Source organism: Lepidochelys olivacea (genome assembly GCF_965140295.1).
Source record: "Lepidochelys olivacea isolate rLepOli2 genome assembly, chromosome: 2".
Classification (NCBI taxonomy): Eukaryota; Metazoa; Chordata; order Testudines; family Cheloniidae; genus Lepidochelys; species Lepidochelys olivacea.
Genome location: NC_140412.1, coordinates 176,441,341 through 176,685,133, shown reverse-complemented (window position 1 = coordinate 176,685,133; position 243,793 = coordinate 176,441,341). Strand labels below are relative to the sequence as shown.

General features: G+C 42.1%; 3 protein-coding genes across 7 annotated transcripts; 2 read left to right on the top strand and 1 right to left on the bottom strand.

Annotated features, from left to right (window-relative positions):
* Positions 1-2,168: 2,168 nt before the first annotated feature.
* On the top strand, positions 2,169-64,784 carry STK17A (serine/threonine kinase 17a). Its single transcript, XM_084620032.1, has 7 exons — positions 2,169-2,451; positions 30,531-30,743; positions 45,870-46,014; positions 58,982-59,108; positions 60,495-60,543; positions 60,637-60,816; positions 61,743-64,784. Exons 1-7 carry the CDS (start codon positions 2,273-2,275, stop codon positions 62,074-62,076), a joined length of 1,227 nt encoding a protein of 408 aa, XP_084476158.1. The 5' UTR covers positions 2,169-2,272; the 3' UTR covers positions 62,077-64,784.
* A 10,160-nt stretch (positions 64,785-74,944) lies between these two features.
* Positions 74,945-142,871, bottom strand: COA1 (cytochrome c oxidase assembly factor 1). Of its 4 annotated transcripts, none has more exons than XM_084619091.1 (7): positions 142,635-142,871; positions 114,420-114,527; positions 112,396-112,529; positions 85,181-85,282; positions 81,133-81,284; positions 78,705-78,781; positions 74,945-75,269 (listed from the first exon to the last, which is right to left on the bottom strand). In XM_084619091.1, exons 4-7 carry the CDS (start codon positions 85,272-85,274, stop codon positions 75,173-75,175), a joined length of 420 nt encoding a protein of 139 aa, XP_084475217.1. In that variant the 5' UTR covers positions 85,275-85,282; positions 112,396-112,529; positions 114,420-114,527; positions 142,635-142,871; the 3' UTR covers positions 74,945-75,172. The 4 variants fall into 4 exon arrangements, with proteins under 4 accessions (XP_084475217.1, XP_084475216.1, XP_084475215.1 ...); XM_084619090.1 differs by lacking the exon at positions 112,396-112,529 and adding an exon at positions 96,793-96,938; XM_084619089.1 differs by lacking the exon at positions 112,396-112,529 and having other exon boundaries at positions 142,635-142,870.
* Positions 142,496-200,412, top strand: BLVRA (biliverdin reductase A; the record flags this gene model as incomplete). 2 transcript variants are annotated; one of them, XM_084619087.1, is made up of 7 exons in its annotated part: positions 142,496-142,558; positions 183,388-183,515; positions 185,723-185,842; positions 186,747-186,844; positions 193,025-193,132; positions 194,299-194,470; positions 196,985-200,412. In XM_084619087.1, 7 exons carry the CDS (start codon positions 142,496-142,498, stop codon positions 197,256-197,258), a joined length of 963 nt encoding a protein of 320 aa, XP_084475213.1. In that variant the 3' UTR covers positions 197,259-200,412. The 2 variants fall into 2 exon arrangements, with proteins under 2 accessions (XP_084475213.1, XP_084475214.1); XM_084619088.1 differs by lacking the exon at positions 142,496-142,558 and adding an exon at positions 149,720-149,969.
* Positions 200,413-243,793: the final 43,381 nt, after the last annotated feature.

Here is a 243,793-nt window from a genome sequence, read left to right as displayed (position 1 = left end):
CTTTTCTGCTGTAGGCTCTGGATATTGGCAGGCAGTAGCAAAGGGTGTCTTTCTGCATTTAAAAGAGACAAATGCTTTAGCAGTGTCTATTTTAAATGGTAGTGTCACAGAAGGTTTTTCTTCAAAATGTACTTAAAGCAAAACTGTAGCACTTCAGAGTTGTTAGGTAGGATAAAAATGACCATTCCTTTAACTTCTTCCCGTCATACTCCATGTCTTACCCACTAGACAACCACCCTTCCCACCAGGAGAAAACTCCAGTTTCCATAGAACTAGACAGTGAAACGGGACTGCCCTACCAAGTTAGAACATATTTAGGAGCATAGAAATTCCCTTACCAGATCAGTCCAGTATTCCTTCTAATCCAGTGTCCTACAATATACAGTAAGCAAAAGCTTCACAGGAAAGTGCAAGAAACCCATAATGAATGATTATGGAATAACCTGGTCACTGCAAAAATATTTGCCTAACCCCAGAAGTCAGTGGTTGGCTAATGGTTGGAAGAAGGTTCATAAACCCTATATTTTTTATCCCATTTAATGTAACTATATATGCTCTCATTATCCATATCAATATCTAATCCTTCTAAAAATGCCTGTTAAACTCTTCGTTTCAATGATGTGTGACTGTATCAAGTTAATCATGCATTGTGTAGTGAGGAAAAAGTATTTAATATTAATATTTCTTGTAATGTATTGCCGTTCAGGATAATTGGATATACCTTGTCTTTGTACTGTGAGGCTAAGTAGAAGTACTCAAATTGTCTATACTAGTCAGTTTGATATATCTGTATCACATCTTTCTAAACAGTCCTAATATTTTCAGGCACTCAGTGTATGGAAATCTTTCCATGAGTCTAATTTTCTTTTTAATCTCTGGTCCCCTTCTGTTTCTGCTGGAGCACATACTCCAGTTGGTCAAGGCCACTTTATGCCTGTGCAGGATATCTCTTCACCAGCAGAAAGCTGACTGAGGTAGCTCTGCTGCCCCAGTCAAATTGGCATCCAAGGAAGATGGGAAGGGGCTTGTCTACTTAGTCTATAAGCTTTTTGGGGCCCTGTTTCCTATTATGCATTTGTACAGTTTAAGTAATATCTGTAGGTGCTATCATAACACAATTAATATTTAGTAGTAGTAATGTAATATTCTGCCTTAATCCAAGCAGATAAGCCACAGTGCATGCTAGTATCCACCTATGGTGTGAGCTGCTCCTTTATATTAGAGTAGCATTAAAGAACTGCATGGGCTGTATTTGGCCTATTGACCACAATTTGACCCTCACTTATAGCAAGCATTTTGTTACATTACAGTTCTTAAAAATGTTGTCATGCAAAGAGGAATGAGCTGGCTTATTTATTTTCAACACAGTTCTGGTCTGATATCTGGCCAGGATACAAGTCCTGGTTTTTATGAACACACCCACAAGCTGCTCACTATACACATTACACATACAGCCTGGCCCGCTCAGCGTGGAGCAGCATTTCCAGCCCTCTTGATTTTATCCCTAGTCTTGCAATATTTGGGGCTCTGCTTAAAGCCTCAGCTCCTGGAGTTGCCTGATTTCTAGGCCTCATGTTTTCAAGCCTTTCTCAGCAACCATGAAGGGTAAAGTATCAAAAAGCAGAAGACAAGAAGAACCCGAATTTTATTATAGTTTTCGGGCTTGTGATGTTTTAATCAGTTGAGGATTTGGGGATGTGGCTCTGAGGGGAGGGAGAGGAGGAGGCCAGGACTTCTGCACGGGCGCAGTTAGCCACACTGTCACCGCATCTCCTTCGTGCAGGTGCCGCCGTGCCAGGGAGGCAGCTCGTGCAGGAACGGGAGGAGGCTGCTTGGGGGAAACGCCGCTTTCTCGTTCGCTTTCATTGCGGGCCCCCCCGCGCGAACGGGCTGAGGCCAGCAGGCGGCTGCCCTCCAGGCTGGGCACACGCAGGGGCGCGCGCGCGCGGCCACACACGCAACCCCTCCCCGCTCATGAGCCGAGGCGGCGCGTGCGGGGCCCGGCAGGTGGCGCCGCCAACCGCCACTTCAGCCCTGCCGCCTTTTTTTTTTTTTTTTTTTTTTTTTGGCGTCGCGGCAGCCACGCCCTCTCCGGCAAAGGTGAGGCTGTGAGGGGCGGGGTCTCGGCCGGCCCCACCCCCCTCCTTTCGGAGCGGCGCGTGCGGGCCGCCTCCACAGCTGCTCGCTCGGCTCTACGGCTCGGGTGCTGCTGGCTCGCGCCTCGACCGTTACCCGCAAGGGCAAGGGCTGCGCTCGTCCCCCGCTCCCCGCCATGAGCCCCGAGGAGAAGCCCCCGCCGGGCCGCTCCCGCGGGAGCCGGGCGCCGCCGTCGCAACCTCCCTGTGGCCGGGGCCGCCGGCGGGGCGGCTTCCTGAGCGAGATCCGCACCGCGATCCGCACCGAGCCCTTCCACGAGCGCTACAGCCTCAGCCCCGGCAGGGAGCTCGGCAGGTAAGCGACGGGCCGACCGCCCGACCGCCCCGCTCCTGCGGCGCCCGAACCCCTTCCCGGTGACGGGGGCAGCCCGGCGCGCGGAGCCCCCCAGCCCGGTCCGTCAGGCAGCCTCTCCCCGCCCCCCCCCCCCCCCCGCAGCCCCGGGGAAGGGGTGAGACGGTCCCGGTGGGCTCAGGTGTTGGTGCTGGTGCACCCCTGCCCGCGGCTCCGCTCTGCCCCGCGCAGCGCTCGCCCCGCTCTCTCCTGATCGGTGCCACTGGCCTGGGCGCAGGTGGGAAAATGCTCCACGGGGCCACGATGTGGGGGCGCTCCCGCCGGCCGCGCGATTGGCTCTGGTCAGCGTAGGCAAGGTCGAGTCGTGTTGGGCGCTGTCCGTGCACGGGAGCTTTCTGCCGCTGGCCGTGCCTGTCTCTCCCCCATCCACCCCCCGAGTCAATGCAAACCACTTCTCCTTAATTTACCAAAACAAAAAAACAAAAAAACCCCGGGCGGGGAGGGAAAGGAGAGGAGAGGACGTGGATGATTGTTGTTGTTACCTGAACTAGGTCAAATGTGACATAATAGACGATTTTAGGGAAGCAAATGGTTAGAGCAGGGTGGGGAAGACGGGTTTTGTTTTGTCTTTTTCTTCAATTATGCTTTTCTCCCCAGTGTGGGATTTTCACCACTCCTCAAAAAGAAAGTAAATTATGAAAAGTTATGTTCTGGGAAGTGACTCTTGAATTGTGTTCCATGGTTGTGGCTCAGCTCTTCTTATATCAAGCTTCCTCAGCATACACATAACATTTTGCATTTTGAACTTGGAGACGCTGTCATATTAAAAATAACACTTCCATCTGAAAGTTTTACCACATCAGGGTGTTGATCATATATGATTACTGTCACTGAAAGAGATTAGAGAGAGAAGTTACTTTCTCTTCTTCTTTTTTTAGTTGACTTGCATTTGACAGCACTCAGTGACACATTTGTTCCTGTATAGTCAGTAGTCCTTTTGTTTGCCTGGATCTTTCACACAGCAATAGGGAAGAGAAACACTTCATTTTGGGGGGGAGGAAATAGGTATGATTGTAAAATCACAAAAATAGCGAGATGCAGGAACAAGTATAGTCGCTGTTAACTACTTTTAAAAATTTCTTTAAAATTGTCTAGACTTCAAGTTAACTTTGGCATTAAATCTAATTAATCAGAATGAGATCAGCAAAATATAACACACTTAAATATCTATATAGGGAGAAGGTTTCTATATAGGTCTCTTTAATGTAACAAAGAAAGGTATAATAAGATCCAGCAACTGGAGGCTGATGCTAGGTAAATTCGGGCTAGAGAAAAGGCACAAATTTTAAGCAACAGTAATTAATCATTGGAATAGTTTAACAAGAAATGTGCTGGATTGTCCATCACAAAACCTTAAAATCAAAATCGGGTGTCCTTCCAGAAAGCACGTTCTAGTTCAACCATGAGATAAGGACTTGTGATGCTGGTGTTACTGGGTGAAGTTCTTTAGCCTGTGTTATACAGGAAGGTCAGACTAGAACTAGATAATGATCCATATTGGCATAAAAAAATTATTAATTTAAGATTATGGGGCTTCATACCTTTGCCCTGTTAATGTGGGGGTGGGGGAGAAGTAGTGCTATAAATTTTGTATTGTATAATTAGGACAAGCAAATCTCAACAAGATGCCTTTTTACATAGTCATTTTCTGATCGAAGCTGTACTTCAAGACATTTTTTTCCATGACTGCTGTGACTCTATACCTGAGATTTTCATTAACTGATCAAGTTAAAACGAATAATGCCTTTGTGGCATTTTTTTTCTGCAATAGTCTGCAGAAATTTTGGTTCATACTGTCCCCTTTTCGACTCCACAAAAGTGTCTGAGATCTTTTTTCCTCATAATATAAAGAGATCATATGCTTGTTTGTAAATTTAATTTCTTAGCTTAATTCTGAAGATTTTTTTTTTAAGTAGTGTAAAAATTTAAATTGTTGGATCCTGGATTCAACAAAAGCATATTAATAAAGAGGGAATTTTTGCTCACTGTTGCAAAACAAATGTAGTGAAGTTAAAAGGCTCTTTGCCATTTGTGTCCATCTTGTTATTGAAAACGGATGATAAAGCATGCTACATTTCTTCTGTGTCAGTTCATAAAAGGGGCTTTGGCTCTGAAATTGAATGCTTATTTTTGTTAATGACTTAAGAGTGTGGGGTTTTTTATAACACTTCTTAATGTGTCTAACAGATGAATAGTAATCTTATTTTTCAGGCAGAAAGCTTCCCTTGTGCACACAAACACGTTGTGTTTATTTTAATCCCTGTTTTTTTTGAAGGGAGAATACATTAGATTTATGTGTTTCAAAAGATTACCTGGTCAGCTACTGGGTCAGGCAGCAGTCCCACCTTTACCAAATACAGCCATGCTGTAATAAGAAGACTGGTTCAGGAAGAAATACCAAAAGAATTCTTATCTGTTTTTGTGCTGCCTCGTTCAACACACAGATTGGAGAAGTTCAAGAATGAGAATGATTTTACTAATGTGAAGCTTTCCATATTGCAAGTACTGTTCAAATATCGGTACTGTTGACTTTGAAAGCAAATGTTTATGTTCAGATGTTTTCTGTCATCTTAAAACTACTTGAGCTGATATAGGAGATAGAATTGCATTGCAGACTATAGAAACTCCTAATCTTTTTCATCTTCCTTGTTTGGAATGCTAGTGGCAGTTTTTGTTCATTTTATAAAATTGCACTAGCATACAACAGGCCTTTTACTGGAAATCATGGACACATTTATGGCTTGTATTCACTGTATTGTTAGCTCGAGGTATAACTAAATTTTGTCCCTAACCCCGCTCCCATCCACACATAAAAATCTCTAGTTCGAGTTAAGTGGCATCTTTGGGCTTATCTATGCAGTGCATTAGTCCACACCAGAGGGGTATAAATTCTAGTGCACACTAGCATGTCGTGCATTAACTGGCCCGTGTGAATGTTGCTGGCGTGCACAAAATATTCTTTACTGTGCATTAAAGTCGTACTGTTTGAAATGGAACTATATTAATGAATACTGGGGAACTTTTAGTGCATACCATGTACCCATCTGATGAGCTACACCCTCAGACTTGGGGGTGGTGAGTTAAAGCTCCAGTGATGCTGCGGCTGAAACTAGTAATGCAGTGAGGATGCAGCAGGATGAGTTACAACTTATCTGCTAATCAAATCGTTCTGTGCTGGTAATCAGACCTCTGTAGCTTCAGTGATAGCGTGACAGTGTTTCGAAGTACGGTTGCTCTCACTGGAGCTAGGCTAACTCAAGTGGCGTAACATGAGTGTACTAAATATTGCAATTAAGACCATTGTAATAGAAATTCCATTGTAAAATGGGAAGCAATATGCTTTTTAATAAGATTTCTTTGTAGAGATGATAAATGGTTTTATAGCTATTACAGGTCTGAATACTTACTGTTTAGATTTTTGTCATAAGCCTATTCTATAGTGAAACCAAAAGTATATCCAAAAAGGTAATTGCAACCTTAATTTTCCTACAGGTTTGCTTTCTTATTTTGTCTAAAGTTCCTTGTAAAGGTGCTGACTTGCAGTGTTGATTTACATATAACCTACTCTTTTTGCGAGGAGGAGAGGAGTGTAGCTGTCAGACTAATAGTACTTTTGCAGACAATAATATGCTTATTAAATTTCTAGGCAAACTTATAAAATTCTTAAGTTTATTAATGTTTTCGTTAACTGACCTGTAACTTGCTAAGCACCAGATCAAAGCTCATAATTTGCTAATGTCAAAAGCTGTTCTGGCTTCTCAGGTTGGTCAAGAGGTGTTCACCCGACACTGTGCTGCTTTGTCATCAGAAAGACCGTTTGTTTTAGTTCTTGCAATTGCCCTCAGAATTTCCCTGACAAAAGATGGAAGACATATGGGACTCTACAGTAAAATTCTATTGATTCCCTCAGTTCACTTTTCCTTTTGAATAAAAAGGACATATTGAGTCTCAGTTATCATGAACTGAGAATAACAGGCTCTAAAGAAGCACTGAGCAAGTGGAACAGCATAATATGAAAACTTGGTTTCACACTCTGGACATTTCAGATGTAGAGATGTGACTTCACCTGCAGACTGACACATGCCTTCATGATAGTACCCAGCTGTATAATGAACTTAACCTACATTAATGTTGTGAGTCTCAGTTCTTGGTCCGTGATATTGGATGCTTGTGTGTTTGTTTCCCCCCCAGCAATAAGAACTTGTAACTAGAACACATGCTGTATGTTTGCTACTTTTTTGTCCTTTGCCTCAGTTACCTGAGACCACCTTCAGACAAATATAACAGGTGTGGAACAGACTCTGGGGATGTGATGGACAGAGATAGAAATGGGGAGGGAAGTTGCTGGCAATTGGACCCATCACTTGAAAAGAAATTCTGTGATTAAAACCTCCTTGCTAAAAACCATCTTCTCTCTTGCCCTTAACAACAGAAAAAGTGTGGAGTGGGAGGAAATGCACTCCAGACAAATAGCACTTGTGATGAATTAATTCTATAGCTAATTTTATGCAGTTCCGTTCCTTTCAGACAATCTCTTTTTAAGCTTTCTAAAAGATGAATATGCTCATAGAAGTCACTATTAATACTGCACCCACAGCGGTGACAGGAGGTTTTGCAGATCACTTTGAGAAAAGATTACTTAAAGTAATGTCAGATTCTCTGCTGCTCCCTAGCAGAACCCATGACAACCCAAAATGTGGGTAAACATATGATGTAAAGCATTCTTGCTTCATTTGCAATTACTAAGACTTTTTTGTTTCCTTTCTGTAAGCCAGGATGTGTGCCAATTTAAATAATGCTAATGATGATGGTAGAGTGAAGTAGTGACCTTGGGCTTTTTAGTTGTGTTATTTCAGAGAAAATCCATTTTCAGTTTGAAGTAGAACTTTTATTTTGAAGATTGTGTAATAAAACATGAACTGTAGACTAAAAATTAGTTTGCTTTTAAACATGTTTTTTGTCATGTTGGAGTGTGGATGTTAGATTCTTTTAACTTAATCAGTGATTTATTTCTTACCTAGTATTCTCCCCCACTCCCAATCTGTTCCTCTCTAACTTGAGTCGTCACAGTTACTCCCCTATTAATCATGTGGTCCCCTGAGCTATTGCTTTCTCTTGGTTTGTCCCCTTGTTACTATATTTTCAACAGTAAATTCATTTGCTTTCCAAGAATTCCCTATTAAGAATTCAAAGTAAGACTTTGAAAAAAGGGAAAATGAGGAGAATCCAACTTGGAGCTTGTCTGAACACTTGGTAATATAACACAATGCTTATTTTTTAAAGACCTATCCTGGTATATCTCTCTAAAAGTACAAATTTATATCAAGTTTCATAATATTGAATCAACATCAACTTAGATTGCCCAGCACATTTTTTCTGGATCTTTGCTCTGGAGTTGCCTCAAGCATGAATCTTACTAGTTGCATAGTAACCAGTTTTTAAGAATTATATTTGTAAACAGTCTAAACGTCTGTGTAACCTGACCCTTTTAATTAAGTGATGCATCAGGCCTCTGTCTACCTCAACTGTGCTGTACGTATGTAGCACACACTGTGTCCTATTTCTTTGTAGAGCTTTGTGAATAGATATTGTATTTCCATAATGACAAATATTTTGGTGAATCTGGCAATACCAGTATTTATATTAGACTTCCTCTTTGCTTCCAAAACAGCTTTTGTATGCATGTCAGAGCAGCTTCTTGTGCTTCATGAACTCAATATCTTGTTTTTAGAGAGAGATGAAGTATGACAAACTACTTTGGTCAACAGTTTAGAGCTAAATTGTGAGTGATATTGACTTTGTGGTAATTTGAGGAAAATTACACACTGAGATTATACAAACTGTGACTCCAGCAGTCAGTATTTAAATCATGAGGAGTAAAACTTTTTATGGGATATTAAAATGACATGCTATTAAAGGGTCAGATCCAAACCCAATGGAAGCCTTCCTATTGATTTTTGGCTCTGGCACAAATACCATTAGGCCATGCTAGGTTTGTTCCTACAAAGAACTGATCTTTTGCTGCTGTAAAGGGGCAGCGTCAGCATGGATTATAACTACTTACTGTTGAAAATTAGTTTGCTGCAATACTTCATATTGTAAACATGGCATTCAAATTTGTCAAGTTTACATGTCTTCATTTTGAGGCAATTTAGCGTCCTTTCCAGTGGTTCTCTTAGCATAGTTGATGTCATTCATGATCAGAATTTAAACTTGAGAGCACTTTTTAATTAACTGGATATATGTTTAATATATTACAACATTAGCTTTTTAAAAAGAACCATTGTGCATACTGTACATTACTTAGCTCTTTAGAGTGTGTAGGCTTCTGATCATCTCCACATGATTCCCATGGTACCCTTCCCTGCCTGTCCTTTGGTTTTTGTTCTTCCTTTTCTTCCACTACCCCTTCCAAGCATGCTTTTGAGTCCATCTCAGGGTGCTAGCACATTGGGCAGTTTTTATTCTAGGCCCTGAGTGGCCAGTTCCAAAGGTGCTGTTTGACAGTGATCTTTTAAAAATAGATGTTGGTTTCAATCTTTTAAAATCATTTTTGTGGGATTTTTTTGCAATGAAATACAATAATGTTATTTTGTAGTTGATATTTTGTTTCTTGCACAATTAAATATTATTATTAATGGTTCTATCAAGTAGCTTTGCGTTTCCTGACCCTCTGCATTTAAAAAAAACCATAATATTATCTTGACATATGTATTAAATATGAAGAAGTTTCTCAAGAAAGTATTTACTTTGGGTCTCATAGTGCTTCAAAAACCCACATTGTTACTGTCCATGTGCTTTTGCGAACATCTGGTCAGTCTACTGTACTTCAGTTAAAGTTTGCAAATGCTATCTTTGAGGAATAACAATGATAAATATACCTGATTAAATCAATGGTTGCAATTTAGATTATTTTAGTGTGTGTGGAGGAAGCCTAAATGTGTATGGTTTTTATTTTGTTTCTCTTAGTTGATTTTCAATTAGCAATCCTGAAACTGAAATACTTTTATTTTCAAAAGGTACCAGGAGTCCACTGCAGAGCTTGCCTTTACGGTACTGAATAAAGTTTTCATAAAAACAATACTTGATGCTGGAACATAATTGCTGTGCTATATCAGACCAGTGGTCTGTCTAGCCCAGTATGCAGTCTGAAAGTGATCAGTCCATTCCCAGATGCTTCAGAGAAATGCAAGAAACTTCATAGTGAACAACTCTGGAATAATGTGCCCTATGAGAAATTTCTGCCAAACTCAATTTAGAATTGTATGCTGAAGCAAGACAGATTTTGCATCTTTAATTGCTTGTCATCTAATGCAGCTGTGGCTGTTCTCATCCTTTTTAAATATCTAATTCATTTTTATATGTATTTGACTCATCTCACCATAGTATCTGACCACCCCGCAAGTTTTGGTTTTTGGGGGGGGAGGGAGGGAGGATACTTTGCAACTGTAAAGAGTAGCTTGAAACATGGCAGTTTTTTTGGTTTATTTTTTTTAAACATACGGGGGTGGGCTGGGGATAGCTAAGATTAAAGCAGTGTGTGTTGTATTTGGTTCTGGTAGCTCAGAGGGTAGTGTTAATTCTGTTGTAGGAATTGATTCCATGGTTTATGTCCATCTCATGGCAAAGTTTTCTCTCATGCTTTCAGTTCTCCTCCTGTTCATAGACAATTTGATAGAGGTCATGGTTATGGGGAGAGATGCAGTTTCTTGAGGAACTAGGGTCAGGCTTGTGAGGAGCTACAGATATTAAGAATGAGACTTTTTGAATTGGATTTTATGTTCACTGGAGCTAGTGTAATGAGTGGAACCAGAGGTGCTGTAATCCTAGTGTCAGTTGCTGAGCAGATGGGCTTTTTCTCTTACCGGTTGAAGATCTTAGGTTGTTTACCTTTGTTTATAGGTAGGATTTGCAATAATCTAATTTGGAAGTCATGAAAACATGATTATTGTGACCAGATCTTTTTGATAGGATAGGGCACAGTGTTCTGGACAGCTGCAAGAGAACATGGGTGTTGTTCACAATCATGGATAGCTAAGAGTACCCCAATGCTATTCACTGACTCTACAATGTTCAGGCAGATGCATTTGACCAAGGAAGATGTCTCAAGACCTTGCCTTCTCCAAACACCTTCTCTTTTCTCTCTTACTTGGGTTTAGTTTCAGCCAGCTGCTCCTCATCCAGGTATTTGGACAGCTGGCAGAAAGTAATATTGACATTTGAGGCAAGGGAGAGGTCAGCAATACACAAACAACATCCAGCTCTACACCTCAGCCCATATGTCTAACCAGCAACTTCAGACAAGTATTGAATAATCTAGGGGACAGGATTTACCCTTTGCAAGGCTTAATAGGAGAGGACTCTGGACATGGACAAACAATGGTCCAGCTCATCCTTTTGTGTTTAGTCTTGGAGAAAAGATGATACCTTGGGCAAACAAGTTCCATAGGTTAATCATGTTTTTTGTGGAAAAGTATTTTGTTTGTTTTTTTTAAATTTGATACCTTTTATCACATGTCCCCTGGTTATGTTATGGGAGAGGGTAATAGGTCTGTTTAACTGCCTCTTTAACATTCATTATTTTGTGTATCTCTGTCATTGCTTTTTAATTTGTTTCCTCTATAAATTAAACACACACAGTCTTTTCAATCTTTATCCATGCCTCTAATCTTTATCACCTCTTTTTGGATCTCATTTATTTCTTCTGTATCTCTAAAATATAGTGAATTTACACCCTTACCTGGAATACTGTGCCAACATTGACTTATCTAATTTGTATTAGTAAATATGCAATGCCCAGGGGTAGTCAAAAAAGCAGACATTTTCATCAGGGTATCTAGAATAACACAATGGTCTTGTTCCAGAGAGGTTAGAGGTAATTTTAAAAGCCACCAATATGTAGGAATAGTTCCTTCTGTTGTGCACTCACTTTCATTAGTCAACAGTAAAGGTGCTGCCTATTCATTTAGCTTTGCTAGGTTGCTCTCTGGATTTCTTTAGTGTTCTATAGTCTATTTTAAAATATTTGAAGATAAAATAATCTCCCTATTTACCCTCATTTCTAGATAGTTTGTTGGTGAACTGGGTCATCACGCTGTTTTTGGGTTTTTTTGGAAAGGGGAAAATTTATTTTCTTTTTTGAGTTATAGTCCTTATGTGTATTCCATGGGAGGGGTGGTGGTGGTGTGTGCTCCATATAATTGAGATCAGAAGATTCTTGCTAACAATATCCTTAGGTCCTCACCTGCCCCTTTCTCTTTGTGTTCCAAACTGAGGGCAAAAAGGGCAGTGCAAGACGCTCTCCAGTTTTTTTCTGCTGCCTGTGGTCTGAGGTAGAACCTCTTCATTAGCTAGGTTCTGCATCTAACTGTAATTCACTGTAAATAGTTTAAAATGTAGTTTATATTTTTTATAGTTCTTAATAGGATTTGGTGGGTCTACCCCCCTTTTCCCCCCCCCCCACTCCCATCCTGAGTGCCTAGTTATTCCCAAGATCCAGGGATTCTAAAACTGTGTGTGTTGCCCTCAGGCCTTTCTGGTCAGCGATGACTACCTCAAGTGCCTCTACTGCCTAGGTGAGGCTCACATCCCCTCAAAGTGTGGTATTTGCCAATCCTTCCAAAGTCAAATTTGCTAAATTTGTGAGCACTGGGTTGGAAGACTTCCAGTGGATTATGCCATGAAGCCTCAGTCCAACCCTGGCCTGTCAGATACCCTTGTACGTCAGGTGGAGGCATCAAGAAGGCACTGCTCCAGTGGCCTTCAGCTCCAAGGTTTGTAGGAGTAGAGCAAGGGACTAGCCCAAACGGGCATGAGGAAGGTAGGAAGCACTCTCGCAAGAGATAAGAAATCCCTCCTCTTGGCCCTCATCCAATAAGAGGGCCTCTTCTCCAATAAAGATGTAAAATGTTAAATGGTTAACCAGTAAGTATTAGTCTTACCGTTAATATATTGCAGTTAAAACAGATTGTATTCCTGGGGCATTCTGCGCCTAAAAATTCTGAGCACAATATTTTAAAATTCTGCAAATTTTATTTGTCAGTATCTTGCTGCATAATCACACTAGTTTCAGTTATTTTGGTAATTTTATTTCAGAATACCTGTCAGCAAGTATATCTGTAACAATACAGACACACACAGATTCCCCCAGGAGCAGAGAGTTAAAGAAACCTCTATGACAACCCAGTTCCTGTTTCTCTGTCTCCTTCCCCCCTCCCATAGCCCACCTGTGGGGTTCCCCCCCCCCGAAATACACCCAAACCATTCTTTCCCAGAGCCCAAACGTAGGGTCCCCCCAGTTCAGTTACCTGCACCCCATCCCTCCCCAGAGCCCAGCTGCAGGGTCCACCTTCCCCAGACACCCGTCCCCTTCTCCCCCCAGAGCCCAGGGATGCAGAGGGAGAACCAGCCTGATTTTCAGTCCCAGGCTTGCATAGAGTTCCCTGCTCCTTCCCTCAGGGCATGCTGGGAACTGCAGTTGCCAGGAACCCTCTAGCTCCCTCTTCCTCCCCCCAGTAGTGTCTTCTATGTACAAGCTGGGCTCTGTCGAGTCCAGTGGCTTCTAGTGGCAGCTAGCAGCACTGCAGCCCATTTCTGTGGGTGAAAGGAAATTCTCTGCGCACAACGTTAATTTCTGCAAAATTCTGCATTGCACAATGGTGCAGAATTCCCCCAGGAGTAAGACTGATAAAATAATTTTGTGACCTTGTAATACCTAATGTGCACATTAAAAACGCTACAGCAATAGCCAGGGGGAGGGAAGCACTGAAGCTTGCAGCGTTCTCACAGCTCGGGGCACTGCTGGATCAGCCCATGCCTGGCAGAGAGGGCACTGCTGGGGGCAGCCTGGCAACCCCCTCCTCTCCAGCTCTGCTTCTCTTGCAGCTGGCTGCAGCGGTGGGTCTGCCTGGGAACCATTGGATCTACTAGAACATTTGGATCTGCCCTGGCACTGCTGCTCTCCCGGCAGCGATCCGCCAAACTAGCCGCATTAGGTAACACCTAGTAACTGGGAGAGGGTGTGATCAGTGCAAGGTGCCCAGTCATGCACATGCAAATGATCCCCAGCCCACAGCTCTCCAAGGAGAGACAGCAGGGTGCCGCCCCCCAAGCCAGGGGTAGATAGTGAACTTGTTAACAAGTTAACTGATAATTTTAATAGTCTAAATGGGTACTCTTTTAAATGATACTTGCATCCCTATTCTCCAATAACCTCCATGTTAGGTCAAACTCTACACCCCTGTAGGGAGTTTCAGAAGCTCATAAGGAGCACGGTACCATTCTCTTGGCTCTGAAGGGCAGAAGTGCCCCAAAACCAATGCTAAGTGCAGGAGCTGGACTGTCCCCAATACAGATGAGGGAATAACAAAAGTAGATACCTCCTACACTGATGGTACCAATGCACCAAGAAAAGGAGTTCTTGGTACTGAAGACAGCAGTGAGATCAAACCGCTGACACCACAGAAAGACAAGCCAGTCTGTTCACTTGCATCAGGAGATACATATGAGGCCCCCAAGGACAAGTCCATCTATGTGGTCTTGGAATCCCCAATTCTGTTGGAACCCGTTCTGACCAGGAAGGTCTCTACACCACTGGTCCAGAGCATGCAAGGTACTGGTGAGTGGCTCTCCCTACAGTCTACCAATTGGGCATAATAAGGCAGCACCATCCATAGAATTCAAAACTGCCAGTGCTTCTGAAAAGTCAGGTTTAGTGGGAGATCATCACCACTCCCATAGAGACAAAGGATCAGTCCAGACAGAGGACCCAGAGTCTCATAGGCACCATCCTGATTTCATAAGAGGGATTGTACACCTGGAGACTAGTGGTAGTCTCCTCCATGGTGACTATCCCAATTTCCATTTGACCTCTCAAACTGGCCTTACTGGATACTATCGGATCCATACATGCAATATCTTGAATCTAGATGATCCCATTGGGAATCCAGATAACACTTCGTTCGCAGAGAAGATCCCGAACCTCCTCAAGAACTAGTGGAGGAAGAGGAGGAACTAGATCAGACAGAACCACCAGCCCTAATGTCATCTTCATCTCCAGATGTGATTGTACTGGCTTCACCATCACTGCCTAGTGGTAACAGGCAACTTGAAGATTTACTGAGGAGGATTGCAGACACATTCCGTATCCCTCTGGAGGAATTGCAGGACATTCCTCATAAATTACTCTGCATTCTCCAGAGACTGGTCCCATTAACGAAGCCATTTTAGAATCAGCCAAGACCATCTGGCACACTCCAGCCACTTGTGCCTTCACTCCAAAAAGAATGGAGAAGTACTCTGTGCCATCTAAAGGGCAGAATTTTTATTTATATGCCCTGCTCTGAATTCATTAGTAGTACAAGCTGTTACTGAGAGAAGTAGACCGTGTCTACTCCCCTCTGATAAGAAAGCTAAATACTTATAACTTTTTGGAAGAAAAATATTGACTTTGAGTGTACAGTTTCACATAGCAAATTACCAAACCTTAATGTCAGAATATGATTTTATTAATTATACTAAGTTTGAGGAATTCACTAATTCCCACAAAAAGATAGGCTGCAATTCAAAGCACTCATTGAGGGTAAATTGCTAGCCAGAGCATCCCTTCAAGCCTTAGTTGATACAGCAGATATAATGTTGTTCTTGATGGCAACTTCTGTGGTCGTGCATTGGTTGTTGTGGCTCTAATCCTCCAGATTTCCCAAGGATGTCCAGTTCATGGTGGAGGATCAGCCCTTTGAGGGGAAACTGTTTGTTTAGTGAGAAGACAGTTGAGTTGCTGCATTCCTGAAAGGACTTAAAGGTAACTCTCTGCTCACTAGGCCTCTATACTCAAGCACCATAGCAAAAATTCCACAAACCATAGCTCTACAAACAACACCCAGCCCCTTAACCCTTTTATCATCAAAAGGGTTAGAAGTCACTCAGGAAGCATTAGAAGGTGCAATGTAGCAAACATAATGTCTCTTCCCCCCCCCCCGCCCCATAGTCCTTCTAACCCCAGTCTCCCATCAGAAGATATTTTTGATGGACTCCTCCCCAACAAGATGTGAAGGCCCACTCCGCTAGAGCCTAGGCTGCATGAGTAGCCTCACTTAAGATGACACTCTCCTGTAAAGAAGCAACACGGAGCTCTGCTCACGCTTCTGTGAAACATCATGCCCTGGTGCAAGCTACTATAGCTGACATCCTTTGGCAGAGCAGTTCTCCAATCAGTAGTACAGCAGGGATCTTTGGACCCTTCTCCTCAATGACTACTGCTTGTGACTCACTTATAGTGGAATAATACAACCCATCTCTTGAAGAGCTAAGAGAGGTGAAGTTACTTACCTTGTACAGTAACTGGAGATCAAGATGTGTGGTCACTATCTGTTCAACTACCCTCCCTCCTTCCCTTCTGCTGCAGTGCGTTTAATGGTATTCATGGCAGAAAGGTAGCTGGAGAGGTAGTCAGTCTGCACCATCCCTCATGCTGTTGGCTCAGAGCAGGAGGAGTAAAAGGGTGCAGATGTGGACCAATGGACACTGCTAGCAAGAATCTTCTGGTCTCACACATGTGGAGCACATGCACACCCCAGTGGAATAATGAGAGGGACCACACATCAAGAAATACAGTTACTGTATGAAGTATAGCCTTTCTTTTTTGCCCGTTTCTAATTTGTGACAGTACATTACTTCTCACGCTATGATTGATTTCCAAATCCTCTGTAGAACTTTGTTAGAAACTTTATAAAACCTTTATTCAAATACAGTGTCAGCCATTTCTTCTGCTGCACTACTTTATTGACATACCCTCGTAGACTAGAGAGACATGATTTTCTTATTTGTCAAGCTGATTTGTTGCTACCATATCAAGAGGTCTTATCATTCTTTTCTAAATTGATTCAACCAGCTTACCTGATACTGCAGTAAGGTTGACTGATGAGTAATTTCCAAGATCACATCTAGTTCCTTTAAGATAGGTACTTTTGTTACTCTCCAGTGCGGTAATTGACTTTAATGCAAAACATCTTTATTAGCAGTTCAGTAGCCATTTTTCTTAAAGTACTTTAGTACTCTTGTATGTATATTACACACACAAAATGTGGCAAATAGTCTGCAATCATGTTACTAAATACTGTATCATAGCGCATATGCACAAGGGGTCTGACTTGCACAAGCAACCTTAATGAAGGCATTTTCTAACTTCTGAATGCTTTATTTTGCAACCTTAATGGTCTATTAACATAGTTTTCTGTATAATTTCCTAAATCTTTACAAAGACAAAACTGGGGGGAGGGAGGGAGAAATTCCATTATGTGGCATCCTATTGGCACCCACATGTAGTCAGCAGGGTTGGAATCTTTAGATCCACTTCACAGACCCCTGTCACTTGAGCTACCAGAGTAACTGATAGAAGATGACAACATATTGCTGCTATCTGGACTAGCACTACGCAGGATTTGAGATGCACATTTTGCCAGTTGGTTTCACAGATATATTTGCTGACAGCAGAGGAATGGTGAAACTCCAGGAATCTTGGATTCCATTCCAGGCACTGGAGGAGATTGTGCTGAAGTGGTCATAGACTCTTCTGCCCCTTCTCTTCCCCACCCCAGGTTCCCCCTCCCAGTCCCAGTTTCCACTCTTCTGGCTCCTCTTCCAAGTCTCCTTGCTTAGCCAGTCTTACTGTCCCCCTCCAGGTTCACTGTCAGAGCCCCAGCTTAGCATGATAAATTTCAGCCTAAATGGTTAAAGTTGGACAAAGTTTTGTAAGCAACTGAAAACAGTCTTACAATGGGAGGTGTCAGAAAACCTTCATAATTAGCAGCATTATGAGCCTCACCTATAATAATCTAGTCCTGAAGATTTACTGCAATCTAATTGAATTGTTCAGCACCACCTCTTTCAACATGTCGGTCTATAACAGTGACTCATTTAAAGGAAGTTTAAAATAACACAGAGAAGCACTACAACAGTAGCCAGTGAAGTCAAATTAGCCATGTGTTTAAGTACTTTGGTGGATGGATGCCTTGGTGCCCAATTTTTTGGATGCCTTCGTGAATTTTTTTGAAACTTGCTTGAAATCCTAGGACTGTAAAACAACCTCAAAAGAGGTTGATAAGTATCTGTTCTTCCTGGCATTGCAGAAGTTGCCACTTAGTCAATATTTTGCCAACAGTTAGCACCCAGCTATCAAAAATGTTTTCTGTCCCTGCACATGGGTGGAAATATCTGATATTTCTAATTCCACTGTGAGAAAATGTGGACTTAAATCATGCCTGTGATTTAGATTAAGTAGGTCCCATTTAAATAAAGCTGAAAGACTCCCGAGTCTAAAGTTGTAGCCTCCTATTAGTGGAGTCTTGACAGTGTAACTTTTTTTTTTTCTCCACTGAGCTATTTAGTATGGTTAAGTTCTTCTTTGAGAGCTGTCCCTGTGGATGCTCCACTTCAGGTGTTGATGTGTCCTGGCGCTGCTGATCAAAGGTTTTTGAGAGCAGTGCCTGGTTGGGATGTGCGTGTGCAGTAGCTGTCTCACGGTACTGTTGGCGCTTCATCTAGTGCTCGCGCGTCCTGACCCCCTCAGTTCCTTCTTGACCGCCCTCAGCTGCAGATGGAGCTCCAGGGGTGGTGTCAGAAATTTACCTAGAAAAGATTTAGAAATAGTTAAGTTTAGCTCCCAGTAATTAGTTAATTGTTAGTCTTAGGTTTCTGTTGAACCACTTAGCCTTTCCCTGTTTAAAAGATATATAATTGAAGAGCTTTCCTCTCCATTTCTATCTCCTTATACCACGACAAAATTGGGTAACGAAAATGCCAGGCATCCCTGGTTTTAAACGCTGCACTTTGTGTAAGGATGTTATGCCTGTCTCCGATGGACACTCAGTTGCTTGGGGGAGGTGCACATCCCTCAAAAATGCAACCACAGCAGCAATCTTAAAGCCAGAGCAAGGAGGGATAGGGATCTCAGACTTAAAATGATCCTTATGGAGAAATCCCTAATGCCACCGTCTCTATCTCGGAAAAAACCCCATCGAGGGATTCCCTGTGTGCCTCCTCGCTGGACAGATTGAGTTCCCTTTCCTCCAGAAAATCAAGGAAGAGGGAGGCATCTCCAACCCACAGAGAACTGTTGAAGAGGAAACTGTCTCCAGCATGATCACTACCCTTGGTGCCGACGGCCAGCAGGGTGAGCATGTTTGATGCTCCAGGCACCTCCGGCACCATCTGTATTGGGACCTATGCCAGCGGAGATTAGGTGTCGAGTAGTAGGCACAAATGAGCCTTGTACTCCATGGCACCGAATGCCTTGAGGAAGGACATGGTGCCAATGCCGCCTCTGATTACCATGCCACCTCCACTGGTACCACATGCTGCAGAGCCAATGCATGAACGCACTAAGTCGGCATCACTGGCATCAACAGAGGCCACGCATAAGTTGATGGTACCAACAGGACTAATCTCACAGATGATGTCTACACATAAGAGCATGGCACCAATGCCCATGGGACCGCGCTCCCTCACTCAATCAACTGGCACTGAGATATCATTCGAGCCTGGCTCACCTGTACACAGCACAGACTGTTCTCTGGTGCCGACTGCACCAGTACAGATGGATTCACCTAATGCCCCGCAATTTTTAAGTGATGAGGAAGATGACCTAAAAGAGGCAGTCTTCTATTCAGGACACTCCTCTCCATCCCATACAAGTGCCAGGAAACGGTTACAGGGACGTGCCCCCATGTCTGGCTTAACCCATGGATGTGCCCACCCATGCCATTCCCAATGCACTGGGCACAATGGGACCCACGGGCAATCTACAGATCTCAGACATACAGACCTCACACCCCACAGAGGTGACAGATTCACCCTTCTACAGTGACAGCCACTGAGCCCTCGGAGGTGCATGTGGATTCCGAGGAGTTGGAGGATTCCAATCCACAAGACTGCTCACCAGCCCACAATTTATCTTCATCTCCAGACGAGGCAGTATTGCCATCTCTGTCTGCCATCACAGATGACTCAAAACGATTCCAGGACTTACTCAAATGGGTCGCACAAAGTCAGAACATCCCTCTGGAACATGAGACTGAAAATCAACATTAGCGCCTAAAAATACGACACCCGGCATCCTCTACAAAGATAACATTACCAATTAATAGTACCTTCCTGGAACTAGTAGAATCAGTATGGCAAACTCCAGCTACCATACCCCCATACCATATCAATCAGCAAAAGAGTGGATAGGAAATTTTATGTGCCCAAAAACTGCATGGATTTCCTATTCTTGTACCCTCAACCAAACTCCTTGGTGGTGGATGCGGTGAACCAACTGGGGAAGCAACCCCAGTATAAATCTATATCACGTGACAAGGACTCTAAGAGACTGGATTTGTTAGGTCGCAAAGTCTATTTGTCTGTGACTCTCCAGTTTTGCATGGCCAATTACACTGCCATACTGGCTAAGTATGACCATGACAATTATGAGAAACTTAATGAGTTCCCTGCGGACATCCCAGAGGACAGAAGGGAGCAATTCCAATCTGTCGTAACCGAGGGACAGCTAGTCGTGAGGACAGCGCTACAGGTGTCCCTTGATGTCACGGGCACGGCCGCTCACATGATGGCTACAGCTATAGTCATGAGACGGGCATCCTGGTTACAATCCTCTGGAATCTCAAAGGGCCTCCAAATTAAAGTTGAAGACCTTCCCTTTGACAGAGCGAAATTATTTTCCGTGAAGACCGGTGAAGTCCTACACTCAATGAAGGACTCTAGAACAGCACTCTGAACCCTGGGCATATATACATACCCTAATAGATGGAGGAGATACCAACCTTATAACCAAAACGGGGATACATTGTCTCCGGCACCAGAGACCATTGGACAATTCGTGCCAGAGACACCAACCACCTCAGTCCCAGTCAACTGCGTCACAGGCACCACCAACCAAGATGCAATTTTGAAGATTTGGTCAAGGGTCTGATCAACCTCCCCTGACAACCAGCGTATATATTACACAACCTACCCAGGTGTTTGGTCACCAACTACAGCCATTTTACCAAGCGTAGGCATCCATCATCACAGATCACTGGGTAGTGGAGATAGGACATTCTAGTTATACCATCCCCTTCATCTCCATCCTGCCTACCCATCCGTCTTCCCCGTCCCTCTTCAGGGACCCTTCTCACAAGCATCTTCTACGACAAGAACTAAACCATCTTGTACAGCTAGGTGCTGTGGGACATGTTCCAGTACAACACAGGGGGTAGGGGTTCTATTCCCACTACTTCTTGACTCAAAAGAAACATGGAGGATGGAAACCCATTTTAGATCTCAGAAAACTCAACGAATTTGTGCGTACCCACAAATTCAGGATGGTCACGCTGACGTCAATGATTCCAGCGCTGGAAGAAGAGGACTGGTTTTCACCTTTCAACCTACAAGATGCATATTTTCACATCGCTATACACCCCGCATGCAGACAATTCCTACAGCTCACAGTAGGGAGAGACCACTTCCAATACAGTGTGTTACCATTCGGACTTTCGACAGCTCCAAAACCCTGGCTGTAGTAGCAGCACACCTACACAGACAAGGAATTATGATATTCCCATACTTGGATGATTGTCTGTTGAAGGGTTGCACTCAAGCAAAAGCAATACACTTCACACAAACGACTGACACTTTTCCATACCCGAGGGTTACAAATAAATGAGAAGAAATCTACCCTAGTTCTGGTTCAACAACTAGAATTCATCGGAGCTTACCTAGACTTGATAGAAGCTAAAGCTTCATTACTAATGACCAGATTCTCCACAATGACCACTCTTATTGGTAGTCACAAACAGTCCAAAAGGCTCTGCACACACCTGCCTATAACTATTAGGACACATGGCGGCCTCGATCTTGTGGTCTAGCACACATGACTATACATGTACTGTCTCCAGGGATGGCTGAGAACAGTCTACATACCACGCAAGCACAGTCTAAACAGACTCCTGTCACCACCATCACCAAAAGTCATTCAATCACTACAATGGTGGCTAAATCCACACAATGTGTGCGCGGGTCCCATTTCACCAAGACCCAGCATCCATCCTGATCGCTACAGATGCCTCACTGATTGGATTGGGTGCACACTTGAACCAACACACAATCCAAGGGAAATGGTCTCCTGTGGAGTCTTTATTACACATCAATCTACTCGAATTATGAGCAGTTCAAAACGTGTGCCAACATTTCCTACCAATAAGAAACAAATAATGACAGACAACGTGCCTATATGTTCTACATAGACAGGGAGGCGCTCGATCTCTTTCCCTATGCACAGAAGCCATAACATGCTAGAACTGGGGCATTATCCACAGTATTACCATTACTGTGTTGTACCTCCCGGGGCAAAAGAACACAGTGGAAGACACATTGAGCAGACAGTTTTCCCAAGAACATGAATGGGAACTGAACGACAACATCGCACAACACATATTCCGCATGTGGGGGTCACCACACATCGATCTGTTTGCAACATCCGAAACCATAAACATCCAGGGTTTTGCTCATGAGCAGGACTAGGACCGCAATCCCTAGGAGATGCCTTTTTCATCTGATGGAACACGCCTCTCCTGTTTGCATTCCCACAGATACCATTATTATCCAGAGTGATACACAAGATACGGACCGACAGAGCCTTGATCATACTGATAGCTCTGACGTGGCCCAGACAGATGTGGTTTCCATACCTGAACAGCATGGCGCTTTGCACCCCGTACACCCTTCCTCTCTCTCAGGATGAGGGTCTTGTTCTTCACCTGAATCTAGGAAAACTCTGTCTGAAGGCATGGCTTCTCCATGGCTCCATCACAACGAATTAACCTGGTTTGGAAGAGGTTAAAAAGATGTTGCTAAACAGCAGGAAACTTACCGTGCGTACCATTTACCTCCATAAATGGAAGAGGTTCTCCTTGTGGTCTCACGACAGATACATACCGAAACTTACAGCGCCAATACATTTGGTTTAGGAGTACATGTTGCGTTTGAAACAGATGGGGTTATATATTAGTTCACTTAAGGTGCACCTCGAAACCATAGCTGTTTTTCACCACAAGATAGGTGGTTTTCAGCGTTTGTGCATCTGATTATGAAACACTTCCTCACAGGCATTCAGAACATGTACCCTAAAGTCTGCAACTCTACACCAGCATGGGACCGAAACCTAGGCCTCAGAGGACTTACCAGAGCCCCTTTCAAACCACTTGCTACCTATTCTCTACTACATTTATCAATGAAGGTAGCGTTCCTGGTCGCGATCACTTCAGCACATAGAGTGGGTGAAATTGGGGCCCTCATGGTCATCCTCCTTACGCCATATTCTTTAAAGACAAAGTGACTATGCAACCACACCCTAAATTAGTACCGAAGGTACCTTCATCGTTCCATCTCAATCAACCTCTCTATCTACCTATGTTTTACACTAAGCCACACGGATCTACACAGGAATCTGTTCTCCACACTCTAGATGGTAGAAGAGCACTAGCATTCTACCTAGATAGAACAAAACCTTTCTGTAAGTCACAGAGACTCATAGAATCATAGAATATCAGGGTTGGAAGGGACCCCAGAAGGTCATCTAGTCCAACCCCCTGCTCAAAGCAGGACCAATTCCCATTTAAATCATTCCAGCCAGGGCTTTGTCAAGCCTGACCTTAAAAACCTCTAAGGAAGGAGATTCTACCACCTCCCTAGGTAACGCATTCCAGTGTTTCACCACCCTCTTAGTGAAAAAGTTTTTCCTAATATCCAATCTAAACCTCCCCCACTGCAACTTGAGACCATTACTCCTCGTTCTGTCATCTGCTACCATTGAGAACAGTCTAGAGCCATCCTCTTTGGAACCCCCTTTCAGGTAGTTGAAAGCAGCTATCAAATCCCCCCTCATTCTTCTCTTCTGCAGGCTAAACAATCCCAGCTCCCTCAGCCTCTCCTCATAACTCATGTGTTCCAGTCCCCTAATCATTTTTGTTGCCCTTCGCTGGACTCTCTCCAATTTATCCACATCCTTCTTGAAGTGTGGGGCCCAAAACTGGACACAGTACTCCAGATGAGGCCTCACCAATGTCGAATAGAGGGGAATGATCACGTCCCTCGATCTGCTCGCTATGCCCCTACTTATACATCCCAAAATGCCATTGGCCTCCTTGGCAACAAGGGCACACTGCTGACTCATATCCAGCTTCTCGTCCACTGTCACCCCTAGGACCTTTTCCGCAGAACTGCTGCCTAGCCATTCGGTCCCTAGTCTGTATCGGTGCATTGGGTTCTTCCGTCCTAAGTGCAGGACCCTGCACTTATCCTTATTGAACCTCATCAGATTTCTTTTGGCCCAATCCTCCAATTTGTCTAGGTCTTTCTGTATCCTATCCCTCCCCTCCAGCGTATCTACCACTCCTCCCAGTTTAGTATCATCCGCAAATTTGCTGAGAGTGCAATCCACACCATCCTCCAGATCATTTATGAAGATATTGAACAAAACCGGCCCCAGGACCGACCCCTGGGGTACTCCACTTGATACCGGCTGCCAACTAGATATGGAGCCATTGATCACTACCCGTTGAGCCCGACAATCTAGCCAGCTTTCTACCCACCTTGTAGTGCAGACTCTTCATTTCCACCACTGAACAATTGAAGGGTGCAACCATTTCAAAACAAAGACTATCAAAATGGATTTCGAATTGCATCCATTTATGTTACCAACAACAAAATATACAATCCCCTATGGGGATCAGAGCCCATTCTTACATAACGTTCCAATCAGAGAACTATGCCAAGCTGCCATTTGGGCTTCCGTACACACGTTCAGTTGAAAGGGGAATATGTAGAACTACCTTAAGTATTTTTAAGGTGTTTGTGTGGAAAGATTAGCAAAGCATGTTGTATTTGAGGTGCTTTTCAATAAGAATCAAATTTAAAACTAACCAGTTTAAAGGCACTACCTCCAGATCTCAAACTTTGCCTCTTTTTAAAAAAACTTTTTCACTGGTGGCTTTTAAAGTCCTTACTTACACTTGCCCCTTTGAATTGATCTAGTTTGCTAGTTACTGCCTAGTGTAGTGTTTATTTTTAAAAGCAGAGATACAAAACTTCTAAGGGTATTAGAAAATATAATCATAGTCTGAGAACTAATCAGACACTTCTAGGTCTGTGTTTTTTTGTAAGAACTGGTTGTATTACACAAAAATTGTTACATTTTATTTTATAGTTGTATACACAGGGCTTGCAAATGGATTTTTCACCTGGCGAGTGTCATCCCTTTCCATACAGTGTGAGCTTTTGTTTTAAAACAAGGGCTATAGTTTGTTGTGTTAGGTCTTGGCCACTAGAAAGTATGTTTTCACTTTTATTGGCTTGTACCATTTCTAACTCTATCCCTTGATATAACTTAATATTTTATTTTCTTTTTGTTTTTATTTGTAATCTAAACGAAATCAGGTCTATTTTTGACTTGATCGTTAACTCTAGTTAAAGTGATAAGCTGTCCTTTATGTCTCTATAGAGGAGCATACAAACCTTATTATTTCTCTGAAAAGTCGAGGAAAGGACATCGCAGAGCACATACTTTTGGAAAGATTCAGGGAGGGGGAGGTGTTGGGATCATCTCTACTGGGTATAACCAGAGCTGGTGTATGCCAGAGTGTGGCTGGGGTGTAACAACCAGGTTGCTGCAATCAGTTACTGAGTCAAACCTGCTTAACACACATTCAGCGTATGCTTTTCTGCTGGCTGGCAGGGTACAGGCTGTGAGCCACAGCAGAATAACATTTAAGGCACTCGCTTACAGAGCAGGCAGTGAGACAACCTCTCGCTGGGCTGGATTACACCCCACAACATGACACTCTCCTTTATGGCTGGACAGCTGTTTCATTTATAAAGGGACTGGTTGTGGAGAAATCTTCGGATCTATAGGCATCTTGGTGGTGCCAGATATTCTGAAGAAGAAGAGGAGATAATTTATTATTTTAAAAGAGAGCTTGCTGACACAGACCATGATCCTGAGTTTTCACCAGATGAGCACCTGGGAAGTGGCTTCTGCTTCTTCCCCTTCTGGTGACTCTCCACAGTTCTGTGACCTGATGGATCGCATGACATCTGCATTGAATTTACCTTCAGTAGTAGTGGAGGAAACCACCTATCTAGTGTTCGACATTCTTGGGGCTGTCTCCAAGAATAGGATGTCGTTACCAATTCTCCATGGTCTGCTGCAGCCTGTTAAGACTGTTTTATCCACTCCTTTCTCTTGTCAGCCTATTTCCAAGAAGGCAGACAAATTATATCAAATACTCTTGGGGTGGGGGTTGTATTTTCATACACACCCTGTATATAATTTGTTGGTACCTGCTACCAGCAATGGTTGAGGTCTGGACAAGCATATTCCATTCCTGCTGATAGAGAGGAGAAAGAGGATTGATTCCTTAGGAAGAAATGTGTTCTCTTCTTCCACTGTTGGTATTAGGGACGGCAAATTATTATGCTGTTATGACTCTCTGTCAATCCCACCTATGGGAAAGGATGCTATTGTTTGTACAGGATTTGCCAGATAATAAAAGGATGTTGGTTAATGTGATCCAAATGGAGGGTCAAAATGTGGCTAAGTATGCTCTCAGGGCTTCATTTGACACTTCGGCCTCTTCTGTTAAAACGTTGATTTCTGCAGTTACTCAGAGGAGACATACTTGGCTTCGCTCTTCTCTTCTGGCTCTGGATACTAGAATTAAGGTGGAAGATCTCCCCTTTGATGGTCTTTTCAGTGAAAAGACATGAATGACTGGAAAAGCTAAAGGAGGCAAGATCAGTGCTCTGTTCTTTAGGCTTGATTCCTTCTACTGGAAGACTTTCTACTCTTTCTTTCCATTATCAGAGACAGTATTATCCGTAGCCTTCCTTGATTTATTTCTTGTCAAATCAAAGATGACATCAGCAGGCTGTGACTTTCCAGAGTCAACAGAAGAAGTCTTTCAAATCAAGGCCTAAATCTCAACAATCTACTTCCTCCCTGTCATCTTCATTGAACACCAAGCCTCAGATTTGATGTGAGGATTGAGAACCAGTCAGCAAGGATCCTTGCCTTCCTCAGTTTGGAGACTAGCCCATTTTTTTCAGCAAATTGAGATTTATTACATCCTTGAAATTACAGAAAAAGGGCTATTATATTCACTATGAGAAACTATGCACTTTCAGTTCCCCATACCGTTCCCTTTTCAAGGAACCCTCTCACAACGCTATTCTACTTTCAGAAGTGCAGAAATTGCTTCTGATAGGAGCTGTCAGGGAGGTGTCCAAACACCTTGAGGAGTCAGGTTTTATTCTAGATACTTTTTAGTACAGGAGAAGAATGCAGGGGGAGGAAGGAGTTAATCCAATTTTAGATTTAAGACACTTGAACAAATATGTTTAGAAGTTTTGGTTCTGTACGTTAATTCTGGCCTTCATAATCTGTTCATTTTAACTGTGAATTAGTTTGTGACTCTCAATCAGAAGAATGCATATTCTCATATTTCTATCAGACAGTTGTCAAAAGTACCTTTGTTTCGTGGTGGCAGGACACCATTTCCAGTACAAGGTGCTCCCATTTGGCCTGTCCTCAGGACCAAGAGTATTGTACAAATTGCCTCTCTGTGGTAGTGGCTCAGCTCAGAATGCAGGGTATATCTGGATGATTGACTGTTGAAGGCTGCTGTTCCCAAAAATCTATTAAGCCACATCACTTATACAATCACCCTTTTTTTTTTTTTTCCTCCGGACCTGGAACAACTACTGAAAGTCAAGTTAAATCTGTTCAACTCAACATTTTATTCTTGGGTGCCATATTGGACTCAGAAAAGCCTTTTTACCACAGGACAGATTTTTTTTTAAATAGTGAAGAATATTTTAAACTTTCAAGTATGTCAGAACTCAAAGTAATTTTCTTCCTGATTCTCATGGCAGCTACTACTTATGTAAATCTCCTGGAGTGTCTCGGAATTAGGCCAGTGCATCACTGGATGTCTCAGGTCAATGAGCCAAATCTGGATAATCTTCAAACGTTAGTCAACATTGCTTGAAACATTCCGGACTTGCTGATGTGGTAGGCAGTCAGAGCACATGTCCTCAGAGACTTTCAGTTCAATCCCCCTTCGCCATCAGTGAGGATAACTTCAGACGTGTCAAACAATGGTTGGGGGGGATAGGCATGTCTGAGTTATCATACAGTTTGAGATCACTGGGTTTCTCAGTAGCGGGACTTACACATAAACATGTTGGAGTTAAGAGAAACTTCGTCTGGCCCTCACGTTGTTCCTCCTTCACATACGTGGGAAGGTTGTTCAAGTAGTGAAATAAAACATAGTGGCTGTTTTACATCAACAAATGGGGGTGCTCACTCTGCTCGGCTACATGCAGAAACGATCAGTTTATGGGACTGGTGCATTCTGTGTGACATTTTTAAGTCTGGTGGGCCTGCATTTAGCAGGGGAAGACAACGTAATTGCAGATCTGCTCCGCAGCAAGTTTTCTCAAATGCACGAATGATCCTTTAAGGATCACTTGACTCAGAGCGTTTGTTTCTAGTTAAGGTTGACCAGATGTGGACCCGTTTTGCTACAAGGTTCAACAAAGTGGCACCTCTCCTGCTTGAGAGCAGGAAGAGACAGTCAGTCCATCTTCGATTCTTTCCTTCTGCACTCATGAAGGGGCCTTCTATATGCTTCTCTCCTCCCCCCTTTTCATTGATCCAGAAAGTGGTGACGATTGCTCAGGACAAGGAAAAGATAATTCCGATTGCCCTGGCTTGGCCACATTACCAGAGGTTTATGGATCTGCTTCAGCTCTCCCCTGGGGTCTTCATATGTAATCTTCCTTCTCAGCAATAGAGTAGGATTCTTTATCCAGATCCGCAGTCCCTCCACCTGACTACTTGGGGTGATCGGACTTTGACTGTCAATTCTTGAAGACTCATGCTCATCAGTGCAGAAGAATGCATTGCTTCATTCTAGAAAACTATCAGAAAGTGTGTGTTTGTTATTTGAAATGTTGCATACTAATGAGGGGGAATCTCTTTTATGTATTTTGGATACAAAGAAAGCTCATGCATATTAGTGAAATAGAACTAAAGGTTTTGGAAAATCAGCATGAGATACACATAATCTAGACAGGGATTCTGTGGGGCATACTGTCTCTCCCAAGACTATTTCTAGATTGATTAAACAACACTGTTTGAATATTACATGGTCGCAGAAATTCCTGTACCTACAATGGTTCAATCTTATTGCACTAGAGGTGTGACATCATCTTTTGCTCGCCCAAGTGACTGTTGCTGAGATTTGCAGGGCTGGAACCTGGATATGCACACTCTTGCTAAACATTATGCACTTGATTAGCCTTCAGGGCAAGGGTGGGCAAAATACGGCCTGCAGGCCGGATCCGGCCCATCTAATATTTCTGTGCAGCCTCCTTTGCCCCCTCGCGATCTCAGAGTCCGAGCCACTGAAAGTCCTGTGGCGCAGCGGGCTGCTCAGGCAGGCTGCCTGCCTGCCTGCCTGCCATGGCCCCGCACCGCTCCTGGAAGCAGTCGGCTGATGCTGGCATGTCTCTGCATGCCCCTGGCGGGAGGAGCAGGAGGCGGGTCTCTGTGCTGCCCCCGCCCCCAGCACCATCCTCACAGCTCACATTGGCTGGAAACCAGTGATTGCTTTGTGGGCACAGGCAGCACACGGAGACCCGCTTCACCCAAGGGGCGCACAGAGATGTGCCAGCAGCAGCCGGCTGCAGCCACTTCTGGGAGCAGCGTGGGGCCACAGCATACAGGCAGTCTGCCTGAGCTTTGCTGCACCGCCAGCCAGGAACTGCCTGTGGTAAGCACCTCCCAGCCAGAGCCTATGCCTCGCACTCCCTACTACACCCCAACCCCCTGCCCCAGGTCAGAACCCCCTTTCCCACCCAAACTCCCTCCCAGACCATGCACCCCCCTCCTGCACCCCAGCCCAGAGCCCCCTTCTGCACCAAACTCCCTCCCAGAGGCCACACCCCTCACCCCCTCCAGCATTCCAATCCCCTGCCCAAGCTGGGAGCTCCCTCCTGCACCCAAACTCCCTCCGAGGCCCTGCATCCACTCCATTAATATAGTAGAAATGTGCAGCCCATGACGACTTACCAAAATCCATGGAGTGGCCCCTCTGTGAAAATTATTGCCCACCCCTGCTTCAGGGTCTGATGCCAGATGTGTTAGAGTGGTTTTTCAATTTCTGTTCAGTTCAGGCTCTGGTTCCCCCAGGCTATTTTCAGCACTACTCATCAAACTACTCGTAAGTGGGAATTTGCAGAACTACTCAAAGAAGAAATTAAGGTCAGTTCAGTGTTCTTTGAGATGGCTCTGCATACTCATACATCCCTCCCACCTTCCCCTCCTCTGTCTTTTTGTTCTGTATTTCTGGCTTGGTGGTGGAAGGAGATGAGCTGGTAGAGGGCACTGTGCCTCCTTATATAAGCTTGCTTCAGAACATTCAGGGATGCTGGGGTGCGGGGGAATAAGAGCACAGGCACTTTAACATGGCTTGGAGACTGTTCTCCCGTTAGGCATCTTTGTGCGGCACGCTACCATAAGTGGAATACTATACTATACTATAAGTGGAATATGCAGAGCCATCTTGAAGAACTCTGGTTACAAATAAGTAACCTTCACTTCCTGAAATTGATGGATTTTTTTTTTCTACTGAAAGGCTCAATTTTTGTAGATACAATATGGTACAGTGAATAAACGTAAAATATATTCCAGTTTGAGCTGTTACTGGTTCCAGCAGTATCCCCTGTTTTAAATGTAGGGAATATCACTGATACAGAGTGAAAACTCTAAATTTGGAACATATTCTAAATGTTCCCACTGTAGTTTCTTTTGAGTTTTCTAAAATATTTTAAATTAATTTTAAATAGTCTGATTAAAATTTGACTAGTGATTTTAATACTTAAATTAAGGATCGTCCATCTGATTTAATATTTTGCTTTAATTCCAGAGGGAAGTTTGCAGTGGTGAAGAAGTGTGTCAAGAAAGATACAGAAAAGGAGTTTGCAGCAAAATTCATGCGAAAAAGAAGAAAGGGCCAAGACTGTCGAATGGAAATAATCCATGAGATAGCTGTCCTTGAGTTGGCGCAATGTAACCTTTGGGTCATTAATTTACATGAAGTTTATGAGACTGCAACAGAGATGATTTTAGTTCTGGAATAGTAAGTACTAATGTCATATTGTGGGGTCTGACACTTTTTCCCCATTTTAGAGTGTGTATGTGTGTGTGTGTGAGAGAGAGAGATACTCACACTAAGTAATTTCTTGAATTATTTGCTGAAAATGAAAAATCTAAATACTGTGCACCCAAAAGACAAGAAATTTGAAAACTGATATTTCATTGCTGAGTTGCTTTAACCACCTGGTTTTTGGGTCTAGAAGAAAGAATGATGAAATCAGGAATTACAAGCAGTTATGTGGGATCAAGTGGCTATTGTGGACTATATCAGTTTCCCTAATCTAGTTGAATTTATAATCTATTTGTAATAGGTTGCCCTGTTTGTAATATGCTTTTAGCTTTGTGGTCATGTGTTACACTAACTTCTCTAGATACATTATTTCATTAGAAAAATTAATATCATGTGAAGATACAAGACAGTAGATTCTCTCTCCTGGTAGAAATTGGGGTGGAAGACGCCAGGCATGTGCCTGCTTTGTTCTATAGGCTCAAACATAAACATACTAGTTGGGCTGACTATGGGCCTGTATAACCCTTTTGAATACAACTCATTTTTCCTTGTGCTGACAGCTGCCAACTAGCGCCCCTTCTTATAGTGATGTACGTTAACCACTGCCTTACAACATTATTGCAGACAGGTTCCTAGAGAGAGCTGAAACGTCAATTATTTTTCTGTCTCAAGTAGAAATATAAACCTCTTTCAGAAAAGGTTTATTCATTGGATCTGCAAAGTCTCTGCTACTTTCTTGCTAGTCAGACTGAAATAAAAGCTAGTTTGAAGGAAGAAGTTAGCAATGGCACTGTGCTTCAACTACAGCTTCCAGTTTGTATTCTGCCACTGAACATACCCATGGCATCTTGAAGCCCTCCTATTGGAACATATATTGCTGATGTCCCATTTGTAGTGTGTCTTCTGCACTGGATTGTTCTGCTAATAAGACTGTTCTTTTTCCTGTGCACCAGAGAAGAAGGCAGGTTTTGTGGTTAGGGCCCTAGGCTGGGGCTCTCAGATCTGGATTCAATTTCCTGCCCTGCTACAGATTTCAAGTGACTTTCCTAATGTCACACAATTTCTCTCAGCCTTAGTTTCCCTTTCTGTAAAGTGGGGGTAAAATATGTGTTCTCCCCCTGCTCCCTAGAAATTTTATCTCTTTAGACTATAAACCCCTCAATGCTGGGACTCTTACTACATGTATATACCCCACTTAGCATATCAGAGTCTCAATCTCTATTAAATTCTCCATAGGCTACTTTAGTACAAATAATAAAAATCCCTTTTTATGCTCTTCCAGTAGGCATATTCTAGCTGAACCAATGCTTGCTAAATAGCTTGGTGTTGAAGTTTCTCAGATTCTTGTTCATAGGCTAAAATGTGGATTATATGAAATTGTGATCAGGACCTTATGCTTACCCATCTCCATACTTCTGAGCAGCTCAGTTAAATGGAAGAGAGGCTGTAGAAGATCAATGGGAATTTGTTTTTAAAATAAATAGTGCACTACAGTAGAACCTAAGAGTTATGAACCCCAGTTATGAACTGACCATTTAACCACACACCTCATTTGCAACCAGAAGTACGCAATCAGGCACCAGGAGAGACCCCAAAAAAGGAAATACAGAACAGTACTATGTTAAAAGTAAACTACTAAAAAGGGTAAAGCAGCATTTTTCTACTGCATAGTAAAGTGTCAAAGCTGTATAAATCAACGTTCAGTTGTAAACTTTTGAAAGACCAACCGTGTTTTGTTCAGTGTTACGAACATTTCAGAGTTACTCACAACCTCCATTCCCAAAGTGTTCGTAATTCTGAGGTTCTACTGTAGAACCTTGTTATAATAGGTATTTTCTAAAAGTCAACTCTTGTTATATATTCTTTATTTGCACTGCAGTATGTAGATTGTCTATGGAGTGTAATCGAGTGAGGTATAGAAAACTGGAATAGCGTCTGTATTTAGTTTATTGCCAGTGATATTTAAACAAAATAGCTAGTTTCAAAATTTGAATCCAACAGGGATGTGGTATATGCTTAGACACCAAATCCAGAAGTAAACAATTGGCTTTTTTTGTGACACATGGAATACAGAACTGCTGGGTTTTTTGATAGGAGGAGTTAGTACTTCATTACACATACAAAGCACATTTAGGATTGCAAACTACAAAAACACACTTCCACTGACTTCAGCAAATATATCTGGACACTTTTCTAATGTCAGCATGTTCCAGTGACATGTTGAAACAAAACTGGTCTGAGTGTTAGTAAACTTCTGACCTTCTGGATTCAGAGGATTAATAAACATACAGTTTAGACTGCAAACTCTTTTTAGGGCAAGGTACTGTCTCTATACACTCTCTTGTACAGCATGTAGCAAAATGTGGCACCCCTGATCTTAACTGGTGTGGTTGGACACTACAGGGGGTCCCTGGTATATGTCGCTGTTGCGTTCTTGAAAAAGGCGATGGATACCGAAACAACGGATACTGGGGACTTTTTCTCCATAAGAAATAATGGCCTGCCCCACCTCTTACCACCCAGTTCTGCCCTCTCCTCTGAGTGCGCCCTGTCCCTGCTCCTCCCCCTCCCTCTGAGTCTTCTGCACACTGGGGAACAGCTGTTTCGCAGTGTGCAGGAGGCGCTGGGAGGGAGGGGGAGGAGTTGATAGGTGGCCCACAGGGCCACTGGCAGACAGGAGGCGCTGTCAGGTGCTGGCTGCCGGTGGGTGCTAAGCACCCACAGAAAAGCCACGCAGAAGGTGAAGCGACAGATATGCAGATTGGGGCCGATGTGAATCGGAACACATTCCCCTATTGATGAGCGATGGATACATGAAATGACAGATAAAGGGGAGACGTGTACCGGGAACCCCCGTATTGCAGTAAATACAAAAAAAATCCACGGTATTATATATATGAATAAATCCTTGTATTAAGTGGTGATTGAAATTGTTTTCTGAGGGAAGAATATTTAGGAAATAGTCTCAAAAATAGAGCCACCTCTGTCATCTACTAATACTTTTGCAATGTCTTTGAAGGATGGGAGAGGGAGACTTTGTCTAAAGCTATAAATCCTCCCTTCCTTAAGTGGTTTCAGCAGCATTTTTTAACACAAATAACAAGTTTGTTATTTTCATCAAGGTATTTATAATGCACCTGTTGACATAGTGCATAGGTGCCCATTTATGCCTAACACGATTTAAATAGGATGTAATTAGCTTGTCTAATCCAGAAAAAATAGATTTGAGGTGGTATAAATGTCTAGTCCACTTGCTTTATGGTGGTGGCCAAAGTGAGACCTGTTGCCTCGTAGTGTTTCAACTTTCATAAGGATCCCAACAAAGTACTGAGTGCAGCTAGTTGTGAACATGTAGCATGAAAAATCTAATATTGTTTCAAGTTTAAAGTAATAGGGTCCACCAGAGTGGAAATAATGGTATACAGTTTTCATATTTTGATCTGGGATCTTCTATCAATGGGTACAAAGTAAACTGACCCTCCCTCCCCTTTGGGTCATATTTTATGTGGAAAGCAAGGCTTTTCTGGCAGTGGATAGTTTAACTTCCATCAGATCTAGTTTTCTAGTACAAAAGTTGAACTGAAGCAAATTGTGTTCACTTTGGCCCCAAATTGCTACTCGTGTCTTCCTTGGATGTCACTCCTGCCAATTCATCATATCCGTTAACACACTGATACGTGACTACCCTTATAACTATTGTAAGGGGTCCTTCTAATCATCTGACATGAAGAGCTCTGTGTAAGGAAAACTTGTCTCTTTCACCAACAGAAGTTGGTTCAATAAAATATTACCTCACCCACCTTGTCTCTGTAATATCCTGGGACCAACACAACTGCAACAACACTGCATGCAAACAGATAGTGACAGCTAGGCTTAACTGCAGCCATTAGGTTCCAGTCAGGAGCTTCAAATTAATCACTGTGTAGCTTACACATCAGAACACTTTGGCTACACTCTACCAGAAACAGTAATATTATGCCATTTGTATATTACTATGTCAGTATGGAAATGAAACTTATCTAATTAAAATACTCTGCATTATACGGCTCCTCTAGGTATATCACTGCTGCTTCTTTGCTGTCTCTAAACAACTGATTTTCTAGAAAATAATGTATAGACAATATTTTTTTTATATACTAGGTTGTGCTGGCCGGGTATTTAGACTAAACTTCTCAGACCAAGAACAGTCAATATGTGCCTTATGTAGTATGAAATACATTCTTAGCACTTCATGAAGTATAAAATGAATTCATGAGACTAACTTTTTGCGGTGCAGTACACATGAAGACTGTTCTTTGATATTAACCTGTGCATGATGTATGAATTCATTAAAGTTTAATGACAAAATTTGCATTGTTTTAAGACACAGATAATTACATGAATGTAAAAGATGACATTTTTCTATAATTGGTCCTAAACACACCTGCGAAATCTGGCCTCAAATGCTGTCTTACGTTTTTAATACTATTTTTAAAGAAGTCAAAAGTAAATAAAATATCCCTTGTAGATAAAGGACAAGGTTTTTAAACTTAAAAGGAAATCCACTTTTCCATGAAGTAGCTTGTAGAGCTATTTAAAATTTGACACTGCAGATCCTTTTTTCCTCTTTCTTGTACTTGCAAGGACTCCAGTAGAAATATAAAATAAGTATGACACTCATGCAGCATGGTATTTAGCTGCCTTCTTATGTAATTTGTGGGAAGAAAATAAATTCAGTACTTTTTTCATTTAAAAACAAGGCATACTGCCATAGAACTAAAAACTTCCTGTGTGCAAAAAATAACCTAGTACAATAAATATGTACTACCTACTATAGAAAGTGTCCTTTTTATTTCCAATACAGGGAACAAGGTAACAGTTGCCTCTGATATAGGGGGGTTCCCTAATGTGGTATGCCTGCCCCTGGGGGTTTGCGAGACATCTCTGTGGGGGATGTGGGAGAAATTATGCAACAGTGGATCTTTCTGTCTTTCTTTATTACATTTTCCTAATAGGCTACTCAGACGAAGCTTCAAAATTCTGTGGGAATTTGTTATATAAAATGTGGTAGTTAGTTTGTTTCGAAATGTACCAATGAGAACACAGATATACAGAGATGCTGACGTACAGAGCCCTCACATCCAGTCACGGTACAGCGTGGGTTTGGTTGTCCAGCAACTGTCCAGTCTAACTGAGCTCAGAACTTAGTCGGGTTTTTTTTAGTTGTATATGTCACACTATAAATAGTGAAATATGGACAGATGGCTAAAGGCAGGTAGTGTTAAGAACACACAAAGTATCAGTAATGAGACAGGCAGGTGCGGGCAGCTGGTAGATTTGGAAGGGGTACACAATAAGAAACTTTGGGAGCCTCTGCTCTAATACAATAGGATCATAATGTTCTTCTGCATCCCTAGTGGAAAGTCCAAGGTGAAGAGGAACTATAACATATTGGTTAACCAGTAGCTGATGCTTCCTCCTTTATCTAATTTGCAAACTACATGAAGTGGCAGTTAAGGTTGAGGTAGGATACATTCCATCCACCCAAAACTTTAAGAATGGAAATAAGTCAATGGGAAAAAATTGTATGTTCTTTTCTACCTTCATATAGTCTACAACAATATTGACAGCGAACATGAAAACTATTCCATAAAGCTTTCACTTCTACTTCCAGCAAATGACACTGGAATACAGAAATGTAGGTTGTATGTTGGGAGATGGGAATTGATATATGACTAATGTGCCAGTCAGCAATGTCCTGATGTTGATATTTGGTCCCTGACCAAAATTTAGTGGTTTAGTGAAAATAGCTGGAGTATCTAAAAAGCTGTTCCTCCCCCCCCCCCCCCAAGCCCTCAAGAGTCTCAAAGTGGAGAAGAGAAGCATGCAGATTCAAAAGTCTCTCCGTTCTGATCATCCATGCTGTAGCATTTGTCAGTTGTAAAGAGAGAAATGTCCCCTTGCCTTGTATTGGTCTCTGGCACCTCAGTATATAATGTATAATAATGAAGTGGAAAAAAAAGTTAGAGCATGAATGAATGAAATTATGCTCAGAATTCAAGTAAGTTCAACAAAAGATGTTGAAATCTTGTGTTTGTCATGCAGGCCAAAAAGAACTTCACCATCACAGTGCATTTTGAAGTCCCAACCAGCAGAATTGTTTTGGGTTGTACACTGTGTAATGAATCTTCACCACTTTGATACAGAGTAGTGTTTCTTAGACTCATAAACTTTAAGGCCAGAAGAGGACCATCATGATAAAGATTAAGATTCTGCCACAGGTACTTTTAGTAAAAGTCAGGAACAGGTCACAGTCAATAAATAAAAATTCACGGAAGCTGCACTGGTGGGCCTGGGGACTGCTGCCCCAGAAATAGTCACGGAGGTCCTGGAAAGTCAGAGAATCGGTAACGTCTGTGACAGAATCTTATCCTTAATCATGATAATCTAGTCTGACAACCTGCACATTACAGGGCACAGAACCTCACCCTCGTGTAGTGTAGGCCTTTATCCTCTGGCTGAGTTACTGAAGACCCCTAATCTTGACTCAGAGACTTAAAGTTACACCATTTACTCTTGTTCAAACCAGTGGGTGAGCCATGCCCTACACTGCAGAGGAAGGTGTATCCTCTCTTACCTGATTTTCTTCCCACTCACCATTAGAATCAGGTATGGAGATTACATGAGCATCTCCCAGCCGTCTTCCCCAGATTCCTAGTTTAAAGGTCTTTTAATCAATTGTGCCAATTTTCATCTCAGAAATCTACTTCTGTCCCTACTCAGATGGAGTCTATCCCATGAGTACAGTTCTCTGTCTGTGAATACCTCCCAGTGGTCAAACGTCCTAATGCCCTCCTTACAGCACCATTGCCTGAGCAGTCTGATTATCATAATCTTGTCTCACCTTCACTCTCCTCTAGGGACAGATAGAAAGCCACTGACGATTACCCGAGCCTCCATTTCTTTAAGCATCTTCCCCAGCCTGGCGTCGTCTTCCCTGATGCATCCCAGCGAGAATCTAGCAGTATCACTTATTCCAACGTAAAGGACAATAAGTGGATTCTTTCCTACTCCCATTAAGCTCCTCTTCCACCTCAGATCCAAATTCCATATCTTAGCTTCTGGCAGACAGCGCACCCTTCAGTTCTCTTTGTCAGCTCTGGTGATAGCCTTGTTGCCCTTCTTAATAGGGAGTCCCAATCACGTAGACCTGTCTTTTCCTGGTGTTGGTGTAATTTTCCGGCCTTCCCCCTTCTGTTCTTTCTGGCTGCAAGTCATCTTGTCCTGTTTTCTCACTTGCAATCTTCTTAGAGTCATCCTCTATCCTCCTGGGGCTCCAAACTCTGGCTACCTCCATTGACTCTTCCCCTCTTCTTGTAGGACTAGTCACTCTTCTCTTCTTCCTTGCCTTCCCATCTTCTGTTACTGCTTGCCTGTCTCCTTCATTTTGCACCTCAGCAAACCTGTTCCTCAGCTCTATTTCTCCTTCACTAGCCAGTCTTTTCTTCTGCCTTATAGTCACATGCTTCCACTGGCCACTTTCCTCATCCAGTAGTTTACCCTCACAGTTGACTTCTTTAAATAATTTCATTAATAAAATTACTTATTTGATCAAAATTGAAAATCTGTAATGGCAGCTGTGTCAGGGAATGGAGGAAAACAAGATATATGCTTTGATTTTTTTGGCTCACTTTACTCACTAAGGTTCTGGAGCTATGTTAAGGAAAAGTTAGCACATGTGACTCCATTTTGGTTTGGGGCCCACCATTGTTTAAATGCCAGCACATCATACACCAGGAGGAGTAATCCTTAGATATTGAATCCCTGTGAAAATCCTCCTCCTTGTCTCCAGCCTGCCTTGACTCCCAGTATCTGGTTTTTGTCAGTCTCTAACTCCCTGTCTCTTGGCCTTGATGTGAGGCCTCCCATCCTGATAATAAAAGTTACTGATGCATAGCTTTAGGACCATGCTGTGTAATTAACATACTGGTATAGCACGAGGAATGCACCAAGCAGGGATAGGTGGTAGATAAGACAAGGGTTTGTTTATTGGCTAAGGTTTCCGATGCACGAGGGCAACATGCTTTGCTAAAAAGTATATAACCTTTGTATAATCTGCATTCAGGGTCCCCTCCTGGCTAGCAGGGGGGCACCACGCTCGAGCGTAATAAACTTAGTGTCTTTTGGGAACTCTGCAGTTGTGGACTTTGTTTCTGTGCCTCAGCCTAGATTCGAACTGTGCGTGACCTATCAGGTATAATTCGCAGCACTGGTGTGCGTGTCCTATCAGGTGTAATTCGTAGCACTTGTGTGCGTGTCCTATCAGGTGTAATTCGTAGCACTTGTGTGCGTGTCCTATCAGGTGTAATTCGTAACAAGCTACTTGGTGAGTTCTGTGCACTGACCTACGATTTAGACCTATGCCATCTTAGCTGTTAAAATCTCGTTGACATTGGATCAGTTATTCATTTTGGAGTGTTGCCTTCCGAAAGGGAAATTGTAACACCAGGTCAAGAGCTCTCTTTAGGGTGATGCCCGATGGGACGGGAAACAGGAGCTTGAGGTTGTGCCAGTAAACCTTACTGTCTGGTCTGGGCTATGGGGAGGAATGGAGTTCTAGCCCCACAGTCCTGCAGCTGAAAATACTTGGCCATATCTGTGCTTTTTTTGGTCTTGGCTGGGGCTTTTCTCCCCTGGAGAAAAATAGTTGATTTGAAGATTTTTGCAAGAACAAGACTTAAGGGGGGAGCTCAGCTGGATAGGGATGATCTGATTCCAGCTGATTAGTGGGACTACATCCAAAGTTGAAACAAGTATGTGAATCCCATTTACTCCATTGTTGAACAGGAGGGCACAGAAATCCTCTTTTGGAACATAAACTCTCTAATCTTTCTTTTTTGAGAGGGGGAGGGAACTACTGAAAAATTGTGGTGGGACAATTCTGGCAATACCTGGAGTCCTCAGACTTCCTTGCTCTGTTTCAACCTGGCTTTTAGGACTGGGTATTTATATGGAAACTGCTGGCCTCATTCTGGCAATAGATGAACATTAGATCTAGCTTCCTTTTTATACTCTTGACCCAGTGAGTGTTTGGATACTGGCAGAGATAGATGGAGTTGCACTAGAATGACACACTTTTTCTTCTCTGAGAGGTCACCTAAATTGGGTAGTTATCTGCCAGGGCTCTGATGGACAGGGTACAACAGACTTTTGTTGTCTCCCTTTCTGTTAATTGAGTGTATGAACTCACTAACATAAAATTAGATAAAAATGTATTCACTATTAAATTGAATACATATTTACATTTTAGTAATGATTAGCAATAAGATTTCATTTGAAATTTCAAAAAAAATGCTGCATGGTACTTGCTTTCATAAACAAGGCAGTATAGTAGAGGCAAGTGACTCCAACTGCTATAGCTTTTATGTTTTGAAAAAGACTCACCTCTTGAGTTGTTCTACTTCCTCTGAGCCTGTTAGTTAAATTACAGGTGTAGTGTTGAAGACATAAGCATCCAAAACTTGTGCTCATTACTTTTTTTACTCTATCTAAATTGTATTTTTAACACCAGTTCTTATGAAGATTCTGCTACACTGCAGTCTGTGGTTTGTTTTCCCATGAGCATTTCTTGTGGAGGTAGATGAGGGGTTGGGAGAAGCTCCCAAAACTGTAATTCCATAATGACTCTTCATTCAACAAGCTGCAATTTAAAAGGCATTTAGGCTCTTGAAGAGTAAATGTTGTTGTGCTAAACATTTCTGTTAATTGGGTATATGGTACTGTTCTTGATTATTTTTACCGACACTGAATGGACTGAATATTGCAAAATAAGGTGTAAATCAATCAGTGCTTCTTTAAGTAATGATATTGTGATCTTGTTAATTCGACTTCACTTTACTGCTTTGAAACAATGACTTACACCATCTTGTACCAATAGAGCCTTTTTACATCGGAGAATAACTAACTGTCTAAATAAACCAACTTGTGGGGTTACACCATGTCTGTTGTAGACATTCATAGTTAGGAACTGAGTACACTTTATTCTTGTAGGGGTCTTGCTTTAAATAGCGCTTTAAAGTCTGAGTGTAAAAACTTTTTACCTAGTGAAATCAATATCCCCCTCCTACTCCCACCCCCCACATACACACAATATATCCTGGAACATTTATTTGTTAAGGACAGTGAAAAGGTTATACTGTCAATCTGAAACAAAGCAAAAAGGCTCTGATCTCCTCCCCTCTACCCCACCAAAAATAGTACCATATATACAAGATGTCCCCTTTTGCTTCTCTATCTCAGCAGTGTCTATATAAGTCGTCCTGTGTGTTTAGACCATTTGACTTTTGACGTATATGCACATATACTTACTGAGAACCATGCATGGCTTTCTGAGCTTTGTGTGGCCTACTTAAATTGTAGGAAAAGAAAAAGGAAACTCTCTTGTTGGAAGTAAGATTTGGTAAATGTTAATACTGGACTCAAGCAACTTTATCTTTATTTAGGAGATATATATCTATAATGAATTCATTATACATGTGCAAATTGTGTGATATAAATTAGCTATGATAATAATCTGACATTGCTATAAGTTTATTTTAAACATACTATTGTTTTTGCTTCCAAAAAACTGAACTGCAGTATAGCTAGGAAATACATAAAACAATGTACTGTAGTGCAGTTGGCACAACTTGACATGAATAGTCAGTAGACTTTTGTTGGAGTTCATTATGACATTGTACTTCTAATGACTTGTGACTGAGTTGGCTCATGGCTAGCAGACTGTTTTTGCTTAAGGGCATCAATTATGCTCACTGTGCCATAATGATACACAAAACAGTCTAGCAAAAATTTCTCCTCTTGTGTTTCTGTAAAGGGTCACTAGTTATTTTATTCAACAACACGTCACAGTGTGTTTTAAATTCTATCCAAATATGTCACCACCATATTCAGAGTGTGAATTGCCTGGAAGAAGTTGTCCTTTTTCTGTCCTCTAAAGTGCAAAAATTAGTATTCAAGAAAAGCTTTGTGTGAATTTTGAAAACATTTCTGCTTCATATTTGCAATTGCTCTTTTATAAGACTTCTGAAATTATATAGCATGTCCAAAGTATAAGAGAAAATCCCAGCACATTAGGTTTTCGTCAGATACTAAAGGCCAGAATTGAACAAGTATTTATAGACCTAAAGATGCAAATAGGTACCTAGTGTGATTTTTCAAAAGCACGTAGGTGCCTAACTTCTATTGTGTTAAACTTCTTTAAAAAGTATTAGGAAGCAGGAGGGCTCAGTGTTCAAAAATGTATCTGAAGCACAAATTTTAGCTGGAGTCTTGAACTGCATCTTTACATGAAAATAGTGATGATTTAAAATAAATGCGTTTTAAAATAAATTTGCAACCTCACTTACATGCCTAGCTGAACCTCTGAGGTACTGATCTGCACAAGCAAAATCAGATTTCAAATATGTTTTTGTCCATATGGTTGTACTGATATAACATCTTCTTTGTTAACATAGTTTGCTTGCTTGTACCTTGATGTAGACTCCAATTTATATCAATTCCTAAACAGCGGGGGAGGGGAAGCAGCTCTATAACCAAAGAAAACTTGTAGCAATTGAAAACTTACTCCCCTTGAAGTTAGCATGCCCCTCAGTGACTATTCGTGGATCAAATCCATTCGGTGAGGACTTACAGCAAACCAGAGATCTTTCCCAAACATCACAGCAGATGGAGCTGACTTTTCTACTGCAGTGTGCTTTGTCTGCTGCAAGACAGCCAAGTAACTTGACCTTTCTTGCTTTATTCCCCAATACATTTTTCTGTCTTGATTTGTTTCAATTATAAATGATTTTCTGGGTTTTGTAACTTTTGTCATCCTTCGAATTTTTTGAACCTATAATCCCACTAAAATTCAGCCACAGCACAGTTTATTCCATCAGATCCTTCTAGTGATGGCAAAATATGTTGCAAGTCCAAATATTATGAAAAATGTGGAGTAGTGCTGCAGCTTTGATTCAGGATGTTTGTAGTTGTTTGATTTATAAGGTCCTCAAAACCTTAGGAAAGCCTAGACTCCAAAGGCAGCTCTCAGAAAGTGGTATTATTCTCTTCATTCCCCTCATACCTCCGCTTCTGCAAATAACAAAAAATCGGGAAGGTGCAAGAATGTAGATTTCCAATCATGTCATTTGTATTCTCACTGATGCAGCTAATCGTTGAGTGCTCTGGTACTCTTGGTACAATCAATCTTCATCTCAGAAGTCTGAGGTAGAAGGCATTTTTGATGTTTCTTAAAAGTCTTAACATGTAAGTACTCCACGGTTGAGAAACAGGTGGACATAGTGTATTTTAGTATTCCAGTATCTTGTGCCTTTCTTCATAATTCAGCCCATCACTATGGCTAACACAGAGATGTGCCATCAAGACTTTCCTTTCCAGGGAAGGCAGTAGGACTGATCAGTCCCTTATGTGTAAAGACCCAATCCATCTCCCAGTGAAGTAACAGAAGTCTCTGTATTGACTTCAAAAGGAAGTTGGCCTAGGCCCTTAATCTTCTGCAAAGCAAAGAAGTAAATTTCTAAAGAGTGGTCTTATGGATGGTGCTGATGAAAGCAAAGGAAATGGTGAACTTCAAAGGGTATGTCTACTTCAAGCTGAGGGGGGGCAGGGTATATGATTCTTAGCTTGAGAAGACATATTCAAGAGCTAGCTCTTATCAAGCTAGCATGCTAAAAATAGAATGTAGCTGCAGGAGCACAAGGAGCCGGAAGGGCTAGCTGCCCTGCATACGTATCTAGCATCTCTGATAGACACTTAGGGCGTCTGCTCCCTTTTGCTATTTGCACTGCTGCAACTGTATTCTATTTTTAGCATGCTAGTTTGACAAGAGCTAGCTGTTGAGTATATCTTCTCAAGTTGGGAATCACACCCCCAGCTCAGTGTAGACATATCCTATAGGAGCCTGGCGCATCACTGGATTTTCACTTTGCATTAATATGTTGAGAGCTCAGACTTTGAATATACTAAAATGAGAAAATCGAGCTTTTTATGAATTTTCATATTCTAAGACTTCCATAACTTAGTACCTATAAAAAAATAGAATCTAATAAAACAGCTCTTGGGTTTAAGTGCTATAATTGCTCTACATTTCAGTGCATAGATCTTTTTGTTTGGAAATACTCTCTTAATAGAGGAGGATTTTCATGTTAGTGTAACTGCAGTAAGGGGATATTTCTCCCGGTGACTGAGTTCCTGAACCTGCAACCTTTTTTTTTCTCTTCTGAATGTAAAAGACTAGTATAGTAGGTGGCTAACCATTTTTGATGACCATATCTTTCCTACTACTTCACTTTCTTTTCTCTACAGTTTAGCTGACAACACCAGCAAACTGTATCCTTACCACTGTATATAGGGCCCTACCAAATTCACGGTCCATTTTGGTCAATTTCATGGTCATAGGATTTTTAAAATAATAAATTTCATTATTTCAGCAATTTAAATCTGAAATTTCATGGCGTTGTAATTGTAGGGCTCCTGACCCAAAAAGGAGTTGGGGCGGGGGGATCGCAAAGTTATTGTAGAGGGAGTTGTGTTACTGCTACCCTTACTTCTGCGCTGCTGCTGGCGGTGGCGCTGCCTTCAGAACTGAGAGCGGTGGCTGCTGGCCATGGGAGCCCAGCTCTGAAGGCAGAGCCGCTGCCAGCAGCAGCACAGAAGTAAGGGTGGCAGGGTATTGTATTGTCACCCTTACTTCTGTGCTGCTGCCTGCAGAGCTGGATTCTCAGTCAGCAGCTGCCACTCTCTGGCTGCCCGACTCTGAAGGCAGCAGTGCAGAACTAAGGGTGGCACGGTATGGTATTCCTACCCTTCTACACTGCTGCAGACGGGGTTCTGCTTACAGAGCTGAATGCCCGGCCAATGGCCACCACTCTCCAGCTGTCCAGCTCTGTAGGAAGTGAAGTAAGGGTGGCAATTCCACTACACCCCCTAAAATAATCTTATAACCCCTCTGCAACTTCCTTTTGGGTCAGGACCCCCAATTTGAGAAATGCTCGTCTCCCCCATGAAATCCGTATAGTATAGGGTAAAAGCACACAAAAGACCAGATTTGGTAGGGCCCTAACTAAATATCTTATAATTTTGTGAGAAACCTATAAACAGACAAAACAGAATGCCAAGAATGGTCTGCATAAATCATGGTTTAACAGGATTTGCTTAAGCCCGTCATCTGCAAGTTGGTGATACACTCATACAGAGTTCTCCATTAGTTCCTGTAAGTCCTAGTATGCAGTTGAAGATTTTTAAAATCCTTTTATGGTTTGTTTTATGTCTGATAAGACTTAATCTAGAAATTAATGGCTTTAAAGGCTCATTGTAGACTAACTAGACCCTTTTTTATTTTATAGTTCATTGATCTAATCAGTTGTGTAAATTATGCATGTGTCTTTAATCACATTGCTTAATCAGATGTACGTTTTAATCTCTTTTAAAAAATAATTCTCTATAAAGAGAAAAAATTTACTTTTTAATATTATAACATATGGCACTTAATGTAGTCAGATATTTTTTGAATTTGTAGCCTTATTTTGAAATATAAATCTTGTACTAATAATTATCATTCCAGATTGCTTAGTCCAGTTGTGAATAAAGATTTTTTTTTTTACAGGAGAAAAAAACATAGAAAATGTCAATAGAGTAAAAGAACAGTATTGTAGAACAATAATTCCTTCTCCTTGAGTTCCATTGCTATTACTATTGAGAAGAGAAGATTAGAATTATGTAGTGTTAGGGATTTGTAAACACTTGACATTTTTACTGATGTATCAGTATGTAATTATCAGGGAAAATTTGAGCCTATCTACAAAGTTCATTCACTCACTCTTGCCATCTTTAAACGCTCAGACACTACGGTGAGCATGCTGTTGATATAGAGAGATGATACCACGATACTGAGAGAATTTGCTTGCCAAAAGTGCTTGCTGTAGGCAAGCAGAACTTTGTAAGGCTGATGTGTAAAAGTCATTCATTCTAAAGAATAGTAAATACTACCATAACCAGAATAGAATGAGTTGGACACAGTGTCATTTCTTTTGAAATTAAAATGGATTTTTTTTTCTTCCATAGTGCTGCTGGAGGTGAAATCTTTGACCAGTGTGTGGCTGAAAGGGAAGAAGCCTTCAAAGAAAAAGATGTTAAGCGGCTTATGAGGCAGATTTTAGAAGGAGTTTCATTTTTACACAGAAATAATGTAGTACATCTTGACTTGAAGGTAAGTGTGTGTACTTTTCTCATGGAGTATGTCCACACTGTAATAAAACACCTATGGCTGGGCTGGGTCAGCTGACTTGGGCTTGCATGAGGGACCCAGAGCCCAAGCTCCAGCCTGAGCCCAAATGTCTACACTGCAGTTTTATAGCCATGCAGTCTGAGCCCTATGAGCCCAAGTCAGGTGACACAGGCCTTTGATTGCAATGTAGACATACCCATAGTTAGTTGTTAATAGATGCTGACTCAGTGCTATAATGCCTTAGTAATGCTAATTTATAAATAAAAACAATGTGCATATACGTCTATGCACTTCCCAAAGCGCACAGTTCACCTTTTGGGGGGTACAATAGATATTAGCAATTTTGGCCTTACATAATAAGTTTCTGAAAGTTACAAGTGTCTATGAAATATGGATCTAAAATTGCTAATATATGTTGCACAACCAAACAGATAAAGTTTTTAACTTACTGTTGCTAAAAACAAAGCTAAGCTTCATGCAGTGCTGCCTCATTAAAGTGGAATTTAAGTATTTTTTGTGCTCTAGTAACATTTTTAAAAAGTAAATTGACATTTATATAGACCTGGGTGACAGTTTGTGCTTTGTGAAATTTGGAAAAAATTGGTTAAGAAATTGAACATAGCTGTAACTGCACTGAAAATAAATATACCATTCCAGTACTAAGTGCTCACAAAAGGCTGCTAAGCAGCTGTACTTGGATTCATATGGACTGATGCAATTATGATACTGCATTTGACAACTTAGTATTTTAAAGAAACTTCAAAAGCCACTTAAGTCAACATTTGCCAACTGTTGTCATTCATTAAGAAAAGATTGATGTATAAACTGTAGTAACTGCTGGCTAAGGCTGACTTCAGGTTGAATAGTTCAACCATGTGATAAAACCTTGACTCAGATTAGGTTTCTTTGGTCAAGAAACTCATTTATGGTTCCCATGGCAATTATAAACTGGTACTTTTTCTGCATAGGTAGTATCATTTTGCATTACTATATACAGTCTGGTGCTACCAGACAGTTATTTCTGTGGGAGTGTTAACTTAGAATTTCCTGAGTTTTCTGCACAATTTTTGATGATGGAATTCCTTTTTCAATGGTGGAAAGTTTTTGTTGGTGTGTGTGTGTTTTTGTTTTTGTTTTTTTCTTCAAAATAAATACCATAGTTTCTTGTCTGGTTTTATCAAGATTATTGTGGGTTGTTGGGCAATATAATCTTTAAGTACAGAATGATCAAATGAAGACTGTAAATGCAACTACTTGGTAAATACAAATGTAGAAATACTATAAAACTACTTCCAGCCTACCCAGAAGTAGCTTAGTTATCTGCATTTATATATTATGCATTCTGATAGGCTTAACTTGTCTACTGTACAGCAAAATCTGATATAATTTGTTCTGGGGATAGCAGCCAAAAATGACAGGGGAGCATGAGAACTCAGGAAGATTAGCCAAAGAGATTATTGGGTCCAAGAGACCTTGCCATGTCAGACACAGAATCTGTCCTGGCATACACATTGAATGAGTACCATGCTATTTTAAATTCCTAACAGAAAATAAAATACTTTTGATTTTGTTGATACCTGGCTGACGTGTTGCCTAACCTTTTGTCTCTGAGGAACTGGTTTTACACTCTCTTCCCTAGACTCAGAACACGTCTTTAGTAATATCCTACAATAGAATAACTTTAACTTTGCATACAGTGTTGCCACACACATTTTACCAGAACAATAATGACCAGTAAATTATGAATTTTCAGATTATTCCTAACAGCATACTTGGTATGAAATTTATCAGAATCTTGTAAAAGGGTTGAACATAGGGGTATACAGGCTGTCACACATACTAAGTTTTTTGAAATCTTTTAAAGCAGAGGAAATTTGATGACCTGATCTCAGTGATGTGGATGCAGAAACAGTGAGGCCACGTAATGTGGTTAAATGTGAAGGCTGCATCTTATTTGCCAACTATTGCCAAACTGGCAAAACTACCTCAAACTGGCTGGTAAGGTTGTTCTAGTTTGGGTCTCAACTGGAACCAGTGCCCTCCCTCAGTCCTCAGCGCAGCGAGGGACCCTGCTGGATGCCTGAGTCCAGACCCACCTCCTCTCTTCCATGCCAGAAGTAGAGTGGTTGAGATGAGAGGAGTCACAAGCTGTGCACGACAGAGGCATACAGAATTACCATGCAATGTGACTGCCCGGCACCAGATCCCAAGCAGTTACTGGGTTACTTAAGGCTTTCTCACCACCTGCCATAGTTGCAACAGTTGTAATTTAAATCCCAAATCAGATCTTCTGAATGTTGGATGGAAGGTGGAAAAAATCATTTGGCGATCTTCCATTTTTGCCATATGAGAAAATATGCTTTGACCGCAAAACTGGTGAACAGCCTAGTCCCCAGCATCACAGGAAATCCAGCATACCAGTTTAAGTGTGGGAAAAGTGGAGCTGAAACAGGGAGAAGACAATGGCTACCCTACTCAAGTAGCAAACTGTATCATCCACCAGATGGGAGCCAATCACCTGACCCTGCTCCACCCCCATCCCTCCAGTGGCATTGGGCAGGATGCTCCCCAGAATCTGGGCCCAGATGACCTCCCCATACCCTGTGGCACAAGGAAGTGGGGGAGGGGAGGTGGAGAAGACCAGCCCTCAAACAGTGAGTGTGAAGGCATGGTGGGGAACAAAGGGGAAGGGTGATGTGGAGCACTTCTTCAGCTGCTCCCTTTTGAAATCGTTCTCTTCCTCTGCCAGACTCCACTGCTCCTGGCCCCACCCCCAAATGGGGGTGAGTATTTATAGCACCATGTAAATCGAACCCAAGTGAATTGGAACTTTTAAGATTTGTCTGCTTGTTTATATCTAAGTGAAGCAGCAGCATAAGAACACTTAAAAAATCTCTAGTGTAAATGTCTTCTGATGGTTTGTGAATGCTGAATATTAATTTTTCTGCTATATTCTGTTGCTACTGATTTTATCTATACATTACTGCACTTTGTAAGTAATGCTACCAGCAAATTTAAAAGTCTTAAACTGAACAACATTGAACACACAATGCTGTCCGGAAAGCTAGTTTATCAGCTAAAACAGATGTCTCACAATATTTACTATCGGAGATGCATCCATATGGCTGTTTGATCCTGGACAATCTGATTTTCTTTCTAAATCTTTATTCATTTTATCTTTGGGTTTGGTGTTTTTTGTCTACAGTCCATTAACTCCAAACTCTAATCCCAAATATAAAAAAATAAGTCATCTGTCCCAATAATCATTCAGTGGATACTTATAGTAATCAGTAACAACGTAAAGAAACAGTTTCCTCTCTGATCTCTCTTGTTTTTAGAGTTTTATAAGACTCAGAAGGACTGATCAGATGAGTATATTTACACAAGATATACAATCCCTCTGTTATTTTTGCAGGTGTAAGCATGATATTTGGCCATATACAATACAATTTGGTTATGTCATAATGTGACAAATTATGTAACACCATGATGGGGGGTTGTGTGTCTGAACGTATAGTGTGGCCCAGTGGCAAGAGTCTGTGGGGCCAGTAATGGGGGAACCTGGCCCCTCCCTGCTCCATTGGGTTCCAACCCAGGACCCTGTGACGGGCAGCTCAAATGTGTGGCCTAGGGCCAGAGGCAGATTAGTGAGTAGATGAACAAAAAGCAAGAAGAACGCATCACAAAATTAACTTGTAAGTGTATTTGAATTTTAATCTTCTAGTGTGCTGTTATACTAGTAAACTCTTTTGCATATTTTGTGAAAGTAATGAAGTCTTACTAACATGGATCCTTTTTTACAGTCTGTTAAGTCTTTGAAGGGGGAAAAGACCACTGTTCTGACTCCTTTTCTGGAGAGCTCCATAATGTCTCATTTCATAATATTGGCAAATGAGCTCTAGGTTAGTTTTTAACCTAACCAGGCAGTATGTTTGAAGATCCATTGACACCTTTTCCTTTGGATGGTAATGGTTTCCTAAGGGCATGCAGGATGGTCCATTTTACAAGCCAGAGATCTGGAAATCAAACTTGAGTTCTGTTCCCTGTTCTGCTGTTGATTACCATGTGACTTTGAACTCTCTCTTCCTTCATCCCGAAAGTGGGAACGATAAGCTTACCCAGTAATTTAAAACACTCTGAGATTTACTAACTATTACTAATTTGTTGGTATTTGGGAGACTTGCTTGCACAGAACATATTTGGCAAGCAGTGTGTCTAACTCCGATGGCCAAAGGGATAAATGAATCTGGCCTAAAATGTTTGCCTTATTCTAACACTAGTTTCATGTCTGGATCTCTGGAAGGTTTCCTTTCTTTTGTCTGGACCAAATAAAGAGCTTTAGAAAGATCTATCCAGCTTTTTGTGGTGGTTGACACCTCCACATTAGGTCAGACTATATCCAAAAGAATTTAATCAAAACGTTTGTCTATATGTGACTGTTATTGTTACAGTTTAGAAGGATTGTCTCTGAAGAATCAAGTTAAACTCTAGTCAGACCAGTCTATGGCACTGACAGCCTCCTTCAAACCATGTCTTTCCCATGATATTTGCAAGACTTCCATTGAGAGACTAAATGCTGTTGCATTTTACACTGTAGAAAAGTCTAACTCTGAGTTGGCTTACCATGGGTTCAGAGTTGCCACCTGTCCCTCTTTTCCCCTGCAGGATTTGTTTCTTGTCCCACTGAGTGGTTGTCATATCCTGACTTCAGTAGAGGTTTTCTGCTCTTTTTTTAAAGAGCAAAATTCAGTGATGCAAGATTTTATTGACTTGAAGTGAAAGTAAATACATTGGGTCACGAACTTAGAATCAAACATCACAACATTGCTGTACTGCTTTTATTTTAATCCAGAGTTGATGGATAGGCTTAGGCTGAAGTTTTCTCTCCCTCTCCCCTGTACCCCATCCCCTTTATGCTGGATAAAAGATCCAGAGTAGTTTAAAGAGGCTTCCTTATTTTATATTGGTGTTTGGTTGATAAACTTAATCTCTGGTTGTGGGGATGTTTGTGGGGAGGGGAATTGTGAATGGAGAAGCACGTGGAAAAAGGAGAAAATGTAGGGAAGAAGGAAGAGAACCCAATCTGCGGAGGCGGGGGGAGAAGGGAGTAAGAAATGAAAACCTAGGAAAAGATGCACCATTTATCTGTAAGAAAGAAATGAGAAAACAGAGTGAAGTCAGGAAGGAAAAAGTTTAAGAAATGTTCTACATGCAGCACCGTCCTTCATCCGCTGTTTATCTGCTTCTCCTGTCAGTGCTTTGGCACCTTCTTCTATTCATGAAATGCTGTCCCCCAAAACCACTAGCAAAATTACTGCAGTCTTCAGAACAGTGGTGTAACTCCATTCCTGCTATGCCTACCATAAAGTGTCTAATGCAGTGGCTAGGCAAGTGGCCTGTTATAAATGAAAATTAATCAGTCTCTTAGAATGATCAAATAACTGCATGAAACTAGAGTTCTTCTTAGATAAAGGTAAAGCATTATACACATGTTGTAATTATCCCCAAAAACAAGCATTAAACTCAAGTTCACAATTAAGGTTAAACTTAAAAAAAATTCAAAAATGTTAAATTTGAGGCTATGAAGTCGAAATAAATTTAATCTGGGACTATAAATACTATTATACACAAATACTCGTAATTATTTAGTAATGGCATGGCATCACTACAGGGTAGAATTAAGGTATATAGGTACCCTACCTGCATTTCCATTCTTTTAAGCATAACCTTAACTCTGAATTTCTTGAGTTGGTAATGTTTGTTTACCTTTGAGTGAGTGATACGTAATCCACTTTATTGCCAGTTCAGTGTAGTCTTTATCTAGGAATATCCTTGTTTTTCCTTTTGAATATTAAAAACTTCATAGATGAATGTGAATCAAGACCCCCATAGAATGTTTACCTGTGATATTTGTAATTATTTGAAGATATATAGTAACAAAATTTCAATCTTCTTTGAATTTTTAGGGCCAGATTCACCAGTACATTTTGCTTTACTTTGCTGAAACAATGCAAAGTGACCAGAATATACTGACCTCCATGTTCCCCTCCAGGCTCTAATTTGTACTTTGCTCAGGATTCACTGTCTTCTCTGAGATAGCTTGGCTTATCTCTGTTTTGAAAGTGGGCATCTTTGCTTTGCATATTTTTAGCTTCACTCCCATTGAGCACAATAAAAGAGGGCACTTCATGGTCTTCTCTGTAGATGAATGTTATTCTTCAACCCCGTCAAAGTAATTTTCAGTTACAAAAAATGGCATATTAATAACTATTTAATCCCTAATCTTCAAATGTAACCAATGTACAAGATTTCAGAGTTGTAACCATAGGGAAATTTTGAAGAGTCTGTATTATTCTGTTAAGACCCTTTGGGGCAAAGCAATGGTCTGACAGGGTGCTTAATTTATTAAAAGGACCCATTTTGAAATTTTTGGCTCAATTAATAAACTAATTTCCCTGTCAACACTCAAACTTCTTTTGGAATTCAAGTGTTATAAGTTTGGGGAGGATAAGCTTTATTCTTCACAGATAACAGTGGTTGAATCCTTGCTTTAAGTGCAAAATTCAACTTAACCTGAACTATGGAACCATGACAGGCGCTGTCATAATATATAACAATGAAGGCAAACTACATATTATGTCCTTGGCTTATCTACATTACCATATATTCCTAATGCTATTACGCATCTTTTGCCCCACTCTGCGTTGTAAGCTATGCCCATCAGTTGCATCCTGTCGTTATTCATATTGTAAACTTAGAGGCGGGGACTTAAAAAAAAGAAAAAATTTACTTTGTCTAGTGCACATTACAGTGGGTCCCCAATCCTAATTGGGGCCTTTGAGTGTTACTCTGTGTGTGTGTGAATTAATTCTTGATTTTTAAAAAAAATATTTTATATAAGTCAATTGATATTTCAATAAGAATTAGATTATCTTGAGCAGTATAACTGTCCTGTTTGTAAAAAGCAATGGATGTCATTGAAGAGTAAACTTATTTTGGCAACTATACCTCACTTAATAAAATCCTGATGACTCTTCTTATGAGGCTTACAGTTTTCATGAAACATTGCCAGTAAAACTTCTCTCACTTAAATATTGCTTTCTCTGTTTTCCGTTTCATATAACAACTAAGTTGCCCACTGTGAGGTGTGTCTAAGGGTATGTCTACACTGCAGTCAGAAGTGTGGCTATCTCAGTAGCTCTCAACCACACCAGACTAGCCCTTTTAGGAGTTTGATTTGTCTTGCATATCCCAGAGTTTCACTTCACAATATTTATATTCCATAAGCTAGCAACAAAATCAGACCTAGAAATACAAAAGTTTCACAGCAATTACTTACTTTCTCATTTTTACCATACAGTTATAAAATGAGTCAATTGGAATATAAATGTACTTACATTTCAGTGTATAGTATCTATAGCAGTATAAAGAAGTCATTGTCTGTATGAAATTTTAGTTTGCACTGACTTTGCTAGTGCTTTTTATGTATCCTGTTGTAAAACTAGGCAATATTTAGATGAGTCGATGTACTTCATCGAAGATCTCTGCGTACCCCTCATTGAGAACCACTGAGCTATAGCCTATATAACCCTGCTGAGCTAGCTTTTTTTCTAGCTGGCTTGAATAACCATGGCAATAAGACCATGACAGCATGGGCTGTGCAGCTCGTATGGGACCCTGGGTATGTACCTGAGTGGCTAGCCCATTCTATTGTGCTGCTGCAGCTTCCCTGTTGTCATTTGACCTGGCTATTTCAAAGCTAGCTTGTGTACATCTACACATGTTGCAGCCACACCTCTGATTGCCATGGCATGGAGATCAGTATATATGCACATTTGTTTTTTTCAATACAAATTAGTACAGAACAAACCAGAATTATAAAACATGCTCCTGTACAGAGCCATAAACTTCAGCGTGACAACCTAGTGCCACTTGGTGAGAGAATTTACTACTGATATATGCAGTGAACATGATCTGTGTATTGCCTTCTTTGTGCCAACTCACTTTTGCAAGAATGGAGGAATTTATTAAAGCTATTACAGTATTTAAAACTTCCTAAAGTGTCCTAAAAATGTAGCAGGCATAACTGGCCTGACCATTTTTAAACATGCTTGCATAATACTTTACTTTCCTACCCAATAACGTAGCATCATAGAAGATTAGGGTTGGAAGAGAGCTCAAGAGGTCCTCTAGTCCAACCCCCTGCTCAAAGCAGGACCAACACCAACTAAATCATCCCAGCTTTGGCTTTGTCAAGCCGGCCTTAAAAACCTCTAAGGATGGAGATTCCACCATCTCCCTAGGAAACCCATTACAGTGCTTCACCACCCTCCTAGTGAAATAGTTTTTCCTAATATCCAACCTAGACCTTCCCCACTGCAGCTTGAGACCATTGTTCCTTGCTCTGTCATCTGCCACCACTGAGAACAGCCTAACTACATCCTCTTTAGAACCCCACTTCAGGTAGTTGAAGGCTGCTATCAAATCCCTCCTCACTTTTCTCTTCCACAGACTAAATAATCCCAGTTCCCTCAGCCTCTCCTCATAAGTCATGTGCTCCAGCCCCTGATAATTTTTGTTGCCCTCCGCTGGACTCTCTCCAATTTGTCCACATCCTTTCTGTAGTGGGGGGCCCAAAACTGGACACAATACTCCAGATGTGGCCTCACCAGTGCCGAACAGAGGGGAATAATCGCTTCCCTCGACCTGCTGGCAGTGCTCCTACTAATACAGCCCAATATACCGTTAGCCTTCTTGGCAACAAGAGCACACTGCTGATTCATATCCAACTTCCCATTCACTGAAATCCCTCGGTCCTTTTCTGCAGAGCTGCCGCTTAGCCAGTCAGTCCCCAGCCTGTAGCAGTGTATGGGATTCTTCCATCGTAAGTGTGGGACTCTGCACTTGTCCTTGTTGAACCTCATCAGATTTCTTTTGGCCCAATCCTCCAATTTGTCTAGGTCACTCTGGACCCTATCCCTACCCTCCAGTATATCTACCGCTCCCCCAAGCTTAATGTCATCCGCGAACTTGCTGAGGGTGCAATCCATCCCATCATCCAGATCATTAATAAAGATGTTGAACAAAACCGGCACCTGGACAGACCCCTGGTGCTCTCCGCTTGATATGGGCTGCCAACTAGACATCGAGCTGTTGAGCCCAACGATCTAGCCAGCTTTCTATCCACCTTAAAGTCCATTCATCCAATCCATACTTCTTTTAACTTGCTGGCATAAATACTGTGCGAGACCGTATCAAAAGCTTTGCTAAAGTCAATATATATCACGTCCACCGCTTTCCCCATATCCACAGAGCCAGTTATCTCATCATAGAAGGCAATCAGGTTCGTCAGGCATGACTTGCCTTTGGAGAATCCATGTTGACTGTTCCTGATCACCTTCCTCTCCTCCAAGTGATTCAAAATGGATTCCTTGAGGACCTGCTCCATGATTTTTCCATGGACTGAGGTGAGGCTGACTGGTCTATAGTTCCCCGGATTCTCTTTCCCTTTTTTAAAGATGGGTACTATATTTGCCTTTTTCCAATCGTCTGGGACCTCCCATAATCACCACGAGTTTTCAAAGATAATGGCCAATGGCTCTGCAATCACATCAGCAAACTTCCTTAGTACCCTCAGATGCATTAGATCTGGCTCCATGGACTTGTGTATGTCCAGCTTTTCTAAATAGTCAACTTGTTCTTTCACTACTGAGAGCTACTCTCCTCCTTCCCATATTATGCTGCCCAGTGCAGCAGTCTGGGAGCTGACCTTGTCTGTGAAGACACAGATAAAAAAACGATTGAGTACTTCAGCTTTTTCCACATCATCTGTTACTAGGTTGCCTCCCCCATTCAGTAAGGGTCCCACGCTTTCCCTGACCTTTTTCTTGTTGCTAACATACCTGTAGAAACTCTTCTTGTTACCCTTTACATCCCTTGCTAGCTGCAACTCTAATTGTGCTTTGGCCTTCCTGATTACATGCCTGCATGCTCGAGCAATGTTTTTATAGTCCTCCCATGTCATCTGTCCAAGTTTCCGCTTCTTGTAAGCTTCCTTTTTGCATTTAAGCTCACTGAAGATTTCTGTTAAGCCAAGCTGGTCGCCTGCCATATTTGCTATTTTTTCTGCACATCAGGATGGTTGTTCCTGTGCCCTCAATAAGGCTTCTTTAAAATTCAGCCAGCTCTCCTGGACTCCTTTCCCCCTCATATTAGCCTCCCAGGGGATCCTGCCCATCTGTTCTCTGAGAAAGTCAAAGTCTGCTTTTCTGAAGTCCAGGGTCCGTATTCTGCTGCTCTCCTTTCTTCCTTTTGTCAGGATCTTGAACTCTATCATCTCATGGTCACTGCTGCCCAGATTGCCACCCACTTCTACTTCCCCTACCAGTTCTTCCCTGTTTGTGAGCAGCAAGTCAAGAGGAGCACGGCCCCTAGTTGGTTCCTCCAGCACTTGCACCAGGAAGTTGTCTCCAACACTCTTCCAAAAACTTCCTGGATTGTCTGTGCACCGCTGTGTTGCTCTCCCAGCAGATGTCAGGGTGATTGAAGTCCCCCATGAGGACCAGGGCCTGTAATCTGGAAACTTCTGTTAGTTGTCCGAAGAAAGCCTCGTGTACCTCATCCTCCTAACATTTGTCCGCCACGACCATACCACAGTACAGAATTAGCCTGAAGATTTTGGAGAGGGTTAATGTGCAGATTCTAGAACCACCAGCAGTTGGTTGGCTGATGCTTGCTTCTTTCTGTTCCTTCCCAATTCACAGATTGATCTGGGGGCAGAGGTGAAAGTAAGCCAGTATGCTCCGGTACGGTGTATCAGCAAGAGCCGGTGCACCGTACCGGGGCAGCCTGGCTTCCCCAGGGGGGCAATTTAAAGGGCCTGCGGCTCCCAGCAGTGGCTGAAGCCCCAGGCCCTTTAAATTGCTTCCAGAGCCCCGCTGCTGGAGCCCTGGGGTAGTGGCTGCGGGGCTCCAGTGGCTATTTAAAGGGCCCAGGGCTCCCCTGCTTCTACTGCCCCGGCCCTTTAAATAGCCACCGGAGCCCAGCCACTGCTATTCCAGGGCTCTGGGGGCTATTTAAAGGACTGGGGGGCAGTAGAAGCAGGGGAGCCCCGGGCCCTTTAAACAGCCCCCGGAGCTCCGAGCTGCTACTGCTACCCCGGTGGGGGAGGGGAGAGGGCACTTACCTTACAGGGTGGGCTGGGGCTGGCTCTGACCCCCTCAGCTCCACCCCTTCCAGGGGCCAGAGCTGGCCCCAGCGTACCGGTAAGTCACTCGACTTACTTTCACCCCTGTCTGGAGGGTCTTCCAGAAATATAGGAACCTGTGACTGAGTGGATTTCATGGGACCCAAAGATCAACCAGATGGGGACTGTGAATAATGTGATCTTTTGGAAATATCAGTGACAAACATAAGTCAATCTTTGCAAGGAAAAGAGGAAAAACTTATGAAAACGAGTATTCCTGACATACTTATTTCATCAAAACCCTGAAGATCCATAGTCTTGGTCTCCATGGTCCCCTAAGCCTGACTTTGGTAGTACTCAGAAAATATTTTACCATGGAACTTCTTTAATGATTACAAACATAATTTTGAAGGATGACAGACAAGGAATTCATTACTACAGGAGAAAAGGAGTACTTGTGGCTCCTTAGAGACTAACCAATTTATTTGAGCATGAGCTTTCGTGAGCTACAGCTCACTTCATCGGATGCATACCGTGGAAACTGCAGCAGACTTTATATATACACAGAGAATATGAAACAATACCTCCTCCCACCCCACTGTCCTGCTGGTAATAGCTTATCTAAAGTGATCATCAGGTGGGCCATTTCCAGCACAAATCCAGGTTTTCTCACCCTCCACCCCCCCACACAAATTCACTCTCCTGCTGGTGATAGCCCATCCAAAGTGACAACTCTTTACAGAGTTTAAAGAGTTGTCACTTTGGATGGGCTATCACCAGCAGGAGAGTGAATTTGTGTGGGGGGGTGGAGGGTGAGAGAACCTGGATTTGTGCTGGAAATGGCCCACCTGATGATCACTTTAGATAAGCTATTACCAGCAGGACAGTGGGGTGGGAGGAGGTATTGTTTCATATTCTCTGTGTATATATAAAGTCTGCTGCAGTTTCCACGGTATGCATCCGATGAAGTGAGCTGTAGCTCACGAAAGCTTATGCTCAAATAAATTGGTTAGTCTCTAAGGTGCCACAAGTACTCCTTTTCTTTTTGCGAATACAGACTAACACGGCTGTTACTCTGAAACCTGTCATTACTACAGGAGAAAACACACGTTTATGCAAGGTTAGCATTTGACTTACATGTTGATTCTTAAAGTAAACAGTCCAAGTGCCTGAAAAATTTAACACTTTATGTTCTTGTAGATAGTAAATTTAAATGTTCTAAAATAAAATGTTTTTTAGTTCTAATAGCAAAAGCAGAATTGAGGTCGGTCAGTCACAATAGATAAAATCGCTGTATCTCAGAACAGACTGTCTGAAATAACTAACATGCTTTTTTATATCTTTAGAGTTGAAGACACTGAAATAAAAAGTCAGTGTCTTCTAATAAATTAGAGCTCCACAGTAATAAAAGCAAGTAAGTGATGGCAAAAATATTGATGGAGTCTCCACATATAGATGGTGTTAAACTGTAGGTACTGGTGTATTTTTAGAAATATCCTAGTCTGAGAATGGCAGATGTTTGATTTCTCAGCCATACAGATACCATCCTACTGTTGGAGTCTTATTTTCCAGTGTAAGTCCTTGACTAATGGAGTCTTAAAAAAAAAAAAAAAAAAAAAAGTGCTTTTTTTTTAAATGTGCTGAAAAATGCATCCTCTTTATTTTTGTGCTCAAAACAAAACTGCACTCCTACAATACTATAGTCAAGTATAGATTTGAGTGCTTAAAAAGCCTGGTCATTTCTTTGATTCTTTTGTTTTTCAGCCCCAGAATATTCTGCTAACTAGTGAATCTCCTTTGGGAGACATTAAGATAGTTGATTTTGGCCTTTCCAGAATACTGAAAAGCAGTGAAGAGCTAAGAGAAATTATGGGAACTCCTGAATATGTGGGTAAGTACAGTAGAACCTCAGAGTTGCAAACACCAGAGTTACAAACTTACCAGTCAACCACACACCTCATTTGGAACTAGAAATACGCAATCAGACAGCAGCAGAGACAGAAAAAAAGGAAATACATTACAGTAACTGTGGTAAATGTAAACTACTAAAAAAATAGTTTAAAAAAATTGACATAGTAAGGAAACTGTTCCTGTGCTTGTTTCATTTAAATTAAGATGGTTAAAAGCAGCATTTTTCTTCTGCATAGTAAAGCTTCAAAGCTCTATTAAGTCAATGTTCAGTTGTAAACTTTTGAAAGAACAACCATAATGTTTTGTTCAGAGTTACGAACAACCTCAATTCCTGAGCTGTTCATAACTCTGAGCTGCTTCTTTGGATTTGATGTTGTCTGGAAGTAATATTTACAAAAGAAAGGAAAAACCTTCAACTTTAGACAATCATAATCCTATAAATTACTCTGTAACAATACAAAAGATGAATGCCTTTACCATTTATACAGATCCAAATGCTAGAAGATAGTGTTTCTGTATGGCATCATTAGACATTAATAGAAGTCCAGTACAAATACAGGATCATAAGAAAAATCTTAATACATTAAATTATAGCTTTAAAGTGAAATAACTGGAGCCACTAACACCCTTGCCCTTAGCATTTTAAAAACTATAACTTATTTGGCAGGAACTTATGTTCTGTGAGTGAAAAACATTTGTCTGCTTTGTTTGCAATCTATAGTATGAGCTGGTCCCTGAGTTTTCTGCAGTGCTGTGGAAATGGGGAGACAATTAACATCTGGCTGTAGAACGAATATCCTTCTGGGAAAATGGCTTTTCTGCCATGTTCAGTAGTGAGATCCGCACTGCTATTGGTAGCACATTCATTAATGCTCTGTTAACTGATCCTGGGCCTGGGCGGTGGAACCAAAATGTGGATTTTTATTGCTGTTCACTCTAAATTCTAAAATTTTTAGAGCTGTTCACTCAGAGTGCTTGCCAAACTGACATGATAGGAGATAGCTTTGTAAAAGTCTTCCCTTTCCACAGGAGTGGAGCTAGCAATGACCACTCACATTCTGAATCATTTTACTTGCTAGTAGGAAAGATTAGCCAGTCTTAGGTATTCAGAATCCTATAATTTGATTTTTACTTTTTTAAATCTGTTACAGATTTTTAAATTTAACTTGGTCCAGATTTTCTTTCAAATGTTCTTGTCATATTTCAGATTATGCAAGATGGGCTGCATTGTTAAGTCTTCGAAATTTCCTTTTTGCATTGTAATATTGGCTTGTAAAGTATGACTTTGCATATAAATGAGTAAATATAGATTTCTATTTGTTCAAAATAGAACTAGAACTTACCTTATGCTTTTTTTTCATAATAGCACCTGAAATTCTGAGTTATGACCCAATCAGTACAGCAACAGACATGTGGTAAGTGTAGCCTTTAATATTTACAACTTTTACGAAATTGAACTTAGTTTTTTTTACTTTACTCTTTTTTTTTCTTTCTTTTTTTTAATTTAGGAGCATTGGAGTACTAGCATATGTCATGCTAACAGGGATATCGCCTTTCTTAGGAGATGATAAACAAGAAACATTCTTAAATATAGCACAAATGAACATAAATTACTCAGAGGAAGATTTTGACCTTATATCAGAGTCTGCTGTGGATTTCATCAAAACCCTTTTGGTTAAGAAACCTGAGTAAGTTCAGTAAAAAGTAGGCTGTTCCAGAGACTAAATGAGTTCAAAATACTGCTACCAGCTAAAGCATTATCTGAGTCATTCATAGACTAGAGATGGTGTAAATGTCCTGCAGTAGAACATTAATTTGCACTTCATTATGTATAACCACGTTTTGTCTACAAAAAGGCACATTTCCCATTTCTCATAAATGAATGCTGTAATGAGTCTTGTATTGCTAAGCCTTCATTATTTATTACAAAATACACTATACTTGGCAAAAACTAAATAAAGTAAAATGTGTAGTGTAGTATCTTTGCTCTTTTGCAAAGTTAGTGAGTTTGCAGTTAACTTCCGAGCCTGTGTGGTTTAGTGACGTGTTTTGCTGTCTTTTGTTGGACTGACTGTTAGTCAAATATATTGTTACTTGTGAACTGAGCAGATTTGACCTGGTTGCCATTGGAAGGCAAATATGAAGCCCCACAATGCTGCTTCTGTTCTGAAAAGTATCTGTCACACTTTATGTATTCTTCCCGTTGGCTCAGCAACTGTCTGCATAGTTCCCTCGGACAAACAACAGCAAGGATGCAAGTATTTCACAGCTTGGTATAAATCGTTATGTGTATAATTAGACTGCTTCTCTCTGTTTTATATTTCATTGGATTTGATAGCAAGGTATATAAAACAAATAGACTAGAGGATGTAAAACCCTCAGCTATTTTACTGGGCGGCTCTTGCTCCTGATTTTTTTCTTTACAATTGGTGGATATTAGCACAGTTTTGTAAGTCCGTTCCATAACTGATCTGTCAGTCCTATTTAATGCAAAGTCATATCCCTAGAAAAAGCTGTTTAATCTTTCTAGTTCTTATCCGAGGTCTCGCGTTTAGTGTTCCTCTTTTGACACGCCTTCTGACATTCTTTTGAATGAGCCTTCTTTTCTCCATAGGGAACGAGCAACAGCTGAAGAATGTCTGCAACACCCATGGCTAGCACCAAGTGATGTTCCAGCCCCTGTGTGCAGCATGAAGAGTACAGCCGATGAGGTAAATACTGTCATCCAAAAAGATGGAGATTCTGCCTCTGAAAATTCTACAGATGCTGAGAAAACTGAAGGAGAGGAATCAATAGTGACAGAGGAACTAATTGTAGTGGCTTCGTATACACTGGGACAGTGTAGGCAGTCAGAAAAAGAAAAAATAACTGAGCAGAAAGCCATTTCAAAACGGTTTAAATTTGAAGAACCATTGCTGCAAGAAATACCAGGAGAATTCATTTACTGAACTGTATGGGACTTTGTAGCTGTAACTTAAAGGGAATCGTTCCTCCAAAAAAAAAGTTCATGTCCAAGTGAATCTCGCATTGATGTGCAACCAACTTTCTAGGTAAAAAGGAAAACGTTGATGAAAGGCAGCTAAGAAAACTGTGCCAAGCTTTTAACTTCATAGGATGCTTAAACAAGACTTCCAAGATGGCTGACAGGAGTGCAACAGCAATTATGGCTTACTTTCTGAGTTCATATTGTTCTTGATATTTGATTTATTCAGACTTTGTCTTCAGATAGTAGGGAATACTTACTAGCTGTTCATGTTCTGGAGAAGCTGATGGTATGAGGAGTTTCATCAATGACAGAAGAAATGCTAAAAGACTCATTTTTTTATTAATTTGCCATTAGATGTAAATGCACAGGGCCAGATTTGCCTGTGACATTCCTTTTTTTACATTGATATAACCCAGTGATTTCAGTGGCTAACTTCTGATTATTAAGAATGGTGTGAGAAGAGTGAGGCCAACTGAATCTACACAATTTTTTTTTTTTTAAATTATGAATTTTGGAGTTGGGGTTCTTCTGGAAGAGTCATTGTGACTACTTCTCATTCCTCTAATTACCATCTGTGGAGGAGAGAAAGTCCGTAAACTCAGTTGTGTGACCCCATAAGCTGAGGAAGGAACACTCCATTACCTGAATAGAATAAATTGAGGTCTGAGAAGCATCTATCCTTCAGATACAGGGTAAGGTAGTAAATCTATGACTGGACAAAGAGTAGGATTGGGCAGCTGTATCGATGTGACACAGTTGTTAGTGAGGATGGTCCCTCTTTAGGATAATTTAGGGACCAACTTGGCAGCAAACTTCTGGCAGGCTCTGTGACATACAGATGCCAGGACCTCAGATTGAGCCCTTAATTTTCTGAGATGTTTCAATATCAGTGTAGTTCCAAAGTTCCATTTTTTGTGTAATTGAAGTTTACTGCTATTATCTCATGTACTGTTAACTGTTCAACTATTTATTTTGTTTCCCCATGTTGTTCACAATTCCTTGATAATAAATCCTTTATAAAGTTTGCTTGCTGTGACACCACAAATAGGAACTCTCCTAAATTAGATTCTTCATTTCCACAATACTCCAATTTTTTTTCTACTCTCATACAACACAAACCAGAATGTGCTTACCATTTAATTCTTTGGTACTACCAACCCGAGGTTCCCAGTACTAAGTGCTAATGTCGAAAATTCTGTCTTCACACAAGAGATAAATGGTAGTTTACTAATAAGCACAAATAGGTTTCATTACAAATGTTTGTATGAGGTAGCTGTTAATATGGTTGTAATAAAGCAGGGAAGAGATGTTACATACATAAAGAAGAAAACGGCATGAAAAGCAGTGTGACCTAGAGTGAGAAGCTGTGTGTATCTTTCCTTCAGGGCTCCGAGCCAGCAGTTTGTCTGATTGCTTTCAGCAGAAGCCACATCAGGAAAATTGCATCTATAAACTACTATATTCCATCATACTTAGCTTGCTTTGTCCCTGTTGAATTATAATCTGAATATTCATGTAGATTGGGCAGCATCTCAGTCTGTGAAGACCTTTCATATAATGTACAGTAGTTGTGTACTCAAAACTGATCTGAACTGAATAACTCATACATATTATAACAGTCAGGTGATTGATTTATTTGAAGCATTTAGAGTTGTACATTTGTTACATTAAGATTACTCCTCCTGCAAACAATACCCATCAAGCTTTTATATCATTAGAGTTAAGTTTTCAAGCAAGATTTTGGATAGCTATGGAAAAACTAATAAAAACAAAGTTCTAACAAAGGAAGGTTACTTGTGTCCTAGCCTACATTCTAGATTTGTCTTTCTTTTAGCTATGGAAATGACCAACAGTGGTTAGATTATGGCACGTTATTTGGTGAACTCAGTGCTTGATCCCTACCAAACATTGTTGCATGGATTCAGGAGTTGAAGTCCTCTCACAGTATTTTCTGTCCTTATACTTGGATCACGTGACCAAAGCAGCTGCGTTGGTCAGGATGTGTCAACTTTCAAAACTCACATCAAGCACAACTAAAATGACAATTTCTCACCCACACCCATAGTGTCCAGGGAAATTTTAATTATTTTTTTACACTTCCTTGACTAACACAAACTGAACAGTAAGAATTAGATGTCTGAACATGTGCTTATACTCTAAATCTACACTGTCTAAAATAGAAGTTACTGAAGAGGGAACATCTGATTTTGCCATGTTCGGATATCTGAATACCAACTAACAGTTTGTAATTTCAGTTCATGGTATTTCATTACATAATCATTTGATGCAGGACCCTTAAATCTATTTTAATTCCTGTGTGTAACTATACAATGGGCTGGTTAATAGCGAAGTTTCAGTAATACAGGTCAAGTGGAGAGATTGAGCTGCATATCTTTTGTCCTAGGCCTTTTAGTTTCTATTGTATGATAGTGAACTTGAAAACATATTTAAACTAAATGAGTTATGTTTGTTACAAGGCCAGCTTCCTTTGAATTGGCTGCTCTGAGATTTCCAATGTGCTGCATTTTTTGTTAACTTTTTGTGCCTTAAGGTGGATTTGTACAATACTTTTTAAAATCATTCTGAATTTGTATAAATGTATGTAAAAGTTTTGGTTTGTAAGTTATAAATAAAGCATGTTAAGTTGGTCTATATAATGGAAAAAATAAAGTTTCTATTAATGTATTATTGAAGTGCTGTGAGCCAGTTCCACACACAGCAGAAGCTTTCACAGTTATTTCTATTCCATTATAAATATGTACAGCTGTAACTGCAGTATTACTATTGCTAAGGCATAGAAAGGATCTATTCAGATTATTTGGTATTAATGGTGTGTATTTCAGAGACTCACTATGATAAGGTACAAATCTAAAAAAAACTAAGCACTGTTTCAGGTCTGTAAAATGGAATGGGGAAACCAGTTCCAGTCCAAAGAATCAACTTATTTTTACAGATCAGTGATGTGTTCTCATGCTAAGTATTTCAGCAGCTTCCTAGGGGCACAGGTACCATGGTGATATCTGAATAAATTTTGTAGCATACCAACCATTGGGCTGCCTGGAGGGATCTGTCAGAAGAACGTGGTGGAAAACAAATAGCTTAGTTGACTTTTAGAAATTTAGATAATGCTTAGCAATTGTAGGTCTCTGGTATTAGAGGGTTGCATTGATATTCTGGTCTGCCATATAGTAAGTACTGTGTATGCTATATAATAAACAGTAAGAGGTAATAGTGGCATAAAGGAACTGGAGCATGGCTGGAATAAACCAGAGAGAGCACATAGTAGTGTTAGTTGGGTTCGAGACCAGACTTCAGAGATACAGAGCTATGTCTCTACTTGTCTTCTGTAATTACAGCATTTGGACAGAATTATATCCATTAACTACAGGAAAGACCTAATTAGATAATCATCTTCTGCTGGCCAGTGAAGAGTGTTATACTAAAATCTGATAAGTCCAGGCATCTTAAACTACTAGCTCTTGGCATACTGTCACCTTCCAACCAAGGGTCCCAACGCTCTATTAACATAAGTGAATTTTAGCTTCTTCATAACCCATGAGTCAAGTGAGCCTTGCACCCATTATACAGATAGGGAAAAAGAGACTGAAGTGAATTGCCCATTCTCTCATAAAGACACTGACAGAATTGGAAGTAGAACCTAGACTGTGTAACTCATAGGTGCAGGAACCAGGGGTGCTGCTGGACACCCTGGCTTGAAGTGATTTCCATGATATACAGGGTTTACAGTTTGGTTCAATGGCTCTCAGCACCCTGGCCTCACTCCCAGTCCTGTGTCTTAGTGTCAAGATTTTTTCCAGTGACTTAGCCAAAGAGGCACCTATTAGGAGTATGTACTGCTCCTTTAAGAGCAAAGCACACACTAGGAAGAACCAGTTGGACACAGTCAAGTTAGCTTTGCCAGATATCTAGCTAGGAGCACATGACTCTTCTTTGTCTTCTGTAACTCTTGTTTTAGTTTGAATAAAGCCTTACTTTTAAGAGTCCAGACTCTGCCTCCTACTTATGAATCCACAAAACAATTCATGGTACCAGAGTGAGGAGACAGAAAGGACTGTGGTGAAGGAATAAAGGGATCATTTTGGAGATGGAGTAACTAAAAGCTCCCCAGGAAGTGACGCCGTCAATGGAGCAGATTCTGGAAGACAGTCAAACAGAGTTTTGATACCTATGAATGCAAGCAGCTGGCTTTGGTAAGAAAGAAGATCAGCAGAATATAGCAGTCTTCTCAGACCACTGCAGAACTTGAGGCAATGGATGTCTTTAGCAGCATGCAACTAAGTCAGGCAGAGAAAGCAAGTTACAACACAATTGTGCAGAAATATGAAGAGTACTGCATACCTTGAAAATGAAACATTGTAAATGTGTAAGTTTTACCTTAGAAGACAAAAGAAAGGAGAGTCCTTTGAAGAATCCCTAACAGTGCTGAAGCTAATGAGCCAAACCTGCAACTATGGACAGCTGACATTCAATTATAAGGGATCAAATTGTAATAGGAATCTCAGATCCAAAGCTGCAAAAAAAAAAACTATATTGGAAAATGTGACTTTGGATAAAGCATTAATACTGTACCAGGGTGGCAGAAATTGCTCTGAACAATACGAATAATGGAAGAAAAACAGGACACTGCCACTCTGGATAGAGTGATGAGAGGGAAAACAAGCTGACAAGCAGTAAGTTACTAGACAAAAAACAAGCAGGGAAAAAGCAAAGCAATATAGTTTGCAAGGGGTAGCTTCAAGGATTGCACAAGATGTGAACACAAGCACAGACCTAAACAATGCCCAGATTTTGGTGAACAGTGCTATATTTGTGGGAAATACAATCATTTTACCAAAGTCTGCAACTAGAATCAACAAGTGCAGAAGAGGAAGCAAAGCATTGATGATGAGCAGTAATGCTGACAGCAGAACAGAAAAGCAGTTCTATCTAGGAGCTGTATCTGAAGGGAAAGGAACAGGTGAATGCACAACTTCTTTAGAGACTAATGGGATTCTTAACCTATAAACTGGACACTGGTGCTCAGGTAACTGTTTCAGATTTTTAGTATTAAAAGGTTGAATGAAGAAAATAGGGAACATAGTGAGCAAACAGGTTAAACTGAAAGCTTATAATGGGGAACTTGTTCCTACTAGAGGTATGTGTATACTAGAAGGGAAGGTAAAAAAAATCAAATAGAATTGCTAAACTTTGATATAGTTATAATGGAATAAAGCACCTATAGTGGGTTTAAAAATATGCCAAGCCCTTCAGCTAATACAAAGGACCTACGGGGTAGAGGAGATAAGGGACTGTCCAGAGCATTTGATATAACTGAAGCAGCAACCTGGGGAGACAGAACTAGTGCATGTCAACTTGATAAAAAATTGTCCTATCTCAGAAAAGATGTGGAATGAATTCACTGAGGCTACAGCTAATGATGAGACTTTACAGAGGGTTATTAGGGCTGTTATTGCAGGGGTGACCAGGATATTACATACCAAGTCCACATTTCCAGTTCAAAGCAGAACTGTCTGCTGATGGCATATTATTTAGAGAGAATAGTAGTGCTTAAGTTGTTACAAGCTGGCATGCTCACATGTGGGTATGGAGAAATGTAAACAAAGAGCCAGAGAGATACTGTACTGACTATAAATGAAAAGTCAGAGAGAACTGTAAGGGTGTGAAACGTCAAAAATATCAACAAACAGAGCAGTCTGCTTATTCACCTAGTGCAAGGACTGAAGTGGTGCCTTGTAGAGTTAATAAATGGTGCAGAGCACCTGAAAGATTCATTGAGCACAGCTAACAAAGTTGAGTGTGTTATGGTATTTGTAAAGAAACAGTTGGTATATATGTTACATTGTTTGGAATTGCTTTTGCTGGAAAGGGGAGGTGTTAGGAGTGTGTGCTGGGCCTTTATCAGCAGAGCACATGCTAGGAAGAACCAGCGGGAAGCATTCAGCTTCACCAGATATACAGCTAGGAATACATGGCTCTCCTTTTGTCTTATGTAACACTGTTTTAGTTCTAATAAAGCCTTACTTCCTAGAGTCCAGACTGTGCTGCCTCCTTATGAATCCACAAGACACCACAGCGCCCAGGGCTGTTTGTGGAAGACTATTCTGCAGTTTAAAAGGACACTGTCAAATTAAATTGCTCTTCTGTCAATTTTCTTATTTCCTAGTATTTCAAATAATGCAAGGAAAAGTACAGGAAAATGCTGCTTGTTTGAGAGGGCTGTCAGTGTAGCTTGTTTCCTGTGTTGTGTGGGGTTCTCACAGAGCAGCACCAAGAGCAAAGCATTTTTTTAAAATGATATATTGAAAACACACAGGGGCAGGGGAACCCAAAACTACTTAAAAAAAACCACACTAAAGTTGTTCATTCTTGTGCTTTCTTTTAGAAGCAGGATTACAAAAGCTACCTCATTTACTACCATGATTTTGATTCCGTGCTGACAATCTCTCTCACACCCTCAAAGCTGTGTATGGTGGTGATGTCTATACATAGCTACCTCACAATCTTAGAGTTGCCTCTCCATGCACAGTGATGGTACAGCCTCAGTTTCACCATGAGACCTAGTGGCTGATAATCACATCTGAATGAAAGATTGGGGCTTGGAGGGGAAGGCAATATGGTACAAGAACAGGTTTCTGTTTAAACGCCCTCTCTCCAAGCATCCCTTGCACAACGTCAGTCACCTCACAAACAGTACAGCAGAATCACACTAAGATTTTGCTTGTCTGAAATAGGCATCTGTAATAGTTTGTATCATTCCTTTGTATGTACTACTCGGTGTGCATCATTTCTCTTTTCCATTTGCAACAGTATTCTTCAGATGGTGTGTTCAGCACTATGAGAAAATTGTCGCTTATGGATGTTAGAGAACTTTGCAATACAGTACTTACAAATGTTACTGACCTAGGGATTAACAATATGTAATTAAAAAAATTCTCACTCTGTTAGTGTCTGCTAAGCCTAGAAACATTTAGCTACCCTATTTAGGACCATTATTTCAGAACTGTATTGAATTACAAAAATCCCTGAAGTTGTAGGGTGAAATAACTGGAAAAAGTCAAGTTCAAAATATTAAGGGTTGGTGAATTGTGTATAAAATGCATTTAAGACACATCAATCTATAACATCTAAGATATATTGGATCAGACCTAAACTCCACCTAGTTCAATATCCTATCTCCAATAGTGGCTCATAGCAGATGCTTCAGAAAAAGCTATAGCTAAATGAATGATAATTTGCTCCCTCCATTAGCTCTAATCGTGATTGCTAATAATTAGATTGGTTTAAACCCTGAGGTTTAATTGACTTTCCAGACTTTGTTAGCAATAATAATCATGCTCACACCCTATATACATATCCATCCCTTTTTGAACCTTATTAAGTTCTTGGTCTCAATGAATTTGTGTGGCTATGAGTTCCACAGTCCAACTATGCATTGGGGGTAGAAGGGAAGTACTTCCTTTTCTGTTTCGAAGTTGACACTTTTTCACTGCATTTACTATTCCTGTGTGGTAAGACTGCTGCAGCCACACACCAAAGTAACATTTTGATAATGTTCTATTTCTATAAGATGCTACATGCTACTCAAGAGGAAAAGAAAACTATAAGGAGGTTAAATAATAAATGACTAGAAGAAACACTGAGGATTTTATGATAGGTAAGAAACAAGATGAAGCTCCATAATCATTTACTTACTACAGTCTACCCTAGTAAAATGGGGGGGAGGGATAACTTTTATTCCTTTTAAAGGAATGCTTCCCTATGGGTTTGGGAAACCATGCTGGTAACGAGTCAATTGTCTGCTTGTTTGAGATGTTGTGATTATAGCAGATTTGGTCATCCTGCCTTTTGGTCTTTGCACCTTTGACCCTCCCATGCCCCAGTGATTTGCTCCAGGAATGCTGTCTCAGCACTCTAGCTACAGCCTTTCACAAGAGACACCTGCATCCCTCTTCTGATTTAGATTACAGCTCCCCTCCAATTCACTATATTTAACCTAGCAGGTCTGACTAATATCCTGCCTCCTGATCTTTGCTCTCTCTCCAAAGGCTAGGACCAGGGAATACCAGCAGTTATAAGTGACCAAACAGCTTTTTCAAAGCAGAGTACATTTATTTAAGGACAAAAGCACATACAGAAAACACAAAAGAATAAAACCTTTTCAACATACCAGAAGTTGTTTTTCTTCTCGGGGGAGGTTGGCTGGTTCAAGTCCTTCCAATGCTTCAGCAGGGTATGGCCTTCCTTGGACAAAAGGTCATGTCTGTTGTTGAATCAAAACGATTGCCCCTCTGTCAGGTTAAACTTAGCCTTCTATACCAAAAGCCCTTTTGTCTTCTTGGGCCTATGGTTCCTGCCTGAATCAGGAGCTGTTTACAATGCCAGGGACGCCAGTAATTATCCACTATTTTTTATTCCTAGAGGAGCTGTGGTAACTCTCCCCCATGGAGTAGAATTAGAAAACAATGCCTAGCCCCCAACAATCCATAATGTTAATACAATAGTTCCCAAAGATATTGCATGTTGACTGCAAAATCTTTCATGGTACGACCAGAAGTTTTTCTTGTGTGGATTATTTTGTTGCAGTTTTCCTGACTAGTAGTTCCTTGGTGGGGGGAGGAGAGCACCTGTCTGCTTTGTGAGCAAGTGCTGGCACAACGTAAGAAACCCTACTGAACCGTTGGGACATCTACTTAGTGGTTTGCTTCTGTCTAGCAAATCTCCAGCTGAAACTGAATTGGCATACTTGGTGGACCAAATGCCATGGCCTTTTTATAACAACTGCTTTGATATTTAAACAAAGCTGATTCGTTTCACTCAGAATATATTAAATAGGGAAAAAAGCAGTTTGCTGACAGATTTATAAGGAAGAAGCTGAATTAAGATTTTGAAAACCAGCCTGATTCTCTCCTGTCTGACACCCTGTGCAAAGTGGTGTAAACATGTTACCAGAGCCACTTTGCATAGGTGAAAAGGACTACAGAAGAGGTACAAAGCAGTGCAGCACTGGACTCCAACTGGTGATGGCAGTTTAAGGAGGCTATGAAGAACAGAAGAGCCATAACTAGCTTATGAGTGATATTAACATTGTGCCTTAGACCTAACCTGTGACTGGTACCTCATTATACAAACAGTAAGAGGCAGTCCTTGCCTTGAAGAGCATACAAGATAAAGAGCCAAGAGACAAAGGGTGGAAAACAGCATGATTAGCCCCATTTAACACATGGGGAACTAAGTCAGATATTAAGTGACTTGCCCCATATCACACAGGAAGTCTGTTGAAAAGTTTGGAATTGAACACAGATCTCCTGCATTTCACTCTCATGTCTTAGCTACAAGAATGCCATTCCTCTTTGAGAGATGTGGGCCTGAAAAGGCACCCATGTTATATTAGTTAGCATTTATATGGTGTTATATGTGATCAAAGTACTGTATAGACCTCATGACAACACTGTAACCCACTAACCTGCCTCTGTTCTATGACTGCAGACATTAATTGCCCCCTTCATCTTAAATGGTCTCTTGCAATGAGCTATTCCTTAGGCTTAACAATCTGTTCCACCTTCTATTTAGCTATGACAAGCTGATTATCTTTCCCAGACTTGAAGAGCTCTGTTAGCTCAAAAGCTTGTCTCTCTCACCAACAGAAGTTGGTCCAATAAAAGAAAGTACTTCACCTATCTAATTTCTCAAATCCTGGGCCAACATGGCTACAACAACACTGCAAATATTAACTAGACAATCATCCATGTCCTAGTCAAGCAAACAAATATGGATATAAATATTTTATCATCCTAGCAAATTATAGTTACAAAGAGACCATAAATATTAATACAATTGCTTCTAAATAAAAATCATCTTGTCTTGATCATCAGGCTGTTTGTCTTGCTACCTCCCTCCTGCAAGGCTTATAGATTCTCTACGATGGAAGTTAGTAAGATCCTGCACTGGCATGAGGAAAAAACCCCTAGAGAATAAACTCATCTTAGTAGAACTGATGGGAAAGGGAGTCTAGCATTTTGCAAGACAGTGTAAGATGAGGAGTTGGTTACTTTTGAACTGTACGGGTGGCAAAGAGTGGATTTTATTTTACCAGACTAGTGATTCTGTTGCTTCTAAATGCACTGTTAAAAGACTGGGTTAGAAATAAAAACTAGTCGGTGGCCAAGGCCTGGATTAGGTTTGTTTAGCAATTGCCAACGCAATATAGTTACGATGCATGAATTATTTAACAAAATGAAGTAGCAAACCTAGGATTTCTGCTTCAGATTCTCTTACTTCACTCTAAGGAAAGCCCAAAGGAGGGGGTGTCATGCAGGAGCCTTTACTGAGGTTATCTTGTCTTTTAGCAGCTGCTAGTTGTTTCAAGACTTTTCCCCAGTTCTTTTGGCTTCCTCCTAATGCACCAGTGTCCCTCTCTAAATTAGCAGCTGTGGGATGGGCTGTGCCTAATGGAAGCCATATGTAGGAATCAACTGATTGGATAGCTCAGTGGTTTGAGCAGGCCAATCCTTGAGGGGGCCATTTAGGGATCTGGGGCAAAAATTGGGGATTGGTCCTGCTTTGAGCAGGGGGTTGGACTAGATGACCTCCTGAGGTCCCTTCCAACCCTGATATTCTATGATTCTATGATAAGAAGTCAGGTTCCCCCCACCCCCCCCTTTTTTCCCCCTCCTCTCCAGTACATGCAGGGGAGAGGAAGCTACTGCTATGACCCTATTCTGCCTCTTTCAAGATCAGCAGGTATGCAAGTTTATGTATATTGATAGGTTTGTAATGGGGGAAAAACCAAAAGTAGGGCTTTTAAACATAACTGAGACACAGCCTAGTTTGCTCCCAATTGTTACACTGCAGTTACTTGCCAGTACTTACAGTGTCCCTAAGGCAATCTCCATTCCCAGGCTTTTAAAAATATGATTTAGAGGAAATAGGGGGTGTGAAGGAATAATACATAAGGCATTGGCTGTTGACAGCCCTTAAACGAACGTATATTCATTTATCAGACAAGATAGAGGGGACCATTCAAATTAAAGCGAAGCATTACCAGAATCTTACAGGGAAATAAAGGGAACTTTGTTTGTTTTAGGGAAGCAGGGTTCCTAGAAACAAAGGTGGTAAAAATTCCTAGTTTGTCCTCAAAATCTGTGTGAGAGCCCTTCCTCCAGGATCCTGGATAACAAGGTGGAACCCAGGCACCAGGGTGTTAACCTGTTCTAATCCAAGAACAAATAATGGCTCTCTATTAGCTACAGCTGGAACATAGTGTACATCTTGTCACCTTCTTTAAAAAGAAAATTTAAAGGCGATGGGATGATCACAGTGAAGATCTAAAGTACTTAAGCCTGGGATTTTCAAAGGGGCCTACGGAAGTTCATTGACCAGCTCTCAGTGATTTAACTTCCTAAGGCTCCTCTTGAAAATTCCAGCATGAATGAGCAGAGAATGGTGATAGAAAAGAGTGGAACTGTTCTGTGTATAAGTACAGGGCATAACATGAAGTTATACATGGAAATAGAGAGGAACAGTGTAGAATGGGGTTCAGACTGGAGCTTGGTTTCCTAACCCATTTCATTCTAAGAAGACTTCAGTACCCCTTGTATCTGTGGCTATGAAAGGGTCAACTGACAGAAAGAGAGGCTGGCTCAACTGTTTCAAAATCGCAGTATGACCTTTGGATGGCAATATTTAAATTCTCACATAGTTCTTCAGAGTTTAGACTAGGAGGGATTGTTTTGACTCATTCACTATCACCACTAGTCCTACTGCGTGTCTCAGAAGTGCCTGTCTTTTCTTTCCTTCTATTCCTGCACCCTGAGGTGCAGAGGATATCCATCAGTTTCTGCCATGTATTTTAGTCTTGCGCTGGTCTGTTCAGGCTTCTGAGTGTCCTGCTGATGAATTTAGCTTCTTTCACTACTGTTCTATGTAATGTTTCTCTAGGTTACCTCTCTTGCCAGTTGGTATCCATGTTATCACTTAATGTGGAAGTCAAACTGATGGCATCCTTAAAGCACGTCCTAAATATGTCCATCCTTTTGCCACGTTTGATGCTTTAAGTTGGTGTGTTCTGCTTAGAATTTCTGACACTGTAGTAAACTTTAATAGATTCTGATCATCTTCTGTGGGCATTTACTTTGGAATAAGTTTAACTTCTTATCAATTGCTGTTGCAGATTTCCATGTCTCTGCTCCATAGAGCAGGACAGATATGATACCAGTATTAAAACAAACTGTATTTTTGTATCGGTGCTGATCATGCTACTTTTCCAAATCTTTTCAAGTTTATGAAAGTTGTTTGCTGCATTTGATATTTGTTGCTTGGCATCTAGCATGGTGTCACTATCACTGCACGTCTCGCTCCCCAGAGAAGTAAAATGACTGACTTCTGGTGTTTCTCGGTCTACTTTGGTGGTGGTTTTTGAAACACTGATAGCCATATATTTTGCCTGTAGTCTGCCTTATTTACTAAATAAGCTATAGGAGTACACATATTTTTTTAAAAATTGCAAGTCATATTTCATTTTTAGTAAATCATATAATAGTGATTTCTCTCTCCAACCTAAGTCTCGTTGTCTTTCCTTGTAAAGATAGTTCAGTGAAGGTTTGGCCACTGACTCCCTTCACCTAAAAAGGGAAAACCGCCTATTATTTGGTTTATCTGAAAATCTGACTAGTTGCCTAGATTTAGAAAGCAAATCAGCTGTCCACATTTGAGGTTCATAATCATAAAGAAATGCAATTTACCAGCAAGAGTCCTTTTTAAAAAAATAAACCATAGCAGTACATACAAAATATAACAATACTCTGGAACAGTAACAATATTGTAAAATCTTTATTTTGGATTTCTACCATACACACAAATGAAAAAGAATGAAATTAACAATACCAACACTAAGCTCAGTGCTAGAGAAATAATTGAACTGTAAGATTGCGCACTTAACTGAAATTGTCCATTTGTGACAATACTGTATGTACGCAGTAATATGCAACCAATCAATAAATCCTCAAGTGACAGGATGTGCAAAGCAGCTGTCTTTGTTTTCACCCCTCCTGTGTGTTGGTGCTCTCCACACACGAATGGTACACTGGAATATTCTGACCATCCCTGAGTTGCAAGGTGACATCCTGGAGACGCCAACTGATACAAACCAAAAGAGCATTTGACTTTAATTGACCAATTTCATACTGTGGTGATGTCAAGTATAAAAACACTAGGCAGCAAGAACGAAATCATTTAGTGTAATTAAATGTGCTTTAAAAAGGTTTGCAGGTATAAACCTCTAAAAGTCTCTTTCCTTGATGGCTTAACGAACCAAAAAACTACATATCATGGTTCTGCAAGACAAATAAAATCCTGACAGAGTGATGGCGTGTGGGTTTTTTTTTTTTTTTAAATAACTTCACCTGTCTTTTTCCTTTTACAGTCAGCCACTTCTGCCTATCAAGACTGCAACTAGGTAGTCCTTCGCTAATCTCTGGTATTGGATCTAGATCACATTGCTAAAGAATTATCCTGGTTAGGGAAGCTTTGACATCACATTGTCACTGAATGTGATTGTTGATACAAGTATAGAAGCCCAAGGAGGAGGCAAGTATGCAAAGAGAATAAAATGACTCATTTAGAGAGAGAGAGAGCCGTACTTCTGGGATACGCAAAGGTGCACCCTCTGCTCTTCAAAGTTCTGCTCCAAGCCCCCTTTCTGAGAGGACTATCAGTGTTAATCTGCCAGCCACGAAGAACTTTTTCCTCCTCCTTCAAGTATTCGTCCCTATGGGCGCTCCACTGTAGGAAGCGCACCCACCTGTGCGCTCTCGACGGGAGAATGCAAAGCCGTATCCGTGGACCTGCACCGAGCAGAACCTCGTGCCTCCATTGGCCTAACTGTGCCCACTGAAATAGCAGGCTGGCCAGAATACAAGAATTCCACTTTGTGAAAAATGTGTGAGGTTTCAGAATGTTTCCATTATGATGCAGAACAGAACAAAAAGACCTGTCAAAATTTTGACAGAGAGAGGGGGGGGAAAAAACCCAGAATAGCCAGGAGGTTAGAGCACTCATCTGGGGTGAATCAGGAAGATCAGGGACTTGAACCTGGGTCTTCCACATCCATGCAAGTGCCCTAACCATTGTGCCACTGGTTATAGGGGACTGTTCACTCTCTCTGGCTTTGATCAGAAATTCGATCCTAGGGCTAAGAAACCTTTCTGATGAAAACTAGGATAACAATAAATTAGGTAAACAGATAACATTTCTGTAAACAGTTTTGGTTTCAATCCATTAGCATTTCCTGAAAAAATGTTCTGTCAAAGTTCCTGAGCAGCTCTAGTCAGCAGTAGCCATTAACTTAAGTGAGAGTAGTGTCAGGCCAATGCTGATCACTTTTGAAAATCCCACACATACCATAATACAATTAGGTTGCTGCATCTTTGTATGATGAATCTATAGTCTGGTCACTCCAGGTCAAATCTGCAAATACTCCTATTTTCAAAAGTGACTTTAGACACTTTGGGGCCTAAGTTTCTTCTTTAAAAGTGATTTAAGCTGTGAAGCATGTGTCATTTTTTTTTTTTTTAAATACCACTTAGGAATCTAAGTCACTTTTGAAAATTTGACCTTCAGTGTCTTGTCATTGCTGTTTCTCTTTCTCGATTCTAGACTGTAAAGGCTTGTCTGCACATTATCAAGAACGATGTCAGGTAACTCAAATATAATATAGCTATTCCCAACGATGGCTTATGCTGTTGAATTTTATGGAGCAGATGAGACCTGTGTTTGAATCATTGTGATCTGGTTCAAGGACACATTCAGGTCTCATCTATTACAAAATGGAACTGTGTCACGAACCAACTACATTGTTACCATTTGCTTTGCACAAAGGGGCACAAATGTGGCCAAATACTTGTGTGATCAAGTTTTACTGGCATGAATGTTTCTGGGAAATACATTTTAAGTTTCACATGGGTATGTTTGGGGAGTGAATTTTAAATTTATCTATCTTAGGACTTGTCAAGACGAACAGTTAGAGTATGGCAAACTGGATGTCAATGTCTGGTGCAGCAGCATGCCACACGCTGTCTGTGTGGACTCCGCTACTGCGCCCTAAAAGTTCCCTAGATCAAAGTGCAGAATGAGGGTCCACGTGCACAGTTAGTGTGCTGTAGATTTACACCCCAGCTTGCTGCGCACTAACTGTCTAGATAAGCCCTTAGGCACTTATATACAGTGGTGAGCTGGAGCCGGTTCGCTAGAACCGGTTGTTAAATTGAGAAGCCCTTTTAGAACTGGTTGTTCCGCGAGGAACAAGCGGTTCTAAAAGGGCTTCTAAATTTAACTGGCCAAAAGTGACACCTTAGGCATCGACTCCATGGGTGCTCCAGCCCTGGAGCACCCAAGGGGAAAATTTGGTGGGTGCAGAGCACTCCCCACCCCAGCTCGCCTCCGCCTCCTCCCCTGAATACACTGCCCCGCTCTGCTTCTCCGCCCCCCCACAGCTTCCCGCGATACAGCAGTTTGTGCAGGAAGCCAGGGTGGGCTGAGAAGCAGGCGGCGGCTTCACACTCAGGCCTAGGGATGTGGAGGTGAGCTGGGGCGGGGGGGACAGAAGGAGGGGCCTCCGCCCGCGCCACAGCAGGTAACCGAGGGGGGGGTGCAGGGGAACCGCTCCCCGCCCCAGCTCACCTCCGCCACCCTCGGCCTGAGTGGGAAGCTGCCGCCTGCTTCTCAGCCCCCCCCCCCCCCCCCCGGCTTCCTGCCAAACAGCTGATTGGCAGGAAGCCGGGGGGAGGGGGGCGGGGAGGAGCAGAGCAGGGCGGCACGTTCAGGGGCGAAGACGATGCGGAGGTGAGCTGGGGCCGGGTGCGGGGCGGGGAGCTGCCAGTGGGTGCTCTGCACCCACCAAATTTTCCAGCACTCCAGCACTCGGGTGGCAGCTCTGGCTCTCAAACCCACTTGACCGTCTGGGTCCAAGCTCAGGTGGTGAGCCCATGTCTCTGCAAGATCCGCAGTGCCCACAGGGCTGTTTTGGGCGCATTCACTTGAGCTCCGCTAGCACAAGTCTGTTTACCAGTGCTGGAAGGCTCACTCCCAGCTGCAGCATAGACATACCCATCACGCCGTGGCATTGCTGTGCTCTGAGAAGAGTAGACGATATCACAGGTCTGTGATAAAAACTAAGGACAACCAGTGTTCAACCCGGTGCCCAAATATCTTTGCATTTTCTCTGTGTGTGAAGGGGAAGAAGGGGGTAAATTAGACTCAGTGGGCCAATTATGCACTCCAGTATACTGGGTTACAGTTAACAGAGGACAGTTTTCAGCACAAAGGTCTCAATCTAATGTCCTCATACTTTTGTATTCTTTGGATAAGAAATGTAAAATTATTGAATAGATATTGTCACTTCCATAATGACTGCATGTGAACACAATATTTCATAAGCTCGTCAAAGGCAGATTTCTTCCTTATTTCCATAATCTCAGCCATTTTGATGACTATAAACCAAAAATCTGGCCCTGCTGCCCTGGATTCTCCTCCTACCCTGAACACTCCACAGAGTACCCTTTTATTCATACTTACCAGTTAAGGGAGAGGTCTCTTACTGAATTGGTACGGAGATATCCAGCTGATTTTGTTCCAGATACTGGTATCTTTAACTGCAGATATAAAAGTTAGTTGAACACTTTTTCAATGACTGATGTTAGTGAAATGAATGTTTTATTCCTTTCTTAGTCAATAAGATAAAACTGAATCACTCCCAAAATTTTAACACAGACACGTCAGCTTTTCAGCACTTTCAAGAGTTTAAACTTTTTTAATGGGGTGTGAGTGTATTAATTTTGTCATACACATATCGGTGTTAAAAGAATGTTCCTGTTATGACTGCAACCATATAAAGAAAGTCACTTACTCTGAAATATTTGAGCTAACACCCTTTCTTTGCAAAGCACTAGGAGATCCAGGGATGACAAGTATTACATAAGAGTTTATTATAAGAAATACAGGCACGAAGGCTGGGATATTAAAAGCTACACTCCATTAAATTAAAGGGAATTGGGTATTAAAACCCTGCAGCAGCTTTAAAAATTCTACCATTAAAATACTGTAACTTAATAAATTAGGCTACAGCTGCACTATTGCATTTCTGCTAAAACATTCAGCATGGCTGAAGAAAATAAATGTGCTCTGTCTATTCTTGATAGACCATCAAAAATGGCAACTCCAAGCCTTCTCAAGCAGGTCTAGCTGGCAGGAGTTGGGCATGCTCTGGAGGTGGTACAATAGCCCTGGACCAAGCAAGACTCTCTCTGTCATGCTGTAGCAACCCACTCAGGCTGATGAAGGGTAGATTATTCACTGGTTTCATATCTCCGATGAAATAATGCTCATCATTATAGAGGGCACTGAGTGACATGGAGGATAAGAAAGCAGTTGGTTGGTCAGAGGAATGAAATGTGACTTCATCATTAGTCATTTAAATCTTTGTAACATTCTTAAAGATGACTTACAAAGGAAAAAATTAATTGGGGATTGCTGGATTCCCCTCTTCTGATCTATGTAAAGAAAGCTTGACGGTTTTTGTCTATGCTTTTTATATTGGAAATTCAGATCTTGCCTGGAAGACTCTAAGGGCAACTGGAGAACTAGGATATTCATAACATTACAGATATCATGCAAGTGGATCCTGATTTAATTGAAAGGGAAAGTGAATTTTATTCAGTCTGTTTAGAACTTGCTGCTTTTTATTTTCTTGGTTAACACCTTTAACTCAAATGCCCTACAGCCAGCTGGAAGAAGATATTTGTCAAAGATTCAACACCCTGTGCTCCTTTCATTAATGGCTTGAAAACTCTCAGGATGCAGCTGAAACCTCTAGCAAAAGCAGAGTAGACCAGACTAAATACGCTTGACTTTTTTTTTTTTTTTAGCCACTGGCTATCTACACCAGAGGTTCTCAACCACTGGTACATGAAGGTCTTCCAGGGGGTACATGAACTCATTTAGAGATTTGCCTAGTTTTACAACTGACTGCATAAAAAGCACTAGTGAGCACAAACTAAAATTTCATACAGACAATGACTTGTTTATACTGTTCTATATCCTACACACTGAAATGAAAGTACAATATTTATATTCCAGTTGACTTATTTTATAATCATATGGTAAAAATGAGAAAAGTAAGCAATTTTTCAGTAATTGTGTGCTGTGACACTTTTTTGTATTTTTATGTCTGATTTTGTAAGCAAGTAGTTTCCAAGTGAGGAGGAACTTGGAGGTAAGCAAGACAAATCAGACTCCTGAAAGGGGTACAATGGTTTGAAAAGATGGAGAGCCACTGATCTACCCTGATACAAAGCCCGAGGGCAGACACAGCATAAAAAGTTATCTTTATCAGTCTGGCTTCACTCTGCTTCAAACTAGTATAAGCTGTGATGGTGCTAGTCATACTTCACAGTTGTGCAACACATCCACACCAGGACTAACATTTTCAAAAGCACCCTCAGTGACTTATGTACATAAGCTACATTGAAAGTCAATTGGTCTTAGATGCCTAAGTGACGTAAGTACTTTTGAAAATTGTATCCTCTGGCTTTTTAGTGGCATAGCTACTCCAGTAGCTAAAAACCCGAAGGTAGGCAAGGCCTTATGTAAAAATAAAAAACAAGCAGAAAAAAAAATCCTTTTGGGTGGGGATGGCGAACCCTTTATACATCATAAAGAAGCATCAGTGGGTGCAAACACCATTTATTTTCCTGTAAGAAACTACTTAGCACAATATGAATGAGTAATTCTTGCTATTTCCTCCTCTACCATATTTCAAATCAAAAGACTTAGATGCCTTTGAAAGTCTCACCCTAAAAAGCACTCATCTAGGGGGCCTGTGCACCTAATTCACTTAGTTGCCTTTGAAAAATCTCCCCCTCACTCTCCTCCCCACCATTACTATACACTTAAAATCCATCTTTCACAGCCTTGTTTCACTGGCAGGCAGGCTCCCTGCTCTTACCTGTGCTCTGGCCATGTCAACGCGATTACTCTTGTCTGTCAGTCTGATGTTGTGAACTTTAAGAGGGGGAGCCCCCAGTGCCTCCAAGGCTGCAGGGTCATTCTTAAGCTGCTCAATAGCCAGCTGATAATACTGTGTCCTGGCAAAATTTTCTAGATCAAAGAAACAGACAGTTGTGGAAATAAGTCACTATGGGGTTGAAAAAACAAATAAAAGGAGACCTAAGGGGGGAGTAAGATACTTTTTTTTTTTTAAACCAACTTCTGTTGGTGAAAGACATGCGCCTTTGAGCTATAACTTGAAGAGCTCTGTGTAGCTCGAAAGCTTGTCTTTCACCAACAGAAGTTGGTTTAATGAAAGCTATTACCTCACCCATCTTGTCTCTCCCAAATTGGACTAACAAGGCTACAACAACACTGCAAATAAAAGAAATGACACCCCCCCCCCCCCGCACACACATTCTATAATAGTATACATATATATAAAATACACACACAGAAAACCCTCTAAAAAAGAATTCAACCCTATAAATAGTAATAACCAGCCATGAGATACCAGACATGATTCCTAAATCTAAGACTTTTACACTTGTGGATTGCCAAAAAGAGAATCCCAGGTCTGCACTACCCCCTTTCTCAGTGGTGACAGCAAACCGTTCTAAATGTGGGGAAAACAACTATTGACTAAAAATGATCCCAACCCCTAAATCAGAAACATTGCAGCAGAAGGAAAGTGTTATTCTGTAGCAAATTTAGGTGAAATAAGCCCTGGATTTAAGACCTTTCAAATGTCCTGCACATATTAAGAGTGGCATTATGGGCAAGTTTCCATGCTTTTCTGACGCTTGCAGAGCAGTAGGAGGTGCACTCAACAACGTTCTGAATGGATTCTAAACTTTATAGGGAATTCTGGAAAACATGTAGAAACTGAGAGAACTTCTTACATTGCTCTAGGATGGCAGTAGCAGCTGCTGCTACAGAAACTTTGTTTTAGGATTAAGCGAGGTTTAAGCAAAAGTCCCGACAACTAAAACACAAGTGGAGGAAACATTAATTTTAAAAGGGTATAATAAAACATATACAGTTGTCACCATCAAAGTCAATGTGCTCCCAGCTACTACTTCACAGTATGTGAAGTATAACAGCAAGGAACTACAGAGAAATAGTGTGGCAGCTGAGGTGATAACTGGAAAATATTCTTTCCAGTGGTGACCAATGTATTAAAATAGAACTGTTGGGGGGGAGGAGGGAACTAGTGGCCCTTCTAGTGCTAGAAAAATCTTTAAGCAAACTTTTCAAGCTGTGCGTGCTGACAGCGGGATTTTCAGATGTTCTCAGCACTGGCCTAGCTTCACTATCACTGACCTCAATGAGAAGAGGGTTAGGCTAACACGGAATACTTTTGAAAATCCTACCCTGAATATCTAGTTCCCACCTTAGATTTAAAACAGAGGACTCCAATCTTTTGTTTGTCCACCTCTTTATATTGCTCTGGGAGTGCAACGGGGTTGGAGGCTGTCCCCAGTTGACAAAGAAGACATAAATTAAAATATGTCTAGCCCAAGTTCTCCCATAGCCACTAATGAGGGCAGCAGCTGGCCATTTCCTGAGGGAGGACAGTCTCTTAGGGCCATGGATAGCAGTCAGCCAGGCTGCTTTCAAAACTTTGAGGCCATCCCCAACATAGAAGCAGACTCTGAATCGGGAAGCTGCAGCCTGTCCCCCTTCACCCTGCTTCTCAGCTGTGCACAGTAGACAGTGGTATCTCATGAATATCTTGCCTGAAGTATTAACATAAAATGCCTAACTGTGTGTGAACTTGTATATCTATAGCATCAACCCAGAGCAGGGGTTTCTAAAGGGCACAACAGTTGGCTATAAAGATAACTGTTTATCTCCTCACAGAGAGCCTGAAATTGGAGCTCAGGGGTTTGTAGTTACAAGAAACTTCCCGATTATTGTGTGTCTGAAACTATTTCAGCATGACACCAAACTTAAATGGTGGGAGCAGTGGAGGCGGTTGGGTTGTTTTCTCCCTGGCACTGTCTTTGGGGCTCTGACAAAGCAAAGAGAATCTTTGTAGAAAAGGTCCAGAACAGGAACAGTTATACATAGCAGATATATAAGGAAGTGATGTAAACCACTGGTACAGCAAAGAGAGAAGTCAGAGGATCCTAGAGTCCAATGCTACTTAGCTATTTAATGTACAATATGAAGGAAGTCCCAGAACTTCCTTGCACTTCAGTCATCTTGGCTGTACACATAAAGATGAGGAAGGGGAACCAGAACTTCATTGAATCCACATGATTGGTATTGGTGCTTAACAAGCCTTTACGGTTAGAGATATGAAACTGTATTAGCTTGTGAGTCAAAGTAGCAGCTTCTGTTTCTGTTTGATGCTAATGAAGAGGGTAACTCTCATTAAAGGCTGTACTTTAGTGATTAAAAGCCCAGTTGGCTTGTAATCAAAATATCAGAAACAGTATGTGGTTATCAATATCACACCAATGCAATGGTCCTTAATAGGCCATGCATATTTCATTTGAACACTGCATCAGACAATGGTTTTAATGATGATCAATAGCCACATAAATTATTTGGATTGTTCAGCTAAATGATTTGGGAAACTAAGGAGGAGTTTTCACTCACTCTGCTAATGAAAGTAAATCTATTTCAAGAGATGTTAAGAGAAAATGCTAATATCCCTGTTAAATCCAGCTTCTCTATTTTAAAACATGTCAGACTTCTCAATCTGCCTGAGTTGCAATTCAGAACTCAAGTGCATGAATTGTCCGAAATAGAAGACGGCTTTCCAATGTTGTCCAATTTGTTGTTAAAATATGTCAAATGAAGGGAAGGTTTCACAACTACTGAGGGCTTCATAAAGGGGTTTGGCCACTTTATGCAAGGCCACTTGATGCAAGGCTAGGCAAAAAGCAATATAAATGGATAGTAACTACAGTAGAACCTCAGAGTTATGAACCCCAGAGTTATGAATGGACCAGGCAACAAAGCATGTCATTTGGAACCAATCAGGCAGCAGCAGAGACCAAAAAAAGCAAACCCAGTATAGTATTGTGTTAAATGTAAACAACGACAAAAAAAAGTTTAAAAAAAAAATCTCACAAGGTAAGGAAACTGTTTCTGTGCTTGTTTCATTTAAATTAAGATTGATTAAAAGCAGCATTTTTCTTCTGCACAGTAAAGTTTCAAAGCTGTATTAAGTCAGTGTTCAGTTGTAAACTTTTGAAAGAACAACCATAATCTTTTGTTCAGAGTTACAAACATTTCAGAGTTACAAACAACGTCCATTCCTGAGGTGTTCAGAACTCTGAGGTTCTACTGTACAAGGGAAAAGCATGAGACCCAGTGGACTAGAGCGGTCAAATAAGTGGAAACCAAGCCTGTTGCTTCTGGACTACTAAATGTCTGGAAGTCAAATTTAGTAAAAAAGAAAATCCAATTGCTTGAACTAATAACGTTAATAATTCTCAGCCAATTAAATATAGCAAGTAGATCTGTCTGTCACCTAATTGACAGCATCATCTCTAGGCTTCCTTCTAAGGCTCCAATCCTGCAACATGCTGAGCACTCTTAACTGCTGTTGACTGTCTTCAACAGATGTTGATGCTCAGGACCTCACAAGATCCATTTTGAGGGAACGGCACCATAAACTGGATGTATTACAATTCTAACAGGTTCACATTTCCCTATTTAAGTGGTGGTCTCCTGCCCTTTCCCCCACATTTCCCAACAATGACCATTTTTAAAATCTAATTAAGAATAGAAACCTTCATCTGTTTTTAAATAAATCCTTCTGAGACTAAAGTAACCGTGCTTCAGAGAGAACTAGTATTGGAATTAAAGCCAAGGCTACAAAATGAGGGACATTGCACTGGCAGGTGTGATTAATAAAATCTTTTAAGCTCTGCTGCTCTTCCCTCCCATCCATGTTTATCAGAATCTGAACTATTCTTATTTGTCAACTGTACAAAGGGGAATGATGTGGAGAGGGCAGAAATAAGGTTGCTAATAGCAACAGGACTTACTTTGCATAAGATAATACATCACAGCACATCCCCCACCACTTAACAGCCCCAGATAAATAGCCATTTGCTGTAGTTTTCTTAAAGAGGCTGGCATTTTTCCCCCTAGAAAGAGAAAAAAGAGAGAGACACACACATTTATTGTATGAGAAAAACTAAGAGATTGGTTTGGGTTTTTTTGCCAAAGTTCTTTCAGTATCCCAGCAAAATAAGCCTGAATGAAATCACCGCATGTAGCAATCAAGCGCTCTCTGGGGCCCCACCGTGCATCCAGAGGAAATCTGTGATGAGAACGGAGCAAACTGGGCACCTAAGCAGGACAGAATATGTTTATTCACTTCCTTTTGCGATGCCACCACTTCACTAATTGCCAAGAAAAAAATGACCTCCCTGGTGTGGCTGATAGCCAGAAACAGAGCATATTGTTCTCGCGACTTACCATACATACTCAGTAACACAGTGCAAGTATTCAGGTTTGAGGGGCCAGATTTATCCCTAGTGTAACTCCCCTAAAGTAAATATGCTTGCACCGGAGTCAGTTTGGCCAGAAGTCTTAAGCTACAGAGCCAAGCTACAGCACTGCCAGTAAATATAATGTTGCTGAGGTTTGAGTTTGTTGGGCTTTTTTTTTTTAAGCCACTGGTAAACAGGAAGATTCTTGCAATCCTATTCTTCTCTAATCCTTTTCCTTTTACCATCCTGCCCATTTGATGAGTCATGGTTGTTGTATCTGTCTGAATGACACAGCAGAGTAACAACTACTTCCTAAAGAGTCAACCTAGTAGTTCTCTGGCTTGGTTACCGAAAAGTATTGCTAAACCATATGGCCAGGAGAGTCCTATCTAACGCTCTTCCCCAAGTCATTCCTTCAGCGCAGGATGGGCCATAAACAAGCATCTGAATAGCTGTTTCCTAAAGTGTTTCCATCACAAAAACGTGATAATGGACTGTTGGGGAGGGAACGGTCTGATGATAATTTCAAATGTCAAGCAGTCTTGTTGACTGAAGTGTGTAAATTTCTGGAGTTAATGTGGATGTTACTACTGGATGCTATGATAGGTTATAAAATTAGTGGTCTTAAAGGTTTCAAGCCCAAACCTTTGCCCTGCTGAAACTCTGCAAATGGACTGTTGGCTAAAGCTGTTTAGTGAAGCATAGCACAAAGCCAATTACAGAAATATGATTGAGACAAAGCCGCTTAATACATCTTATGAAAATTGTCTGCATATCTCCCAAGAATGCATTAGTCAGACCTTGCTTCACCTGAGGAACCACAGTTTCAGAGCGTGGAGTGACAAACAAAGGAACGCTTTTCCATACTGCTACGAGCTAGTGTGTGACATCAGCATGATGTCTGGTATGTTCCATATCCTGCCTCAGAGATTGATTATTTGCCTGAATTTCCTATCCTATCCCCTCAAATTTTCTAGCTGAGGGAAAGGAGGAATTTAATAATTAACCCAGATATCACTTTTGTCTATTGCCTAATGTGCATAAACAACTTGTAACTGGTTATTGTTACATTGTACCATAGCATTTTAAAGTCATCTTTGCCAATTAGATCACTATGTTGAAAAGTAATTTCTTACATGGAAGAACTGTCCTGAAATCAGAATATTACATAATACTTTTGTAGCCACAGCACTCTACAAGTCCTCCTATAATATAAATCTTCAGAAGAGCCCTCTTAAGTAGGCAAGTATGCTCATCATTTTACAGATGACGCAACTGAGGCAGAAACTTCATGTAACTTGAAGTACCCATAAGAAACCAGTTTCAGAGCTGAGAACAGGCCCCAGGTCTGCACTCAGAACATTAGAGCATACCAGCAATCCCAGCCTCTCCATCCTCCAACCCTGCCTATCCCACCTTTCCCATGCAGGCTGTTGCTGACTCGTTCGAAGAGACAATAGATTTTTGTTTGGTTTTGACTCCCCTCTCTAACTCTTGTCCCCTTCCTCTGTCATTGCCCCCTTCTCTAGCTCCTCTGCCTGCACAAGTGAGCCCCCATCTCCTCTTCTTCCTGACCTATATTTCCCCTAGTCTTGCTCACTTTTTCCCTCAACCTCGCATGCTACTCAAGTACCTCACAGAGAATGGAGATAATAAAATTCTTCTTGTTGAGAAGTGGTAATAGAGGATTCACAAGGGTGTACTCTTCTGAAAGGAAAAGCAGAACTTCTCCCAAATATATTTCTTAATGCAATTTTCTGCAAGAAATACCTCATGGTGTATGTTTGTGTAACTCACATTTCTTATTATGGCCGACTTGGTGTGCTACCCAGTTCTTTGTTCTTTCTTGTTCCCATCAGCCTATTAGGATGTTTGCTCAACCAGACATACAATAAACTGGCCAATGCTACCACTATTTTAGCAAAAAAAAAAATCTGTCTTTGATCTGGAAAGCTGATCATTGTGTAACATGCTGTGACCTGAGGCATTTGTTATGTTCCTTTCAAAACCGTGGCCTAGAACTGCCAGGCATAATTTTCTTCTTGCAGTGAAATTCAAGGTAATCGTATACAAATGTCTGTGCCTAGTGGGCACTGTTGATAGCTTGCTGAAGAAAATAGAAAGACACTGAAATCTAGAACCAGTAAGCATCATAAGTAATTCATATCAGTCTTGCATAAACTGTAGTCAAAGATCTGCTACTTGCAACCAAAATGTCTGTGGTTCATTAGGCATCACGGTCCGATCAATTCTCAAACAAGTGTTATGGAGAGAGAGAGCAAGAGGCATCCATGTCAATTAATGGGATACCATAACATCTGCTATAATATTCACCGTTCTTTACACCCAGTGGATCTGGTTATACATCTCTGCTAGGTCGCAGTCTACACAAAAAGTTCCCTCTTGTGAACTTCGAGGAAGCAAGAGGCTCAGCTGCTTAAATATCACTAATGATTTAAAAGATGAGATTCACAAATGCCACTTGGCAAGAGTGAATTATGAACTCAATAGTTACTGCAGCCCTCAATCACAACATCTATCTGAGGAACTTATATTCTCCCCCTCCCCCATCAGCAGAGTGTCTGAACACTTCACGATCTTCAACGGATCTATCCTCACACCACCCCTCTAATGGCAGAGCGGAGTTTCCCAAATCCTAGCCTAGCACCCTAACCCATCCTCCCACACACATCTTGTCTGTTGTGATGATATATCCCTGGGACAGTAAGTTACAGTAGGATATTCAAAAGGCCAAAGCTAGCTAGTTCTTTTTACTTCTGGGGGAATTCTGCACCACTGCACAGGCACAGAATTCTTTGCTTCCCTGCAGAAAAATGACTTCTGAGGGGAAGGAAAGGGAAGCCGCAAAAGTAGTTAGCTGCCCCTCCCCAGCAGCCTGGAGCAGCTGGCAGAGATGTAAATCAGCATGGAGGGGGTAGGGGGTTCACATGTGGGGAGATGACAATCACTGCCAGGGAGTGGGACTGAGCGGGCATGTGTCAGACAGTGAATGAAAGAGACCCTGGCTCGCTATTGCAGCACACCCAGCGTGGAGGGGCAGGGCTTTGAGGTGTTTGGAGGTAGGAGGAGGCAGGCTCTGTCCCCTCAGGCAGAGCATAATGTAGCAGCCTGTCTGCTTAGTCGTTCCCATTCTTAGTGAATTCCCCCAGGAGCATAAAACACATTGTAAATGTTTTAAGGCTTCTTTACATTGCCAGAGTGGTGTAAAGGTTCATAATTGTAAATGACAGTATGGCTTTATAAACTGTGAGTTTGATACCCCAGCCCTCACTAGCTTTTCAGTTGCCTATGATGTAATACTGAGCTAATGGCTGCATATATTTGTTGACTAATAACTAGAAATAAAGGATCAGACCTAGCTCCATTACTGTTTGACAAAGTGGATTTGGATATTTCCTCCAATGCTACACACTCCCATTCTCCATCCATTGTACTGCAGTTTAAATAAATTACCAAAATAATTAAAATTGGCGTGATTATATTTATATTATTTTGACAAATAAAATATGCAGAATTTTGCAATAATGTGTGCAGAATTTTTAATTTTTTTTGGCCCAGAATTCTCCCAGGAGAATCTTTTAAAGCATATTTTAACAAGTCTCCAAAAAGCTGAAAAGAGAATTCTGATCTCTCACTTCCTTAGGTAGCACCACAATTCAGTCAGCTACCATCTACACTGTAAGTGTATTAGACCATAAGTTTCTTGTCGTGTTGTCAGCTGATGGATGGTGCGATCAAGGCATGCACATGCAACAGGGGCTTTTGGAGAGAACTTTTCAATAGCAATTCAGGAACTTGTTTGTTGGGAAAACTACATCCTGCTGTGCCCCTGTTCTGTGGTAAGGGTGTAAATTTCCATGAAATTTTATTATTTCACTCACCAGGGGTTAATTTCCTTTCCCTAATCAGGATGACTACCTGTGAACTTTCAGGCTAAAAGATCCCATGAGAACATTTTACACCCTTAACCAAGCAATAACTGGTGATGTTTTAAGTGTGGTCTATAAAATACAAGTGAGAAATAGGATTTTGGGTTCCTGAACATGTATTAAGATATGAATATTAACAAAGACCAGTCGTCAGGATTGTCATGCTAGTTCTGCTAGCTATCTGTTTTTTTGCTAAGATTAATGAGGGGTGTGGAGGGAATCGTGCTTTGTGGAAAGTAGCAAACAACTTGGGAACCCTGTGGTCTGTAAAGGTATCTCGGAAAGAGAGAGAATGTACATGTCATTCACAGCACAGGGAGTAACAGTAACAAGGCGGAAACAATGAGTTTCTGAGAATCTAAGCCGGCCCTATAAGCACAGCAACCTGAAGTTAGGATATTGGCAATGAATATTTCTACTTCACTGTTACTGGCCATTTTCTATAAAGATGTCTTCACAGCTAGGGTAGGAATCTGTTAGACCACTAAAGGGCATGTGAGTCAGCTTGTGAAAAACAAATGCAGATTTCTTCACAATTACTATTGAAAAGCACAAGTTCCAAGAAGACTGACACAAAAGGAGGAAGTGACCTACTTTGCAGGAAGAGTCTTTAATTTTAATATCAAGAGGAAAGCTAGGTTGAGATTCATGCACATGAAAGAATACTGAATAGGCAGTATCAAAAAAATGGATGTATGGCTCTCACCAGAGAACCAGTCTGAAAGCACAGCCTTCTAATTGCTGGGCAACTTTATTTCACACAATCAAAATGTAATGTAAAGATCCAGGCCCAAGAGACGGTGGTGGTTAGGGTTCAGTTTGAAGCTGAGACCAACTCAGGTTTGGAGTTCTATAGCACTGAAATATAATAAGCCCAGAGTGGTGATAATTGCACAAGTTCATTTCAGCTCTCTCAAATGGTGGAATTCTCTCAAAAGCAGCTGTTCCCATGAGACTTTGGCTTGTTTTGAATCTGAGCTGGAGGACCTTTAGAGAGAAAGATGGTTGGCTTCAGGGAGGCCCTGACACTTGAGGAGGTTTAGATTTTAGACTCTGATATATATGCACCTCTCTGATTATTTATTTAAGACCTTTATCTTTCTATCTTCATTGAGGTTGGCCAAACATTCCTCCTCCTCCACAGGTGCGGTAGAGAGTAGCATTGAAACAAAGGGCACTTTCACCAGGGTGTGTGTGTATATAACATCTTATTTGTACATGTCTCAAATTACAATCACTGAAGTGACAAAACTCAGAATCTTAATTCTTTGGGGACAGGGGCTATCTTTTTGCAGTTTATACAGTTACTAGCACAGTAGAGCTCTGATCCATGACTGGGGTTCCAGGAACTAGTGCAATACAAATATAATAATGGAAGCAATCACACTGAAGACTGAGGGAGCTGCACAAAACCTAATGTAATCATTGCATTAATTCTCCGACCTGCTCACTGGCCCCATACTTGTGTGGAACACAAGCATACATAGGTGTGCCATAAATCCAGTCAGCCACTGGAAACAGTGCTGTTTTAAATGAGCAGAGTGGCACCTGCACTTTCTCTGTGGCCAAATGTTGAGATCTGAGGCATTTGGTGTCGGAAATCAGGTGACTTATTTAGGTGCCCAAGTATGCTCTGAGTGCCTACATTCAGGAAGCTGACACTATGTCCTACTCATTTTTTTGAAAATCCCTCTGCCTCTTCAATTCAGCAACTCTCTGAATTAGAACTTGATCAGGTTACAGAGTCAACTTTTGGGAAAACAAGTCACTTAGGTATGGAGGACACACAAGATCAGGGAGATGGCCAGGAAACCCCACATACTGTACATCTCCTCATGTATTTCACTCTTACCAGCTAGTGACAAATTCAGCTTACCCAAAAGAATGAGATGGAAATAACTGTCCATGACTCTTGTAAGACGAAACAGTGAGTTGTTTGGTATGTACAAGGCAGCTGGGTCTGATCCGGTTTCTCTCCCAATAACGTATCTGGAGACACCGGGCTTCAGAGATGGCTTGTTGGTAATGCCCACAAAATACTTTCTTCCACGGTGTTGTCACTTAGCGGGGGAAGTATAAGTAGATGCAATAGGTCTGCTTCAACAGTAATATTTTAATTCACTGTTTTTCCGCATATCTTCACTGACATTGTGCTAGTGCATTTTGAAATGCAAATGCAGACTTTGCACAAGTTACTTACCTTGAGCAAAAGCTCAATCACTTAAGTTTACAGACTATCAACATGAAGAGTAACAAGGGGTGGTTTTTTTTTTTAATTCTTCCCCATCCCGTTTCGGGAGGAGTACTTTTGACTTTTACAGAAGTAGATATGCTGACTTGACTTTGAAATATTCTTACCAGGGGTCCACAGACTCTTCTCTAGAAGCTGAAAATGCTTCCAAGGGTTAGCTCTCCATATAACAGGGAGATAACTAGACCCCAATTGGTGAAAGGATTGTGTGCTCTTTCTGGTGAATTTTAGCCTATTTTCTGCCTTCTATCTCTAGTTAATTAACTATAATATCTAGGGTAGCCAACATAATTATTAAGAATTCATAATAGCCACCCATCCCTCTATCAACTCTTGCAGATATAGCACACCTAGGGAAATGCACTAAAATATAGGAGCATGAATGCATCATTAAATAAGCTAAAGATGGGTTTCTTTTCCATTTTCCCCTCCAACTTTTTTAGCTTTCTTCCTCCTCCCTCCCTCAACCTCTTCTCCTTTATGTGCACTTTCATATTCTCTCTCATCTTCATTTATTTTTATTCATTGTCTTTCATAACCTCCTTCCTTACCTCCCCCACCATTACCTGCTGTTCCCTCTCTTTTATTTATATATATGTGTGTGTCTGTCTGTATGTATGTGTATATACATGTATGTTATGCTGTCTCCTTTCCTTTTCTTTCCCTCAGCTTTCTGTATTCACACCATCCCCCATGTATTCACTCCTTCCCTAGACTACTCTTCTATTCTTCATTGGCTTTCTCCCATTTCTCAGACTTTTTCTTTCTTCTAGTGCTACCTATCCCCCTTTCCATTCACTGCTGTGCCTTCCCCCCTCCTTAGTCTTGCCAGGCCCCAAGTTACCCTTCTGTAAAATGGATTTTGTCTACCTCAGTGGGGACAAGGGGACCAAATCCTTCTGTTTTTTCTCCCAAATCCCACTGATGCACAAAGGTTCCATCTCTAAATTTGCAAAGTGCTTTCAGATCCTAAGATGAAAGGCTTATGTACAGATTAGAGCAGGAGAGGAGGGGGGTCCACCGTCGACATTTCTGAAGATAAATACATCTACCACTTACCCATATTGAAACACTATGGATATACTGTAAAGACCTGAAAATAGGATGTGTTACAGGAGAAGCAGGATAATTATAGCTGTAGTGTGACCCATATTTGCTGTTATTAGAGAATGGCATTATAGGTTAATACCTACTAATCTGTCATTAGCAGTCCTAACTGTGTGCCTCTGTTTAAAAAAAAACAAAAACATTAGCTTCTTGTGTTTAAAGGTGAATTACAAAAGATTTAAAGAGTAAGATTTCAGAACAGGAAGAAAGTACTTGTTGTAGTCAGATTTTAAAATGTAACTGGTATGTGTACTTGAACAATATTTGAGATGTTTACCTGAGAAGTCTAAGGTGCAGACTTCCTGGTTTCTCTGCAAGCACGTGTGACATCACAAGAACTATACCCAAAGCTTTGAAAGAATCACTCTGTTCTAAACACTTAATTTAATTCCCTAAATGCCCATGAAAACTGAACAGATACCAACTTGCCAGGCACGTCTATCACAGAACCAGTGAAACATTCCTGCCACGTATTGGCTCTAACAAGAGCCAGTGTCAAAGCACAGCTCTCAAATTACCATAGGAAACTTACTTAGGAAAATGGTGATTATGTTACTTTAGCAACTATCTTGTGCTGTAGATATGAGAGGAAAAATACTGCTTAACAGGAGCTTGAGAGAGATGGTCTGTCAAGCAAGGGACACTTTCATAATGTGATGTATGCATACATCTTATTTGTCCACAGCTCCCTAGAATATGATCACTGAATCTGCAAGACGAGTGATAATTTAAGAGTTCGTAAACCAGTTGAGTGAGAAATCAAAGAAGCTGCAGTGCTTTGAATGCAGTAATAGCTATTTAGTGCTCGGATCTGCTCACTGACTAGCCATCTGTGTCCAATACATGATGTGCTACATATACTGATCCAAAATTAAAGGCATTGAGATGCATATATTTTTAATTCAGCAAATACAATCCCAATATGGAAAAATATATAAACAGAAAAGATTTATAAATTACTGTAAAATGATAAATTTTACAATAAAGAGCAAGAAAAACTGAAGAAATTAAAAATTACATATTTCTTTTGGAGAAGTGCCAAGAAGCACCAACAAAAGATCCTGACTAAAGCTGGTCAGGAACTGTCCAAAGGAACAGCTTTTTCATGGAAGATATGGATTCATCCCAATCAATACGTTTGATGGAAATGTATCTATTTAGAAAAAGTTCCTATGGAACACTGGCCAGGGGTCCAACAGAACCCTGCCTAGTTTGCTGCTGGAGACCCCAGGGTTTCCAGGGTCCCTGCTATGGAATCAGGACCCTGGAAGCCCAGATTCAATACTAGCAACATCTATTACAGAAAAAATAGGATTTAGCAAAAATAGAGCTTAAATATATTGCAATTTAAAAATAAGTCTGAAACATCAGCAACATGACATGGTTAACAGGGAATGTGACCTAGAAACACACTACTCTAAGCAGAGAGGCAGCTACTCTATCATATATTTAGAAAATTCCTCTACAACCTCAGGTACTTCGTTCAGACAGACTGAAGTTGGGAAGTTCATAGACTGAGCTTGTGAGATCAGATGTGAAGGTCAAAGAGGAGCAGGAAAGTGGCAAGGAAACTACCCCACACACGTCTGGCCATTTTTCACACGCTCAACATCTGTTGTCAGTACCTTGACTTAATCTAAAGAATGATATAACTTCATTCATGGACCATGTAAGGAAAAGGGTGTGTTGGTCGCCAAAAGGCAGCTGGTTCTGAGTCAGCTTCTCTCCATAAAAGGAAGCATTTCAGAAATGTATTGTTACATTATTTTTATGGCCTCTTCATTTATTCATTGAATCTTAGATACTTGTGTGGCCTCAAATGCCATAGTATCTAAGCAACTCATAATCTTCAATGTCCTCACTACACCCCTCTGAGTTAACTCCCCATTTGCAGATGGGGAATTGAGACCGAGAGAGACTAAGGGTACACCTATGTGGCTAGTGGCGGTGAGCCTCCGCCCACATTGACAAACCCAGATTTGTGGAGCGTCTAGCAATAGCTACGTAGACAACATATTTAAGTTGCATCTTGGGCTACAGCTCAGGCTCTGAAGCTTTCTTTCCCCGCCCCTCCACCCCCCCAGCTATTTTTAGCACCGTAGTGCAAGCCCAATTTGGTTGTCCCAGGCTCGGAGGCTAACGCAGCTGGGGGCTGTGGAACGTACCCTCAGTGACTTGCTCAAAGTCACACAGGAAGTCTATGGCAGGGGCAAGAAATTGAATCTGGGTCTCCTGGGCTAGTGATTAGGACAGTCACACTGGTCTCCTCCTTCCTCTCCCGCAATGACGCTTACCACCCTGCGAAAGAGGCCCCTTGCCGAACAAAGACAGAGTTCACTTTTTACAGTGAAGTTACATTAGGCAGATGGAACCTCGGCTCCTTGATGGAACTATTACAATTTTACCCCAGCCCAGGATCTGACCCCCAATCTAAAGTATTACAGTCCTGTTTCGGGGTCTGCAAACAGCATGGCACATTCTTAAATATTGTAAGTGGGTAAGATTTTCAAAAGTGGCAAGTCAGTTGTGGGGCCCCAGTTTGTGGGTGCTCAACCTAAGATATCTTAAAGGGGCTTGATTTTCAGAAAGCACTGAACAGTTTGAAACTAGGCCCTTGACACTCTCTCAAGTCAGGCACCCAAATGTAGTTGCATTTGAATAGGCTAGCCAATGGCATTTATTATTCCCCTTATATCAATGCTATAAAACTTCCAAGCATTTGTTTCTTGGGTTTTAAATGTTTGTTCATCATAAATTCCAGTATTTACAAATAAGTTTGTCCATAAGGTGTGTTTATACTCTATTCCAAAAGAACGTTTAAGTTAGCTGGAAATCATTCCTTTAATTACAGTGGAAGAGACTCATCCCCACAGACATCCCAAATTGAAGACTGTACAGGAAACACTTTTGTTTTCCACCATAAAGAGATAAATATTTCCATATGTATGTTTTCTTATTTTTCCTGATCTCCTGTTCAATCCCATACTGCCATCTCCACATTTCTGCGGGTGCAGAGAGCTGAGATGGTGATACAATCACTATAGAAAAATGTTGTTTTAAAAGATCTCAAATTAGATATGAAAGCATTTGATACAAAAAAAGAAGTGTCTGTGTCCCATTAAGTATTACATCTATTTATGCCTTAGGTAATTCATATGGAGGAAGTGAAGGTTGGGCAGGGAGCTGTCAGGACTCCTGGGTTTTATTCTCAGTTCTGGTTCTGACTGACTCACTACGTAGCTCTGGCCAAAATCTTAACCTTTCTGTGTCTTAGTAACCACGTGTAGAAACGGGCATACTAATGCTTACTGTTGGGATTGTTTGTGAGGCTTCTGTGTATGTAAAGTGCTTTGAGTTCCTAGAAGGAAACCCTTTTGAGTGTGAGTTGTTTAAGTATAATATGTACATTATAAAGGGACACAACTGCTTGCTTCAGCAGCAAAATATAATAATTGCCCATGGAGGGGGGAAGGAAATGGGACACCTTGAAAATAAAAATCAAATGGCATGGAGGTATGTTATTAAAGGAGCAGAATAATTATAGTAGCTGTAGTTTGTACTTATTAAAGAACTGACGAGCCTGTAAACACTTTGTTACTAATCAGTGACTATGTTTCTTAATTGTATTCCTCTGTAGACAGGCACAAATGCAAAGGTGGGGAAAACAGTCACACCTTCTTTTAAGTCAGTTTGGAAGCTTAATGTGTTTGTTTTTTTCATCGCTTGGTAATCTGTTTGTGTACTTCCTGCTAGTATCTCTTCCAATTGGTTCTTCCCTAATTAACATAATCTAGCTCTTATATAGAACTATTTCATCAGTAGATTTCAAAGATCTTTACAAAGGATGTCCATACCATGAGCCCCATTTTACAGATGGGGAAACTGAAGCACAGATTGGTGATGTGACTTGCTCAAGGTCAAGGTCAAGCAGCAGAGCCAGGAGTAGAAACCAAGTCTCCCCAGTCCGAATCCAGTGCTCTAACCGGTGGGCCACTCTGCTCTAGGGACATAAGAAATAACAGGCCATATTCAGACATGGTGGAAGTAGGAGCAACTTCATTGAAGCCTCAATTGATTCCAGTAGAGTTGCATCTGTTTATATCACAGCAGAATTTGTTCTATTGTGTCTTGTCTTCTTCCTCTCTGAGTTTATGCAGATGACAAAAGAAAATTGGGGGCGGGAAGCAATTGTTTGCCTGCTTCTTCAAAAAAAAAACCATACACTCTCTAAAGTAGACAGATGCCTTAAAACCAGATCCAGGCCATCAATTCATCTTTTGAGTTCAGCTGAAGCATATAAAACACTCTCAGGCTCTGCTCTAATGGTTTTTGACATTGTCAGGCCCCATTCAGTGAACTACTGCCTTCTAACCAACTTGACAGCAACTATTGTTCTACATTTATTAATACCACACGTGCTATCTTCAGAATGACATATTCCAAGGCCAGGCCTCAGCTGTGCTCAGCTCTTACTGCAACAATGTAAGACAACTGCGCAGGCCTCCTGCTGATAAAAAATAAATAAATAAAATTAAAATAACTGCTTTTAACGTGCGACTGACTCATCTTTTTACATTTCAATCACTAATTTCTTCCCAGTGCCTTGAAATTCTGACCATCTCTTCTTATAAGTTTTCTTTTTTGGCTTCTCAAGGCAAGGGTTCTCTTCAGTCCTTTCAGGGTTTGTTTATATGTTTAAATAAACTCAAGTTCCAGAAATGTGAATCTACAAAATAATTAAACTTCAGAATATTTTTACCCCCTTTTATTTTAATGTAGATGCTTTTCTACAAGGATCCTAGTCTCTGCTACAGGTTTTTTTTTAATTCAATGAATTGTTTACTTTATCAATAATCTGTTGATGCACATCACAGAACCAGACGTGTTTGGTTAGCAGCGGGGGGAAATCAATAACGTCAAGCATTTGGCAGCTTTGTGCAGAGGAAATCATTTGTATTCTTGGTTTAAATCGATGACCCTGGGTTTTTTTTGCTGCTCCAACAGGAAATTACAATTTCATTTCTTTGGATAGTGTCTTCTGCAATACACTTGCACATGTTCAGGGGAATACAATACAGTAGCCCTAGTAAGTGCTTCTGTGGTGATGTTTTGTTTTAATTTTAAAGACAATGTATTCTACAAACTATACTACACTTTGGTACACAGATCTCCAAGCTGCAGACACTTTGTTTTATCATGAATATTCTTCCAAATAATCAAAGTATCGGAGAGACTTCTCAGTTTCTAAAAGCACTATCCAAAGGTGAAGAAAAGCCCTTTAGACAGGATTTAATAACTAGCCAATGAATTACACTGCATGCAAAGCAACATCTTTGCAAGTCAGCAAGATGCTCTAGTATTCCAAATGTAACCTGCCATCCCCTGTGATAAAAATTTCAGTTGCAATCCTTTCACGCTACTCAGACCAACTGATGCCAGTGTGGATGAGCAATACTGGTGTTCACTTGAAGCGTGAGAGAGAAATTTAGCTCTAAAGTGTTAAGTTCAATTTTATGAAAACACCAGTCTCCTCTAGCTACCCTACATTATACACTAAACACTTAAAACCCTGCTGCTCTTGTCAACGTCTTACCCCTACTTCCCATAATGCTCTTCCAAAGAGGTAAAATTGTTGGAATCTATGGTAATACGTAAAGCACCAACACTTAGGCTTGACCAATCTCTTAGCTTTTCCTCTCATCAGGTTTGTATCCGCCATTTCCTACTAGGTGCTGAAGTTGGCAGACACAATTGCCTCCCCCTTTCAGCCGGTGTTCATCACTTTCCTGCAATGTGAAAAGACTGCCAACTCTGACGTTTGGTATTCCCAGGCAACGCCCAAAACCGAGTACTCTAGCTTGTCGTACAATAGAATGGTATTGCCTTACTGGCAGGGCTGGGTTCTCCTTGCACTTCACTCTGCCCATTACTCATCAAAACAACTTTTGACTCTGAAAAACACTTTTATAACCTTGGGAATCTTTTCATCTGTTCAACAGGTTGGATCAAGATTAGATAGAATAAAATATTAATTGTTAAACATAGCCCCCACCTTCCCCATTTACTATGTACCTTACTGCCTTTTTTTCATCTTGTTTGTAGCAGCCCTTCTATGCTCCCTCTTCTTCTGGCACAAAGTAGAAATACTCGTTTTCAGGGGGTATTTCAAAATTATTATTAGCTACGTCATGGCTGGCCTCTCCTGATGTAACACACCAGTTCCATTCTGCTTGGAGTATGCAAACTGGAAGCAACACACTGCTGTTAATCCCCTATTTTGTTTGTTGTAAATTCTCAGGCCTAAGGCTGGCCACCCTGATCCCTCTCTAAGATGGTTTAATAGCTTGTAGTAGAATGGTAGTCATGTTCACCTTATTCCCTCCCTTAGGACTCTAGCCGCTCTAGCTTTTCCAAGCCCTGCCAGCTCTTCCATCATCCAAAGTTAGAGCACCCCTTACATCATCTCAGTTTGCGGCATGTCCACACGCACTTGCTCTCTGCAGTGTCCAGCTGCTAACTGACAGAACAAACAGGGGTTCCGCTTTGAGGAACAAGCCTGGTATCCATTGCTCAGCTGACTCTGTTCTACTAAGTGTATTAACTCTGACAAACTTACAGCGTGTGTTTCTCTTCCCCCTTGAGATGTCACAAGGATAAGGTCATCCTTGCAGGTTGTACAGTGCTGACTGGAACCTTTCAACATCACAGCTAAACATGTTTTAAATTGGGAGGGTGAGGGGGGAGAGAAAAGGGAAAATAAATTGCTCATTCCATAAATATGAAAAGGTGGGTTTGGTTTTATGCCTATGACTGATAGAGCAAAATTAGGATTATATAAAAAAGATAATGAAAACCTGTGGAGTGACCGATAGCATGGTGTACACAAAGAGGAGTGGATTTTCTGCCCACAAAAGAGGCCGCTCTGTTATACACAGTACGGTGTACACCATAATCAAAGTCTCTTGAAGTGGTGAAGGGTGTGTTTTGTGACTAATGCATTTCACTAGTGTGACAAGCCACTTTCATCATGCAGGTTGACTTTACTAGATAAGTAATTTAAAAAAAAATTAGTTTCCAGAGCATGTACCATTGCCCTTTTAAGGCTGTGTTTCTCTGCATGCAGAAACTGGTTGGGAATCAAAAATGCTGAAAAACCTAAAAACTCCACTTTGCTTCAAAACAGAAATTGTGTTCTCTCTAACCCATGGTCTTTGAGGTTTTTCCTCAGGAGCCAAAACGTGTGTCTCATGTGGTTGGTGTTTACAAAAAAGAAAATATAATTCCATATGGGGAACAGAAACTAGATTACACTGCAGGAAAAGAGCTTTAGTGCTGCATAGTTAAAGTTGATTCAGATGAAAAAATTAGATCAAGAGCTGTATACTGAGTTTAGGGAAAAACAGATTACCATTTGGCTCAGTTCTCACATTACAGCTGAGAGCCCAGTCCTGTAATTGTCACATGGTCCCAATTCTTCTCTCTCTCACTCACTCACACACACGCTCATTTATTCTTGATTTATACTGGTGGAAGTGAGCACAATCTGATCCTGTGTTTGGTAGGAGAGTGTTTGCAGGAGGCAAGCCCTTAGCAATTTATTCAGTTATAGTTAGTTATACAATGAAACATGTAAAAAAAAAACAAAATGTATACGCTGCTCCTGCCACCCTTTCTCTCTCTCTCTCTCTGCTTCTAACCACTAAGCAAATAACTTGTACTCATTGTTTACATTTACAATATTTATAACTAAGAGCTATATTTTGCCATGCTTACTTCCACTGTGATAGCACCTTACTCCAGAAGGGGTCCCATTGTTTTAAATGGGACTCATCACCTAGTAAGGTAAGCCTCTGTGCATGAGAGAGTGGCAGTGTAAGGCTTGTATGCAGAAAATGGTAACAGTAAGATAGTGAAGTCTGCCTATAGATGTGCAGGGCCCGATTCTCAGTCTGTTCCTGTGCAGAGCCCAAGAACAGGGTTGGAAACGGGGCAAAGTGGGCTTTAAGCTGCATTTTCCCTTTGCCAGTACTCTGATCCAGTATATTCAGGCTTGGGGTTGCTCCAGCTTGCTCTCTGCTTCGCAAAGGCCCAGATAGCCAGAATGGAACGCACCCCTCCCCTAGGCCATTTTGCTTTCCTTCTACTCTCCACCACTGACAACCTCCTATGCCAAGGGCTTGGAGTTGGGCTAACAAGGGCTGTTTGACACTAGCAGGGGAGCTCCCTTAAGTGGAAGGTTTTCCCCAGGGGGTATTTATTGCTTTTTAAGGACCCTTTATACCAAAAGGTATAGTAGAGATTGGCTCCACAATGTCTGGGTGTCTTGCCGGTCCATGCCCATAAGTGGCTACTAATCACCATATACAGTGTACAGTATTGCTGAGATAAGTGGGAAGAAAGCAACCAATCATTTTTAAAGTAGCCAAAAAGCTACTTTATTTTAAGGGGGAGGGAGGGAAACCATACCCAAATCAGCTCATTAACAGTAATTCAATATGTGCCATTGGTACTTTATGGGACTGAGAGTCTAAGCTGGTACACTGTTGTAAGTAACAACTTGCTCATTAAAAACTGATAGGAATGTTTTAATTAGTCCCATGGTCATGACAGAAAATTAAATCTTGCCTCCACTATCCAGCAGTTACACATGCAGTAAGGGTTAATTATCCGGTAGGAGGCAAACCTGGCAGATGTAGAATTCCACCCCTCAGGAAATGGATACAATATCATTTTTGATGGGCCGATCCTTCTTTAGTCCAAATAAGCCACTGATTTAATATGAAGTCAAGTGGTTTGAGCTTCCTCCTGGCTCCTGCTCCCTTGCATTGTGTCTGAGTTTTCTCAGCCAGGATGGTTTGATTTTTAAAATGCTTCAGCTGTACAATTCAAAGCCAAAAGTGGCATCTTATTGCCAGAAAAGGCAATCACAAATAAGAGCAACGGAACAAGAGAGAAGGCTCTGTGATTTGTAGGCTAAGAAGAGCAGAGGATTGTTAACCTCTAGAGCTTCAGGGGAACAGTGAAAGAGCAAAGCTTTATTCAGGTCTGGCCTTAAACACAAGCAAAGCAAGGGGATGGTTTGATCCCCATGCAAAGAGTAAAATATTGGCTATGCTATGAGTCCTAGAGAGTCCCAGAGCCCAGGTACCAGTGCAAATCTGAATGTCTACAGTGCAATTTTATAGCCCTGCAGCCCAAGCCCCCGTGAGCCCAAGTCAGCCGACACAAGCCAGCCACAGGTATTTTTATTGCAGTGTAGACACCCTAGGGGGCTGGATGTTGCACACACTGTGGGTCTGATCCTCTGGCATGCCCCAAAAGCACAGAGTGCAAGTCAAGTGATGTGCAAAGGTGGTTTAAAGCTCTCCATTGCACTGTCCTGATCCCCGTGCTGCTCTAACTTACAAAGGCCTGCAACAGACACAGGGCCAGAAATGCAGCCCAGGATCAGCACAGTATAGGGGTGTCCCAACCATATCCCCTTCTCTGTAGCCATGTCCCCTTCCCTCTGCTGCATTAGCCGCAGGGAGAGGGCAAGGCATATGTCAACTGTATGGAACTGCAGGATCATCCTTGTGCTCGAGTGATTTCTGCCAGGGGACAGTTTAAAATGGGTTTACGGCCTGAGTATACCCCCGGAGCAATGCAAAGCAGCCTGAGGACCTGGCCTGGTATATTCAGTGTCTAATGCATAATTCTGAGACTGTAGGCTCTTTGGGGCAAGAACTGTCAGTTACACTGTACAATACACAGTGGGGCCATGACTTGGTCAGCCATTAGGTGGTACTGCAATATAACAGAGCAGGCTACTGGATGTATTATTGTTAAACTATCTAATTAAGGATTCGTATTTACAGACTAAGGGCTTGTCTACACTTAAAACATTGCAGCGGCACCGCTGTAGTGCTTCAATGAAGTCACTACATATACCAACAGGAGGGGTTCTCCCATTGGTGTAGGTTCTCCGAGAGGCAGTAGCTAGGTCAATGGGAGAATTCTCCTGTCAACCTAGTACTGTCTACACCAGGGATTAGGCTGGTTTAACTGCGTTGCTGAGGGTGTGGATTTTTCACACCCCTGCTCGATGTAGTTACGACAACCTAATTTCCTAAAGTAGACCACGCCTCAGTCAACTTCCACCTTTGGATCAAAAGGAAAGTGGCAACAACACAGGGCCACAAGGGTGTAGGGTGCAAAGAATGGGGAAGACGATCCTCAGGGATTCAACAAAACCACTCATTTCCTCAACCATAGGCAACACTCGACACTATCACCCCTGCTGTACGTGTGTTTTACCTATGCCTACTTTGCAGCAGGGCTAAGTGTTAGTAATTATGACTAAACATCGCGTTTTGAAATTGCAAAAGTCCCATTATAAACAGCAGGTAGCTAACAACAGAAAAAATCCCCAATTTTGTCCAACCACTTTAAATTAATTGGGGGAAAAAAATGCAGATTTTTCACAAAATTGAACTTCTCCAAGTCTGCAGAAAGAGGGTAACTGACTAATTAGTAATTTCAGTCTTTCTTCTAAATACAACTTCCAACTCCTCAATATAACTTGCATACTAGGAGTCCTGGGTGTCTGACCCTTGCTATGTTTGCAATAATGAATTAATCTACAATGGCCCATATGTTATTACTTGTTTGCCGTTTATTCATTATTCATGAATTAGCCCACCTGAAAATGCATGCATTTTTTTTTCTAGAAGCAGCTACTTGTTTTCAATGTTTGTATGTGTAGCATTTTGCTTACAATGGGACATGCAGTACAGGAGTTGGAGTTTTCAAAAAGAAAATATTATTCATGCTGTAGACAAGATCTCGTCTAAAAAAAATATGAGGGTAAGACGGACAATGCAGGGCAACTTTCAAGATAAGACTAAACAGCAGTAAACCCTTGCCACCACAGTACACAGCATTTACCTGAGTGTGTGTACAGCACCTGGCCCAATCCTGATTGGGGCCTCTGAGCACTACCAAAATACAGATTATAGAAAATAATAAAACAGTACCCCTTTAAAACACCAATAAAGTATCATTCATCCATAGATCTTAAACCCCCTCATCAAGTCACTAATCACCTAAGCCTCAACAATATTCTTTGAAACTTTAGACCTACCCTATTTCTATCAAATCAAGCTCCGACTAATCAATTGTATTCCTTGCTCTCTGCTTTGTTTTTGACAACAGTGCCTTCTGGTAACAACTTACTCTAGCTCTAAGTAGGTATTTCAACTATTAGTTATGTCCCACAGTACATATTACATCACCTTTCTGAGAGACTTGTCTGAACAGTTTCCCTTCTCTTGCTTTATCCCTTTCATAATGTTCTTCACATTCCTCTTTCAATATTTGCTGTTTCTCTTTGTGATGGCATTCAGTCGAAGGTATTTAAGAAAAGGTTACATAGCAAAAGGGTTACTCTTGGAGCTGGTTTCCTCCACTCTCCGAGGGAGAAACGGTAGTGCACAGCTCTCATAAAAACTCAAGCAGTCGCTGTTGGTTTGGGGACAGGAGAGGTGCCAACATACAACAGAGTCTGTTGTTTTCCCTGAGAGAGCGACTAACTTAGTGAACAAAGAACAAAAATAGACTTCATATCCAGCATGGTCTGGCTGGGACTGGGAATACAAATACCTGTATTCTATTAGTAACCGTGCCACTTGGCTACTGTGCTCTTTGCTTGTCTAGCTACAAATATTAGGCCCAATACAATGGCCACTGAAGACAATGGTTAAGACTTTCAATGCACATTGAAGTGAATGGATCAGTCCCTTTCTGAGGTTTCATTAATTAATATTTTTGAAGTGCTTTCAGTAGCTCATTGGATGAAATGTCTGGTTCAAAGCCCTCTGAATTAAATGAGTCTTTCCATTCACTCCAATGCAGACTTTGAATCAGGCCCTGTAAGAGCCATGTATACAATAAACTTTTGGGGCAGAGGTTGAAGGAACTGGGTTTGAAGACGGGGTGGGAGGAGGGGAAGGAAGGAAAAGATTTCCCTTCTGACCTCCAGTGCTCAGATCCGTAAACTTGAAAAGCTTTAATGGGGGGGGAATTGTATGTCAGGTGATGGTTTTCCACAGACATGGGATAGTAGACTGGGATTATCCTTCCCAGAAGACCAGTAAAAAAAAGGCTGAGCAGGCAGTTTAAACTTTTTGATGAAAGACAAATGGCAGAAAAGTGAGCTGTGATCTAGCTGCCATGCAAAAAACTGCATATTTACATGCCAGCTCTAATGTGATTTCCTGATCCGAGTAGACTGTGTATTAGATTGATCTATATCTTACTGTGTAGATTTCCTGAGAATCAGACTTCATATTGCCAACTTCAAGATATCAAAAATCGTTTGGTTTTGTTGTGTTTTTTTTTAAAGATTGTGTTTTTTAGGTCAGTCTCGATTTTTTTTTTTTAACTCCTCCTGCCCATCCCCAGGTGTGTGCATGTGACAATTAGTGTTCCCCAGTCTCCCACATGTACTAGATAAGGTGATTTTGACACCTGCTCCAGGAGCTCATCCCCCACATCTGCCCGTCTCCTGCCCAGCAATTAATCCTGTCCTCCAGCCCCCCTCAGTTCAAACCCCAGCATCACCACCTCATCAGATCAGCTCCTACCCCATCAACCCCACTGCCCTCAATTCACCCTCCCAGCACTCACTCCATCTGCTCATAACCCAGTATCAATAGCGCCCTCTCACCCTCGTCAGCCCCCCACCCCACCCCTCGGCAGGCCACAGTTCAGCCCTCCAGCCTCCCCTCTACCCCTCTTAGGGCTCTTCACCCTCCCAGGACAGGGGGCTGGTCTCCCACTTCTGGCACTCCCACTGTAAGCTCCACAAGCAGGGGACGGGGAGGCTGACAGCGGGAGCCCCAGATGCCTGAGGCTGACAGCAATTTCTAAGTAAAATTAAGCCGCGCCTGAAAAAAAAAATCCAAATATTTGAGAGTTCTATCACAAGATCACTCAAGAGGCTTAATTTTACTTGGAATTTATTGAGAGGGACGTGATTTCTATCAGACTTTCCTCCTAAATAAGAGATCTTTCCATACTGGTCAGGGAAACCATTATAAACAAACCCTGCTAACACTGATAATCTGTGTGTTTTTAAAACACAACTGTGCTAGGGATCTGATCCAGAGCCCATAGAAGTCAATTGGAATCTCTCCATTAACATCTGTAGGCTCTGCATCAGGACCTATTTGCATTATCTGATTGATTAAATCTAAATAAGGATACGAGTCCATCACAGAGGTCATGGATTCTGTGATTTTTGGTGACCTCTGCAACTTCAGCCCTACATGGCGGGGCCCTGGCTGTCAGCCCCACAAGGTAGAGAGAGTCCCAGGTGGCAGAGTTCCAGCTGTCAGACACTCCCACCCAGGGAGGCGAGGCCCTAGCTGTTGGCCCTCCCCCATCTGGGCAGCAGGGCTTGGACTTACATGAACTATTGTTTATTGACAGCAATCCCTCTGACTTTTACTAAAAATAACCATGACAATATCTTAAGCTTTAAATATATTATAAAATAAATATGATCATCTTCTATTGCTTCATTATTTTCCATCCTCTAGGACCCCAAAACACTACAAATACAGCAAAATGCTGTACAGTAGATGCTAGATGCTTAACTTGTAAGGCTATGTTCAATAACTGAAGCATCCTATATACGGAATAAATTGCACACGACCAACATTCTCAATAAGTTTAGCCTAATACTTTTTATGTTAAAGATTAGGGCAGATAACTAAGTGGTAAAATACCAGACGTTAAAATGGCGAAACACTAATAATGTTGAATCAAAGCCTGGTGTACTATTGATGTTACACAACTAACTTAGTTAAAAGAACAGGAAATTATTAAAGCACATGGGAAATCTCCACTGATTATCCAGGTGGGACAAGTACCTCAAAGTATGCAACATCATAATGAATACTAGAAGTCAGTGCAAGCAGGGACTAGTCTAGTTTCACCAAAAGAGTATGATTAATGCTGGATGGTGTTTCTTTTAGAAGCCTTCTCTAGACTTAGAACTTCAAGGAAGTAAAGAATTATTGGGAGGTTCCATTTTCACATTTACTGTAAGAATCAGGGTGGTCAGAGGTTTCACTGATCGTCTCCGCTAGTGTCCTGGACCACTTCAGATGTCCTGAGGATCCTCTGGATCTTTGTATACTTCCATGTGCCCCGGAATCCCCTTCTGCACCCGAAGAGATAATCAGTGGGGAACTGCACAAGGCTGCAGAGTTTTTTCCACTTAGCTCTTTCCCCACCCCTCACCCCCACCCCACAAGTTTCTGAAGCAGGAGGGAGTGGTTTGGTTCCCCCCCCCCCTTTTTTTCATTTCACTTTTTTTTGGGATTACCTATCACCATGACAGCTAGGCAGCCTAGATTAACAAACTCCTCCCCATCCATTCCCTTGGGCCAATTACTTATGCCCTAACAAGAATGGCTTAAACAACATAAATAAGACTAACTGGACAAAAATCTGGGAAGGAGGAGTTTGGGCCACTTTTAGAAAGAAAATGCAGAGGGCAGACGAGTCAAGGGGCAGAAAGGAGAAGAGAGATTTTATTCTTCGTCTCTTCCTGTTATGTCTTTCCCTTTTTTCCAAACCTCTTTGCAATTCTTGAGCTACGGTCACTACACATAATTTGACAAAACCTAGGCTCTTCCAAGTTACGATGAATTAATGCTTCCTACCAGGGCATTACAAGCTTTCTAAGGTATGGACAACTGAAAGGTTAGCAGTGGTAGTAACGCAATAACAAAGAATTAGAAAATACCCTCTGTCCACCCACACACAGCAATGGAAAATAAAACTTGTTATAGCTGAGATCTCAGAGTACAGTGCCTGTGAAAACTGCAACTTCTAGTAAAAGCCTATGTTGTTTGCATTTCCTTTTGTTACATTTGATTGCTAGGTATTTATTAAACAAAGCACTCTCTTAAAGTTGCAATGTTTATACTTAACATTAATAAAATCTCAAGACACGATTGCTTCAAAAATCCATTGCCTGAGGTCAAAGCCTAGGAAATGGAAAATGTAATTTCAGAAAAAGATGAGAGCAAGTGCTGAGGCGTGAATTTTTAATCACAGGTTAGTACAACTGACTAACACTTATGTAAGATAATTGTTTTGCTATTTAGACCTGATATTTGTATTTCTGGAACTAAAGTTCAAAACGAAGCTATGTTTCCACTTTCTCTAAAAATCACAGGGGCTGTTGGATTCTGGAAGAAAATAATTTATTTTATTTTATTTTTTAAAAAGCAGGGAAATAATGCTGCGTGACAGGTACAAATGGAGATTGCAATAGTTAAAGGATCTGTCCCGTCTAGAACCATATGAACCTTTGAGTTCCGTCTAGCGTTTACTTACATTACAAAAGAATTGCAGCACACTGGTACTATCACCTTTATTTGTATTGAAATCCATGTAACATACGTACAGTATTCCAACAGATCAGGTTTGTTTCACGATGTGTCAGCACAGGATTACGTGTAGCTGTGACTCAACGTTGCCATTTCGGTTGCACCATCACGATGAAGCAAACGTAAATATAAGATCAGGATGTTGCACTCATCTTTTCCCCTTTCCCACCCTACCCCCTTTATTGTTATGTAAGCAGTGTCAGGATGAGCTCCACCCTGACATCTGGTGGTGAGGTGTGGCAAGTTGTGGAAAAGAACTTCAGGGGCCGATCTCATTTGCATAGGCACACCCACCACGCCTAGAATGAGACCATAGCTGCCCAAATGGTCACTTTGGCTGCTGTGGGATCCCCAGTGTCTCTGTTATTGGGGCAGGAAGAATAAATTGTTATTACCCTGATTATGGGAACTGTGCTTGGAACTGTACGTGGCCTTTTGTTATGATGGAGGGATTCACCATCAACTAAGTAGCACTCGCTAGGCAAGGGTCATGGGTTCCAAAACTGTGTGAATGGAGAGAGGCTGGGGACAAGTAGTAGTACTTGGTGGCATGGGCCCCTTGGTGAGGGCCTTACATGCTGATTGCACTTCCTCCTCTCTCCACTGTGGAATATCAGAGCTAATTTTGATTTCATTAGAAGTCTAGTTATAGGCTGCTGAGCTCACTTTGGGCTGACAGTGCACCAGCACTGGGGCTCCCCTACTATAAGCTGAATTCACCTAAGAGCTGAAATCACTGAGTGTTGTGTTAAGTAGTGGGGGAGCCTGAAGATATATTGTGGAGCAGTTTGCGGGACGGCTGGTGAAGCAGTTCGACGCGGAGCAGTGTGTGGATGGCAGGAGCTGCTTGTGGGCCGTGGAGCTGAGTTCGTGGGGCAGCTGAGCGAAGGAGTTTGTGGGGCGGCTGGCGGAGCGGAGCGCAGCTGAGCGAGGGAGTTTGTGGGGCGGCTGGCGGAGCGGAGCGCAGCTGAGCGAGGGAGTTTGTGGGGCGGCTGGCGGAGCGGAGCGCAGCTGAGCGAGGGAGTTTGTGGGGCGGCTGGCGGAGCGGAGCGCAGCTGAGCGAGGGAGTTTGTGGGGCGGCTGGCGGAGCGGAGCGCAGCTGAGCGAGGGAGTTCGTGGGGCGGCTGGCGGAGCGGAGCGCAGCTGAGCGAAGGAGTTCGTGGGGCGGCTGGCGGAGCGCCGCTATGGAGCTATGGGGCGGTCAGCTTCAGATCACGTAAGGTGCCTCTTACCCCCGTCCCATTTCCACCCAGGTTGGGAGGTAAAGCTCCGCCGATAAACTTTCGAACTCTGGGGCTGCCCTGACCAGGGACAGAGACTTTTGGGGCATTGGACTTTTGGGACTTTGGGTGATTTGGGGTTGCTGGACTCAAGAACCAAAGGGAAAAGGGCATGCCCCAATTTGCCTGGGGTGGGGTTGTTTTTGCTCATGGGTTGTGTTATGAATCCTGTTGGTGGTGTTTCCCCAACATAATGCCACATTGTTTCTCTCTGTTATTAAAAGACTTTTGCTACACTCAGACTATGTGCTTGCGAGAGGGGAAGTATTGCCTCTTGGAGGCGCCCAGCGGGGGTGGTATATATTTTTCCCAGGTCACTGGGTGGGGGCTCGAGCCGGTTTGCATTGTGTTATTGGAATGGAACCCCTAGATATTGAACCCGGCCCTTGTTGCTGCCAACTCTGACGGGCAGAAGGGTTACAGTTATGAGGTTGAGGAAAGCATTGTTTGTGTATCTCTTTTTGGAAAGGTATAGGGCATAAAGGCCATTTTCTTTCCCTTGTGGGAGGGGCAATTGGTTCGTGTGGGTTCCCACATCACCACTCCAATTACTCAGCGCAGCTTTCTGTGTGTTGGCAAATTCAGGGAGCGTGCAATTCGTGGACAGCAGGAACAGCCCAGTGGCTGGGGCACTGGTCTAAGACTTGAGAGACTAGGGTTCAATTTCCTGCCCTGTAACAGACTTCCTGTGTGGTCTTGGGCAAGTCACTCATGCCTCAGTGCCCAATCTGTAAAATGGGGATAATACTTTCCAACCTCACCAGGGTGTCGTGCAGTGGTGAGCTGGAGCCGGTTCGCGCGAACCAGTTGTTAACCCGCTTCCCTGCAGGGGGCGCTGAGGCTTTGATGGGCTCCGGCTGGGAAGTGATGTAATTCCTCCTCCAGCCGCCAGGGATGCTGCGCTGAGGGAGCCATGTGGACTGCCGCCTGGCCCTGGGCACGAGCCCTGTTGTTGCTGCTGCTCCCCTAACCCCTGGCCCTGGGTTCCCGATGCTGCCTGGTGGGTCCCTGGCTGCTCTGCTGGGCCTGGGCTGTGTCCTGCTGCTCTGAGCCGCTCTCCCCATGAGCACCCACCACCCGGCCCACAGCCCCTGCCCTGCCCGCAGCCAGCCCCTGCCACACGCACCCCCGCACTCCCTGCCGCACGCACCCCCTGTACCCCTGCCCGCAGCCAGCCCCTGCCGCATGCACCCCCTGCCCTGCCCGCAGCCAGCCCCACACCCCCTTGCCTCGAGCTAGCCCCGCTCCACACCCCTGTCTGCAGCTGGCCCAACGTCCACTGGTGCCCTGCAGTTCCCAGGGCAGTAACCCTGCACACCTGCTTCAATGAGGGGGGCAGGGAGCAGCTGGGACTCACACATGTGCACACCCTAGGGTGACCAGACTGCAAGTGTGAAAAATCAGGATGGGGGTGAGGGGTAATAGGAGCCTATATAAGAAAAAGACCCTAAAATTAAGACTGTCCCAATAAAATCGGGACATCTGGTCACCCTAGCACACCCCCAGGGAGTGGCAGGGACCCACACATGTGCAACAGAGCTCATTTCTAGTTCAGGCCCATCTTTTTAAAAAAAAAACTTTAGGCAGGGTTAACATACATCCGTATTGTCCCAGACAGGTCAGGCTTTTTGGTTTTTAAATTGCCGTCCGGGAGGAATTTTTAAAATTTAAAAATTCCTCCTGGGAAAAATAGGGATGTATGGTAACCCTGTTGATACAAAAAATACATACTGATCCCTTAAATCACAATTTTTCATAGGGAACTGGTTGTTAAGATTTTGGCAGCTCATCACTGGTGTCGTGAGGATAACCACATTAAAGGTGGGGTGTTGCTCAGGTACTATAGTGATATATCTTAGACAGACATTCCTGTGAGCTGTGCTCTTCTCATTCTGAGACTTAAGCACCAGTCAGACCTGCAGAATTTCCAGAGGTCCAGACAAGCCAGCTCTTTGCTGGGTTGTGTATCACCGCATGTGAGGGCAGACAGGCAATGTGACCAATTTTTTTTACCCGCTCCTGTGTATTAGGCGTTTATTAAATCCACCACCTTTAAATAGCAGAAATGCGTGGTGACCGTACCACTTGGCATCCTCCACCAGATGCTTCCTATGAGTTTGGTGCTGCCCTTCAAACCATGGAAGCAGGTATAGGCTTTTTAAAAAAAAAAAAAAAAAATTCACCTATTTGTTAGCCAATTTTACCTCCATTGTGTCGGAGCAGGGCTGAGGGTCCTTGTTTAGTCTATCTGGCCCCTGAATGTTATTGCTGCTCTTAGGAAATACAGCTGTCAGTAGGTTTTCCTGGTTGCAAATATATGTTCATTAAGGACCGAAAATATTTAATTAAATTTTAATTCATAAAGTGAATACTACGAAGTTAATTATAGCTTTTTAGAGGCAGTGTATGGGATTTGGAGAGATTACCTTCTAGTGTTTAGCACAAAGTGCTGTCTCTTCCGCAAAGCTCTAATTAGCTGGCTTTTTTTTTTTTTAATAGCCAGTTTCCAAATGATTGCTCAGTAGCTCCCACTTTGTTCTTCATCAGCAGTTTCCCTAGCACAGCTGCTTCACAACAGGAATATCCCTCCAGTTTGCACTGCAGGGACCAGACAGATTATTTATTACAAAAGGTGCAAGCTAATGGAAGAGCAAAATGCAGGCCAGCCTAGTTCAACACCTGCAATTGTCTCAAGAGAGGCTACTTCTAAATAAATAAATTAAAGGAAACAAACCAGAAGCATGAAAAAGAATAGACCCTTTGCAGATACGGGCAAGCAGCTACTCCAAGAGCACAATTCTCTTCTGAAATCTGCAGTGGTCGTCTCCAGTTGTCTAGTCTGCTTTCCATACGTATGTCAAACTCCAACTGTCATCAATGGAAGATGAGAGCACATGTGAAGAAAGCAGCATTTTGGAGCGGAGATCTATTGTGTGACTCTGAAGAATTTTTCCTCTAATCCTTTAGTTGTCTTCAACCCACACTTTTTTTCTTTTCTTTTTTAAAAGGTTAAAAATTTGACCTATCCTTCGATTGCCTATACTTTAAATCTGGCTACTTTCCAGTAATGTGCTGGATGCCTCAAAGAACAAGGGTAAGAAGGTCTGTTCAGCACATCATTAAAGCAAGGGCACATTTCCTACCCTAGGAAAGATCTCTGTAAACATATGGAGTAGCTTTTACTTAGACACCGACTTCACGCTGTGTTGGTGATATCACATGCTCCAGGAAAACTCACTGCACACTGGAACCAGACTACTGAAGTCTGTTTTGCTCCCCATATTTTCAACGTTATGCTACCGAATGAGTTAACAGCAAGTTAACACTGTTGGTTATTAGTGGGTAAAATTTTTCAAAGTGCAATAGGTGCTTAGATGCATAAATCCTATTGACTTTCAGTGACAGCCAGCTACTAAATGCCAAAGCCACTTTGGAAAATTTTTACCACTGCCTCTTAACATAGCAACTGCTTTGCTGCCCATGTGATGCTTACCCAGCTGGTGGATCTCTTAATCCAGGTGGAGTGCTATCCATATCACAAAGAGCCACCACAACTGTTGGAATCTCAGTTGAGAGGCCCCAACAATGAACAGATAGACACAGAGATACTTTACATGGCTATAAATAGTCCCCAGACTAGGTAAGAGGCATGTTGCCCAGGTAACGTGGGATAGCAGGCATTGTCACCCCCCCGGCGGGGAATAGTTCTGCAGTTAAATGGAAGCCTCCCACCCAAAGCTGTAGATCTTTCATGAGGACTAAACTTACTTGCGTGCAAAACGCACCCTGCCTTACGACTCTTGGTTCAGCAGGGCACATGATGTTCCACCATACTGTATGCTGGTGACTTCAAGTGGAGTGGGACCTGGTGAAGTGTGAAGTTAAGACTAAGCCAAGGGCTGGGTAAGTTAGCAGCGTGCTATATGCCTCTTTCACTCTGGTTATTGGAGGGATTCAACACATTACTGGACTTTTCAAATCCTACATTGTTAAAGGATCCTTCATCTAACTCTGCATGTTTGGGGGCCCATGAATGTGCGTGTATAAAAATGACTGATTTTTTTCCTAGCACTGAACAATGGTTTTAAGCTGCACTTATTCTGACTCCTATGTAGTAACACAGTGTCTGTGCACAATGGGCCATATCTTGATGGCCTTATTCACATTCATTCAGTCCAGTGGTCTATTTGTGGGGCTAAGAATAGCAGCATGTGTGCCTCCCTATGAGAGTGGGTGATACAAAAGCACTGCTATGTTTGTAAAGGACCAAAGCCTCACCCTTCTCTTGTCTTGTGCAGTTCTTGAAATACAAATGTTATCTGATAATAGTTTTTCTGAAAATTTGATCAATTCCAAGTGCGTGCATGACAAGAGCAAATAAAAAATAAACCTAAGAAGTGTTCCGTAATCCCTTATAACTTGTAAAGAGCCCCCAACACCTCTTGGGAAACCATTCTATTTCAAAAACTTTGCTTATGTTCTCTCATAGTTCCCCTGCCTTGTTTAATTAAAATACTAAATGAAACTTGTGTTAGAAAAAACAGAAACTTGGTTCCTTAGGGATTCAGATCCAGTGGCTTATTCCTTTCATGAAACCTAAATCGCGTCCATTGCATCACAGCCATCACCACAACACCTAATGGTGGATTGTAACCGCGAATAGGGAAACAAAGATTCTGCTTTCAGGAGCATCAAAAGGGAAATACCAACAGTGATCTAGGTAGGTGCAGAACTGTCTTTAGGAATACACATATTTACCTGAGACAGCAGTCTCTGAAGATGAAATGTTGATGTTCAACTGCAGAAAGAAATCCGCAGATTTCTGTGGCAATAGGAACTCTTCAAGTTCCAGTACTTTGGTGCCACCTAGTGAAGAGATTTTAAAATATTATTCGTGTCCATCAATTTTATCTCTTTTAAAAGCAATAAATGAAATACTTCAAATCAATGTAAATCCAAATGAAGATCGCCATCTCTCTCTTGTTTTAAACAGCCATGAGTATATCATAAATAAAAATTAAATATTCATAGGATAATACTCTCTCACCAGGTTAGTGAAAGCAAAAAATATAAACTTTCTTAACTGTAAAACAGACTTGGGAATTCGGCACAACTAGGCACTAATCTTTCCTTCTATTAAAAGAAACATGCGCTATTTTAAAAAATTGCTTGTCCATGGGCATTTCCCCTTCACTAGAATACCTCCAAAGTAATGGGACACAAAATCTTAAAGCTCTCCAGGTTCTTGAGCAGGGGAAAGCTTCGTTATAACCAGTGGAGATCTCTCCAAGGACCAAAGCATATTAAGCACTTAAATAAGCACTATTTTGTTCTGAGTCCAACTGGTCTTGCTGTCAGATAAACTTAATATCCATATATTAATACACATAGCTTGCACGCTTGCCATTTATGTCAAGCCTAACACAGCAGTAGGATTTTCAGAGGGATTTGTTCCCTTTAAAATTTAATCCAAGCCACCAACTGCAGAGTGTGGTTTTACCATGGACATTGCTGAAAAATAATGTAAGGTGAGATAAAATATCTAATCCTGAAAGAATCCCAAAGCCTTCTGTATTACATAATTATACTATCCTATAGATCACACTTACATATCGAGCTATATGGAGACTTGCTAATATAATGTAAAAGATGCACAGTGGGAGCGATTCACTGTCTGGTCAATGGAGGATTGCACTGAACAAGCCCTTAAAGAACTGGCCAGCAGAAAGAGCACATTACTGACCTTATTACAAACTGTTTCAGTAGGGCCGAGAGCAGGCAAGCCAAATTGCATGGGATCCAAGGAAGTGTTTAAGGAGCAAAAGTAGAGCCACCAGGTCTAGACATTGCTAAAGATGCTTGAAGGCAAAGGGTGGGGGGAGGGGGATGGGATGAGGCAGTGAATGGATTTGTTGAAGACTGCAGAGAAGGGCTAGATGAAAGAAGCTGACTGTCAGAGGCAAGGAAGGGACAAAAGAAGAAGCAAGAGGTTGACAGACCGGAGAAGGTAGGGCTGAGTGATTACTCAAAGTAATACTGGCTTTTTTGCATCACAGTGGAATTATGGAGGGGAAATGGTAGCATTACTGGACTGTACATGGAGAATACACCATTGTACATTGTGGCATCTTGATTAGAGTGGGAAGTTGGGATGAGGAGGGTCAGACTTGCTTTGATTGTAAGCTCTTTGAGGTAGGGACTGCCATTTCTTATGTGTTTGTACAACACTGAATACAATGGGGTTGGGGCCTTTAGGTGCTACTGCCACATAAATGTAAAATACTAATAAAAATGAAAGACACTAAAATCACTGGCCTGATGGTCTGTGGGCCGTATGCAGTCGGTGGGTGATAGTCTATGGTCCACACAGAAATATATGTGGTGTGGAGCAGACGGCAGTCAGTGTTTCCAGTTTATAGGCAGAGGTAGGGCAGGGACATGAGGTCAGACTTAAGGTTTTGTTAATGGGCAGTGTGATCACTTGCATGTTTATTTCAGCAACTCTGTGAGGTAATTTGAATACAGATTTAACTGCCATTAACTGCTCATTTTCAATTACTGTTTAAGCTGCAACAACCCTTAGCACACACACAAATAGCAACTTGATCAATTTTTAAAATAATCTTGCCTGTGATATTACTGTGTGTTCTGATTATACAACTCGGTGACCTGTCCAAATCATGAGTCATATTGGGCCAAGTCCACTCCAGTGGAGCTCCACCTACTGACATGAGCTACTTGCATATAGCCCAATATCTGTAATACCGCTTTTCCACGCAATCAATTAAATTTAGTTTTTTTACTATATGGTCTTCTTGAAATCAATAACCTACTATCCTACTCGCTAAAATGGTATAACTAAAAATATATTTAAACTGCAAATAGCAGCTCACTCAAATCAAAGCCATTCTTACTGCTCTCAGAATAGTATTCATACAACTGTACATGAAAGATGCTAAAAGTGTATCTTAAGTAAATTGCAATTGTCCAATTCTCCGAGTCCTGAAAAGAGCAATTAATATGGATTCTCCTTTGCAGAACTGCTACCATTCTATGAATAATAAAAATAGGGTTAGTAATGTACATATCCCCTTTTTGGCTACATCATCACTTTAAAAAGTGTTTCTTCTCCTAAGAAAATGAATTTAAAAGCCTTCAATGTTAATATATTTACTTAAAAAGCACCCTTTGTTCCTAAGAAAATGTTTAATGTATTTTGATCCAAAGGCAGAGCATTTTCATTAGTGTTCCCACTGTTTTTACATTTGTCCTTTCATGTCCATGCATTAAGGCTCTGTTTAAAACCTGTCTATACCCCTAATCTGCCTGGAGAGCTTTTTCTGGATATTCAAAGCTACACTCAAGCCTATAACAAAAGGGGGAGGGACACAAGACAGAGAGAAGTGTTACGCATAAAGTTCAACACAGCCTTCTCACATAAACACACACAAGACTCTAAACTACAAGGCATGGCATTTCCACAGCAAGCAATTTCTCTAGACAACTGATTTATTAGGGCCTGTAAAAGCACCTTGAATCTGAGGTCCAGATGCATTCATTCAGGTCTATCATTGCTGCAATCTATCCATGATAGAATAAAAAATGCTCTGACTCTCTGATGTGGGTGTGATGGAGACCTGCTAAAGGGCCCAGTGATGCTATCTAAGGCTTAGGTGACAAGTGCATAAACCAGATTACCAGATCCTTCAATTCAGAATCTTTGCACTTGCTTCTATATCTGCTGTGGAGCAACTACTGGCTTAACAACAACAGGTGAAATCCTGGCCCCACAGATGTCAATGGCAAAACTCCCATCAGCATGAATAGGGTCAGGATTCCAAACAAAACTAAGAGCATAACAAACTTTAAGAAATTCCCTGGCCACCTTGAGCTACACACTTGCCCACTCAATGCAATACTATAGTGAGCAGTAGAGTTGTGACAACAGGGATAGAATTTCCTGCTACCAAAGCACTGTCCCCTACCCCAGTCTCCCTTAGCTGACAGAAGTATAGGCCCCATCAGATGAGGATGAGCAGGAACTGAGTGGGACACTGTTTTCCCACCTCGTAAAAATTTGAGATCCCCCCCCAAAAAAATTCCCATCCTGAATCAAATTCATGAAAATTTGAGGGGAAAAAAAGTAAAAAAACAAAAAAACAAAAACAGTTCAGTCAAACATTTTTTGGTTTGAATTTTGACCAATTTTTTTATTCCAATAAATTTAAAAAGTCATTTTGAACTGGAATTTGTCATTTTGACATGTCAACTTGGTTTTTTTTTTTTTTTATGTGTGGGGTTTTTTGGGTTGGTGTGTTTTTTTGTTTTGGTTTTGGCACCACCCCAGCCCCCCCCCCCAAAAAAAATTTCTGGTCAAGATGTTCTCGAAAAGTTTTGGTTTAAACAAACCAGCATTTTTCAACAAAAAGCCATTTTGGCAAAAAATTCCCAACCAGCTCTAGTTTTGACCCACCTGATATAGCGCAGTTTTGGAGGAAAGGATTAGAGGACATGGAAATCTAGGACCAAATTCTCTGCTGGAATAAATGGGCACAAGTCAACTGACTTAAATAGTTTTGCCCACTTGTCATAGCAGAGAATTTTGCCAGACCAGCCTGGACAAATGCATGGATAATATTTCACTCTGAAGGACACATGACAAAGAAACGGTAAATAAATAAAATCACTGATTTTGTCAAAAATATTAGAGATGGAGTGAAACACAAAGTGGCACTGCAGAATGCCTAGAGGCCTAAACAGGTGTTCAACACTGAATAAGTTATTTCTTTTCAAATATACTGTAAATTACACAGGTTGCCATTTCATGCCAAATACAAACTTATAACAGAGTGAGTAAATCCATTTCATAATACTGGATACAAACCCTCAAACTAGTCAGCCTAGGCCTGCATTAGTCTCTGGAGTTGTAGTTTCTCCTCTACACAATCATGTTAAAAGGAGCTAATGCTTAATTATGTGCATACACAGAAGGATAAGTACCACTGAGTCTAGATTTCCTGAGCATTTAATTCAAGTAGTCTTTTAAAACTGACTTAGGGGTTGTAAACGTATACTCCCCCTTGCTGCACACACTTATTAATAATGGGAATTGTACTGGAAGGGAAAAATATGCTCTAGCCCCACTTTGGCCAAATGTAGATTATTTCAGGTGCACGCTTTTTACATGTGTGTTATATACACCAATCAATACCTTCCAAATTATATTTTGCTGGAAAAACTTTCCCCACAGCCTTATCAGAATGTATTAGATCAACTGTATCATGTAATTATAAAAAATGAATAAGTTAGGTGGTCTTATTCCATATTAATCCCATCAATGTTCTATTTATTCAGTGCGTTCTACCCTGCCCTGTCCTTTCTGGTGTTGCAAGGTGGAGACATTATTGTCCATTTCTCACCCCCTCCTCCCCTCAAAAAAAAACACATACCGGAATGTCAGGTAGTGGCTTAAGCCTGGGAATTGGGAGGTCTGAAGTCTAGTCACTTATTTTCCCAGTCTATAAAATAGGAATACTACTCTTTCACAGGGGGGTTTTGAGACTTAGTTAACATCTTTAAAGTGGTTTGAAGCACCCAGCTGGAAAGGGCACTAGAAGTGCAAAAAGAAAAGGAGGACTTGTGGCACCTTAGAGACTAACCAATTTATTTGAGCATAAGCTTTCATGAGCTACAGCTCACTTCATTGGATGCATAAAAGTGGAAAATGAAGGGAGGATGTTTTTATACACACAGACCATGAAAAAATAGGTGTTTATCACTTCAAACCACTAACCCAGGAACCTATCCTTGCAACAAAGCCCGTTGCCAACTGTGCCCACATATCTATTCAGGGGATACCATCACAGGGCCTAATAACATCAGCCACACTATCAGAGGCTCGTTCACCTGCACATCTACCAATGTGATATGCCATCATGTGCAAGCAATGCCCCTCTGCCATGTACATTGGTCAAACTGGACAGTCTCTACGTAAAAGAATAAATGGACACAAATCAGATGTCAAGAATTATAACATTCATAAACCAGTTGGAGAACACTTCAATCTCTGTGGTCACGCGATTACGGACATGAAAGTTGTGATATTACAACAGAAAAACTTCAAAACCAGAGTCCAGGGAGAGACTGCTGAATTGGAATTCATTTGCAAATTGGATACAATTAACTTAGGTTACCTTGCATAATGACTTAGCCACTCCCAGTCTCTATTCAAGCCTGTTTCCCCTTGTTTTTTCCTATTTCCCCCCCCCCTCCTTGTTGTTCCTCAGACGTTCTTGTTAAACCCTGGATTTGTGCTGGAAATGGCCCACCTTGATTATCATACACATTGTAAGGAGAATGATCACTTTAGATAAGATATTCCCAGCAGGAGAGTGGGGTGGGGGGAGAAAACCTTTTGAAGTGATAAACACCCATTTTTTCATGGTCTGTGTGTATAAAAACATCCTCACTGCATTTTCCACTTTTATGCATCCGATGAAGTGAGCTGTAGCTCACGAAAGCTTATGCTCAAATAAATTGGTTAGTCTCTAAAGTGCCACAAGTACTCCTTTTCTTTTTGCTAATACAGACTAACACGGCTGCTACTCTGAAACCTGTCATTATAGAAGTGCAAAGTATTACTTATGATGGAACTAGCTCTGTCCTTGCATGACATTTAGGGAGGGTTGAACGTCTTCAGAAGGTAACTTTGTGCAACAGCTTTAAAATGTTTTAAAACTCCTACCATTTCAGAACCTTATTACCAAGGACACTACAAAGAGAGAATGTGTCCTAGTGGTTTTCCCAGGACTGGATTAAAGTACCATCAAGAATAACCGGAACCTGTACTTTAGTAAAGTTTGCTTGATCAGACAGAGCTTTTTACCTTTTAGATTTCAGTCTAGGTTTGTTTCTCCTTTTTAATGGTGTCATCATTAAGTGGCTATTAGGAAGTTGCCTCACGTTTATGATAGAAGTACAGTATGCAGTAATCATAGGAGGCTATTGTTCAAAACACAACCATATACAAACACTTCCCTTGGGCTGTAACTCAGAAGAATGTATTTATTAGCAAACTTTTTTTTTTTAAAAGCTTTGAATCAAGACAGGTCTTTTCAGTGCTAGACCCACTTTACAAACCATAAATTCTCCAGTGTGCTGATGTGAGACTCTGCTTCAGTAATAAAATTGTTCGTTCAACTAAAAAATTTCACCCGATCAACCTCCACTGCTGGTTAATCAGAAATCAAAATGAAATAGCTATAAAATGATGCGTGCGTTTCTCTTAAACTATATGTCGGATGTCGAATAAAAGCATCAAGACCTGTTTCCAAATCTACCCTCTTCTTAATTAGGGAACCTGGCCCACTCAGTGTCTGGCTACTCTGCAAAATTGGGTAGTTGAGTACAGCACACATCATAGCAGTTAGCCATGTGGTATCTTTGTGGTGTTTTCCCACATCTCCCTAATTCTCAAGGCAGAAAAACAAACAATGTGAGCTCTGTACAAAACCAGAACAAGACATTCAGTTTCAGTGATCCACCATTACAGTTAGCCTCCAGCCCATTATAAGGCCTCACTCTACATTTATTAAGCAGGAAATGTGTGAAACAGAAAAATGGATAAAATACTGTCAGCTATTCTTGTAAAGGAATTTTCATCATATAGGGGAAGACAACAGGTTATTTCATCCTCTGAAATGCTAGTTTTTGACGCTTTCTTTACATTATAACGAATCTTTCAGTTCTTATCTCCTCTTGTGCTTTCTCTAATAAAAAAACCAAACAGGCTACTGAGAGAGTTGGGTTTACATCTGTAACTAAATGGGACATATAAGCTTTCTCTTCTAATACACTTATTGCTTGCCCCCTCAAGAAAAGTCACCTCTGTAAACGAGACTGTATTGCAGAACAGTTTAAAAACTATTTTAATGCATAGTAAAACAGCTGTCTGCCAAAGATTTCTTAATGTAAAGCCACCTTGTAATTCTCTCACACACACACACTCACACTCTAGAGGTAGGAAAAACGGACAATACCATCTGATCCCCCTGATTATATACTTCATGTTATCAGTACCAGCTTATTCTCCTGATGATATACTACATATTAAGGTGTTCTTCTATACTGTCCCACCTGTACATGTTCCTTCCCTCCCACTCCACTTAAGAGATTGATGTCTACACTAGAGCTTTTGGTTGGGTGCCTATAATTTCTATATAGGCACTCAGAGGGATTTGTTCATATAGTCATGGCTCAGCAGAGGCTGAGCCTATGAAGAATCGCAACCAAGACAAATGTTTGTCTCCTAGACCAAAGATTTGTTGAGTATCTACACTACAATTTATAGACATATTACTTAGCTCGAGCTAGTTGATTGGCAATTAACTTTAGTTATAGCATCTGGCTAAATAAAATACACACACATAGTGGGTACAATCTTCACTGCAGCTGGGAGCATGCTTCCTGCCTTGAGTAGACACAAACACAAATTTTACTCTGCTCGAACTCGAGTGCTAAAAGCTACATACTCAGGCTGCTAGCCTGAGCCACCACCCATGCTACTCCCAGCAACACTGCCATTTTTTTAGAGTGCTAACTCCAATAGAGCTAGTGTGTGTTTGTCTACTCAAGCTGGGAAGCCGCTTCCAACTGCAGTGTAGACATACTGACACACACCTAAAGCTGCTAACTAACAAAGTTATTGCAGTGGTCTGTTTCTTCAGCAATTCCAGATGAGTTGCTTCCACTGGCTTACGGAATAAATAAATCTTTACCTTTTGTTATTGAGAAGTATATTCCTACAGATAGGAAGGGCGGGGAAGTTCATTTTGTTTTGGGTTTGGTTTTTTTGTTGTTTTGTTTTAACATTATGGTGAAAGGGAATTTAAGCTTGTGTTTAGTCATTTCAACATGACAAAAAAATTGTGTGCAGTGTGATCTTTTGGCTTTCCGGCAAAAAGAGACAGAAGTAGGAAGTCTCTCTGAACTAATGGAAAAGATTAACCCTTTACTGATATCCTGACTAGGACAAGTTCTACATTGTTACAGGTCTGTAAACCCCCCCTCTTCCCCCTCCCTCCTGCTGTTTTAATGGAGTTGGAAGTAGTTAAGACCAGATTTTGGCCCAGTATGCAGTTATAAAACACACAGGCCCCTAGCTACAGGCCACTTATGCACATTGGTGTCATTGTTAGTGATAAACAACACACAGCATTTGACTCCCAAATTTGGAGGGCTTTTTTAAAAAATTATGTTGAAAGTCTCTAGAAAAAGCTCTGTGATCATCATTACCCAAAGAGTACAATGCCTGATCTTGAAACACACATCAAAGTGATGAGTAAAAGGTTGGGGTTTTTTTTACATTTACAGCTTTACACTGATCATAAATATAAAGGGATTTTCAAGGGATTAAAGATTCACTTGTCAGCTGCTGTGCCCTTTAATAAGCCTCTTAACATCTACACTGACAGAAATGCATGCCCCAGTTTTGCAAAGGAAACTGCCTCTGTCTGTTTCATTGTACTGTTACGATGTCACTGAAAAAGGAGTAAATACAATGTTTGCTTCCTGCTTTCGGAAATATTCTATAAATAGATTTTCCGCAGGCATGGGCAGAGGAACAATTAGCTCTTTAAACACTACCAGGGCTTTGTCTACACTGCCAATTGAACGACAACACTTATCGTTCACAGGTGCTTTTAAAAGCCTCCGCCCCCACCCCCAAAAGATAAAAGTTTTGCTATGGCAAGTGGCAGTGTAAACGGCTCAGTGTTGACAGGAGCACTCTCCTGTCACAACGCAAACCCCACTCGTTGGGGGTGGAAGTATTTTCTTGGCAAAAGTGCCAACAAACAGTGTTTACACTGCCAGACTTTTAGCAACACGGCCATGTCACTAAAATCTGTGTGGAACTCAGTCAACTTGGGTTCAATTCCCAGCTCTGCCAGAGGTTTCCCATGTGACTTGGGCAAATCACGTAAGCAATCTGTAAAATGGAAATAACTACACAACTCTTCTCCCATCTTTTGTAAGCTGATTAGGGCAGGGTGTCTCTCTCACCATGTGTTGCTATAGCACGTAGCACAATGGACCCTCATTTGTGGTTGGGGTCTCTAGGTTCTATAATAAGAAAAAATAAACAAACACTCCCTTGAAATGTTAACTAGACAATGTTTTTAAACTATTTTAAAAACAACTACCCACACATTATGGAATCACCAAGCTACACACTGAAGTTCACCCATTCAGCCACACTACTTGGATTGCTTCCCATCCATCTTACCTCCTGCATTTCTACACTGTAAGGTCTCCAGGGCAGGTGGTATGCCTTCATACACTTCATACATCTTTTGCATCATACGCTAATAAGAGTGACATAATAGAATAAATAAATGGATTTTTGACAGGATATAGCTATTTCTATGTGATTACTTTTCTGGCCTGGCCCTTAAACACCAAATAGTTTGACATCTGTGATTTCATAACTGGAATAAACAAAGTTATGAAAACTAAAAGCAAACATGATATACTTTCTCATTTCAATACCAGCTATATGAAGATTAAAAAATATAGTGGAAAAGAATTAGACTAGATATTTAATAATTCTTTTCCATATCTATCTTCCTGCCAATACAGGATTGTTTCCCACCATATGTTTTCAGGTGTTTTGTCCAGCTTAGTATAGAAGTTTACATTCATTTCATTTATATCTTTAATATACTGCTCAGCATCCAAGACCATGTTGGACTATTATGCACTAAGGAACATTAAGTTAAACTGTTTATTTTCCTTGTTTCAAATAAAAGACCCAGTAGAACTGGAGCAGCTACTGTATTCATAAAGGCTCTGATCCAAGCCCACTGGAGAAATTGGGAGCCTTTCCACTGATTTTACTGGGCGTTGGAGAGGCCCATAATTCAATATAGAAAATGAAGACACTTCATATAAGACCTAAAGAGGCTTCAGTCAGCAAAGCATAAAGAGGATTAGCTGTCTACAATCCAAAAGCATATTATACCACATACTGTACCTCTGAAACAATTGGCTACCAGCCTTTCACTTGTACAGAGATGAAGGGTCATATTAATTCCTGGAGCAATGCCACTGAATTCAATGTTACACCAGGAATTAATTTGGTCTGGAATCTGCATTAAGTTAAAGGCTCACTCAACAGGGTAGAGGGTGAATTCATCAGCGGTGGAGGAAGATATTTATATATATTTGCTGTATTTATAGAAAATAAAACCTCCTTTTTAGCTGCAATTTAGTCCTAGAGAGAGATCCACGTGGACTGAGTTGAGATTTACAGGTTTTTCTATATTGCATTTTGTGTGTGTTCACCTTCCTGGGATATCATATGTCTATTTTTTCCACTTACAGAAAACAAAAGGGGTGATATTAACTAAAAATCTACATTTAAACCTTAGGAGCAGGTGGGAATTAAAGGTGTCCAGATTTGAAAAACTTAAGTGGCACAGTTTGAAAACAGGACTTAAAGACAACTTCAAAGTCATAGGTTTATTATTACAACTCTTACATAACAGGGCAAAAATTTTGTAAAGTAAATTTTAATCCAGAACAAACGTTTAAGGTCAAGTTATAAAATATACAATAAAGCTAAGTGTTACTGAAATGCTGACACAATGCTACAGCAGTGTTTTTGAGCAGCATCATATACTCAGAGTAATTCTAGTTTTGTTTTAAGACTGTTGAAAGCTGTACAGCATCTGATCTAGGATTACTTTAAGTGTTGTGTTAATTTAAACAATGCAATTCAAAACAAAAGATGTGGTATAGTAGTTTTAATTCTTCCCACCCTGTTAGATTTATAGATGACTTTATAAGCGAACCAGACATTGAGCATTCCAGAACCAGACTTTTTCGCTCACAGCATATCTATGGGAAAGTATTCATATGGCACCACTTTGTTTTAGAATGTATAAAATGTGCCATAACAGCTGAATAAAAGTAAAGGGGCTAATGTTATTAAAATTCTGTAATTTACAGCAGTGCCAATCAATGATTAAACTCCGTTTCTAGTGATTCTGTCAATAATCTCACTATATTACCCAGTCAAGCTGACTAGATATACCCTATATTGTATCCTTTGGAAAGCATTTAGGACCAGTTTTGCCCCTCAGTCACAGACAACTCTTGCAGCCAAACAGGTGCAGTTCTGCTATGTGGTAATGCAGAAAGCAGAAGCTACTGGTTATGTTCACCCCCCACCCCCAATTCAAGGAGAAGGACACAAATCACAAGGAGGCTGTGAGGCTGGACTGGCTCCTCTAAGTTCCATTGCTTGTAGAGGAAGGACTCCTTTCCTCCAGTCCAGAACATTGCAACACGTAGCCCAGCTGCTCAGGTTGCTGGCCAAGGCCAGGATTGTCAGTCAGCTAGATCATGGAATCAGAGGAATAGGCCAGTGTTCATTACAATAATTCAGCAAATGGAGACAATCAAAAGCTGTGGACATTTCCAATTCAGGGTCTGTTTTTGAACTGTGTTGCATTTTCCAGATTTTCAGGGAACCATCCTGCCCTCCGAGCCATTGGTGAACTGTTTGGTCATTAGGATTATATATTTTTCAAATGCCATTTCTATGCTTTCTGGTTGTGAGGGAACTTTAATGAAGTAAACTTCAGGTCCTGCAGGGCCAAATGCTGGCCTCTTAGTAGTTGCTGTCACACTGAAGTCAGAATTTGACTTACTGATCCCACTTGTGGCCTGAATTTGGCCCACTGAGTATTCACCAACCACCAGTGGCTGCAGTCAACAGACTACATCAGCAGCTACCACAACCGCCACTGGGAGCCACTGAGCCATACATCTACGGAAGGAGCTGTGGAAGGATCTGCTGGCAGTAAACCACGATCTGCTTTAAGGAAAGCTAGGCCATGGAACACAGAGGGAGAGAATACTAGAGCAGGCCTTGTCGCAGGAAAGGAGGCCAGAGCAAGGATCCTGCCTGGGAAAAAGAGGTCCTTGGAGCTGCTCAGGTTGGAGAGTGGCTGGAAAATGGCTGTGGGGAAGAGTGAAGGGGACTTCTTCCATAGGTGACAACCCCTTATTAATCTGAGAGAAAGCAGAGAGAAGGCCTCACTAACAAGATGTAGCCCACACTATGAAAATGTTTGGAAACCCTTGCTATAGGGAACTGAACACAGGGTTAGCAATCAGGTCTTCAATTCTAAACCCACCTTTGTCGCTGACTGATTCTGTGACTTTGGATAACTCGTTTTAACGCTGTGTGGCTCAGTGTCACCACCTCAAAAGTGGGGGCAATGCCTTCCTACAGCACAGGGTTGTCTTATACAGTTTAATTAGTGTTTATATAGTGCTTTGAAAATTTGAGTGTTGCTATTAGTGCAACTATCTATTATAGGGCATTAGGAATTTAGTTCTGTTCTAGAGACCTGTGCAGAAAATGAACGTAAATAGAACATTAATGTCTAACAGGACAAAGAGCACCAGGAGGGTGTATTATATGTGAGCATCCACCTTTCCTCTTAATGATATTAAACTTAGACAACTAATTACTTACCTGCCTCACAGGGTCATGATTCTTGATTAATATTTATAAAGTACATTAATTCTCTGATGGAAGATGCTATACAAGCACATATTATGAGCAATCCAGTGTAAAAATCAATGCCAATGCTATTACTCACACAGATTGCTGGAGGTATATTTATTTAGTTTCACATTTGAAAGGAGAGGTAGCAGACTAAGGTTGAGGAAAGTGTCCATTTTAATCCCACTTGTCCTACAGGAGGGGAGAATTTTGTTTTGGTTTGCCGGGGGTTTTTAAACCAGAACTCCAGTGTTGAGTGGAATCTACCGTGTAGTGCAGAAAATCCCCTGTAAGACTAGAGGAAATTTTAGTGTCTGAGGTGAAATCCTGGCTCCACTGAAGTCAGTAGCAAAACTCCCATTGACTCCACTGGGGCCAGGATTTCACCCCAGGATTGTCCTTGTTCATGCCTTCCTATAAATGTATGTGGCAATTGATGTGTAACTCTTCTTGTGTTGCAGGGTTTCCTACTTACAGTTTGGGTTCAGGAAAAAGCCTTATCAGACCAGGGCTAGTGAACCACAATGCAAAGTGAGCTGTTCACGCACAAAGTATTTTTCTAGTACCACATACGTTTATAATCGATAATTCCATTAGGGTAATTAGTTTGGGACTTGAGCCTGCTCCCATTTAAATCAGGAGCAAAAATCTGTGACTTACATGAGAGCAGGATTGAGATCTTTGTAGATGTGTAACTGGAAACAAGTCCCATGGTTTTAGTAAAACATATATACATTCTGCTAGAGTTCAGCTAACCTACCAAAAACATTTTGAGAGACAAGGTGGGGGAGGTAATATCTTTTTTTGGACCAACTTCTGTTGGTGAGCTTGTCTCTCTCTCCAACAGAAGTTGGTCCAATAAAAGATATTACCTCCCCCACTGTGTCTCTCTAATATCCTGGGACCAAGACAGCTACAAATACACTGCATGCAAAAAACATCATAGCAGTTTTAGTGGAACCTATACTGAATCCATCAGTGGAGAGAAGGAAACACATTTGGACCTAGACAGCTGACGTGTACTCATGCAAAGCCTGGAACACATGCTTGTGTTTCAGAATCGAGGCCCCAGTAGGTATCCACAACAAGAAGTCAACTTGCTGATCCAGTTGCAGCCTCCCAAGACAATTCTTTGGATACTATGATGCTAGAACATTTTCCCATTCTTTAGTAACCAAGCCCCCAGAGACACCCATAGTACATCCACACTAGATTGAAGATGTGCGAGTTAGTATCACAGTTATTCGCAGTGACATGAGCCCAGTTGTCTGCTGTTGCCAGCACATCAACGTGCTCCCTGTACTGAACTCAAAGATGCGGAATTTTAGAAGTACCCAGTCCTTGCAAACTATATCTTAGCAGGCTTTCCAAATACGTAACCCAGGAAACACCATATTGCAATAGACGAATAGTCCATCTAACATGGTATCCCATATCCCACAGTAGCCTACACCAGGTGTATTGAAGATGTAAAACCCTAACAACACTAAATCATTCTGCCCCGCCCCCCCCCAGCAGCTTTCTGTTCTTACTGATGGGAAGCCTTTAATTGTGCCATACAACATGCTGCACAACATTGCATTGCTTCAGAGACTGAATGTAAATAAACAGCTGTTATTCCCCTTCTTGTATTGGCAAAGCACCAAAAATAATTGAATATTTATAACAGCAGCAGACTAATGAGTTTTTTGGGAAGCCAGAATGAAATTGTATCTCCAATGAGAATACTTATTGATAACCCTTAAGCAAGAATTCCTCCCCAAAAATGCAGCTGAATTCTGTGTCCCAAACATCCTTTATAACTACTTCATGTACAATAGTAGATTAAATTAACATCCGTTAATTATACTGCATTCCTGGTGGAAGCAGTCGGTAGCATAACACCATTGACTGCAATATTTTACTCCTGCTTTAAGGCCAAATGTGGCTCCTATTGAAATCTATTGGAGCTTTCCTAACAGGATTTGATACTTAAAGAAGAGAAGGAGAATCAGGCCCCCACTATTTCATACTGAGCTACCACTGCATTCCCAGGTGCTAACAATGTTTAAGTATTGACATTTCAACCAAATATACATGTTTGGATGCAATATGAAGATATCTTAGGGTTTTATCCATTATAGTCAGTGGGACTTTTGCCTGTGCAAGGACATGATCGGAGCCTGAATCTATAAGCAGAACTCTGACCCCGGTCTCCCACAACCTTAAAAAGAAAAGGAGTACTTGTGGCACCTTAGAGACTAAAATAAATTAACCAATTTATTTTAGTCTCTAAGGTGCCACAAGTACTCCTTTTCTTTTTGTGAATACAGACTAACATGGCTGGTACTCTGAAACCCCTCAACCTTGTTACTTTATTTCCAGTTTACAACAGCTTTAAAGGACAGAAAATCCATATGTGCTGCGGTGTTTCATATGTTTTATGGTGGTCCCTGTTCAGAAAACAGGAACAGAACGAAGAATCTCCTTTCCCATTTAGTTTGATGAGAGTTTAAAAAAAAATTTAAAGTCCTTATTTTAAACAGGAAAATAAGTCCAGCTTCAACAGTGTGGGAACTGTCTCCCTCTGCAGGTCTAATTTAAAAAAAAATTTCAAGCACTATAAAAGATATTTACACACACAATACAACTTCACGTTAAATAAGAAAAATCCCACCCCTTCCCTCCAAATCTGATACATATTTCTCTTCTAGAGATGAACACCTATAGTCTTCCGACAATCAAATCTTATAATTATTTGTATTGCTGCAGTGCCTAAGAACCTATATCAGAAGCCAAGATTCAGTGTGCTAGGCACTTCACAAAAAAGGAACACAAAAAGACAAGATCTCTGCCTCAGAGATTTTATAATCTAGGACTTTGCCAATACACATATGAATAGATCAACAGACAAGGGTGGGGATGAGACAGGAAAACAAGGAAGTTGCTTTTTTTTTTTTTTTTTTTTTTTTAAAACTGTGCTACTCAAAACACACAAAATATACTTTGCACTTATACTGGTTTTGACTAGAAGTTTCATATTTAACCAAATTTCAAGAACTATTTCATAGTGACTATATATCATTCCAAAAATTACCCCATTATAGTCTACCGCCTTTTAGTTTTTCTACATCCAATATATCAGGGGTTCTCAAACTTTTTCTTTCTCAGGCCTCCCTAACAGGCTATAAAAGCTGCATGGCCCACTTGTGCCACAACAATTCTTTTTCTGCATATAAAAGCCAGGGCCAGCGTTAGGCAGTAGCAAGCAGGGCAATTGCCCAGGGCCGCAAGCAATAGGGGGCCCTGCGAAGCTAAGTTGCTCAGGCTTCGACTTCAGCCCTGGGCGGCAGGGCTTGGGGCCCTGAGCTTCAGCCCCATACTGTGAAGCTTTGGCTTTATACCTTGGTCCTGCTTAATGCTGGCCCTGCTTGGTGTACCCCATGAAATCTGCTCATAGTCCTTCAGGGGGCCCCAGAACCCTGGTTGAGAAACACTGCAATAATAAAAATGTAAGAGGAAAAAAGTGTGAGTTGAAACAGCTTAAAAAGCCAAAGACAGGTCTAAAAAAACCCACCCATAGGAGAAAATCCACAGTCCACTGAAGTTAATAAGAATTTTGCCACTGACTTTAGTGGCTCCCAGGATTTCAGCCCAGATATGAACAGATCCAAACTTCAGAAAAGCATTAGATTCAAACCTAAATGTTGTAGCTCAAGTCCTACGCTAAACAAAGTCTCTTCCTACACCATTAAAACGTTTTCACACAGTAACCAATCCTAGGAAGTATTGAGGTCTGGATCCTGTACTATTCAGGTGAATGCAAGTTATCCCACTGACTTGAATAGGTGCAGGATCAAGCCCTGAGTACATTCAGCTCCCACTGAATACACTTCAATGCCCCAGTCCTGCTCTTATTGAAGCTATTAGCCAAATTTCCACTGATTTCAATGGGAACAAGATCAGGTCCTTTTACTGAGAATAATACCTCCCCCCCACCCCAAAAAAAAAAAAAACCCTAACACCACAACGGAACAGGTTTTTCTCTCTTTGCTCTATTGCTGTGAGAAGTAAGGATCAAATTCAGAGGCTAGTCTAAAAGGCTAAAGTGATCTGCTTGTGTAACGTATACATACTCACACACCCTTAGATTTAGTCACTCATTTATACAGTTACCAATGTGCATTCACATTTCCCCCACCCCTTTTCCATTACATGTGAATTTGGGTCACAGCACCTGAGTGAGTCTAGGGTGTGTCTACATGGGGATAACAAACCTGCAGCTGGCTCGGGTCAGGTGACTGGGGGGTCAGGCTCCAGGGCTGACAAATTGCTGTGTAGACGTTCAGGCTTGGTCTGGAGCCAAGATCTTGGACCCTCTACCCTTGCAAGACCCTCCAGCCCAAGCCCGAAGGTCTACAGAGCAATTTTTAGCCCCTCAAGCCTGGATCATCTGACCCAGGCCAGCTGCGGCTGTGCCACGGGGCTTCTATCGCAGTGTAGGCGTACTCTAAGGGAACACAATCTGGCGTGAGAGAAGTATAACAAGAAAAGCAATTTTTTAATTTTATTTTATTCTGTTTTTGCTCTTCAGCATGTAAGTTACACCACCCTAAATTCCATTACAAGCCAGCGAGTCTGTGTCATTAGGGTAAGCTGGAATGGAAAGGTGTCTAACTTGCACGATCTCTTTATTTTCCATGTGTGTACTGATAATGGGGTGGGTTGCAGTTGGAGAGCTAGACAAAGAAAAGGAAAGTAAATTTCATAGGCACACAGGCATTGCCATACTGGACCAGACCAGATCCGTCCAGTATCCTGGCCTCTTGACAGTGGTCAGCACTAGATGCTTCAGAGGAAGGCATAAGAAACCTGCAGCAGACCCCCTCACACCCCAATTAAGTCCCCTCTTCATTGCTAATATTTAGAGTGGAGTAAGCCCTGAGGCATAAGGTTTAATATCCCTTCCAGAATTTATCATCAGTATTAATTATAACTCTGTGTATTCTTGATATCCATATTAATGTCCAACCGCTTTTTTGAATCGTGTTAAGTCCTTGGCCTCAGCAACTGCTAGTTTAATTTGATCTAAAACACAGTGGATGGTTATAATTTGGATCCACCAGCTTTACTATGTCTCTTTACAGCAGTAGCGTAATTTTTCCTATTTTTTAAAAAAAACACCCAAATAAACTGAAACCACCACATTTATTGCAATGATATTGCAATGGATGTTTCCAGCCTTGGAATACTGATGCTAGATGCTGCAGAACACAAAGAACTATGCAAACTTGTTGGTTTGATTGAATTAGATCATAGAACTCCTAGCCAAAGAACAATGCATGCATTTTTGTCTTTACTATTGCATCCATATACGGTATATAACTCATCACCATGCATGATAAAATGTAAAGTTGACTCTGCCTTAAGTATTAGAGATGCAGTCAAATCTCATAAGTCAAGTTTTATAAGTTGGTCACTGCAGGGATCTTGGAGAAACCTTATTTCTCCCATCAACAGGTGTATTGTAGGCAACCAGATTAGGAAGGGTATTTTGCCTTCCTCTGGAGCATCGTTTTTTTGGCTGCTGCCAAAAAACAGGATACTTTACTGTGTCTCAAAGACCTCTTGAAGCCAACTGGCAGAGAGTGCAGGGGTGCAAAGGCTCATAAGGATCCTCTGGGTCAGGTATTTACATTCTAGTTCACCAGAGTGCCTCATGTAATGTTTCTACTGAAAATCTGGCCATTGTTATCTTTGTGAAATGTTTGTGTGGATAATACATAAGGAGATAGGTATGTATATATTGGAAATTATGTTCTCAGGGCCTCATCGTAAAGGGCAGGTCACCCAGAGGTGACCTGCCTTAGGACTGATTCCACTAGACAGGAGACGGGAGAGCTTTATCTCCCTGGCTGACCATTGTATGTCTTACAATGAGAGTCTATTTGCATACAGAGTCAAACGCTAACGAAGAGATTGCGGGGACTTCTAGAGATGAGATGAAATGAACAAGAAGAGGTGAACAGCGTAGAGTGGAGGGGGGGGTGGTCTGTTTATAGGCAAAGAACAAAGGACTTGTTTAATATATCTAGGAGTGTAAAAAGATGCCCTGGCATCTTACATCTGGGTAGGCAAGTTGCCAGCAGGCTTGATCTGATGGAAGGAGGGTCTCAGCCATCCTGGTTGCAAAACACTGTGAAAAGGACTTCGGGGCAGCAGCACCTTAGCAGACAAGAGGATATCTTGTTAGTTCAAGCTTTAGAAGGAATGTTACCATTTTATTTTATATGAAACCCTTTGTTTCCATTCATCCTACTTGGTATCATTTCAATCTATGTTCTTTGTTAAATAAACAGTCTTGTTCTCACTATAAAAGTTAAGTTGTCATTCTGTCAGAAGTGACTCACAACCACCAAGTGCCAAAGTCAGACCAAACTGTCAAAAAGCAGGGCAGAAACCCCAAACTGGTTGTATAGTCTATACTTAGATCTCACCAACCCAGTAACAAGTGTGTACTCCTAAAGCACTATAACAGTCTTATCATGGAGTCATGGTCCCCTTGGGCATACCAATCTGACTTAGCAACCAGGCAAGCTGAACTATAGAATCATAGGAAGGGACTTCAAGAGGTCATCTAGTCCAGGCCCCTGCACTCACAGCAGGACTACATATTATCTAGACCAGTGTTTCTCAACAAGGGGTGTGTGGCTCCCTGGGAGTCCGCAAACCCTTTCAGGGGGGCCGCAGGGCCCAGTAGCTAAAACCCAGAGCCCGAACCCCAGCACCTTCCGCAGGGCTGAAGCCAGGAGCAGCGGGCTTGAAGCCCCAATCCTCAGCACACGCAACGGGGCTGAAGCCGGGAGCAGCAGGGCTGAATTCTGGAGCCCCGAGTCCAGGTGCTCCCCACTCGGCAGAAGCCCTGAGCCCATGGGCAGAGTTGGGGGGGACACAAAAGTGTTGCCTCCCTCTCCCCAAAACTACAGTGCAAGAGCAGGGCAGTCCCAGGGCAACTCCAAACCCCACTCTCCCTCCACTCCTTCTCTCCCCCAGCCGGGCCAGGCTGGAGGCGGGAAGCCAGAGCTGGGCAGTGCGGGACGACTGCTGCTCTGGCTGGTGCCAGGGAGCAGGCAGCTGCAGCGTTCCTTCGTCTCCTGCTGGTGCAGGGGGAAAAAGCTGCTCCTCAGCTCTCAGCCCCCTTTGCTCACACAGTCGGTAAGAGCCACCTGGGCGGGGTGACCCAGCTCCGTCGCTGTCAGAGCCCTTGGGGAACAGGAAGGGGAGCCCTCCCAGCACACAGGCCCTAGCTACCCTCTTCTCTGCACCCTGAGCTACCCCCCTACCGACATACAGCCCCTAGCTACCCCCTCCCTGCACCCTGAGCTACCCTTCCTGCCTGCATACAGCCCCAGCTCCCCCCTGCCCACATTCAACCCCTAGCTACTCTCTCCCTGCACCCTGAGCTCCCTCCCACCTGCACACAGCCCCTAGTATCACTTTTCCTGCACCCTGAGCAACCCCCCTGCCCACACACAGCCCCTAGCTACCCCTCTGCCTGCACCCTGAGCTGTTTTCAAACTTTCTGAGCTGAACCCCCCTACCTTTGAGTTATAATTTTTGGTTCCCCACCCCAACAACCCAGATGGGTGGCCTGCTGAGGTGAGTTAGAGGGTGGAGGTGGCGCTCCCTCCCTGCAGAGCTGGCTTGAGCCCCACTGGCCCCTGCCTTCCCAGAACAGAAGTCAAATTACACCTATGCCCAAGTCTCCACCCCCACCCCCACCGGGCCCTGGAGTCTTTATACCATGTTGTGGGGGACTTCAGAAAGAAAAAGGGTGAGAACCCCTGATCTAGACCATCTCTGACAAGCATTTGTCTAATCTGCACTTAAAAATCTCCAATGATGGAGATTCCACAACCTCCCTAGGCAATTTATTCCAGTGCTTAACCACCCTGACAGTTAGGAAGTTTTTCCTAATGTCCAACCAAAACCACCCTTGCGGCAATTTAAGTTCATTGCTTCTTGTCCTCTCCTCAGAGGTTAAGGAGAACAATTTTTCTCCCTCCTCTTTGTAACAACCTTTTATGTACTTGAAAACTGTTATGTCCCCTCTCAGTCTGCTCTTCTCCCGATTAAACAAACCCAATTTTTTCAAACCCTTTCCTCATAGGTCATTTTTTCTAGACCTTTAATCATTTTTGTTGCTTTTTTCTGGACTTTCTCCAATTTGACCACATCTTTCCTGAAATTTGCCACCCAGAACTGGACACAATACTCCAGTTGAGGCCTAATCAGTGCAGAGTACAGCGAAAGAATTACTTCATGTCTTGCTTACAACACTCCTGCTAATACATCCCAGAATGATGTTTGCTTTTATTGCAACTATGTTACACTGTTGACTCATATTTAGCTTGTGATCCACTATGACCCCCAGATCCCTTTGTGCAGTACTCCTTCCTAGGCAGTCATTCCCCTTTTTGTATGCGTGCAACTGCTTGTTCCTTCCTAAGTGGAGTACTTTGCATTTGTCCCTACTAAATTGCATCCTATTTACTTCAGACTAGGGCTATTAAACAATTAAAAAAATTAATCATGATTAATCGCAAGATTAAGAAAAAAATCACAATTAATCACAGTTAATCACACTGTTAAACAATAGAATACCATTGATTTAAATATTTTCGGATGTCTTCTACATTTTCAAATATATTGATTTCAATTACAAACATAATACAAAGTGTACAGTGCTCACTTTATATTATTTTGATTACAAATTTTTGAACTGTAAAAAACAAAATAAATAGTATTTTTCATTTCACCTCATACAAGTACCATAGTATAATCTCTTAATCGTGAAAGTGCAATTTACAAATGTAACATTTATTTATTGTACATTACTGGACTCAAACAAAACAATGTAAAATTACAGGTCAACTCAGTCTACTTCTTGTTCAGCATGTTCTCTGGAATGGTGGTCAAAGCATGAAGGGGCATACAAATGTTTAGCATATCTGGCACATAAATACATTGCACCGCCAGCTACAAAGGTGGCATGGGAACACCTGTTCTCACTTTCAGGTGACATTGTAAATAAGAAGCAGGCAGTATTATTTCCTGTAAGTGTAAACAAACTTGTTTGTCTGAGCAATTGGCTGATCAAGAAGTAGGACTAAGTTCTGAGCATGCTTACTAGATCGAACTCAGCAAGGAAGACAGAGACTAAGTCAAATGCCGTACAGAAGATTATTATATCAGCAGAGTTACCTTTATCTACTACATTTGTGTTCTCATCAAAAAAACTAAGTTAGTGTGACAAGACCTACTGTCCTTCATACTATGTTGATTGGCATTAATTATGCTGCCATCCTTTTATTCTTTACTCATTTCATCCCATATCAGCTTAACCATGATTTGCCCAGGACTTTGAGGGCAGACTAACTGGCCTGTGGTTACTTGGGTGACCCTATTTACCCTTTTTAAATACTATGATTGACACTATTCCTAAACTGCCAGTAAAACAACTGTGTCTACACTAACACTGTGACATTCCAGCTGGTTTAGGGCAGTGTTTCAGCTCCTGGGAGATATTTTCTCCTGAGTGTGGGTGTGCCAGACAATTCTGCAAGATGTGTAACAATAGGAAGGAATCTACCTGGCCTCATCTTTACCTCCCCCCTTACTGCATATATACTTCAAAGACTGTAAGTAAAGTAGCAGGAAGCCCTTTGAAAGCCCCTACCTGCTCCAACGGTGGTCCTAAATGTAGACAGATATGGATGGAATACAGGATTAGGCAGCAGCCTTCTGCCTTAGCCTGCTTTTTTCCTGTCTCCATGGTGCTCAGCCACAAGGGGTCTATAGGCTTCTGGTGAGTGGGCAAAACAGAGAGTTTAAAAAAAAAAAAAAAAAAGGTGTGGGGGGAGGTAGGGGAATATAGATGGGCAGAAAAAGGAGGGGCTACTGCTGGGGGGATGCCAGGGTGGTACGAGGGGACATGGAGGATACCCAGTCTCAGAGATTAGAAATTACTGGAAGGAGTTTACAAAATTGTTCTACAAAGCAGAAACAGCCACAAATGTTTCAACCTCCTGTCTGTCTATCCATTTTCTTGGCCTGTTATCATTAGGACAGCTGAGCACCTTATGGCATACCTGATTATAGACAGATAAAGTATTTGTTTCTGCAGTAACAGTAACCACATAAAGATAAATACCAGAAACAATCAGTCTGAAAAGACAATAATATAGTGGCAACTGTAGATTACTATGTAGTCATTCTACTAATGAATGCCAGAGGCTGGGACTGTACTTTAATGTTTGTACAGCACCTAGCACATTGCAGGCAATAATAATAAATTATGGTGTTTGATACCAAACATCCAATAGTTTACCCTTTTATAAAGAAACCAGATTGTGTGTATATTATACAGAATATGTAACAAACACATAACATTAATAAAAAACAATGTTCTCTATCATGCAGTCAAAGTAGTTCTAAATATAGGATACATTCCAGAAACAAAGAATAATAAAAACAAAAGCTCATGGTGCAAACAGGCAACACTGCTACAATTTGCTCACAGTGGAAAATAGATTAAGATAATGTAACACTAATTTAGTCTAAGCCTTGTCTGAATTAGTAAAGTTACATACATGGGCACAGAGGACAGAGAATTTGCCAAGAGGAAAGCCACTCCTGAGAAACTATTTTTTAAACCAATTCCAAATTACACACATACCTCAAAAATTAAATGCTGCCAGTTTACACCTCTAACAGGCAAGTATTCACAAGTCTGATCAGAATGAAATAATGATTAGGGCTGAGTGAATAAACTGATAAATAATTCAACCTCTTTCTTATTGTAGTCAGTATATGAACAGCTCACTATTTCCTTGAATGTACTGGTTATTCAAAGTTATACATACTTCTTAAACTATAGATTGCTCATGAAACAGTTTAGTGCAGCTGTAGTTACTAGCTGAGATTGGTTATATAAGTCACATCATATTTTTGTTCCCCAACTGGGGATGAACCTGCAAGCACTTCTGGATCCCATATTCACACACACAGGTGATTCTGACCCGAGCTCTTCTATGCCACTTGGGCAGACTAAACAGCCCACTACAGACTGAGAAAAAGTTCTCTTGACACAGGAGCAATTTAGAGCAAATATAGGCCTTGGTCTAGGTGGTACGCTGCATGCAGGGCTGAAGACAAATCAGGGTAAGATCAAGGTGTAGTGCTGAGCACTAGAGGAGATTCCAAGATGCAGCAAAGGGAGAGCTGCCATATATTAGAGCAATCCTAAGAGTTTCTCTAAGGGTTTGTCTTCACTGCAGAGTGAACTAGAGTTATCTACACTCGAGTTACTCCTGTTGAGTTAGCCTAGCTCAAGTGCCAACAACCACACTCTGAAATAACACTTGAGCTACCTAGATTGATTGTGTTAGCAGCTGATGAAGTCATAACTTGAACTTTATAGCTAAGGCTATGTTTAGGTCATGGAGGTCATGGAAGTCACAGAATCCGTGACTTACAGAGACCTGCGTGACATTCTCTGCTTCAGCCCCAGGGGCCGGCTGAGGGACTGGAGCTGCCAGGAGGGAGGGCCCCCTGCAAAGTTCCAACAACAGGAAACAGCCTCCTGAGGGAGCTCTCTTCAGGGTTCCAGCAATGGGAGACAGCCTTGTGCTGTGGGGGAGGGGTGGCGCCTTGGGCGAACGGGTAGGGGTGTCCCATTTTCTCTTTGGGAAATATGGTCACCCTGCAGCTCTCAGCCGCTGTGGGTGGAGCCCACCCCGCAGCTCCCAGCTGCTGCGGGAAAAGGGGAACCCTACAGCTCCCAGCCACCACGGTGGCAGGGGAAACCATTGAGGTGCAGCAGCAAAAGTCACAAACAAGTCACGGTTTCCATGAATTTTTGTTTATTGCCCGTGACCTGTCTGTGACTTTTACTAAAAATAATCATGACAAAATTTTAACCTTATTTATAGTCTATGCACCTCAACCGGCCAGCCACCTTGAGTTAAGGGAATCACTGTACTCAAGGGTCTCAAATTAGGGACAACAATCAAGTTATAACTCAAGATAACTGCAGAGAAAACAGGAACCAAATACTGCTGCAGTTATCAGCCCTCAGGGCTGCTCTGCCTTATGCGGGAGGCCAGAATTGGGGTGGTGCAAACGTAAAGCCACTGTCTCCTCCTGGCCCTGTGCTTTCTGTGCTGTATCTCTTAAGAGGTATGACAGCATTTGTCCTATTGTTTTGAAAAACACCTTTACTAGAACATTCAGGCGAGTAGAACTTTATCAACCGGAAGTTTGTGAAAAGTGAACATATGAGGCAGGAACAACGTTGCAATGATCTAATTTAAAATAATCACAGAAATCTTTTTGGACTAATTTGCCCAGCCCTTCTATTGCTACAATAACCTGTACAGAAAATGTGTCTTTAAAACAGGCTAGTAAATTGACTATACATGCCACAATTCTCAACAAACAACAGGTCTTTTTAGATGTACCATAGATCAGTGGCCATGAGCAGATTTCAGAGGATCTGCCAAGCACGGACAGCATTAGACTCGCTAGGGCCCAGGGCAGAAAGCCAAAGTCCTGCTGCATGGGACTGCAGCTCTGGGTACCAAGCCCCACCACAAGGGGCTGAAGCCAAAGCCTGAGCAACTTAGCTTCACAGTGGCCCCTGTGGTGTGATGCCCCGGGCAATTGCCCTGCTGGCTACCCCCTAACACCAGCCCTGGCTTTTATATGCAGAAAAACAATTGTTGGGGCACAGCTGGGCCATGGAGTTTTTATAGAATGAGGTGGGGAGCCCTCAGAAAGAAAGAGATTGAGAACCCCTGCCATAGATGATTTAATATTTGCTCCTCCGATAATGAGGTTTTGTTTTGGTTGTTGGCTTTTTTTGTTCTTAAAGTTACAAATGTTATTTTGCTGTTTGTACATCTTTTGCTTTGTCATCCACTGGATGATTACTATGGACTCCTGAAGGCTGCTGCTAAAATCTATTTCTAGGCCATTCTAACTGACATTCCTAGATATAAATCACAGACTTATTTAATATAAATGGTGAACTACTCTGTTAAAATGACATGTTCTGCTTCTAGAGAGGGATATGAATTATGAAATAATACATACAGTAATTACCCATGCAACCTCTTTGAGCAACTCCAGCACTGCAACAGGAAATTAGAAAAAGCTATAAATTCTGATGAAGGGTTTTATTTTGCTTCTAATCCTGAAAGCTTCTTATCTCTATCTTCCACATTTATTTCTTTTAATACACAATATTCCAAAAAAGAGTTTGTCTAACCAAAAAAATGAAATTTATTAAGCTCCTCTAACCTTTTCACCTCCATCTATACATACATAGATATCTCAAGAGGATTTCCAGTTAGGAAATAAATGCAACCATTTAAGCTGTTACTGTACTAAGTTAATGTAATGTGACAGATTTTAAAAGCTGAAATTAGTATTTATCAAAAAGACCACTAGAAAAATAACATGCTGTGATCATTGAACAAGCAATATGCACACTAAACAAGTAAATAAAACAGAAAAAGCAAAGCAGAAGAAGCTAAACAATGGGAAAGGTTTTTTTCTTAAAATGCACATAAGAGAAAAATGCAGGGGGTTTTCATGTTTCTGTGTCACCACCATGTATGACGTGAAAACATAGCTTTGCTTTTGAGAGATTTTAAAGTTAAAATGGGGAGGAGCAACAGCAAGAGAAAGAAAAGACTCAATAGGTTAGGAAGAAAGGAAGTAAACCTTTGCACCTAAGGATGGACATTGTAGTAGCTTACGTATGATGTATACCAGGCTTTAAAAGATTAAACTTGCAGCAGAAAAATGGTCAGTTTTGGATTGGCAGTAGAAATCCCCCTCTAGTGGTCACGCTGGGGTTTATAATGAGGTGGATCAAATTAAACAGTCATTCTCCCCATTTTTCACTGGAAATTTTCAGAAAGAAAATCATTTTCACAATATAACAGAAAAATATATTCCAAGACCCTGAATCTCCACCCACACCACTGTAAATCAGGAGCCATTACAATAAAATCAGTGAAGTTACAACAGTGTAAAACTTGTGTGAGATTTGGACCTTTATGCCCACTTCAGTATTTTTGGTTCCTTGGGTGTCCATTTTTAATTTAACAAAGGACCATAGCGTGATAGGTTTTTTTGCTTAATAGTTACCTTCTAAAAATCAACACCATAAGCAAGGTTTATTTTTTAAAAAAAAAATTAAGATTGTCCTGGGAACCTTAATGTTGAATTACTTTAAAAAAAATATTGTACTGCCTTATGCTCTCAAAATGCTAGACTAATTGCTTCTAGGGAACGTAGGACTCTTCTATTACAATTATGTTTCTTATTTTGATGCCACTTCTATATCCCAGTTAAATTATCACAATTTACCATCTTTTTTTTTAAATAATCCCCTTTTTATAAAAAGCCTAATTTCTCTTGAACAATGCCAAGGTTTTCCTCTTAATGCAACAAAGAAATCTCCATTTAGGAACAACACACTTCCCATTCACATTGCTGTAAGCCCTTAAATACTTTTCACTTTCATTTTTAAATTAAGTATTTCAGCATTTACTAGTATGAAGGAGACTAAAAAGCAGCATGAGCACAGGTAAACAGCACAACTTTTAATTAATATTTTCTCAATATTTAAATTTAAAACATAATTAAATGAGAGGGAAAGAATCAATATAATGCACTGGGGGTGTGGGTAATGAAAGTGAGTAAGGAGTTCAGCCTGTCTCATAATTTTGCACACCTAATGCTGGCCTTAAAGTGCAGGGGCAATCTGAAGGAGGGAGATTTCTAGCGAGTGGAAAGTGCTATGCACAACTGACTCCCCAATTCATTGGAAAGAAAGACACTGCCTTAATCCCCAATAGAGAAGTGCCAGATCTCACAGATTTGGGAGGAGAGCCTCCCTTCCTTTTGGCAGAGCTAATCCCTCACTCAGTGGGGGAGCAAAGATTTGGCTGTGCGTCTCAGAAAGATATTTACTCATTTGTCCAGACTCGTTCAAATTGTCCCCACAACCTGGGACTCAGCAGTCTGTGTGTGTGCGTAAGTAAGACTCTCTGTTCTTCCCATCAACCTAGAGTCTTGGGCAGCAGCAGCAGCAGCAGCAGCTCTGGGCTGCCTCCAGACGCACGGATTCAACCTTGTTTTAAAACGGATACATCACGCTCAAACCAGACCGCGCCGCTTCCTCCCTGTATACACGCGGGCGACCAGCATGGCGAGTGGGCAAGCCCCACTCCCCTCAGGAGGAGTCCCCAAAAGCCTCCTTGCTCCAGGGGTTAGTCCTCCCCCCACCCCATGCACTCGCGTGCCTCAGACGCTGTGGGGCCCGTGGGGGCTGCTCTGCGACTTACAGGCACGACTGCAGCAGGAAGCCGAAGCAGGCAGGAGAGATTCACGCTTCCTCCCTGGGAGCCGCCATATTGTAACTGGGCAGCAGAAACAATAACTTTATTGGTGGGGCTCCGCTGCAGGGCGCACAGGCAAGCGGCGGGGGGGGGGGGGGCACTTTGCAGCCCGCTGGACTCCGCCTGGGAAGGGAGCCGCGGTACAGAACCGCCGGCTGCGGCTCCCCCAGCCTCTAAGCTGCTGGGGAAGGAGCGTGAGCAGTCCGGGGGGGGGGTGTGAACCTTTGAAACTCCACATGGAGGGCGAAGGGGCTTTGCTTAGTCACAGCCCCTCCCCATTCTAGGCACGAGATGGGAATTTTTGCTGTGTCAGTCTCACACCCCCCCCCCCCCGGGACTGAAGGTGGGATCCTCCCCCTCCCCGTGTTATACTTTCTGCCCTGGGGAGGGGATGAGATTTTGGTACACGTCTGTCCGTCTGTTCCCTATCTTTAGCGGTGAGTTAGACGGAGGAGGATTTTGCTGTGTGCATGGCAGGCTCTCTCTGCTTAGGGAGGAGGGAAGAAGATTGTACTGTGTAGATGAATGTCTCCTTTGAAGCAATCTCCTCCTGTGTTTTTAAACTCCCCCTCAGTCAAATTATTGTCACAGCATGAGAGAACAACCACACAATACGTGGTGGCTAGATTCCGTAACAGTGCATTTATGGTATGGATTTTATTGGGTTAGTTTTTAGGTTCATTGGGTTAGGCTGAGATATTCAACGTATTTTTGGAATTTCTGGACAGAGTTCAGTGTTCATAGGAACCCCCAATCTGTTGCAATTAAAAACCCTGCAGTCAGAAGAATTAATTTTGGAAAGTTAACCAATTCTGGGCTTTGTATCTTCCCATATTTCTGTTGGGACTTCTAAACGACTAACCTATCTTTTTAAAAACTGAAACTTGACAAGTGAAGAAAAATTGACAGTAGGTGCAAACTGAGATGACATAATATGTGTAGCGATACTAGGCTCCTGCTTATTCTCTTTTCCTTCCATCAGCTCAAAAAGCAAGGAGATATATAGGTTATGTAGCCTAATCTATTGATCTTGCAGGGTTAGATATACATTATAATACGGTGGTTTCTGAGGGGTCAGCTGCTTGGTTGGCTACAGTAGAGAGCTTGTAACCAAACTGAGGACCTAAAGGTGCACAAATGGAACAAACACAAATTACTGCTCTTTCTGTGATTAAACCCTTTATTAGCCAGCCAAACAGTAACACACACTGCCATCTGGCAAAGAAGATAGAAACAATACCAAACTACTCACACCATCCTTTGTGGCAATACCAGAGAGACAGTAGGTGGACATTGCCATGGTGTCTCTCACCACAGTTAGGCCAGAGAACATCTTTTATATTATGTTTCGCTAATGCCCACTTCATCTTATGCATATTCATAATGGGTTTGATCCCCTTTTCCTTATTTGAACTTCCATACCCCACTTTGTTTAGGTTCCCCACTTTGATAGGTACATTTATGCATTTATGTCACAATCATTAGCATTGACACCAATCAGTTTTAGCGTGACCAGATGTCCTGATTTTATAGGACAGTCCCGATTTTGGGGTTTTTTTCTTATATAGGCTCCTATTACCCTCTACCCCCATCCTGATTTTTCACATTTGCTGTCTGGTCACCTTAATCAGTTTCTATAGCATTATTGCAGTTAATACTTGTAAATTTCAGTTACACAAATTCCTTAAAAATACTTATAACCCATTTTTGCAGTCTCTTACTTCATACCAGTCAGCTGGCTTACTGCACTTTATCTTTTGGTTTTGACATCACATGCCGATCATTGCTCATGTCAAGCCTCAGCCTAGGTCTTGATTCGTTATCCTAAGCCACCTTACAGGCCCTCAGCCTGCTGGTTTTCTACTTGCGTTCCAGCATTAATCAATGTTTACATACTACGTATATAAGCCACAGTTACAGAATGTTTTTGATTTCCTCTCTGCATACTCACTGTCCCTCTGCCAAAGATGCAGAGTTTAAATAAAATTAAACTGCCCTGAAGGTCAACAGAATAGCAGGAGACAATTCACTAGTCCAAGAACCCTCCACAGAGATCACCTGCTATTTGTAATGGTGTTTACTTGCAGTATGGTATTCAGCCACTGTGGCCCAGATCCACAAAGTTGCTTAGGCACATAAGTCCCAGTTTTAGGCTCTACTACAATTCACAAAGCTCCTGCTCAGCTGCTGGCTAACACTGAAGACTCCTCATTCAATGCCTACATTTCCAGTGTAAAAGTTCTCCTGCGTGCCTAAGTGTCTGCCTTTTAGCGTGTGTTCTGCTGTCTTGCTCGAGCCACCTAAACACACATCTCCCACCTAAGCTCTAACTTAATCCATGAACAGGAGGAAAGACAGTCAGGCAAATACCTATCTTCCTTGCTAGGCTCGATCTAGTAGGCATGCTCAGAACATGCTACCACACTAGGTGCCTTTCAAAATCCTTCCACAGGAGGAGGAAGAGGTGATTCCACTTTGGATAAATCATTGGAGCAGGGGGACTTCTGTGGGAGTGGGTGTCTTAATCACCCAGCTATAGTATAAGTCTTTCTCTTGCATGTTCTCTCACTCTGGCCCAATGACTCTTTAAGTATTTAATCCAAACTAGAAGAGCTTTAAGGGGAGAGACTGAGGGAGTGCCACATTTGATTAGACTATTCCATAGCTCAAAGGTTAGTGCACATTTCTGAGAAGTGGGAGACCCCCTGTTCAAATCATTTCTCACACCTCAGGCAGAGGGGGGAATTGAACCTAGGTCTTCCCCATCCTAGGCAAGTAATGTAACAATTGAACTAAATGTTATAAGGTGGGTCCTGGTGGCAGCACTCTCCTCCTCCTCGTCCTGTAGCTATTTGGTGTGGTGTGAGAGAGGTGCTTCTTGCTTTCCCACAAGAAATAACTTAGGCACCTAAACCATCTGACTTCAGGAAAGAGATTCCTGGCTGTGAATCACAAGCAAAAGGAGGCAGCCTGGGCTTAGGTACCCAGCTCTGTGACAGGGGTGGGGCTCAGGGCACGCCCTTCTCATTGGCATTTCCCACTGGCTAGCTTGGACAGCTCCTTGTTTAGGGCGCTGGCTTTTGTGGATCTTATTTTAAGGTGCCTATCTCTCCCCATCCATTGTAGAGGGAGCCTAGGCACCTAACTCAGGCTTTGTGGATAGCAACGTTGTTCCTGTGATTTTCTAAATAGGCATTGTGACACTGTGTGTCACAACACTTAAGTGGATCTGGGCCTGTGGGAAACTGCCTGTCTCTGTGAGCAAATACAGACTTCCAGTCAGGATTTAATCTCTGCTAAACAAGACAAGGGAGACAAAGACAAATGCACAGTTTGAGTTCCAGTTATGGCTTTAATAACTGCCTCCTGTTTAACCAAACTGTGATTCCATATATCATGACAACTACCAGCCTCTGGATGTCCAATTCTAAGGTCCATCAAGGGATCTTCATTAATATCTGCTGTCATCGTGGCACATAAAAGAAGATACCGTTTTTAAGTAGCCAAATCCCAAATACGTAGGGCTTCATAGATTAAAATAAATATATTGAACTACATCTGGAAACCAACAGAGGAGGTCCTTATAGGCCCTTAAATAAGTGGGTAACCATATTCTTCACTAGTGGCTGGTTCTGGCCTTTATGCAAAATAGGTACAGTAAAATATATTACACTCACATGGAGAAAAAGTAACTGAGTACATACAACAATCCTTCATTTCAAAGCAAGCATTTTAAACCTAGGACCAAGTCTGTTCAGACAAGTATTTAAAAAGTATCAGAACTTCCTAAGTCTAAACAGATCTCAAAAACTCCTGAGAACAGGTGTTTCCACGGTATTTTATTACTTTTCCTGGCCAGAACCCCCAGAACCAGAAACATGCAAAAATGGGAACATCACAGAGTGGCTGGCCCTTTTAGGAGGATATAGGATCACCAGCCCCATCTGTGAAACAATTAGCTTGGGCTCCTTCCGTTGTGAGAAGCACTAAAAGAGACAGACCCTCAGGGAGGAGGATCTGGCCCCATCTTGAGAAAGGGATGTTCAGGATTTCATGTATTGGACCGCAGAAGGGAATGTTTCAAATATCTAGACTGTGTGAGCTTTTCAAGGGGCCCTGAGCAGAAATGGAAAGTTAGGCAGGGTGCTGCAGAGTAACCCCAGGCCAAAAAGGGGCACTTAGGAACTAGTGACCTGTTACAAGGGGAATCTTCTTTTTAACAAAAGATCTCCAAACTTTTTCAAATCTCCAAAAAGACCATTAAATTCCAAATGAAGGTTCAGATCCAATCGTAAGTGCCTATCCCACATACATTTATGCACTTACAGTACTTAACTTTACTACTATGAATGTTTGAAGTCAATAAGACTGTTTACAATAGTCAAGTTAAGCAGGTGCAAAAATGTCTGCAAGAATGGGGCCTTATTTATCTCTACCCTTTGCCCATCCATGTTTTAAATCCAAATTTATCTTCATCTGTTTCACCACTGTAACTGTGAAGCAACTTTTACAGTCTGATCAGAATTCAGACTGTGGTGTTCTAATTACTATAGAGGAGGATTGTGAAATCATGAATCTGAGGTGGCAACAAGCTTTATTTTTCTGAAGTAAGATGACTACTACTCCAGACATTTCCAAGCATCCTCCCTTGCTACTACTTATTGCATCATGCATTTTTAGATCTTTGTCACATAATTGTAATTGCCACCAGGCTGTTTATGAAGTGATTCAAGTATTTTTAAACTCTTCTTACAGAGCCACTTTCTTACCTCATATAGCTGGTTGCCGAATTCTTGTTATATATTTCAGTTGTAACTTCTGTTTCTGGTGTGGTGTTCTATTTAGTTTAATGGTACCTGTGTTTGACAGCTTGTTGACATCTCTAGGACATGATGACAAGTTTTCTCCATTGAGAGGCCTCCAACAGCTGTAACCTAAACTGCAGGCCCTGCAAGGATTGCAGGTGTCAGTCAAATCCTAATCACTTCAATAGTGATCACAGCTTTTTACAATACTACTCTGTTGTTGCAGACAGAGGGTATCACAGAATGAGAGGGTCACTAGTTACTGCCAGAGAGTTGATTAACACACCCGAGGCTTGCAAGGACTTACAACAACCACAGGGCTTGGAGGGAAAGGAAAGGGAACAATGAGTGGGAGGAGAAGAACAAGAAAGCCAGGCGAACAAGAAAAATGACAAACCAGTGAGATAGAAAACAATGAAAAATGCATGAGGGCTGGAAAGAGCTGGAGATAATCTGTCCTATTGGAAACTGTTCCTCTGCTCGATCACAGACAATGGGTGAGAGCCTGAAGCTCTTGAGCTTATCTATGCACAAAGTTGCACTTCTTTAACAATACTGGTAGAGTTAGTTATACAATCCCCCTAGTTTGGACACCATTATACTGATATAAAAGGTGCTTAAATAAGCATGGCTTATTTTGGTATAGAAATGGGAATAAGTTATACTGGTATAGGGCACTTACATACTGATATAACTGCACTGACACTAGGAGTTGTATTGGTTTAACTAGCTCCGGAAAAAAATATCACACCCTAACCAGCATATCACTACAAAAACTGTTTAGACCAGGCCCCCTTTATACAAAGGGAGTTTTGCCTGAGTTAAGTGGTTTAGAAGGCATGGCTCCAGAAGAGCACATTTAAAGCTTAGCTGGCAAAAGAGATAAGGGAGGCCCAACTAGTCTCTGGTAAGAAAAGATAAAAAAAGGAGAAGTAGAAAAGAAGGCAAGTTTATCATGCTCTTTTGAGCATTAAAATGGTCCCCGATCCCTCCTGCATGATTTCAAAACACAGTCCTTCAGGAAACTAAAGTTGCAATCATATTTCTGAGCGCATGGAGAAACTCAAAGTACATTACCTCTACTGCTTCCACTAACTTACGTGGAGTTACTCCAGATTTACTGGACACTGGGGTTAACAAGAACAGAATTTGGCCCTTAGCTAAAACTCTGTAGTCATGGTTCAGATCCTCAAAAGTGTTTAGGCACCTAAATTCCATTGATTTCAGAGTTGGGTGCCTAAATACTTTGAGGATCTGGACCTAAGGGCCCGTGTAGTCCTGTAAATATTAATACAAAACATGGAAACCATTCAGCAGAAGCAGAGAATAGACGGTTGAACTCAGGAAATTCCATGGCATTTAGAATCCAACTATTGGTGTTTGGCATTTGGAGCTTTTATAGCCATCTGACATTTAGCCTGGATCCTCAGTGCAAAGTGGGTGGGTTACTAGCCCCAGTGAAAGCAGCAGCTGGGCATTAGCCTACAGCCCCAGGCTGGCGGGGGGTTGAAAGGACCAATAAACTCAGATGAGAGGCTTTAATTGTGTGTAGACAGGATGAGGGCAACATTTGAGTTAACTCAGCAGAAAAGAAATGAGAGGCCGGTTGGTGAGGGGAGGGTGACAGTAGGAATGTGAGGGACAGCTGATGGTGGATGAGAAGCAGTTTCCGTAGAAAAGGAAAGAAAAGAGAAGTAAAGTCTTCCCTCCCCCATCTAGTTATACTGAGAGGTTTTGTCCCATGCCTATCCTAGGAATAGGTTTCTGTGGAACATGCCAGCCTGAGCCAGGCAGAGCTAGGCTGAACTGGGTTTGCAGTTTCATAGGTTGTGACATCCCAGCAATAGCACTGCTGGCTTGGCTCAGGTGCCCGTGGACTGGCACCACTGCCTAGGGTGGGCAAGCACAGGTTCTGCAGATGCAGACTGAGTGAGGCATTGCAGAGCTAGGCTTGCCCCAGGCTACTGTAGTGTGTGCCCGCCTGGGCCAGGCATTGCAGGGCTCACCTGGCTTTGCACGGGTTCCTGTGGAAGGTGCCTGCCCACACATTGCAGGGCAGGGTTGAGTTTGCTCAGTCGAGCGGGAGGATGTGCCAGCCTAGGCTGGGCAGGGCTTGCTCATGCTCCCATTTCCTTCGGCCCCATCAGCTACACCCCCCACGTGCTTTCCCCTTGCTCATCCTGTCTCCTCTACAACTTAAAGGAGTCACGGAGCGCAGCGGTTTCCAGCAGCCCCTGCTGAAGGGATTCCGCTTGTCCCCATTCCGGACCGATTTCTCCTTCCCTGACCCCTAGCCAACATGATACCCTTTCGCTTCGCCCTTTCAGCCCGCCCTTGCTTCTATCAGACGCCTGGGAAAGGGGGCGGCGCCTCGCTGGCAGCAGGAGTTGTGTAAGGGGAGAGGGAGAGTGAGAGCAGCACATTGATGAGCAGAGAGTTCGTTGTGTAAGCAGGATCTGCGGGGCACGGCAGAGGGGTAAGCAACGATCTCTTCCCTCCTCGGTTAGCTAAAGAGGGTGGCAGCGTTCATTCAGCCCCATTAACATCATTAGGATGCTGGGGGTTGTTGCTGGTTGATTACGCTGTCCCTCCACCCTCCCCAAAATTGTTTGCCATTGCCACCATATAGCGTTCCATGTTTGGGTTTTTGGATGGGAGGATAGGAGAGCTATTCCAGTAGCTCATGCTGCTTATTGATTTTGTAACCCTCATGCACCCTGCAAAAATGAAACCAGAAAACACAAACTAATTTTAAAAAGGGTGGGGATGGGGAGTGAGCTTGGTTGGAAAAACTGTGAGATCCAGTGCCCTCTGGAAGTGGAAAGGAATATTATCTTTCCATGTTAGTAGTTTAAAAGAGTGCACCATACAGAAGGAGTGGAGTGTGGTTTAGGAGTTAGAAGGCTGGGGTGAGTCAAGTTTCCTGGATTCTATTCCCCTTAGTAGCATCTGACCTTGGCTATAGCGTTGCTGAGCTCCCAGAAATCCCTTGAAGTCAGAGGCAGCTGCAGGTGCTTAGCATATCTCAAAATTAGACAAATTAACCTTACTGCCTCACTACTTATCCATATGTAAAATGGGGATAATACTCCTACCCTAAGTCTTGTGAGGCGTAACTTATTTTGTGAAGTGCTGGGAGATGGTCAGCTGAAAAAGCCGTCTAGCATTGGGAAGTGTGGTTCTTTTATTACATTCTCAAACTTCAGTGGAATGTAGAAAGAATATGCATGTTGGTTCACCCTTTTGCTCAGTAATCTCAAAGTATGCCACCAAACAGTAAGAAATGAAGGTTTACAACATGTGTGTGAAGGCACCTCTCCAATTTACACAGGGAGAAAGTGAGGCTCAGAGAGACATTAAATACCATGCTTGATATCACAGGGGAAGTCTTTAACAGAGTCAGTAACTGAATACAGACCTAGTTCTCAGTCCTATGCTTTAGTCGCAAGACCTGCCTCCTCTTTTTTAAAAAATACATTAAATGGCTAAAATTCAAAGACTTAATACAAATCAGATTTAAATAACTCAATTATCAAAAAATGTGCCACTTTGCTTCTCCTTTCTATTTAAATTGAGAGCAGTGGTACATCCCCTCCCAGGGTGTGCGTTCACCACCACCAACATCCATCCCAGGTTACAGTGTCAGGCCCTGCCCCTTCAAGTACTTACACACAAGAGTAGTGAGTCCCACTGACTTCAGAGAGATTACTTGCATGCACAGTTTTGCAGGACTGAGGCCTAAATTATTTTTTTCTGGACTACCTTTGGAAGAAATTGAGGAAAAGTCTTTACTTTCTCTGGTTATGTAAGTGTTATATTCAGAATTTTGATTTTGGCTTGTTGCCTCTTTAGAGGCAGGAAACACAGAGACTGAGAGCCTTTGTGAAGTATCCCAAGGGCCAAACTAGATAACTCTGCGCTTTATCTTAGCAGTTGTCCAAAACTAGATAGCTGATAAGTATCAACTAGGGCCAATAGCTCATTGAACAGATTGTCAACAGGAAAGAAAGGCAGAAGACAGCACTATAATATGTAACTTGCTGCACTACTGCACTAGCTCACCTCATTTAGTGCCAGATTAATATCCTGATGCCAGGAGAGCCAGTGGGCATTGCAGGTGCCCTGTCCTGTTTCTGTGTTACCAATGCTAACACTGAACAGCACAAATGCCGAGATCAATAAATATGGGTTTGCATATCTTTTTGGTGTGTTCAGATAAATATGGTGGAAAAAGGAAATAAATTGACTCTTTATTTCACACATCAGGAATACAAAGTTATAACCCACATAGCTGGGCGGGGGGACAAGGTACTGCTACCCTTACTTCTGCACTGCTGCTGGCGATGGTGCTGCCTTCAGAGCTGGGCAGCTGGAGAGCAGTGGCTGCTGGCCGAGATCCCCGCTGTGAAGACAGCGCCATCACCAGCAGCAGCGCCAAAGTAAGGATGGCAAGGTATGGTATTTCCACCCTTACTTCGGCGCTGCTGTCTGCAGAGCTGGGCCCTCAACCACCCAGCTCTGAAGGCAGCAGCACAGAAGTAAGAGTGGCAATACTGCAACGCCCCTAAAATAACATTGCGATTCCCCTCTCCCCGCAACTCTTTTGATTCAGGACCCCCAATTTGAGAAATACTGGTCTCCCCCATGAAATCTGTGTAGTGTAGGGTAAAAGCACACAAAAGACCAGATTTCACTGTCCGTGGCACGTTTTTCATGGCCACGAATTTGGTAGCACGAGTTTGGTAGCAAACCCATATTTATTGATCTCATGATTACATATTAGCTATGTAACTCTTTGACATGTGTAGAGCAGTGGTTCTCAACTTGCGGCCCAATCAGCACACAGCTGCGGCCCATGTGACAGCCTCAGGGCCATACAGATAAGTATATATATATTGTGTGGATGTGGCCACATAACACATAGAGAGCTATGTATGTGGCTCACGATGGCAAATAGGTTGAGAACCACTGGTGTAGAGTGCCAGGGTGCTAGAGCTTCTCAACATAACAGTTGTATGAGTTGTTGTTTGTTTTTTAACATGGGCAGAACAATGTATTTTTTCCTAACTACCTTCCTGGAACTGGCTGAAGTATTTTAGCTGAAAACTTCCCTGAAAGACTCCACCTGAGGCAAACACCCAGCACAGAAAGTTTTAGCCCAAATGATTTAAGTTGTAAGCAACTGCAAACAGGATCTTATAATGTGAAGAGTCAGGCAACCTTAACCATAGGCATCACTGCCTATAATATTTATTAATTTACCCTTAAAATTACCCTTACTTTGGGACAGGGAAACTTCCTTCCCACTTGAGAGCAAGTCTGTTTGGGAACTTTCCCTGTTCATGTTCACATGTGATTGGTTTCCAAATTAATTTCTTTTTCCTAGACCAGCCCAAGTAGCTTCTTTAAGAAATGAATCCAGAGAATGTTTGGAATCAACAGGAGGCTTCAGTAGGGAATTGTTTTGGTAAATGCTATTCCTAGAGGAGGGGCAGAGCACACTCCATGCAACCACAAAGAAGAATCTCTTTTCTTTCATTCTCTCTTTTACTTACCTTTTCTGCTTATCTTTCTGTTAATTACTACTTTCAAAATTCCATATTGCAGATATGTGTGTTCCACTGTAGCTTAGGAGACATAAGGCAATTAAGAGCTTATTATTTAGCAATTAAGGATCAAGCCTTAAATTCCAAGGCATGTTGTCAAGCGTTAAGGCCCCACATTTACAATTTATTTGTAATGAGTTTTGTAGAAAAAATATGAAACTGACCTGTCTGGTCTCATTTTTTGAGTGGAATGAAATTTTTAAAAAAGGCAAACATAATGAAGAATAAATTAGATTTTAAAAATTTGTTTTTGTAAGAACACAGGGAAGGGAATTTCTGTTTTTAAATATGTTTTAACCAAATAGTTCAGCCAACCTAAGGCATGTTTAATGTGCCTATTACCATGGTAACTACACATTAAGCTCCACATTAAGGGTTGCACTTGTCTGTAAAGAACCCTGTCCTTTACCACTTCTTGGCTCAACTACTCTGAAACCTATCTTTAGCTGTTGTTTTCACTTTTCAATAATCCCTTCCTTTCCTCATAAGGGTTTTATTTTTGTTCCTGCTGTTCTCTTCCTCCTCCCTCTCTTCCCTCCTCCCCCCCCCTCCCCGATGAAAAGCTGTAGGGGAGAATATAAGATTGTTAAAGAAGGAAAGAAAACCCAAGAAACCTAAAAAAGAAAAGGAGTACTTGTGGTACCTTAGAGACTAACCAATTTATTTGAGCATAAGCTTTGGTGAGCTACAGCTCACCGATGAAGTGCCACAAGTACTCCTCTTTTTTTTCTGGATACAGACTAACTCGGCTGCTACTCTGAAACCAAGAAACCTAGAGTAACAACAGCTGAGCTAAAGTTGCGGTGCAGGATATAAGGTGCTTTATGGACAAACATTGGCCCCAGTCCTCCAAGCTGATCCACTGAAGATGAAGGGGCTCCACACAGGCATCTGGTGCATGGATCAAGTTACAGGATCAAAGCCTTAGTACTGCCATTATTCTGGTATTTAAACGGTTTTCCACTGACTCCAGTAGGCATAGGCACTGATTCCGTGGGTGCTTCATGGCTGGAGCACTCATGGGGAAAAAATTGTGGGTGCTTAGCACCCACCAGCAGCCCCCTATCAGCTCCTCTCCGGTGGCCCCGCCGATCAGCTCCCCCAGCCCACTGCAATCAGCTATTCCGTGATGTGCAGGAGGCTCAGAAAGAGGCAAGGTTGGGATGGCCCCTTTGAAGTGGGGGTGGGGCCTGGGGCAGAGACCGGGGGAGCACCCCCCGGCACATTAAAAAGTCTGCACCTCTGCCAGTAGGACATAGCAATTCAGGAATAGGATTGGAGGACTTTTAATTTGGCATTTGGTGGTAGATTTAGAAACCACTCTGGTTTGATCTTTTACTTTTCATCAAGCTAACTTGTTGACATTTCTCTGGAGTGCTCACTGCCCACTTAGCTGAAAGAGTGAACAATACGTCTTTATGAATCAGTAGAATTCTTTTGTATGCTTACTCTTAAGGGCACATGTCAATATGTATAGAACAGACTTTTCATACGAATTAAATCACAGGTTCATAGAAATTAGAGACGGAAAAGGCTAATTAAATCATCACCTCTGTGCCCTTATTAATTACTTCTAGAGTGCCAGAAGTATGTAAGGCTCTTGACAGACAAGTATAAAGACAAACTCTCGTCCACAAAGAGCTCAGAAACTAGACAGTAGTGATGTATACACCAAGCATGGTCCAGGAAAACCGTGAAAACCAAGAGCTCCAGAATTCTAATTTGGTTGGCCCAGGCACCCAAATTCTAGAAATGCATAGCTGTGGAATAAATAAATTTTTTTTCTATTTGAATAGAGAATCAGGTCGTTCTATGCACCATGCTTTTGTTAAACTGTTATAATTGTTCGCAGGCTCTTTTGAACATTAGCATGTGAATAACATTCATATGATCTTAACACCTGAGCAGACTATGACCTGGTGGGTGGATTATTGCTACTCAGACTAAAAGATTCTGCTTTGGCACTCCAGCGAAGCATAGAAAGGGGTGAATGAGGGGGAAAGATCAGGGATACAGAATAATGTGTTCTGTGTTAGAATATGCAAACTTCCAATGGTACCCAAGAGGTAACCACAGTATTGTCCGCTCTCTTACTCCAGTAACATAACCCTTTTGATGAGTTTCCATTCAAAGAGAACCAAATTCTGTATGTCTTACTCTCCTGAGTAGTCCCATTGTTTTCAGTGAACCTATTTGTGTGAGTAAGTCAAGAATGATTAGGCCCATAATCTGTACATTTGTTTATCTACTATGAATAAAGATTTGGTAGCATTTGGTATAGAGTGTTTTGTTCAGGAGCTCAGCCAGACTGTTAAATTGATGTAGGTCAGGTTGGTTTTTTTTTTTAAATGCCAATATAACTCTCAGGTCAGTCGTGTAGGTCTCTAAACATGCCAGAGGTGCCATATTACTTGTATTCTTGGGAAATGCACCAGGAGTTTGAATGCCACAAATAGAGTTACACAACTCGGCTGGTATGGAAGTTTTAACATGGTTTGAGGCCACAGATTGTAAGTGCTGTAGGGTTGCATGCATTTGTTTGAGCTCAGTTTTCAATGTTCATATTATTTACAATCATATTTTCAGAGGTGGCCACAGATTTTGTGGGCCTGACTTTCAAAAGTGTTGAGCGTCCAAAACTCCAACTGAAGACCTCACGAACACAGCACATCCAAAAATCAGGTCTAAACTGTCTCATCCAAACATTGAGATAGCCAATAGCTCTGGCCACTGTTGAAAATTTTGGCTTTAAGGCATTATTCATTTGTATCTGTAACCTTCTTAAATAGCGGTAAGTAACCAATAATCATGTTTGGAAGCATATCTTGCATTTATTATCCTCCATATTAAATAAAAATTGCTGTCGCTCTGCTCAGCACAGCATTTTCAAAGGTAAGAAGTATTCCCATCTATGTAATGGTGGCATTGCTAATGAACCCATAACCTTAGTAGCTAAGTGCCAGTAAATAAGTGTTGTCACCTTGAATAGTCAGTGGAATGTGGTTTGAAAATAGTGTTATTCTGATGGGTGTTCCTGAGCCACTCCTGGTGATGACCAGCTTGCTTTAAAATAATAATATTTGTGATAATGTCAGAAGGAGAGCCTAGTAGAAGAAACCATAAAAACATCTGTCTGCTTTCATATTTGTCTGCTATAATGATCCCAACAATAATGGTGGGGCTGGATTGTGTCTGGCGGTCTGTCACTTTGCAAGGGGAAGAGGAACCATATCCCTTCCTTTCCATTAATGTCCCTCCTCAGAGGCTGGGGACAATATGGTCCTTTCACTGCCCTGAGCACAAGGTTCTGTGAAGTTGCACCTAAAACAGCACTGCCATGGTCTTTCTCCTTCTGCACTGGGCTGAGGACCTAGGGAAGCATGTGCTGCACCTCTTCGAAGGAAGAGTTGTCTTCCCTTTGTGCTCCCAGAGCATACCTGAGTGGAGACCCTGGCTGTCAGAACTGTTTCTGGAACAGGGCACCTTAACATTTTCCCCCACCATGGCCCTTTAACTGTGAATTGCTTTTTAAACTTGAATGGGTTGATCCTGCAAGGTGGTGATCAACTCCTGGGAGCTGCTGAATCTCCTCAGCTCCCTGTGAAGTCAGTGCAGAGGGTCACCACATTACAGAAATGAACTCTACATTTCCTTTGCCTGGCCCTTAAATCCCTGCTACACCAGGCTGCTCACTTGTTCAGTCTCTTCCTTTGGGTTTCCATATAGCCTCTGTCACAAAGGCTCTCACTTTTCATTGAAATGGCTGCCACCAACAGGAGGGAAAAGGAGGTGGGGGGAAGTGCAGTTTACAAAGGAGATGTATTTTTTTCTGTTTTGTTTTTTTAAATGCTGTTAGGCTTTCTGACAGCTGGACTGAACTAAACAGGTGTAAATCCTTACAGCTCGTCTTGGGGAAACCCGATTGTTCAGGAAGTCTGGGAAAAATTTTAGCCTGTATTGTAAGACGTGCCAGATACAAACAAGGAATGAGGGAGACAGCAAAATAAAGCTGAAGCAGGGGCAGAAAAGTCTTTCATGCTGTTACAGGACAAGAAGTAAAGGACATGGGAAATGCCTCTGAATGAGTCAGTCAGTCAGCTTTAGTAATAGAGCTGCTAACATTAGCAGACTGGAGAGTTGTAGTTTGTTTTAGGTAACAGAAGCTTAATTGGCAAAAACAATTGTGTCTTTAAATAATACCTTGCACTTCTATACTGCCTTCCAACAAAGCATCTCAAAAGGCTTGAGGAAGGTTTTATTGATTCAAATAAGAGCACCTGGGCCTCTTTCTCTGTTGCTCTTTGTCTTATGTAATCATGTATGCCAGTGGTTCTGAAACTTTTGTACTGGTGACCCCAGTTTTAGGGTGGAGGCTGACAGCTCGCAACCCCCCATGTAATAACCTCGTGACCTCAAACTGGGGGTCAGGACCCCTTAGAGGAACTCCTGATTTATGCCAATGTAAAGTGGTGGATGAGGTAATATCTTTTATTGGACCAACTTCTCTTGGTGAGAGCGGCAAGCTTTTGAGCTACATGGAGCTCTTCTTCAGGTTGATAGTGCTTTACATCCACTTTGTACTGAAGTAAATGGCTGCACAAGATGCAGGATGGTAGTGAATCAGCCCCTCTGTCTGAGGCTCTAAGCACCTTTGACCTAATTTTAAAAGTTCAATAATTGATAAAGTATCACAACTTCTTCTTCTTCGAGTGCTTGCTTATGTCGACTCCATTGTAGGTATGCACGCGCCCACGTGCACAGTCGTCGGAGATTTTTGCCTTAGTGGTATCCGTAGGGCCAGCTGTGTTGCCCCCTTGAGTGCCATGCTCATGCCACTTGTATATTACATGTTGCCAGCTCTACACTCTCTGAGTTCCCTCTTACCACCCATAGTGGTCAGTTGGAGCATCTTTCCTTGCTCATAGAGGACTTGCAATTTTTCTTATCTTGGACTTCGTGCCTTTAGGCTTTGTACATAGTAATCTTTAGTGTTAAGTATCTGTTTATTGTAGAGACTAACCAATTATTTGAGCATAAGCTTTCGTGAGCTACAGCTCACTTCATTGGATGCATACTGTGGAATGTGTAGAAGATCTTTTTATACACACAAAACATGAAAAAATACCTCCTCCCACTCCACTCCTGCTGGTAATAGCTTATCTAAAGTGATCACTCTCCTTACAATGCGTATGATAATCAAGTTGGGCCATTTCCAGCACAAATCCTCTAGTGGGTTTGTGGGGGGGAGGGGGGAGAAAACCTGGATTTGTGCTGGAAATGGCCCAACTTGATTATCATACACATTGTAAGGAGAGTGATCACTTTAGATAAGCTATTACCAGCAGGAGAGTGGGGTGGGGGGAGGTATTTTTTCATGCTTCGTATGTATAAAAAGATCTTCTACACTTTCCACAGTATGCATCCGATGTAGTGAGCTGTAGCCCACGAAAGCTTATGCTCAAATGAATTGGTTAGTCTCTAAGGTGCCACAAGTCCTCCTTTTCTTTTTGCGAATACAGACTAACACGGCTGTTACTCTGAAACCTGTCTTTATTGTAGTAGTTAGTGTAGTAGTTAGGCCCCAGCAGGGACTTTGCCCCAAGAGGGGCATGGCCCAGTCTCTGGGCTTTAAGCCCTGAGAATCCTGTAACAGGCCTATGCCTGCTTCCGACCCCCACAGCAGCTGTCTCAAGTGCCTGAGGGAAGCGCACGTTAAATAGAGGTGGCAGATTTGTAAAAACTTTCCACCTCGCACATAAAAGGAGAGTGACATCAGGCTCAGAGCCCTCCTTATGGAGTCCGCCCTCTGCCCAGCATCAGAGCCGTCCCAGCACCTCAGCATCGGTGGGAAGTGCACCACTGGCACCAGGGGCCCACCTGACACCGCTCTACTTTGCTGGTGCCAAAGAAGAGGTCTAAGAAGCATGGCTCCCCGGCGCCGACCAAAAATGGCGAGTTAGCAGTAAGCAAAGAGCCTGTCCCAAACCGCCTGCCTACCCCGGAGCCTCGCAGTCAGCCCTCTCTGGTTGGGGACGTCAGCCTGGTGGAAGGTCCTTCTGCAAGCAGGACTGGACCAACTCCCCTGCCGGCACCGATGCCTTCAACAGCTCAGGTGTCGAAGGAGCACAGGTCTCCACTTGCGTAACCAGCACTGCCAGTGTCACAGGCTTCATCTGAGGCTCCCCAAGAGGGCAAGTCAGCCGATAAGGCTTCTGAGGGAGCAGAGGAGTGCCACCAATCCCTCCAGACGATGGCGCACTCTCAACCTCCATACTGCTGGTCGCCAGTGTCATCATCAAGATTGATGCGGATTCACCGGCTACAGGGTTGTGGTGGACATCTTGTCTACACGGCTTGATGAGAGGGAGACACCAGTCCTGCTATTACCGACCCTGATCGCCATCCCAAAGATCGTCGTCCCGGTGCCAGTCCCAGTCACGGACACCGTGGGAACAATCTCCTTCACACCTCCAATCTCCTCAGCGCCAGACCCTCGCCGCACCATCGGTACCGGTCCCCTTGGGTGGGGCACCGGTCTCTGGTGTCAATGGTCTCTAGGCAGACCCAAGCCTTGACAGCCCCTCCGTGGTCTCCAGAAGGGGGCTCCTCCGGAACCGAGGGCCTCTTCAGCCCATCATCTCAACCTCAGTGGCGAGATTGGGCATTCGAGCCGGCAGCAAGGCAGTGGCAGACAGGGCAGTCACCTGCTCAGTGGCAACATTGGAACGCCTGGGGGGTCCCAGTCATGACGATGCCCCCTTTGATCCATTTGTTGTCTGCCGCCATGGAACAGCAGCCACCCGGGCCTGGTACTGAAGGCACGCCCGGTGGCCGAGTCTCAAGAGGTTGTACTGGCTGAGAGTGCTGCAAACCTGTGACTACTTAGTTGATAGCTAAACAAAAAATTGAATACCCCACATATTCAAGGGTAAGCAATGCTCAGTGCTTTATCCAGCCCTGCCCCATGAAACACCATTTTTAAAATTCAAAATCTTTCTTCTCATTGGCTTATGACAAACTGTCTCTACAGAGCCTTCGAGATATTGGATTGGAAGCACACTCTGCAAACATAAGTTGTACTGTGTTATTTAAGTCATCCATATCACAGCTAGGCATGAGGCCAGCGCAGATCTGCCTTTACAAAACAGGTTTCATAAGTATATAATTATTGTTACTTATTAGACTTGCTAGCAAGGGGAGACACAAATGAGACATTGTAATATTGTGCTGTAATTATATGCACTGCATGTGGGTACTTAGGTCATTGCTGTTTTACAGAATCCTGCCTTAGATATCTTACTATGTAGCCTCAGTCCTCTCACACATGGTCAAGCTTCTGTAGATAACGGATGTAGCGGAACCACAGTGGTTCAAATTATGTAATTGGTTAATATATGTGATGATCTCTGAAAGCACTCCATTCATATTCACTTACTTTGCCTAGAATTAGATGGAGACAGCAGGGAAGCAGAATTTCCAAGCATTTCTTCTCCCCCATAAAGGCTCCCATTCACTACTTTTCTCTTTTCCTATCCTTTCTCATTCTCTCTTTCTGGAATGTCATAGATAAAATTGGAGAAGACCTTTAAAAAGAGAATGAAGTACATCACCTTGCAACAGCAGAGCTATAGATCATCTTTCGGCTACATTTCCTAAGCTGGCTGCCTATAATAGCACCAACAAAATGTGTTTGCCCTCAATATTCTGCATGGAAAACTCACCCTTGTGCCAGTCAGAGGACATTTGTACATGCAACCAGGTAATTGTGCAAATAAGGGCCTCTTTGGGCATTACAGTTACCTTGTGTTGCATGTAGAAAATGTCCATTGTCACATACAAATATGTGTCTTGTGTTCACAATGGATGTGCCCACAAATTTTGTGGCTGCAGTTTAAGCAAACACGTGGCTCATAGGATGCCAGACCTTAAGCAAAAGTACACTAGACCATTAGTGCAGAACGTTCTATCTTATAGTACGAGAGAGCTGTCATTTTAGGAAAGAAAAGTAAGTAGCATGAACATATAGCATAAAATAATATCCAAATTCTTTTACCTAGTCTGTCCCAGGACGTAGGGGATCGTTATCAGAATATTAACATTGTTTAAAAGAAGTCAGTAGGTACAGCGAAGGGAGCGTTTTGTGAATTGCAATATGTTCTCCTTTCAACTTTCTTTCTTATTCATGTTCTTAATTTTGCAAGTTGTAGGAATAATTTGAGTCAATGTAGAACTTCTCGTTCACTCTCTACAGGACCAAACTTGATGGATAATTATTAGAACTGTTTCTCTGGGTGCAATTTTGTAGTGTAATTGCATGGGGCTGCTGATGAGGATAAGCATGCTAGTCTGCAGGGAAGCGTATAGCTCTACTATGGAATCATTTTTCTTTTTCATCTTTTATGCTTTCAAAATAATGTCAATCTAGCCCCTAAGTGTATGTATTCAAAATTTCATGCTCACATTCTGGGGTGCTCCAAAACTCTGATTTGTCCATGCAAATAAGGAAATTAGATTATCTGGCTACTTGATTTGCATACAAAACTGCAGTTTTCTTGTTCAAGTCTAAATATTTTCAGGAGCTCAGACCTTACCCAGGCAAATTCAAAGGTTGCTTTTGAAAACATGTCCTGTTTATATATAAAATTGTTCCTCCTAAAAATAGCATGTGGATATAATGTGGAGTGATATACGGAAAGGAATGTACTTTTTAAGTATCTTTTTAATCAATGTATGAAAAATTTAATTCACTCTATTATTTATTTCAGTGTGGTAGCCGTGTTAGTCTGTATCCGCAAAAAGAACAAGGAGTACTTGTTGCACCTTAGAGACTAACAAATTTTTTGAGTATAAGCTTTCGTGGGCTACAGCCCACTTCATCGGATGCATGCAGTGGAAAATACAGTACATTGCAGAGGGGCATTGCTGGCACGTGACGGCATATATCACACTGGTAGATATGCAGGTGAACGAGCCTCTGATAGTGTGGCTGATGTGATTAGGCCCTATGATGGTGTCCCCTGAATAGATATGTGGACAGAGTTGGCAACGGGCTTTGTTGCAAGGATAGGTTCCTGGGTTAGTGTTTTTGGTGTGTGGTTGCTGGTGAGTATCTGCTTCAGGCTGGGGGGCTGTCTGTAAGCAAGGACTGGCCTGTGTCCGAAGATCTGTGAGAGTGAGGGATCGTCCTTCAGGATAGGTTGTAGATCCTTGATGATGCACGGGAGAGGTTTTAGTTGGGGGCTGAAGGTGACAGCTAGTGGCTTTCTGTTACCTTCAAGTCAGCAGCACTGCTATGGATACCCACATGGCCCCACAGTATGTTAACATTTTTATGGCTGACTTCAGCCCCTAACTAAAACCTCTCCAGTGCATCATCAAGGATCTACAACCTATCCTGAAGGGCGATCCCTCACTCTCACAGATCTTGGGAGACACCACACAACAAAAACATTAACCCAGGAACCTATCCTTGCAGCAAAGCCCGTTGCCAACTCTACCATGTCCATTGGTCAAACCGGACAGTCTCTATGTTAAAGAATAAATGGACACAAATCAGACGTCAAGAATTATAACATTCAAAAACCAGTCGGAGAACACTTCAGTTTTCCTGGTCACTCGATTACAGACCTAAAAGTCACAATATTACAACAAAAAAAACTTCAAAAACAGATTCCAGCGAGAGACTGCTGACTTGGAATTAATTTGCAAACTGGATACAATTAACTTAGGCTTGAATAAAGACTGGGAGTGGGTGAGTCATTACACTAACTAAAATCTATTTCCCCATTCTAATTTTCCCCCCTACTATTACTCACACCTTCTTGTCAACTGTTTGAAATGGACCATCCTGATTATCACTACAAAAGGTTTTTTTCTCCTGCTGAGAATAGCTCACCTTAATTGATCACTCTCCTTATCATGTGTATGGCAGCATCCATTTTTTCATGGTGTGTGTGTATGTGTGTATATATATATATCTTCCTATTGTATTTTCCACTGTATGCATCCGATGAAGTGGGTTTTAGCCCATGAAAGCTTATCCTCAAATTTGTTAGTCTCTAAGGTGCCACAAGTACTCCTCATTCTTTCTATTATTTATATGGCTTCTAAAGACTCCCTCTTGTGGCTGATTTAACATGTGACATTGTCTTTAGTTTCTCAGGGTAGCCTAATAGATAAAGAAGTGATGTACCCAAATGAACAAACTGATTTGTAATCTAACTAGACTGCATCTGGTAGATGACTTATAGACTTAAAGCTTTATGTAAGCTAACAATGTGAAAACTGTATGGGGTTCTAAAATTGGGAGGGATTTAAATAACCCCTATTGTTATAGCTTTCCTTTTCCCCTTCCTCCTTCCCCACCCCACTTCTCTTTGGCAATTGTCAGTGTTAGTAGTTCTATGAAAGTTAATGAAGATAAAGATTGTCCATTGCTCCTTCTAGGTGTCCTGGGGAAGTGGTGGACTAAGATACCTAGTCTTTGAAATAAGATACACATTTGAGCTTTATTCTGTGCATACACGTTCCCTTAATGATAACACTGACATATAAAACTTCACCTCACCCATTTCACCTTAACTCTGAGCCAGAACATAAAGCAAACTCATTCCCCTTCAGATTTATATTGGAGTAGTGAGAATGTTTTCACAGAAAACAATTTTAAATTTGATTTTTTTTAAATTAAAAAAAGTCAACTTTCTGACTAGCTGCAGTCTATTCAAGTACCTTGTCTACAATGCCAAGTATATGAAGTAAGTTGGCATTGTTCTGTTGACTTCAATAGAGCTACATTGATTTACACCAGTGGAGGATCTGGCCCTTTGTTAGTATGTTTAAGGGGATTCTGCAGCTCTTGGCAGTAAAGTGTTTTGTTCTTTCTTTTGGGGGATTCTCGAAGTTGATCAGTCTGTCATAAAGCTGGGATCCTATGACCTTAAGTGCACCAGAAAGCAACAGATATTATCTATCAGATTAGTCAGCTAAGGCCTTTATTTCTTAGTAGAACACATACATGTATGAGTAATCTCACTGATATCAATGTGATTACTTGTGCTTAAAGTTAACGCTCTGTGTATTTACGTGATCAGGGTTCACGACTAGTTTAACTGAAAGAGTACATAAAAATGTTTTCTCTTGTTTCTTCGGTTTCTTTATTTTGTGCATTTTAATGTACCAATTGAATAGTTTATCTGAATATGAAAACTTTGCTGTAGTCAGTTTTCCCTGATGATTGTGTGGGATTTTCTACAACAAAAGGGAAGAGAAACATTTAAAAAATAATATCTGGCTCTTGTATAGGGCTTTTCAGTAAATTTCACAGTGCTATACAAAGAAGCTCCATATAAGTTGGGGAAACTGAGGCACAGAGAGGCAAAGTAACTTGTCGAAAGTCACCCAACACCAGTGGCAGAGCCAGGAATAGAACCCTGGTGTCTGGAATCCCAGTCCGGTGATCTATCCTGTAGGCCACACTACCTCCCTCAAAGGGAAATCTGGGGTAAAACTCCCAAAATTGGCAGAGGCACTCAGGTGCAGCTGTACTATTTGAACCTGTTTTTAACACATAATATTTTTAAATGACCATTATTATTTTTATTTGTATTACGGTTGTGGCCGGTGAGCCCAACTGAGCTTGAGGCCTGGCCCCCCTGTATTAGGCAAAATAGAGAAGGGAGAGTCCCTGCCTCGAGGAGCTCGTAATCTAAATAGGCAACACAGATGAGAGATGGGAGGGGAAACAGACACACATGGGGGTGGAAAGGGCTTGCCTTCCATTTTTCAGCAGGTCAGTTGCAGAACTCTGGACAGCTCCCAGGCCAGTGTCCTATCGCTGGAGCCCTGCGTGGATACAAAATGTGTATCTGCATCTGATCCGCAAACGTGGTCAGCAGATATCTGCAGACTTGCAGGGCTCTACCTATCTCGTTGGTTCCCAAACCTTTTCCTAAGGTGACCCACCAACTGCATTTTCTTTTCTTTTTGTGCGTGGCCCACCCAAGGTCCAAACTGGGTGGGGGGACGTGTTCATAGGCCAGTGTCGTTTGCCGCTGCCACCGCCTCTTTGCCCTGCCAGGGGTGCATTGACAACCTGCAGTAGTACCCTCTGACTCGGCACTACCCCCCTAATCCTAGTCCAGTGCCGAAGGAAGGCTGGGGGCAGGGGGTGAGAGAGGAAGCCTGTCCCACATTCAACCCATAATGGCAGCTCCTGTTGGTTGGCGTTGGCCTGGCCCCCCGTTCTGGGCATTATGGCTTGGCGAATGGGGTCACAATGCTACTCACTCAGGTTTGGCCTGGCCACCCCTCCATGACAGCAGGGTGGCCGGGCCAAGTCTGAGTGAGTGGCATTGTGACTTGGCGCATGGCGTCCAGAGCAGATAGTTGGGCCCAGCCCCACAGGATAGGAGCTGCCACTGTGAGGTGAGTGCAGGGTGGGCTTGCTCTTTAATCCTGCCCCCACCCCCTGCTGGGGCCTCCTCTCCACACTGGGCCTGTAACCTAGCTAGAACTTTCCTGCCACCCACTGGTGGAATGGGACCCACCGTTTGTTCTGTCCTATCCACTACTCCTCTCATGATTTTGACTAGATGCTACGGTGACAGTTTTCCTTTGTATAACATTGTCCAAAAAACATGTGTGCAGATGTATCAGTGCTTCACTTTCTTGAGGATAGTAGGAAGGCTATTTGTTTGAAAGTTGCATTAACAATAAATCAGCAACAAGTGGGAAACAGGAGGTACTTAATTGGAGTCTAAATTATTACATGGTCAGTTACATGAACATGGATGTCTTATACATGTAGATCACAGAAACTTAAACTCCAGTAGCCTTATTGCTCAGTAGAGAAGAGAGGAGACGTGTGCCCAGTATGGATCTAGCAGAGGGTATCAATCCAAGCTGGATTTTACAGTAACATATTTAGAATTTATGCTTCTTGAGTTTTGTGGTTCAGGCACGAGTTGTACAAACTTAGCAGTTTCCTTATAGTCACAGGAATGGTTGGAGCCTCTGAAACTTTCTGAATTGTTCCTGTAATGCCCATGACATCAGACTCCCCATGGTACCTGTGAGTTTGGCCAGGAGAAAGAGATTCTACAAGTAGACCCTCTCGTGAGTCTCCTTTTCCATTCCTTCAGCCTCCAGTTCATGTCTGTTTCTGCCACAATGTTAATAGGAGTCCTGTGTGTATATTGAAGGAACACTGACATGTATGGGTGAAATTTATGCAAACGTGCCCTCCCCCCACACACATTTTGTGTTGGGCAATATGTGGGGTGGACTTGTCCTCTGACAACCCATGAGAAGGCTGCGGAGCTTCAGCACAACCCCTCTGTGTCTGCTGTTTCAGCATATGGGCTGGAATAGCAGCTGGAACCCCTTGTGGTACTTGCAAGGGTGTTAGAGCCACTGGATTCAGTGGAGGAGCCTGCTCCATGTAACCTGCCAGCACTCTGTGGGCACCTGTTTGGGAACTAATGGTTTCTGGTAGCTTATTCCACTGCTGAGCCCCCTCAAGGAAGAGTGTCTTATTTCTGGATCTCACACACCTTGTTCTCTTGTTTGTTATCTGAGTTGTCCCAGAAGAACTCAGCTGTCTCAGTGTGTCATGGATGAAGATGCGGTCATTGATGTAGCCAGATCCTGTCCTGTTATTTAGCTGTGAAAATCAGGATGTGAACAGAGAGCCTGTGGAGGAATCCAAACACAAGTGTAATGTGACCACAGTGGCCAGTCCTATTAGAGAGGTGGGCTATTGCATTCTGTAGGATCTGGAGGATCTCCATTGCTACCATCTTCAGTGCTAGAAAATAAATTTCATCTGAATACACTAGAAGTGACAAATGCATGAAACTTTTTTTTTTTTGAGAGGTGAAAGATAGCATTTCTTGTCACTGTCTCTACCTGCCTGTTACTCCTTGGTCCAGCCGCACCCAAAGACCTCACACCACTTTGACAAATGGTGGAGCATGTCTTTGTGAAATTAGCATCTCAGCTAATTCTTCAAAGCATTTCTCCTTTGGACTGGCGTTGCTTTAGTCCAGCTTGGGTTTAGTTTGATCATTCTGGTCTTCAGGCAGGTACTGGTCTCTTTGCGATAGCATTGGTTGATTCTGAAGAGAGATGCAATTGGTGTATTGCTGGCACCATAGCTGGTGATGTCTTGCCATCTCTCCAATGCTTGGAGTGCTTATCTATGTTGAACCCAACTAGAAAGTGGTGGATCAACTTCAAACACATCTCCCCACACAAAAATCCAAAATGTGTTTGCAAAAATGGATATACGTCTTGCAGATTTAGGAGAAATGTCTCATATATGTTTGTTGTTGTTGACCCAAACTGGCTCAGCTTCCATGTTACGTGAATGCAAGCAGTGTATATAAATCAATTATAAGCAGCCTCTTAGTTAAAGGATGCTGATGTGAAGCTGTTGTAAGCAGGATTGTTTGTCTTCCAGACAGAATTTATATAAGCCATTTTATAATGCAGAGTACTTCGTGGAAGCTTAAAATTACATTATAAAACTAGTTAAAAAGAGAGGTTTTTTTTATTACTATACAAATAGATCTATTTGTTAATCTCCTTCTCGTCCTTTCAGCCTAGTCAAGGCCTAGTTCTTCCCTGAGATGGCTGTACGGGCCCTGATTAACTTCCATATAAGAAGTGGACATATATCCAAGAGCAGAATTTGGCTATAAACTTTAGAATCCAGCCATCTAGTGCAAGGCTTCTGCTACACATTCTTATAAAGGGTGGAACAGTCATTTAGTCAGCTTCTCAGATTAGGGCAGCATCTCTCATTGCTTCATATTAGTTTTTGAACACTTTCCCCATATGTCACAATGATGGTGGAATGGACCTCAGTCTGTATTGACAGTCTAGACTGCCTCAGTAGAGAATTGAGGGTATAAATGGTGGTGAGGAAAGTGGGGTTCCGGAGATATGTGTTTTTAAGATTGTTTTCCACCCTTATGATCTGCCTCAAATATAAATATTGGAGACAGCTGATGTTTCTAATTAGTCATACTTATTATTACAAGCATTTATTTGGCACCTATTACCATGGTATTACACAGCTAAAGATGAGACACTCAAAATTTTAATAATACAGACTCTGCTGCCTACAGGTTTGCCAGTCAGTCAGAAGCCTACGGTTTAATCCATTTGGAAGGCTTGGGCAAAGAGGTGTATCTATAAACTTTAAACTAGTCACATGCATGTTGTGTAAATGGTCATTAATAGCCAGGAAGGAATAATTTGCTCGGTTTCAAAGGCCACTGTTACAGATTACTTACTGTCTGCTGACAAACCCATGCAAGAGCAGTAGTGTGGGCTCCTAAGTGTCAAAGCACTCCTACCATAACCCGTGTGCCTTCCATTAAGCTGTCATAGAATTGAAGTTTCATGGCCTATGAACAGAGCAGATAAAAGCATAAATACTCTTGCTGGAAGGTTTTAATGTAATACTCCTTTATTTCTGAGAATTCAGAATGATAACACGCAAGGACCACAAAACAAAAAATAAGAAACAGCCGCACACGCGTGTGCCCGCACACGCGTGTGCACACACACACAAACCCCCTTAGGGAAAACATACAAGGGTATTTAAACAAATGAAAGCTGAAAATCCTTTCCATGGTCTGGAGAGAAGTTCTGCATGACTTTTATTTTGTGTTCAGTTAACATTTTAAATGTATGTTGTGGGGGTGGGGCAGGTGTAAATGAATTTCCTGATTATCTCTTGCTTCCAGAAGTGCTTTAGCCATATCGCTAGGGCACAGCAAAGGTGGATCAAGAAACGGATTATTTACATTGCATATTACTGTTCAAACAATTTTTTTTGCGTTGTCTTTCATTTTTGCGTCTGCTTTTTATATAAGTTTAATCTTTGGTTTAGTTAAGATTGCTGTGAGCTCTATACCTCTTATTTAACAAAGTATTGAGCACATGCCTAACTTTAAGCAGGTGAATAGTTCCCTATGGGGCTACTCAGTTGACTTCATTGGGATATTCATGCTTAAATACCTTGCTGAATTGAGGCCAGTAAGCATGTCTGCTCTTTTTTAAAAACTAACAAAAAACTACAAAATGCTGTGACAGTCCTAGGTAGTAATAAAAAATGACTACTCATCAGTTCTGCTTCTGCTTTATCTGCTCCAATTAGATTAAAAAGCAGCATTTTTACTATAACTATTGCATAATATTCCACTGTTTCACTGGATTCCTATGATTTCCTACAGAGAGAACTGCATTTGATCCCTCTCTAAGGGGAAACTGTAAATAATGTATTGGAAACTTTGCCAAATGAGAGCAGTCTGACTGCCAAGTTCCTAAGAAAAATGGAGGATTCAGGAATAAATTGAAGTCAGTCATTCTCTTACAGGCACCAGCTGGAAAAGGATAAATTCTGACACTCAAAAGTTCTGGGCCTGATTCTCAGTGGCACAAAGTCCACTTAGTAAATGTGCCTTAAGATAGGTGTAAATGACCTTCAAACTCAGTTTAAGGCCTCTTTATGCTGCCAGAGCAATGTAAGATGGCCATAATGTGAATGAGAATCAGATCATCTGTCTTTAAACGGTAAAATGGAAACAAAAATATGTACATCAGCAGTGAAGCTTGAGAGGGTTACGGATTTAATATCAGGCAAGCCCACATATGAAAGCCATGCAAAGGGAAATTTGGGACAGAGTGGAAAAACAGTGAGTATTTTGTGGGAAATATCTGGGAATCTGAGAGACCTACTGTCAAGTGCGCAAAAAGCTAGCGAGCATCACTAGTCAGATTTTTAAGCTAAATGATCACGTGATAGGTAACCTTATGTGGGAGGTATGCTAATCTGTGATGCTGAAGAAGTGTGAAAGTGATGTAATCATTGAAAATAGCACATTAAGTAAGATGAGGCTGGAAGAACCTGGGGGGGAGGGGCTCATATCCATGTTACATTGATCCAGTTTACATTAATTGCAAAATCTTGATTTATGGTGCTGAATTACTTATTCCTACACATTAGGGACAAGTAACTAAAAGCAACATTTGAAACCTGCAGGAAGGAAGTGTAAGACATTTATTTAAATGCCAGACTGTTGCTGAAGGTTCTAAGTATGTCCAGGCAAAATGTGCTTGCTGCACTCCTGAACTTTCTAATGATTCAGTCAGGAGGCTTTATGGCTGGAGAAATGAATTTGGGGCAAAGAATTAAGAACATCTGCATTTTAATCCTATCTTTGCAATGGCTTTATCTGTGATCTTGGGGAAGTCACTTAAAATGGAGAAGAAAATTCACTCACTTTTAAGGTGTTTTGTAAGAATTAGTATTTGCACAGCACTTTAAATGTGTAAAATGCAACAAGACTGCTTAGCATTACTATTACATCCATGTAGAATGCATATGTTGTGCTACTAAATTCTTACTAAATTCTGCTACTGAATATTCCTTGTAGCTCCAGCTAGAACAGTGGCTCTCAACCTTTCCAAAGTACTATTCCTCTTTCAGGAGGCGAATTTGTCTTGTGTACCCCCAATTTTCACCTCACTTAAAAACTACTTGCCTACAAAATCAGACAAAATACAAAAGTGTCATAGCATACTGTTACTGAAAAATTGCTTCCGTTCTCATTTTTACCAGATAATTATAAAATGAATCAATTGGAATATAAATATTATACTTACATTTCAGTGTATAGTATCTATAGCAGTATAAACAAGTCATTGTCTGTATGAAATTGTAGTTGGTACTGGCTTCACTAGTGCTTTTTACATAGCCTGTTGTAAAACTAGGTAAATATCTAGATGAGTTGATGTACCCCCGGAAGACTTCTGTGTCCCCCAGGGGTACACACGCTACTGGTTGAGAACCACTGAGCTAGAATATGCCTATTATACTACTGAATTTTCCATGTATATTCCAGTACTACGTACCTATTTGCTGCTGAACAAGCCAAGCATTTCCCAGTGGGAATGTCAGTGGACATCATGAGCACTGGAAGTGCCTAGAAAGAGCAGCAGAAGAATTGATGGATAACAGTAGCTCTGCATGGAATAATACAGTCCCCAGCAATTTATCTCAATTAGAGAATTGGATTGTTGTCGATGAAGAACTAACTGAAGATACTGCTACCAGTGAATAAAAAGATTTGTTTTCCTTCTTTCACTTCCCACCATCCCATGTGGTTCCTTCTCCCAATTACGGGAGTCATTTTTAACTCGCTGTAATCCTGCAAGACTTCACAGTCCAATTTGTAGCCACCATTCTTCCAGCTCACAACAGCCTACAAAAGAAACCCTATCAGCGGTGACTGTTAATAGGCTAAAGAGGTTACTGCTGAGCAATGGAAAGTGCTCCTTCCTCACAGGTTCTGTTGTTCTTTAGTCTGGTTATAACCTTCTTAATAGCCTTTGTCTTTCACCAGGTCACTTAGAAGAGAAGGATGGGGAAATAAATTTTTGATGCTGTTAGAAGTATCGCCGTGTGATTTATTCTATTTTTTCCAGTATGGTAGAAGCAACAATATCACAGTAATCCTTTAACATCAGAAAAAGCTCTTGTTATAATAAAAACAAAAACACTAGAGTAGGTACCAAGATGGGTTGATTTAATCAAAGCGATTTAAATCACTGATTTTAATCACACTTTAAATCCGCAAGTAGGAGACCAAAGGCATGACTGCCCTACCTTGACTTGTACTTTAAATCAGCTGAGTCTCTCTTCAGTGGCTATGACTCCAGCATCTCTCTATTGGTTTTTGGAACCTGCGGTAGATGTTTACTCTTCAGATTATGTGATAAGATGATTTCCAAAAGTGGTGTTAACCTGCAAAAAGGAATGCTAAGATTCTTGTGTAATCAATTTGGGTCTAGGTGCTAAATATTGCTAGACTTGAGATAAAATGGTGGGAGTTGGCAACATTGGTTAGTAGGCACTTATATTTATGGATTACATTGCAATTGGTGTTTACATCACCAGATACTTGGGGCGTTGTATTCCTGCATTCAAACTGTAGAAAGAAGGGCAAGTAAAGTTATGATCTTACGTAGTAGCCTACTTTTGAGCTGTGAAAAATGTCTCACCATTTCGAGGCATTACTACCTGCTAGAACTGATTTTTTTTTTTTTTTGGTCTATAGAATTTCCTCTATTCATTGCATTGGAAATATCCCAAGAATAACTATTTATGATTTCTTCCCACTGAGGGAGGAATACTCACCCTGAGAAAGGGCATTCAGGTCATGTTTCCACTATTTTTGCTATGGTGCTAGTAATGACTATCCACACATGGGTAGATTCAGGTTCTCAGTTTAAACAAATAGCTCAGAGCACTGATATTTGTGTTCAACCCTATGTTGGATACACCTGGTCCCATGGCAGGTAAATGCCCAAATATCATGAGATTTATTAATAGGTAATTTCATATGAGAATTTGCAGTTAACCAAATACAACTCACATCAGATCAGACTATTTGCTTCTTTACTGCTTGATGAATACAGTGGACTGAGCAGACTGGATTAATTTAAATCACTGTCAATCATGATTTAACCCAGGAGGCAGGAAACTTCCATTTAAATTATCAATTTTAATAGTGTTTTGCATCTGAACTTTCAAAATTATTTTCATAAAGAGAGGCTGATTCTCATTGATTGACTGGTATCCATTAAAACATGTTGATTTGTAACTAAATATAGCCTTTACACTGAATTTGGTGCTTCTTTTTGCCAACCAGGAGGACACATTATATTTATACACATTCGTTTAAAACTTACTTAAGATAGCTTAACTTATATTTATTCAGATTCTTAATGTTTCTCATGTTAGAAAATGGTGAATGATGCATTTTTTATTTGTGATTTGCATCAAGCTCTATTTGTATAGAAATTCAAATTCCATTAAAAAATATACCCAAAAAAATAATGTTAAGGGGTTTTTAGGTTTTTTTTGTTAAATAAAACTACCTTAAAAGTGCTGGATACCTAAGAAAAAAGTTTATCAAAACATGTTATTTACTTAAAATGAAATGATTTATTAAACAAAGGCAATGTTAAATGTAGTTAATGAATTGAATTGATTTGTGTTTTGGTCACCATGTCTTTCAAGATTTTAGAACTAGTAGATCTTGCCCTTTCACCTAGTTTTTATTCATTGGAAGAGGCAAACAAGATATCTAGCTTTTTTTTAAATTCCCAATCAGTGTCTTAGCTGTGAAGGAACTAGACTGTAAACTGAACTTGTTGAAGGCCTTATCTATGCTACAAACTTTGTCAATGCACGTTACATTGGCATAAAACCACCGTGATTAGTATATCACTCATGCGTATGTATACTTGGCTTCTTGCATTGGCGCTGTGCATACTCACCAACAGTGCCTGTGTGAATGCATGGTGTGGTGCACCATGAGTAGGTATCCCAATATTCAGCTCGCCATTGTCTGGTGCACTCTCTTTAGAAAATTATGGCAGTGCATAGTGGGGCAAAAACAAATCATGCAGGGATGACTTCTTTCTCCATCCCATAATGCCATCCATATCCCATAATTTTCATGCCTTTCTTAAAAAGCCCACAAAACTGTGCAGCACTTCTCGCTGTCTGCCATCTCTGGCAGAAGCATGGAGCCCACACAGCTCTGCACTAGTATCACGAGCGATGCAAACACAGGACAACATATCCTCCAGTATTTGCAGATCTGCAGGAAGAACTGCAGCAGTGGGGGACATTTCAGTTTCATGGAAGACAGATTGCTGTGAGACATAGTGAGAGCCAGTTCAAGGTTTTGATGGCATTCATGGAGCAGCTGCATATGATGGAGCACTGCTTCTGGGCCCGAGAAACAAGCACTGGCTGGTGGGATCACATTGCAATGCAAAGTAGCTTCAGAACTTAAAATATATAAGGCCACATTCCTTGATTTGTGTGCCAAGCTCACCCCAGCCCTCCAGCACAGGAACACCAGAATCAGAGCTGCACGGACAATTGAGAAGTGAGTGGCAATCACACTGTGGAAGTGTGCAACACCAGCTTGCTACCAGTCAGTGGGAAATCATTCTGGAGTTGGAAAATCCATAGTGAGGGCTGTTGTCATGCAAATGTTTAGGGACATTAATTGTCTCCTGTTACACAGGACTGTGACTCTTGGTAATGTGCAGGACATAGTGGCTGGATTTGCAGCAATGGGTTTTCTGAATTGCGGTGGGGTGATAGATGACGCACGTGTCCCTATTTTGGCACCAGCCCATCTTGACACAGAGTACATCAACAAAAAGGCCTACTATTCTATGGTTATACAAGTGCTGGTGGATCACTGGAGGATGCATCACCGACATTAATGTTAGCTGGTCAGAGAAGGTGCATGACACTTATGTCTTTAAGAACACAGAAGTGCTTAGAAAGCTGCAAGCTGGGACTTCCTTTCCCTACCAGTGGTTTACCATTGGTGATGTTGAAATGCTAATAGTTATCTTTGAGGACCCAGCCTATCCCTTGTTCCCCTGGCTCATGTAGGCATACACTGACCCCCTTTGATAGCACCAAGAAAAGGGTCAACCACCAGCACAGCAGGTGCAGAATGACAATTGAATGTGCTTTTAAGTAGATTGAAGGGATGCTGGCATTCTTTACTCACAAGATTAGAGCTCAGTGAAAAAAATATCCTCATGGCAATATCTGTCTGTGTCCTGCATAATATCTGTGAGGCAAAGCAGGAGAAGTTGCTGATGCGATGGAGGGTGGAGGTGGAGCGGCTGTCTACTGATTTGGAATGGCCCAGCCACAAGGGCTATTAAAAGAGTTCAAGAGTGAAGCTATGCGGCTGAGGGAGGCCTTGAAAAAGCACTTCAACAGTGAGCCACAGTAATGTGGTGGACTGTGCTCTACCTGGCCCTGCGGTTTTGGGGGCTGTTAAGTATTGTGTGGTGCTTGGTGCACATCTATGAATATAACAGTCGGTTAATGCACCTATTCATTTTGCAGTGCTTGCTGTTCATTCACAATTATTACGCTCTTTGTCACTGATCTTCTGAGTTCTGTCGCCCTGTACAATAACAAGTAGTGAGTGCTTACAGTACCGCTAGGCATTCTGCAGCATTTGTTGTGAAGTAATAAAGATGAATTATTTACCAGAAACAGATTTTTATTAGGTACCAAAACCAGTGCAAACAAATTGCAATTAAAAAACAAATATAATTTTAAAAAATCTGAAATTAATGGTACAGAACTTAACAAGGGGAAAGAGCATTCATGTCCATTTCAGTTCATTACGGCTACACATACATCAGCCGTGGCTGTCAAAAGTCAGCATGTGTGAAGCTGTGGTTTTCTTACTGTCCCCCGCGGTGGAGCGATAGGGGTAGGAGTGCCTCCCCTGATGCCATGTAAAATGTTGGGGGTGTGGGGCTAACTATACAGGAGAATGAAAAACAGATAACAGGTCTGCCTCTGTTTGTTTGTTTGTACCTCTTTTAGTATGGGGGAATTCATAAAAAGTTGATACTCATGTCCTGCTATGTTGGCATTGGGCACTCCATTTAAACATTGTGATGGGAAATGCATTCACAGTTCCCTTCCCCTGTATCAGGCTCACAGTGCTTGACTAGACTGTAGTGGAGTCTCTATCGGATCCGGGTTCATAGCATAGCTGGACACCCCTGCCCCCGATCGCATGCCCTCCATCCTCCTCACTGTTCAAGGTGAATATCTGTGTCTTGAGCTCCTTGAAGGTATCCATGGTGCTCTCAGAGTGCTGGTGGAGTTTCTGCCAAATATGGCATGCAACTTGTTGTAAAAGCAGCAGGCCTGTGCCTCAGCAGTGGCATGACAGTTGGCCTCCGGGTCTGATATGCCTGCTGCAGTTCCTTCACTTTTATGCAGTACTGCTGCAGGTCCCTGTTGTACCCCTTCTCCAAGCTGGGCAATCAGGAAAAGATATTCCTGTATTGCCATAACATGGTGCTTACAGTGTCAGGAGATATATTTGAGTGTAGACACATGCACCACTAGGTTGCCTCAAGGTGACTTATGTCAAGCTAACTTTGCACAGTAACTCCACACTTAACGTCCTCCCACTTAACATTGTTTCAAAGTTGCGTCGCTGCTCAATTAGGGAACAGGCTCGTTTAAAGTTGTGCAATGCTCCCTTATAATGTCATTTGGCTGCCTGCTCTGTACGCTGCATGTAAGATTTTGTGGAAGAGCAGCGACTTTGCAAGGGAGCACTGCACAAGTTCCTCTTCTCCGCCTCCTCTCCCTCCCTCCCAGCGCTTCCCCCACCGCCAAACAGCTGTTTGGAGGCACTTAGGACATTCTGAGAGGGAGGGGGAGGAGCGGGGAAGCTCTGCGTCTCTGCTCCTCCCCCTCCCTCCCAGAAAGTCCTAAGCCCGCCAAACAGCTGTTTGGCGACGCTTAGGACTTTCTGGGGCCGGGGAAGCAGCGGGGATGTTGCGTGCTCCGGAGAGGAGGTGGAGTGGGGGTGGGAAGAGGTGGGCCTGGAGCATCCCCCAGCAAAGTCGGTGCCTGTTTTTCTCTGGGTAAGCTGCCACTGCTGCTGCGAAGGTGTTTCCTAATGTCCTTGCCTGCAGCAGGCTGTGCCTGTGTGGGGTAAGCCAGGGGCACTTCCCAACCACAGTACAGTACTATACAGCATATAATGCCTTTTGTCTGCCCCAAAAAAATTTCCTTGGAACCTAACCCCCTGCGTTTACATTAAATCTTATGGGAAAATTTGGATTTGTTTAACATCGTTTCAATTAAAGTTGCATTTTTCAGGAACATAACTACAACATTAAGTGAGGAGGTACTGTAGTATAGACCAGCCAAATAAACTGAACTTGAGAATATATTCTCTTTGCACCTACAGAAGAGGCTACTGCTATCAAAAATTGGTTTAGCACTTGAACAAATTATGGATCCAGATGCTTAGCCTTTGACTCCTCTTAAAAACTTGGAGGCAATTGTGTAATGCTTAATATTATTTTTTGTATTTAATTTAAACAATTTAATAGATTTTTAACATAAGCTGTCAATTTCAAATTTGCTTTTAAATAGTTTTTTTTTAAAAAAACTGTATTTAATTTAAATAAAAAAACGGAGTTAAATTTAAATTTATTTTTTTTTAATTTTCATCACTGATTTTTATGCACCCAGCTAGGTACAGAGTGCAGCCGGTATGGCAGGAACTTTCTCTTTTGTCACTTCAGCATTTAAAGGAAAACTATACCCATTGGCCCAGAATGAAGGTTTGAAATAATAAGAGAGAACCAGTATCTCGTATTTAAATAAAGGTTTTCCCCTAACAGTAACTTATCCAGATAGACAAGGCATACAGCTCTGTTCCATGGAGTATAAATTGATGTTATATGTGAATGATGCCCTTTTGTAGATTCAAGCCAAAAACTCCAATTCCAGCCCCTTTGTTACTAATTCAAAAATTTGGATTAATATCTGGTTACAAAATACATTGGGGGGAAATTAGAACTATTGGGCAATTTCCTGGTTGTCGTGTAGTGAGGCTTTCTCTCAGAGGAATTTCTACAAATAAACTGATGCAAGTACGTACCTAGGTATAAAAGTATTAAGAAATATTAACAAATTAGTGAAGATAAATGTGGATCGTGTACTTTCTCAAATAGCTAATTATATAGCTAGGGGACATCCTCTCTCCCGGAGTTTGTGGGGAAGAGTTAACACAATAGGAATCAATATTCTGCCTCAGGTCCTCTATTCTAAGTGGGCCACGTGTGTGTGTGTGTATATCCCTCTGTCTTATTTAAAGAATTTAATAGCATTATTAGAGGCTTCCTGCAGGGCCTTGCTCAATGACCACAACTGTAATTTTAAAAAAATCCAACTACCTATAGAAGGTTTGGGCTCCCAGACGAAAACTACTGTTTGGCTTTTATCATGTCACAGATGTCTAACACCCTTATACTCACGTTGGTGGAAAATGAACATATGTTCATGCATCCAGTTCCCCCTGGGGGTGCCCTCCGTTCTTCTTTTTGTCTGATGGAGAAAAACAAGGTGCCTACCATGGTGGCTGTGCTGTCAAGGTTCCTTCCCCACTCTTAACTCTAGGGTACAGATGTGGGGAGCTGCATGAAAGACCCCATAAGTTTATTCTTACCAGCTTAGGTTAAAAGCTGCCACCACCAAAGTGTTACACAAAGAACAGGGGAAGTGCCCATTTGGAAACATCTCCCCCTCCCCCCCCAAAAATATCCCCCCAAGCACTACACCCCCTTTCCTAGGGAAGGCTTGATAAAAATCCTCACCAATTTGCATAGGTGAACATAGACCCAAACCCTTGGATCTTAAGAACAATGAAAAAGCAATCAGGTTCTTAAAAGAAGAATTTTAATTAAAGAAAACGTAAAAGAATAATCTCTGTAAAATCAGGATGGTAAATACCTTACAGGGTAATCAGATTTAAAACATAGAGAATCCCTCTCGGCAAAACCTTAAGTTACAAAAAGATACAAAAACAGGAATATACATTCCATTCAGCACAACTTATTTTATCAGCCATTTAAACAAAACAGAATCGAACACATATCTAACCAGATTGCTTACTGACTCTTTACAGGAGTTCTGACTTGCATTCCTGCTCTGGTCCCGGCAAAAGCATCACACAGACAAAGAAGACCCTTTGTTTTTTCATCCCTCCAGCTTTGAAAGTATCTTGTCTCCTCATTGGTCATTCTGGTCAGGTGCCAGTGAGGTTATCTTAGCTTCTTAACCCTTTACAGGTGCAAGGGTTTTTCCTCTGGCCAGGAGGGATTTAAAGGTGCTTACCCTTCCCTTTATATTTATGACAGATGCCTACCATGGTGGCTGTGCTAAGGGATCTGGGCTATTCTGGCTAAGAGGTAACCTTTTCATCCTTGCTTGCCATGCAAAAGCACCTATCTGAGGCAAGTCAAACTTGCAAATCGGGAACAAACCTGTAATCGGGAAGAACTGGCTGAGCAGAGGCATCACGTGGATTTCCCAATTAATCAGTCATGAGGGTGTTCCCCTTTTCTAATGCTAAAGCAGCGTGATGACTTGCCACCCTTAGTGGAGTGGCAGTATATACAACACTTCAGCATATCAATTTGGTCCAGATACCCGTATACTGGGAACATTAGAAATGCTTCATAAACTCCCCAAGCCCATGTCCACTATGTATATTTTGTTAAGGAAGAGGAATTCCATTAGTCTGGAGTTCTTTGTGAAAGGGATTTCATCACAGCCCTTAAAAGAATTCCAGTGACAGAGCATAGTACATAATGTTAAAAATGCCTCTGTGGATCTCAGGCTGTGCTTGAGGCAACAAAAGATTTTATTCAAAATGTACTGGACGCCACAGAGTTTTGCACAAGATACAGGCCTTATCCTCTGGTGTTGGAGCTGTAACAAACAAGAAGAAACCCTGAAGTATATGCTATGGGACAGTCAGGCACCTGTGAACAGAGGTGGACACGAGTGAAAACTGCTCAGCTTTAGCAGCCAAACTGCAGCTGAGAATTATATCCTAAGTTATTTACCTGCTAAACTGGGTTTAACTCTGGCACAATGTCTTTGGTTCTTGAGTAGGGTTGCCAACTTTCTAATTGCACAAACCCAAACACCCTCGCCCCGCCCCCTGCTCACTCCAACCCCCTCCCTCCATCGCTCACTCTCCCCCACCTTCATTCACTTTCACCGGGCTGGGGCAGGGGGTTGAGCTGCAGGAGGGGGTATAGGATGCAGGCTGCAGGAGGGGGCTTTGGACATTTCTGCTTTCCGAGATGGATGGCAGCCCCAATCATGTTATCTTTCTTTGTTGTTGAACAGTTTCAGGATCTGGTGTGTGAATGGTCTGAGAGGAATAAAATACAAGCAGTAGTAATGCTGGCATATTGATTCCCGTTATCTACATAGAAGTGAAGCCTCTGTAGGCTACATTGGCTGCCTGTTAGTTTCTGGGTGAAGACTGAGGTGTTCTTTTTAATCTCTAAAGCCCTAAAGAGCCAGGAACCTGCTCTGAATGGCTAGTTGCTATGACAACGGGTTGCTTAGTAACAGGATTTGTTACAGGGTTGGAAGCTTCTTTCTTGCCTGTGCCAAATGTGTCTACTTTGGGGAGGTCATTAATTTTACATGGGGCAAAATTTGGGAAGATTTTCAAAGGGTAGCTATAGGTTTCATGTGCAATATCCTATGCATCTGTTGAAAAATAGTATTTTGTCTCTGGCAATGGAAGTAGAGGCTCAGATCCCTCCTTCCTGCTCCTTCTGGACTGAAATATAGTTCAGCAGCTAGTGAGGGAAAGGCACTGCTTGGGAGTTAAAAGCCTACAGAGCTTTCAGGAGATCTTAGCAACCATGGGAGCAGTACTCATGCTTGCAGATAGAACTGAAATAGGAGATACCTGGAAGCCGTAAAAAATATTAGCAGCCTCAAACACCAGTTGCCTTAAAAACAGCTCCCAAAACTACATGGACACATCATATCCGTGCTCTTCACCAGCTGGTCTGTTACCAGAATTCTGCCATCATTGCAAGGGTGAAAAGAAAAGGAGTACTTGTGGCACCTTAGAGACTAACCAATTTATTTGAGCATAAGCTTTCGTGAGCTACAGCTCACTTCATCGGATGCATACTGTGGAAAATACAGAAGATGTTTTTATACACACAAACCATGAAAAAATGGGTGTTTATCACTACAAAAGGTTTTCTCTCTCCCTCCGCCCTACTCTCCTGCTGGTAATAGCTTATCTAAAGTGATCACTCTCCTTACAATGTGTATGATAATCAAGGTGGGCCATTTCCAGCACAAATCCAGGGTTTAACAAGAACGTCTGATGAACGGGGGGGGGGGGGAGGAATAAACAAGGAGAAATAGGTTACTTTTTATAATGACTCAACCATTCCCAGTCTCTATTCAAGCCTAAGTTAATTGTATCCAATTTGCAAATGAATTCCAATTCAGCAGTCTCTCGTTGGAGTCTGTTTTCAAAGTTTTTTTGTTGAAGGATAGTCACTTTGAGATCAGAAATCGAGTGACCAGAGAGATTGAAGTGTTCTCCGACTGGTTTTTGAATGTTATAATTCTTGACATCTGATTTGTGTCCATTTATTCTTTTACGTAGAGACTGTCCAGTATGCCCAATGTACATGGCAGAGGGGCATTGCTGGCACATGATGGCATATATCACATTGGTGGATGTGCAGGTGAACGAGCCTTTGATAGTGTGGCTGATGGTATTAGGCCCTGTGATGGTGTCCTCTGAATAGATATGTGGGCACAGTTGGCAACGGGCTTTGTTGCAAGGATAGGTTCCTGGGTTAGTGGTTCTGTTGTGTGGTGTGTGGTTGCTGGTGAGTATTCGCTTCAGGTTGGGGGGCTGTCTATAGGCAAGGGTGGTTAGTCCTGGCTGTCCGCACTGTATGTATGGGGTACTCTGTGGCTGCGTTGATACATTACAGGAGCTTCCTAGGTGTATCAGAGGACAAAATTTGGCCTTTACTTGCAAATATTTTTTTCTTTAGCTGATTTTTCAAATAGAAAAAATATTCTGTTGTACCATATCGGTAAGGCATAGCTCCCCACTGTTCACCAGTTGTGAGCATTTCTGTGGCCTCTATGCTTGCTAGCACAGAATGTATTGTAGGATTTCTGGGCAATATACCATCAACTGAAATTATACCAAGTGATACCCTACTTGCTGTGTCAGAGGACTTGAGTCTCATATACACTGCCCTTCAAGTGTAAGTGTAATTTACGCACACAGTACACGGCTCTGGCAGTGGAAAATGGCATTATAGGAACATTAGTGTAAATGCGAATCAGGCCCAGAATGTGTTCAGAGGGAATCTCGATTATTTCAAATGGGTTACGCTGGTGATGGTCTTTCTGACCTCATCTCTCTATGGGCCAAATAAAATCAAGTCTGGAGCTCAACAGCATCTTTGTTTCCTGGTGAGTCGAGCTAGTGCATCACATGACACCCTCTGGTAACTACACATTGCTGTGATTCTAATGGAGACTCTTCCAACATCAATCATTTCTTGCTTTATATTAAAGCAAAACAGTATGTCGGAGCACTTCACCAGATGATACAGTACAGACAATAATAAACGTGAAATGAGCCACATCGGCAGTCACAGCAATACATAAATAGAGGCGTAAAACCCAGATGCAACATACACAACGTGAGAGTCTTTAGTGCCAGTTGATAGAATTTCTTGGTAGCAGTTGACCTCTAGCATTTTCAGTACAGTTAGAAAATGCCGTCGCAGAAACAGATTGCAATGAGAGCCTGCAGCTGTGTTATGATCCCATCAGACAAGAGTCACTGAGGAAAAGATGAGGTTTTAGGAAAGATTTGAAAGAAAGTAATCCTATAGCAGAACTAATCAACAGGTCTTATTGTACCAAGGCAAGGAGAAGGGGAGAAGACAGAGCGATGAAATAGAAGAAGCAGAATGTGGGGTGAATAAGCATTATTATTCCCAGGGGAAATACTCAGCCACTCAAAGGCTAAATCATCACAGTGAGTCAAAGGCAAAGCAGAGAATAGAACTGAGCTCTCTCTACTCCTGGTTCAGCACCCTACCACTGGACCACACTGTCTCCTGCTCATGCTCCTTTATGATAGTAGGGGATACTGCCATTGAAAGTGCTGTGTTTTTCAGTAAGAAGGAAAACTGAGGTCATGACCACTTGTCATTAAAGAGATTGTGGTGCTTTTCAGAAGAGTAGAGATGTCACCCCAGTATTCCAGCCAAATTATAAATTAGGTCATTATCTTTTGCATCTCTAAAATTCTCCAGCAGTTTCAACTGGAAAAGGGCATTCTTCACTTCCTGTCCTAAAGTTTTGTGAAACATTGTTGTGCGCTTAGTTGCTTCATTTCAGTCCAGAGAGAGCTGCATTGCAGAGGCTCAGGGAGTGAACCCTGAATGTAATTTGTGTCAAATGTTGTTAGCTTTGCAAAATGTTTTGGGATCAGTCTGGGCAAAAGGTACTAAATAACGAGATGATCCCTGTCCTCTCTAAGATTTGCCTATCCATTTTGGGGAAAGAACAGCTTTGTACTGTGGATCTGACATACTGGCTGTCAATTACAAGAGTCTTCAGGCCCCAATCCTGTGAGGTGCTGATAATCCTCAAATCCCATTGACTTCAATAGGATATGAGTGCACTCAGCTCATGCAACATCAGGCTGTCTTTGGTGAGCTGCCTGGATGCTAAAGTGTGGGTTTATAATGCAGGGGAAGGGGAAAATATTAACAGAATGCTTTTTTTTTCTAGACTTATCTATTTTTGTTTTGTTTCAGACTAACAAAATGTTTGGCACTGTGGTGGTGGGGATCGGAATTGCTGGATCTGTGCGGCTAAGAGACATGCTGAATCCGATGCCTTCCAGCCCTTCTGAGCATCTGAAGCTGGTTGGCTTTGTATCCAGGTTAGATATTTCAGTTGTGTGTTTTAATGAACATGGTGTAGAGATTATTTTTGCCCCCCACGTACTCTCTCCCTTTTGGGTGTATAACTTTCCAGGCTCATCTTAGAAGATACATTTCTCCGATATAATAATTCAAGGAGGTCTGCTGTGCACACAGTAAATGCCATTTATGTGACAGCGCTTAGTGTCCATAGGTTAGGTTGATTAATGATTGCAGGAAGCTTTGCAAAGCGCCTCAATGAGCTCATTCAAGCAGATCTAGGACTCAGTCCTGAGAGATGCTGAGTGTCTCTAATGAGGTGCTTTGCACCCTCAATTCTCACTTCGCTCAGGGAAAGCTGAGGGAGCTCAGAGCCCTGTAAGATCAGCCCTTTAAAAGAGACTCAAAATGCAACCAAATGACTGAACTCTGCTGTAGGATGGCACAGGCTTTAAGCAGCTGCACTGATGGGCCAGTGTCTATAAGTAATTCATCTGTAGAACTCTGGTAATGCGACTCTGCTGTAAAATTTGTCTTTGAAGCCAGATGTGGATTTTTGAAGAACAAATCCTAATGTAGGCTGTGCAATAAGGTTACCTGTCATTTATTCTCAGCAACCATGTGGCTGAAATGTAAGCAAATCTGCACAACAGTGCTGCTATCTCAGAGCATTCCTATCAGGCTTTCTGCACCATAGCAACAAAGCATAATGGTTTAAAATAGTTATGTGGAACATATGGGGATCTCGGGTTGTGGATGTATTTTCCAGCTATATTTAATCATATCTGTTTGAGACAGAAAAGACCTATTAGGCCATCCATTACATCTCCTTGCCAATACAAGCTTTTTCCGAGGGTATCTTTTCTAGTGGTAGATCTACTATTGAATGACCCAAGCAATACTTGGCTTCCACCACTTCCATTGGGAAACTGTGCCAGTCTAACACATAATTCAAAATGCTGCTACAGAGGTAATTCTCCTAGCATGTCACTTTGACCATGTCACCCTTCTCTTTATGTCCCTCCATTGGCTTCCCCTTCTCTAGTGCATCAAACACAAATGACTCATCTTCACTTTCAAGTCCCTTCATGGCCTATCCTCATGCTACCTATCATCTCACATACACTATTAAAATGTTGACTCCTGCCTCTTCTCGGGCAACGATGCCAGGCTTCACCACCCAGCTGTTAAATTTTCAAACAAGCGTCTATGTGGGGTTTTTTTCGCTGCCACCCCTCATGCTTGGGAAGAGCTCCCTGTAAACATCCTCCTCATCTCTCCTTCAAATCCCTCCTTAAAACTCTCCTTTGCCATGATGCCTACAATGATTAGGCCACTGGTATGCTGTGACCACTGTCCATCAAACTGACCGATCTTGTCTCACTGTTTTCTTTTACTCCCTTGTCTGTTTGTATCCACCTGTTGACTCTTGTCTTGTACTTAAGCTGTTTGATGCAGCAACTATCTTTTTGATCTATGTTTGTACAGCACCTAACGAATTGGGGTCTTGGTCTATGACTGAGGTTTGTTAAGGAAAAGTTAGCACATGTGACTCCATTTTGGTTTGCAGCCCACCATTGTTTAAATGCCAGCACATCATACACCAGGAGGAGTAATCCTTAAATACTGAATCCCTGTGAAAATCCTCCTCCTTATCTCCAGCCTGCCTTGACTCCCAGTATCTGGTTTTTGTCAGTCTCTAACTCCCTGTCTCTTGGCCTTGATGTGAGGCCTCCCATCCTGATAATAAAAGTTACAGATGCATGGCTTTAGGACCATGCTGTGTAATTAACATACTGGTATAGCACGAGGAATGCACCAAGCAGGGATAGGTGGTAGATAAGACAAGGGTTTGTTTATTGGCTAAGGTTTCCGATGCACGAGGGCAACATGATTTGCTAAAAGGTATATAACCTTTGTATAATCTGCATTCAGGGTCCCCTCCTGGCTAGCAGGGGGGCACCACGCTCGAGCGTAATAAATTCAATGTTTTTTGGGAACTCTGCAGTTGTGCACTTTATTTCTGTGCCTCAGCCTAGATTCGAACTGTGCGTGTCCTACAAGGTGTAATTCGCAGCACTTGTGTGCGTGTCCTACAAGGTGTAATTCGCAGCACTTGTGTGCGTGTCCTACCAGGTGTAATTCGTAACAGGTTCCAATAATAATTGGGGAGAGCGGGCTGTGGTTGTGATGTTTTGTTTTTTATTTCTTTCTGTTGAACAACTAGAAGAACCCTGGGTAGCATTAACGAGGTCAAGCAGATTGGCCTGCAAGATGCTCTGGGAAACAAAGAGATCCAGGCGGCCATCATCAGCACTGACAACAAAAGCCATGAGGAGAATGTCAGGTATGTGTGTCTCTTTTCCTCTTCTCTGCTTGCTACTTCCTTAAATTAGGCACTGCCATGCAATAGAACGTGCTGTATCAAAGAATTAATTTGTGTCTAGAAAAATTCCTCTTCATTAGCAATGTAAAATAATCCCCATATTCTCAAAGTAAATGTGACTGTGAAGTTTACCCTCTTGAGGTAAAATGAGACAGGCGCTCTGTTGCACACCTGTATTAGTAGTGTCGGATTTACATGTATTTTAGAGGGAATACAGAAACTGGATTCAGAAAATACCACTTCTTTCAATCCCTATTCTCCCCTCCCCACCAACTGGTTCCTGCCACTCTTATCCATGCCATCTTCTCCCTAGTAACCTGTATTTATGAAGCACCTGTCTTAGGATCTCATAGAGCTTTCCAAACATCAATTAATTAAGCGCCAAAAAACTTTGTGAGATAGGGTAGTATCCTCCTCATATGGACCTGTGGTACAGAGAGACTAAGTGACTTGCCCGAGGTCATGCAGGAAGTCCATGGTGGAGGCAGGAATAGAATCCAAATCTGCTAGGCATGGGACTTAACCAGCTTGGGCTGGAGCCCAGGCTCTAGGACCCTGCAAGGTAGGAGGGTCCGAGAGCATGGGTTGCAGCCTGAGTCTGAACGTCTACACTACAATTAAACAGTCCCTTAGCCCGAGTCCCGTCAGCCCAAGTCAGCTGGCATGGGCCAGCCGCGGGTGTCTAATCGCAATTTAGACATACCCTAAGAAAATGCCTTTAATTACCCCCACTCTCAGCACATTCATTCATGCTATTTCCCCATCCCTAGAGATGGGGTTGGCTGCTAGAGTAAAAGTGTTTGTTCAGAAGAAGAGATATGAATAAGGTAGCATCTTTTGAAGACCTGTTTCTCTCTCCTTCTAGGATGTTCTTGGAGGCTGGGAAACATGTCCTTGTCGAGTACCCAATGGCACTGTCCGCTAGCACAGCACGTGAGCTCTGGGAGCTGGCTGAGCAGAAAGGTGATGATCCTTAATGTCAAAGGTGTAACTAGCTTTTTACAGTGACATTAGATTACATCGGTTGTGGTGGTGCCTAAGAACCTCAAACAAGGCATAGCACAAGGACGCTACTTGCTCCAGAGAACTCCCAATCTAAGATTTAGACTAGGGCTGTCAAACAATTTTTAAAAAATCGCAATTAATTGTGAGATTTAAAAAAAATAGTTGTGATTGATTGCAGTTTTCATCACACTGTTAAGCAATAATAGAATACCAGTTTAAATTCAGTATAAATATTTTTGGATGTTTTTCTACATTTCCAAATGTATCAATTTCAATAACAAAACGGAATACAAAGTGTACACTGTTCACTTTATATTATTATTTTCATTACAAATATTTGCACTGTAAAAATGATAAAAGAAATAGTATTTTTCAGTTCACCTCATACAAATACTGTAGTGCAATTTCTTTTTTGCGAAAGTGCAACTTACGAATGTTTTTTTCCCAACATAACTGCATTATGTTGCATTATGAATTATGTTTTTTTTTCCAACATAACTGCACTCAAAAACAAAACAATGTAAAACTTTAAAGCCTACAAAGCGTGAAGGGGCATACAAATGTTCAGCATGTCTGGCACATAAATAACTTGTAGTGCTGGCTACACCAGTGCCATGCAAATGGCTGTTCTCACTTTCAGGTGACATTGTAAATAAGAAGTGCCTTGCATAATGACAGGTTTCAGAGTAACAGCCGTGTTAGTCTATATTCGCAAAAAGAAAAGGAGTACTTCTGGCACCTTAGAGACTAACCAATTTATTTGAGCATAAGCTTTCGTGAGCTACAGCTCACTTCATCGGATGCATACTGTGGAAACTGCAGAAGACATTATATACACAGAGACCATGAAACTATACCTCCTCCCACCCCACTCTCCTGCTGGTAATAGCTTATCTAAAGTGATCACTCTCCTTACAATGTGTATGATAATCAAGTTGGGCCATTTCCAGCACAAATCCAGGTTTTCTCACCCTCCGCCCCCATCCACCCCCCACACACAAACTCGCTCTCCTGCTGGTAATAGCCCATCCAAAGTGACCACTCTCTTTACAATAAGAAAAGGAGTACTTGTGGCACCTTAGAGACTAACCAATTTATTAGAGCATAAGCTTTCGTGAGCTACAGCTCACTTCCTCAGATGCATCTGAGGAAGTGAGCTGTAGCTCACGAAAGCTTATGCTCTAATAAATTGGTTAGTCTCTAAGGTGCCACAAGTACTCCTTTCCTTTTTGCGAATACAGACTAACACGGCTGTTACTCTGAAACCTCTCTTTACAATGTGTATGAAAATCAAGGTGGGCCATTTCCAGCACAAATCCAGGTTTTCTCACACACACCCCCCAAAACACACACACACAAACTCACTCTCCCTGCTGGTAATAGCTTATCCAAAGTGACCACTGTCCCTACAATGTGCATGATAATCAAGGTGGGCCATTTCCAGCATAAATCCAAGTTTAACCAGAACTTCTGGGGGGGAGGGGTAGGAAAAAACAAGGGGAAATAGGCTACCTTGCATAATGACTTAGCCACTCCCAGTCTCTATTTAAGCCTAAATTAATAGTATCCAATTTGCAAATGAATTCCAATTCAGCAGTTTCTCGCTGGAGTCTGGATTTGAAGTTTTTTTGTTTTAAGATAGCGACCTTCATGTCTGTAATTGCATGACCAGAGAGATTGAAGTGTTCTCCGACTGGTTTATGAATGTTATAATTCTTGACATGTGATTTGTGTCCATTTATTCTTTTACGTAGAGACTGTCCAGTTTGACCAATGTACATGGCAGAGGGGCATTGCTGGCACATGATGGCATATATCACACTGGTGGATGTGCAGGTGAACGAGCCTCTGATAGTGTGGCTGATGTTATTAGGCCCTGTGATGGTGTCCCCTGAATAGATATGTGGGCACAGTTGGCAACAGGCTTTGTTGCAAGGATAGGTTCCTGGGTTAGTGGTTCTGTTGTGTGGTATAAAGAAAAGGAGTACTTGTGGCACCTTAGAGACTAACCAGTTTATTTGAGCATGAGCTTTCGTGAGCTACAGCTCACTTCATTGGATGCATACCGTGGAAACTGCAGCAGCCTTTATATACACACAGAGAATATGAAACAATACCTCCTCCCACCCCACTGTCCTGCTGGTAATAGCTTATCTAAAGGTGAGTATTTGATTCAGGTTGGTGGGCTGTCTGTAGGCAAGGACTGGCCTGTCTCCCAAGATTTGTGAGAGTGTTGGGTCATCCTTCAGGATAGGTTGTAGATCCTTAATAATGCGTTGGAGGGGTTTTAGTTGGGGGCTGAAGGTGACAGCTAGTGGCGTTCTGTTTTTTTCTTTGTTAGGCCTGTCCTATAGTAGGTGACTTCTGGGAACTCTTCTGGCTCTATCAATCTGTTTCTTCACTTCCGCAGGTGGGTATTGTAGTTGTAAGAATGCTTGATAGAGATCTTGTAGATGTTTGTCTCTGTCTGAGGGGTTGGAGCAAATGCGGTTGTATCGCAGAGCTTGGCTGCAGACGATGGATCATGTGGTGTGGTCAGGGTGAAAGCTGGAGGCATGTAGGTAGGAATAGCGGTCAGTAGGTTTCCGGTATAGGGTGGTGTTTATGTGACCATTGTTTATTAGCACTGTAGTGTCCAGGAAGTGGATCTCTTGTGTGGACTGGACCAGGCTGAGGTTGATGGTGGGATGGAAATTGTTGAAATCATGGTGGAATTCCTCAAGGGCTTCTTTTCCATGGGTCCAGATGATGAAGATGTCATCAATATAGCGCAAGTAGAGTAGGGGCGTTAGGGGACGAGAGCTGAGGAAGCATTGTTCTAAATCAGCCATAAAAATGTTGGCATACTGTGGGGCCATGCGGGTACCCATAGCAGTGCCGCTGATCTGAAGGTATACATTGTCCCCAAATGTAAAATAGTTATAGGTAAGGACAAAGTCAGAAAGTTCAGCCACCAGGTTAGCCGTGACATTATCGGGGATAGTGTTCTTGATGGCTTGTAGTCCATCTTTGTGTGGAATGTTGGTGTAGAGGGCTTCTACATCCATAGTGGCCAGGATGGTGTTATCCGGAAGATCACCGATGGATTGTAGTTTCCTCAGGAAGTCAGTGGTGTCTCGAAGGTAGCTTGGAGTGCTGGTAGCGTAGGGCCTGAGGAGGGAGTCTACATAGCCAGACAATCCTGCTGTCAGGGTGCCAATGCCTGAGATGATGGGGCGCCCAGGATTTCCAGGTTTATGGATCTTAGCTAGTAGATAGAATATCCCAGGTCGGGGTTCCAGGGGTGTGTCTGTGCGGATTTGATCTTGTGCTTTTTCAGGAAGTTTCTTGAGCAAATGCTGTAGTTGCTTTTGGTAACTCTCAGTGGGATCAGAGGGTAATGGCTTGTAGAAAGTGGTGTTGGAGAGCTGCCGAGCAGCCTCTTGTTCATATTCCGACCTATTCATGATATCCTTGCAACAAAGCCCGTTGCCAACTGCGCCCACATATCTATTCAGGGGACACCATCACAGGGCCTAATAACATCAGCCACACTATCAGAGGCTCATTCACCTGCACATCCACCAATGTGATATATGCCATCATGTGCCAGCAATGCCCCTCTGCCATGTACATTGGTCAAACTGGACAGTCTCTACGTAAAAGAATAAATGGACACAAATCAGATGTCAAGAATTATAACATTCATAAACCAGTCGGAGAACACTTCAATCTCTCTGGTCATGCAATTACAGACATGAAGGTCGCTATCTTAAAACAAAAAAACTTCAAATCCAGACTCTAGCGAGAAACTGCTGAATTGGAATTCATTTGCAAATTGGATACTATTAATTTAGGCTTAAATAGAGACTGGGAGTGGCTAAGTCATTATGCAAGGTAGCCTATTTCCCCTTGTTTTTTCCTACCCCCCCCCCAGAAGTTCTGGTTAAACTTGGATTTATGCTGGAAATGGCCCACCTTGATTATCATGCACATTGTAAGGAGAGTGGTCACTTTGGATGGGCTATTACCAGCAGGAGAGCGAGTTTGGGGGGGGGGCGGAGGGTGAGAAAACCTGGATTTGTGCTGGAAATGGCCCAACTTGATTATCATACTCATTGTAAGGAGAGTGATCACTTTAGATAAGCTATTACCAGCAGGAGAGTGGGGTGAGAGGAGGTATTGTTTCATGGTCTCTGTGTATATAATGTGTTCTGCAGTTTCCACAGTATGCATCCGATGAAGTGAGCTGTAGCTCACGAAAGCTTATGCTCAAATAAATTGGTTAGTCTCTAAGGTGCCACAAGTACTCCTTTTCTTTTATAAATAAAAAGGAGTCAACAGTATCTCCCATAAATGTAAACAAACTTGTTTGTCTTAGCGATTGGCTGAACAAGAAGTAGGACTCTGTGGACTTGAATGAGGTAATTGAAAAATACTATTTCTTTTGTTTATCTTTTTACAGTGCAAATATTTGTAATAAAGAACAATTTAAGGTGAGCACTGTACACTTTGTATTCTGTGTTGTAACTGAAATCATTGTATTTGAAAATGTAGAAAACATCCAAAAATATTTATAATAAATTAATTGGTATTCTATTATTGTTTAACAGTGCAATTAAAACTGCAATGAATCGTGACTGTTTTTTTAATCTAATTAATTTGTTTTGCATTAATCGCATGCATTTACAATGATTAATTGACAGCCCTAATTTAGACAATGTGCAACAGGTGAATAAACAGACAAATGCGGAGGACAAGATGACAGTCGAGACAGGTGCATTTGCATTAGTAATCACAGTGATCTCAATCCCTGCCAGCACTAGCATGGAGAATGGAGTTAGCTAGAAAGATCCATCAGAGCGTTAATAAAATGTTTGAAGAACAAAAACCTAACCTTGTGAGTAACCATAGAACCCTCCCCAACTTTCTTCCCCCTGGAAATAAAACCATAAACAAAACCTTAAGACTGTGGCTTATATGACAGGTCTGTGTATGTTCATGTGTATCACCCTCATTTCTTCATGCCTTTCTGGGCTGTAGTAGCACCTATGTTTAAAACAAGGAAAGAGGGTCCATAGGAGACATTTCTAAGCAAAGCAGTCCCATCGCTAAAATGTTAAGGGGCAGATTGTGGCCGTAGAGGGGAGCCTAGAAGAAAGTGCAGTGTGGACCTCCACATTGCATCACTCTGGCATGGCGCTGCAAGAAGGGGCACACTGCCAGGCAAGAGCAAACTACAGCCACTTGGACAGTGTGTGCCACTGCTCACTGACATCCTTTTTGTAGTCTTCATTTAGCAACATCTGTGCTAAAAGACTGGAGCTGAGAATTTCACACCTAGCTAGCTCATAGATGAGCACCACTTATCCCTGTGTTATGAGCCAGACGGGTCCCCAAGTAAGCACAATTTATGCCCTTTCCGTCCGTTAAGCAGTAGTTCTATCTGATTGCCTTGGAGACATCCCAGTACAATGGCCATCCCAATTAAGTGCCAGACCCTAACAACCTCATGCACATAGGGTACCCTCTTACTCCAGGAGCAGTCCCATTGATTTCAGTGGAATAAGGTGCTCCTCAGCATGACTAAGGTTATCACAGCCTGGCTTGTAAGTACCATACTTTGAGACTGGGACTATCTTTTTGTTCTGTTTGTACAGCACCTAGCACAGTGGAGTCCTGGTCCATGCCTAGGGCGCCTCAGCACTATGGTAATACAACTAAATAATGCACATTTTTTTAAAATAAAAAGTGGCCTTGGAAGAGTGAGAGGATAGAGGAGTTAGGGGAAAGAGGGTCAGGACTTCACTCAAGCTTCGTTTTGAAGGCTAGTGCCCCAACTTTCAAGGCACTGTATTACGGTCGGTTCATTCACGCAATTCCTATTCAAGTCAATAGCTAAAATGCTGCCGTTTGTTTGCTAAGCTTGCTGTTACTGTGGACTGTAGGTGTGGCCCCCTAAGAACAATGAGCCAAAATTGGATCCCTAGTGCAATGTCTTGATGATTTGTCTTGGCACCATTCTGCCAGCCACAGATAAGGCTGTTTGAAGTGTGCTCATACTGATGATGGCTAAAAGGTTTACTGCCTAGACGTGGATTTGGATTCATGCAGAAAGCTTTTAGTAATCCCATTTGATCTTCGTTTTCTCAATGACAGGTAAAATCCTCCATGTGGAGCACATTGAACTTTTGACAGAAGAGTACAAGCAGCTGAAAAAGGAAGTGACTGGGAAGGAGCTTGTGAAAGGAACGTTACATTTCACAGGTCAGTTTCTAAAGAAACTCAGGCTGCCTGTCCTGCTGAGATGCCAGCCACTTCAGACATTCATTCATTCACTCACTCGCTCGCTCGCTCACTCGTGTGAGGGCTTGTTCTGTAGTAGTTTGAGTCACGGAGTCAGGATCCATCCAGTGAGACCTTCAAACAACCATCTCCCTCTACTGGCAGTTGCCTGTGTCGGGGAGAGGTTCTGTTGCTTGCTAGATACTGGGGAGTGAGTTTGATGGAGGACAGCAAGCCTATTCCCCCTCTAGTATCTTCACAGCTGTCTCCTGCTCTCTTTCTGTGTTGGAGTATCAGTGACCTGGGGAGGTCCCTTTAGCCCCCTCATCCTCACCTGGTCTCCAGAGAGGGTGGAAAGCTGCTGAAAATCACTCCACTCTCCACTGAGGGACCCCCAGGCTCCTCCCCTGTTTTTGTCTTCTAAGAGATGGGAGAGATTAAAGGTTTCATTCCCCCAACCCCTTGTGTGAACTCATATCCTAATGCTCCCCAACATATCCTTAGGGTTTTCCTGTACATTCATTGTATCTATGTCTGTCTTCCTCTCTACCTTCAGATGGGGATCTGGGTGGCAATTATTTTCGCGTGCCCTCTTCTGCCCGCCCATCTTCATCAGCTGTAACAGCTGGCTGGGTAGGTGATGGCTGCCTTTCCCCAGCAGTGCTCTTTGCTGCCCTCTGTTTGGCTCTTGGAACCCTGGACAGAGCAGCTCAGGCTGGAAAAGGGGGATAAACAGGCAGCTTCAAGCTTCCCACCTGGTCCCAATAGACACTCCTAGCAGGTTTCTGGGCCGTTGGCCAAGACTGCAGAAACCGGAGATGGTCCTGGCCCAAATGCGACAGATGGCACACGTATGCTATAGTGGGAGAGTTTCCTTGAGTTATCAGTATTTGAGGAGGGCAAGGGAGACTTGAAAGGTTTATTTGATAGAATTCAACCTTTAAGAACAACAGAAAAGGAGCAGCATATCCTGTTGCGTAGCTCACCAAATGTTCCTATTCAGCAGACTGGATTCACTGAGCTCCCAGCCATGAGGCTCCCATCCCAGACTGACCCTCCAAAGCTTTCCCTTTGCTGGACTCCAGGCAGCTGATTAGGGTGGGAGTTCCTTTCCCACTACTCAAGTCCTTTCATTCTTATTCCTGTAGGTGGTGCCTTGGATGAAGAGCGATCAGGCTTCCCAGCTTTCAGTGGAATTGCCCGCCTGACTTGGCTCATTGACCTCTTTGGAGACCTCACTGTCACCTCAGCCACTCGAGAGGAACAGAAAGAAGAGAGTTATTCCAGAATGACAGCACATTTTCAGACTGCAAACAAGAAGTGAGTAATGTAACAATACAGGAGCAGATGAGCCATGCTACTTAGGTATCTTCAGCAGGAACTCGGCACCTTCTCTTCTTTGCACCTGTACAGCTACTTTTATGCAAGAATCAAAAAGCACTCTACAGACACGAATGAACTAAACTTCACAACGCTCCTGTGAGATGGTTAGATATTATTTGCTCCATTATACAAATGGGAAAACTGAGGTGGGGAGCGTTTACAGGACTTGGCCAAGGTCACACTGTGAAACAATGGCAGAAATTGGGACTAGTACCCAAGGATTATACTCCAAATCCTTGCTCTAACCTCAAGACCGAGTCCTTCCATGTTACATTAATTACTGCTCTTTGAGCCTGTTACCGGAACATGCCATATATAACCCTTCTGCCAGGTGATGATGTCAGCAACAAAGGCTGCGTTCAGTGTCTAGGGGTTCCCCTCAGCATTACCAAACAGAGCCAGCTTGAGATCCAACCAGTGATACCGCTGCATGACACTGCCAGCTCTCCAGCTGTTCAGAGCTGTCACTGCTTGCCAGCGTTGCCGCTTCTGCCTTCAGCTGCGATGCTGTGTTCAGAGCTTCCTCCGCCTAGCCCTGCCCTAGTGGTTTCAGCCCTTAGCGATTTCACTGCGCAGCAGAGAACCTCACTGCTGATGCTCCCTCTATGTTGTCTTGCACCACAACACTGTCAGTGCTATCAGGGCTAAGGCTCAGGCCCTAAATGAGTTTGTGTTTTTAGCTGTAGTGATCACTGAGAAGAAACTAGGACTCTCAATTGAGTCTAGTCAGCTCTACCTTTAAACTCTAGAGGCGGAGGATAAAATGGTTTTTAGGACCCTTTAAAGAAATCCACACCACCAGGTAGGAACATCTGTCACCACCTCCTCTGACTTTCACTTGGATTTGGCATCTACTTAACAGGTGATGTTAATTTAGGGTGACCCCTCAATTAGGGCATATTAAATACAGTTCTGCTGCTCTTTACTCATTCAATAAGCATAACAACATTTCATTACCCCTGTGTCTAAGACTAAAGTGAATTGTAACCCAGTGTGAAGGGTTAGACTGCGCTTCTGGGATGTCACCTGATGTACTGGGGTTTCACTGAGCCCCTCCTCCCCCACCAGCCTGGATTCCCTCTCACTGCTTTGCTGAATTAGGCTCTCCAGCCTCTTGCAGCACATACACATGCACAGGTAGGGCCACACCAAGCTGCAGACACAGACTGAAGTCAGCTCTGTGTGAGGGGATTCACCCAGCACTCACATGACACCCCCTTTGGGAAATAAACCCAAAATAATATTGTCTTGCGCTGTATAGAAAGATCTTCACAGTGCAAGCTCATAAAAATTCATGCTCTCCCTCAATGTGAAGAGAGATGTGCAGAACTTCACCCCCCCCATTAGAAATTGCACAAACTGGGTTTAATAATAAACCAAACAAATTTATTAACTATAAAAGGCAGATGTTAAGTGATTATAAGGGATAGCAAACAGAACAAAGCAGATTACTGAGCAAATAAAACAAAACACGCATACTAAGAACTTAGAGACTGGTTTCAAGAAGTAATTCCTCAGCTAAATGTTATTTTAGGTAAGTTGCAGAGTTTCAGTAGCTGAGAGTTCCAGTTATTTCTTCTTACAGACTGGACCCCTGCCTTTCCCTTCAGGTTAGTTCCTTTGTCCCTTCAGGTTCTTTCAGCAGTCTTCCTTCTTGGGTAGGCAATGGAGGAGAGTCCCAATCAACCCCCTCCCCAGCCCTTGAAAAGGATTTACCTAAGGCGGGAATCCTTCATTTGATCCCCATCTGCCTACAGTGGAAAAGTACCAGGTGACTCAGTCACGTGTCTCAGTCACGTATCTCTCCAGGGTCATAGCAGCCATTACTCGCAGGCTGTTTGGAGCGTCCACAGGAAGACTAAGCTCTTTCACAGTCCATTGTCCTTGCTGATGGGCCATCAGCCCTGTCTGACTCTTTCATTGTTGGGCCTGAAGGGCTAGTATTGGCCGTCACTCAAAGTAGCACATTTGAAATACAGATATATGGTCAATATTCCTAGTTCCAGATACAAAATTGATACATGCATACAAATTGGATAAGCACATCCAGTAGATCACAGCCTTTTGAATGATACCTTACATGAGCCATCTTGCATAAAGTATATCTTAGTTATGCCATATTTATATCATAACCATATTTCTATGAAGAATATGGGGTGTAACGTCATACCCAGAATAGCCAAAAGTGATCCCTTTGGCAAAGCTGGTCTGTCTCCTGATCACTTAGACAAAATAGGTGTGTCTATGCAAATTTGGTCTGCTCCTCAGGTCTTTTCCCAGGTCATCAAAAGACATTAGGGGAGAGCTCATTCAGGCCCTGGCTTACATCTATATTGAAGTTTTAACACATTTTAGATGGGCATTTAGTGTTAAACAGTGATGAAAAAACGGAATAACCCTGTGGCTTTATTTCTTCCTAAATGTCCTTTGTTTTCTACTCTCTTACATTAGACCTCTGACATGGATTGAAGAAAGGGGACCAGGGATGAGACGTGATAAGAAAATCAGCTTCTGTTTCAAAAGTGGTTGCCTGGAGAACCTCCCTGAGGCCCCGAGGTCTGCTGTGGGCCTCTTCATGCAAGATCAGAACCTCTTTGCCAAAAAACTGTTCGGCCAGGTCTCCAGAGAAGAGCTGGCTGCTGAGAAGTGGCGCATCCTGCGGTGCCTGGACCTCGCAGAGGAGATTCGGCAGCACTGTGAACGGCCGGCGGAAATCCATTCCTAAGGCCCCTCTTTATGAGAAAGGGACTGTGGTAGTCAGAGGCTGAGTAGAGCTGCAGCTTAGTGTTACCATAAAACGGCTTGTTGGCAGTTAACTTCTATTTGGTTGGGTCTTACCATTAATATCCATGGGGCTTCGCTCAGAAGCTTGGGCCCCACAAGTGTTTTAGGCTGTGTGAGATATTTAACATGGCAGAACTGGATGATGCATTGGGCTGTCCCCAGTGCATGGCATCTTTCCAGTCAAATTTAAAGCTACCAGGAAAAGAGCATTCAGACGTGTTGCTCCCACAGAAGTCAATGGGAGATTTTGTCATTGACTTCAAGGGGAGCAGGCCCAATGAGACTGCAGAAGTTACAATTCGTTAAATATCATTTTAGTTCCTTCTTCTTTTTAATATATATGAGAGCAAGGGATTTATAGCACTGTCTAGAATGAGGCATAGAGCTGCTCTACAAGTCTCTCTGTCTCCGAAGGCCTTATAGCACCGCACGCCTGACCTGCAAAACTTCTCATATTCCAGTCCTGTCCCTTCCCTGAGAAGTTGCCCTGAATGATATTTTGCATATTGGCTGTGGGCCAGATTCTGATATTTTACACCAGTGTAAACCAAATCCATTACTTGCAATGGCATTTACACTGGTTTAAACACAAAATAAATTAGATTGGAATCTGTTCTCTCACTGGGTGTTATGCCGAGATCACTAAACTGATTTCTCTGCTGCCTTATGGCAGGTTGGAACCCAGTTGTCCAGAGGCGAAAGGTTAGTACAATACATTAACCCACTGCATCACCTGCCCCTTTCCCATAACCAGTCCTTGGCTCCTCTATTTTTGAGCACAGTGGCACTGAACATGTTCTGTTCTCAAACTGAGGCATGCTCGTAACCACTATTAATGTTCATGAGAATTCTGCATGTGACTCAGTGTGAGAATGGACCACTCTGAATAAATGAAATGTATTAATTTAATTAATAGAAACTATAAATAATACATTTATAGAAACAGGGACAATATAGTCATACCAATTATAGCATGGTGTTAGGAAATAGAGTGTTTTTGCAAATGACAACCATGCAACTGTGACGTTATTTTATTTGTTGTTTTTCAGTAGTGCCCAGAGACTCCATAGTGCTAGTTGCTGTACAAATACATGGAAAGATTTGGTCCCTGCCCTAAAGACCTTGCAGTCGTGAAAAGCGCCAAGTCCTCAGCATGCATAGAGAAAAAACTGGAGCAATACCTTTGTCTCCCTGTATTATATTCTAATTACAATGCACATCTGTTATAATAGCAATACAACCCTCTTGAGAATGTATTGTTGTCTCCCAAATAATACTTCATGGGAAGCCAGCAGCCCTTATCCACATTTGCACTGGAGGACTAAACTCCAAAACCAGGCACACATATTATAAATTATATACAATATAATAAATATAAAATAATGGTCAAATAAAACTTTAACGAAACTCCTCTAAACAGCAGGTATGGTTCAGTTAGAGATTGGGGATGAACAGGATGAGGTATGTTGGTTGGTTGGGGTTTTTAATCCAAATCAGGTCAGCTAGACTTAATTAGTAGTATCTTTATTTTGAGGTGCTTCTAAGTTGTGCCTGCAAAATATGGGCCTGATCCAGTGCTCATAAAAATCACTGGAAAGTCTCCCTTTGACTTCATTGGACTTTGGATCAGGCCTTAAATACACGTGTGCACAAACAGGAAACCTGTGCCTGCAGAATATGCATTGTGTAGCCAAGTGGGTACTTGAGTACCAAACATGTATTTTGCACATGGACATACTTTGAAGGAGCAAATACAATGCTGTCTTTGGGAGGAGGGAAATTGTATCCTCCCTAGTTTTATGACACAAGGTGTGGAGTCTATCCTGATTAAAAATAGAATTAAAATCTTCTGCTATGGATGTTCGGCAGTGCACAAACTATTTCTGGTTTTGTGACAGGAAAAGCGCTGTAGATGCTACAGTTGATGACTCAGTCCCTCCTTTCCTAATCAGGTCACATGAAGTGTGTTTGAAGCGTTTTGCAGATAATCCTGATGCTTTTAAAAAAATACATGCTGCAGGGGAGTGTCTTAGACAATCTGGAAAAAAACCTCAACAGGGAGGCAAAACCCATAGAAGAGATCAAACAAACTGTACTTAGCACTGAAGTTGTTTTTGTTTAAAAAAATAACCACCCCACCCCATGCTAATACTTTGTAATCTTTGAGTGAGTGAAAGCTTTAAGGTGGGATTTTCCGTGTTGTCCTATCTGTGCTCCCATTGAAGTCAATGGGAATTTTACCATTAAAAGAGAAACCAATGCTGAGTAGTTTTGAATGTTCTGCCCTTAACAAGCACTGTTATGTCTTGCTTGTGAACTCATTCTGTAGAAGCTCTTCCAGTTATTACCGGCTTGTAGTGCCAGGTCAATGTATATGAAACACTACCCTGCCTACTTTAACTGAAACTTCCCTTGCTATGCTATTGGTGTAGTTACACATGTACACAGGGGCTAAGTCGGAAGCTACGTGCATCTGAGTCATTTTTGCAAAGGGATGTGGAGGTGTTAAAATGGAATTCTTCATGTTGCTCTCAAAGGGTGCTGCCTTAGAAATGTGGGATCTTGGTACATTGACAGCCTTCACATGTTCATTTCTTGCTGTCACGTTTTTTCCCATCTTCTTGAGATGAAGGCAAAAGGCCTTTGATTAAAGAAAAATATAAATAACATCAGTGTTTTTTAACAAGAAAACTTACCTAGTGTGAAGACTGAAGCTGACAGCCAAAAGGGACACTGTCAATCTTAAAATACTTTTTTAAGTTGTTTGGTTTTGTTATCTTGCTTTGCTATTAGTAATGCTGTGGAACAGTACAATTGAAATCTGATTTCTTGACTTGACTTGCAACTTATTATTTTTTTGCTAATATTTGTGAAAATGGAGGCAGACTTGTGACCATTCTGGATTATGCATGACAGTCCAGTGACCTGCCCCTGCACTGCTCTGAGCACTCCCTTTGCTGTGCACTGCAGTGTCTGATGCACTAGAGTTGCTTTGATGTCTTCAGAGATGTGAATTTGCTGATGTATTGTGGTGGTTATATCTACAGGTGTTAATGAATGTGTTGCATTCACGTTAATAAAGCTGTTGGAGTTCAGCATGTTCTCTGTAGTTTTCATTATCCTTCAAGTTTAACAACTCCCACTGCTTCCCCAGTGAGGCCCAATCTTCCAAGGTGCTGAGCTACCACTCGTTACGTACTCAGCAACCTCCAAAAACTGCCTAAGGTGTCAGGCCTGGAGAAGACAGCTGACAGCTCTGGCCCAGTTGGCTGCTGGGATGTGAAGCAAAGCTCACAGTTGTGTCTCATGATTAGAGAAACTACAAAAACCCAAGGTGGCCAAATGGCACCGGGAGATGGTCTGGGGACAAGACAGTGGAATAGCCTCTAGACTAGACCTGAGCCTTCAGAAGAGACCAGCGTGCGCTCCTTCATCTTGATGCAAAGGAAGACTGGGATTGTGTGAGCACCCTGCAGGGAAAGGGATTGGTATTGTTTGGTGTCTGTTTCAGTTACGGCCCCCAGACATAAAATATGTTTGAGAGACTAATTCTCTTCCAGGACAAAGACAGCCTGGCGGGCTGTTTTGTGTTTTCTTTTGTTTTGTTGCCACCTGTCTTCCACTCACGCAAAGGAATGATGACCTCAAACTACAGGGAGGTAGAAGGAGCCCTATTAGAGTATTCTCTCCACAAAAAAGACACAGCATAGGTAGCAGCCCTGACTTGGTGGGAAGGTAGCTCAGTCCTAATGCCCACTCAGTCTTTGACCTCTTGGCTGAAAATGCCAGTCTGTCAATGATGGGAGTGTTTCTGGTGCTGACAGCTATCTACTGGGCTGCAAAGTTAAACCAAACTAATTTCACAGAGGCTACTAAACAACTACCAAGACTCTAACTTCTGGTCTCTCCTGACTTGTGCTGGATTTGAACTGGCAACTTCTAGCTCATTATCAAATGGAAATTTAAATCTCAGACAATTGGCACTCATGACTACTGTACAGTGATTGGCTCTCCTACAGAGACCTAACACGCTGCCACTCAAAAGTGGACACTGTCTCATGGCACACACCTCCATCTGGGTCTGTCCATCAGTTCCCAGATTTTAATGTCTAATGCTTGGATGTTGGCCTTCAAGGTGTCTTTATGGGTCGACCCTTACAGGGCGTTCCGTGCTCAGCTGGTTGCGGAGCTCCACTTTCGGTGTACAGGAAACCTCCATGCCGACCACATGACCGACCCAGCGAAGATGAGCCTTGATGAGTGTGCTCCCAGTGCCAGGGATTTGGCATCTTTCAAGGACTTCAGTGTTGGGGATACTATCCTGCCACTTGACGTTGCAGATGGGCACAGAAGGTGGAAGCTCTCCAGCAGTCTGATGTGGCATCCATAGAGCATCCATGTCTCTCAGTCATAGAGGAGTGAGGTGAATACAACAGCACAATAGGTTTTTATTTTGGTTCAGAGGCAAACTCCACGCTCCCTCCAGAGCCTGACGAATGCCCTGCTGGTCTTGCCCAGGTGCTGAGTGATCTCATAATCCAACGTGGAATTGTTGGAAAGTATGTTATCCAAGGAGCAGAATTTCCTGACTGAGCTGAGGGATGTGTTGTCAATTGTGGTGATGGGATCATGGTGCTTGTAATGCTAGTGGTCTGGTGCTGGCTGGTACATAACCTCTGTCTTTTTCAGGCATAGGCAAAACAGTCCATGATAAACTGAATGTCCTTGAGCATATGTGCAATGAGGGCACAATTGCCAGCAAAACAGGAGCTATCTTAATAGCTGTTCAATTACCTTGGTGTGGGCTCTGAATCGCTGTAGATTGAATAGATCCCCATCCAATCTAAACCAGATGTGGATGCTGCTATCAAAGTCCTGGAATGTGAACAAGAGCATGGCTGAAAGGACAATGGCAAAGAGGACTGGCGCCATTAGGCATCCATATTTGGTGCCACTGGTGACAGGGAAGGCTTCTGATGAGTCACCATACTCCATCACCCTGGCCATCATGCCATTATGAAATGAGCAGATGACAGCAATCCATCTCCTCTGGGCAACCACATTTATGAAGGAGTTTCCATAGGCCCTCACAATTTACCATGTCAAAGGCCTTGGTCAGGTCAACAAACACCATGTGCAGTTAGTTGTTCTGTTCATGAGCCTTCTCTTGTATTTGTCTGGCTGCAAAAATCATGTCCATGGTGCCACAGAAAGCACAAAAGCCACACACTGACTCTGGATACACTGACTCCACTAGGTGAGAGATGAGCATGTTGAGGACAACCCATGCAAGGATCTTCCCCACTATAGACAGCAGTGATAGTTCACAATGGTTGTCACAGCTAGGTATGCTTCCCTTCCTTTTGTATAGATGGCCTATGACAGCATCCTTATATTCCTGGGGCATGGTACCCTGTTCCCATATAGTCTTGAAAAGATTGGTGAGTTTCCTGACCCGGTGAGCATCTCACATTTGTACACTTCAGGTGGAATGCTGCCAGGGCCTAGAGACTAGCTTATGGACAGCTGCTTGATGGTCTTAGTAACCTCCTCTAAAGAAAGGTCTATGGACAGCTCCTCCAGGATAGGATGCTGCAGGAGTGGCAGCTGATATGGGTGCAGGAGTTGTATTCAGAGTTGTGCTTCTCCTAGATGAGCTACCTACCTCAGCTAAAGAGCATCATCTGCCTGTGGGTGTAGTGATTGGCCCATGCTTGTGTATATAACGCAGGTTGCCAGCATAAGGCATATACTTCATCACCATCCTCTCCGCATCATATGCAGCTGAAGACTTTGCTGCGACCCTGGCAGGGAGAGTTAGGCATTACTCACACTTACCCAAGGTGTGACCCCAAGACTAGTGGAGGGTGGGGACATAACATTCTTCCTGTACAGACCTGCCCACTACCCTCCCATTGTATGGTTATTACCTCAAGAACAGGACATGAACTCAAGTTAGGTAAATCTCCAAACCCAAGACCCTTTAAATTATATTCAGTATGAGCTAACATCCTGTTTTTGTCATTCCTGTTAATGTCACAATCTGCCTGTCTATTGTACCCAATGTAATCTGTGCCATCCTGTCTGATTACTGATGTGTCACTGTTATTCACTGATAAAGGTTAACACACACACACACAAACCTGTCACTGAGAAAGAAAGCCAGATTACCTTAATTGTATGAATAACTAATTTTCTGAATAAGAGTTTTATGATCATTGACACGTTTGTTGCATGCTAAAGGTGATACACAAGTGAAAGATGATAAAATAATTACTTTTACAAAACGGCTGAGTATCAGGGGAAAGTTCCTGACACAGATCTATTAAGCTGAATAATACTTTTCCCTAGGAAAGTCCTAGATGACCCATCCTTTGGGACTTCTAACACAGACTAGAGAATGTATTCATAAATATGTTGTAGAGAATGATTCTGCATTGGTCGGGCAATAGACTGAACTCATGCATCTTTTCCTTGTCTCTCTCCGAATGAGTCAAATTCACTAATTAACATACAATAAACTAATGCATCTTTTCCCTCTCTATTCTGATGCAAAATTACTAATTAACATACAGTTTACAGTTCTTAAAAGAAACCCCCATACTTCTCTCTTGAATGGCTGAAGCACTCGAAAGTCTGTTGTATAAGGTAGTCAATGCAGCAGGACCATAATGGTAAAAGAGAGCATCTCATTGCCTGGCATGGTATGCTGTGCCATCATAGAATATCCGGGTTGGAAGGGACCTCAGGAGGTCATCTAGTCTAACCCCCTGCTCAAAGCAGGGCCAATTCCCAATTTTTTCCCCAGATCCCTAAATGGCCCCCTCAAGGATTGAACTCACAACCCTGGGTTTAGCAGGCCAATGCTCAAACCACTGAGCTATCCCTCCCCCCAATGATTTATTCCCCTCGGATTTATTCCCTTCCCTCCCCTAGGATGATTTATTCTACTGTAGTTTGGCATAAGCAAACTAAAGGTATGAGAACAGGACATTAGCTCAGGTTCAATGTGTCATCAATTGACAATATTTTGGATCAAATACAGCTTTGGTGAAATTAGGTGCAGCTGCATTTAATAGAGCTGCCCTAACTTTACATCAGGTCTAAACTTGACCTTTGTCTTCACTCATATCTCCTGTCATAACAGGATACTATTATCCCGTGACAACCGAACCTCTGTGCCATCATCAGTTATATTGTGAAAAAAGGGGGCTCCATTCTGGCACATGGATCTGACCAATATGTGGCCCTTATTCCAGGATCGGGGCCAAAGACTGTAATGGGGACTTTGGGCCAAGTATACAAAGATACTTAGGTGTCTAGTGGGATTTACAAAGTCACCTAAGTGAATCAGGTGCCTAACCTGCTTAGGCACTTTTATAAATCCTGCTAGGTAGCTATCTACTTCTTATGGCACCTAAATACCTCTCTAAATCTGATCCTTTGCATCCTCTTTATATGTAAAACACAGCATATGTTGAGCACTGAAATAGTAATAATTAATCATTTTACATTTTCTTGGCCTAGCTAGATTGTTAGTGATTTGTCCATAACAGGGATGACAGTGCAAAGTCTGCACTGCAAAAGGATAGTCAGTAAGGGGGTGTCTCACCAGGAGCATCTTTTCCAAACCAAACACACTGATAAGTAGAGAGACACAACGGAGGCTATATAATGCTTTGGTGGTCAATATTCTGACCTATGGGACTGAAACATGGCCCCTTCCTGTCAAGATTAAAATAAGTTGGACACCATTCAGATGAAGTGTTTCCAAATGATTGAAAACATCAAATGGATGAATTCAAGTTGAATGAGGAGATCAGTTTTCTAACTATAAATGGGTCCCACTCTCTCATACACTTCCCCAGTGCTCTCTAAGGTGGTATGGCCATCTGCTCCAAATGCCCACTGCCTTTCCAGCAAGAATCCTCTTTGACTTTGACCCAATGAAAGCAGGATGGAAAAGACGCCCTCCCCCGGAAGACCTAAAGCACAATGCCTAGCTGGTGGCAACAGTCACCTGCCTTTCCAAACATCCTACCCCATAATGTGCCAGATTTGGCTCAGGACACAATATCCTCCACAAGCACATAATATGTTCGGTGGCTTCTATTCTGTCCAAGCAACAGCATGAGACGTAACCTAACCTGCACCTTGGCGTAGCGGGGAGACTCTCAGAGCTGTCTGACTGATGCATAATTGGCTACAGAGGTTTGCAAAAGTGTTTTAATGGCATGTAGAGCCAGTTCAAGTGATGTTAGAGAGATGTCATGTAAATTGCATAACGGATAATTCATTTGCTCAGCCAAAGGCTTTGCATATTTTTTCTAGAATCTGTGTTACAGTCTAAAATGGAATTCCCATGTGGGGGCTCTTTTCTTTGTTTCTGGGGGTGTTCCTATATTATGGATTATCAGTTTCATGCTATGCGACTTCTTTTGTGTATGTGTGTCCAAGTCCACTGATTGCAGTCTATCTGCTTCTCCTGGTTCAGGGCTTCTTGGGAATTTTAGTAGCTCAAATCATTTGAGCAAAGGACTGAACTAAATCTTGTCCTATGTGCTGTTTATTAGATGGGATTGTATCCTATTTAAAATTAATGGATTCTGAACCCCAATTGGAAATCAGGATTTCTACCCTTCTTGCTTCTAGTCCCTTTGGTACTCTTTCTTTCAACAACCTTAACAGCTACAAATAATATGTCTGAAGTATGGAACCCATAACTAAACAAGTTCCTATGGAAACTCAAGACAAATATGTGAGGACCTAATACGATCACTATCATACTTGAGAAAGAAAATGATTTTTGTTGTCTGTACCTGACTGCCTGATTCCCACTTACAATTGTCATTCTCTCTAATGAGAATTATAATTAATTTTTCCAATATTTTTTTTAAAAAAATTCCTAATTCCTAAATTTTTAAGAAATTCCTAATTTCTCTTTTTATTCTTGTCTTTTAGGCTTAAACCTGCGAAGACTTATATACATGCCTAACTTTACACATTGCAAGTAATCCCCCTGAAATCAATGAGACTACCCACAGTGTAAAGTTGAGAATGTGCATAAGTATTTGCAGGATCAGGTTCTTACTTTGTTGTCTCTTTGACAAAAAAAAGTTCATATTATACACTTCCCAGTACTGTTTTCTTATTTTAAAAAACTGCTTCAGTATGGTTTCTTTCATGCTGGTTCTTTGTACTTGCATTTTTTGGTTTTAATAAAATGGTTGCTTTGAAAGAAAAAACATACAAAACTAGCCTTGTAAATTAATCTACATTAACATTGCCTGATCCTATAGCCACTCCATTCCCAGTGGTCTCAGTGGGAGTTCAGAATGGATAATGGTGGCAGACTCGGGCCTCTGCTTGTATTAAAATAGAAGTATCCTTAACAATAAGCTAATTCCCTAATTGTGATGCGCTGCCCTCCTTTGCCTTTTGGCCTTGTAGTTTATCCACTTGGGAACCATGTTATTGACTGGTAAAATAAAGGCTTTCTGTCTTCATCATAGTCTCCCCTCATGGAGAAGATAGGTTGATGCGTCATGGGAATCCCTGGCTATGATGCATCATAGGTAAGGCTGCAAGTTTGTCTCGAAGGTCACTGATTCCACGACTTTCCATGACCTCTGTGATTTCTGAAGTGGCCAGTGTGGCTTACCCAGGGGCTGCCTGAGCAGGGGTTGAGGGCTCAGGGCTGGGGGTTGAGGCACGGGAGGGGGTGAGGGCTCTGGGTGGTACTTACCTCAGGGGGCTCCCTTGGCTTACCTCATGGCCAGGCAGCTCTGCACACCATTTCCTCCGCCTGGAGGCACTACTCCTGCAGCTCTCATTGGCTGAGGTTCTCAGCCAATGGGAGCTGTGGAGCTGGCGCTCTGAGGGCCACGCCTCCGCCTAGGAGCTGAGGGAGGGGGATGTTGCTGCTTCCAGGGAGGTGCAGAGCCAGGTAGGAAGCCTGCCAGCCTCACCAACTTCCCCACCCAACTACCCTCCCCAAGATCAGTTGGGGTCCCAGGCTGCCCCCCAACATCAGTGGTGACCCCAGGCCACCACCACCCCGCTCCAACATTTAGTTAGGGGTATATAGTACAAGTCATGGACAGGTCACGGACTGTGAATTTTTGTTTACTGCCCGTGACCTGTCCATGACTTTTGCTAAAAATACCTGTGACTAAAACGTAGTCTTAATCAGAGGAGATGTAGTCCAGTGGTTGAGTCCAGCCCGCAGAGGAGAATGGACACATGAGGAAACAGAACTACAAATCTGAAAAGATACTGTGGCAGCATTTCCAAATCAAAAATACTTCCGCGTTCAGGCATTTGAGTTTTCAATGAAAAAAATCAAAATTTTGCACAGAATGCAGACGTTTTTTGTGAAAAAATTTTAGTTGAAAACCCAATTTTCCTTCAAAAAAAAGTTTCAGTGGAAAACTTTCAACCAGCCCTATTCAGAACCCCCACTCATCCTGAATTTCAGACTGACTGCGGTTATCTCTGGCTCTGTCTATAGGGCCTCGCTTAGCCCCGCTCCCTCACTAGCATAACACTTCACATGGTGAGGACAACTGTGTAAACAGCTTGCCCTCCATTTGGGATTCCTTCAAACAGTATAACCTCTCATGCAGAGAGAAGGGAGGTTTTAAACCAAACAAAAGGAAACAAGGGCAAGAAAAATGTGAACGCTGAAATAGTGTCCACTGCTGTCAAGCCAACCCAGTCTCGGGCTGTGAAATTATATACTGAACCTACTTTTCTGGGCTATGTTACTCTCCTGTTCAACACCCACACAGGAGCGGGCTCCATAACTCCCAGGATACAAGAAAGGAAAGTGCTGCCTGAGGTCAGAGAAGACCAGACTCAGGAGGCAGCCAGAGGCCACAGATGACCAGTTTGAGGCGGAAGCCTGGGAGCTTGCTGTGGAGAAACCAGGTAGTTTGAGAACTAGCTGTGGAAGACTGTGTGCCAGGCAGAAACATCTTGTTGCTGGCAAGGGACCATCAGTAGCTGGAGCAGGAGGGGAGAGGACGGCAACCAGTAGGCAGCAAGGTGGAGACACTATACCAAGAGTCAGTTACTTCTAGACCCCCTGTACAGGACTTCCTTAGCAACTGGGTGAGGAGCTATTGGTTAATCTTTTGCCTGTAACTGTTCAAGTAATTGTGCCTAGGGTACTTGTACCTTTTATTTCTGGCAGCCCTAGTAAAGAAACCTCTGCTGCTCGAAGCATGTGAGTGTTTATGGGAACTCAATGGATGGAGCCTGAAGATCATAGTCTTTGGAGGGCTGACAGAGCTTGCCCCTGAGAATGTGGTATGTTCACCATGCTACCAAACATCTAGACTGGTGCACCATAGCACTCTCAATGACTCCCTGCAGTGGCATTTCTTAGGACAACATAACAGGAGAAAAGAAGCCAAAACCGTTTCTTGTTGGAGTTCTCTGGGACAAGACATTTCAGGCCTCCTGGTCACCAGAAACAGCTTGACTGTTGACCGGAACTCCACTGGTGCTGTTAACTTTCTGGGGCCACTACTGCTCTATAAGACCTTCAGTTAAGCTTCTGATCTAGCAAGTAAAATTTAAATGATAGCTCTAGCAGCAATGCTGCAAATAGACCTTGTGGCCTGGTTCTCCAGTCCCTGCATTATGTGTAGTGGTTTCCACACACCTTAAACTCATTTTACATAACTGTAAGTGACCACACAAGATGCAGGGCAGTGGACAATCATTGGGGTGAGGGAGGAGTTCTGTCCAGAAAAATATACACATAAAAAAAAAATTTAAAGTTACATCTCACTGTGGCATGACAGTATCCTAAGATGCAGGGAAGATTTCAGCTCTTTCCTATTCTTAGTGGTATCATTACCAACCCTTAATAAGGTTTATGTAATCTTTGTACACATAAATGAAGCTTTTAGTGTATTCATATTCATTTTGCAATCATTTATAGTAAAATGGCACTCACAAAGGCCTGGTAATTGAAAATGTTAAATCCTGCTGGTTAAACAGCACATAGAATCATAAACACATAGAAATGCAGGGCTGGAAGGGAGCTCGAGAAGTCGTCAAGTCCAGACCCCTGCTCTATGGCAGGAACAAATAAACCTAGACCATCCCTGACAGGTGTTTGTCCAACTTGTTTTTAAAAGCTTCCAATAATGGGGACTCCACAACCTCCCTTGGAAGCCTGTTCCAGAGCTTAAAATGCCGTTATAGTTAGAAAGCTTTTCCTCATGTATCATCTAAATCTTCCTTGCTGCAAATTAAGCCCATTACTTCTTGTCTGGCCTTCAGTGGAAAGGGAGAACAATGGATGGCCGTCCTCTTTATGATTCACCCAGGTTACAACCTGCACTAAATCATAGCCATGGAGCGGCTGCTGCTATACTGGCCATCAGTGTAGTAACCTTTCTTTGACACAATTCAAAGACACAAGCTATGATACGTTAGTATCTCAGAATACCCTAAGAACATAGTTTGTCATTTCTTAATTCATAAAACACTCACAGTTTAAACAGGTTCTTATTCAACTCACTGGCTATCTTAGTTTTTGATAGTGTGCTTTTGTTTTTAACCAACCAACCAAAGGTAACTATTCTTCACTGTCTTGTACCTCCTGTAGTCATTCACACCTGTGCAAAGTGCACGTGAGCTCCTACCATGTCCGAAGGGTGTTTCACAACACCGACTTTGCACTCACTTTGAATAAGTGTAAGTGACTGCACAAAATGCAAGGCGGTGGAGAACCACATGTCGATATGGAAATATGGTGTCGATAAATTGTAAATGGTGTTGATAAATTGAAATATGGTGTTGATAAATAAAGCTTCTTTGACCTGCAGTTTAGGGAAGGAGAGCTCCTGTAATGGGACCTACAAACCCCATACTAAGCAGAGGCAGGAGGAAGGGAGCCTCTCCTGCCTACAAGCAAGCAGCCTGACTACACCCCCAGGCACCTGCCACTAGTGCCAATCAGGAAGACTGGCATGCACAGCTGCAACCAATAGGGGAAAGAAGGCCTGCTATAAAAGGAGAGAACTTAGAGCTGGAAGGGAGGCAGAAAGACCTGGGATAGTGAAGCCACAACACCCCTGCACCAGGCTGCCTCCAGAAACGCAGCCAAAAGAGACTGATGCAGACCACTAATTATAAGCCAGGAGCCAAGAACTGTCCTGACCAGGGGCTAACCAAAGAAGGCCAGTTAGGAGGCAGTGGAGGCCCTGCAAAAGACCACCTCCAGGACTGGTGACTGCTCCCTCGAGATCCCACTCAGAAGAATGAGATTAGCAACCCATCAAAACGGGAGACATGGGCCAGTAGATTATAAGGGAGAAATCAAAGGTGCAGGGACAGGTGTGGGGGTCCAAAGTGTAACAAAGGTGTTTCATGGGGGAACACAATACAGTGACCCCCAGACAATGTTCACTAGTCAGAGTCTCATTGGAACTCTGCCCAGATGCAGGAATTAACCAATACAGCAAATAGATCCTACAATTGCAGAGAGCCTAGTAAATTGATGCCCGCCTGGTGGTTATGGAATAGAGCTGACAAGAGGAGGATCATTCTGGTTTGTGGCAATTTTCTAGGTTTTAATATTTTTTTCCTTTCTGCATTAGAACAAACCCCAAAACTTTCAATCACAGAAGTCCCTGCTTAGCCTGATTCAGAATTGACTTTTTTTTAACTCTTGGATCACACCAAAGCAGCTGCTACAGGGACCTGAACCAGGGTTATCTATGTACCAGGCCAGTACAGTAATCACCTCGCTGTAGAGTCAACTGCATGCTTGCTGTGAAATGTTTTCGCTTTGATGAAATAGCAGAGTTCAAAGATTATGTTCCAATCAGTCCTTCTCTGGAGACTGAAATCCTCTATTTTATCCCCACGTCATGTATAGCTGAGGCAGTGACCCAGGTTGCTGTGCCAATGTGCCTCAAGCATGACATGGAGGGGCCATCGCTATAGGGTTGTTGATTTTCATGCTTATTCAGTCCCTATGTCACTGTCAGTTGCAGTGATGCTTTTATTCTTTGGACAGCTGTTCTCCAAGAACTGGAGCTAAGACTACCAACTCCTTTCACACAGGCTGCCAATCAGCCATCAGGGGGTAACCATGTTTGATTACTGAGGACTTGGGCTGGATTAGAAGCAATGAGCCGAAGGGGAAAGGCTCGATCATCTATTACCACTACCCTGAGCCCGCCAGCTGTCAGAGTCTAACCGAGCATATATTTGATAGAACGATCATAGCTGCTTTTATAGGAGTGAAGCACAGTATAATCATGATTTTTGTACAACACATCGCCCCTACCTCTGGTGGCCAAGCTGTGCTATTTAGGAACAGCCTTATGTTGGGGTAGTGCAGAACAGCACTGCTCTTGAAGAACCTTGGGAAGGAAATGCCTCCTCAAGCTCCTTCGTGCACAGGGGCCCCTGCTGCTTACATCCCTTTGTGGCATGCAGCTTAGTCCCCCCAATTCCCTGTGCCAGTCCTCCTTTGTGAGTTATTGCAGAGTGGCCATAAATCCTCCTCCTCCTCCCAGCCCCTTCCTGCTCCATTTGTGGTGCTAAGCTCCCCTTCTTTCAGGGACTGCAACCGTGCCTGACCCTTGAACTGGCCACACAAGATGTATGTTCTCCCCCTTCCTCCCCATGTACATGTGTGAGGGTCAGGCAACATTTGACGAGTAGAATGCAGTAGAGATGCTCAACACGTGTAACTAGAGATAGACCTAACCCACAAAGTTGGAATCCAAACTTTGGAGGCATTTCAGTCTGGGGTTTGGGTTCATGCATTATAGAGACAAGGCTCAGGCATGCAGTCCAGGTCCAGATCCAAATACCTGGGGTGTTCAGTGCAGGGATTTGGTGTACACCACAAGATAAATGGGACCAAAGAAATCTGCAATGGTTTAAATAGGAGAGTAGATTATCCCCCTATTTATTGTTATATTTATTAGCAGCTTTGGTGGCTTACAGCTGAAAAGCATTGTAGGGGAAGTATTGTTGAGAGGGGATTTTAGTGAAGTCATTTAGGTGATCGTTTGGGGTCAAATCCTGGTCTCATTGAAGTTCATGACAAATTTGATTGAAGTGGAATCGTGATCTGACTCATAGTGCACAAGTAGGAACCTGTTCCAAGCAGTAGCATTAACATTTTCCAAAACTTTCCAGCTTCGCATGGGAATGATATGCTGGCCTGTGCTCTGCAGACTCTGCTGTTTTTGTAGATTCCCTCAAACTAGTCACGGCAAAACTGCCAACAGCTTTTCACGCAAGAATTTTGGTTGCCAGATTCACAGTTTGCTGGGCACCGTTTTGTCAGACTATTTAAAAGCATGCTATTATTTTCAACTAAGTCGTTATGTTCATTGAGCTCTTTTTTTCTAGGTTGATAAACAAACTTGTTCTCTGATTAAATAATTACACCACAACTGGAAGTCAAGAAGCCTGAACCGGACAAAGTTTGAAACCTTGGAGTCAGATTCTCCACGGCCTTGCATCTTGTTTTGTCAACTGCCTTCTTTTGAGGTGAGTGTAAAAGGCTAGTAAATCAGAAGAGCAACATTTTTAGATTTGCTTTGGTCAGGTCTGAATGAATACACAGAGTGTGAGGCAGTGGAGAATTAGGCCCATTATGTAATGATTTTTGTTGTTGGCGCTGTATCCACTACGCATTTGGAACCCAGTATTCTGACAGGCATGATGCAGAGAGGCTCAAAGCACTTCAAAATGATCTTGACGCAGAGCTCACTTGCCAAGAAGAGCTTTGTAAGGTCCCAGGATTGCGCCCCTCCACTTTGCTTTGAATGGGGCGTTGGGTGTTTGTTGCTGATCTTCCCTCTCCCCTTCAGAGTCACCTCTAAGTACTCTCTGCTGCTGTTCATGTTTCACAATGGCTACACGTTTTCCATCCAACCTGTGAAATGAAGGGCTATTTTAGAAATTATCATCCTTCTGAGAATCACAAAGAACAGACCAAAGCAAAATTAACCCAAAAGCGGAGCTACTTTGAGTAGGAGAAATAGCAGCTGGCACCCAATGGGGATGTGAATATGCTCCCTTTGTGCTGTTCTGTTTGTTCCTGTGCTCAGGAGAAGGGGAATTTTTTATAGTCTCTTTAAATAAATGTTTGTCTGAGGCAGGGACATTTTCAGTATTTGTGAAAATGGGGAAGTGACAGAGCTGGGAGACACTGTGCAAACATCCGTAGGCAGCTCTGCCAGCATGCCTCAGTGTTTACTTGCAAGGCTGTCCTCCCCCTATTCCACTTCTGTTTTTTTCTCATCCTGAACTTCATCTGCCTATTATACCAAATTGCACCATGGGTTTTTTGTTATGTTGACAAACACCTGCTGGGATTAAATTCAGAGACTCATATCTGCTTGTCTGAGAAATCGTGTTTCAACCCAGCCAAAATGCTAGTGGCAATTAAATCACTGCAGTACCCTGTCCTCAGTAATAAAAAACAAATACATCTAGAATTCAGCCCACAGGAAAGATGCATGAGATATATACGGTAAAAGATGAAGCAAACACTTTAGGTTTGATTTTGAAATGACTTAGGTTCTGATTCTTCCTTACATTGGTTGTAAACCTGTTTAAATGGAGTTACGTCAGTATATAGAGAGGAAAATCAGACCTTCAGATCCTGCAAGTGATCTGTACTGTGAGGGCCTGACCCTGTGATGTGCTGAACGCTTTCAACTCACATTTACGGGGGAGCTGAAAGTGTTGAGCATCTTGCAGAATCCATACTCCAAGGCCACTTTTTGTGTGATCTACACCGAAAATGCTGGCAACTAGATTTTCCTATCATTTACATAAACTCCTAAATAATAGACTCAAAGTAGCAGGAAGTTTTTATGGAGGTGGCATAAGTCAGAAGGTGGTAAGAAAATTGGAAACAGGAAATCAGGTAGCAAGAAGCAAATAAAGAATACAAATTTGTGAACAAACCAACCCCTCTAACTTAAACGGGTATCAAGGAAAGGCAAAGGTAAGACCTGAATATTCCCCTGGGTTGCTGTGGCTTAGACAACCAGCAAAATACTAGAGTAGCATTTCCAGAGTACATCTAGCAGAGTATTAAGAGCCCACCCACTGAGCAAGTATAATTTTGTGCTTGCGTCAGTCTAGACTACAACATTGTTCCCTAAGACGTTGGTTTATATAACACACGTGTGGTCCAAGAGATAGGGTGCTAGCCAACAATTCAGGAGACCTCAGTGCTGTTCTTGGCTCTACTGCTGATGTGCTGTGTGAGGCTGGACAAATCACTTCATTTCTGTTTCTCCTTTGTCTGTCTTATCTGCTTAGATTATACATTCTTCAGGGGAGAGAGAGGCATGTTTGTACACCCATTGAAACAAGACAAATTATTGGCACTTAGACAAATTCAGATTACAGCTAAAGTGCACATTTTTAACAATGAGGGTTATTAACCATTGGCACAATTTACTGAAGGTTGAGGTAGATTCTCCATCACAGACCATTTTAAAATTGAGATTAGACCTTTTTCTGAAAGATGTGTGCTAGCTCAAACAGGAATTCATTTCAAGGAAATCCCCTGGCCTTTGTTATACAGGAGGTCAGACTAGATAATCACAATAGTCCCTTCTGGCATTAGACTCTATGAATCTACAGTGCTTGGCACAAGCTCAGGGCCTCTGAGCACTACTGAAATAAGTAATAATGTTGTCTCATTCACAGCACCAGTAATGCTATTATAACATAGATGTCTCCACAGAGGCAGACAACTGTGTTAGTGCACAGGCCCTAAACTACAGTCCCTGTATATAGGGGAGTGACTTGGGTACTTACCAACATATTCCTTCATGTATCCCCAGACCATCCAACCATTTCAGAGAAATATTGACTTGACAAATATGCATGTAGTTAATCAGAGATGCCTAACTGAAATCAGAACAGAGGCAGACACTCTAGCCTAAATTCTGTTCTCAATTACTTATAAAATCTCGGGTTTACTCCTGTTAGCACTGCTGAGTGTATTCAGCAATGGAGGAGTGTGCTGGATTCTCCATTAGCTCTCTCCTTGCCAACTTCAGCTTGAGGCGGCCAAAATCAAATTCCTCTCTTCCCTCACCTCTGTCCCTGCTGGCAGCGTTGCCATCGTCCCTGTCACTTGGGTGAAACCCTGCCCTTTCTGTAGCTGCGCACATCCAGGCCATCTCCAGATTTTACCACTTTGTTCCTCCAGAACATTTCCAAGATCCAGACTTCTCTTTCTGCCCACATAGTTAAAACTCTCATCCAAGGCCTCATCACCTCCCATCTTCCTGACTACTACAGCTCTAGCCTTCCTTATGCCCACCTCATCCCTACTGGGTCCTTTGCAAGCACTGCTGCTGAGCTAATCTTCCTGTTTCATCACTCAGCCCAGCCTACCTCCCTTTCTGAATCACTCCACTGACTCTGCTCTCTCCACTGCATCTAATTGCAGCTTTCTTGTGTTCATTTAGAGCGCTTCAGAATTCTACATCTCCCTTCTCATTGGTTCCTGTATCTTTTCCCATTACCACCACCTCACCCACCCTATTAACAATGTCAGTCTCTATCACCTGTTTATCCACTTCTCCGACAAGAGTTTTTGTGCTTTCTTACATGCTGCTTCTTACGTACGAAACAGCTTGCACAATTTAGTTGGTTAAAGCCACTATCTTGTACTCCAGCAAATTCCTCAAGACCCACTTCTGCCATGATATCTAAGGAAAATTGCCAACTGATAATGACTAGACAGATGGCCCATAGGGAATTCTGATATTTGTTTATATATCTGTCTTTTAAAATCCTTTAACCTGTTTTGGTTAGCACATAACCAGTCTATGTAACCATGTTTTGCTGACACTGCTGCCCTCATCTTCCGTTTCCCATCCCCTCTGATTATTTGTTAAATCCACTTTACTTCTGCATTAAATTAGACTGGAAGTTCTTTGACTATTTCTTCCTGTGTTTGTACAGCGCCCAGCACAAGGGGTCCCTGATCCTAATTTTGGCCTACTTTAATATTAAGAATAAACTGAGTGAATGTGTGGGGTTGTATTGCAACTTTGCACAAAACCCTGACTGATTTCAACAGGACTTCTGAATACAGAGCAAGGGTAATCTAGTAACCTTAATCTGGTCTCTGAGAGACTGAGCATGAAACCACACCATGGGAGTCTTTCAAGGTCACTTTGACTCAGGAGTGCTGGAACAATTTTTATAGTGGGGATGCTGAGAGCCATTGAACCAAACTGTAAACTCTGCATATGATCGAAACCACTTCAAACCAGGGGGCAGCACCTATGCTTTGACTATAACTGTGCTTCAAGATTACTTGACATTAGGAAGTGCATAAGGCTGAGAGAATAAGTGGTGATCTTTCTTTTGTAGCTTTCATTAAGAAGAAAAGTAGATTTATTCTTTTACAACTCTGAACGTACAGTATTAACCCCACTGTTTGCCAGCAGCCTAAAGAAACTGGCATCTGAAAATAAGTCAAGGCAAGAGATTGATGCGGGAAAGGAAACTAAAATGGTTTAGATAGGTGGATTGCATCCTGCAGGCCAGCAATACATAGAAGAGAAGGAGGGATACATTTCTCTCTCTTTCAGAGCTGCATTATATTTAGGGGGGATATTGTCACAATTTTTGAGTTTTATAATGATATCAAAATTCAGGATTGCTGGGGCTTTTTCTTTGTATATACCGTAATTAGTAATATATGCTACAGGAGTATATACTATAATGATCAATCTCTTTATAATATTCCCTAGTGCTCTTTAATGCAGTACTGTTTCAAACAGCACTATGATAAAGCGCACTAAGGAACCTTTAGTCCGCACTAGCAGGCTCTATGGACCATCTAGTGTGCAACAGATTAGTTCACTTCAGAAATCATATCCCTACAGTCCGCATTATTGATCCATGTAGATAGCCCTCAGATATAAGTAATCATTTTCTAGCGTTTTTCCTGTGTCTATTGAATAAACACCACTTTCATTTTTTATTGGTGGTGTTTTATCAGTATCTATCCATTAAAACAAAAAGCAGAAGCCCTAATTATAGTCAGAAGCAAATATGAGGAAGTCCTTTTAAAAGTGTGGTTGCATTCTGAAAAGTAACTGTGCTAATAGCACCAAAGGCTTCCATGTTTATTGTCCCTCCATGGCTTCCAGATCAAATATGCTCAGTTTAAAGGTTCTGACTGCCAGCAGACTCAAACTAGCCTCTCAGGAAACAGCTGAGTCTTTCATTCTTGTCCATAATCACTGCTAATAATAGGGATTTGCAAACCAAATTATACTCTCTGTCAGGGGCAAGTAACAAATGATTCAGAGGAAGGTGCAAGAAACCCTATGCCTAGAGGGGGAGTTTCTTCCTAACATAACATGCCTAGAGGGGGAGTTTCTTCCTAACCCTCATCAAGTTGTGGATGCATTAATAAATAAATAAATTAAATAAAATCCAAGGACTAGTCACATGCTTTCCTTTGATTGTCAGTTTAGCAAATGATCACCTCTACTGATGCTAATTTCCATTGGGTACTTGTCTATTCTTCAGGGCATTTGAAAAGGAGAATGCACTTCTTCCTTTTACTATTTAAGTTCCTCCAAATGATTCTTAGAGAACACATGCAAATGGTTTGACAAAGGTCTCTGGGCTCAGTTGGCTATATGTAAAAATCACATGCAAAAATAAGATCTCAGCTTGTGGGCTGTCCAAAAAGAGAGAACTAATCATTAAAAATCTCCCAAAACTGTGCGTGCAAGATGCAGCATCAATGTGTTTTGCTAGCTCTATAGGTGGTGGAAGTTTGTCTGGTCCAGCGTTTGTTGTCTATGCTTGGCTGTTTTACTGACATTTATATTTCTGGAAAATGTTTCATGACAAACAAAAAAATAGACTATGGTAACCCACTCTATTCATCTTCCATCTTTTGTCTGTCATTCTAGACATACTGGCTCCGAGAGTATGGTTAAAATTAAAATGAGTGAAATAATAACCCTATGAATAATAGCCTCTTCTCTCTTTTGTCTCTCCCCTCCTCTTCCAATAAAGGGCTCTCTTTTGCCTACAGCATTTATAAAATATCTCTTTTTTTCTTCTTGAAGTGTTAGATTATATTTCACATGAAGCTTTGTTAGACTGCTCTTGCTGTCTGTCTGTCTTTCTCTCTCTCTCTCTCACACACACTCTCTCTCTCTCTCTCTCTCTCCTTGGCTTCTAGTACTCCTGGCTTCAGAGACACCAGCAGACACTCTTTGGGTATGCCTACGCTGTAATCAAAGGTGGGTTGCAGCTTGGGTAGACATTCCCATGCTAGCTTTAATCAAGCTAGCATGACTAAAAATAGCATTAAAGTTGTGGCAGCACCAGGCATTGACGTGGTATTCAGGGTTCTGGGTTTGCTTGACAACCTTTGCTGATGCCCGTCTTCACTGCTATTTTTAGAGGTGCCATCTAGATTAAAGTTAGCCTGGGTAATGTCTTTGGTTGTAGTGCAGAGATTCCTTTTGTGTAGAAGGAAGGGAAATGTTACCCTCAGCTTGCCTGCTATCTCTTCTTCAGTGAGAAGTCTGAGCAAACAAAGATGGGTAGTACTAAGCAAGGATTTCATTGGTTCCCATGTTAGCCTCATGTTATTCTACCTGAAAGCCTGGTGCAACCTTTACTAGCCTCCTCACTACTCCATGAAACATTTAGCACCTGCCAGAGTCCACATTGCATAGGAAATCCTGTATGATGGAAATGTAAATACGTTTAATGGGAGACTTTGCTAATCCCACAAACTATGTTTAAATCACCAATAATAATATAAATGGAAACACAAAATAGCAGGTTCTTCACAGCTGCTCCTGCAGCAAGAAGGGAACCTCTACATTTAAAGGTATAGTATACACAATGGCAATATTTCCTTTCTGTTGCATAGTTACATCTCTCATAGTCAAGGACTGTGGTTTCATTTCTGGAGCCTGGACCTGGGAGTCAAGGCCAGAGATAGCTGTAGGGCTCTGTGAAGGACGTAGCCATGAGATCTGATTTGGGAAAAATTCAAAATGAAAAGTTAAATCTCAGCTTTCTTTTAAATAAATCAGTAAATTCTAGCTCTTGTCCATGTGCAGATAGTCTTGAAATGCAAATCTGGAGAGCAGCTTCTTTTGCTCGGGGCTGAAAAGAAGCTGCTCTCCAGATCTCTAGCAGGAAGCTGTGTGAAGAAAACCTAAAGGTGGTCCTTCCCTGTGTCCCCCCCCCCTTTTATGTAAAGTGAATTACTTGTGTTTGAGGTGTACCCCAGGGAGTCATCTCACTGACCTTCCTCAGCATCCTCAGCCCAGTTGTTGTATAATGGTGCAATTTATTGTCTGCAAGGGTAAGAGCAAACACTTGTTTTGCAGATATGACCCAAAATGCTAAGGTTGTCCTGGTTCAGGGCTCTTGGGTTCCATCTCTCCCACTGATCGCTTGTCTGGTTCTGCAGCCATTCCCTCCATGAAACTCCCATTGAAATCAATGGGAATTCTTGGCACAGCAGGGTTGCAGGACTGGATTGTATATGAACTCGGGCAAATTACTGATTAACCTCTCTCTGCTTTCATTGACCTATTTGTAACATGGATGTGCCAGACTACAATCATCCTGCATATGATTTACTCCCTTAGATATATGTGAAATTGTCTTCTCATTTAAGACAACTACTTCTCCTCCAAACAAATGTAGTGTTCTAGAATCCAGTTTGTCAGCAGCAATTTTATACCATCTGCCAGCAGCTGGAAACATTTTCATCCTCTGTAACTGAAACATAGTAATACACCACCATCGTGATTCTAGGAGCAGCTCTTAACAGAATTTAACTTAACAGAAAAATGTACTGTGGATTACTTGAAGTTGTCAAAGAGGAAATTCTTCACTTCGCAGGTGAGGCTGATAAATGTTCCCCAAGGAATTTCCCCCCAGCTGTGGATTCCCTCCCATACTAGCTAGTTAACATACTACTACGCACCATGTTTTGGTGAGGTGTCTATCCCAAAGTAATTTCTGTGTCCCCCTGGGTACAGCAGAAGTTATACGGCAGTTCCTTATTTGTCCACCCATTTTGTAATTGAAAAATGTTGCACGAGCAATAAGGATCTAATGCATGAGCAATAAAATCAGTTTTCGGCATCACTTATTGCTAATGAAAGAACCTGGCCATATGCCAAAAATGGCTGAGCGCAAATGTGTGTAACCTTTCCAATTTATGTGGCAAGCTCACCATATTTTCAAAGGTTTCAGAGTAACAGCCGTGTTAGTCTGTATTTGCAAAAAGAAAAGGAGTACTTGTGGCACCTTAGAGACTAACCAATTTATTTGAGCATAAGCTTTCGTGAGCTACAGCTCACTTCATCGGATGCATACAAATTCAAAGGATTTCACTGTATTCCATCTCACTGCTCAACCTAATGTTGTCACCCTCACTCCCATGTGTACACCCAAATGAAGACAGCTGCATGATGTAATTATATAACTCTGAATATTCTTGATATCCATATAAATATACAATCCCTTTTTATATTTTGGTAAGTTCTTGGTCTTAATAACTTCCTGCGGTTGGCATTTCAGAGCTTAATTGCATGTTGTGTGGAAAAATATTTCTTTTATTGATTTTGAATTCCCCATCTCTTAATTTTACAATATAGGGAGAACAGAAGTTCCTGATCTGCCTTCTTTATGCCATTCAGTATTTTATATACTTTTATCATGTCCCCTCTTGTTCATCTCCTTTCTAAGGTAAACGATTACACTCTTTTCACTTTCTGTTCATATAAGAGATTTTTCATGCCCTTGATCATTCTTGTTTGTCTTCACTGAACCTCCTCTAGGTCTACAATATCTTTTTTGAAATGGGGTGACCAGTAGAATACAGGTTTCAGAGTAGCAGCCGTGTTGGTCTGTATCCGCAAAAAGAAAAGGTGATTTAGTCTCTAAGGTGCCACAAGTCCTCCTTTTCTTTTTTCAGTAAAATATACATTCTTCCAGATGGGGCCCAAATTCAGCAAATAATTTTTGCACATGCTTAACTTTAAGCATGACTATTCCCATTAGGCAATGGGACACCTTGCATGCTGATATATTCTGCTGGATGGAGGTTTAATAAATTTTGATTACCCAGTTTGCTTATGCTATATTCTCCAAGTGTTTGTCTCCGCACTTCTTTTCAGTTTGTTTTATTATCCACGCTAAAATAGACATAGAGGAGACTCATTATATCAATAACTCAATAGAAGATGATGTTTCAATGGAGTATTTGGCTTACTTTGTGTGAAAGTACCTCTTGTTCTTTTCTCCTCAAAATGGTTTCTTTTCCCCGAGAGGAATCTTTGTCTTGTGAACTAATTCTCTTTCCTCTAGGCAATTCTGAAAGAGAGGATATTTGAGGAGATGAGTGTGGAGGGGGAATTTATCCACTTTATCTATGGAGAACCTAATAATGCAAATATTGTAAGGGATTTTGAAAGGGCTGATACTGTCTCTGCAGCAGCAGGGTGAGCTGCTACAACATTAGGACTCATCAGAGACTAATGAATTGATGGATAGCTCTGTGTCCCTTCCACTTTGTCAAACAGATCACACTGAGGATAGAATGAGAGATAGGAAGACAGACAGGCCCCTGAAGCAGCTTCTCTGCTGAGGAAGCTCCTGGGATCTGCCCCAAAGAATGAAAGGCCTGAGAGAGACAGAATCGGCCTAGGTTTGAAGGGAGAGGAGGCAGCTCTGGGGATCCAGGCAAAGGAAGGTGAGGCCTGAGTTAGTCCTGTGTGTAGAACCATTCTTAAAGGGACCAGGAAAAGCAGCCTGAAAAGGGAGCTCTGTGAGGATGTATGTGGGAAACTCAGTCAACAAGCTGAGTTAATCAGGGGGCTGGGTTAGGGCTCATCCAGGATCATTGGCCCAAGGATTAGAAAGCTCTCCCTCAGGACTGTTGCAGGTACAGGTCTAAGTTCCAGCCTGAGGAGAAGAGAGTCTAGGGTCTCTAATTATCATGAGCATTCAAAATTGGGTTCTATGCTAATAATGGTATCTGCTGTTCTGTACAAGTCCTTTAATTGAACTACCCTGCATTCCCTCTAACTTGTGGCTGATCTTCTCTCTGACAGACTGTGAGTAAAGCTCTCTCTGCTTGTCTGGGTACATTTAATTCCTGCATGAACCTACCTAGTGTTAGCTGCCCAGAACATAACATAAGAACACAAGAATGGCCATACTGGGTCAGACCAAAGGTCCATCCAGTCCAGTATCCTGTCTACCGACAGTGACCAATGCCAGGTGCCCCAGAGGGAATGAACCTAACAGGTAATGATCAAGTGATCTCTCTCCTGCCATCCAGCTCCACCCTCTGACAAACAGAGGCTAGAGACACCATTCCTTACCCATCCTGGCTAATAGCCGTTAATGGACTTAACCTCCATGAATTTATCCAGATCTCTTTTAAACCCTTTTATAGTCCTAGCCTTCACAACCTCCTCAGGCAATGAGTTCCACAGGTTGACTGTGTGCTGAGTGAAGAAGAACTTCCTTTTATTTGTTTTAAACCTGCTACTCATTAATTTCATTTGGTGGACCCTAGTTCTTATATTATGGGAACAAGTAAATAACTTTTCCTTATTCACTTTCTCCACCGCACTCATGATTTTATATACCTCTATCATATCCCCCCTTAGTCTCCTCTTTTCCAAGCTGAAAAGTCCTAGCCTCTTTAATCTTTCCTCATATGGGACCCGTTCCAAACCCCTAATCATTTTAGTTGCCCTTTTCTCATGCCAGTATATCTTTTTTGAGATGAGGGGACCACATCTGTACGCCGTATTCAAGATGTGGGTGTACCATGGATTTATATAAGGGCAATAAGATATTCTCCGTCTTATTCTCTATCTCTTTTTAATAATTCCTAACATCCCGTTTGCTTTTTTGACTGCCGCTGCACACTGCGTGGACATCTTCAGAGAACTATCCACGATGACTCCAAGATCTTTCTCCTGATTAGTTGTAGCCAAATTAGCCCCCATCATATTATATGTATAACTAGGGTTATTTTTTCCAATTACTTTACATTTATCCACCTTAAATTTCATTTGCCATTTTGTTGCCCAATCACATAGTTTTGTGAGATCTTTTTGAGGTTCTTCACAGTCTGCTTTGGTCTTGACTATCTTGAGCAGTTTAGTATCGTCTGCAAACTTTCCCATCTCACGGTTTACCCCTTTCTCCAGATCATTTATGAATAGGTTGAATAGGATTGGTCCTAGGACTGACCCTTGGGGAACACCACTAGTCACCCCTCTCCATTCTGAAAATTTACCAATTATTCCTATCCTTGGTTTCCTGTCTTCTAACCAGTTCTCAATCCATGAAAGGATCTTCCCTCTTATCCCTGACAACTTAATTTATGTAAGAGCCTTTGGTGAGGGACCTTGTCAAAGGCTTTCTGGAAATCTAAGTAGACTATGTCCACTGGATCCCCCTTGTCCACACGTTTGTTGACCCCCCTCAAAGAACTCTAACAGATTAGTAAGACATGATCTCCCTTTACAGAAACCATGTTGACTTTTGCACAACAATTTATGTTCTTCTATGTGTCTGACAATTTTATTCTTTACTATTGTTTCAACTAATTTGCCCGGTACTGATGTTAGACTTACCGATCTGTAATTGCCAGGATCACCTCTAGAGCCCTTCTTAAATATTGGCGTTACATTAGCTATCTTACAGTCATTGGGAACAGTAGCTGATTTAGGACAGGTTACAAACCATAGTTAATAGTTCCGCAATTTCACATTTGAGTTCTTTCAGAACTCTTGGGTGAATGTCATCTGGTCCCGGTGACTTGTTCCTGTTAAGTTTCTCAATTAATTCCAAAACCTCCTCTAGTGTCACTTCAATCTGTGACAATTCCTCAGATTTGTCACCTACAAAAGACGTCTCAGGTTTGGGAATCTCCCTAATATCCTCAGCCATGAAGACTAAAGCAAAGAATTCATTTAGTTTCTCCGTGATGACTTTATTGTCTTTAAGTGCTCCTTGTATCTCGATTGTCCAGGGGCCCCACTGGTTGTTTAGCAGGCTTCCTGCTTCTGATGTACTTAAATAACATTTTGTTATTACCTTTTGAGTTTTTGGCTAGCTGTTCTTCAAACTCCTTTTTGTCTTTTCTTATTACATTTTTACATTTAATTTGGCAGTATTTATGCTCCTTTCTATTTACCTCACTAGGATTTGACTTCCACTTTTTAAAAGATGCTTTTTTATTTCTCACTGCTTCTTTTACATGGTTGTTAAGCCACAGTGGCTCTTTTTTTAGTTCTTTTACTGTGTTTTTTTAATTTGGGGTATACATTTAAGTTGAGCCTCTATTATGGTGTCTTTGAAAAGTCTCCATGCAGCTTGCAAGGATTTCACTCTAGTCACTGTACCTTTTAATTTCTGTTTAACTAACCTCCTTATTTTTGCATAGTTCCCCTTTCTGAAATTAAATGCCACAGTGTTGGGCTATTGAGGTGTTCTTCCCACCACAGGAATGTTAAATGTTATTATATTATGGTCACTATTTCCAAGCGGTCCTGTTATAGTTACCTCTTGGACCAGACCCTGTGCTCCACTCAGGACTAGATCAAGAGTTGCCTCTCCCCTTGTGGGTTCCTGGACCAGCTGCTCCAAGAAGCAGTCATTTAAAGTATCGAGAAATTTTGCCTCTGCATTTCATCCTGAGGTGACATGTACCCAGTCAATAGAAATCCCCCACTATTATTGAGTTTTTTATTTTGATAGCCTCTCTAATCTCCCTTAGCATTTCATCATCACTATCACTGTCCTGGTCAGGTGGTCGATAATAGATCCCTACTATTATATTCTTATTAGAGCATGGAATTACTATCCATAGAGATTCTATGGAACATGTGGATTCATTTAAAAATTGTATTTCATTTGATTCTACATTTTGTTTCACATATAGTGCCCCCTCTCCCCCCCCGACCTGTTCTGTCCTTCCAATATATTTTGTACCCCGGAATGATTGTGTCCCATTGATTGCTCTCACTCCACCAGGTTTCTGTGATGCCTGTTATATCAATATCCTCCTTTAACACGAGGCACTCTAGTTCACCCATCTTATTTAGACTTCTAGCATTTGTGTACAAGCACTTTAAAAACTTGTCACTGTTTGTCTGCCCTTTTCTGATGTGTCAGATTCTTTATGTGAATGTTTCTCGTCTGATCTGGCCCATACTTTGTCCTCTTCCATCCCCTCCTCCTGCCTAAAACCTAGAGAATCTCTATCAATAGACTGTCCTCTAAGAGAAGTCTCTGTCCAATCCACGTGCGCCTCTGCAGCAATCGGCTTCCCCCCCATCTTTTAGTTTAAAAACTGCTCTGCAGTCTTTTTAATGTTAAATGCCAGCAGTCTGGATCCACTTTGGTTTAGGTGGAGCCCATCCTTCCTGTATAGGCTCCCCCTATCCCAAAAGTTTCCCCAGTTCCTAATAAATCTAAACCCCTCCTCTCTACACCATCATCTCATCCACACATGGAGACTCTGAAGCTCTGCCTGCTTACCTGGCCCTGCACGTGGAACTGGAAGCATTTCTGAGAATGCCACCATAGAGGTCCTGGATTTCTGTCTCTTTCCTAGCAGCCTAAATTTGGCATCCAGCATGTCTGTCCTACCCTTCCCTACGTCATTGGTACCTACATGTACCATGACCACTGGCTGTTCCCCAGCACTACACATAAGTCTATCTAGATGCCTGGAGAGATCCGCAACCTTCGCACCAAGCAGGCAAGTCACCATACAGTTCTCCCGGTCATCACAAACCCAGCTATCTATGTTTCTAATGATTGAATCTCCCATTACTAACACCTGCCTTTTCCTAGTGACTGGAGTTCCCTCCCCTGGAGAGGTAACCTCAGTGCGAGAGGATACCCCAACATCATCTGGAAGGAGGGTCCCAACTATGGGAAGGTTTCCCTCTGTTCCCGTTGACTGCTCTCCTTCTCTGGGCCTTTCATCCCCCTTAACAGCGCAGGGGCTGTCTCTCCGGAGATGGGACAAATCTACAGTGTCCCGGAAAGCCTCATCAACATACCTCTCTGCCTCCTTTAGCTCCTCCAGTTCCGCCACCCTGGCCTCCAAAGCCCATACACAGTCTCTGAGGGCCAGGAGCTCCTTGCACGGAATGCACACATAAGCCATCCGCCCACAGGCAGGTGATCATACATGCTACACTGAGTGTAATAAACAGGTTAGCCCACACTCTGCTGCCTGCATTTTCTCCTCCCGTTACCTCGGTTACTAGCTAGCTTGAATAGTTGGAGAGCCTACGGAACTTGCCTCTAGGGACTGTGTTGCATTGTCCCAGCGACTGAGGCTGTGTCTACACTACAACCTATGTGGGCATAACTTTTATGTCACTCGGGGGTGTGAATAAACTGCCCCCTTGAGCAATATAAGTTACACCAACATAAGCACTCACATGCACAGTGCTGTGTCAATGGGAGAGCTTCTCCCACCGACGTAGCTTCTGCCGCTCGTGGAGATATGGGGGGGGTGGGGGGAGGTTATGCCAACAGGAGAGCTCTCTCCCATCAGCATAGGGCAGCTTCACCAGAAACACTGCAGCATTGGTGCAGCTGCAGCTCTGTACGTATAGACGCGGCCTGACTCCATCCAGTTTCTGCGCACTGCTGCTCACATCAGTGCAAGTCTAGGCCTATGAGGGACAAGGGGTTTGTTACAATTTTTCCAAATGATTGCTCTTTAACATAATGTAGCATTGACCTGAACTTCTTTATATGACAAAAATACAGTGAAGTAATTTAGAGAAGCAATGGAAAGGTGTACGGTTTGCCCTTATAGTGTAGGCAGCGTGGTGCATGTACTTGTCAAGGTGGCTGGAGTATCTGGGCAATAGAGAGTGCATAAGAAGAGAGTTAGGATCTCTTAGTACATGTGTTGGGAGAGACACACAGGGACTTAGCAGCTGAGGGAGCTGAGAAGATGACAGCTCACTGGACATGCCTCCTTTTAGAGCGAGGCTATGTCTACACTACATCATTTACAGTGGTGCAGCTGCACCGATGCCGTGCTTCTGGTGAAGATGCTCTAAGCCAACAGGAGAAAGCTTTCCCTGCAGCTTAATAACTCCTGCCTCTGTGAGAGGTGATAGCTATGTCGGCGGGAAAAGCTCTCCCACCAACATAACACTGTCTAACACCGGCACCTAGGTCTGTATACCTTAGGGTGGATTATTCATACCCCAGAGCGACATAAATTATACCAAAGTAACGTGTAATGTAGATATAGCCCAAGCCTTCACCTTCACAGGGAAAATCTTAAATCAATTCAGACACTCTGAACTGTTTGTGCTCCAGTCTGTGCAAAAACATCTAATGAAACTAATCAAAGATCCCACTGTAGACAAGGCTTTGTTCCCAAAGATGGGCTGGATGATGGAAATTAAATGAAGTACCAGATTTAATCACTACCCTGTGTAACTACACTGTATATGAGTTAAGGAGGGATCGACAACCTTTGGCATGCGGCCTGTCAGGGAAATCTGCTGGCTTGCCGGGACAGTTTGTTTACCTGCAGCACCCGCAGGTTCGGCCGATCAGAGCTCCCACTGGCCGCTGTTTGCCATTTCACAACAATATTTGTTTCCAGGTTCAGTAAAGACACTCCCAGACAACTAGTCAAGGTTTGGACTTGGTGGAGGACTTTATCTCTGCATGTGGAAGAGGCAGACATGGTGGTGCCTTTCATAAGGCATCCTATCAAAGTCCAGAAGTTGACACTCGTCCATAATGATGGAGTGGAAATTGACTGATTCTTCCTCTAAGCCTGAGGAGAAAAGGGTTAAGATAAAGCTGTGTTGTGTGTGGTTTGATATTAGAAGTGGCCTGTTGAATTTATATGTCCTGGTTACTTAAATCATGATTCTGGGGGGCAAAGTATTGCTTGGTGTTGGGTTTGGTTAATTCCAGGGCTTTTCATTTGTACGATGATTCAAGTAGCACTAGGGATTAGTCTATGAAGCTGGTTATAAACTGGTCGTGGAACTGTGAGAGATAAGATCTGACTAAGGTTGTGTGAAGTTATAGGAAAAATAAAGGAGGTCGATAAAGAACTTTACACATGCTGTCCATCTTATCAAGAAATAGTCTGTCAAAGTAATGAGCCAAAAGTCTTCTCACAAAGCGGTAAATGTATTCCTACCCTAATATACAGGGGAGGTCTTTCTTTATATCGGCTTGTTCAAATGTTATGTAATGTTAGACAGGAATCTTTACAGAGGGTGTCTGTGGCTATTTTAAACGTGTGAATTCCTTCTCTGGCGGTGACTCTCACTCATGAGACACTCCTATGGGGTCAGTATAAAATTGCAGTCTGTTACTGAAATATGTAGGGTTTTTCCCAGAAGAATGGGTCTATTCTTTCAGTGCGGAGCCAAAGTTGCCCTTTGCATATATATTTAAGTCTGGATTGTTGATTACTTGTTTTTTTGCAGCAATTTGATAGACGATGAACTTACTAATTCTTTGAGGTGTGAGCTGCTACAGTATTGGAGACTAATGAATTGATGGATAGCTGAATCCCTTCCCCTTAGCCAATCAGATCACGTTGGGAGTAGAATTAGAGATGGCAGAGAATTTGGGGGACTGGTGCATGAGGCAGCTTCTCTGATTCTCAAGGGAAAAGGAGAAACTCCTGAAGATCTGGTCCAAGAAATTAAAGGCTCAAGTAATCAGACAATCACCTAGAAGAATCAGTCCTCTGGGCTTGGAGACAGAAAGCAGTATGGGGATCCAGCCTGGGGAAGTTGAGGCCTGAATTGGTCCTGTGTGTAGAGCCATGAAAAAAGTATCCTGAAAAGGGAGCGCTGCAAGGAAGTCTCTGGGAAACCCAATTAACCAGCAGAGCTAACTAGGCAGCTAAGTTAGGGTGCAAGGCACATTAGCCTGAGCGGAGGGAGTAGGAACAACAGCCATAAGACTATAGTAGGTGTTGGCTCAGAGTTCCAGTTTGCAAAGGAGAGAGCCTGGGATCTGTAATTATCATTAGCACCCACACCTGTGTTCTACTCTAATAATGGAATCTATTAGATAAGCTTTCTTAGTGCTTAACAGTGATCAGCACATGGCTGAACACCAGCTGGCCACAGCTGAACCCAGACAAAACTGAGACAATGCTGGTGGGAAGAGGGAATCCCCTGTAAACATCTGCAAAGTCATTTCATTGTTCTGTCAAATCCCTCCTTAAAACTCTCCTTTGCAGTGATACCTACAAAATATCTTAACAGTTAGGGTAGTCTCAGCACGCCAGCAGCCTATCATGCTGACCATTATCATCTGATTGTTTCCTTGTACTCCCTTGTCTGTCTCTGACCTTCTACTTAGATTGTAACCTCTTGGCACTGGGACAGTCCTTTTGTTCTGTGTTAGGTGCTGTATAAAATATAATGGGGTCCTTGTCCAGTGACTAGGGCTCCTGGGTGCTACGCCAATACAAGTGATAATAACCTATAACAACCACAGCCATCAAAATCATTTGATCCCCAGATAGTTGAATTGGTCTGCAGCTTGGCATCCCCCAGAACTACCACTGCACTCAGATACCCAAATAGGCACAGTGACACAAACTGTGTCCGGTCTGAAGAGTGTGCCTGATTCTATGAGACTCAGAGCTAGCCATTAAGACCCAAACTCTTGTTATATCCAGACTGGGCTATTGCAATTTTCTCTGTAGCCTAAGAGGCTAATGGAACCAACAATGGATAAACTAATCTCTCTCCAATCTACTCCTTTCTCCTTATTCTTTGATGCCCTCCTTGTTACCCATCTCTCTCACTTCTGCCCCTGTTCCTGTCACTTCATTCTTTTCCCTTGTCTCTCTGTCATTATGAACCCCATTTTTCCTCTTCCCATTTCCCGCACCCTTATTTTTTATTCTTGTTTTGTTCACTAAATAAACATCATATGCATGTACTGATCTCCCTCCTTCTCCTCCCACCCCACCCCACCCACAAAAAAGCAGGAAGAGAAGCATCCCCAGAAGAAGCTCAGAATTCACCTTCTATTTCTCTCTTGCCATATTGGCGTGCTTCCCCTGAAGATCATTAACTGACATATTCTTCAGATAGCCAGAGTCCAATCTCTCTATTGAGTTTTCAGGGTGGGAGGAGGAAAGGATAGTGGTATTGTGACATCAAGGCTAACCTAATCAATTCGTGTTCTACCACTCTATTTCATTTGCATACTGCAATTCTAGTGGCTGAAATGACCCAATCAACAGTACTATAGATGGCACAGTGAAACATAAGCACAGCAAAGTGGTTTCGGATATATCTATAGCCTCCAGTGAAGCTGCTGGTCTGATTCTTGACCTTTTTATAATATAGTTCTATACTGGGTGAAACCTTGCTGAAGCTGGTGTGCCTAGCAGCCCCCCTTCATTCAGGATAAATGTAAGATGCAATTAAGCTCCTTTATGAAATAATATAGTTGAAACAATAGGAGCCACTGACCCAAATGTAACCCACACGCCTCCTGGGCACCGAGATCCCTTAGAGATTAATGAGTCTGCTACAGCCTTAGCTAAGAGCCACATGGCTTTTAGTTCATGCAGTAGAGGCTCATACATTTAGCTCTCAAGGTCCCTGGTTTGATCCTTCCTACTGTGGTCTGTTGGCATTACACAAGCCCCAGGTCACAAACGAAGAGCTCAGTTATGTGGACAGAGTGCAAATGCAGGGGGCTGGAGGGTGTTGAGAAAAGGGAATAACGTGAAGGAGGGAGTGTGTGTGCCAGAAACTCTAAAGAGGAAGACAAAAAAGGCAGCAAAAAGGTACCAGAGAGTTAGAGAAGCACTTAGAGCATGATCCTGAGAGAACTTGTAAGCAGAGTGCTGGCTTTAATAGGGCTTGGAACTGTGAGCAAAGAAACTGACTCCTGTTGCCTGATTCCTACTCTGTTCAGGGAAACAGGACTTTATATACAGTCTTTGTCAATAAACAGGATTGCATCAAAGAAATACCTGACTCTACCATCAATTTTCTGTATCTAGTGGAAACAGCCCGCAAGATCCCGAGTGTTGGTTAATCCTTTTGACCCGAGCTGTTAACCAATTGCCCATATACGTTCTCAGGGTTCCTTGGCTAAAGAACAGAATATTAGCAGTTATTTTCAGGTTTATTACTAAAATAGATTAAAAAGTTAAAATTGAAAACAGAAAATAATAAAGATGGTTATATGATGGTGTACTAGGTTAAGAGAATAAAACAAGATTAAAACTTATAAAAATAATCAAATCATTGTAAATCACTAAGTTGCTCCTTTGGACTAAAGAAGGACCTATTAGCCTGCAGTCCTCCCTCCACCTTGAATGGTACCAGGCATAGAAGAGCTGGTTCCCCAGATACAGCCTCACAGCTCCTCTGGGAAGTTGGTAATGCACAGGATGTGGGTTCTCATACAGTGATATGCTACATTATCATTTGGACTATGTCATGACAGCATCCCAGCAGCGCATTATTCTGTACAATGAGCCCTCTGTCTTGCTCTGTGTCACTTATGCAAAATGAGATTTCTGACCCTTTTCAACAGAGTAATGTTTTTGCTGTAAACTTCAACAGTTAAGTGAAATAATCATGGTTCTGCTGAAGGTAATGACTAAATGTCACTGTGGAAGCTAATAATCACAGAGGAAAAGAACAATGACTTACATGCTATTCTTTTCTGCCTGGGTATGACTATAGTTGCTGGTGACACATTACTTGCTAGGCAATTAATGATAATGCTTCATTATCACATATGTTTGCAGCATCCTGAAACCTAAGGATGCTGATGGCAATTAGCACTCATGTAGAACTAACTGACTCTCCAAAGAGGAAACAATCTTTGTCTTTGCAAAGCAGCCCAGATCTTGTGTGAAAATCTGGCACTCCTCCACCTTTAGCAGGCAGTAAATCTTTTGCAAAAACTTTCACCTCTCTGGGATAGGAATATAAGAAACATTTTTGAGTTCCAGTAATGGTGCAGCCTAACTTTAGTTTTTTTTCTTTGTGGCATCCAGATAGAGTGAATGGAGACTCTGCAAGCAAATTCATGGTATAAGTATGTCTGCTAAAGCTCATGCCAGGTGGAACATTGCACTTGATTGATTGCATCTGACTTTCTCCTGATTATATGTTGACAAGAGTGACAGAACAGTGTCTTGTGGTTAGGTGAGCAGCACTTAATAGGACAAATTTGGGAACACTATGCATGAAACTAGACTCAGCTGGTAGCAACCACACAAACTGATAGTGATCCTTTAACAGTAAGAAACTAGTAAACTGGATTTTTGTCATTTTGTTGTTCTGGAAATAACTAATACTATTGACTGCTGTTAAGTTATTTTTGTTGTACCTACAAAAGCCTGAGCACTCAAGCCAATGCCTATTGAAGTCAGAAGCAGGGCCTATATTAAGTAAGTGTGGTGAGGGATTGTTTCAGAAGCAGGTGGCCTAGCTAAAACAGATGGATTTCAGCAACAATCTGAGCTAAAAAAAAAAAATAAAGCCTCAGTGCACAAAACCCCAACATTGAGTCATTATCTCTCTTCAATACAAAAATAGCAACAGTCTGGGAAGTATTTCATTCCCATAAGAGTGAGGATGGCATGCTCATTAACTCAGATATTTGATTATTAGGACGTAGCATTTATGTGCAACATTAAAGCTCTTGTTATTTTTAGCAGATATGAATTACAACATTAAATCACACTTTTAAATTATTTTAAACACATGAGCAGTATGTTACTTTAGAAATACACTAACTGGGCTGGAAATAATAAAATAGAGATAAAACAAACCCACTTATTTGTTTTATAATCTTTTTTTAGTGGAGGAATTCTTTTTAAAAATAAAATTGTGACACACAGTACCCCTATGTTCATCCTTTTTACAATACCATGATACATTTTGTACAAAGTATGACTTGTGAGGTATCATTTGAAAACTCATAATCTGCTGAACATTATTGTCCTGATAAATGTGTGGCAACATTGTAATGTAAATTTATAAGATTCTCCTGTATTACATTGCTGTGACATGTTCCAAACTTAGATAAGCAGCCCAAACCAGTTCCTCAGACAAAAAGCTAGGTAGCACCTCAGCCAGGTGTCAGCATAATCTATTGGACTATAATCTATTTAAATGGCCATTCTTCAGCAGGAAGAAGATTGTAAGCAAGAACTTTACATATTGGAAATAAAACTGGGGGTTCCCATGTAAACAGACTGGTTGTCAGATGAACCGCAGCTGGAGATAATCCTCAAAGAGGGGAGAATGGTACAAGAATAGAGAACACACACACACACACACACACACCACAAATGACCTCTCTCTTCCACTGTTCTCTACTCACAGCAGCAGCAATGCCTGAAGAAACACTGAATAGTGGGAGGGTTCCTTGTCTGGAGGCTTCCAGCCAGTAAAGACTAAAGCGCATATAGTGAAAAAAACCTTTGCTTTGAATCCATTTAGCTTGCTAAGTTAAACATCAGTCTGCATTTTATCTTTTATTTTCTTTGTAACCAACTCTAATTTTTATGCCTTATTACTTGTAATCACTTAACATATATCTTTCTGTAGTTAATAAACTTGCTTTACCTAACCCAGTGTATTTGGATTGAAGTGTTTGGGAACCTCCACTTGAGATAACAAGGCTTGTGCATATAATTTTCCATTGATGGAATTTTGGTGAGCTTGTATTGTCCAGGAGGGTGCTGGGCAGTACAAGATGCACATTTCTGGGGGGAGGTCTGGGACTAGGAATTTGCTGTATGGCACCCTGCATGAGTGGCTGGCCAGATCATTCATGCAATTCAGCTGGGAGTGATTTTTTTGCATGCTGGAGGCTGTGTGAGAACTGGCCAGGAGTGATTGTTCTCAAAGCAAAGCAGTGTAAATGGCACCCTAGACTGAAGAATTGAGTGGACACAGCTGTTCAACAGTCCATATTGTACACTGGGGGAATACACAACAGTCTCTCCTATTGAAGCTGCTGCATTCTGGATCAATAACAAAAGGGATATCGGAATAAGGGAGGATAGGACCATGGCTCTCCACTTCCCAGGCGAGTGCTCTAATCACCAGACTGAAGAGTCATTCTCATGCTTGGGCCCCTTTCTCTCAAGAGTCATTTGGGCCAGTCCCCCTGTGCCAATTGCTTAATTATTTATCCACGGTGTTCCATCTTAAACAGGAGAGATTGAGGGAGTCTCCCATCAAAATATCCTATAGTCCAATGGTTAGAGCCCTCACCTGAGGTGGCAGATTCCTGTTCAAATTGCTTCTCCCCACAGGACAAGGGAGACTTGAACCAGAGCTGTTCCACAATGAGCAGTATGGTCACTAAGCTGAAAGTTATGAGGGAAGTGATTGTCATGCTCCCCTCCCCACTCTCCTGCCTGTTTTTTCTGCCCTCTGAGCTTGCCTACTGCATCTGGTCCCGCACAGAACTTACAAAGCTGAATACCTATCTTCCCCTGCTTTGTGAATTACTGAGGCTTAGGCAGGAGATAGGTGCCCGGAAACACGTAGAGGGAGGCTGTCGTACATGTGCCCAGAAACAAATGTCCAGGGCATTTTTACTACAAAAACGTAGGTGCCGAGTGAGTATAAGTGCCTGCAGGGTTGTATGCATTGCAGTGGAGCCTAAAATTGGCACTTAGGTGTCTAACTCCTTTTGTGCATCCAGGCTGTGCTAATTAACATGTATTAACATGCTCAGTGCATGTGTTATATCTATTTTGATTATTTATCATCTCTTGGCACTGTAGGCAGTCATCTGAATTCCTTAAAGTTACTTTAAAGATATTCTGAGGATAGCATGGATAAATTCTGCGATTTCAGGTCACAATTTAGGGACCATTTCAGGCTTTCCAAATGTTCTGAAATCTGCTGGTCCTTTTGATGTCCTTGAAGAGAAATGATGCTCTTTTCAATCTCATTCATTGTGTGTTTTAATCAAAATTTAGAGAGAGATTTTCAGACATCCTTTTTTCTCTGCTGTATGAAAGATAAAGCGCTTAATCTGAACTCAGCTCGCCTTACTAGAAGTCAGAAATATGATTTTTAATTTGAGGTTTTTTAGTCAATTATTTTAGCATTATTCGTTTCTGTCCTTCATTTAAACATCATGTAAAAATGTTTGGTATGGAAAATGTCTCGGAGTGCACAGAGTCTGACTTGGATAATTTACTGAAGTCACCATAGCCGGTAACTTGAATTTTCTCTTTGTCTCTACTTAAACCACTCATATAGTCAAGGCAACAATGGAAGAAGCACCAATGATCTGCAGCCTTGGACTAAACTGCACACAGGTTCTGATTCCGTGTCTGGATTGGCATGGAGTGCTTCCATGAACTTCAATGTGAGTTATATGTACAGAATGGTTATAGGATTGGGTCTTTGTTTGGATACTTTTTACCCATTTTACTTGCATTCTGCCCGCTAACTTAACTTCATCACATCTACTTTTAACACTGCAACTCCAACAGCAGTTTTCCACCATAAGCCAGTTTTTCCCCTCAAAAAATAACGTATTCCAAATATTTACCCTGTTCCCTGAAATGCAACAGGCTGAGCTCCTTCTGAAGAGCTAACACAAATGGGAGAGAGGGACCTAGATTCTGTTTCTGCCTGTGCCTCAAGAGATTGTGCACTACATCTCAGTCATTTACACCTGTGAAAACACAATGGCAGCAATTGTATTCCATCAATGTCATTAAGGACCTGATATATCTTAGAGATTTTTTGTTACTGGTGGTGATGAGTGAGAGGGAAAGACCCCAGTATGCCTCTGAGCTCAGTTTAAGTTTTTAGGGCTGACAGTTAGAAAAGACAGCTTCCAGCTTGTGAACTGAGCACCTTTGATACAGCACTCACTGGGAGACAGTAAACATGAGAAGTCAAAGTACCATTTGTACAGTCACTTTTTAGACTGGAACTGTGCTTTAATCAGGTACTTAATGGGAATGTATTTATAGTAAGTGTTTCTTCCTCTATATTTTGCCCTCCATTTCTTTCCCCTCCTATGTCTCTTTCCTATTCCTCTGCCTTCTCCCCTCTTTTGACCTTTTCCCACAAAATTCTGGTTCCCTCCTTTTCCAGCTATTCACTGTGTCATATATCCTAATCTCCAGTAGAGGTTTCACCAAAGCTCTGCTCCTGGGTCTCTTTTTTTAATTATCTAAAAAAAAAAAAATTAATCACTCATCTTAATGCTCCTGGTTTAGACTTTTAATAAAAAGAAAAAGTGACAATCTACCCAAGCCAGAGGGAAAGCAATGTTCAAAGCCTCTGACTGATGTATGATCTTTAAAGTGCAGCTGTACTCGAGATGTTTATGCAATTGGAGATTTATTTTATGCTATGTACCATTCTGACTTGTTTTTTATTATACTCATTTCAACTTCTTCATTACTGATGTCAATACTACAAAATAGCATGAAAATCTATTTGTTAAGAAGTTATTAAGCGCATCCAAAGATTATAAATAAAGATGTGTGCAAGCCCCAAAGTTTTCATCCAGATCTGAACTGCCCCAATGTTTCCCCCCGCCCCACCAGCCGATTATACAGAAAAAGGCAATATGGGGATATGTAGACAGCTGAAGTCCCTATAGAATTTAACACAATTCCTCCTATAGAATTTTTAAGCCAATTCTGATGCTGTTGCAGTTAAAACTCCCACTGATTCCAACGGAAGCAGAAACCATCCATTGCTGAGTACTTTTGAAAATCCTGTCCTGCATCACACATTGACATAAGCACTGTGGACAGCTCCAGCTCTAGGCTTTTTCTGCACCAGGCAGATCTTAAAAAATACAAACATATATATCTAACCACAACCCGTCCCCTCCCCCAGCTACCTGCATTATAAGTAGTACTTTAATTTCTCTTCCCCTGCCCCATAGGGCTCAGTCCTGCTACCACTGAAGTTGTTGAAGGTGAGATCTGTTCCAGTAGTGCAGGATGAGGCACTTAACGTTCAACTTTCATTCAGAGCATTTCTTTCCACTTGAATGTTTTTTACTTTGAATATTACTTTACCTGATTTTATTCTCTCTGCCACCATGCAATGGACAGTTTGTATGCAGTTTATCAATACATTCTTAGGCTCTGACTCGCACCATCTGTGACCCTCCAATAGCCCCTGACTTTCCTATCTTTGTGGCCTCTGGTTCCTGTCTTCTGTCCCTGTGATGACCTCCAATTGCTCATCTTTTCCCCACAGCTCTGCAGTATCCCCCTGGCTGCCTTTCTCCTCAGAAGCCTCTAGTACACTCTTATTTCTTAACTACTTCCTCCCTCCTACAGCTGATATTGGGATGAAAATCTCTCAGTGAAACTGGAAACTCAGAAAAGGAGCCCAGGTGCATTTGAAATCATAACATTTGTCAGAAAATTCATGACAAAAACAAGTTCTTGCTACGGACGTGAAAATAAATCACTTCACAGTAATTTCACCAAAAAATGAATTGGTTGGGTTCTGAAAATGCCTGGATTAATGACTGATGGGGTGTTCGCCCCATACTGGAAAGGGGTTAAAAGCAGCCTAGGGAGGCTGCACAGGGAGTAGCCAATCAGGGTCGAGTAGGCTCATATAAAAGGGAGCTGCATGGCTAGAGACAGTCAGTGCTGCAGGAAGCTCCAGGAGAGAGGACTCTGTTCCTAGCAGGCTGCAGGAAGCTAATACCTTGGACAGAGCAGTTGCTCAAGAGGACTGGGGGAGCAATAAGGAGCTCCTGGTTGGCCGCTAGGACTTGCAGGCTGGAGGCCCTGAGAATAGGGTGAAGAAAATGCTGGGGCCATTGGCAAGTGGTCCAGGGAATTGAAGCAGTATTGGCAAAGAAGTGAAGGAGAGGCAGCAGGAGGCTGATATCTACAGGGTACCTGAACCAGGACCTGGAGTCATGGTGGGTCCATGTCTCTCTCTTCTCCCCTGGCCCATTCACCACCGGAAAAGTGGCTGGACTATAGAATTGGGAGATTCCTAGTCCCCCTGGAAGGGGGAAAACATGGGTGTTGACACAGCTGGAGGGCCGAGTCATGAAAAGGAAGCTGTAGTTCATGGGTGGAGATGGGTCTGCGGGTGGAGAAGGTGGCAAGAGAAGCGCTATCAGCAGAGGGTGCACCAGCTGAGAGAGCTAATCCCCAAGTCAGCCAGCAGGAGGCGCTGTTCTGGTGAGTGAATTCCATGACAAAAATATTGGTGTGAAATTTCAGGAAAAAACACTTGCTTTTGGACATCTCCTACCTTCAATGCTCCAATAACCCTCCAGTTTTTCTTTTAGTCCTGTGACATGGATTATTGCCCCTTCATTCTTTCTGTTCCTGCACCCTTCCAGTTGGCTCTAAGCACTACATTCTGTCCTTGCAACACTCCAATGACCATCTAGCTATTGTAAAGTTATGCAGTGGTACCTATCCTACCTTAGAGTATCTCATTCTACAGTCCAGTAAGCCTGGCCACAGCCGTTATTGAATTTAAAATATTGGTCCACATTCACTAACCTGCCAAGATATGCTTGGCACAGGAAGGGAAAGGTTGATTTCAGTGAATTGATTATGCCTCCCTTATTCACTGGCTGCCCTGGCCTTGGCTAGTTAGATAATTATGGCACCCATTCTAGCTGAGGAGATAATTGGCTAACTCCCAGATCCACAACTACAAAGGCAGAGCAGATGATAGAGAGTGGTGTACCAGATCTACTCATCAACCATGCTAACCTTTGCTGGGATCTCAGTGGAGTTCATGACCTCTGTGGCCAGCCAAAAGCTTCATGCACCTGTAGCAGTCTCCATCCAGACAGACTTAACGAGGTCCACAGAGATCAGTTGTGTGATTGTAACAGCCCATCCCATATCCCATCCAGTTAACTGTTTTACATAGGCCCAACCATTCGACATGTGCATCTGCTGAAGAGTGATGATGAAACACATGGGACGTGATCTAAGATGACCATAGTGGGGTGTGCATTCTTTCCAATGCAAGGCAGCCTTAATGGTCTCATTATAGCCTTTGCTGCCATGTGCTGTTGTGGGGGGAGCATATACTACAGTGGTTAGGCCTCTAGCTAAATCTCCTTTCAAGCTACTCTGTACTCCTGGAGCACTGCTGCTAGACAGGTAAGTGCCCATGTCAATGACAATATCCGTGCTCTTGCTTGTCCACTGTGTAGCATAAGGTCCAACAGCTCAGCATCTAACTGATCACCATATTTGGGGTCAGGAAGGAATTTTCCCCCAGGTCAGATTTGTAGCCAGTGTGCCAGGTTATCTCTATTATATTCACTGCTTTGCATTACGTTCGGCTTTATTATATTCAGCAGTAATGCAAGGAACCTATAGGCTTGTATCCTGTAAGACATTGGCTTCAGCAGTTAGCATGAGGCTTGAGGCCTATGAACTTTGCCATAGATAAACTTAGGTAACTCATAAGTTTTGGGGAACTGGAAGTAGAGTGTAGGGGGAATTTTGTCCATAATGACATCAGCAAACCATAGAACATGAACTGACACCAGCTTCTGGAACATACAACCGCAAGAGTGCCATGGCAACGAATTGATGTATATGATAATGGGGTGAATCATAAACACACTAACCTATAGAAGGACACCTTAACATTGGTAAGGGGAGGAAATACAAATAAGGAAGAGGGGAGAAACCCCTATTGAATATGTACTAGACATGGTAACATCAGCGTAACATATTATAAAAGTGGCATCCCACTGCAGTAGGAGAGAGAGATGTAGTCTGTGGGAGGGGACAAAATGATGGCCACTGGTGAAGATGAGGAAGGTGACGGTGATGAGGAAGATAATGGCTAACATTTCAGGTTGTTCTGCAAGGGATGGTGTGAGTATGGATGTTCAGATGTACTTTCTGTGTTATCTCTACCTACCTTACTGAGTCAGAGTGTGTGTGACTTTGCTAAATGTATTAATAAATTATTTATTTGTAAATATAAGAGTTCCTATAATGTGAGTGTTGAACTTGTGCACATCGGGGTTCCCAACTATATAATAATTTTAATAATACCAGGCCTGATCTTGGGACAAGAACCTGTCAACCCTCAGTGATAATTGGGAATTTATATTCAGTCTATAGATCGGGCTACAGATTGGCAGAGACTCTGGGCAGCAGGCGAGGTTGCTTTCCTCTGCAGCACGGGACACAAATCACTTTCTGGTTTGCACTAGAGTAAACAGAGGATTTTGTATCACTTTAAGTCTTTAAATCAAGATTTGAAGACTTCAGTAACTCAGCCAGAAGTTATGGGTCTATTACAGGCGTGGGTGGGTGAGGTTCTGTGACCTGTGACGTGCAGGAGCTCAGACTTAGATGATCATAATGGTCCCTTCTGGTTTTAAAGTCTATGAGCTGGAATCTGAAGCTGGACAAATCCAGATTAGAAATAAGATGGAAATTTCCAACCATGAAGGTCTAACCATTGGAACAACTTACCCAAGGACATGCTGAATTCTCCATCAATTGAAGTCTGTGAATAAAGATTGAGGTAGAGAATGTCTCTTTAAAATATATATATCCCAACAGAAATTATGGGTTTGAGACATAATTTCTGCATTGCAGGCCAAAGAACCTCATCCAGTAAAGTCAGGCTAGATGATCATAATGGCCGTTAGTGGCCTTAAAATCTATGCATCTATGGCTAGCTGCCAAGGGAAGAATGGGTCCAAAAATTGTTCAGATGGAAAAGTGAAAGGAAATAGGAGATAAAAAGGAGAGAGAGTTTGTAGTATTCTTATAATGAATAATAAGAATGTCCAGTTATTATTGTATTACAATAGCGCCTATGGGTGTCAACTGAGGTAGGGGCCCTAGCTAGGTGCTGGACAAAAATATAGTAACAGATTGCAAACTCATCAACTTACTATCTAAACAACCAGGACAGAAACATGCTGGGATTGGTTTTATTCCCATTATAAAATGTCAAACTGAGCCACATCTGGGTTCAATTTGCAGTTCTTTTGGGTCCCAATCCAATGCCCTTCCTCTTTTCTTTCCTTAGTTGTTTTCTTTTGTCTTGTGAGAATACTGGATTTGGAGTCTCTCTCATAATTCCAGTGAGCTCTGTCCTCATTATCTCCTGGCATCAGTTAAATAACAGCTAAACTAAAGGAAAAGAGCTAAGTGGGACTAAGAACCCTGGCTGAATATGGTATGTAACTGTCCTTGCTGTCAGATTTTCACAAACCAACCATGAATTTATAAACAGGGCCTTGGCATTAACAGAGGAAGATGAGAGCAATAGCTGAAAGATGTACTTTGCCCTAGTTCTGTCTGAACAGCTGTACAAGTTATGTAATTAAGCCAAATTGTCCAGCTCAGTTACTATTTCCTTTCCTGCTCAAAAGGCAGAAGGCTACATTTCTGTCAGGGTATGGTTGTTAATGAGAATTAACTAGAGGGTGGCACATTTAACATATCCTCTCCTGCAGAGTATGACCATAAAAGAAGTGACAATAGGTCATATCAGTGGGAAAAACAAATCAAAAATATCATTTATTTTGATTTTATATTGGTATTTATATAGTTCCTCTTGAGCACTTTAGCAGGGGATGGGAGCAATTATAAATAAAGTATTTAATTATTTATTATAAGTTGGGCTTTAGCACTGGCTATTAGGAAGTGCCAGGCAACCTTATTATATGTCTGTTTTTGAGGGTGTTTGGGCAGAAATTTTCCATGACAGATTTCTGGAACACTTCAGCCAAAATGACTCAACTGTTTCTGAGAAGAAGGTTTGAGGAAATAGATTGTTTTGTCCATATTAAAACGTTCTGGTGACCTTTCCTTTGAAAAGCTTTGGTGCCCCCATGCTTTGTAATAGGGCCTTGAAATCCGGCAGGTGCTGTCCTTTGTACAAGGGGTGTGATTTTTTTATTATTATTATTAATTTTTTTTTTTGCTATCGTCATGAAAAATCCACCCAAGTACACAAGTTGACTGGGTGGGAGAGAACACTGAGATCAGATGAGGAGCTGGAGCAAGAGAGACTGGAACTGGCTGGACAAAAAGACTCTGACCAGGAGCCAGGAAGGGAGGTGACAGGATATGGAGCGGGAAACTAATATTAGGTTAGGACCCCAGGGAGGGAGACTGGGATTGGGAGCTAGTTGGGATGCAGGAGAGAGACAGATCAGCTGAGGAGCTGAGCAGGGAAAACTTGAACTGGCTGGGCAAGGAAACTAGGAGTCAGCCAGAGAGTCTGGAGGGGTGATTAGGGTTTGCTGGGCAAGAAGATTGGGACTGATATGAGAAGTTTGAGGAGTGAAGGAGACCAGGGCTGGATAGGTGAGCAGAATGGGACTGGGAAGAGAAACCAGGGGAAGGGAAGAGACTGGATTATGACAAGGACAGGTTGGAGGGGACTGGACAGAAGGGGTCACACTTGAGAATGATCAGAAGAGTCTGTACCCACTAGAGACCATTCCCCTCTGGGATCTGGAATGGAACTGAGTATTCCTGAGCCTCACCATTCCTCTGCTATCAGCAAATATCTGTGAAACCCACTGGCAAAATGTCCCATGCCCTTCTTTTGGCTGGTCTACATAGAGAATAACTGACTACTGCTATCAGTTACTCTGATAACAAAGGTTTCAACCCTGCTGATGAACCATGTGGATGTGAGTATGGTGCCACATGATAGAATTTTTGGATTTTTTCAGGTTGCTCTTTTGAAAACCTAGAAAAGTGTGTGTGTACGTACATGAGAGAGAGAAACACAGACACTTTGTTAAAACATTATTAAAGTTGAAAAGAGAAGCATTCAAAGTTAAGAAATGCCAGAATTAAGGTTGCCTGTGTAACTTGGCCTGTGTGTATGTGCACGTGCATTATGATACAATTTCTAATTTATTTATCACATACTAAGTTTTCCACAGGAGCCATGCCTCATTCCGTGCGCAGGCTGGACCTGCTTTGGAATGAATCAGGGTTGTGTAGTAATGGAGGTTGTCATCTGCAGAACCTTTGTTTCATTTTTTGCAGACTTTAGAAGGTATGTAAGGAATGAGGCAGGGATTGTGGGAAGAGAAAGGATGGTTTCATGGTTAAGGCAGTTGAATGCTGCCCTGGAGAATTGGATTCTCTCCCTGCCTCTGCCACAGAGTTCCTATATGATGCTAGGCAAATTGCTTAAACAAAACTTTTTCACAGCTGGTCAGTAATTGCACGTTCCTCATTTTCCGGGTGCCTGACTTGATACCCTGGGATCTGATTTGAAGAAGTGCCGATTTCAGTCCCAGCTGTAACTGAAGTCAGTGGGAGCTGTGCTATGAACATGTAAAGTACTACATAATGCTAAGTATGCTGAAAAATCAGGTCTTAGCTGTCTCGGATTGAGCACCCAAAATTAGTTGATACTTTTGATA

Excerpts from the sequence above, each read along its gene's own strand:
- STK17A (XM_084620032.1), top strand. The coding sequence starts at position 2,273 with ATGAGCCCCGAGGAGAAGCCCCCGCCGGGCCGCTCCCGCGGGAGCCGG. Across the intron at positions 60,544-60,636 it reads AGTACAGCAACAGACATGTG|GAGCATTGGAGTACTAGCAT; the intron begins GTAAGTGTAGCC and ends TTTTTAATTTAG. Across the intron at positions 60,817-61,742 it reads CTTTTGGTTAAGAAACCTGA|GGAACGAGCAACAGCTGAAG; the intron begins GTAAGTTCAGTA and ends TTTTCTCCATAG.
- COA1 (XM_084619091.1), bottom strand. The coding sequence starts at position 85,274 with ATGCCAGCCTCTTTAAGAAAACTACAGCAAATGGCTATTTATCTGGGG. Across the intron at positions 81,285-85,180 it reads GATGTATTATCTTATGCAAA|AAAATTTTGCCAGGACACAG; the intron begins GTAAGTCCTGTT and ends TCTTTGATCTAG. Across the intron at positions 78,782-81,132 it reads TTGACATGGCCAGAGCACAG|TTAAAGATACCAGTATCTGG; the intron begins GTAAGAGCAGGG and ends TTATATCTGCAG.